Source organism: Microcebus murinus, chromosome 6, assembly GCF_040939455.1.
Source record: "Microcebus murinus isolate Inina chromosome 6, M.murinus_Inina_mat1.0, whole genome shotgun sequence".
Taxonomy (NCBI): Eukaryota; Metazoa; Chordata; class Mammalia; order Primates; family Cheirogaleidae; genus Microcebus; species Microcebus murinus.
This window is the reverse complement of record NC_134109.1, coordinates 94,932,070-95,220,427: the sequence shown is the minus strand read 5'-3', so window position 1 is coordinate 95,220,427 and position 288,358 is coordinate 94,932,070. Positions and strand designations below refer to the sequence as shown.

At 42.2% G+C, this 288,358-nt stretch overlaps 2 protein-coding genes, 3 long non-coding RNA genes and 1 pseudogene across 7 annotated transcripts in view; 4 read left to right on the top strand and 2 right to left on the bottom strand.

Moving 5' to 3' along the window:
* ADAM10 (ADAM metallopeptidase domain 10) overlaps window positions 1–106,962 on the top strand; it is a 138,360-nt gene extending 31,398 nt beyond the window's left edge. Inside the window, exons 2-16 of the mRNA XM_012783034.3 lie at window positions 5,469–5,619; window positions 22,364–22,482; window positions 25,454–25,612; window positions 43,106–43,206; window positions 55,614–55,763; window positions 58,008–58,100; window positions 60,671–60,854; window positions 68,264–68,427; window positions 73,997–74,180; window positions 80,696–80,846; window positions 89,134–89,317; window positions 90,021–90,129; window positions 90,575–90,795; window positions 102,628–102,754; window positions 104,725–106,962. Of these exons, the coding sequence (XP_012638488.1) occupies window positions 5,469–5,619; window positions 22,364–22,482; window positions 25,454–25,612; window positions 43,106–43,206; window positions 55,614–55,763; window positions 58,008–58,100; window positions 60,671–60,854; window positions 68,264–68,427; window positions 73,997–74,180; window positions 80,696–80,846; window positions 89,134–89,317; window positions 90,021–90,129; window positions 90,575–90,795; window positions 102,628–102,754; window positions 104,725–104,819 (2,192 nt within the window). The 3' untranslated portion in view covers window positions 104,820–106,962. The remainder of the gene's footprint in view (window positions 1–5,468; window positions 5,620–22,363; window positions 22,483–25,453; window positions 25,613–43,105; window positions 43,207–55,613; window positions 55,764–58,007; window positions 58,101–60,670; window positions 60,855–68,263; window positions 68,428–73,996; window positions 74,181–80,695; window positions 80,847–89,133; window positions 89,318–90,020; window positions 90,130–90,574; window positions 90,796–102,627; window positions 102,755–104,724) is intronic.
* Window positions 13,872–14,981, bottom strand: LOC142871515 (ATP synthase F(1) complex subunit gamma, mitochondrial pseudogene; annotated as a pseudogene).
* A 19,540-nt stretch (window positions 106,963–126,502) lies between the features above and the next one.
* Window positions 126,503–282,017, bottom strand: LIPC (lipase C, hepatic type). The gene is made up of 10 exons (XM_020286049.2): window positions 281,586–282,017; window positions 261,636–261,768; window positions 154,853–155,040; window positions 151,482–151,664; window positions 150,762–150,879; window positions 147,807–148,040; window positions 145,382–145,627; window positions 133,489–133,606; window positions 131,362–131,583; window positions 126,503–128,218 (listed from the first exon to the last, which is right to left on the bottom strand). The coding sequence occupies exons 2-10, from the start codon at window positions 261,718–261,720 to the stop codon at window positions 128,107–128,109; spliced, it is 1,506 nt and encodes a 501-aa protein (XP_020141638.1). The 5' UTR covers window positions 261,721–261,768; window positions 281,586–282,017; the 3' UTR covers window positions 126,503–128,106.
* LOC142871400 (uncharacterized) lies at window positions 179,736–182,586 on the top strand. The gene is made up of 3 exons (XR_012919649.1): window positions 179,736–179,806; window positions 180,366–180,433; window positions 182,264–182,586. It is a non-coding gene; the product is annotated as an uncharacterized LOC142871400 (long non-coding RNA).
* On the top strand, window positions 220,513–227,350 carry LOC105881394 (uncharacterized). Of its 3 annotated transcripts, none has more exons than XR_012919783.1 (3): window positions 220,513–221,356; window positions 225,905–226,002; window positions 226,174–227,350. It is a non-coding gene; the product is annotated as an uncharacterized LOC105881394 (long non-coding RNA). The 3 variants fall into 3 exon arrangements; XR_001158690.3 differs by lacking the exon at window positions 220,513–221,356 and adding an exon at window positions 221,365–221,524; XR_012919782.1 differs by lacking the exon at window positions 220,513–221,356 and adding an exon at window positions 222,809–225,174.
* Window positions 229,339–237,186, top strand: LOC142871514 (uncharacterized). The gene is made up of 3 exons (XR_012919784.1): window positions 229,339–229,775; window positions 231,306–231,874; window positions 236,522–237,186. It is a non-coding gene; the product is annotated as an uncharacterized LOC142871514 (long non-coding RNA).
* Window positions 282,018–288,358: the final 6,341 nt, after the last annotated feature.

Below are 288,358 nucleotides of genomic sequence, written 5' to 3'. Positions count from 1 at the left end.
CTTGACTCTTTTGGTACTGAAAAAAGGAGTGGAAGCGCAGCTCTGCAAAGCTAAGCTTGTGCTGTGGCTACTCAGACTACTTAAAAGAAATCCAGTTCAGTAACCTAATGGAAATCGTACATTTGATTTTCAAAATGAAAAGAATTACTCAAAAGTTCTCATACTATAGTTTCCCCATTCTTGATTTCTTCTCTTGATATGTTCTCTTGGTGGGTATTTTTTAAAACCCAAATATAAATTTAAAAATATTTTTAAAGGATTTGGAAAATGCATTGGTATAATATAGTTTCTTACTATCAACCCCTTGATCAATTTGCATGCAATGGCATAATATTTGATTTCATTATTTAGTCTTGATTTTTAAAAGTTCTATACTAGCCAGCTTTATTATCTTCTACACATTGGCTTCACTATAGTTTCTTTACTAGTTGTAAACATAGTTTTGGACTCTATTTCTGTCACCTCTCTTGAGAGGAGTGCACCTCTCTCAAGAGGAGGGTGAAGTAGCTCAATAATTATTTAAATGGTCCTTTTATTTTATCCTTTATGCTAAACATTTTACATGCATTTAAGGTAGACATTGTGTTTTTTGTTTTTTTTTTGAAACAGAGTCTTACTCTGTTGCCCGGGGTAGAGTGCCATGGCATCAGCCTAGCTCACAGCAACCTCAAACTCCTGGGCTCAAGCAATCCTCCTGCTTCAGCCTCTTGAGTAGCTGGGACTACAGGCATGCGCCACCATGCCCGGCTAATTTTTTCTCTATTTTTTAGTTGGCCAATTAATTTCTTTCTATTTTTAGTAGAGACAGGGTCTCGCTCTTGCACAGGCTGGTTTTGAACTCCTGACCTCGAGCGATGGGCCTGCCTCGGCCTCCCAGAATGCTAGGATTACAGGCATGAGCCACCACACCCGGCCTAAGGTAGACATTATTGCCTCCATTTTAATGATAACCCCTGAGATTTCAAAAAGTTAAATGATTATGAAGCTTATGTGGTCATTGATAGGAAATATCAGCATTCAAACCCAGTTTTGTTTTTATTCCTGAATTTATGGCCTTAATGTGTGTATATTGGTCTCAAAGGCAAGTGTGGGAGAAAGGAGGAGGAGGAGGGGGAAGAGATGATGATGGAAAATTTATTGAATCTTTACTTAATGGTAGGCACTTTCTTAATTGTTGCACATGGTTTACATCATTTAATCTGTGTAGTAGGTCTCTTTTTTTTTTCTTGTTGTGAGACAGATTCTTGCTCTGTCACCCTGCCTAGAGTGCAGTGATATCATAGCTCACTGCAACCTCAAACTGCTGGACTCAAGCAATCCTCCTGCCTCAGACTCTGGAGTAGCTGGTACTCCAGGCTAATTTTTTCTATTTTTATAGAGATGGCAGGGCAGATGTCTCATTCTTGCTCAGGCTGGTCTGGAACTCCTGAACTTAAGTGATCCTCCTGTCTTGGCCTCCCAGAGTGCTAGAATTATAGGCATGAGCCACTGTACCTGGCCTGTGTAATAGTCTTTTTAAGAAAGAGCTACTCTGTGCCTCTACATTTTACAGATAGGAAACTGAAGCTGAGTAGTTTTCCATTTAATCTGGGAAACAATTAATAAATGAAGGTAATGGTATTCAACCCCAGATAATTTTTATTCTAGTAAAAAATACTTAATGTAAAATTTGCTATTTTCTAAGTGTATAGTTCAGTGTAGTGTTAAATATTTTCACATTGTTGTGCGGCCAATCCCTAGAACTTAAACCTAGATAATTTGACATCAGAGTTTGTGCTCTTAACCACATGAATGAAAAGCCACTAACTGCAAACAGAAAGTTTAGTGGTGGAACATTTAGACTGTAGGCAATACAATAGGCAAACCATTATAGTTTTTCTTTTTTTGTTTTTAAAAAAACTTGTTTTATGAAAGAGGGCAGTTTTCTTTAGGAAGAAATTTTACTTAATTTGTTATGGAATCACTTTTTTACTTCTGGTGAAGATGGAGAAACAAGGACTAAATTTACCTTTTTGCCTGAAAAGAAAACAAGGACTAAATTTACCTTTTTGCCTGAAAAGAAACAAGGACTAAATTTACCTTTTTGCCTGAAAAGAAAACCTGGAAAAAAACAGAGTAATAGTGGTTTTTAAGGTGTTGGTCATCAGGCAGTGAAGGACCCTGAGAGAGGGGGAGCAAGGAGACTAGCCCTATGATTGTACCAGCTTTCTGCCTTGAAAAAATTTCCTGGCTGTGGTGCTATAAGAGGGAATCTCTGTGGACACCACTGAACTCCTGAGTTGAGGAGATGGAGCTGAGAGTCAAGGTAGACCAAAGTAGCTGTAGGTTCACAGAATATTAGGAAGAAGAGAGCAGCATAAAGTGAGAGGCTAGGAGTTTGAGATGAGTCTGAGCAAGAGTGAGACGCCATCTCTACTAAAAATAGAAAAATTAGCTAGGCATGGTGGCATACACCTGTAGTCCCAGCTACTTAGAAGGCTTGAGGCAGGAGGATCGCTTGAGCCCAGGAATTTGAGGTTGCAGTGAGTTATGATGACTCCACTGCACGCTAGCCTGGGTGTGACAGAGCAAGACATGGTCTCTAAATAAATAAATAAATAAAAGATTATAATATAGAATATTATAAAATATAATGAAAGCCATTTGATAATGTTAAAGACATGTAATTAATCCAAGAGACATAATAATCATATGTATATAATAACAGAGCTCCAAAAATACATGAAGCAGAGAACTGCAAGGAGAAATAGACAAAGCTACAATCATAGACAGATTTCAATACCCCTCTCTCAGTAACAGAACAGGTAGGAAATAAGGATATAAAAGACTGGAACAACACTCTTGACCAACTTGACCTGATTGACATTTATAAAACACTCCACCAATAAGAGTAGAGATTGACATTTCTAGAATACTTACGCACAACAATAGAATACACATTCTTTTCAAGTACACCTGAAACGTTTGCAAAGATAGACCATATTCTGGGTCATACAAGATGTCTCAATGTATTTAAAAGTACTGTTGTTATACAGAGTATGTTCTTTGGCTATAGAAGTATTAAATTAGAAGTCAATAACAGAAATATAACTGAAAACATTTCAGTATTTGGACAGTAGCAGACTTCTAAATAACACATGGATCAAAGAAGAAATGAATTGGGAAATTAGAAAGTATTAATATATTGAACAGAGTGAAAATGAAAACAATAAGATTTGTGGAGTTCTGCTAAAGCAGTTCTTAGGGGACATTTTATAGCCCTAAACCACACCTACATAAGGGAAGGAGGAGGGTCTTAAATTGATGGCCTCACCTTATGGAACTAGAAACAGAAGAGCAAGTTATATCCAAAGTAAGCAGAAGGAAAGAATAAAGATCAAAGTAAAAATCAACAAAATAGAAACAGAAAAATAAGGAAGAAAAAAATTAGAAGAAGTAGCTCTTTGAGAAGATCAGTAAAATTGATAAATTTTTATATTGATCAGGAACATAAGATATAGATTGGCTATATCAGTAATGAGAGAGATGACATCACTACAGATTCAAAAAATATAAAAAACATAAGGGAATATTATGAACAACTTTATTTCCATAAATTCGACGACTTGGGTGAAATGGACAAATTCCTACCAAAGTTCACTCAAGAAAAAATAGAAAACCTGAATGCTCTTTATCTATTTATGAAATTGAAATTGCATTTAAAAACCTTTCCATAAAGAAAACTCCAGGGGCCGGGCACGGTGGCTCACGCCTGTAATCCTAGCACCCTGGGAGGCCGAGGCGGGCGGATTGCTCAAGGTCAGGAGTTCAAAACCAGCCTGAGCAAGAGGGAGACCCTGTCTCTACTATAAATAGAAAGAAATTAATGGGCCAACTAATATATATAGAAAAAATTAGCTGGGCATGGTGGTGCATGCCTGTAGTCCCAGCTACTCGGGAGGCAGAGGCAGCAGGATTGCTTGACGCCATTGCACTCACTCTAGCCTGGGCAACAAAGCGAGACTCTGTCTCAAAAAAATAAAAAAAAGAAAGAAAACTCCAGGTCAAGATGGCTTCACTGGTGAATTCTGCCAAACACTGAAGAAAGAAAGAATACTGGCCGGGTGTGGTGGCTCACGCCTGTAATCCTAGCACTCTGGGATGCTGAGGCGGGCAGATCGCTGGAGGTCAGGAGTTCGAAACCAGCATGAGTGGACCCTGTCTCTACCAAAAATAGAAAGAAATTAATTGACCAACTAAAAATATATATACAAAAATTAGCCGGGCATGGTGGTGCATGCCTTTAGTCCCAGCTACTTGGGAGGCTGAGGCAGTAGGATTGTTTGAGCCCAGGAGTTTGAGGTTGCTGTGAGCTAGGCTGATACAACGGCACTCACTCTAGCCTGGGCAACAAAGTGAGACTCTGTCTCAAAAACAAAACAAAACAAAAACCAAATAATACTAATTCTGCATAGATTGGTCCAGAAAATAGAAGAAAAGGTAATACTTCTCAATACATTTTTTTGCCCTGCCACTGAAACTTGACAGAGGTAATACAAGAAAAGAAGACTCTAAACCAATATCTCTCATGAACATAATAAAAATTATAAACAAAATTACAGCAAATTGAATCCAACAATATGACCAAGTGGGGTTTATCTCAGGAATGCAAGGTTGTTTTAACATTCAAAAATCAATCAGTTTAATTCATTATATTATTTAACTAAAAAGAAAAAACCTGTGTGATCATCTTAATAGATATAGTAAGAGCAGGTGACAGATCAGCATCTCTTCCTGATAGTTTTGTTTATTTATTTATTTGAGACAGAGTCTCAAGATCAGCATCTCTTCCTGATAGTTTTGTTTTATTTATTTATTTGAGACAGTCTCACTTTGTTGCCCAGGCTAGAGTGAGTGCCGTAGTGTCAGCCTAGCTCACAGCAACTTCAGACTCCTGGGCTCAAGCAATCCTACAGCCTCAGCCTCCCGAGTAGCTGGGACTACAGGCGTGCACCACCATGCCTGGCTAATTTTTTCCTATATATATTAGTTGTCCAATTAATTTCTTTCTATTTGTAGTAGAGATGGGGTCTTGCCTTGCTCAGGCTGGTTTTGAACTCCTGACCTTGAGCAATCCTCCTGCCTCTGCCTCCCAGAGTGCTAGGATTATAAGCATGAGCTACCGTGCCCGGCCTCTTCCTGATAGTTTTAATAAGCAAAGTATGAACAGAAGGAAATTTCCTCAGCCTGATAAAGGACATCTAAAACAAACCCACAGCTAACATCTAAACTTTTGCATATGATTGAAATTACCATTACCATAAGATTTAAGAAATATATATTAAGATAATATTAACGAGGGTATTCATATTAGTACTGGTATTAGGTGGATAGTTGTTTCATAAATATTCATAGTTATTTGAATAATCATGGAATCATGTTAGAACCTTCAAGATAATACTAATTCAAACTGTTTTCTACTTTTATAGGTCAGTATGGGAATCCTTTAAATAAATACATTAGACATTATGAAGGATTAACTTACAATGTGGATTCATTACACCAAAAACACCAGCGTGCCAAAAGAGCAGTCTCACATGAGGACCAGTTTTTACGTCTAGATTTCCATGCCCATGGAAGGTAAGTTTATTGCTGTGTCTGAAGTTCCCCTGTATTCAGTCTAATTTAAAGGAAGAAATGTATACCCTTAATTTTCCTTCTTTAATGGAAAGGTCTCCATTTGGAAATTCAGCTTCCAGTGGAATTTCATATATATATTTAAAAATGTGTTGTAGTGCATACTGTCTGGAGGATGGACATGCTTGGAACTCTGAATCTGGTGGGGCAACGGCAATATATGCAACCTAAACATTTGTATCCCTGTAATGCTGAAATTAAAAAAAATTTTTTTAAGTGTTTTATGTTATTGATTTGTGTACAAAGAAATAAAAAGAAAAAAAATTAAAGAATGTGTTTTAAAATGGATTGCCTTTTTATATTGTGAGGCAAACAGTAAAATTTAAATGTATGAATCAGATTTTATATTATTAAAAGATATATCTTTATAGAAGTTTCTATATTCACAATTTCTACTACTTTTTATATGTTTTATGGTCAATATATCAACTAGTGCCAGCAGTGAAGATAATTGCTGTATATCATTGAATAAGTCACTTAATTTCTCATTAATTCAGTTTTACCAGTTATAAAATGACAGCTGTATTACTTGCTGTACTGTTCAATTCTCAAATAGAATTGTTAAGGGATAATGAAAGGGGGAGCCAAGGGAGAAAAGTAAAAAGTCAAACTTAATTGAGTGCCTGTTGTATTCTGGAGGCTTTATATGCATTTTCTTATTTAATCTTGTTAAAACCCAGACAGAGGTAAACATCTTTTTGTAACTGAGGAGACTAAGACTCAGAGAAGTAAATAACTCACACAGCACAGATTTCACCCAGACATGGCTGACTCAAAAACCTCATATTTTTTTTCTTTCTATCTGTTGGGGATACTTAGATACACGATCTTTGAGATTGTCGTCAGGCTCTCTGTCTTGCCTATAATTAGTAAATCTATTCCTTTCTAACTTTTTCTACTGATTTCGCCTTGATTGAAACTTATATTCACTTTCTAATAGGTTTCCCAGCTTCTACTCTATTTGTCATTAAAGCTATCCTATGTACTGCTATGGGATGACTCTATTCTAAATGCTTCCTTTTTCATGCCAGCGTTTGCTCTGATTTCTTCAATTAACGATTGTTTGCCAGATTTCTTAATCGAAATTTCTCTATAATCTTAGTCTATTATTCTAAAGCTACTTTATTCTACTTTCCAGCATCCAGTCTCTATTTCGCTCAGAATGATCTTCTTAGTGTTTGCTGCATATACCATGTATGATTTGTTCTCTGTGTTGTTTATCTTAAATCCTAATCATGTTTTTGTTAAAAAAATTAATTTTTAAATTTTTATTTTTAGAGATAGGGTTTCACTCTGTCACCCAAGCTAGAGTGGAGTGCAGTGGCATGTTCACAGTTCACTGCAACCTTGAACTTGTGGGCTCAAGTTATCCTCCTGCCTCAGCCTCCTGAGTAGCTTACAACTATAGGTATGCACCACCATGCCTGGTTAACTTTTAAAATTTTTTGTAAAGATGGGGTCTCACTGGTCTCAAACTCCTTGCCTTAAGCAGTCTTCTTGTCTAGGCCTCCCATAGTGCTGGGATTACAGCCATGAGCTACTGTGCCCTGCCCTGATTATCTTTTAATGCACAATTCAGCTTCTGTCTCTTAGACACTTTGGTGCTTCCTCTGAACTTTAAAATTACTTCTCTGTACTATTGACTTTTGATTTGTTCTCTCTTTCTTTTCATGTGTATACTTATTTACTTTTCTGTAACTTTGTTTTATGTTCCTCACAGGCAGGCACCCTGACTACTACTTAGTATGATTCATTGTATTGTACATATGGTGCAGGTACTTAAAAAAAGATATTAATGCTTGAAAAATCAGAAAACCAGAAGTGCTATGAAACCAAGTTTTTGCACATGGAAATACATGTATTACTTAAATTAATAACATATTTTCCATATTACAAAAGTAAATGATTATCATTGAAAAAATTATTTTCAAGTTATAAAATCTCTTACTTTGAAGGAGAGAAAACGATTCATTTCCGGGTCTGTTTATTTTTCTAGATAAAAATTTTAATGGCAGCAATACATGTAAATTTTTATGACTCTTCAGATATTCAAAAATTACTCATTATTTGTTAGTATGTACTGTAAAATACTAAGCAATCATTAGCCTTCCTAAGTTTTTAATGAGCATCTCAAAATATACTTAATATTATATACCAAATATGGTTCGGCTGCCAAAAGGAAAAGATGAGCTTCTAGCTGCTTTTGGTTTGATTCCTATTATATCATTAAATTTTTGTTAGATCTTTCACACAATTCATATTGAGGATGTGGCAAAGCCAAATCCATAGCTCCTTTGTATGTGTGTAAGTGAGTGGGGGAGAGAGTATGCATGGGTGAGCATGCTGTCATTTAGTCATCTAAAAATATTTTTTTTATTGCTGGTTAAAAGTTACCTAGTATAAGCTGTGGGTGTTAGAAACAAATGAAATATAGATCTAATAGGAGTGGTCAGATGTACATATTGTATAAGAGGCAAATGCGATATGATACATTATAGGTAAAATGCTGTAGATACTCAAATGAGGGAGAACTTCTGCCTGAAGGTCTAAGCAAAGGACCTAGAACCAGGTGATCTCATACTATGTGGTCTTCTACTAGTTATCTAGTTTGCTTTTAACACAAGTCTGTTTAATTAACTATATAAATTAGTATATTTTCTAGAATTCATCCAGTTTCAGATATTTTCTCAATTATTATACTTGTATATTCACACTGTCTCAGAATTTGCCCTAAAACATGGTCATTATAATTACCTTCTAACATAACCTTAATTAAAAATGTAATAATCTGATGGTCTTATTTCTCTCTTTCCATGGAATAGGCCTACAAAATGACTGGAGTAGTATAATTACAGGTTTCCTGCTAGGTCTCTCTCCTCTTCTTCCACCATTTGACAAATACTAGTTTTGGTATACTGTAACCCCTCCTAATAGGATTCATATTTATGTACAAATTACTGATTATTTGGTTAATAACTTGTAATAATTTATATTTTATTTTTTTAAATTTAAATTTTTATATTTTTATTTTTATTTATATTTATTATGAATATAGTTTTGGGTTGACTTTGGGCTACAGTTAGCTATAGCCCAGCCCATAAAGTATGTACTGTCTTATGCACTGTGGCGAGACTGGTTATCTGTTTTTTTGTGCTTTTAAAAGTATCAAGTAGAGTTTGTTTCTTACATTCACATAGTAGGACTTAGTCCCCTAGGATTAGATAATTGTACTTTGATTAATTACAGAATACATTAAATATCATCCACTTAACTTAGACAAAGAAGAATATACTTTAAAAGGGTTCTGATTAGTTTTGCTTAGATAATTATGACTTATATTTCTGGATACTAGCACAATATGTGTATGTGTGTGTTTAAGTATTAAAGTAATTTTTTATGGTGTTTATTTTATACCCAAGCATATGAAAGAACAAACCTCTTTCTTTTTTCCTTTTTGAGACAGAGTCTTACTCTGTTGCCCTGGGTAGAGTACAGTGGTGGTGTAGCGCACTACAACTTCAAATTTCTGGGCTCAAATGATCTTCCTGCCTCAGTCTCCCGAGTAGCTGGACTACAGGTGCACACCACCACGCCCAGCTAATTCTGTTTTTAGTAGAGACGGGGTCTTGCTCTTGCTCAGGCTGGTCTCGAACTCCTGACCTCAAGCAATCCTCTCACTGGGGACTTGCCACTGGAGTCATTTAGTGAGGTAGGGAATAATTGGTACAGCTGTGAATTTGAGGAGTGATCATAAGTTTGGATTTGGAGATGTTACGTGAAGTTCATGAGGAGGGCCTAGGAGAAAGCTCTGCTAAATGCCAGCATTTTAGGGGTTAGGAGGAGGAGGGGATGTAGAGACCAAAGAGTGTTTAGAAAAGTAGAATAAAATTTGAGAGCATGATGTTCTAGAAGCCAAAGAATCAATGTTTCATGGAGGGGAGTGGTTATTTGCTACCTCTTGCTTCATTCTCAATATTTTAAGTTCATGTTACATGTTATTTATCTTTCTTTGGATGTCTTTAGTTTTGTTTGCTCTTGCTGGGTCTAATTACACAGATTACTAGTCCATATTTGGATGTATTGTAGTAACATTTTTTATTTGAGTCTCTAATGATTCATAACAGCCAGTATATTTTTTGGCATTTTGTTTACAAGAGCATAATGGGCCAATATCTTTAAATACCATCTCTACTTATTCTCTGGTATTGATTGCCAGGACCCAGTTATCTTACAAGTATAGCTTGGCAAATTTCTTTGGAAAGGTGTGAAGTACAGACATTTTATTTGTCCATAATAAAATTTTTCTGCCCATGTATGTGACTCCCAAAATCTTTTTATGTTTTAGTTTCTCAAATAGCTTACTCTCACCTGTCAAACTGAGTGGATCTTTCACTTTCTTTATCTTGAGAGACCTTAGAGTTCACTTTGTCCAACTTAATACGAATGACATTTCTGAGGCATGAGTGTGCACTGCTAGTTTTTACTTCTTTGATCTCCTTCTTTCAGATTCTTTTTCATTGACAAATCCTTCTTTTAGATAGAATTCCATTGATTATACTTTATAAGTCAGTCTTTTATTTTTATCTTTTACCAGGAAGCTGTTCTGCATTTTGCTATCTTGGAGCTCTGTTACATATCCTAAGCAGGGAACTGTAGTTGGTGTGGTGGAAAGGTTGGTGGTTGGGGAATTGAAGACCTTGGTTCAGATTCAGACTCTGATTTTGAGTGATCTTGGTAAAGTCATCCTTCTCTGATTTGTTAAATTAGTAAATTTAGGTGATGTTATGATTTTATACATTTGATCCACATCGGGAATCTGAAAAATTGAAGTTTCCCTCTATTCTTAAACCTTGTTATTTTTTCAGTGTTTTATATATAAGTTTGCTTGCCAATTATTTAACTATGTACTTGCATGAGATTGGAAGCCATTTACAGAAATCTTATTTTTTCTCCAGTAGATAAATTTATTTACTTACTTATTTGTTTCTTTAGAGATAGGGTTCCACTCTGTTGTGCATGTTGGAGTGCAGTGGTGTGACCATAGCTCACTGCAGCCTTGAACTCCTGAACTCAAGTGATTCTCTTGCTTTAACCTTCCTAGTAGCTGGAACTACAAGGGTGTGACACCATGCCTGGCTAATTTTTTATTTTCAATTTTTTTGTAGCAGTGGGGCCTTGCTTTGTTGCCCAGGCTGGTCTCAAATTCTTGGCCTCAAGCAGTTCTCCTACTTTGGCCTCCAGAAGTGCTGGGATTACAGGCATGAGCCATTGCATTTAGCCTAAATTTACTTATTCTGTACGCATGTATAATACATGTTCATGTGTTCTATAATCATGCCATCATGACAAGTTCTTTCCCTTGGCTCTCCTTCGTATGAGATTCACTTGTTGTTCTTGTACAGGATAAAGTTACTCAGTTTAGCTTAAGTTTTAGTTTCACTTTTAGCCTCCTTAGGGACTCTTGTAGATTTTTGTGTGTTTTTGCTTATTTGAAGAAATTTATCTACCCCAGGGTAACCTGGAACTGTGTTTTTCAAACTGTAGAGCCATAAAATTTCAGTGGAAGTTGCCTTCAAGTACTGCTCAGTGAGGAGTGTACATTGGCTGACTCTGTCCTTTCTGCCTCTATAGACCTGTTCTATTTTATCCCTTTTTTTTTTAATATTGGGCTTCTGTAAGATAATTTGAAAAAAGGACTTTTCTATTTCAGAATGTATCAATGGAAATAAACTAGAAAATTGACTCAATAATAATTCATGTTAACATTAGCAACTTGTCTTAAAAAATAATTTGAATCGAGACTCTTAAGCATTTTTATTAAGAAGATAAACGTTAAGAGGAAATGAACATCTGGAGACATCAGTGATGCCCTAGTTAAGTATAATTATTCCTACTAATTACTAACCCACATGTACCAAAGTCCTGTTCCCTTTTAGGTATGCTAGAACTCTGTTTATAAAGACAGTCCTGGTCTCTGGGAGTCTAGATTACTCTGATAGTACCTTGAAGCAAGGTTTTTGACCTCATGTTTTCTCTCTGTATTGCCAAGGTATTTCGTTAGTTGGGGCTTTTAGTCCTATTATGGCTTTAGTTCGCAGGATGCACCCAGTATTGCTGTTTTCTTCTGAGAGCTATAGTATCTTTAGCTAAAATAGCAATCCCATAAGAAAAGTCAACTTCTTTTTAATGGAGCAGCAGTCCCTCCTTTTTAATGGAGGCTGTAAGACCCCCAGCAAATGCCTGAAACCATAGATAGTATCAAACTCTATATATATTGTTTATACTGTTTATATACATGCCTACCTATGATAAAGTTTAATTTATAAATTAGGTACAGTATGAGTAACAACAATAACAAATATTAAAATAGAACAATTAAAAAGAAAAAATAGAACAATTATAATAATATACTGTGGTAAAAGTTACGTAAATATGGTCTCTCTCTCAAAATCTTATTGTATACTCAGCTAGTTTTGGACCTCATTTGACCATGGGTAACTGAAACAACATGATAAGGGGACTACTCTATATTCTCACTGTTCTAGCCTATAGAAAGTTGGTGCTCCATATAGAGATGTAGAAGGTACGTAATCTTCCAGAAAACTTATGGACCATATCCTAAAATAATTTATTTCATTGCTCTGTACCAAAGGTCTTTCTAATATCTCTATCATTTGTCTGATTTGGATATAGAGTGATTGTCCAAAGCCTGAGAAAGGAAAACAAATTATTATTACCACATGATGGAACTGCATATTCAGAGCACTGAGACTGGAAAATCAGCATCTGTTTGGTGTGTTTTTTCAAATTGCTATCATGTGTTAAACTGATTTAGTGCCACTATAACTTCATTCCATTCTTTATAACTTTACCATAATGTGAAAGCCAAAAAAGAATTATAACAAAACTACTATAATCAAGATGACAGACATAATACTGTTGATTCATAAAATCAATGTAATAGTTAAATCTAAGGGCATGAAAACATTCCCAATAGAAATGTTTTTTATGCAGGACACTTTACCTCTTCAAAGGAAATCTAAAGTTTATCTTTGATGACAGTGTAATATATTATAATAATAATAGAAAGATCTAAACCTGCTAAAAGACACATAGTAAAAAGAGGACAGAGTTTAGCCATAGTCTTGAAAAGTGGTTCAAGTATTAATAATCAAAGAGAATTTGTTATGGTAGTATTATAAAGCACAATTTTCAGTGAAAGTCAAATGAAGTTATATTTTCATTTCTGTTTTTTACTTGCATTTATTCAGATTTTAAAGGTGACTTGGTAGAGACATAGTATTACATTGACACTACTACAACGCTCAGCATGTGTTAGCTTGTCTTTTTTTATCACATGCTTGGGAGGCATTTGTAATATGTTGGAAAGAGCAATATGCAGCAACCAAATATTAGAATTCTAGTCCTAATTCTAGTCTTGTGACTTTCAGTCATACCCATTGATTAAAATATTTATTATGCCTTCTTTGCACTGTTACCGTGAGGGTAAGATGCAGTAATATATGTAGAGGTGCTCTGAAAACTGTAAACCACCGTACTGTATGTATTTAAGAATGTTATTCTCTTGGGCATTTTACCATTAAGAAAGATGGCCATTGATTGTCATTAAGATTCTTCAGAAGGGAAAAAAATCATATGCATAAGAAAAGGTGGCTGTACGAATTATACCCCAGCTTTTGGAATGCAGTGATTTTAAAAATTTATTTTTATTGATGTAAAATAACACTAAAATTACCATTCAGACCATTTTTATGTGTACAATTCAGTGGCATTAAGTACATTCATAATTTTGTGCAAACATCATCACTGTCCATCATCCCAAACAGAAACTACATACTCATTAAATAGTGACTCCCCATTTTTCTCCCCCTCCACACCCTGGCAACTAACCACTCTCTCTTGATGAATTTGCCTATTCTAGGTACGTCAGATAAGTGGAATTGTAGAATATTTGTGACTGACTTATTTCACTTACCATAATGTCTTTCTTTTTCACTGATTTATATGTGACTTATTTCACTTATCAGAATATTTTCAAGGTTCATCTGTGTTGTAGCAAATATAAGAATTTCATTACTTTTTAGAGATGCGTGATATTCTATTGTTTATATATACCACTCATACATACGTTTTTATTTATTTACTTACTTATTTATTTATTTATTTATTTATTTTTTCTACTAAAAATTTTTAATAGTAGCATGTTCATATTTTAAAATATTTTAGCATCATCTCATTTTGAAAATGTTTAACTATTCTTATAAGACAATGATTTTCTTATTTTAAGTTGTTTATTGTAAGATAATTTACAAATATCTTGCTGTCTTCAGCAGTGGAGCAACAACTTCTTCTGACAAAATAGCAGTAAGTTAAAAACAAATCAGCTGGCTGAATTTTCCTTCTTTACCTCTTATCTGAGGATGGAACTTGATTTTCATTAATCCAGAGCTGCAGCACCAGAGATAATTTCAATCAACTCTTTCGTGATGACAGCTTGGCGGGTGCGGTTGAATGTCAAAGTCAACTTATCAATCATATCAGGAGCGTTCTTGCTGGTGTTGTCCATGGCTGTCATCCTAGCACTCTGCTCACTGGTGGTAGACTCCTTCAAAGAGTAGTAGATGATGTTAGCCAGATTGTATTCTTGGTAATTTTGCAGCACATCAGAATCAATATCATCGTAGATACTCATAGTCTCAGCACTTGCAATGGTATTAAGAGAGAAGATGGGTTTTTCTTCTGTCTTATAGGAGATGACAGATCTGAAACGATTAAAGATGATAGAGCCTTCATCAAACTCATATCCAGAATTTAGTAACTCAAGGGCAACGACTGACGCATCTCCAAAAGTAGGGGGCTTTCTGCCCACTTCTTTGAACGCCACCAGAAACTGGTCAGAATGAGTCCTATAAAGTATGCCCCTGATTTTTTCACCAATTCCAACAATCATAACTTCTTTCCCGGTTGCTGTGAGCGAAGCCACCTCAGTTTTCATCTGCTTGGCAACTGAGGAATGGATGGCACCACAAAGCCCTCTATCTGAGGACACACCAATGATGAGGTGCTTCTTCTTGTCTTCAGGCACCTTAATATCAGCTTTTTCGTAAAGAGCCAAAGATCCTGTTCCGTACACTCGAGCTGGTTTCAGATCCCTCTCAACTCGGGCATATTTTGCTGCTGCTACCATTTTCATAGACTTGGTAATTTTCTGGATGTTCTTGATGGACTTCAGTTGCCTGGTAATATCTTTCAAAGTTGCCATATTTCAAACTTGGACCCAACCGCGCTGAAGGTCACTCAGACAGGCCTCACGGCGCACGCGCGGACATACATACGTTTTTAAAAATCCATTCATCTATTGGTGAACATTTGGGTTCTTTCCATCTTTTGGCTTCTGTGAATAGTGTTACGATGAGTGTGTAAGTATCTGTTTAAATCCCTGCTTTCAACTTCTTTGTGCATATACCTAGAAGTGGAATTGTTGGATCATATGACAATTTTATGTTTAACTTTGTGAAAGACCACCAAACTGCTTCCTGAAATATAATGATTTTTGTAAGGCAACATTCACTACACTTTTTCTGACCTTTGAGCCAAAGTTTAAAAATTCAAGAATCACGTTATATTTTCGGGTGATTTTATATTGAGGGCTTATTGCAAAACTAAGAAGGTAGTATGTGGTTTGTTAGTTAACAACTTTTTTTTTTTTTTTGAGACAGAGTCTCACTTTGTTGCCCAGGCTAGAGTGAGTGCCGTGGCGTCAGCCTTGCTCACAGCAACCTCAGACTCCTGGCTCAAGCAATCCTTCTGCCTCAGCCTCCCAAGTAGCTGGGACTACAGGCATGCACCACCATGCCCGGCTAATTTTTTCTATATATATTAGTTGGCCAATTAATTTCTTTCTATTTATAGTAGAGACGGGGTCTCGCTCTTGCTCAGGCTGGTTTCGAACTCCTGACCTCGAGCAATCCGCCCACCTCGGCCTCCCAGAGAGCTAGGATTACAGGCGTGAGCCACCGCGCCCGGCCAACAACTTTTTATTGTTAGTATTTTATAATATGTTATCCGAAAGAAATATTGCAAAGAATTTGCATTTTATGAAATACTAAAATAGTATAAGGACATGAACTGTCAAACAGATTTTAGTGGATTTAAGATTAGGAAATTGGAATCCAGTGGCTTGGTTAATGGAATAAATTATGTCCATCTTTGATTATTCATTTGTAGTTTATGGATTGTGACAATCTTTAATTCGGTCTCTCTTTTTTCTACTATTTATCTGCCTTCTAGGCTCTCATTTATTCTGTTGATGTGTGTTTTAGATGCAAATTAATTTTGATATTTAAAGCAGTGTATTTTGGGATATGATTTAAAATTTGATTTTTAAAAATTATTTATGCTACTTGATTCTGCATATATAATTGAGAACTGATTTTATATGGAGTTTTAATCCAATTTAAATCAATACTGGGAATAATGTTTTGTATACATGAGGTGATTTTATTTTTTTGTTTATTTTTAAATTTTTAATTGACATTTATACATATTTATAGGGTACATGTGATATTTGTTACATGCATAGTGTGTGTAATGACCAAGTCAGGATATTTGAGGTATCCATCACTTTAACGATTTATCATTTCTATATGTTCCCCAACCCTGATGACTGTTCTTATTTTTTATATATGTGTGTGTGTGTGTGTGTTTGTGTGTGTGTGTGTATCTTTTTGAAGCTTTTACCCTCTTCTGAAGCTTTTACCTAATGCTATCACACAAATGCTGTGTCGAATACTAATGTTATCACAAATATCACATATTTCAGGGTCCAAATATTTTGCTCTAATAATAATAAATGCTAAATTAATATTTAGTCTGTTTAATGAAGATGGTCTTTTAGAGATAGATAGTACATATAATGATAGATTAATGATTTTTCAAAATATTCTTTATAGAAATTATATGCCATTTTTTATAGATAACAAGATATTCTATGTAGAAAACTCTAAGAAAGCTACCCTAAAACTACTAGGAAAAAAAAGTATTTTTATGTACTAGCCACAACAATTGGAAGATGAAATTTTAAAAACAATCTCATCTACAACAGCATTTTAAAAAATACTTAGGAACAAATTTCAGTTTTATTTTTTCATTTCCAAACTGGATGTCTTTTATTTATTTTTCTTGGCTTATTGCACTAACCAAGACGTTCAGTACAGTGCTGAATAGAAGTGACAAGTGTGAACATCTTTGCCTTAGTACCAATCTTAGGAAAGAAGTATTCAGTCTTCCACCCTTAAATGTGATGTTAATTGGAGTTTTATAGGTGAATTTTATCATGTCTCTTAGTTTGCTGAGAATTTTGTTTTTGTGTTTTTCTTTTTAAATTTGTTTTTCTACTGCTAAGCATTTTTATCATGAATGGGTGCTAAAATTTTTCAGGTGCTTTTTCTGCACTGAATGAGATGATTATGTGGGTTTTCTCCCCTTGGAATATGGTGAATTAGATTGACCATTTTAGAATGTTAAACTAACCTTTCATTCTAGGAATAAACTACACTTACTTGTGATATATTGTCTTTTTTATATATTGCTTTGTTCAGTTTTCTAATATGTGGTTGGAATTTTTATGTTCATAAGGGATTTTGGTCTGTAGTTTTCTTGTAATGTCTTTGGTTTGGGGATATAGGGTAATGTGCGCCTCATAAAATGAGTTGAGTAGTCTTCCCTCCTCTTTTATTAAAAGAATTTTATACAACATTGAGAACTTTCTGGGCCTAGTGTTTTCCTTTTGGGACAGTTTTAAATGATGTGTTCAGTTTCTTTAGTAGATAATGGGGTTATTCAGATTTTCTATATTTTGTGATAGTTTTCATAATTTGTACCTTTTAAGGAATTTATTTTATCTAAATAGTTGAATTTATTTTCATTAAGTTAATAATTTCTTTATTATTTTTTAAATATCTACAGTACTGTTAATGATGTCTTCTCTTTCATTCTTCATTGGCAATTTATTTTATTTATTTTTTTTTTTTTTGAGACAGAGTCTCGCTTTGTTGCCCAGGCTAGAGTGAGTGCCGTGGCGTCAGCCTAGCTCACAGCAACCTCAAACTCCTGGCTCAAGCAATCCTCCTGCCTCAGCCTCCCAAGTAGCTGGGACTACAGGCATTCGCCACCATGCCCGGCTAATTTTTTGTATATATATATAAGTTGGCCAATTAATTTCTTTCTATTTCTAGTAGAGACGGGGTCTCGCTCTTGCTCAGGCTGGTTTTGAACTCCTGACCTCCAGCAGTCCGCCCGCCTCGGCCTCCCAGAGAGCTAGGATTACAGGCGTGAGCCACCGCGCCCGGCCCAGCAATTTATTTTTGAATGATCTTTCTTTTGGATATAGAATTTAGGTTGACATTGTTTTTCTTTCAGCATTAAAAAAAAGATATTCCAATAACTTCTAGCTTGCATTATTTCTAATGATAAAATCAGCAGTCCTTCTCCTACCTATAATAATCATTGTCTTTTTCTTGGCTTTATGATTTTCTCTTTAACAGTGGTTTTCAGCAGTGACTGTGGTATGTTCTAGTGTGTTTCCTTTGTACATATCTTATTTGTTAAGCTTCTTAGTCCTGTGGGTTTATAGTTTTATCAATTTGGAAGAGTTTTGTTCATCATTTTATCAAATACTTTTTCAGTCTCCTTCCTTTTACTGTCTCATGGGTTACTAAGGCTCTTTTATTTTTCTTTTTTAGAAGTCTTTATTTCTCTATACATCAAGTTGGATAGTTTGTCTTTAAGTTTACTAATATTCTTTTCTGTAGTCTCTCACTTGCTCTTAAGCCAATCCAGTGATTTTTTTAAATTAAATAAATTTCAGAAATTATGTTTTTTAACTTTGGAAGTTTGTTTCTTTTTGCAGCTTCTGTTTTCTACTCATGCTGATGTTTTTCCTATTCTTGAACATATTTATACTATATGGACAATAAAGTCTATATCTGCTAATTTCATTATTGCTCATTTCTATTTTTTTTTCTTTTTTGACTGATTTTTCTCTTTTTACGAGGGATGTCTTGAAAGTATATAGCCATTTTATCCATGTATCCATTGTACCCATGACTAGATAACTTTCTGGACAGCCCTTGTATTTTGGGTTACATTTCTTGCCTCTTTATATCTAGAGATTTTTAATTGGATATTTAGCATTTTGATTGTTGTAATATTGTCTGGATTTTTTAAAAAACAGTGTTACTTTTAAAATAATTGTAGATTCTCAGAAGGTTGCAAGGAAACATACAGGGATGTCTTGGGCATCCTTCCCAGTCTCTCCCAAAGTCAACAACTTATACAACTATAGTACCATATCAAAACTAAGATTAATATTGGTGCAATGCATAGAGCTTATTCAGATTTTTGCAGTTGTATGTATACCCATCCTGAGGCTATCTAGGGTCTCCACCCTAAGTCATCTCATTAGCATAAACTCAGGTATGTATAAAACAGACTCATGAATAAGAGTAAAGTCACTCTTTACTCTTATTCTACTGGAACCCATACTACTAAGTGAAGTATCCCAAGAATGGAAAAACAAGCACCACATATACTCACCAGCAAACTGGTATTTTTTTTTTTTTTTTTTTTTTTTGAGACAGAGTCTCGCTTGTTGCCCAGGCTAGAGTGAGTGCCATGGCGTCAGCCTAGCTCACAGCAACCTCAAACTCCTGGGCTCAAGCAATCCTGCTGCCTCAGCCTCCCAAGTAGCTGGGACTACAGGCATGCGCCACCATGCCCGGCTAATTTTATATATATATTAGTTGGCCAATTAATTTCTTTCTATTTCTAGTAGAGACGGGGTCTCGCTCTTGCTCAGGCTGGTTTTGAACTCCTGACCTCGAGCAATCCGCCCGCCTCAGCCTCCCAGAGTGCTAGGATTACAGGCGTGAGCCACCGCGCCCGGCTTAGCAAACTGGTATTAACTGAGCAGCACCTAAGTGGACACATAGGTACTACAGTAATAGGGTATTGGGCAGGGGGGCGGGGGCGGGGGCGGGTATATACATACATAATGAGTGAGATGTGCACCATCTGGGGGATGGTCATGCTGGAAACTCAGACTTGTGGGGGGAGAGGGGGAAAGGACATTTATTGAAACCTTAAAATCTGTACCCCCATAATATGCCAAAAAAAAAAGAGTGAAGTCACATCTGTCACTCAGGAATTCCAAAGGTTTTAGGAGCTCTGTGTTGGGAACTGGGAACAAAATCCAAATATAGTTGCCTCTCTGTATGTATAGATTCTGCATCTGTGGATTCAACCAACCTTGGATTGAAAATATTCAGAAAAAAATTAGGATGGTTGTATCTATACTGAACATGTATACACTTTTTTCCCTTATCATTATTTCTTAAACAATATAGTATAACAACAATTTACGTAGCATTTACATTGTATCAGGTATTATAAGTAATCTAGAGATGACTTAAAGCTGCAGTCCCCAATCCCCAGGCCACAGACCCAGGCTGCACAGCAGGAGGTGAGCAGTGAGTAAGTGAGTGAGGGAAGCTTCATCTGTATTTACAGCTGCTCCTCATCACTCTTATCACTGCATAAGCTCTGCCTCCTGTTAGATCAGAGGGGGCATTAGATTCTCATAAGAGGCTGAACCCTACTGTAAATTGTGCCTGCCAGGATCTAGGTTGCACTCTCCTTATGAGAATCTAATGCCTGATGATCTGAGGTAATGCTGAGGCGGTGATGCTAGTGTTGGGGAGTAGCTGCAAATACAGATTATCTTTAGCAGAGAGGTTTGATTACACAATAAATGTAATGTGCTTGAATCGTTTCAAAACTACTCCCCCACCCCTATACCTGGTCCATGGAAAAATTGTCTTCTGTGAAACCCGTCCCTGGTGCCAAAAATGTTGGGGACCACTAATTTAAAGTATATGGGAGAGTGTGTATAGGTTATATACAAATTCTGCACCATTTCACACAAGAGAATTGAACATCGGTGGATTTTGGTATCCTTGGGGGTTCCTGGAACCAGTCCCCCGTGGATACTGAGGAATAACTTTATAGTTTTTGTTTTTTTTTTGAGACAGAGTCTCGCTTTGTTGTCCAGGCTAGAGTGAGTGCCATGGCGTCAGCCTAGCTCACAGCAACCTCAAACTCCTGGGCTCGAGCGATCCTTCTGCCTCAGCCTCCCGAGTAGCTGGGACTACAGGCATGCGCCACCATGCCCGGCTAATTTTTTATATATATATATCAGTTGGCCAATTAATTTCTTTCTATTTCTAGTAGAGACGGGGTCTCGCTCTTGCTCAGGCTGGTTTTGAACTCCTGACCTCTAGCAATCCGCCCGCCTCGGCCTCCCAGAGAGCTAGGATTACAGGCGTGAGCCACCGCGCCCGGCCTATAGTTTTTATTATACCACAATCTTGTATTATGGAAGTAATCTCACTTATGTTCAAGTATGCTTAAGATAAATTTCTAGAAGTGGAATTCCTGTATGAAAGGCTATGTACATTTATAATTTTGATTTTCTACAGTAGAGATTGAGCCAATTTGTTTATATCACAAATGTGTATAGTGATTGTGTGTTTCTCCATACCCTTCAATGTTTTTCAAATTTATAGCATGTATTTTAAAGAATAAGATTGTTACAGTACTCATCAAAATGTATTTATAAAAAATAGTTCAACTTAATACTTTTGTTATATCTGTCATAAAAAACATTGAGTAGAAATTCCATCATGTGTAGACTTCTATAGCAATTATAAAAGATTTGATAAAGTTTTAGGAATTCAGTAACAATAGCTAATTTGTTGCCATTTATTGTATGTCTCCTTTGTTCCAGGTACTATGTTAATGACTTTACAAATATTATCTCTAATATTTAAAATAATTCTATAAGATAGATAGACTTTATTACCCTCATTTCATGGACAGGAATCCTGAGCTGGTAAATTTTAGGTTTAAGCTTTGATTCTAAACTCCAGATTGTTGTCATATCTTTAGTTAATTTTACTTTAATATTTTAGTCTTTTCCTCTTCTTCCTTATAGAGGACAATTAGAATGACTATGATTTCAGCCACTATCTTGCTCTTTTAGGATTCCCAAACTGAAATTTGAAAGAATTAGAAACTGTAGGGAATAATTAAGGATTTGAAAGGTTGTGCATATGTGTGTGTCTGTAAAAGAAAGCATGCAGACTTGCCTTTCAGAGAAGAGATGTTTAATATAGATGCCACTTTCCTGTGTATTTTCTTATTTGAGTTGTGGAAAATAGGAGAAAATGGCAAAGCTACAGAATTGCTAGAGAGAAAAGACAGATAGTGGTGAATAATAGTAATTGGGCCAGGAAGCTTGTTTTTCGTCTTTTTATCTTCAAGTAGCACAGTTTCTGTTTGATCTTGTTTTACCATGTAGGAATTAGCCAGTAGGTATTTATTTTTTTTATATCCTAGACAGTGTTTAATTGTATATCATTTAGAATCATACCACAGCTACTAGGTTGAGTTTTAGAGCAGAGTCTTTATAAGAAAATCTTGGTCAGTATATTTCCCAAATAGACAAATTGTGTAACCTGGTCAACTTTTTTTAAAATAAAAAATAATTATTTAAAACTTGGATCCTTTTAATTTCAGTTTTTTTTACCCTTCCCATTCCATTTTACAGACATTTCAACCTACGAATGAAGAGGGACACTTCCCTTTTCAGTGATGAATTTAAAGTAGAAACATCAAATAAAGTACTTGATTATGATACGTCTCATATTTACACTGGACATATTTATGGTAAGTTGAACCTTAACAGAACCCTTTTAATTTTTTTCTACACAAAGAAATGTATATTTTGAAACATAAGCAAATATTTCAGAAAAGTGGCATAAATCCAGAGGTTGATTTAATCACAAGGGGTAATGGTCTTTGAAAAAATGAAGTCATCTTTGGACTTACCTTTACATGTAACATGTATGTTTATTAGTGAATTATGGAATATCTGGCTTCTGAAAGGTCTAAAATTTTGACTCTCTCAATACTTCCAATCTATTGGAGTTTTCAAAAAATTTTAATGACTTTTACAATTTTCTGATTTTCCATCCAAGAAACGAGCAGTAACTTTTCTTTGTTTTATAGGAAAATAGGAAAAATCTAAAAGGAAATTGTAAAGATCATCTTAATAGCCAAAAATAATGTGACAGAGTCACTTGTAGGGAAATCCTCCCAAGACCTTCCTTCAGCATCTATTTGCTTTTGTTCACAATTCTAACAAATTTCTCTTACTACATCAAATTTAAAAGATGTATTTATTTGGACTGGGCATGGTAGCTCATGCCTGTAATCCTAGTACTTTGGAAGGCCAATGTGGGAGGATCACTTGATGCCAGGAGTTTAAGAACAGCCTGGGCAACATAGGAAGACCATGTCTCTATAAAAAAATTTGAAAGTTAGCCAGGCATGGTGGCACATTCCTATAGTCCTAGCTAACTTGGAAGGTTGAGCTGGAGAAAATTGCTGCAGCCAGTGCTTTGAGGTTGCAATGAGCCGTTTGTGCCACTGCATTCCAGCCTGGGAGACAGAGCGAGCGAGGCCTTCTCTCTAAAAAAATAAAATAAAATAAAAGGTGTATTGAGGGGCATGGCTGGCACACTTACCCCAATTAGGAAGTTACATCTGACCCAGTGTGAGAGAAACTATTTATAGGAGTCATAAAAAAAACTAAAAAAAAATCAAAATCTTCTTAGGGGTATTGGATGGGGCAAAATGTCATTGTGTTTATGTACTCTGTACATATAAATACTCAAGAATCTCAGGTATTAAGACAAAGTTGAACTGTTTGAAAATTCATTTCTACATATTAGATTTCTCAAAATCATAACATGAAGAATTAATTGCTTAAAGAAATGTTTCCTATTTTTGATTATGTCAGATAAATGAGACATTTCTGCACTTAAAATTTCTCACTTGTAGGTGAAACTGAATTATTAAATTTTGAGCTTTTTGTACTCTCACAATTTTGTAACCAAAGGAAAGTGTTTTTCCATCAGTGTAGATTTTATATGTTAGATTATAGTGTTCTATAATTTCCTTCCTTCCTTCCTTCCTTCCTTCCTTCCTTCCTTCCTTCCTTCCTTCCTTCCTTCCTTCCTTCCTTCCTTCCTTCCTTCCTTCCTTCCCTTCCTTCCCTTCCTTCCCTTCCTTCCCTTCCTTCCCTTCCTTCCCTTCCTTCCCTTCCTTCCCTTCCTTCCCTTCCTTCCCTTCCTTCCCTTCCTTCCCTTCCTTCCCTTCCTTCCCTTCCTTCCCTTCCCTTCCTTCCCTTCCTTCCCTTCCTTCCCTTCCCTCCCTTCCCTCCCTTCCCTCCCTTCCCTTCCCTCCCTTCCCTTCCTTTCTTTTCTCTTACTCTCTTACCTGGGCTAGAGTGCGTGGTGTCAGCCTAGCTCACAGCAACCTCAAACTCCTGGGCTCAGGTGATCCTCCTGCTTCAGCTTCACTGCTAGCTGGGACTACAGGCGTGCGCCACCATGCCTGGCTAATTTTTTTTTCTATTTTTAGTTGTTTGGCTAATTTCTTTCTATTTTTAAATAGGTATGGGTCTCGCTCTTGCTCAGGCTGGTGTCGAACTCCTGAGCTCAAGCAATCCTCCTGCCTTGGCCTCCCAGAGTGCTAGGATTACAGGATTGAGCCACCGTGCCGAGCCCTATAATTTTCTTGATTATTTATCTTGCTGGACAAATAATTTAGTAGTCCCTACCCTGCCCCTTTTTACTAGGTGATGGTCAAGAAAAGTATAAGACTTTAAATGAGTTTGCACATAAAAATGATGTCCTTTAAAATACTAGTGTTTTGGGCTCTTCGCTTTATTCTATGATTAACTCAAAGCCAGCTAATTAATATTATTCTGCAACTCAGACATTATGGAAAGCCTGATTTTTATTTTAATGAGAGGATTTTAAATGGTCAAATTTAAGGTTTAAAGTCCTTTCCCTCTCCTTCCCCCCGCAATGTCATTTGATTTTGGTGCTCAGCTTTACGTTGTGATTATGTTAAGAACCAAAGGTCCCTTTTTGTCTGTTGTTTTCTTTCACTAAAGAAGTGTAATTGATAGGACAATATTATAATTCTTTGTACAATATTTAAAAAAGAATTGTGGATGTACTTTTGTTCAAATTACTTCTGAAATATTTGATACTTTTCTATTTAAAAATGTATTTATACCCCCATAATATGCTGAAATAAAAAAAAAAAGTGTGTATTTATAAAACCGAAATTTATCATGGAAGTCAAAAGACTCATGTACAATATATCAGGAGGGAAAGGAGCTTTTTTTCTTATTGTAATTAAAGCAAAATTTTCAAAAGATACTTATGTCTTTATTGTGGTAGTACATATTTTATCAGTGGTTCTGCTTGCCTCTTTCTAAGTTTAAGTTAGTTTAACAATTACTTATTGATGACTACTGTATGCATGCCAGATACTGCTAGGTGCTAGGAATATGATGAACAAAACTGATAATGTTAACATTGTTGTTATTAGTAGTGATATATGTTTTATCTAAGTACTAATTGCTGTTCACATCTCAAATTCAGCTTGATATATTTTATGTGAAAATTAATTTCCCCAGTAAATTTGTATTCAGGATATTTTATATATATGCATATAATTTATATATACATATATATAAAAAAAAGAATGGCTTTTTAAAGGAGAATGAATTTAACATTCATGTGCAAATTAAATTTTCAGAATTTGTTGCTTTCTTTAATAGGTGAAGAAGGAAGTTTTAGCCATGGGTCTGTTATTGATGGAAGATTTGAAGGATTCATCCAGACTCGTGGTGGTACATTTTATGTTGAGCCAGCAGAGAGATATATTAAAGACCGAACTCTGCCATTTCACTCTGTCATTTATCATGAAGATGATATTAGTAAGTACTTACATTTTATCAGATAGCCTTTTGTAAAAAGGCATATGAATAGTTAAAACTATGTGGAGACAAATGAAGCCTAAGCTGTTTTCTTTCCTAAGCTATTATCAGGCTAGGAAATAGTTTTCACAAGCAAAGTCTCAATTTAATGAATAAAAGATCTATATAATGAGGCAATTTCCTTGTCAATCCATGACAGTTCTACTTTGTTGATATGATACAACTAATTCTATTTGAACTATGAATCAACCAAATCTGAAATTCTATATTTTGACATCAGTCAGTTTAATGTGTATGGCCTACTGAAAGTAGAACAGCTTCATTGTCTTATGTAAATTTTAGTGTGGATATCTGTGCAGTGTTTAAGGAACATTTTAGGTATTTTTAAAATTTCTAAATCCTTTGAGTATTTCTTTTTTGGAATCTTGGATCTTGAAATTATGATCTCAAGAGTCCAAGTTTATCTTGGATTTTGTTCTCTACAATAATCTTTATATGATGATAATCTGTTGGGAGTACTCTTTTCTGTGTTTCAAGAATAGAAGATATATTTAGACTTTACCTTTTAATTCAATTGTCTGTATATCCATAGTTATCCAGTCACAGGAATGTTTCATTGAAATGCCACAAATACATTCCTCTAATTTATGTGCTGCTTGAATATTCACATATTATTGTTAACATTTTCTCCCTGACCACCAGGCAGAACATTTTTTTTTTTTTAACTGTAGTCAGACTAGTCTCAATTTTTGCCTACTTTCCTAACTTGGCAGCTTCCTTCTATATTCATTTTCCTTTTTACAGACAGGAATTTATTGTCAACAATTTCATTCTCTCCCCTAGTGCTATACTGACAAATTTTAACCTTTCGAATTTTTACTCCATCAACTTTGACATATCTGTACTTAAGTGTGTCTAACTGCTTGCTATCTCTGCTGCTGGATTACTATAGAAAATAGCGTGAGTATTCTAGGTAGGATGCAGTATGATTTAGCTACTTGCTAAATCATAAATTCGTTAATGCTACTTGCCCATTTTCTTACTCATATCTATTTGATTCCTTTGCCAGTTTCACCTCCTGATATTTCAAACTCCACAGTTTTCTTCAAACTCCAACCTACAATCCTCCTTCATAAATAGGGATGTGAATTCCTTTGCCTTCCTTTCTTTCTACTGACAGAATTATTATCTGCCTGGTGTTGTCTTGCTTTGTAGTTTTGTTAGTAGTTTTGTCTTTTGTGCTGGTTTACGTCCCTTATCTGGGTATGTAAGTTTTCCAAATACAGTTTGTTTCTTTTGTTCCTTTAATATTCCAAATATCATTTATCTGCATTTATCAGCAGATTCTTCATAAAAAACGAAATCTTGGAATATTTTCTTAGAATATTATCTCAAAATCAAATAAGCCCTTTTGGGAAGGAAGGAGAGGAAAAGATTGTCCTTTCCTTCTGATCATATTGAAATCATACTTTTCCCTTTGCTTTGTACTTCCCATCAGTACCCTCTACTGTATTTGATCTGCCTGTTATGATTTCTCTTGTTTTCCTCCTTTTGTTATCTACTTGTGTATAGTTTAAGCATATTCTCCCTTATGTTCACTTGTATTTCTTTGTTGTAATATAATTGTATTGTTCCCATATTGCATCCTACAGTTCCAAATATCTTAATTTATGTCAACCTTTCTTTTTGCCCAAAGATGATGGGTTAGCTTGGAGGATCAGTGACATTGGATGTGACTTAGTTTTCTATTTTCTTTGGCATTTAACTTTACCATTGATTTTTGGCTCTTATTTTATATTTGTTCAAGTAAACATTTGTTTGTGGTAAGGAGGCTCTTTCTCATTCTTTTTATTATTAAATATCAATAATGGCATTAGAACTTAAAAGTAGTAATGTTTAGAGTTATTTTGTTTGTAACTTCTCTGGTAATTGGAAATGTAGTAATTAAAATGAGAATGGGAGTTTGGGAAGGAAGTGCCTTAAACAGAGTTTTTAATGTTTTATAAACCTAGACAGTTATTTTTGAAAAACTATCTAAACATCTGTCAAGTGAACTGTGGCTTAAGAAATGAAAACATCCATAAATTAACTTTTAATCCCTAAATAGTTGCTGTATGTTAGATTCTAAACCATGGCTGGCAAACCTTCTGTAAAGGAACAGATAATAAATATTTTTGGCTTTAGGGGCCATGGGAGTTTTTTTGTAGCCACTGTGTTCTGCCGTTGTAATGCAAAATCAGCTGTAGAAACTGATAAATGAATGAGTGTGGTTGTTTTCCAATAAAACTTTATGGACACCTACATTTGAATTTCATACAGTTTTCATCTGACACAAAATGTCATTTTTTGGATTTTTTTCCAATCATTTAAAAATGTAAAATTCATCCTTAGTTTGCACACCAAACAAAAACAAGTGTCAGGACTCATTTGCCTTGCAAGCTGTAGTTTACCTACTCCCATTCTAGAGGATGGATAGATAAATTTACTTTTTTTTTTTGAGACAGAGTCTCACTCTGTTGCCTTGGCGTGCCCTGGCATCAGCCTAGCTCACAGCAACCTCAAACTCCTGGGCTCAAGTGATCCTTCTGCTTCAGCTTCCCAAGTAGCTGGGACTACAGGCATGTACCACCATGCCCGGCTAATTTTTTATATATATATATATATATATATATATATATATATATATATATTTAGCTGTTCAGTTAACTTCTTTCTATTTGTGGTAGAGCCAAGGTCTCGCTCTTGCTCAGGCTGGGTCTCGCTCTTGCTCAGGCTGGTGTCGAACTCCTGAGTTCAAATGATCTGCCTGCCTTGGCCTCCCAGAGTGCTAGAATTACAGGCGTGAGCCACCATGCCCGGCCGATAAATTTACTTTTAATTGGCCCTTTAAGCTCTCTATGTTGAATATCAAAGGATCTAGAAGTAGTAGTATTAGTAGTTATGGCTTAATGTGTACCTGACACTATGTAAAGTTCTTTAGTTGAATTATTTATTTTAATCCTCACAATAACCTTATGAGATATAGGCACACATATTAGCCCCACTTTTGTGGGAATTGTGTACTTCATCTTCTTTACTTTGTGCTCTTCATTCATGGAAGAAAGCTGTAAATTGTCATTGCCTTTATACTCCAAGGATTTCTGGGGCTTTTCTGAAATCTGTAAGCCTCCCTAAAACCATACATTTGCATCTATTGCTATTTTAAGCCAGATTCTCTCCTTAATATGTTTAACAATGGATATTGTATTTTTTAGCTAACTGAAAGGGAGAGGATACCTTTTAATGTATATTATTATTTTCATATAATTTGCTTAACTGCCAGTAATTTATTTTTATAACTAAAGTACTACATGATTGTTTATATCACTGTGTATATTCCTAAGTGAATTTGGTATCCCTATATGTGTTATCCTTACGAGAAGCAAATGGATAGGGATTCTGTGATGAGAATTTGGCTACCCTCCGCTTAATACTGTTTTTGCAACTATAGGCATTAGTGTATAAAACTACCAAGGAAAAAGATACTGCTATTTTGGAAAACCTTGGGGAATGACTTCTGAGGCTATACCAGAACAAAGAGATGGTTTTCAGTGAAAATATTTAATAACTTGGAAGGTGTTTTGATATCCATTTAGATATGATGGTGATAAGTATCTACAGTTGCCAGATTAAAATTCACACTTGTTCAATTGTGTACATAGGTAGTAAAAAGCACTCTCTCCTAGGACATAAAAGTGTGGACAGTTGTGACAATGTAAGAATATCACTTAATCCTTTGCACAGTTTATTTTAAAGAAACTTGGAAAAACACTGTCCTGTAAACTATAATAGTAGTAATCTTATTAACATGGACAAGTTTTAGGGATGTCTGAGTACATGATTGCTTGGAATTATTAGTTGTAATAGTGTACTTTTGCACCCTTTTGTGTACTACCTATCCCAGAGATAATAGTCTGAGTAATTTTTCGATGCTATACCTATAGAGAAGCGCTTAATCTCTGAATTAAAAAAATTTTAATGAAGTATATCAAGCTACAGAATAAGTATTAATTTATTTGGGTTTATCCTTTTCATTTCAAATTTGGTATTGATTTTCTTGTATAGGAAACCCCCAAGAGCTTGAATTTGCTGGAGCCTTGTAGTAGTAGAGATACCTTATTTTCAGCATGTGTGCTACCCATAGCTATACTCTCTTCTTTCTCTTGTGCTTCAGTGGGAAGCCCTATTATTTCTTGTTTTGAAAAATTGAGATTGTTAAACTTTATTTTACTATTTCAAGATGGAGGCCTCTTCATTCATGTAGAAGCCTCATTTGTGGAAAGTTGAGGAATTTGCTTCTGTAACCTTTAAAAAATCATTTAGTTCTATATTGTGGTGGTTTTTTTCTTTCACCTTTATTGGTTTGATTCATATTGTGTTTTCGAAGTTTTTGACATAAATGAGTTTTGTCACAATTACTAAGGCTTCTAACCCTTTTTGTGTTACTGTAAGTAGGAGGGAGGGACAAAAAGAAAGAAGAAAAGAGAGAAGAAAAAATTGAATTGGTAGGTAATCGATAATAGCTAGCATTGGTCAATCTCTGATATTATCAGATTAATATCGTCATTCACAAATAATAGGAAAATTGGAAAAGTTGAAGTGTAGAATATATGGCTTTCAACTTCAAAAAGTTGAAGTTCTAAATGTATGGCTTCAGAACTCCCACAGTGTATATAAATGTTTTGGTTAATCTCTCTACTATATGTTTTAATTTATATACTTTAATTAGCATTGATCTTAAATATTAAACTTATTTCATCATAGAATATTATTTGAAGGAAATATAAAAATTTTGAGGCATTGTTGACTTTTCTTTTTTCTTCAGTTAATCTCTAGGAAAATATACATTTCTCTGAACAACTCAGAGGAACAAAAGCAGAAAAGTTGAGGCGGCTATGATAAATGATAGTTATTTTAAAAATGGTATTAATTAGAAATGTATGATACTAAATTAGAAACAGTTTTAAAAGATCAGATAAACAGATAGTGAGGAGCTTAATTCTTTTTGGCAGAATTTGGAACAATTATGCCCAGCCATTTCATATTATACTGTCAGAAACTTTATTTATATGTTTATTTGTATAGGAAGAACTCAAGTTGAGAAAATTTTAGATTAAGAGCTTTTCAGATTGGTTATATGTGTATCTGTGTATGGATATGATATGTATATGTTACCTTTAACTATAAATACAAAATATGTTAGCTATAATGAAATATAATGAATCATTTCAGAAATACAAGATTTTTAAAAAATAAAAATTAGAAGCCTTCAGAATGTCAGCAAAATAGCTAAACCTTTTTTGTAATTACAGAATGCTATTCAATTAACAGAACAACAGTTATTTCTTATAAGCTGCGTCAGAGACAACTGAAGATGAAAAAAACTACCATCCCCATATATAACTAATTTGTGCTGTGTACCAGTAAGAACCTACTTTAAATTTCCATTCCAATTTACAGCCCCATACTGAACTAGGCAAGGTTAGTGGCTATTGAACGTGTCAGCAAGACAGAGCTGTCTAAAGACACATTGGTAATGTGTCATCTATCCAATAAAAGACATTGTACAGTTAAAAACAAATCTCTCATAACCTTACATTTCAATTTTTTCTCTTTAAAAGGAATAAGTTGTGTAGAGGGAGGTTAAATGGTTTATAGACAAGGGAAAAAAACTGTGCTGGGACCAACTTACTCATCATCACCATCTTCATCTTTTTAATCTTCCTCCTCTTCATCTTTCTCTTCACTCTCCTTCATTTTTTTCTTGCCTTTTTTTTTTTTTAACCCTGATGACTCCTTTTATTGCTGCATCAGGCTTTCCTTTTCTTATAATGTATCAACATTCTTTTTGTGTTTTTTGTATTTTTCCTTTAGCTTAGGAGCTTTCTTTTCATAAGGCTACTTGTCATTTGCAGTAGTGTTATTCTACATCTCTCCCAGTGTCTTTGCAACATTGCCAGTGGATGGGCCAGGATGTTCTCCTTTGGTTTTTGGTTAATACTCAGAACAGGACAAGAAAAAGGAGGCCTTTTGGGTGCATAGGGATCCTTGAACTTCTTTTGCGTTTCTCCTTTAGGAGGAATATAGATTTTCATTTCTCTTTCATAACTGGCCTTGTCCATCTTTGCCATGTCTTCAAATTTTTTTTTCTCTTTAGCAGATGTGGTCTTCCACCTCCCTGAGCAATTCTTAGGAACCTCTGAGAAGCTGACTGAAACATTTGGGTGCTGCTGCTAGTGCTTCTCCTGGCAAATTTGCACAAAGAATGCATATGATAACATTTTGCCTCTTGGCTTCTGAGGATCTCCTTTGCCCATGTTTAGTTATTTTTCTTCAGCAGGAAACAGAGTTTCCCGGTGCCTATCTGGCTCTTGTTTGCCCCAGTGCTGTTTCAGTGGAGCTCAATGTACTGCAATGGCTGTCAGAAACACACAGTTATTTAAAAATAACAAAGCTTGTGTTGTAAAATAACTTTGAAACTCACCCTAAAAAGTAAAGTTCCATTTGAAATTTTTGTTTTTTTATTCTGAGAACTATCCCCTCATGATTTTGTTTTACAGTGTTTGAAGTGGTTTACAAAGAGATTACAATAAGAAATTCTATAATTTTAGTATTGCAAAAGGCACTAGAATTCAATGCTCTGTTTAAAGATGAGGGAAACTATGTCTGGGCATGGTGGCTCACATCTGTAATCCTAGCACTTTTGGAGGCTGAGGCAGGAGGATCCATTGAGGCCAGGAGTTTGAGACCAGCTTGAGCAGGAGTGAGACCCTGTTTCTACCAAAAATAGAAAAATTAGCCAGGTATGGTGGCACATGCCTGTGGTCCCAGTACCTTGGGAGGTTGAGGCAGGAGGATCACTTGAGCTCAGGAGTTTGAGATTGCAGTGAACTATGATGACGCCCACAGCATGCTAGCCTGGAGACAGAGCAAGACCCTGTCTCAAAAAAAGTAAAATACAAATAAAAATAAAGATGACAGAAATGGAAACCTAAAGAGTCTAAAACTTGTGCAATATAGTATCATGACAAAGATCTGTGTCTCTTGGCTTCCACTCCAGTGCCTTTTCCTGTTACATTCTAAGGAGAGATTAGTCTAAAGTCTGCTGAAAGGCAAAGAACTAAATAACAATAGAGACATTTACAGAGAGGATTTTTAAAAAGTTAGGAGAAAGCTAAGGCTTCTTTATTTTTGGTATCATTATTAATTTTACAGGTTAGCTGTATTCACTACCAAAAAGAGCAAATTTATATTTTAGATTTAACTTTTATGAGTAATAAATTATAGAAAAGCTAGAAAAAATAGCATTTAGGAGTATGTGTATGTTCTAGGGATAAGGGGAGCTAAAACTCAGTCTTTCACATCTATTATAGCATAATTCAATAATTGTTATTTATACTAGTGACCTTGTGAGAGTGCTTGAGGACATTGGTCCAAGTCTTTGGCCTCCCCAAAGAGCTGCTTTTGAAGAGGCATTGTGGTATCTGATTTATTATAAAAATATTAAATTCTGTTCATGATTTGTACATTTGGGGATGTGGTAATCTCAGTAAGCAATCTTGTTATATTTATATTTGAACATTAGTCTAGGAATTCATAGATGTTGATTTTACTAGTTTTAGCTGCTAGAGAGTCTAAGAATCATGGGTTTAAAAGCAACCTTGTAGATCAATTAGTTAAAATTGTTTTAGGGTTTAATTCATTTGCTCAAAATTGTGTAAATTATGGCAGACATGGTAGGGAGAAAGCACAAGAGGTAATATGTCAGAGAACTGAGGCGTGGAATATGTGTGGGAAAGCAGTTAGAATTAAAATCAGGGTGATGTGTTAGAATAGCTTTGTAACCCCTTATACAAGTAACTTACTTTTTCTGGATCTCATTTTCTCCAGGTGTGAAATGAGGGTATATACCACAGCACTAAATCTCTTCTAGAAGTTAACAGTTCTAAACTGCTTTTCCTTTAAAGGTGGAAATATTTTTGTTTGTGCTGATTACCAAATGACTATATAAAATATACATTCCTTTGTGTAAATTAAATAGAAGATGAAGTGTCTACCACCATTAACATTTTTGTGAATGGCCCTTTAGATCTCACTTACTTACTATTTTAAATTTCACTTACAGTATACCTTAGATCTCTATGTCAGTAAATATAGCTCTACATTTTTCCTTTAAATGGCTACATAGTAACGTTCCATTGTTTCATTGATGAATGTGTTATTTACCAACCCACCAACTAATGGACATATAGGTTGTTTCTTCTTTTTTACTGTTAAAAATTGCTTCAGCGGCCGGACGCGATGGCTCATGCCTGTAATCCTAGCACTCTGGGAGGCTGAGGTGGGAGGATTGCTCGAGGTCTGGAGTTTGAAACCGGCCTTAGCAAGAGTGAGACCCAGTCTCTACTATAAATAGAAAGAAATTAATTGGCCAACTAATATATATAGAAAAAGTTAGCTGGGCATGGTGGTGCATGCCTGTAGTCCCAGCTACTCGGGAGCTTTAGGGAGATTTAGGAAGACTTGCCAGGGGAGGTGGCATTTGACTTGAACCTTGACGATAAGGGGTAGACTTTTGACTGCTGGAGGAAAGAATCTGTGATGGCAGAAGGGTAGCATTAGGCTGGCTGCAACTAATTCTTTCTAGCTGTCATAGCTTGGAAACTTCAGAAAAGAAAGGAAACTGGCATGTTCTTTGGCCTGAAATTACCCATTTACTGCTGTGTTTAGTGTTTAGTCTCAAGACAAATAAATGGAAATGATGATCACTTTAAATCAGTGTGTTGCAAGATTTCATTTTAAGCTTTAGTTATAAGTTTTACAGGTTTAATGACTGATTAATTTGTTAATTAAAGATTTTATTTAAGTACCTAATCTGTATAAGATACTTTAAGGTATTGTGGTTGCAGTGATGAATAAGGCAAAGTTTCTCTCCTTATGCACTTAAGAGTCTAGTAATTCTGTTTGTAATTGATCAGAAAAATTAAGCAACATTTCTCTTATTGACCTGATTTATGATTCCTTTTGCTAACAACACTAACCCTTTCTTTCTAAAAACCATGGATGGGGAGTTACGTGCCTGGCATCTCTGCTTCCTGGGAGATCAGTGTTGTGAGTTTATGTGAGGACCATCTTCTGTTTCTTCCACTTCCCATGGACAACCATGCTATGCTCTTCTTCATGCTCCTTCACCCTCCCAAATAGAAACTAGGTGTGGTAATTGTGAAAGAGGTACAGGGGAGAAAAGGACTCCTATACACTGGAATTAGAAGGGGAAGGAACATTTAGAGACCTTCCCTCTCTCCAAACTCTTCATCTCTCCTCAAAAAAAAAGACCAAAAACTTCCTTTTATTTTCTATCAGTGACTCCTTGTTGATTTTTGGCAACTTTGAAAATAAATGGTAATTTTCAGGGGCAAGGACCTCATTCCATGATACTCTTCTGCAATCTGTTAATGATTAAATTAGTTAATACATTTATTAACGATTTCATTAATTATTTTAATTAATTCATCAATAATTTCATCATTAATAATTTAATTACACATATAATTATTAATACATTTAACTAATATGTCCATTAATAATTAATAATTATTAATACTTATTAACATTTAATAATGCATAATTATTATTTGAAGTCACTCTTTTAAATTCAGGTAATATAATAAAGGTTGAATTACTTGATTGTATTTGGTGATTCATAGCATGTTATTGGAGGATTGCACCCAGTTTTGACTTGGACCTTGCAGTCAAGTTCCTAATCTGCCAGTCTGCATGGAGAGGAGTAGTGAGGATGTAGGAAGTTGGTGTTTAATGTGTGGTTCTGTTGGGTAGAGAATCTGAACTATAAATATTCCCCCTCACTGGAGTGGGTGATTCAGAGTTAACTAGAGCAGTTTCCTACTTAAGATGGTATCACAATATATGTATTATTTATATTTGTGTCTCCTACAACAAAACAAAAGCAAGAGGTTGGCATGCAAAGGAACTGAAAGAGGAAAGGCAATAGATCTAAAGCTGATCTTTGTTTTAAAAGGCTGAATATCCTACACCCATGACTCATTCTTTGTGAAAGAATATGCTGTTTGGCCTTTTCAGGGGAACTACAGTGCATCCTATGATTTAGCATCTCAATGAGGGCTTATTCATTAGTTGAACAAAGGCTTTTTCTAGAATTGAGGATTATATTGTCAGTAATTTTAGAGGGAAAATGTCATTGGCCATTTATAGTTAATGTGGTGACTAGGGAAAATGGGCTATTTTAGAAGTTTTGAAGTATATGGGGAAAACGTTATGCTTGACCACCTTTTTTTCTATTGGGAGAGCTTTGTGCTGACAGAATTTGAAGCATATGTAAATACTGCTTTTGTTGCTTTGCAAATGTTTTTTGCCCTAAATTTTAAGCTTTCAAAAGGAATTTATATCTTTAATTTATCATATATAAAATATAATTAACAAAGAAATAAAACAGTCTTTTTAAATTCTCTAATTCTTGATATTTCTAATATTTTAAATTACAGTAGACTGAATAAATATTAGTTTTATTATTTTTTTCATTCCCCTATACATTAATAACCAATACTAAGAGAGTTTCAGTATTTTGATAAAAGATTTTAAAGTTCACAGGACAATTGTAATTTTTTTTCATTGATTATTAAGATAGCTTTGCATAGTTTTAGCTTGCTACATGGCCAGTTTTATAGGCTGGCCTATACTACTGTGGCAAAGCAAGGACTGCTTGGTGTTAACTAGGGGAATAAAATAGAGAATGGACTCTGGCATTAAGGAACTACTTGAGAATCATGTACTTTTGAGTGAGCATAGTCATAGTTACCAGTTTTTTTCTAGCCCCATTCAACTTCAGGAGTGTAGGTAGAGAGTTGAATTTAAACAGGATTTGGTTGAGAGTCAAGTGGGCTAGCATGAAGGACTAGGGAGTTGATGGTGAATGCAGTAGAGTAATTATAGTGGTAACTGACTGTGGGATTTAGATTGAATAAGGAAGAGAAGGAATATCCAGTGATACAATGAACAAGGTAGTAGTATTGGCAGATTGAAAGGTCTTACTGGTGTTGAAAGATCGTTAGAGTCTAGAGGGAATGTGCTGAAAAGATAAAGTGGTAGAAAGAAAGTAGGATGCTGGAAGTTGAGATTATGAAGGCATTTCAGCTACCAGTAATGACAGGTTGAAAAGTATAACCATGGAAATGAGAAGCTGAGGTAGGAAAAGATCATTGGAGAAATGAGGGGCAGGGGAATATCTTTCTAAGAATGGAAATAGTTCTGGGGTTCTCCTTGATTCTTGCTGGAGTCTCCTGATAGAGATAAAGAATGCTGCAGAGGAATTCTCCTGATCCCTGCCAGATGATGTACCAGAAGAGGTGGTTTTGTGAAATGTAGATACTCTTGATTAGGACCCAAAGCAATCTATTGGTGATGAGATAGAATTAGGACAGTTTTATTACTGAGTCTAGGCTGTCTTTTCACTCTGCGGGGGTAACAGCCTGCTGTGCATGGTGGTTCTATTCTTAAGTTTCTACTGGCTTCTTCTCAACTCTTGTTGATAGTAGCCTATAGGTAGTGTGGTATTGCTCTGAATACTGGCTATATAGCACTTCTGTGTGGAGGAGTGGTAGAAAAAAATACACTCTAATATCAGCTATACATACAATGTTATAAGCCTCTGTGTGTGTGTGTGTGTAAATGTATCAACACATACATTTTATCAAGTAGGTGAGATACCCATGACAGTATTTGGTTACCTTAATCCAAATGTTTAAGTACTTAGCATCAGTGCCAATGAATTAGAAGACTACAGAATGTCAGTATGTGTAGTGTTTTTTAATATCTGGGAAGTTTTTATATTTTATTGGGATATTGTATAGTAGGAATTGCTAATTATATATAAATCAGACATGTACATTATTCTTTGACTTACCTTATGTCATTACATTAAAGAAAATGATATTACAGTTGTTTAAGATAGGGATTTTTTTTTTTCTGTTCCTAAATTTAGTAAGATGTTCAACTAAATGCTGTGCACATGAAATTGTTCAAGTGTGTGGAAGCTATAAAATTCTTTCTTCTAAGAATATTTTGTAGGCTGGTCCGAAGGTAGTGAGTTATCCCACGTGATTGTTCACAGTCAGTTACAGATTGAACTCCTTGTTCTACTACTTTTCCCCCTCCTCACTACTGCACTTGACTAGTCTTAATAAATAAAAAAGAAAAAAGAAAAAGAATATTTTGTAGTAGCTCTTTTGGGCCTATGTAGGAGCAGATTCAAAATATATTTCAAAGTATTCTTTGAATGAAGATAAATCCTAGTTTCTGTCATGATCAGATTACTAAGTATATTATTTCTCAAATTTAAGTCAAATCAGGCATAGCAACTGATGTATATCTTTATACTCATGGAACTAAATTATACATGGAAACAAAAAAAAGTTTTTTGATGTATTCATTATGTGGTGGACTATAATTAAACTGCTGATGAGCCTCACAACTTATTGCTCTCTAAAACTGAAGATTTTACATTGGATAAATTCTCTCTTGAAAAACTGTTTGAAAAATGATAATAGTACTTATTTCTCCAAGCATATAAAATATTAAATCTGGGTGTTGTAGAGTCTGTAAGCTTTCATCTTTAGGAATCCTCAGAGTATCAGTCTTCAACTTAACTATATGACTGATTTTTGGGTGCAAAACTTATATCTTTGAATGGGTGAAAACTAGTTATATATGAAAACCTTCAGAAAACAAAACAATAAAAATACTTGTGTAAACACTGTTAAGGAATTACTGATATGTTAGGCCAAGATTATTTTGGAATTATCTGTGATAGGAAAAATTCGCCAAGTGCCAATGGAGGTCAGATATAAAATGAGTTCTTTTATTCTCCTTGACAAAAGTTTTTACCATGAATTTAGGTAATGTTAAGTACAATTCCAAACAGCCCCCAAATTCAGTGGCAAAATGCACTACAAGCTCATTTCTCACTACCTAACAGTCTAATGTGAGTATTCCTTATCAGGCAGCTTTTCTTCAAGAACTGATTGAGGGATTCAGGCTCCTTTATTTTGTGCCTATACTGTTGTGCAGTTCCCAGGTTGTCTTTGACTAGCCATTCAGAAGGGGAAAAGACCACAGAAGATCTTGGCTGGTTACTATCCTTTTGCTTACACTCCTTCAGCTAGAACTTGGTTACATGCCACTCTTAACTTGAGGCTGGGAAATTTAGTCTAGAATTGTGCCCAGAATAGCAAAGAACCTTTTGACTATAGTCAATTACTGCCAAACTGTGCCAAGAGTAAAATTGTTTGTTTTTTCAAATAAAATCTGAAAATTTAAAAACTAAAAAAAAAAAACTGGTTAGGTGATTGATATTCTGGTATGAGGGGCTGTTGAAAGGTTATATATTTTGATAAACAGATTATTTCCACCCACCTACCCCAGCATACTTGTTTGTTTGTTTGTTTGGTAGTGTGGTAAAGTGTGAGGGATGGGGAAAACCAGGCATGATAGACATTTAGGGGACATTCACCTGAAAACTGGCTGTAAATGTTTTAATAACAGGGCTTTTCTTTTGAAAGTCTAAGTTACATAGTCTTTTATTTGGAAGTGGGTTTATCTCTAGGTGATCATGTGTCCGTTTTCATGTCATTGTGTGAGAGAGCAGTTTTTGGTATGGGAGTTATAAAGATGTTTTAAGAATTTTTAGGATAAATTAGAACTGTAGTTAAAAGCTCTTTTAGGGTGTCTCTATCTAATTCACCTCTATAAGAATGTCATCAAATGTTGCTAAATGTATGTTTTTTTCATTAATCTTAAATTACCCTAAGATAAAGTTAAAATTGGTTTTTATTAACTTAAGTATTAACTTTATTCTAACAAATGTATATTAAGGCAGTACAAACTAACTCATAAAGGAATAAGAAGAGTAGAACATAGTAAGTAAATCATAATTTAGTGGCTTATTACCCTGCAACAGAAATTAAAATACAAATTTGAAAGTATATGAATTGTTCTCATCCATTTATATGATAAAATATTTATAAATTGTTCTCATCTATTTATATGGTAAAATATTTAATAAATTAGTACTCTGAAAGCACTTTTAACTTATTTGCCTAGTTACTGCCAGATTCAGCAGCGGGATTCATTATAATATTCATTATTGTTGGTAAGAATTAGATAAACAGTTTTCTTATTCATGATTGAAGAAAAAACTGGCCAAATAATCATGCCACATTTTTAGTTACTGTCCCAGTATTGGGGGAAAGTATCACAAAATAATGGATATATAAGTAACTAATATCAAGCTTTAACTTGTCTTTATATAATAGTTAAAACAATTAGCAAAATATCAAGGGATCAAGTTTATTAACTGAATAAGGAACTTGTGTATGTGTGTGTGTATACATGTATGTATATACTTGTCTATGAGTATGCCTGTACATTTTTTGTTGTTGTTGATTGAAATGAGTGTTCCTGGTATGGAGGAATTTCATGAACTGATGGTCCAGGCAAGCTAGGTTTTGTTAAGAATTAGGCGAGGCTTATTGTGATATTTTCAGGTTAAAATTAATAGCAGAAAAAGGCATTGTGATGCTAACATCACAAATCTACTAAAAGGTGAGAATTGAAAATCTTGGCATTTTATACTGTAAAACTTTCCAGCCTTTGTGGTAGAATCTTACTAAATATATGTTGGGTGATACTATATTTTCACTTTCTCAAAGCCAATCTTTGAAACAGTAAAACACTAAATATATCATTTTTTTTCTTTCCAACAATTCTGTAATGTTAGTTTTCTACTTCAAAATCATTTGAGTACCACAGATATTGCAATCTTTTAGTCGTAACTTTTTTTTGAAAATTTCAAACCTACAGAATAGTCAGTAGAATTACACAATGAACACATGTGTATCCTTCCCCTGGGTTGCCATGTTTTAACGTTTGCATCCTTCCCCTTCCAATGTACTTTTTGGGGGAACCATTTGAAAGTAGGTTGCAGACATGAAACTTAACTGCTAAATACTTCTCTGATCTCCTAAGAATATGTACATTTTCCTAAATAGCTATAATAATGTTTCAATCCTAAAAAGTTATCATTAATATCATTTAATATACAGACTATAAAAATTATTTAAAATCTATAGTATTTCTTCAGTTGTCATAAAAATACGTTTTTTTGCATGTGTTTATTATGTCTCTTTTTGTGTCTTAATTTATACCAGGCTCCCTTAGCCCCAGTTCCCAACTTTTTCTGTTTTTTCTTTTTTAATGACACTGCATTTTTTTCCTTGTGTCTAGATCAGTGACTTATAGAATGCCCCTTATTCTCAGTGTGTTTGATTATTCACTCATGATTAGATTTAAACTATTTTGGCAAGAATACTGGAAATTTTTTAATGCATCACATCAGGAGGTACATAGTTTTAGGTCGTCTTATGTTTGGTAATGCTAAATGTGATCACTTGGTAATTGAAGTGTTAATTAATCTCTCTCTTTGATCTGAAAGTACCTTTTTCCTTTATATTGCTAATATAAAGGAAATATAATATATAATCAAAATATAATAATAAGTAATCTGTGGGGTGATACTTTCAGAGACTGAATATCCTGTTCCCTCACAACTTTTTTTTTTTTTTTTTTTTTTTTTTTTTTTTGAGACAGAGTCTCACTTTGTTGCCCAGGCTAGAGTGAGTGCCATGGTGTCAGCCTGGCTCACAGCAACCTCAATCTCCGGGGCTCAGCGATCCTACTGCCTCAGCCTCCCGAATAGCTGGGAGTACAGGCATGCGCCACCATGCCCGGCTAATTTTTTTTTTTTTGTATATATATTTTTAGTTGGTCAATTAATTTCTTTCTATTTTTGGTAGAGACGGGGTCTCGCTCAGGCTGGTTTCGAACTCCTGAACTCCTGACCTTGAGCAATCCGCCTGCCTCGGCCTCCCAAAGTGCTAGGATTACAGGCAGGCGTGAGCCACCACTCCCGGCCCTTCCCTCACAACTTTGACCCAATGGTTTTAGCACCCATTGATGATCCTTGCCTAAATTAATTTGTGTATGTGAGGTTGTGAAATGGTAATTTTAATTATGTCATTACTTTTACATTTATTGATTGAATTTTATACCTGTTACAACCTTGACCTCTGATAAAAACTAATTTAAAGTTTAAATCAGAGCTGTTGTATTAGTGTAGGCAGATTGTCTATAATCCTTACCTCCCACCTGCCGGTTTTTATATATATTCTAGTATTTAACTGGAATTTCCGATGAAATACAGTTGATCTTTGAACAACACAGGTTTGAAGTGTGAAGGGCTACTTATATGCAGATTTTAAAAAACTAAACTCAGATGGAAAATGCAGTATTCATGGGATGTGAAACCCACGTATACAGAAGGCCAGCGTTTTCTAGATGTAGGTTACGCAGAGCTCACTTTGGGGTTTGAGTATGCCTGTATTTTGGTATGGGGAAGGAATCCCCCAAATATACCAAGGGACAACTGTAGTTCCCTGATGTCCACTTCAGGTTCTAGATTTTTTAAGAAACTACTTGTAGTGTTTATAATTATATTTCTGTGTATTACATTTATAAGCTACTTAAGGATTTTTTGATGCTTCCTCTTATATCCATGTCTTGGTGTTTTATTTTGCCAGTTCTTTTAATTGTGGTTACTAGATTGAATTATAAAATATGTTCATAAACTAAGGAAGACCTTAACAAGGGAGAAGTATGTAGAACTTTGAAAGAGTGGAATTAACTTTTAAATGACTAAACTAAATTGAACTGTTTTCTAGAAATAGAACCAGCTCAGCTAGGGATAATTTAATCACTTTATTAAGGGAAAATAAATGATAAAATAGATGCTGGTTTGTTAAGCAGAGTGGTCACTTGAATTATACATTGAGTAAATTTAAACTCAGTCTACTTTTATCGTGCCTGCCATAGAGTATGTTTTTAGGTTACTTTTCCTTGAGGCCAATTGGTATTCGTGGAAAGAATTCAAGCCATATATAATATCAGCCTACCTGTAGTTCAGGTTGAAGGGGCTTTGTACATTTGTGGCATAGGAAATTTAATGTGTCTGAAGGGAAATTTATAAATTACAGATCAGGTAAATTGCAGTTTTAAGATGCTCTATGTATCTTAAGTGGGAAAGATTAGAAAAGTTAAATCCTGAATAATGAATAATTATTGTCCTTTTTTAGAATTCACAGATCATCCATATGACAAAAAACTAAAGACCAGTGATTTTTATTGAAGGAGAACTTAGGAACCTGCCAGATTTTAAAATAAAAATGCCTAGTTTAATGCCTTTCCCATAGGTGCTCAATAAGAATTTATGGCTTTCATTAATTATGACAGTTAATTTTTCATTTGTAAGATAACTAGTTATATCTTAACATGTGACACTAATGATATTTCTTCTTTGTGTTTTAGACTATCCCCATAAATATGGTCCACAGGGGGGCTGTGCAGATCATTCAGTATTTGAAAGGATGAGGAAGTACCAGATGACTGGTGTAGAGGAAGTAACACAGGTAAGAATTTAAACACTAGCTTACATTTAAGAAATGGAAATGAACCTGGGCATATGTTTCTGCCTTTAAAAAAATGTATGTTCTAGAATTTCTGAGAGATTTGTATCACTGTAAGAAAATAATTTATGTTTTTTAATAGTCAAAGAGGCCAGATAATTTGCCAATAATAAAGAAGTGGTACTGAAATTTGAATACAGATATGCATAACTCAAAGAACATTACATTACACGTCCAAAATATACTCTGCTTTACTTTTATTTTTTTTTTTTGGAGATAGAGTGTCACACACTTGCCCAGGCTGGATTGCAGTGGCACAATCATAGCTTCACTGCAGCCTCAAACTACTGGGATCAAGCACTCCTCCTGCTTCAGCTTCCTAAGTAGCTAGGACTACAGGTGTGCACCACCATGCCTGGCTAATTTGTAATTTTTTTTGTAGAGATAGGATCTTGCTATGGTGCCCAGGCTAATCTTGAACTTCTGGCTTCAAGTGAGTCTCTTGCTTTGGCCTCCCAAAGTGCTGGGCTTACAGGTTTGAGCCACTGTGCCTGGCCTTGCCTTATTACATTTTTTATTATACAGTAAAAATAATTGAATCTGAATTTGTGTTTCATATAAATGTAAATATTTGTATTAGAATTAAAATTAGAGTTACCAACTTGCCCTGATTTGCCTGGTGAATCCCCAGTTTTAACACTGAAAGTTCTGTGTCCCTAGACAAACCAGTCTGGTTCATCACCCTAATAAAAATCTCAGTGCTTATAGACAATTTAATTATAAGGTTTTTGTGGGTGGTTTTTTGCCGTTTGGCTGATTGCTCTTTTGTTCTTTTTTTTCCTGTGGCCTCCTTTTTCTTTAGTCATAGGTGACAGGTCATAATTACTCAAAACATAAATTGAAAATGAGAAAACAGTTTCTCTTTTATGATAAAACATTTATCGTATATTTTGGACACCATTTGTAAAAGTAGTAGGGTGGAGTAATGTTTCTTGAACCATGAAGATTTGTACTTAGATCTGTTTCTTGATCTGCAAAATGGCATAAACAGTTCTATTTCCGATTGGTCTTTTTAATATTAATTATTCTGACATTGAAAAAGTATATATTGGTCTTCTGCCACATGTCAGAATCTGGTAAGTTCTGGAAATATGTGAAGATTATTAAGATAAAAGTTTGTTCTCAGAAAGCATATGGTTTAATTGGAGACACAGAAATAATTTAGGGTAATAAAAGTTTAGAAGCACAGTGATACTCTGCACACAATAGGAGTAGTTGACCTAGCCTTGGAAGTATTTGAGGGCAATAATCAGAAACTTAAAGAATAAACAGGTGGCCAGGCACAGTGACTCATGTCTATAATCCCAGCACTTTGGGTGGCCAAGGCAGGAGGATCACCTTGAGGCCAGGAGTTCGAGACCAGTTTGAGCAACATAATGAGACCCTGTAGCTAAAAAAATATTTAAAAGTTAGCTGGGTGTGGTGGTGCACACCCATAGCCCTAGCTCCTTGGGAATCTGAGGCAGGAGGGTCACTTGAGCCCCAGGAGTTTGAGGTTACAGCAAGCTGTGATTATTGTACTGCACTGCAGCTTGGATGACAAAGTGAGACCTGTCTCTGAAAAAAAAGCAGGAATTAGGTTAGCCATGAGAAGATGGAAAGAATGTTCCAAGCAGGAGAAACAATACATTCAAAAGCCAGAGAAACAGAAAGATTAGTAAAGAATCTTTTATTTGGGCCGGCGTGGTGGCTCACGCCTGTAATCTCAGCTCTCTGGGAGGCCGGGGCGGGCGGATCGTTTGAGCTCAGGAGTTCGAAACCAACCTGAGCAAGAGCGAGACCCCATCTCTACTATAAATAGAAAGAAATTAATTGGCTAACTAATATATATATATATATATATATATATATGGAAAAAATTAGCCGGGCATGGTGGTGCATGCCTGTAGTCCCAGCTACTCGGGAGGCTGAGGCAGCAGGATCGCTTGAGCCCAGGAGTTTGAGGTTGCTGTGAGCTAGGCTGACGCCATGGCACTCACTCTAGCCTGGGCAACAAAGTGAGACTCTGTCTCCAAAAAAAAAAAAAAAAAGAATCTTTTATTTGAGGGGTAGAGTTCAGGACTGGAGTTGTTGCATATGTTCAGTTGAGAAATCATAGTGACTTGTGCTAATATATCAGCGATGTGGATGGAGGAAATGAGACTACAGATTGCTGGATTTGATAGGAGAATTTAGCAGAGTAGCTTGATGTAACATTAATATATGAAAGTAGGTTGCATTTATTTATGTTAGCAGTAGACTACTGGAAATATAATGAGAGGACATCAATAATATCAAAGAATATCATGTATTACAGAATAAATGTAACAAAAGAATTATAAAACTGATATAAGGAAAATCAAAATTTTATGAAAAATATTAAGGAAGATAGATTTTAAATAAATGGAGAGATATACTATGTTAATGGAAAATAATATTTAATATCATATAAATGTCAGTTCTCCCCTTATTGGTATGCAGATTCAAAGCAAGTCCAATACAGATTACAGCAGGCTTAATCATAACACTCAATGGACATAAAATATTATATTACCATCTAAAGGTGGTAAGCAGGAAAAAGGGATTTACCCTAGAGGGTGTTAAGATTTATTATAGTAATTGAGAATGTGATATTAGTGGGAGGGAAAAATTGACTAGGGGAATAAAATTGAGTGCTCAGGAACAGACCCATATAATATGAAACTTTATGTGGTAGAGTTGTAATCCCAAGTTAGTAAGTAAAAGGAGGGAACACTGAATAAGTGGAGCCAGGAAAAATGTTAATCTATTTGGAAAAAGATGAAGTTGGATCTCCATCTCACACTGTATTTGCAGCAAAAGAAAACTCCTGATAAAGTTTTTTTTTTTTTTTTTTTTTTTTTTGAGACAGAGTCTCACTGTGTTGCCCGGGCTAGAGTGTCGTGGCGTTAGCCTAGCTCACAGCAACCTTAAACTCCTAGGCTCAAGTGATTCTTCTGCCTCAGCCTCCTGAGTAGCTGGGACTACAGGCATGTGCCACCATGGCTGGCTATTTTTTTTTTCTATATATTTTTAGTTGGCCAATTAATTTCTTTCTATTTTTAATAGAGATGGGGTCTCACTCTTGCTCAGGCTGGTTTCGAACTCCTGACCTTGAGCCATCCTCCCACCTTGGCCTCCTGGAGTGCTAGGATAATAGGCGTGAGCCACCACGCCCAGCCCTGATAAAGTATTAAATGTCTAAAATGAAACTTTAAAACTCATAGATCTCCCTTTCCAGCTATGATGGAGTATCTGATATTCAACTAGGTCTCCTGCAGTAAGCAACTGGAAAATGGAACAAAATACATGAAACAATTTATTTTCAAAATTAGGCAACAGGCAGTGCAGGATTGAGATCTCTGAGAGCAGTGAAATAAATATCTCTGTGATTGCCTTGCCTTTTTACTCGAATCAAAATTTAAGGTTTAGAACAGGGAAGGGTATCTCAAGAAGAGCAAGAAGTACACAGCAATCTTGCTGAGTTGAAGAGTCAGAGATTAAAAGTTCAGGAAAATTGAGGTGTCTGTACTTATGGGCAGAATACCTGAGAGGAGATAGTTATGCTGAGAAAAAGCCTTGGATATATCTGCATAGGGGTTGCCTTGAATCTTAGCTGAATCCTAAGTTATGCCTGCACAGGGTAAGATTCTATGAGAAAACTAGGAGATAAAGAAAAACTACTGGGGACTCTATGAAATGAACAATTATTAGATATTATACTTGGTAGAGATCCCAAACCATGGTATAAATAGGGCTAATGTAGACTTGTGGTAATGGCTACTTCAGACTTACCTTAACTAAGCAAGGAAACAAGCCTCAAAAAAGTCAAGATGATTTTCAAATAAATTACCTGCCTATCAGTAAAAAGATCAATAATATTTGTTAAAGGAGAACACTAAATCCAGATACTCAACAATGTAACTTCACAACGTTTAGCATTCAAAGAACATTATTATATGACAAGAAATGTAAAAATGTGATCTATGATGAGAAGAAAGACCACCCAGGTAGAAACAGAACCAGTATTTATAGGCATTAACAGACAAGGACTTTAAAACAATTATTATTAATATGTTCAAAGAATTAAAGGCATGAATATAAAAAGGAGATAGTAGAAATTCTAATAAAGAACCAAATGTAACTTCTAGATTGAAAAATACATTATCTGAAGTGAAAAATTTAGTGGGTAGGCTTAAGAGAAAATTATTGCAGAACTCAACATGAGTAAATTTGAATAAAGGAAAATAAAACAATAGACATTATCCATATCTAAGCACAGAGAGAAAATAATTAGAGTCCAGGAAGAGGAGATACAGAAAAAAGTATTTAAAAATTAATGCCTCCAAATTTTTCAGATATGAAGAAAAATTTCAATCCATGGTCCAAGAAGCTCAGTGAAACTCAAGCAGGATAAACACAAAGAAAACCATACCAGGGTTTATTATAATTAAATTATTGGAAACAGCTGGAAATGAGAAAACCATAAAAGCAGCCAGAGAAAAGAAGATACATTTACATAGAGGGAAACAAAGATAAGTATAACTGCTGACTTCTCATCACATAGTGCAAACCAGAAGACATAGAAATAGAATGACATCTTCAAAGGGTTGAAAGAAAACCTGGCAAACTAGGATTCTATGTTCTGTGAAAATAATTTTCAAAATTGAGAGCAAATAAAGATCATTTCAGACAAACAAGATCAGAGAGAATCTGTCTCTAGGAGATCCACACTTCTATGTTAAAGGAAGTTCTTCAGGTAGAAAAAGGATACCAGATGGAAACTCAGATCTATACAATGAGTGAAGAGCATACAATAGTAAATATGTAGGTAAATATGAAGGACTTTTTTCTCATTTAAAATTTTTTTCCAGGAGATCATTACTTAAATCAAAATGATAATGTACAATGGTTTTCGTAATATACAAAGTATCAAAATTTATGACAACATAAAAAACAAGGAAGAATGGAAGTATGTTATTGTGTTTCTTACACTACATGAAGTAGCACAGTTTTGGCAGGTAGAATGTTCTGTGAAAAAGATGGATGTTGCAGACCTTAAAGCTGAAGTCAGTAAATTATGGCCCCAGGGCCAGCTGTTTGTTTTTGTAAATAAAGTATTATTAGAACACAACCATACCCATTCATTAACTCATTGTCTATGGCTGCTTTTGCACTGTAGTGGCAGAGTTGAGTAGTTGTGGCAGAGACCATGTGATCCAAAAGTCTAAATATTTATCATTAGGCCTTATGAGAAAAAGTTTATAGCAATGTCCTCTGCCTTGGGGCAACCAATGAAAAAAATAAAGGAGATACAGATAACAAGTCAATAAAAGATATCAAATATAATTAAAAATGCTTGGTTAATTCAAAAGAAGGTAGGGAAAGAGAAAAAAAAGAACAAAGACTAGATGGGACAAATAGAAAATAAATAACAAGAGAGTAAGTTTAAATCTGACCATATCAGTGATTACATTAAGTATAAATGGACTAGATAACATAAATTAGAAGCCAAGATGGTTAGAGTCATTAAAAAAGCCAGACCAAATCTGTTTAAAAGAAATACAATTAAAGTGTAAAGACACAGAGTTTAAAAGGATGGCAAAGCATACATACATCATACAAGCATTAATCGTAAGAATTTTAAAGTGACCATAATAATATCAGACAATATATTTCAGTTCATAGAATATCACTAGAGACAAAGAGAGACCTTTCATAATGATAAAAGTGTCACTTTATCAAGAAGAAATAACAGTTCTTAATGTTAGTTAATAGTGTAGTTACTGTTAGAGCTGTGAACTACATGAAGGAAAAACTGACAGAACTGAAGGGAGAAATGGAAAACTCCACAAATTATAGCTGGAGATCATACTCGTTTTTGAGTAGACAAGTTGATAGATTGATAGAGCACGTAGACAGAAACTTAGTAAGGATATAAAGCAGCACTAGAACACTACTGTCAAACAACCTGACCTAACTGACATTTATGGAACTCTCCACTCAACCATGGTAGAATAAACATTCTTTTCAAGTGCGTTTAGAATATTTGCTAAACAGATACTAGGTCATAAAGGAAGTCTTGATAAATTTAAAAGGGCTGAAATTATACAGAATAGTATCTTAAGTCTCAAGGGAATTAAATTTGAAATCCATAACAAAAATTCTGGAAAATCAGCAAATATTTGAAAATTAAATTGCACATTTCCAAATAATGCAATTTGTGAAGCCATTTTGAACTGAATGATAACAAAACCACAAAATAAAAAAATTTGTGAGATTCAGGTAAAGCAGTGCCTAAAAGAGAATTCAAAACTTTAAATGATCATGTTAGAAAAGAAGAAAGATCTAGAAATCAGTCATATAAGCATTCATTTTTAAGAGCTAGACAAAGAAGTACAAATTAAATCCTAAGTAAATAGAAGTAATAAAGCAATAGGTAAGAGTTGATATGAGTGAGGTGGAAAACAGCAGAGAAAATCAATTGAAGAGATTAATATGATTGATAAACTTCTAGCTAGTCTGATCAAGAAATAATAGAAAACACAAATTAACGCTGCCAGAGATGAAAGAGGATGTTACTGTAGATATTAAGTGTATATTTTGAATGTCTTGAATCAATAAATTTAATAATATCAATTTAATAGGCAAATTCCTTTAAAGACACAAATTAAGAAAAACAGCACAATCAATAATATATGTGGGTATGTATGAACGAGATTACCTTGATAACTTAATAATTTTCTATCAAGGAAAACTTGAAGCGCAAATCTAATTTCACTGTTGAATTCCAAATATTTAAGAAGGAAGTAATACCAAATCTAATTTCACAGTTGAATTCTAAATATTTAAGAAAGAAGTAATATCAATCTTACATAAAGTCCTTAAGAAAGTAAAGGAGAAGGGAAAACTTCTTAACACATTTTATGATGCCAGTGTCACCGTGACATTCATACCAGACAAAGACATTGCAAGAAAACTAAACTGCAGGCCAATATCCTTCATGAATATATATGTAAAATTTCTTAAACAAAATACCAGCAAATGAAATCCAGCAATAGATGAAGAATATAATACATAATGGTCAAATGAAGTTTATACCAGAAATGTAAGATTGGTTAACATTAGAAAATCAGTCAATATAATCCATCATATTAACATAATAAAGGAGGAAACCCCTCTGATTATCTCAGCAGACTAGTAAAAAAGCATATATCAAGTTTCAACACCTAATACTTGGCAAACTAAAAATAGAAGGAAACAGCCCCAGACTTCTATAAAAAACTGACAGCGGACACCATACTTAAGAAACTAAATCTCTTTCCCCTAAAACCAGAAATAAAAAAAGGATGCTGTTCTCACTTTTTACGCAGCATAATAAGACAAGAAAAATAAATGAAAGATATATAGACTGTAGAGGAGTAAACTGCCTTTATTTTAGGTGATACAAGAGTATGCCAGGAAAATCGTAAAGAATCTTAGAAAAGTTGCTGGAAATAATAAGCAGACTTCTCAAAGGCATAGAGTAAAGTCAGTATGCAAAAATTAATTGTATCCTATATATTGGCAATGACATTTAGAAAATGAAATTTTACAAATCATCTAAAAATAGCATTTAAAAATACAAGATACTTGGAATAAATTTAACAGAGTATGTGCAAGATGTGTACATGAAGAAACTACCAACCATTGCCAAGAAAAATTAAGGATCTAAACAAATGGAGAAATATGAGAAGTATACTGTGTTCATGGTTGGAAGACTCAATGTTAATATATCAGTTCTCCCCAAATTGTTCTGTATATTCAGTGTAATCTCTATCAAAAATCCCAGTGATGATTTATTTAGTAACTGGCAAACTGATTCTAAAAGTTTTTTTTTTTTCATGTTATTTATTTTTTTATTTTAGCGTATGGGGGTACAAGTGTTAAGGTTACATATATTGCCCATGCCCCCCCTCCCCCAGTAAGAGCTTCAAGCATGTCCATCCCCCAAACTGATTCTAAAAGTTACACTGAAATGTAAAGGACTTAGAATAGACAAAACATTTTTTTAAAAGAGAACAATGCTGGAGGATTTATACTATCTGATTTTACAACTTACTATAAAACTACATTGTCATCTTGCCCTAAGGGTAAACATATAGGTCAGTGGAACAGAATAGAGTCCACATGGTCAGTTGATTTTTGTAAAGGTCCCAAGGTAATTTAAAGGAGGACTAAGAACAGTCTTTTCAACAAATGTTATTGGAACTATTGGATATCCATATGAACAAAAAAAAATTGAGATGCACCCACACGTCACACAATTTTAAAAATGGAAAATAGACCTATATGCTAAAGCTAAAGTAAAACTTGTAGGAAAAAACATAGAAATTTTTGTGACTTAGGGATAGATAATTTCTTAGGGCACAAAAATACTCTACCAAAAAAATATATGTAATATAAATGAGACTTGATCAAAATCAAAAACTTTAGGCCGGGCGCGGCGGCTCACGCCTGTAATCCTAGCAATCTGGGAGGCCGAGGCAAGCAGATTGCTCGAGGTCAGGGGTTCGAAACCAGCCTGAGCAAGAGCAAGACCCCGTCTCTACTATAAATAGAAAGAAATTAATTGGCCAACTAATATATATATATAGAAAAAATTAGCCGAGCATGGTGGCGCATGCCTGTAGTCACAGCTACTTGGGAGGCTGAGGCAGTAGGATTGCTTATTAACTTCAGGAGTTTGAGGTTGCTGTGAGCTAGGCTAACGCCACGGCACTCACTCTAGCTTGGGCAACAAAGCAAGACTCTGTCTCCAAAAAAAAAAAATCAAAAACTTTGCCTCAGAAGACACAGTTAAGATTATAAAAACAAGCCACAGACTGTGAGAAAATGTTCACAAAACATCCAACAGAAGTACTCCAGAATATGTAAAGAACTCATAACTCAATTTTTAAAAAGTACACAAATCCCAATTAAACAATGAGCAAAGCATTTGAAAAGATACTTCACAAAAGAAGATATTAAAAATATTTACGATTTTGAAGTAGAGAACACTTTGAATGTAAAAGATTAATATATTTTACTATATGAAAATTAGGAGTAAAAGACACCTTAAAGTGAAGACAAGTTACAAACTTTGAGAAATGCAATGCATAAAATTAATAAAGAATTGTTAAGAAATAAAGAAATATTCCTTTTCCTGATTTGAACAACTAATAAAAACTAACCTGGCCTCAAAGTATATATATTTTAAAAATATATATGTTTATATATATGTATATTTACATACATGTAGTTGTGTATATATGTATCTATTTGAAGGCATTGGAAAGATAACAAGGCTGGGAAGAATTAGACCAAGAACTTAGAGACAGTGTACATGAAGAAAGGTGAGCCTGGCATTTGGGTACACCTTTTCTCCAGGTATGTCTTCCAGTTCCTGAGGAGGTAGATGAGAGACTGAGAAGATGAGTAGAACTGTCCAGACTCATGAAGCTAAGGATGAAAATGTTATTTAGGGTCTATTCAGAAGAGCTTTAGGTTGGGACCTTGAAGGGCTACTCCCTAGGAGTTAAGGTGAATCAGAAAGTGTTGAGCCTCCTCTACTAGGGATTGAAGTTTCATATCACATTTTCTTAGTGTCTGATGGGATTAAGGCGATCCAGGATTAGGAGTACACCAGGCCAAACTGCTTACCAGAAGTAAAGGTAAACCTCTTAAAGATATCATCACCTCAAGCCTTTGCTTATATCTGTGGTTTTCCATATATATTTTCTGGCTCTCAGTTCAAAGTAACCAGCATATGAACAAACAAAACAACATGGGAAGAACAAGGGAATTAACAGACAAAACCATTTAAAAATATCTAGATAATGAAATTATCAGGCGCAGACTTTAATATGTTCAAGTCATAAAGACAAAATTTTAAATTTCAGCAGAAAATTGAAAATGAACAAAAGAACCTGATGGAAATTTTAGAATTAAAAAATACAGCAACAGAAATTAAGAATTTGAGGGATTTAGATCAGATGGTACCGTACAAGAAAATAGAGCAAACCACTAAGAAACAAAAGGATGGAAAATACAGAAAAGAGCATAATAGACATAGATGATACTTTATAAAGATCTACCATATGTGTAGATCTCCCAGAAGGAGAAAACTGGAGAGTCAAGTAAGGCTAGGTAATGTCTTCTTTCTCCCAGAAGGAGAAAACTGGAGAGTCAAGTAAGGCTAGGTAATGTCTGAGAATTTTCCAAATATTTAATATAACAGAGACATCAGACAAATTCATTAAGTCCTATAATTTGGGCAGGATAAATACTTCACATTGAAAACAACATCTCTATTATTAGTAGATTTAGAAATTGTGAAAACCAAAGATGTAATCTTAAAAGCAAACAGTGGAAAAAAGGTTTAATCACCTTAAAAGAAGCAACATAAAAATGGCAGCTCATTTCTCACTGGAAACAGTTGAAACCAAAAGACAGTAGCATGTTCTGAAACAGAGTAACTGCCATCCTGGAATGCTATACTCAGTGAAAATAGATAAAAGTAAAATAGAGGCATTTCAAATTGAGAGTATAGCCAGAAGACCACACTAAAAGTTTTTTTCCTGGTGAAAAGATTGTGGACTCAAATGATAACTTGTAGATGAAGGATTGGATAAAGAACAACACAGTGGATAATTCTAAGTGAATATTGACTGTCCTACGTAACATTGATAATAAAGACTTGTGTGATTGTATTTATTTGTATGTTGTGTATGTGTATAGCAGGAGTCCTCCAACTTTTTAAACAGGAGGCCAGTTCACTGTCCCTCAGACTGTTGGAGAGTGCGCACTGTGGGCCTGGGACGAGTCGGCTGCTAAGCAGGACAGGCAATGGTGGCAAAAACACCCGGAGGGCCAGATAAATGTGTTAGGCAGCCCTTATATAATGGGAGATTTCAGTTCAGTTCTCAATAACTAAGAGCAAGACCCTGTCTCCGCCAAAAAATAGAAAAATTAGCTGGGTGGGCCTAGGGGTGCATGCTTGTAGTCCCACCTACTTGGGAGGCTGAAGCAGGAGATTGCTTGAGCCCAGGAGTTTGAGGTTGCATTGAGCTATGATGATAGCACTTCAGTCTAGCCTGGCCAACAGAGAAAGACCCTGTTTCAAAAAAGAAAAAAAAAAAAAATTCAAAGACCCTGTCTCTATGCTCCCCCAATTCAATTTGGGTTCTATATTACTGTGCCATCAAAATTTACTTAAGATGGCGCTTTTCGATGTTGACAAGTGTTTGAGTGCTTAAATTTAGTACCATTAGTAATTCTTTAAAGAAATACTTATTGAGCATCTCCTGCTTGTTGCCAAGTCTGTGTTAGGTGATAGCAGTACAGTGACAAAGAAATACAGCGGTAGTTTCTTCTTTCCAGAGGTTATGTTCTAGTGGGTGATGTAATGGTGGTGGAGTGGGGACTGAAATTAAAAAAATAATCACACAAATACATGTAAAGTTGCACTATATTAGAGACATTGGTACATGGTTCTGTGAAGTGGTATAATGAATGAATTGACCTTTTCTAAGTCTGAAGGAAGACATTAATAAGATCAGAAGAGGCAGCATCAGCATTTGCAAAGACTATGGCAGGAGACAGACTGTGTGTTGGAAACCTGTAAAGAAAGCTTATGTAGCCATACCACAGAGAACTTGAATAGTAGGGTCTCTTTGTGAAGTAATATATTAGTAATACTTGGACAGGTAACTAGAGGCTGTGCATTGCTGGTTTTTAGTGGAGCATATAAAGAATTTAGGGCTTTATCCTTTGACTATAGGAAGTCATTGAAATATATTATGGAGATGGGTAACATATTCAAAGTTGCATTTTGAAAAGATTGCAGTATGGAGATTAGATCCAAGGCCAGTAGTGGACATGGATTGATTAAATCAAGCATATTAAAGTACTCTAGGTAAAGAAGTAATGGTAGCTTGGGCAACAGTGGTGGACTAGAGATAATGGGCAGATTCCCTAAGTATTTAGAAGATAAATTTGACAGGATAGGTTGGATATTAGATATGAGGTAGAAGAAGATAGCAAAGTATTATAAACATTAAAAACTTGCTTTAGATTTAAATGAATACATATTAAGAGTTATGTTTTGAAAATGTTTAAAAGTGAAGGAGATGCTTGAATAAATAGTAAATCATCTATGTGGAAAATATTATGAGACTAAAAGTAATGTTTATGAATGTTTCATGGTAGCAGAAATACCTATGGTGTTACATAATAAAGCAGAATATCAACTTGTTTATAATATGTGTTCTTAACTATATAAAATTTTAGTAGTGGAGCATACTAATTATCAGAAATGACTCTTTGATGTATAGACACCTCAAGAACAACATGCTGCTAATGGTCCAGAACTTCTGAGGAAAAAACGTACAACTTCAGCTGAAAAAAATACTTGTCAGCTTTATATTCAGACTGATCATTTGTTTTTTAAATATTATGGAACACGAGAAGCTGTGATTGCCCAGGTATTTATAATTATGCACTATTTTAGGAGTTCTCATGTTCTCTTATTGTTTTATTATACCTTTATTATACCTTTCCTTTAAAAATTAAAGTTAGTGTATAACTCATTGTGAGGGAAAAAGTATTTTCAGTTGGGATGTGACAAAATATGTAAGGTAAGTAAACAGATAACTGAAAGACCAGTTAGGGTATTTCAGTGTCACTCAAAAGAGAGTTATAAGAAAATGATTTCCTGAAAGACATGATGACCCTGAAGCTTAGCTTTGAAAAGAGAGTTAAATTTTCTGAGTTACATTATTATTTGCACTTGTGTTTTCTCAGCTCTCATTAAAGTATGAAGTTTTGAAGGTGCCCTTCAAAATGTCCTTTATGTTGAAGGCACCCCGTGAGAATGCGATGAATGCGTTTTTGACCCAAAGGATTTGTGACTGGGATGATGGAGGTAGCACTAGTATAAATGATAGAATTCATGTTGGTGGTGGGGTTGAGCTTATTTTTAGACATGTGTGAAAGCCAGGTGATCATTCCCATAGGATTTTGAAAATGTGGAACTGGAGCTTAGGGAAGATTAGCCTTGAGCTTTCTATATGAATTTGAAGGGTACAAAAGAGAGAGTGAAAATGTAGGAAGAGAATGAAATCAAAAGAGAAAAAACTGGAATATATCTATATATAGTGAATAGGAGGAGGAAGAGATGCTAGTAAGGAAAAATTTAATAGTTAGGGAGGTAGGAAATTATGTAGGATTAGCCAAGGAATAAACAAGTTTTAAGGCAGAGTACATAATTAATTGTATCATTACAGAGATATCAAAGAAAATGATTACAAAAGATAGTTAATTTTTAGTTGCTAGATTATTGATGAACTTTGAGTAAGGTTTCAATAGAATGTGAGGCTGAAAACATTGCAAGCAGTAAGTTTGGCAGAGGCAGTGAAAGTTTCAAGAAAAGGGAAAAATAGAAAAAAAATACGGCGCTTTAGAAATAATATGGAATATTTGGGGGTAAAGGGAGTATAGGGATTATATGAACAAATTGATAGGGAGAGGAAAACAATTCAGTAGAGAAACAATGTAAGATATAAGAGAAAAAATACTGATGTTCTTGAATATCCCCAGTGTCTTTTGAATAAAAGTAATGTTCTTGAAGATCCTCTAAAAGTTTGAGTCAGGAATAAAGAAAAGTTACCTTTTAAGAGGAAGAGTTACCCTTTAAGGAAGATAGAGGTGGATAAAGATGGGGAAATTTGAAGTTAAAGAGAGGGGAAAGTCAAGATGAACTCTCAGTAAAATATGAAGTATGATCTATGGAGAAATGTTTGAGCCACCACTGTTGAAAAGGGAGTAGAAATAGTGAGCGTTGGATAAAAGAATGCTAGGCTTAGTTCAGATTAGAAAGCATGACTTTATAGTGGACCCTATGACTTTCATTAGCAATGTTTGGCAGCCTGAGCTGCCTTTGAAGTTATTATTGTTAATGCTTTTTATTTGACCATCTTATTTTATATTATACAGTTTCCTCAAAAATAGTTTTGAAAGAGTACATACATGTTTTCACATAAAAGTGGTAGCAAGAGTGCTTTTTGTAAATGAAGTTGGGAAGGTTGTATACAGAGTGGTTTAGCAGCCAGAGAGTTTAGTTGGGAGTTGGCTAGGTAAACAAATGCTTTTGTGTTCTATCGCCATGCTTACTCCTCCTAGAATTTAACAAAATCTGAACATATCTTTTTTATATTATGTTATCTCCCTCCTCTCTTTCCTTGCTAGAGTAAACTTCTGTAAATATGTAGGACTTTATCTATTTTATTCACCACTATATTCCCTGTACCTAAAACAGTGTCTATTATATAGAAAGTGGTCAACAAAGCTTACGGAATGTGTACAAGTACAGCAATAGAAGGATTAAAGTCAGGGAATGACTGAGCGTCCTGATATTATCAGGAATGTTCAAAGGATCAATAGAGAAAAATAGATGTGTGACATTGCAGGATGGGTTGAGGAAACAAACTTTTTATGTGACTGAAACAAGAGTGTATGTTTGCCAGAGAAGAATCTGGTAAAGATACAGAATCTCCCCTCTCAGCCCAGCTATCTGTTGTGTAATGTATCTAGTATATGATATAGGCATTTTAAAATTTGAATGTGGTGGAGCATGAGTAATTAATTTTTGATTTTGGAAATGGAAATTAATAATCTTTTTCATATTTCAACATTGCCTCTAAAATACTGTTCTTTTTTTAAATTGACAGATATCCAGTCATGTTAAAGCAATTGATACAATTTACCAGACCACAGACTTCTCTGGAATTCGGAACATCAGTTTTATGGTGAAACGCATAAGAGTAAGAAACTTCAATAGTTACAAACATTTAAAAATGAAACAATTGGAATCATGTTTACAGAAAGAAAAATGCTTCCTTTTTACTTCATCTTTATATGCATTTAATAGTTTAAGTTGTATCTACTGATAACAGTTTATCTTTACTCTTGGCATTTACACACACACACACACATACACACACACAGATTCTTGGGTTTATGATTTAAGAATTAAAGGCCTTAATCTGGACTACGATAGAGGTAAAATACTACCTGTATCTAATCTGATTAATATACCATCAAGAAAATCCTAACCCCTCAATAAGTACAGATATACTACTTGACTTCCCTCCCCCCTCTCCTCTCCCCCTGACATTATTCCCCAGTTTCCTAAGATTTGCCTTGTGCAGTATTTTTTGGTATGTATTCCATTTGGTGTATCAGGAGAGAAGGAGGATAGACGCAGTGTTTAAATATTAAATAAAATTGGAACTTGGAAAAACATTGAGTACTATAATCTCCTTGAAAATTCACAGATCACACTAAAATATATCAAATTTTGAGAAGTCGTGCAGGAAAGAAACCCATATTTTTCTAAACTACTTTGACCATGGAACCTTTTTAAAATTAACATCAACTGATGTTCCAAAATACTGCGGAACAGATTTTGAGAAATGCTAATCCAGAGCCACAGGATCACTGATGATTAATTTTAACGTTATAAATTATAAATAAATATTATATTAGTTACTAACAAAATTGGGCTGTTTAAAATATTCTCTGAATTTTATAAATATATGTGTATAGCTTTTAAGAATTTATAAACTAGATAAACACTTAAGTTTAAAAAAATCATTTCACAAAAAAGTATTTGCCATAGGGTTCCTTTATATTTGTGCTTTCCTGGTTTTCTTAAAATATGGTTGGCTGTGCTCACTTCGGCATCACATATACTAAAAAAATATGGCTGACTGTATAAAAAAAAGTATGTGCTAGAAAATTTTAGTAAATACATATATTTAGTAACATAGCTATAGGTGGTCCTTACTTTTAAAAGTAGTATGATGAAATCTCAAATTGGATTGTTTTATATTGTAAGTTTACAGTATAAGAGCTGTTCATAATCAGTTGCTTTCATATATCCTGAGAACAATGTAAACCTATATGTGAGCAAGTAAGAGTGATAAGTGGTATAAATATTGCTGTTTAGTAGGCAGAGCAATAAAATGTTTTTAATTTTATCTGTTGAAGATTGTTCATGAACCATTAAATAATTTAAAATTTATATTTTCAGCAACTATTTAAATATTAATCACCTCATTTTTAATACAGGTAACTAAAATTTAGATGTAATTTTTATTTGTAGCCAATATTACAGAATTATCAGGGAATTTCATTTCTATATTTAATGGAGGAAAGCCATCTACAGCATGTTATTAAGCATGGGCTATCTATAATATATAGTTTGCTTACTTTTGAATTTTTTTGTGTTAAATGACCATAAATGATTGTTTTGGTTAATTGCTAATGGAGAAACCAGATGTTCTGAAATCTGTTCTTAGACAATTGTCCTTATAGTGTTTTTGCCATCCTGCTTTTGAGCCTCTTGGTTTTACTTGAGGGTATGGATTATAAAAAGAACTGTAGTTCTTGTCGTATCAACCATTATATCATCCCTTTACTACCAACATTTTCAAATAGACTAAAAGTTTGCCTTCTAGTAAAAACATTTACTTTCATACTTTCCTTTTTTAACCTTTGTCAAGTCTTGTTTGTAATTCCTTGACTTACCTGAGGAAAGCCAGATTGTCCTGGGACTTCAGAGGACAGGCAGGGATCTCTTCAAGGAGGTAGGGGCTAATAAATGAAAGCTTTTGTTTCACAGAAGTTTGGTATTATAATAGATTATTCTTCAGATTGTGAAGGAGGAACCTTCACCAGGAGCATAGTAGCTAAGTATCAAACAAAACAGTTTGGAGGAACTCAGTGTAAAATAGTAAGAGAAGTTGAAATTAGAAAGCAAATAAAATTCTTGCCCACATTCAGGGAAAAAAAAATGAACTTGCTGTTAATTGGATTTAACTCATGTGACTCTTTAGGCAAGGAGAACCAAAAAAATGATTTGTCTGCAGAACTGATAGTCTTGAGTTCAAATCTATCTTATGTTCTAATAATTAGTTAAAAATAGAGTTTTATATCTTTATACTTGTCACCATATGTAGGAGATTAGCACTGAAGGAGACTTGTTCAGATGATTGAATTTGAGAAACTGTATTTCCTTTATTAGAGGTTTTGAAGGCAAAACTTGTTCTTTTTTCCCAAACATTTAGTATTCAGGAATCTGGTAAATACTTGCTCAGAAATTTGACATCTTCAATTTTAATTCCCCTACCCTGCCTTTTTTTTTTTTTTTTGACTTCTATGATCAGCTCAGGAATGGGGGCAGTGGGAACAACTGTAGAAGCCTTAATTCAGGCCTGGTTTCCATCAGACCATAAGCATATTGTCCAGGTATATGCAGAAGGAAGTAAGCAGAGACACTAAGGCTCTGCTGACATTAATTGCTTATTTAAATTATTGTTTTGGATTTTAGATCAATACAACTGCTGATGAGAAGGACCCTACAAATCCTTTCCGTTTCCCAAATATTGGTGTGGAGAAGTTTCTGGAATTGAATTCTGAGCAGAATCATGATGACTACTGTTTGGCCTATGTCTTCACAGACCGAGATTTTGATGATGGCGTACTTGGTCTGGCTTGGGTTGGAGCACCTTCAGGTAGTTTACCTAACTATGTGTTAACTTACTACTTGAAACAAAAAGCAAGTTTCAGGAAAGATTGAATTTTCAAAATATAGGAGAAAGTGATATCTGTACAATATCTTAATTTACACTACTTGAGTTAGGCAAGATGTAATGTAAATGGCAAAATAGAGGAAGCAGCTTTTTATTTTGAAAAGAGTACAGAGAAAAATCCTGACATTTCCATATCCATTTAGTAGCTGAAATAAGTAATTTTATGGAAAAAAGTGGTACTTTTGAAACAAAAAGGAAACATAATCTTTCCATAAAAGTTAATAATAGGGGACCTAGAGTCAAAAGGGAAAAATTGTACTCTTGCTTTCTGTTCTGTAGTGAGATAAAGAGCAGAAAAACCCTGGTTAGGAGCAGCAGGTGAGAGAAAAGAAAGCTTACTTTTATTATTATTTTATTTCTAGCCTTTATTTTAACAAAAGGAAAGTGTTACATGGAAGGAGATGTCGGCAGGAAGCCCCCAGTACCCACAGCTCCACTGACGTCACCTGGGCCCACGCTGTGCCGAGTCTCAGCCTTAGAAATAAAAACTACTGTTATTGAGAACACTGGAATAGGATAATGCCCTTCCCATTACATTGATGGGGATGGGGGGAGGGGGGAAGCATCTGTGATTTATAGTATGGTAAGATCATTAGTATAGTTTAGAGAAATACAAATTTATTGATTGAAAGATGAATGGAAAGGACCTCAGACTTGCCGAGTAGAGTTTGAGCAATTCCTCCTTCTCCTGATACTTCATTTTTTTCTTTTTTTAAAAATTGACTTTTATCCAGAGTAAGACAAGCTTTTCTATTCCTATTCTTATAAGTTTATTCTTTGATTTGTTATGAATATTTTAAGATCTTAAGTAATACTATATTTTTATATTTTCTTTTATATTTCTTGCTCTCTTTTAAGCCAGTAATGAATCTCCTTTTTGTAATTTCCAAGGCTTCTTTTGTTTTTTCTTCCATGTTTTAAACTGTACTCAATTTCATGATATCATCATGGTACAAGTTTATGTCATGGGCTGAACATTATAGTGCAATATTTTTGGATATTTGTCTTTTATGATAATCTGTGCTGTTATTTGCCTTGTCAGCAGGTTGTACAGCTCACTTTTTCCTATGATAGTTCCCCTGGAATAGTTGGATGATTTTATCACAAAAGTTTATGATTCCATTTCCCTGTTCATTAATAACTACTCTAAAGACACACGGATTCGTTTGATTTTGCTTTGTATATTATCTATTAATATAGTTGTTCTTAAGTCTCACACAAATAAGTGGTTCTCAAAGTGTGGTCCATGGACTGGCAGCATCAGCATCACTTGGGACTTTGTCAAAATATAAATTCATAGGCCCTATCCAAGTCTGAATAAAAAACTGTTGGTGTGAGGCCCACCAATCTTTGTTTGAACAAGCCCTTCAGGTGATTCTTATGCACACTAAAGTTTAAGAACCATAACATTAATATTTTTGTCTCTAAAGCTTGCTCACAAAATGCCTTCTGGGCAAGTGAGTGTATGATCTCAAACCAAAAACTTCCTGCCATTTTGTATTTTTCTTTTTTTTTTTTTTTCTTTTTTTTTTACATTCTGAGGTACATTCTGAACATTTTGTATTTTTAACTATAGACTGTTGTTCATTAAGAATATAATGGTTCTGTGGGAACTTGATCAAATGTTTCCTAAGTCTTCAGATATCCTCATGTCTATAGATTCATCAACTTAATCAAATTTTTCCTAATCTTCAGATATCCTCGTGTCTATAGATTCATCAACTTAATTTTTAAAAAAATAAGCTTTATTTTTGAGAACAGTTTTAGATTGACAGAAAAATTGAACAAATTAGAGAATTCCCATGTCCCCACCTCCTCCCTTGGGAGTTTTGAGGAGTTCTGGTCAGGTATATTGTAGTATGCTCCTGTATTTGGAATCTGTCTGATGTTTTTCCTAATAATTAGACTGGGGTTATGGGTTTTATGGACACTTACTGTTTAAGATATTGGGACCACCATTGGTAATGTTGGTTATTTTGCTGAGGTAGCAGTAGACAGAGTTCTGGATTGAAAATGGTGTGATGTGTTACCTATATTTTTGTCATTAGGTTCTTTTTTTATTTTGAGACAGAGTCTCGCTTTGTTGCCCAGGCTAGAGTGAGTGCCATGGTGTCAGCCTAGCTCACAGCAACCTCAAACTCCTGGGCTCAAGCAATCCTCCTGCCTCAGCCTCCCCAAGTAGCTGGGACTACAGGCATGCGCCACCATGCCCGGCTAATTTTTTCTATATATATTAGTTGGCCAATTAATTTCTTTGTATTTATAATAGAGACAGGGTCTCGCTCTTGCTCAGGCTTGTTTCGAACTCCTGACCTCAAGCAATCCGCCCGCCTCAGCCTCTCAGAGAGCTAGGATTACAGGCGTCAGCCACCGTGCCCGGCTTGTCATTAGGTTCTTTATAAGGGTGAAGTAGAATGCTTCCTGTGTACTTTATGAGCAAAGATACAGTGTTTAGCAACCAAAATGGAAAAATAAGACTGCTGTTGTTAACCTTCTGTTCCCATTTCCTCTGCTCTGCTCTGTTTTTTCTTTCCATATTACCTCTCTTATTTCAGGCATCAGATGCCCTCTTCCTTTACTCTATGTTAAATCTTCAAATCCAGCCCTTAAAAAACCTTTTGCGAAGAACTCCTGGCCATGAGCTAGGCAGAGACAGAAGAATAGAGGCCAGGGTAGGAAAGAGAAGAGATTTTTTTTTCCTTTGGCTCAAGGTTTTCTAGCATAGGGTACCTGTCTTGAAATAACACTCACAACTTCCTTCTCCACTTCTCTTTGCCTTTACTGGCTGAACTGAGTTTTGTATTTGACTTATATCTTATTTTTATTTTTTATAAGGAATGTTTATAGTTAGTCTTCTTGATTATTTTAATACCACTATGAGGTATAGGTATTATTACTATCTTCATTCTATAGGTGAGGAAACGGGTTCAGAAACTTTGTGAACAACCTAGTGTCACACAGCTACATGTGAATCAGAATATGGAATCCGGACCTTTTGACTCTAGAGGCAGTGCATTTGAGAGTTATTTTATACTAGGTTATATATATATATATATATATATATATATATATATATATATATATATACACACACACACACACACACACACATACACATACACACACACACATATATATGTACTATATCACCCTAGCCTTTTCTAAGAAGTTTCTAATAAGTTGAAATGTTTCCTGCTTCTTAGTAGAGGTTATATGTTGCTGGAATCTATTTTCTTTTTAAGAGAGAGGAGTTATAAAATGATACTAAGCTATATATTTAAAAAAATTTTAAATTTATCCTTATTATTATTATTTGAAACATAGTCTCACTCTGTCACCTGGGCTAGAGTACAGTGGCATCATCATAGCTGGGCTCAAGCAATCCTCCTGCCTCAGCCTCCTGAGTAGCTGGGACTACAAGTGTACATTATCACATCTTACTGATTTTTCTATTTTTTTGTAGAGGCAGGGTCTCACTCTTGCTCAGGCTTAAATTGTCAATTAACTAATTATCTTTTAAGAGGCAGGGTCTCACTCTGTCGTGTAGGCTGTAGTGGAGTTGCATGATCATAACTCACTTTAGCCTCCGGTTTATAGGTTCAAGCAATCCTTCTGCCTTAGCTTCCTGAGTAGCTAGAACTACAGGCTCATTCCACGATGCCTGGCTGAGTTTTAAATTTTTTCTGTAGAGACAGGGTTTTGCTTTGTTGCCTAGGCTGGTCTCAAACTCTTGGCCTCAAGTGATCCTCCCATCTCAGCCTCCCAAAGTACTGGAATTATAGGTGTGAGGGACCCTGCCTAGCCTGTTGAGCCTAATCTTTGTTCATCCTGGTTCTATTGTATTATTTGGCTTAATTTCATTTGTATTTCTGTAGATATCTCACTACTCCAATATGTGGTAGCGAAAAGGATTTTGTTGTGTTCTCTTCTGTTTGTTAATTCTCAGAGTAGTTGCTCTGATTGTTAGCTATAGTCCACTTTACTGACTTAGTTGAGCTGGGAAAACAATGAGGGTTGAAACATTTGAATAGTAAGCTTCTTGTCTTTAAGTCTTTTTTACACTATTTTTTATTTGTTTTTATTTAATACTATCTTGTAGTTGTGTGCTGCCTTGGGTTTTCTAATAAGGAAAACACACCTCCTACCCAACTTTATAAAAGTAAAAATAGCCAGTGAACTGGGCTGACTTGGAGGTTCCTATCTAAAGTTATATGTTATATCTAAAGTTTTTGGCCTAAAATGGAGCCAAAAAATTGAGTCTGGTCCCCCAAATAAAGTCAGTCTTAAATATGAAACCGGAAAGATTAATATTTTCTTTAAGAACAGTTCTGTGTTAAGCTTGTAGCCTCTTATTTGATTTAGACTGAAACATTGGCTCCTTAACAAAGTAAATTCTTAAATTAGATAATCCCTTTGCTCTGCTGCATTTGCTGAACCCCTCTAGTGACACACTTTTTGAAAGGCCATTTCGCTGGCTTATTAAGTAAGGTACAGTAAGTCCTCACCTAACATTGTCGATAGATTCTTGGAAACTGCACCTTTAGTGAAATGACCTATAATGAGACCAATTTTTATTTTCTCATTAACGTTTTAAGGAAACAGCCTTGAATGAAATGATGTAATTTGAAGGCTTACTGTACATCATTTTGCCTATCAACGTTAAGTGAGGACTTACTGTATATTCTGCTCCTATATTATTCATCTTACTGTTATCAGTTAGCATAATGAACATAGTCTTAATAAATCCAGGTCATTAAACAAATAACTTTGGCATCATCTTCATAGTTAATCCTTACCCACTCAGTATTCCTCTGACCAATTGTGAAGAACATTTTTTGACACCTTGCATTCAGTAGAAATTAGTCTCTCTTTTTTTTTTTTTTTTTTTTTTAGTTTAGAAATTTTAGTCTGATATTATTAGAATTTGAGAATGTACAGAGCCCAACACACACTTCTCAGGATAACTCACAACCTATTGAATTCTTAACCCATAGTCTAAAAGACTAATTTCAAAGGCTGATAGAATTATATCATTAGAATATTGCAGTAACACACTTGCTGTTTGTGCAGGTCTGGATCCTTGGATATTTAACATCTCTGGTCTCTACCCAGTGATGTACTTAGTACATGTGAGTACGGCTTCCCAGACTTGAAAGCCAAAGGAATGCCCTCTCATATTTCCTGATAACCCTTCTGGGAGTGGTACTACTGTCTGATCCAGAATTATTGCTCAAATTAATAATTTTCAGCTTTGTAAATGATATATAGTACCAGTAATTAAAATTTATGCTTTATTACCATATATTTTCTTATATTTAATAGGAATAAGAGAACAGTTCTAATATCATGCCTTTTGTGCAGATCTATTTTGAATTGCCTTCTGTTTTGAGTGATATACTTTATTAGGGATTATGTTAAAAAATATTAAAACTTTTTAAATGGTTTAGAAACTTGGTTGTAACTTTGTGCATAGAAAGCTAATTGAAATAATGTGATCAGTTGTCAGAATACCCTAATTGGTTGATTGTATTTTTTAAAACAATCAATAGGGACATACACACACACACACACACACACACACACACACACACATATATTTTTTTAAGAGACAGGGTTTTGCTCTGTTACTAGGCTGGAGGGCTATGGCTTGCTTGATCATAGCTCACTGTAACCTTGAATTCCTGGGCTCAAGCAGCCCTCTTGCCTTATCCTCCCAAGTAGCTGGGACTACAGGCTCATGCAACCATGCCTGGCTAATTTAAAAAAAAATTCTTTTTGTAGAAATGATCTTGCTATGTTGCCCAGGCTGATCTCAAACTCCTGTGCTTCAGTGATCCTCTAACCTCGGTCTCCCAAACTGCTGGAATTACAGACATGAGCTACCACATCTGTCAGAGACACCTTTTAAATGTAAATGTAAACTAAAGAACTTCTCATTAAAAGTTTTTATGTAATAAACTTTTTTATTTATTTTATTTATTTTTTTTTAATTTTAGCGTATTAAGGGGGTATAAGTGTTAAGGTTACGTATATTGCCCATGCCCCTCCCCTTTGAGTCAGAGCTTCAAGCGTGTCCATCTCCCAAATGTTGCACATCTTACTCTTTGTGTTTGTATATACTCATCCCTTCCTCCCCCCTCTCACCTGCCCGACACCCGATAAATGTTATTCCTATATGTCCACTTAGGTGTTGATCTGTTAATACCAAAAATAAAAAAAATAAATAAATATACAGACTTCACAATTTTTCATTAGTCTAAACAGTCATTACCACTAATACTCATTTTTCATCTGGTGACTAAAATAAATTCTGTACTATTCTCCAAAAAAAAAAAAGTTTTTATGTAATAAAATTAATTAAAAGAAAGTATAGTGTTCTCAGTGCAATGTACATAAATACATGGATTGAACAGGTAGTTTCTGATTTTCCAGTTGTTCTTTTTTCTGATTTCTTATAACTGCTTTTAGATGTGAAAGTATTGATGTTTTGGTATTAAACTCGCAAATTCCTACTAATGAACAGATAAATTACAAAATTATTGAATATGTTTTATATAAGTAGAAATGCAGTTTTTATTTTAAAATTTGAAAGTGTTTTCAAGCACATTGGAAAATCATAATTCAATTTTTAAACTTACTTTGAAAAAAATTTCAAACTGGCTAAAAAATTTCAGGAATAGTATAGTGAATTACTAAGAGATTTTGCCACATTTGCTTTTTGTCTCTTTCTTCCTTCCCACCTTCTCTTCTTCCTTCTTTTCTCCATCTCCCTCTTTTTTTTTCTTTTTTTACTCATGTGACATAATTATTTTCTTTTTTACAAATATGTATTGTATCAGGATAGTGAATCATGTATTCATATGCATCACTGCTATTATTTGTAGAAGTGACTTTGTCAGAATCTACTTGAGAATATTTTGTTCAGTATTCATTTAACTTATTAAATCATAAATTTTCTTTTTAAAAGATGAAAATGTATAGGCTTTGACTCAGTGTATCAATATATTCAAATTTAAAGAAATATAAATATTGTTTTCCTAAGTGAATGGGAGCAAAAATTTGGGGTCATTTTGACTATAAAGAACATTTTGCAAAGACTGTGTACTCAATCCTGGGAATTTTTTATGAGTACCATTAAAATTTTTATTTTGTATTTGAAATGATTTCCTAATCTTGGACCAGAGAAATTTTTGAATAATTGATACATTTGGATACCAAGTGTATTGTAGATTCAAAATACAAAATGTTTTCATTTAAAGCATATGTTGGCTGTTTTTCAGGGGAGGAAGGAAGTAAATCCTAATTTATTCTTTTGTTTTGTTTTGAATTAGGAAGCTCTGGAGGAATATGTGAGAAAAGTAAACTCTATTCAGATGGTAAGAAGAAGTCGTTAAACACTGGAATTATTACTGTTCAGAACTATGGGTCTCATGTACCTCCCAAAGTCTCTCATATTACTTTTGCTCATGAAGTTGGTCATAACTTTGGATCTCCAGTAAGTATTGCCTAATTATCAGAAATTATTTTAAAAGTTATTAGCCTAATTCTTTTCTGTTTACAGTGAAAACAATTATACATATGAATATGTAGTTTTTATGTCAGAACATAGTATTGTACTTGACCATACTGAAAGGGAGGAAGATAGAATATTTGTGATTAAAATAAGAAAAGTAAGCATAACAATGCCAGAATTCTATGAAGGCAAAGAATTTTGTCTGGCTTATTCAGACAAAATAATATCTGTATTTCCTGGCCCTGGAACAGTGCCTGGTACATAATGCACTGAAATATCTTTTGAATGAGAATCATTATTCATTGTTTAAAGTACATTTTGAATGTTCAGCAAATTGTAAAATTTTTTTTTCCGCTTTGTTTCTGTTAAAGCATTATTGAAGTTTACTTGATTTGTCTTTCTCTGTGGAATGAGATTGATATTTAAAAAATCTTTTCCAACATACAAAAAGGTAGAAAAAGATAGGACAATAAACTCTCCTATGCTCCATTGTCCAGATCAAGGATCAGGAAGCTTTTTCTGTAAAGGGCCTGTTAGTAAACATTTTAGGCTCTGGGAACAGTATTTGGTCTCTGTTGAATATTCTTTTTTATTGTTTTTTCAATTTTTTAAATATGGAAAAACTATTTGTAGCTTATGCCATATAAAAAGAGGCCATGGGCTACACTTTGCCAACCTTTGATTCAGAGTCAATAATTATCAGGATTTTGCCATATCTCTTTTCTATATTCCTTTCTTTTTCTTTGCTAAGCTATTTAAAGCAAATTCATTTATCCTTACATATTTTGGTATACATTTCTGGAAAATAGACATTTTCTTATATAACTATAATGTGGTTATTACACCTAACAAAATTAACAGAAATCTTTGATGTTATTCAATGCCTAGTTTATTTGATTGATTGAGACAGAGTCTTGTTCTGTCACCCTGCTAGAGTGCAGTGGCATCATCGTAGCTCACTGCAACCTCAAACTCCTGGGCTCAAGGGATCCTCCTGCCTCAGCCTCCCAAGTAGCTGGGACTACAGGTGCGTGCCACCACACCCGGCTAATTTTTCTATTTTTTGTAAAGATGGGGTCTCACTCAGGCTGGTCTTAAACTCCTAGCCTCAAGGGTTCCTCCTGCCTCAACCTCCCAGAGTGCTAGGATTACAGGCATGAGCCACTGTGCCTGGCCCATTATATTGATTTTTAAGAGACCTAAAGATCAACACAGAAATATGAAATACTGAAAGATTCTTAGTGATTTTGGCAGAGCTTATTAAAAATAACACTTTGGAAAACTTCACTTGAAATGGTATGTACATTCATGTTACTTTTACCTTATCACTTGTAAAAATGCAAAGCTTTATGGTTTTAAATGTAAATAATATACTAGTAGCTTAAAATCTGCGAATGCACTTGTCCAATTTCCCCAAGTTTGTCAAGTATATGCCATCTCGCTAAGTTGCATGCAAGTCTTTCCTCTTCTAAGTCATGATGAGAAATTGACAAGTTACCAACACTCCTGGATAAAGTATTTAAAATGTACTTAATCTCTCTACCTCTTGACTGCTTTTGTGATCTGTTCTTAAAGAGTACTTGAAATTTTAGAGATGAGCAGAGAATTGTTGTTCATGGTTAATTTGCATTTTCAAAGACAGATAAATCTTCTCTCCTCCCCCCACCCAGTTTCCTTGGTTCTAGGCCTTATGGGGGAATTGTAGTCTCCTTCCAACTACTCTTCTGTCTTCTAATCCAGGGCTTCTCATTTTAACATGCATATAAATCACCTGAGGATCTTAAAATGCAGAGTTTGTTTTAGTAGGTTTTTGGTGGGGTCTGAGTTTCTGTATTTCTAATACACTACTGCTGCTGGTGGTCTTTGGATCACATTGGAGTAGGGAATCTAGACTATTCTCTTTTCACTTCTCTTCTAATCTATTTCCTACCCAGCTGTCAGTGAGGTGTTTTTAGTACATTAATGTTGTACTATTTACTGCTTATTATTTAATGGGTAAATTGGTTTACATTCTTTGCCTCCCTTGCTGTCTTTTCCTATTATACCACAGTATTTTTAAAGACTCTGCCATGCTCAAGTACACCCCATCTTCTGTACATATTACTAATTCTGCCATCTGTATACATAATAGATGCTTTATCTGTTTTGTGTTACTATAAAGGAATACCTGAAGCTGGGCAGTTCATAAAGAAAAGAGATATATTTGGCTGACAGTTCTGCAGGCTGTGTAAGAAGCATGGTACCAATAGCCATTCAGCTTTTTTTGAGGGCCTCAGGCTGCTTCCACTCATGAGAGCAGGCATGTGCAAAGATCACATGGTGAGATAGGAAGCAAAAGGTGGGAGATGCGAGGTTCTTATTAACAGCCAGCTTTCTTGCTCCAACTAATAGAGTGAGAACTCACTCACTCCCCCCCCTCGTCCCCAAGAAGGGCATTAATCCATTCATGAGGAATCTGCTCCCATGACCCAGACACCTCCTATTAAACCCCACTCCAGCATTGGGGTCAAATTTCAACTTGAGGTTTGGGGGAACAAACATCCAAACTATAGCAATGTGTGATAAATATTTATTGAGTAATTTGATCATAAGATCAGCCAGAACCATAAACACCTAAACCTGTCTCCCTTAACATCTTTATCTGAAGTCTCTATTTTTCCCTCCTGTTATATATCTATACTATGTCAATGTTACTTTCCCCCGAGTGGTTGATATTATCCCTCATATTTATTCTATCTCAAGTATTTGTTGTACGTCTATTATAAACTGCTTTGTAAGCTTTCCTGTGGGAAGTTGTAATCATGAGACAAGTTCCTGTCTCTTAATTTGGAAATTCTAATATGTACCCGCTCTTACCAGATTAATCTTTGTGTAAATATAGTTCTAATCATGCCATTTCTGTTTACAATGTTATTTCCACTATATTGCTGATACTATTGATAAACTTTCCTTATCTTAGTATTTAGAGCAGGCATCCTCAAACTACAGCCCGCAGGCCACATGCGGGCCGCCTACCACATTTATCCGGCCCTCCAGGTGTTTTTGCCACCACTGCCTGTCCTGCTTAGCAGCCAACTCGTCCCGTCCCAGGCCCACAAGTGTGCACTCTCCAATGGTCTGAGGGACAGTGAACTGGCCCCCTGTTTAAAAAGTTTGAGGACCCCTGATTTAGAGTTTTCCACAATTTGAGTCCAAGTATATTTCCAGTGTTGTCTCCCCTCACCTATCAAGTAATTCACAGACCTTTAAAACTTTCTTCTGCCAGGAAGTTTATTCCTTGCCATCTTTTGCTGTTGAAATCTTGATCCATGTTGTTATATGATGTTAATATGGCCCCTTTTCAGGAAATTTGGCAATATGTATCAGGACCCTTAAAGTGTTCTACTTTTTAACTCAGTAATTCTACCTCTCGAAATCCAACTGAAAGAAATAAATGGAGAATCTATTAAAGAGTTATTGTGTTTGAAAATTAAAACAGGAAAATATAACCATTGCAGTTTTATTTATAATAGAAAAACATTTTTAATGGCCATGCAATATGAAAATATTATGGAATGCTCTGAAGTCATTTAAAACTGAAGCTTTGCAGTGTACAACTTAGACTGTTAAGCTGAAAGAAACATACATATAACTATACATGATATAGTACAAATTTTATATTAGATTATGATACAGCTAGCTATATAGAAAATAGACCAAATGTTAATAATATTTATTATTTGGGTAGATTATGATTGAATTTTTCTTTATCTGTTTTTTATTTTCTAAATTTTCTGTAAGATCATGTATTGTTTTTATAATTAGAACATTTTTCTGTTTTCTTATCTAGGATTATAGTTTCCTTATGAAATCTTTCTTGTGATTTGAATTCTCATAGCATTTTTTGGCGTCTAGGCAAGATAGTGTTCACATTCTATTTTATGTTTTGCTTATTTGCTTGTTTTATTCCCTTATCTGAGGATGGCAAATAACTGGCATGGTTGTTTACAACCTCTTACCCCTTCCATGCTGTTAATGATGGTCTGTAATATCCCTGGGGCTAATAAAGCAATAATTAATGAGCAGTGTCTATAATGGATTTATGGGGCAGCAAGTCAGACCAGGCAGATATATCACAATTTACTATCATTTTTAAACAGAATGTAAGTTCCTTAAAGGCTAGGGATAATAATTGTCTCATGTTTATATTTTCATATTATATTTTAATGCCTCTTTGTATAACAGTGGATGCTCACTAATATTTATTGAATTGAAAAGCAGTAAAATATTCTGTAGTGACATCATGAGTTATGCAGTATTGGAATTTTTTCTTTCCTTTTCTAAAATTCTAATGTTGAAAATAATTCTAGTGCCCTGTCTTATCAGAAACCAAATTGAATTCTATGGAATAAAAACATAAAGCAAGATAATATTGGAGAATAGTATAGAGTTGTTAAGTGCTGAATTTAAGTTTAGGAGAAAGCCAAGAGGTATCAGAGAGAATAAAGGTGTGATAGTAGCAGTCATATTTTTAACAGTCATCTCAGAATGGGGAGTAGAAAATGAAAGATGTGCTCTGGGAAAAAAACAGCATGTCATTAGGCAATCCTTTTCTTTCTGGAGAATAGGCTTGTTGGGTATTCAAAATAAGATTGAAAATAAATAGAACTATTACTCTAGAACCCAATGTTTTTCACCCCTTCTGATATATTCTGAACTTTTTGAGGAGCACTGTATGAGGTTTGTTTCTTTGTTAATTTGTTTTAATGCATATCCCCAAGGAGGGCAGGGGCTGCTGGGTTAGTTTGCTTGATCTCAGCACTGGTCACATAAATGTGTTTACTTTGAGAAAATTCAGGAAGCTATGCTTTGGAACTTTTCTGTACATATCTGATACTTCAATAGAATTTACCAAAACCAAATACCACTTCTGTGAATTTACACATACACAGAATTCTGCCACTTGTTTATTCTGCAAAGCAATATTTTTATTTTTCCTCTTGGAGTTTCTTCATTTCCATTTTAAAATAGATTATTTTGTTTCTATCCCTAGTCAGCATTTTTACTTTTCTTTCTTGCATACTGGTTAATAAGTTAGCTGTCTTCAATTCCTGTTGTATGTGTGCTTAGCTCCACACCAGTCTATTTTGTTTCCTTTCTTGTTTTTCCCCACCTCTGTCTCCCTGAATTAGTTATAACCTGTAATTTAGCATATATTTTAAAGAATATTTAGTAATTTTAAAGTAGGTTATATTACTTTACTAGTTTTAAAAGTAGGTGAGCTTATTTTTAATAGATTTTTATGACAGTTTGTCCTCAATTCTATTTCCTATTAGAAAGCTATAAATTGTTGTGGCTAGACCTCCACTGATTTTCCTTCCTTTCTAAGACAGTGGCTCCTAGAAGAGCAAATTGTTTTCCTACTCACAGTGTAAAACAATTATAAGATCCTTTGTAAAGGAGAGTCCATAAGCTTCCATTGTTCTTTTTGATGAGAACATTACATTTAATCACATGACCTGAAAACCTTATTTTACTTCCTGTTTATATAACTCTATATTCTGTTTGACAGCATGATTCTGGAACAGAGTGCACACCAGGAGAATCTAAGAATTTAGGACAAAAAGAAAATGGCAATTACATCATGTATGCAAGAGCAACATCTGGGGACAAACTTAACAACAATAAATTTTCACTCTGTAGTATTAGAAATATAAGCCAAGTTCTTGAGAAGAAGAGAAACAACTGTTTTGTTGGTATGTATCTTTTCCCAACATTTTGTTATAAACATTTTCAAACATTTAGAAAAGTTGAAAGAATTATACAGTAAGCACCCATATACCCATCACCTATATTGTATAATTGTTAAAACTTTGCTGTATTTGCTTTATCACATATTTATTGATCCGTCCATCTTTCAGTCTATATTTTTATTGCAATTTAATACATTAACTGTCACACTAGGAAAAAAATTTTTTTACTTGGGGCCACAGTGTTTTATTATAAAAATAAAATAAAAACATTGAAAACAAAATGATCCTTTCTAATTTAATGAAAAATTGGTTATTTTTTATTGTTTTCTGCTTGTGAGTTATATGCTACTTGAAAAATAGTTCACACAGCTCCCAAGGTAGGGACGTATGAATTACACGTGCTTCACGAGGCCCCAGGCTCAAAACTGGTGTGAGTTAAATACAACTCACATGGCAGTTAATGTATTAAAGTAAGTGGTGGCCATCAGTATACTTCACTCCCAAACACTTTAGCCTGCCTATCATTAACTAGGGTTCAGTATTGTTTCGAGTTCTTTTTCTGTTTTCTACATAAGTAAAATGCACAAATTTTAAGTGTACGTTTGATGAGTTATTCTGTTTTGTTTTGTTTTGTTTGTTGAGATAGGATCTCACTCTGTTGCCCAGGCTAGAGTGCAATGGTGTCACCATAGCTCATTGCAGCCTCCAACTCTTCCTAGGCTGAAACGATCCTCCTGCCTCAGCCTCCTGAGTAGCTGGGACTCCAGGCATGCTGGTTAATTTTTTAAAATGTTTTGTAGAGATGAAATCTTGCAGTGTTGGTCAGGTTGGTCTCGAACTCCTGACCTCAGTAATCCTCCCACTTGGTCTCTGAAAGTCCTAGGATTACAGGCGTGAGCCACTGTGCCCAGCCCATTTGATGAGTTTTCACAAATGCATTTACCTGTGCAAACTAAGTACCTACCAAGATACAGAACATTTCTGCCACTTCAGAAAGTTCTTCTATTCCCCTTCCCAATCAATCTCTCTTCCTAATACACCTCCATAGGCAACCATTATCTGATTTATTTCACCATAGATTGGTTTTGCCTCCATATGAATGGAATGATACGGTTTGTACCCTTTCGTGGAAGGCTACTTTAACTCAGTATAATATTTTGAGGTTCATTATTAGTGTTTTACTCTTTTTTATTGTTTTTTTTTTTTTTTTTGAGACAGAGTCTCACTTTGTTGTCCAGGCTAGAGTGAGTGCCATGGCGTCAGCCTAGCTCGCAGCAACCTCAATCTCCTGGGCTCGAGCAATCCTACTGCCTCAGCCTCACGAGTAGCTGGAACTACAGGCATGCACCACCATGCCCGGCTAATTTTTTTTTTTATATAAGTTGGCCAATTAATTTCTTTCTATTTATAGTAGAGATGGGGTCTCGTCCTTGCTTAGGCTGGTTTCAAACTCCTGACCTTGAGCAATCTGCCCGCCTTGGCCTCCCAGAGTGCTAGGATTACAAGTGTGAGCCACTGTACCCTGCCTCTTTTTATTGTTGAGTAGTATTAAGTTGTATGAATGTATCCCAGTTTGCTCATCTACTCTTCTATTAATAAATACCTGGGCTTTTGGGTTTGGGCTAATGTGAATAAAGCTTCTATGAAATTATTTTTCTCTTATTGTATTAAAATATATATAAAGTAATATTTGCTATTTCAACCAATTTGAAGTATACAATTTTGTGGTATTAATTACATTCACAATGTGTGCAACCATTACCACTATACATTTCCAAACTGCTTTTCATCATCCAAAACAGAAATTCTATAACATTAAGCAATAACTTCGCTCCCCTTTCCTCAGCCCCTGGTCACCTCCCCTCTCCTCCCTCCCCTCTTTTTTCACCTGCCATTTAGCATATCATAATAATCTACTTTCTGTCTTTGTGAATTAGCCTATTCTAGGCACCTCATGCAAATGGGATTATACAATGTTTGTTCTTTTGTGTTTGGCTTATTTCACTTAGCATAATATTCTCAAGGTTCATCCATGTTGTAGCATGTATCAGAACTCCATTTTTTAAAATGTCTGAATAATATACAATTCTATACATAGATCACATTTTGTTTTCCGTTCATCTGTTATACCTCTCTTGTGGCATTTAACATATTCAGCCATGTGGCATCTAACATATTCTAAATATTCTACCTTGTATTATGTTTTTTTTGGTGTGTCCTTGTTTCTCAAGATTATTAAGTTACTTGAGGAAAAACACTGAGGCCTATTCATCTTTGCACGTGAAGAGCATTCAAAGAGGGGTTAAACACGTGACAGCAAAGGGGAAAGAATGGAGGAAAATTTCCAGATAAAGTAGCTTTTTGTCTTCAATTAAAAATTTTATTGAGATAATTATAGATTCACATAGTTGTAAGAAGTATTTTAATAGATTCACATAGTTGTAAGAAGTAATTTTAATAGATTCTCTGTACTTTTCACCCAGTTCCCCTCAATGGCAATATCTTGCAAAACTATAGTACAATATCACAATCAGGTTGTTGACATTCATACAATCCTTAGATCTTATTCCTCAGTTTTTCTTGTTCTCATTTCTTTGTGTGTGTATTTAGTACTATACAATTTTATTACATGGGTAGGTTTATGCATCCACCACCACGGTCAAGATTCAGAAGTTTCATTAGCACAAGGATCCCTTAGTGTTACCCTTCCTTCCTGTTGTTCCTCCCCCCACCCTACCAACCTGTTCTCCATTTCTAAAATTTTGTCACTTCAGAAATGCTATATATATGAAACTATATAGTATATAACCTTTTGGGATTGCCTTTTTTTCCCTACTTGGCATAAATCTCTGGAGAGTCATCTAAATTGTTGCCTTTATCAATAGTTTGTTTTGTTTTATTTCTAAGTAGTATTCCATGGTATGTATATACAATCATTTGTTTAACCAGTCACCTATTGAAGGACATCTGGGCTGTTTACAGTGTTTAGCTGTTATGAATAAAGCAGCTATAAACCTTCATCTACAGGTTTTTTTGTGTGAACACATTTTTTTATTTCTTTGGGATAACTGCCCCAAAATCCAGTTGATGGACCTTATAACAATTGCTTGTTTTATTTTGTACAAAATTATTTTGTACAAAATTGCCAAGCTGTTTTCCAGGGTGGCTGTATAATTTTACATTCTTACCAGTATGTGAACAATCAGATTTTTCTGCATCTTCAGCAGCATTTAATTTAATGTTTTCATGATTTTTTATATTAGCCTTTCTGATAGGTATGTAGTAATATCTCATAATTTTAATTTGCGTTTCTCTGATGACTAATGATGTTGAACATCTTTTCATGTGCTTATTTATTTGCCAGCTATATATTTTCTTTGATGAAATGTCTGTTTGTTTTTTTGGCCATTTCTAAGGAGATTTTTCTTTTGAGTTTTGAGTTTTTTTTATATAGTCTAGATACTAGTCATTTGTCAGATAATTGGTTTTCAAATATTTTCTCCCAGTCTGTAGCTTGTTTCTTTTCATCCTTTTATAGTTCTTTCTCAGAGAAAAAGTTTTAAATTTTGATGAGGTCCAATTGATCAATTTTTTCTTTCATTGATTGGCTTTTTCTTTTAAAGCCTTTTTCTTTTAAAAAGGAAGATTGAAATTGGATTGATGTTATCATTTTTGGTATTATCAACATCACCAGCAGTTTTCCTAACACTTGTTGTTTGTTTTTTTTTTTTTTTGCTAACACTTGTTAATGTAGAAGTGCTAGGTAGGTTCTTCATTTGTAAAGTGGGTTTTCACAGTAAACTTTCTGATTGAAGTTAACTTTTAAAAACAAGCATATTGCTCTGTATATATTATGGGAAAGAAATTTGTTTCTTAAATTATAACAAAATGTTTATTATAATTTTTACATTTAAGCAGTACCTTTACTGTGTTTAAGCTGTTAGCATGTTAGCGCATAGCTAATTTGAAGTAATAATTGTGTATTAGATAAAAATGAACATGTAAATATTGCCTCAGGTTTTTCTGACTTTATCATTTTCTCTTTTCTCCTAAATTACATGTCACATGAATTATAAAATTATTACCAGACTTTTAAAAAATCATTATTTACATAGTATATATGTATGCATGCAAGCTTCTAGTTTTAGAGAATAAAAGAGATTGTTTAAAGTGAAACAGGGATGAAGCTTCAATAACTTTAAGATTTCCTTTAAAGGTTGATGTGGTTAAGGATAAGAATGAACTTTCTGAATATAAAGCCAGTCTTTCTAGAACATTTTTGATTCAAATATTCCTTATGTGGGGTTCCTGTGTTGGGGTGTGTTCCCTTCTACTTACTCATTTCTCAATTTAAAGCCTGTACTATGACCATTTTCCACATTGAGTAGAAATGAAAAAGCATCAGATTGTAGACCTAGGAGACCCTGGGTTTAAGTCTGTGTTTTGCCCATACTGGAGTATATGTTCTCTAGCAAGTCACAGACTCCATGGAAGTTAGTTTTCTTTTCTAGAAAATGAAAGCAGGTGGTAAAGTTGTTTGATTTTATGATCTTACAAGGAGTAGCATTCTTATTTTAAATTCCATTGATAAAAATCAAAGAACTGTGGAAGACAGGTGAAGAAATTTTCTAAAATTATTCACTGTGCTTAGACCAGACTGTCTAACCATAATCAACCAGAATTTGGCCTGATATGGTTAGGCTGTATGGGAATACAAAAGATTCAAATAATACATGTTTCTTCCCTTTAGAAGCTTGGTCTAGCTAAAGAGCAAAATTAATGTATATTTTTAAACAATTACTTATTAACTGCATTACAATGTGGGGCATTCCATAGAACAAAATTTCACCCAACTTCTTTAACAGATAAATGGTGTAAAAATAAAAAGAGAAGGAAGAATCTGTTATACATTAAAAGAACTTAAAAGACACGATAACCAAAAGCTTATCTCCAGTGAGATTGGCCTTTATCAAACAGTCCCAAGACAATAAATGTTGGCGTGGCTGTGGAGAGATAGGAACATTCATGCACTGCTGGTGGGTGGTGGGACTGCAAACTAGTACAACCTTGTGGAAAGTAATATGGAGATACCTCAAAGAGCTATAAGTAGAGCTACCATTTGATACAGCAATCTCATTACTGGGCATCTACCCAAAAGAATAAAAGACATTCTATAAAAAAGACATCTGCACTAGAATGTTTATAGCAGCATAATTCATAATTGCAAAGATATGGAAACAACCCAAGGGCCCATCAATACAGGAGTGGATTAATAAAATGTGTGTAAACATGTAAAATGTATAAACATACACACACACACACACACACACACACACACACACACACACACACACACACACTGTACAGTTCTAACAGCCACAAAAAACGATGGTGACATAGTACCTCTTGTATTATCCCGGATAGAGCTGAAGCTCATTCTACTAAGTAAAGTATCACAAGAATGGGAAGATAAGCACCACATGTACTCACCATCAAATTGGTATTAACTGATGAACACTTATGTGTGCATATAGTAGTAACATTCATTGGGTGTTGAGCAAGTGGGATGGGACAGAGGGGATGAGTATACACCTAATGGCTACAGTGTACACCATCTGTGGGTTGGACACACTTGAAGCTCTGACTCAGGCGAAGCAAAGGCAATATTTAACCTAAACATTTGTACCCCTGTAATATGCTGAAATAAAATTTAAAAAAGAAAGCAACCATGGCAGGAGGGGTTGCAATCAGGGGAACCTTGTTTGGAACTTGATTCAGACCAACCAATTATAGAGAGACAGTTGAGGAAAATTGAATATGGATTGGCTTAGATGCTGTTAATCATATTGTTAATTTTGTTCAATGTGATAATTCTGTGTTCGATTATTATGGTTAGGTTTAAAAAAGATAAAATTTCTTATCTCTTATAGGTAAACTCTAAATTATTTACAGGAGCAATAGTAGGTGGTGGTGTTTTAAAATATTTAAGAAAAAAATTAGTTGTGGGGGTAAATGAAGCAAGAACAGCATGTTTTCCATAGTCCATAGTTCTTAAAGCTAAGTGATTGGTATGTGGGAGTTCATTGTGCTGCTGCTTTTATTATTTTTATGTGTATTTGTAATTGTAAAAAATTAATTTTTTTCCTGATTGATGATGTACTAACTTAATTTGTATTTGTATTATATAAATAGTGCAGTCATGGTACAGTTAGGCTCAGTGTGGTATGGCCTAGATAGCAAGTTACCACTTCCAGAATAGACCATCAGGTTAAATCTCCTCACTCTACAAGTCAAGGGCCCCAAAGGGAAGTGACTTGTGCAAGGTCACATTGCTAGTTAGTAGCAGAGCCCCTGTTAGAATTAGGTCACATGATTTCCAGATTCCTAGTTTGTTCTGTTTCTTCTATTCATTAAAGATTTTTTTTATCCCTTTGTTTTGAATCTCTAAAGAGTTTGTGAATTTTAAATAAATTAATGTATGCATATCATGCTTACCTTATCTTGTTTACTTTCCTCAGAATCTGGCCAACCTATATGTGGAAACGGAATGGTAGAACAAGGTGAACAGTGCGATTGTGGCTATAGTGACCAGTGTAAAGATGAGTGTTGCTTTGATGCAAACCAGCCAGAGGGGAAAAAATGTAAACTGAAACCTGGAAAAGAGTGCAGGTACCTTGCTAATTCCAATAATGTTAATGTTCCTCTAAAGTCACCTGAAAGCAGTTATAACAAATATAAAACTGAAATTAAGAAATGCATATGGTTTTAAAAGTTTTTCTTTATTGCTGTTTTATTTTGCTGAAATAGTATTGGTTAGTGCCCTCTTGTTGGCAGATTGAACTATTTATAATTGTATTTTGTGTAATGGGTGTTAACATACATACAAAGGATTCTCAAAAAAATATTATTTAGTTACTAACTTTAAAAATGTGACCATCTTTCATATTTTTAGAATCTTAACTTTAAATATTTAGGTAATATGGAGTCCATGCACTTTTATAACTTGGTACCACATAATTATTTCACTTGTCAAATTACTTCAGCAGTGATAGATATAAGTAATAGAATATTGTTTATACAATAGTATTTATTTATCTGTCAATCTATTATAGCAACCTCAAACTCCTGTATTCAAGTGATCCTCCTGCCTCAGCCTCCCAAGTATCTGGGACTACAGGTGCACACCACCATGCCCAGCTAATTTTTTCTATTTTTAGTAGAGATGGGGTCTTGCTTTTGCTCAGGCCGGTCTCAAACTCCTGAGCTCAAATTATCCCCCTGCCTCCGAGAATACTAGGATTACAGGCATGAGCCACTGTGCCCAGCCTATACAATACTTTTTAAATGGCTAGTCTGTATATCCTAGTTTGATTTTAGCATGTAAATGTGATTAAAACTGATAAATTGACTTATGCAGATGTAACTGAGAAAACACTGATTGCCCAACATTAAATTAATTTTCCAATATAACTTCTCTTACTCTATTTCACTGAAGGCAAATAGAGTGAGAATGAGAAATATAGTATACCTTGACTGTATAAACAAGACAGTTAATAACTTTTCTGCATTTATTAGAATGTTTAAGTTTAGTAGCTTCTTATTCAAATTTTTTATTGATACATAATTGTATATATTTACAGAGTACACATTATATTTTGATGCATGCATATATGTGTAATGATCAAATTAGGGTAATTTATTAATAGAATATCTATCACCCCAAATGTTTATCATTTTTTTATATTGGGGACATTTCAAACTTCTCTTATAGCTAGTTTGAAATATGTAATAAATTATTGTTAACTGTAGTCACCCTACTATACTGTTGAACACTGGAACTTATTCCTTTTTTCTAACTGTATTTTTGTACCCATCGAACAACCTGTCTTCATCCCTTCTTTACTACCCTTCTCAGCCTCTGATAACCATCATTCTAATCTCTACCTCCATGAGATCAATTTTTTTTAGCTTTCACACGTGAGTGAGAACATGTGATCTTTGTCTTTCTGCACTTGGCTTATGTTACTTAACATAATGACCTCCAGTTCCATCCTTGTTGCTTCAAATGACAGGATTTCATTCTTTTTTTTTAATGGCCAATTGGCATTCTGTTGTGTATACATACCACGTTTTCTTTCTTCATTCAGCTATTGATTTACACTTAAGTTGATTCCGTATCTTGGCTATTGTGAATAGTGCTACAGTAAACAAGGGGGTGCAGTTATCCTTTGAGATACTGATTTCCTTTTTTTGGGGGGGTATATACCTACTAGTAGGATTGCTAGATCATATGGTATTTCTTTTTGTTTTATATGGAACCTCCATATTGTTTTCCATAGTGGCTGTACTAATTGCATTCTCAACAGCAGTGTACTAGTATTCTTCTTTCTCTGCATCCTTGGCCAGCATCTATTATTTTTTTAGTGTGTCTTTTTGATAATAGCCATTTTAACTGGGTAAGGTGATATTTGATTGTGGCTTTGATTTGCCTTTCTCTGATAATTAATGATATTGAGCATTTTTTCATGTATCCCTTGGCCATTTGTATGTCTTTTGAGAAATGCCTAATCAGATCGTTTGCCCCACTTTTTTTTTTATTCCTACCCCACTTTGCCCACTTTTTAATGAAATTATTTGTTGAGTTCTTTGAGTTCCTTGTGTATTCTGGATATTAGTTCCTCATCAGATAAATAGTTTGCAGATATTTTCTCCCATTCTACAGGTTGTTTCTTCACACTGTTGATTGTCGCCTTTGCTATGGGGAAGCTTAATTCCATTTCCTTATTTTTGCTGTTTGTGTGTGTGCTTTTGAGGTCTTATCTAAAACATCTTTGCCCAAATCAATGTCCTGATGTATTTCCCCAATGTTTTCTTCTAATGGTTTCATAGTTTGAGGCCTTACATTTAAGTCACATTTTGATTTGATTTTTGTATATGGTAAGAGATAGGGATCTAGTTTCATTTTTCTGCATATGGATATCTAGTCCCAGCAGCATTTATTAAAGAGATAGTCCTTTCTCCAGTGAGTGTTCTTGGTGCCTTTTAAAAAAACCAGTTGGCTGTAAATATGTAGATTTGTTTGTGGGTTCTCTTTTCTGTTTCATTGTTTTATGTGTCTGTTTTATAACAATACCATCCTGTTTTTGTTACTGTGGTTTTATGTAGTACATTTTAAAGTCAGGTAGTGTGATGCCTCCAGCTTTGTTCTTTTTCTCAGGATTGCTTTGGCTTTTCAGGGAGCGTGTTCTGTGGTTTCATTTGAATTTTAGAATTTTTTTTTTTTCTTCTATTTCTGTGAAGAATGTCATTGTTATTTTGTTAGAGATTGCCTTGAATCTGTAGATTGCTTTTGGTAGTATGGTCATTTTCAAAATATTAATTCTTCCAATACATGAACATGGGATGTCTTTTAATTTTTTGTGACCTCTTCAGTTTCTTTCATCAATGTTTAATTGTTTTCATTGTAGAGCTCTTTCACCCCCTGATTAAACTTATTCTTAGGTTTTTCGTTAATCTTTTTTGTAGCTATTGTAAATGGATTACTTTTTAAATTTTTTTCTGCTAGTTTGTTGTTGTGCATATAAATGCCACTGCTTTTTGTATGTTAGTTTTGCAGCTTTATTGAATTCATTTATCAGTTCTAAGAGGTTTTTGGTGGAGCTTTTAGGGTTTTCTATATATAAGATCATGTTGTCTGCAAACAGGGACACTTTGACTTCTGTCTTTCCAATTTGGATGCCCTTTATTTCATTCTCTTGCCTAATTGCTCTGGCTAGTACTTCAATTAGTACTCAGAGTAGTGAGAAAGGGCATTCTTGTTTTGTTCTAGTTCTTATAGGAAAGGCTTCCAGCTTTTTCCTGTTCAATATAATGTTAGCTGTGGGTTTGTCATATATGGTCTTTATTGTGTTGAGGTACGTTCCTTCTATACCTAGGTTTCTGAAGGTTTTTATCATGAAGTGATGTTGAATTTTATGAAAGGCTTTTTTTGTGTGTGTCTATTGAGATGATCTTATGAATTTTGTACTTCATTCTGTTAATGTGATGTATTACATTTATTAGTTTGAGTGTGTTAAACTTGTATCCCTGGGACAAATCCCACTTGATCATGGTGAATGATCTTTTTAATGTGCTACTGGATTTGATTTGCTAGTGTGGTTTTCTTTTATTGTTATGTCCTTGTCTGGTTTTGGTATCAGGATAATGCTGGCCTTGTAGAATGAGTTTGGAAGAATTCCCTCCTCTTCAATTTCCTGGAAGAGATGAATTGATATTAGTTCTTCTTTAAATGTTTGTTGAAATTCAGCAGTGAAGCCATCAGGTTCTCAGATTTTCTTTGTTTGGACACTTTTAATTACTGTTTTAATCTCATTATTTGTAATTGGTCTGTTCAGGTTTTCTATTTATTCTTGGTTTAATCTTGATAAGTTGTTTGTGTCCAGGAATTTATCCATGTCTGTTAGGTTTTCTAATTTGTTGACATATAGTTGTTCATAGTAGTATTTAATGATCCACTGTAGTTCTGGTATGAGTTATAATGTCTCCTTTTCTTTTTTTTTTTTTTTTGAGACAGAGTCTTGCTCTGTTGCCTGGGCTAGAGTGCCACGGTGTCAGTCTAGCTCACAGCAACCTCAAACTTCTGGGCTCAAGTGATCCTACTGCCTCAGCCTCCCAAGTAGCTGGGACTATAGGCATGTGCCACCATGCCCGGCTAATTTTTTCTGTATATTTTTGGTTGTCCAGCTAATTTCTATTTTTAGTAGAGACGGGGTTTCACTCTTACTCAGACTGGTCTTGAACTCCTGAGCTCAAATGATCCACCTGCTTCGGATTCCCAGAGTGCTAGGATTACAGGTGTGAGCCACCACGCCAGGCCTTCTTTTTTGTTTCTGATTTTATTTGGGTATTTTTTTCTTCTTTAGTTAGCTGGTAGTTTGTAAATTTTATCTTTTAAAAAAAACAACTTTTTGTTTCATTGATCCTTTGTAATTTTTTTAGTCTGAATTTCATTTATTTTTGCTCTGATCTTTTTTTATTTTTTCCCTTCTACTAATTTTGGGGTTTGATTTGTTCTTGCTTTTCTAGTTCATTTAGAGGCATTGTTAGGTTGTTATCGTGTGCTTTTTTTTGATGTAGACATTTATTGCTGGAAACTTCCCTCTTAATACTGCCTTTTCTGTATCCCATAGGTTTGGGTATGTTGTGTTTCTATTTTCATATATTACAAGTAGTTTTAAAATGTCCTTCTTAAATTCTTCATTGATCCATTGGTTGTACAGAGGTGTATTGTTTCATTTCTGTATATTCGTACAGTTTTGAAAATTTCCCTGGCTTTTGATTTCTAGTTTTATTCCAATGTAGTCAGAGAAGATATTTGGTATGATTTTAATTCTTTTAAATTTGTTGAAAGTTGTTTGTCTCTTCCTTTAGATCTAGTAATATTTGCATGATAACTCTGGGTACATATAGACTTAGAATTATTATATATTCTTGCTGAATAGATCCCTTTATCATTATAAAATGACCTTCTTTAGTCTCTTCAGTTTTTTACTGAAAGTCTATTTTATCTTATGTAAGTGTAGCTATTCCTGCTTGCTTTTGGTTTCTGTTTGTGTGGAATATCTTTCTCCATCCATTTACTTTAGTCTACATGTGTCTTTACAGGTGAAGTGAGTTTCTTGTAGGCAGCATATAGTTTCATCATATCTTTTTTTTTTTTTCCCCCAGTTGTCTGCTGAGTGGAATGATCATATATCTTTTCAATCCATTCAGTCATTCTATATCTTGGGGATATAGTGGGGAGTTTAATTGGCTTACATATATGGTTATTGATAGGCGAGGCCTTACTTTTGTCATTTTGTTAATTGTTTTCTTATTGTTTTGTATATGCTTTGTTCCTTTAGCTTATTGTTTATCATTGTGATTTGGTAGTTACTGTAGTAGTAACATTTGACTCCTTTCATTTTCTCATTTGTATATTTGCCCTACCAATTTGCTTTATACTTCTGTGTGTTTTCATGATGATGATTATTATCTTTTTGCTTCCAAATGCTGGACCCCTTTGCACATTTCTTGTAGGGCCAGTCTAGTGGTGACAAATTCCCTCCGTTTTTGCTTGTGTGGGAAATACTTTATTTCTTCCTCATTTCTAAAGAATAGTTTTGCTAGGTATAGTATTCTTGGTTGGCAATTTTTTTATTTGTTTCAGTATTTTGAATATAATATCCCATTCTGTCCTGGCATATAAGGTTTCTGCTAAGAAATTTGTTAGTCTAATGGCTCTCCTCTTATATATGACTTGATACTTTTCTCTGGCTGCCTTTAGAATTCTATTTGTCCTTAACTTTTGACAGTTTGACTGTAATGTACCTCAGGAAGACCTTTTTGGGTTGAATATATTTGGGTATCTTTGAGCTTCCTGGATCTGAATGTTTATATCTCTCCACAGACTTGGGAAGTTTCAGTTATTTCATTAAATAGGTTTTCTTTGCCTGTTTTCATCTCTTTTTCTTCTGGAACTTATATAATATGAAAATTTGTTCATTTAATGGTATCCCGTAAGTCTTGTAGCCTTTCTCCACTCTTTTTCATTCTTTTTTTCCCCTTAACTCAGTATTTTCAAATGACCTATCTTCAAGTTCAGAGATTCTTTCTTCTGCTTGATCAAGTCTGCTATTAAAGCTCTCTAATTGTATTTTTTTATTTCATTTACTGAATTCTTAAGCTATAGGATTTCTGTTTGATTCTTTTTAAAATTTCTCATTCATATCATGAATTGTTTTTCTGATTTTGTTAAATTGTCTGTCTGTATTGTCTTGTATCACATCAAGTTTCCTTAAGATCATTATTTTGAATTCATTTTTTGGCAATTCACTGATTTCCTTTTTCATTGGTATCTTTTAATATGGAGTTACTGTGTTCCTTTGGTGGTCATATTAACTTGCCTTTTCGTGTTTCTTGTGTCTTTGCACTGATGTTTGTGCATCTTGTAGAACAGTCGCCTCTTCCAAACTTTCTAGAGTGGCTTTCATAGAGGAAGACTTTCACCTGCAGTTTGGTCTTAGTGTGCTGGTTGGGAAGGAAGTGGTTACTGTTTCCAGGTAGGTGCAGTGGTATAGTTTCTGTGCAGCTTCTTCAGCTGTGTTCAATGTCAACAATAACTGTGGGCACCTCAGTGGCTTACACTCTGGAAGTTGTGGTAGTGTCAGCAGTGGTGTAGGTTGTTAATGGCCTTGGTGGTAAGGGCTTTTGGGGCCCTCCTATTTTCATTTTCCCCACAATGGTGAGACTTAGCCAAGGGGATTCCTCTTGGTATCAGGTCTGATACAGCCTAAAGCACCTGCCACAGTGCTGGGTTCCAGGTACAGGTGCTTGGAGTAACTGTGGGGCTAGAGTCTTAGGCTCAGTGCCTTGTAATTCTGTTACATCACCTGGTCTTGCTCTCTGGGGCAGGGTTATGTGTAGGTTGCCCATAGGGTCAGGATCTGTGGCTCTGTAGCATCCTCCAGCACCTTGGGCCCAAGGGACCAGGTTGTAGCTGTGGGAGCTAGGGCACAGCCCTGGCCTGGCTCCAAGGAAGAAGAGGTGCTCCAAAGATTTGAGCTGGGACAGTGTGTGGCTGTAATTCAGGAGCCTTAGCCAATAGGGCTCAATGGCAAGTTGGGTTCCTTGGGATGAGGAAGCATGTAGTGGTAAGTCTAGACCTTGGGATGATGGGGTTCGGCAATATCCTAGACTCTATGAGGGCAAGTGTAGCAGTAACAAGTACCCTGGAAAGGCTGAGCACAGCTGTCATTTGGGCCCTGGGGGACATCAATAGCTTTATTCTCCCAGATGAGGAGTGTTTTGGTGTTTCAGCCGCTCAGAATCCAAGAGGCTAGTCTAGCTTCAGGGAAGTGGAGTGCTAGAGTTGTAGGGCATGGTGTCTTAGCTCAGCCATTGCTCTAGGATGTGGGTTAGTACATCAGCTCAGCCTTGAAATGCACAGCTGCTCAGCTCTGCCAAGGTACTATTGCTCCCAGATGCAGGGTTCTGCCAAAGCACTGTATCCTCAGAAGGCAGTGTGCAGTTTCAGGTCAGGCCCCTAGGGGCAGGGCACAGCTGTGGCTGAAAGAGGTAAATGGAGCTGTTCTGCCAAAACACCCTCCTTAGGAGGGAGGGCACATTTTCAGATCCTAGAGAGAGTAAGGGGAAGGGTAGGTTGAATTGCTTGGCCCCACAGGAAAGGTTATGACTTTTGCTCTCAACTTAGCTTTTGGGATGTCAAGCCGTGGGGTGGCAGTTTAGCCTGAGTACTGAAGGGGTGCTGTGGCTACTCGCCTTGAGGACAAGGCACACTTTAGCATTAGTTCCAGTTCAAGGATTGCATAGCACAATAGTCATGTGAGCCACAGAGTGTGGGGCACAGTGTTGGCTCTTTCTTTGGGGGGAGCATAGTTGTGTGGCCTCTAGGCAGCCTCCCTCAGCTGAGCTCAGTGCACGTGAGGACTACAGAGGACCCCAGTAGTGAGGACTGTAGGTGTTGGTGGGGGCTGCTGGGATCCTGTTTCCTACCTTTTCACCATAAGGGCAAGTTCCTGATGGTTCCCAGCTGATCCTGACTGGGGGATGGGGTGGTTAGAGTCCTGGTGTTTCCTTCTATTCTCTATGTGGCTGTCCTGAATGTCCGTGCTCACAAGGGTTTCCGCTAACTCCTTTGATGTGCTCCAGTGCGCTCCTTTAGTTATTTTCATCAAAATATGGTTATTTATTTATTGTTTTGGCTGTCTTTGTGGAAGGGAAGAGTGCTAGGGGCTTCTAGTTTGTCATCTTGTTGACTCACCTCTTATTCCAAAGATGAGACTCACAATTTATAAATTAGGACCATATCTAATAATTAGGATCTGCTTTAGCATCTAATAGTATATAGAAAATACCTAGTGATTTACTTTTTAAAATTACTTATTGTTTCTTCTAGTCCAAGTCAAGGTCCTTGTTGTACAGCACAGTGTGCATTCAAGTCAAAGTTTGAAAAGTGTCGGGATGATTCAGACTGTGCAAGAGAAGGAATATGTAATGGCGGCACAGCTCTCTGTCCAGCATCTGATCCTAAACCAAACTTTACAGACTGTAATAGACATACACAAGTGTGCATTAATGGGGTAAGCATTTGATTTTTTATGTTTTTTTATTTAATTTTAGGAAATCTATTTTTCAGGATCATTACTGACACTAGAAGCTACATAGTTAAAGTAATTAATCTTGGTCTCTGTTTAAGTAATATTACTGTCTATTCCCCACAAAGCCATGAATGTATTAGGTAGCATTCAATTAGCTACTGACTTGTCTTTCATCTTTCCAACTACATTTCATTGATATTCCCTAGAGAAAACATAGTTGTGTGGTTAGGCATGTGACTTTGTCTATACTGCTTTTAAGTTTTATGAATTAATATTTCCATAGCCTAAATAAAAGAACTTTTCTGGTCATTTGCTCTGAATGTGAAGCCTTTAAAACTTTCATGGCTGAACAGCACTTTCTTCCACATGAAAAACATTTAAGTTTTCTGTTCTTACAGAAGAGCCACAATAACCAACATAAATTTATGCTCATCTAATCTCTCTGCTTTTGTTTTAGTGTTTTTTTAAGTTGTCATTGCTGTATAAGATTTACTATCTTACTTGCATTTACTCTTTTTCAAATGTGTTTTTATGATTCCGGTTCTGATAGTTGTCTGTGTTTGTTTTTCATGTATTTCCACTTAATTATTCTGACATTGGAAGCTTATACCTGCCTGTTTATTACTATGGACAATAGGTTAGACTGTACAGGGATTAAATAATTTGTCTTTTATTTTTCTTCCAGCAATGTGCAGGTTCTATCTGTGAGAAATATGGCTTGGAGGAGTGTACCTGTGCCAGTTCTGATGGCAAAGATGATAAGGAATTATGCCATGTCTGCTGTATGAAGAAAAGTAAGGCATTTAAAATATGAGAGTATAAAATCTGCTTCAAAAACCATTATTTTCTCTAAATTTTAAGTGTTAAATTTTGACATACAGTTTGGACAGATAGTTTCCAGGTAAATCTATCCTCTTGTGTCTCTAGCATTATGGCCCTATAGTATTTTTAAAATGATAAAACTAGACACAACATTGCCAGCTTTATGGCAGTAATTTATATTAACACTGTTAGAAGGTTTTAAAGCCATTGTAGGCACTAAATCAAGACTTGCTGTTTGTTTGTTTATATTATAACATTTAAAGTGAATTACTAATGGCATTATCCAGCCTAAGTAATGCAGGTCTGTATAGCATGTCATGGTAATGATTTTAGACAGTTTTTTTCCCCCCTTTGTCTTTCCCCAATTGGCCCATTAGGAAATCTGATCTTCAACTTATATTGGCACTTCTTTTCCAGTGGAGCCATCGACTTGTGCCAGTACAGGGTCTGTGCAATGGAGCAAGCACTTCAGTGGTCGAACCATCACCCTGCAACCTGGATCCCCTTGCAATGATTTTAGAGGATACTGTGATGTTTTCATGCGGTGCAGATTAGTAGATGCTGATGGTCCTCTAGCGAGGCTTAAAAAAGCAATTTTTAGTCCAGAGCTCTATGAAAACATTGCTGAATGGATTGTGGTAAGTATGGTTTTTATTTATAAAGAAATTTTAACTTAAAATGGTTTGATCTTAATTTTACTTGGCCAGAAGTCACCAATGTTATGAGTAAAATCACTTCTTTCCTGTTTATACTGGAATTACTTTATCTGAAGATTTTTAAAGTGCAAATATTTTTGGTTAATAGCCTTCTGAAGTGATTAAAATCTCCACATGTGTATTGTTCATAGGTTGGTTAGTAGGGGATGGGAGTCATTCTGTTTTACTCTCTTCGTTGGTCCATGTCCTGGATGGGTGGCTTGCTCTTTTGGTCCATATAATTAGGGACATAGTCATGGGACTTTTTCCTCAAGTTGTGTTGGAAAACCTTGCTTACTTTTTATACTTCTCTCTGGTCTCAGTATGACAGATAGCCAGTTGCAGGTTCTACTTTGCTAAACAGGAGAAATGAAAAAGACAGTGATTTTGTAAAGTTTTTTTCTGATCTTGCAATATGATTTCTGGGTCTTTGTCTTGTCTGTGATAGGAAATGTTGAACAGAGTTAAGATCAGATACAGAGCCATTTGTGGATCTGTTAATGACTGTGAATATTGATCTAGTATTAATCTACTTAACTATATTATTTTTTTTTTTTTTTTTTGAGGCAGAGTCTTGCTTTGTTGCCCAGGCTAGAGTGAGTGCCGTGGCTTCAGCCTAGCTCACAGCAACCTCAATCTCCTGGGCTCAAGCAATCCTGCTGCCTCAGCCTCCCGAGTAGCTGGGGCTACAGGCATGTGCCACCATGCCCGGCTAATTTTATATATATATAATATATATAAATATATATAATATATAATATATTATATATATAATATATATATAATATATAATATATTATATAATTATTATAATTATATAATATTATATATAACATATATATATATAGGCCAATTAATTTCTTTCTATTTATAGTAGAGACGGGGTCTCGCTCTTGCTCAGGCTGGTTTCAAACTCCTGACCTTGAGCAATCTGCCCGCCTCAGCCTCCCAGAGTGCTAGGATTACAGGTGTGAGCCACCGCGCCCGGCCTAACTGTGTTAGTTTTAAGCCCACATTTCTCCAAGTTGCACAAACATTGAATTACCTGAACTTTTCTTAAAATATTGCTGAGAATAACTATCTCAACTCACTTACATGTTCATACTTTCTAAGTGATTACATTAAAATATCTGTAGGAAACTTGCAAGTGATGTATTAATCTTTGAAAGTGATGTATTAATATTTGAGAATGTGTTATACTTGAACTGAATATAGTTTGCTTTGGAAATTGACTTAGAACTCAGATCTCCTCCAAACCCCTTTCCCAAAGTATTCTTTGTGTTTGTATGGGTGTGTTCAGGACTAAGGTTGCTTTAAAAGTACAAAAGGTGTTGTCTGTGTTGTATGTCAGCCCTTTTGGCACTCTTCTAATAACATTATGCAGTAAAAATTTTGTAGTTGCCTCCAGCATTAAAATGTTTGTTGTCCGTAGGAAGGATAATATGTTATGTGTTAGAATATGTGATTTTCAGATATGTAATGACTATGTAGTGGGAGGAGCATTGAAATTGGATTTAGGAAAGGAGACCTAGGTTTGAAACCAAATAATTGGGCAGTTGACTTAACTTAGATCTCCTTAAAACATGTTACTCATTTTCATATTCCTGTGTTTGTTACATAATAGGCGTTTAGTGAATACCTGTTAAGCCAAAGGTCCCATCTGGCACTATGGCATAGTAGAAACAGCATAGGCTTGAGAATCATGGAAGGATTCATATCATCTTTCTGGCATTTATCAATTTTGTGACTTCAGGCAACTTACTTACCTTTCTTTGTCCTTTACTTCCCTGTTTTCAACTCAGATCCTGTTCTTTTTTCTTTTTTTCCCTGATTCTCTCTAATAATAAGTTGAAATTTGATGTACTTTTCTACTATAGTGGAAAATGTATACAGAAAAAGAAATCTGTTAATGGGGATCCAGAGTTATGTACTCATGAATGTATGTTGTGCTAGATGTTTTAGGTTTTCTAGGCACTAAATCATATCATCTGAACATAATATTTTTTCACTTTTCTCCATTATCTCCAGTTTTGACTCATTGACTTACAGGCAGTTCCTGGGTTACAGACAACTTGACTTACAAATGGGCTCCCAAGGCTCCCCATAAGGATAATTTATAATTAAATTAATAATTCAGGAACTAGTTTCTTCCATACATGTAAATAAACCCGCATGGCATAAGTGGTTCATTGGCACAGCATCATTTGGCTAGCGGTTTGTCTCATTGTTTATATGGTTGCTTACGGACAGCACCACTTTCATCTTAACTTTTTTATTCAATTTTGTTTACCCTTATGACCATGTCTCCAAAGTGAATGTCCATTGTAAGTCCAGGTGAGCCTATGATGAAGAGAAAGGTGATTACAATGGAAACTAAAGTAGAAATAATGGTTTGGAGAAAGACTGGATGCCATCATTCTTTGGGAAAGCATTAGGCTACTGGCCTGTTGGAACAGTTATAAAGGATAAAGTGAGAATAATGGAATGTGTAATAGACAGTGGTCCGGTGAAAGCACCATTATTATTACACTGAACAGCATAATAGATTAATTATTGAAATGGAAAGGTTATTATTGACTTTATTAGAAGGTCAAAATAAGATTAACATTCCTGTTAGCTTTGACTTGATGCAATGTTAAGTGAGTGTGGACCTTAAATATTCTTTTTTGATATTTCATCTATGTTCTGTCTAAGCTTTTTATATTAGCTTGTTTTTATGTTCTGTTTGTTCGAATTAAATGAAAGAGCACAATATTTTCTGTAACTTATTATAGTACAGGGGTAGTATTATTACTGTATTACATTGTATTATTACCACATATGAGCCATTATAGTATTGTTATTATTATTATTATTGCTGTATATGCACTGTTCATCAGGGGTCCGAGTTACACACAAATCTGACCTAAGGATGTTCTCAGGAATGTATTTCATTCCTAACCTGGGGACTGCTTGTATTTAAAATTTCAAAAGCTCATTTATTTTCACTTTAAAAATATTTAAGAGACATGATCCTGTAAGTATATTTTTAGAACTTTTTCATGTTTTAGATTTGAAGATGAACACTTCTTACAATGAATTAGCAATATGAATTCTTCTCTTGTGCTGTGGAACTGATTAATCAGGCACTTTTAGGTTGATAGAAATTTGCCTTAGGAATAGCACATGCTTTTATTTTATATCAGTGTTGATATTCATATGGCACTCTTTGGAATAGCATGGCTTGTATGCCTGAGGAGTACCAGTAGGCCATTGCTGCATTTTGGGGCATTAACCAGGCCAAGCAGTAAGATAACAGACACCTAGTTCCCTATAAGTTCCTTGTCTCATTTGATTATGTTCAGAGTTTACTTGCATAAAAAATAACAGTTTATTTTTTCACACCAATAGTTTGTGATTTGGCCTTTCATCATGTTAGGGAAGTGTCCTTCCAGTTCATAATACAGATTATTAGGATGCTCTGGGATAAGAAGCAATGAAAGAGATGAGGAGTTAGTTTAACTGACTTCTTTCCAATGGTGTCTGGTGCTCTGTCTCTTTTCTATGATACACCGGCAACTTTTCTCCTCATGCAGAGTAGAGTAGGAAGAACCTTGACAGTGCAGTACTTCAGGGCATGGGTTTTTGACTGCTGCTGGTGCCATGGAAATTATACTTTCTTTTCTGTGAAGAGTTGTTTTTGATAGCCATGCTTTGATTTTTCAGAATATATTCACTATATTTGTGGAGTGCCTACTACATATCTGGCCAGGAGATAATGATAAACATTTAGATTTATCAAGGAGTCATCTATTTCTTAGATGAGAGCATTCACCATTGAATCTGTTGAGACCTTGTATCCTTATCTTCTTTTCTTTAATTGGGGGTTAAGGGCATTAGTAATTCTTTTCTACTTTCTTCCATGGTTTATGTGTTCTGATTTTCTGTGTCTTTTGTGTTGTGTTTAACATTGTAGAAAATCATCTTTTACCTTTATCTTTTTCAAATTTATACTTGCATTTCCCTCTCTCCTTTTAAATTATTGCCTGCTATTTTGTGGGGTTTTTTCTTTTTAATTTGTTCAGATTTATTTGGAGTTTGTATTTTTATTTTTTTTTTATCAAGAATCAACATTTCTAATGCTTGAATTAATTTCTGCTGTCATATTTTGTTCTAATTTTATGAATCTAAGTATTAAGTATCTGGTATTCTTTATGAATGAAAGATTTAGAGTACTGACTCCCCAGTGCTTAATAGAACACTAGTTCCATGAAATCCTCTAGGGGTTTGGTGGTCAAATGAATCTAGAAAACACTGTACTGTAGTCGTCCCCTGTTAGAGATTTGTGAGAAGTCCTACAATACATAAACCTTTTAAATTTATTTTTTCAAATTTACCAAATCCCAGAAACCTTTATTCATGTAAAGCTTACGAAGCCCCGAATACCCTTAGAAGTCATTTGGGAAAACATTGATTAATAGCAGTAGGTCTCCATCCTAGTTGTACAGAAGAATCACCCTAGGGTTTAGCCCAGTTAAATCAGAATCTCTTGGCATTGGACTTAAATATCCTGGTCTTTTAAAACTCCAGCTAGTTCTGATGAAGAGCCAGGGTTGAGAACTACTCATCTAGAACAGGGGTTGGCAAATTGTGGCCCATGGGCCAAATCTAACACCCTGCCTATTTTCATATTACTCACAAGTTTTAATGTTTTTTCAACCATTTACATTTTTAAATAGTTGAAAAAATTTTTAATTATCAAAATAACATTCTTTAAAAAATTATATGAAATTCAAATTTCAATGTCCATAAATAGCATTTTTTTTTTTTTTTAGACAGAGTCTCACTTTGTTGCCCAGGCTAGAATGAGTGCCGTGGCATCAGCCTAGCTCACAGCAACCTCAATCTCCTGGGCTCAAGCGATCCTCCTGCCTCAGCCTCCCGAGCAGCTGGGACTACAGGCATGTGCCACCATGCCCGGCTAATTTTTTTTTTTTTATATATATATTAGTTGGCCAATTAATTTCTTTCTATTTTTAGTAGAGACGGGGTCTCGCTCTTGCTCAGGCTGGTTTTGAACTCCTGACCTTGAGCAATCTGCCCGCCTCGGCCTCCCAGAGTGCTAGGATTACAGGCGTGAGCCACCGCGCCCGGCCCCATAAATAGCATTTTAATGGAACATGGTCACATCCATTTGTTTACACGTTGTCTGTGGCTGCTTTTGCACTTTGAGTAGTTGCAACGGTGACTGCATGGCCTCACAAAACCTAAAATATTTATCTGGGCTTTTATAGGAAATATTTACCAACTGCTAATCTAGAGCAGTGTAGTAGTAGTCTCAAAGGATAGTCCCCCCACCAGCAGCATCAGCGTCACCTGGGAACTTGATAGAAATGCAAATTCTCAGGTCCCACTCCAGACCCACTGAGTCAGTAGATGATGGTGCATGCTAAAGTTTGGGAACCTTCTCCCCCTGTCTCCACCCCACCTCCCCCAGTTTCTGCAGTGTAATGACTCCTTTTTCAAAGACTTGTAAGAGAAATGTTCTACTTTATCATCCTGATATGTTGAAAATGGAAGATGGTTGTGGACTTGTAGAGTGCTTCATAGCCTAGTAGAATAGGCCACATAGGTATCACTTATGAAACTTTAACAACAAAGATGTAATGTTGTCATAGCACTTAGCATATGGTAAGAACGCAGTATACATATATGTTAGATGAATGAAGCAGATTTCTGAAATGTAATAATTTATATAAAAAAGAATGAAAGTGCATATTATTTTAACTTTGAAACTGTGATGTTTTTAGATTCCCTTCAGTGATATTTTATCCAGCTTGCCTAGGTTAAACTTAAAGTAACTGAAAGTTTAGTAGCCAGTTGTTTTTTTGCTTGACAGATTGGTGGTGGTGGTAGTGGTATGGTAGTTTGAAGGATAGGAGAAGAATATTTAGTCAAAGTCCAAATTAATATCTTCTGAAGAAAAGATGGAAAGGAAGCTTTCTGCCCATGAAGGGATGACATAATCCATATCATGGCAAGGAACTGTGGGTCCCACGTGGTCTTGTGACCCACAAGAAGTCCAGAGTGCATTTGCTGACAGTGAGGTTGTAAAATACTTGAGTACTCACTGAAAGGATTATATGGTTGACTTTTTCTGGAGATTTTTAAAAACAGTGGATTATTTTATGTCTGAAAGAGACTTCATTGTGTGTCTTCCCCCCTTTCCCATTCATGTGCTTTTTTTGGATATTGCCTGTTTTATTGTTTTGTTATCTTATAGGTCCTTTTTATTTATTTAGATTATTAAGTTAAACACTATTATAATTAATACATAATAAATGAGCCTAGTAAATTTTGATTTTTTACTTTGTCATTGACTGTATTCAAATGCCTGTATTGAGCAACATCTTTCTGGTTTTTTATTTTTTCGGTGTTGATATAATGCTGGTTAAATTATAGGCTATTTTTTAAACTTTTGGGTATCTTTTCTTTGTCCCTTAAGTTTTGCTTAACACCTTAACTATGACAGATAAGAGCCCGGTACACAGTATAAACTCATTAAATGTTCATTGAATGAAATGACAGCTTTCCTTTCTTTCAGACCAACAGGTCAACAATTTGTGACCTTTTCTTTTGAGACGAAACACATATTTTGCATTTACTAACCTGGTTGATATTCTTTTCCCAGATTTATAGTATATATAAAATATATACTATAAAAATATACTATAAAGATTTATAGTATATATAAAAAAGAAAAAATGCAATTTAGGATTTAACTCACTGTTTATTTTCCTTTAAAGGGAGCATTGGAAAAAAAAAAACCGTCTATCAAAGGCATCCATACTTACTATCACTCTTAAATACACCATTGTTTTGTTTAGTTTTTCTTGCTATCTTCTATCCACTGCCATGTTCCATTTCCCCAGGTGCTAAATTCTGAAGAGCTACTGTCAACATTGCCACTAAAACATGTCAAGCTTTGGGCTTCTGAGAATACCAGTTATCTGGAAAAATTTGGAAGAAGACCAGGAACAATGTGCTAGAAGGAACTGGAAGTTTTCAAGGGCTCAAATGCTATATTTTATTATATATATGTTAATCTGAACTGGGACTAGGTCCTTTTGACCTTTGTTTTCTACACAGTTTTAACCACTATTATATCTGGGCTTTCTCTCTCCAATCTGTCTCTCCTACTGTCATACTATGTACTTGTATCACTTTTTTTTTTTTTTTTTATTTTTGAGACAGAGTCTGGCTCTGTTGTCTAGGTTAGAGTGCCATGGTATCAGCCTAGCTCACAGCAACCTCAAACTCCTGGGCTCAAGCAATCCTACTGTCTCAACCTCCCGAGTAGCTGGGACTACAGGCATGCGCCACCATGCCTGGCTAATTTTTTTTTTTTCTATATATATTTTTATTTGGCCAATTAATTTCTTTTTTTTTCTTTTAGTAGAGACGGAGTCTCGCTTTTGCTCAGCCTGGTTTTGAACTCCTGATCTTGAGCAATCTGTCCACCTGGGCCTCTCAGAGTGCTAGGATTACAGGCGTGAGCCACCACACCCAGCCAGCATCACTCTTTATTTAAGACTGTATAGGAACTAAAAAGCTATTATTAGACATATCAACATGGTTTTTATGTCCTGTTGTTGTTTTAAGAACATTGTCACATTATTTGTATGTGTTAAGCAATCTAGAAATAATTAATGAGCTGTTAGAAGTGTTTCAAGGTCAGTATTTAGAATAATGACTTGCCTGTAATAACTAGTCCAATAGGTATTTTGTTGTGGGCTAGGTATTGAGGTGGTGGGGTATAAGTTCAAGGAGCTCACAGTTTGTTAGAAGACAGGCACATGGAAACATATTTTCAGTCTATATATTGTTTTTTACAGAATATAGGATAACCTATTGGGGAAGGCCTTGGGACTAGTAGAAGTAGAGGGTACAGAGAGAGATGTTTTATGGAGATGGAGCACATAGAAAAAGTCACAGAAGTATGAATTTTCCAAAGCAGAAAATCTTTTTCTCCCCCTTTTGGGGAAAAATTTGATTATTCTTTTTTTAATTGACAAAGTAATATATTCAAAAGTAGGCCCCTTTTTTTTTTACCCTGGCTTCTTATATATTCTTCAGAAAGTACCTGTACCACTAAGATTATATGCTTTTTAAAAAAGGTGGAATCATATCACATATACTTTGTTTCACTTTATTGTGTGTTTAAGTTTTGCTTTTGTTTTTGCTTTTTTCTCTCTCCCACATAATGGTCTATCTTGGAGATCTTTGGTGGGAAGCTTTTGAGGAAGGATTTGACATAAAGGAGTGACATGGTCAATTCCATATTTTAGGTAGTTGTAATCCTGATGGCCATATGAAAGATGATTTTGAGCAGGAAAGACTAGAGGGAAGGAAATGTGTTCAAGAATGTAGTGAACATTAGGAGTCTAAGTATAACCTTTGTAACAGAACTAGCTTGTCAACCTGAAAGTAGTAGGAAAACCCTTGACCCTTTGTACTCATGGACTGGATCACAGTGGTGGTGATACTGCCTCCCCAGAGGGTATTTGGGACATCTACAGTAGTTGTTAGAGTAACTGAGGGGGCTCTGTTGGCATTTGATGGAAAGTAGATTGTAAGGTCGTGGTTTCCAAGCCAGATTCAGCCCTGTCAGCATGTTTTATATGGTCTACATATTGTTTTTAGAAATTTTGAGGGAGTTTTCTAGCATTTAAAAATAGATTTCACATAAAAATTCAGATTTATAGCTTCTCTTGAAAAATCAGATCTTTAAACAGTAAGGTTGAACTACATTACACCGTATTACCTGCCTTGTAGGCATTTGAGTGTGTGGTCCTTGCAATAATGAGTGATAATGAGTGAAAAACATGAGACGCTTGTCACAGAATGAAGAATGAAAATGAAAATGAAGAGAAAGATGGTGGCGATGGGACTCTCCTATAAGAGATCTAATCTTAGGAGAATTATTAAGACTTTTGAGAAACCTTTACCTAAGTGTAAATCATTCTATTTGCTTTTAAAATTGAATATATATGAGTGTGTGTGTGTGTGTGTGTGTGTGTGTCTTTTTTATTCCATCTTTATTCTTGAACAATTCATTCCTAAAGCCATTAGTTGAGACCAAGCAAGGCAGGCATCCAGGCCAGGTGGGGGCAGCTGTAGTGGCACAGGGGTGGGGAAGATCACTATGAGGTTTCAGAGCTCAAGCAGGGTGAGAAGTGAACCCCGGCAAAGCAGTGACTGGCCTAGGATGTCAGAGTACAAGTAGGGTAAGGAGAGAGTCTACATAAGAGTATCAGGACTTAAAGGAACCGGGGCTCTTTGGAGAAACGGCTGATTCCTAGGCTGGGGTAGGGAAAGAACAAGATAAACTGGAACTTCTTATTGTGCCATAAAGTAAGAAAGTGCTCAAAGAATGATGGGGATATGTCCAAAAGACACAATAATGATAGTAATGGATTATAACCATTTTGTATAAAATAGGAAACCACAAGGGAATAAGGAAATGAATACATTCAAAGTTTGATGAAGAACAGAATATTTACATAGTTCCAAATTATGTCCCTACAAAATACTCATTGACTACAAAAGAGAATCTTTGTGGTAAAGTTTGGCAATAGAACCTTAATCAAGTGATCAAGTCATGAAATCAAAATCATTTGTAACCTGGTAGGATGCCATGAGAAGAACACAGCATCTGTGATATTCTTACCAAAGATATATGCCCCGAATCTAATCATAAAGGAACATCAGAGAAACCATATTGAGGGACATTCTCATATAAACCACTGCTCATATAAGTCTTTAGAAGTGTCAAGGTCATAAAAGCCAAGGAAAGACTAGAGCCTTTCTAGATTGAAGGCAGCTAAAGAAATGTGGCAGCTAAACACAGCACATGATTCTGAACTGGATGGTATTGGGACAAATGGCAAAAGTTGAATGGGGTCTGGGGATTAAATGTTAGTAATATAGGCACCAATTCCTTGATTTTGATGATTGTGTTATATAGTTATCTAGGAAAACAGCCTTGTGTTGTAGGAATTATATGCTGATATGTTCAGGGGTAACATGGTGGCTAGCAAGTTACTCTTGGGTGCTGTCAGGTTTTTAAAAGTTTTTTCTACTCGCAACTTTTTTGTAAGTTTGAGATTCTTTCAAAATAAATAAATTTTTTAAAATGTAGGAAAGGCTTTATGCACACACAGAAAAACTAGCTTGGGGTATTTTGCCACAACATGCATTTTAATTTTAGCGTTACTTTCATTAATGCTAAAATTAACATTAGTATTACTTCAATTACATCATCACTGCTGGATAAAGTAAATAATATAGAAGTAATAGACTGTTCTAAGACCCAGTCATAGAAAATCTTAATTTAGAGTTTTGCTGGAAATAATTAGCAGTAACTCTATAATATATTATAACAATCTGTGTTAAGCCAATGTGAAGATTCACAGTTGTAAATATTTTATATGTTTATTAGTATATGATCTCTTAAAACAAAGTGAATATTTGAAATTGTAAAACAGACTTAGAATTTCTTAAGAATGGAAACAGTAATTTTTCTGTAAGATTTTATCAAAAATTTTTGAAGTTTTTTTTTTTTTTTTTTTGCTAAGTTGATTTATTTCATATGGGTTATAAGTAAAGTTTTTGGTTTCTTCATACAGTGGGTAAACTTTGCTTGCTACTATACTGTGTATATCCCTGCATTTTTCATATTAAAAAAGATAGTTAACCTATAACTAAATGAAAAGAAATATATGTGTATGTGTGTATATGTATAATGAGAATTAAGATAGATAGCTGGGCGTGGTGGCTCATGCCTGTAATACTAGCATTCTGGGAGGCCGAGGCAAGAAGATCGCTCAAGGTCGGCAGTTTGAAACCAGCCTGAGTAAGAGTGAGACTTCGTCTCTTCTATAAATATAAAGAAATTAATTGGCCAACTAAAAATACATAGAAAAAATTAGCTGAGCTTGGTGGCGCATGCCTGTAGTCCCAGCTACTAGGGAGGCTGAGGCAGAAGGGTTGCTTGAGCCAGGAGTTTGAGGTTGCTGTGAGCTAGGCTGACACCCTGGCACTCTTGCCTGGGCAACAGAGTGAGACTCTGACTCAAGAAACAAACAAAAAAGAAAACTAAGATATATAAAAATTTCTATTGTCCTGGAAGTATAAGGCTTAAAAAATAGTAATAATTTCCTAACAGTAGTCTGTGCTTCAAGTTCCAAATGAAATAGGAAGGGGAAGAGGAAAAGAGAATTTTGGTCTTAACTTTGATGATTAGAAAACAGTATAGGTTAAAGAGTATTTTAAAAATCTATTTACTAGTAGAGTTTAAAGCAAGTTGTATACCTTCTAAGCTTTGGAGAGTATAAAAGCAAACAAAACATACTCTATAAAAGTAAGAGGCAAAAAACAAAAAAATGTTTAAACTAGAAAATATTTAACAACACAGGCAAATGCAGTATAACTATATGCAAGATGTTCCCAGTTTTGCATGTGTTTGTGTATATGACAAACATAGTTACATATAGAAAAGAGACTGAAAGGAAGTAAGATTGAGTGGTTTCCTCTAGGAAGTGAAATTATGGGTATTTTTCTCCTTTAAACTTTTTTTATATTTAAAGAAATTAATATGTATGTGCATATATATGATATATATATATCATATATATGCACAACTCCCAACCAACAAATGTTCTTTAAAAATTAAAATGTAATATATTCTAGAATATTTTATAGCTTTTTCAGTGGAAAAAATCTGTTTATTTCTAGGCTCATTGGTGGGCAGTATTACTTATGGGAATTGCCCTGATCATGTTAATGGCTGGATTTATTAAGATATGCAGTGTTCACACTCCAAGTAGTAATCCAAAGTTGCCTCCTCCTAAACCACTTCCAGGTAAGAACATTTGAGCAAAGTATATGTTTATAATTCAAAATTGTTTATCAGGTAAAATTGAATTATAAGTGAGTGTTTAGTAACTAATTTTATAATACTTTCTTCCTTGAAAATGGGATTACTGGATGAATGATTTAGTTGATATTTGTGGCTTTTTAAATCAGTCCAATCTAGCCAATGACTGCCAATTTAATGCTAATTTATCTTGAGTGTCTAAAAATATTCAGAACTAGAAATTGTGATTTTTTTGCTTGGTTCTTGTTTTTGTTTCATATTCTAATATGTTACCTTGTTTTTAATGATAGTTAAGCTACTTTTAAATTATTGGTCTTTCTATTCTAATAATTGTGCTTCTGTTACTTTTATTTATTTTTTTTTTAAGAGCTAGGTCTTTACCCCCATAATATGCTGAAAAGAAAAAAAAAAAAAAAGAGCTAGCTAGGTCTTGCTATTTTGCCCAGGCTGGCCTTGGAACTCCTGGGCTCAAGCCATCCTCCCCCTGTAGCCTCCTAAGTAGCTGGGACTATGGACACACTGCACTTGTCTTTCTTACTGTTTTTAATGCTTGTGTTCTCGAAATATTTTCTCACACACAAGCTCATTTTCTTCCCAAGAGGTGATGCTAGTGGGGAAATACAGAACCCAGTCTGTGGAATAGTCTTACAGTAGAGGCATCAGTCATCAAATAAGCACAATCAAGTATTCTTCATCCCAGAAAACAACTCCTCCGTTCTGGTCTCCACACTTTACCTCTCATGGAGACACAGCATCAGGAGGAGACCCTCTTAGATTAGCTCTGGGCATTTAGAGGAGAAAAGGTGGGTAGAAGTAACTGCTTCAGATTATTTAGTCTTCCTCTGTTTATTCCTCCCTCTTTTCAAGGTGTTTGTGGCTTTTATGCTGCCTTTAGGACGCCTGTTCTCTACAGATGTTGGGGCAGACATTGTCCCAAGTCAATGGTAGGGGAGCCAGAGCTAACTGAAGGCATTCCCTCCTCTACTCTTGCCTCAGGCCAAATTCATTACCCTACAAAGTAGTTCAAAACTAGGTTTCTTATTTCTCTCAGTTATTCACCTGCATTTACCTGTCTTTGGTCAAGATAGCCAAGTAGTCATGCTAGGACCATATCTTAGTGCAAATCAGAGGAAATTTGATTTTGATATCATTGGTTTTCTTAAATTCACAATGTTAGCTAGCACTCTGGAACTTATGTTAGTATTTAAGGGATTTCCATGTGACACAGGACACTTTTTAGATACTGTTACCAATTATGGTTCTCTTCAATGAAACAATTATCTGTGTATTGGTTTCATTTTAAGTAAATAGTACCTTTAAAAACTTTTTTAAAAAACTAGCTGTCATTTATTGAACCCTCACAAAAAGTGCTAAACACTGTCACATGAATTTTATAATCTTCACAAGAGACTATATGAATTAATTATCATCCCTGTTTTACAGTCTAGGTATCTTGAGTTTCAGAAAGCTTAAGTCATTTGCTCAAAGACATTAAGTAATTTCCTCATGGATTCTGTCCTTAGAATCTATAGTATTAATCTAGATTAATCTGTCTAAGACTTGTGGCTGTTGAGCACCAAAATGTGGCTAGTCTCAATTAAGATGTGCTATTTAGTATTAATATAAAACACATACCAGACTCTGAAAATTTAGTATAAAAAATGAAACATTTCATTAATAATTTTTGTGTCGATTGTGTTTTAAAATGATAGGAAATGAAATGATTTGGCTATATGAGGTTAAATAAAATATAAATATTGTTAAAGTGATTCCCTGTCTCTTTTTACTTTTATTTTTACTTTTTTTATTATTACCAGAACATTTAAAATTATATAGGTAGCTCATATTATATTGGACAGTACTGAACTAGAACCTTTCTTATTGAAACAGCAGCTTTGTTTTTAAAGATTAAAAAGCTCACAGTAAATCAATTTTGCTTTTTTTGCGACTCACAGGCACTTTAAAAAGGAGGAGACCTCCGCAGCCCATTCAGCAGCCCCAGCGTCAGAGGCCCCGAGAGAGTTATCAGATGGGACACATGAGACGTTAACTGCAGCTTTTGCCTTGGTTCTTCCTAGTGCCTACAATGGGAAAACTTCACTCCAAAGAGAAACCTATTAAGTCGTCATCTCCAAACTAAACCCTCACAAGTAACAATTGAAGAAAAACATGGCAAGAGATTATGTCCTCAGACCAGGTGGAATTACTTAAATTTTAAAGCCTGAAAATTCCAATTTGGGGGTGGGAGGTGGAAAAGGACCCCAATTTTCTTATGGACAGATATTTTTAACCTAATGGCACAAAGTCTTAGAATATTATTATGTGCCCCGTGTTCCCTGTTCTTCGTTGCTGCATTTTCTTCACTTGCAGGCAAAGTTGGCTCTCGATAAACTTTTATCACAAATTGAAATATATATATTTTTTTCAACTGCCAATCAAGGCTAGGAGGCTCGACCACCTCAACATTGGAGACATCACTTGCCAATGTACATACCTTGTTATATGCAGACATGTATTTCTTACGTACACTGTACTTCTGTGTGCAATTGTAAACAGAAATTGCAATATGGATGTTTCTTTGTATTATAAAATTTTTCTGCTCTTAATGAAAAATTACTGTTTAATTGACATACTCAGGATAACAGAGAATGGTGGTATTCAGTGGTCCGGAATTCTGTAATGCTTTACACAGGCAGTTTTGAAATGAAAATCAATTCACCTTTTTTTAATGGCAGAGTTGATTCCGATATTCATTTTTTTTTTTTTATCAAATGGCTGCTATGAGCACGAGTGACTCTGCTGAAGAACACAGTTAAGTGTTGTGCAAACTGGACATAAGCAGCATACTACTCCAGAGTTCTTTATGTAAATGTCTGATTTCTGCTCATATGTATTTTAAACTTTCTAATTCAATTCCATTTTTGAATTGATAGGTAAAATTTTATTCATGCTATGGTAGAAATTATGTCAATGAAATGATTTTGTTTATTTGTAGCCTACTTATTTGTATTTTCCATATATTTAAAGTATGCTAATTATGTCTTTTGTCCGATATGAAAAGAAAAGCTGTGTGTCTTCGTCAAGTTTTTTCAGCATATCATCACTGATCATTGGTAACCACTAAAGATGAGTAATTTGCTCAACTAGTAGTTAAAATTATAGATAGACCTTCTGACATTTTTTTCCCTAAAATGTTTAAACAGTAATGAAGGTGAAACAGCACAATGTCCCATTCCAGATTTATTTTTAAAACAGATGTAAATAATTGGCATTTTAAAGAAAGAGAAAGCAAAAGCATTTAATGTATTAACAGGCTATTGCTATGCAGAAATGGAAGGGGCATTACAAAAAAAATTTTAAGCTTGTGACATATTTATTGCTTCTATTTTACAGTTACATTGCTTAAATTAGAAGTAAACAGCTATGATTTTCCTGACTTCTCAAATTTAGGGAAAGTTGAAAAGATTTCTGTGTTTTGGCTTTTTTTTCCTTTTTTCTTAAGAGTATAAGGTTTACACAATCATTCTCATAATGTGACGCAAGCCAGCAAGGCCAAAAATGCTAGAGAAAATAATGGGATCTCTTCCTTGTAAACTTGTACAGTATGTGGTGACTTTTTTCAAAATACAGCTTTTTGTACATGATTTAGAGACAAATTTTGTACATGAAACCCCAGATAGACTATAAATAATTCTAAACAAACAAGTAGGTAGATATATATGTAATTGCTTTTAAATCATTTAAATGCCTTTGTTTTTGGACTGTGCAAAGGTTGGAAGTGGGTTTGCATTTCTAAAATGGTAACTTTTATTCTGCAAGAGTTCTTAGTAACTTCTTGAGTGTGGTAGACTTTGGAACATGTAAATTTTTTGCTTGTAATGTTATCCTGTGGTAGGGTTTTGGCAGGTACACACACTGCCCTATTTTATTTTGAGTCTAAGTTAAATGTTTTCTGAAAAGAGATATGTGCACTGAACTCTTTCCACTGCGAATCAAGATGTGGTAAAACAAAAGGATCAAGACAAATGAGATCTAATACTACTGTCAGTTTAATGTCCACTGTGTTTTATACAGTATCTTTTTTGTTCACTTTGGAAATTTTTACTAAAAATTGCAAAAAATAAAGTATTGTGCAAAGATGTAAGGTTTTTTGAAACTTGAAATGCATTAATAAATAGACTTGATGAAATCAACTTGAAGGTTCTATACTCTTTGAACTATGAGAACTATCAAAAGAAGCTTCCCACAAGGCAACTTTTTCTTACTAATGGAAAGAGACTGTTAAGCAGAAAGAGGATTGTCTCTTCTCACACAAATATAGATAATTTTTATTCCTAGTTTGGAGTCCCCGTAGAAGATTTCCAATTAGATACTCCATCTGCACACAATGAACATTTTTAAAACACTCAGCTAATCTCAACTGCTTTACATTGTTTCTAATCAATATTCAGTGCTTGTCTTGGTGGAAGAGATGAGCCATTATGGAAACTTACAGCCTTATTTATATGTATTCAAAGTTTTGAATGCTAAGTACCTCATTTATTTTAAAAGTCTAGTTTAATGATAAGTATATTTTAAAATTTTGAGCCAACATTTTCCTGTTTTGTCAAATTCAGCAAATAAGGAGAGAATTGACATTTCAGTATTATCTAGAAAAGGAATTGTAAACTCAGAATAGTGTCCACATGGAGTAATCTGCCTCAAATTCTCTTTTAGTCAAGTTTAGCTATAAATAAGTAATATTTGTTAGATGAGTAAATATGCAATTTACTTTGTTAATTCAGGCCCATCAAAATGTATATTATGTTTAGTTACATAGTTTAGCCATGAAACCATTAATATTAATGAATTCAGGTAATTATAAATTTATTATTCTTTTAATTAAATGCTAAAATGTTGTTTAGACCCAATCTCCCTCTCCCTCTCTCTTCCCTCTTCCTTTGTATCTTTTTCCTTCTTTTTTGTATTTTTCAGTTTCCTAAATTCAGATACCAACTCATAAAATGAGAATTAAAATAAATATATTAAGCATTTCTGGACTTAGTGTTCCACATAGTATCAGGCAATATCATGTAGATTGGGGAAGGATTTATTTAAGGAAAAGACAGCTTTATCTAATCAGTCTTATTTTCTGAGATGTCTTTAATACTTTGTGCTTTGGGTACTTCATTTTTATCAGAGTCACAGACTAGTTAAAACTGATTTGTCCAAGCTGAGCAAACTGCTGTATCCTTAAAACCTTTATCTATGTTCTGTGGTCTAACCTAATGATTATTATTTCAACAAAGATGGGATTGGTGTCCTTGGCAGCTGTGAAATTGTGGATACTTGTGCTTGAGAAGGCCTCTAATTTCTCATTAAGGATTTCTAATTGAAGGTATCAGAGCATCAGTGAAGTAAACGTGTTACAAACCTGGACAGCCCATCTTCAGGGGTACAAGAGGAAGGAAATATTATCTATATTTAAAGGCTCAGGGTCTCCCCAAACTAGGGAGCAAGCTGGATGTAGTTTTAAAGCAGTTGCCAGAGAGTTCATCTTTAGAGAAGTCACTAAAGTTGTAAGAAATTTTAGTTTCCCCAAAATGATTTTTACTTCTAGGAAACTAAAAAGATGATAAGTTTGCCCCACAGAGGGTAACTTAGTTTTAGTATCCCTAATTTTATATTACTGATTGAAAACAACTTCCATTTGATTCTCTTTTCTCATTTATTGCCAGTTTAGTTTTACTGTTATTGTTTCTGTATCTCTGTATTATATCTCTTTATATTATTAGGATATAAATTGAGCCCTTGTGTTTTATATTGCTATATTGTTTGTGTATCTTATATATATCTTATATATGTGTACTTTATGTATATATAGTGTATGTATACATATATACAGTATTTTCAGTAGAAATTCATGTATTGTATAATTGATAAGCTCTTTGGAGCATCTGTTCTCTCCTATAAAAAGCAATAGGGTGCTAGGTTAAAATGGAGGGTTCAGCAAAATATTTATTAACTTCTGTTCTTTCCTGAAATCCCCACTAAAGTGATAGTGATTGGGGATAATCCAAAAAGTACAAGGTGGATTGAAGAGAAGAACAAAATTTTGGAAACTGGGAAGCAGATTGGGGAGTACTATCTGACTTGGCAGACGTAGGGAAGTTGAGTCCTAAACCAGCAGTGGAAACAGAGAGTGGTCTGATTTGGAGAAATAGCCTTCAAGACTTTTTTCTATGCACATTATGACTAAAAGCATAAAACGCACACTTTTGTAACCTACCTTTCTTATTTAGCAATACATTGATATTATACTACATCATTTTAATGAATGTAAATATTTCTATGGGTATATTATATATTCTTTAAGTTAACCAATTCCTATCATTTGGTCATTTAGGTTCCAGGTTGTTCATTATTTTAAACAATCCTATGAGGAAAATCCTAAGCCTAATAATAAAATTCTTAAAATTGGGAATATTGGGTTAAAATATTTTTTAAGGGTCATTAATAAAAATTGTGATATTCTACATGGATGTACCGAGTTAAACCCTCACCATTAATATACAAGAATAATTTTTTAAAAATCTGAGTCTTATGCTTAAAAATTCACAGGTAGGTATACAGCCACATAAATTTATTAGAAACAATAGTAGAAGACTCCTGCTTAATTGACTTTATTAGCTTTGAGTATAATTTAAATAAAAGTCAAATTTAGTGCCCCCATTGTGATCTTTCAATGTGATTCTCTTCAAATAAACCAGATTTCCTTGGATAAATGACTGGTTCCAGGTGTAGGGGAAAAAATGTACAAGAAAAACCTATTAATAGAAAAAATTGTGTTGTACCAGAGGTCTGTCAAAAAGGTTCAGGAGGCACCTTGAGGAAGTTCCCACTGTTCAAAGCTGAGATAATTTAACATCAGTAAGCATAATATCTGCAAGAGATTGAAACCCACCCTATTACGTTTATAACTCTATGAGTTAATGATAGTGAACAAAATTGTAATTACCTTTGGGATATGCTTTTAAAGACTTTGCAGCTAATAAGATACACAGAAATGATGGAATTAGGGTATCACCATTTTATTCCCCAATGATTGACAGATCTAGACAATAATCACCAGTGACTGCTGACCACACAAACAGCAATCAGATTTCGTGCCTCCTATTAGAAGTACACATACCACTTCCAAAACAGTCCTGGCATTTATTGAAACCTTAAAATCTGTACCCCCACCATATGCCGAAATAAAAAATAAAATTAAATTAAATTTAAAAAAAAAAGGAAAAAAAAAAAGCAAATCTGATTGTGATCAAGCCTGCAGATCTATTAAATAACTACCACTACCCTAGAAAATACAGGGGACAGAGGAACAAATGATACCACGAAGGATTAAATCAGTAAAATCCAGACTCTGGACTCTATTTCTTCAACAACTAAAATGCAAGAAGAAAAGAAAAAAAAGAGGGGAGGTGATAAAAGAGACTTAAGAGATAGATCTACCAAGACAATTCATGGACTTATTTGGATCCTGAGTTGAACAAACTTAAGAGACCACAGGAGAAATATCTAGATTGACTGGATATTTGGTGATATTAAGAATTTTTACAGTAATTTTTTTGTATGGTAATGGTATTGTGGTTATATTTGAAAAGGAGCCCATATCTTTTAGAGATGCAAATTGAAATATGTGAAGATGAAATATGCCTAATATTTGCTTAAAAATATGTGAAGGCTTGGAGTCGGCTAGTGTGTAAGGATATAGTTGAAACAAAATTGCCTGTGAGTTGATAATTATTGAAGCTAGCTGATGGGTACTTGGAGATACATTATTTTCTCTACCTGTGTTTATAGTTGGAATTTTCCACGGAAGTGTTTTAAATGTGAGTTGATTTCATATAGAAGTTTTATTCATTACTGTTTTTATTTTAGCAGTAATTCACGATAATGACCTATATTTGTAATGGTTTTTTTATAATGATTTTTTTAGTGGAATTAAACTTGAACCAGTCAAGCTAATATAATTAATTATATTCTGCTCCAGTTACAATGAATAATTAATTGATTTTAACTGCTAGGGTGAAATCTTAAAGCTATCAGTTTTAGCAAGCAGGCCATTAGCTCCCTGTTTGCTCTCCAGTTGTTGTGGGGATTGCTAGCTATTTAAGGAAAATATTTGTTTTCTGCTAACTATGTTAGGGAGGGTGGTTAGGTTATCCATGTTAAACCTTTGTGTCCCACATTAGAATAAATGTTAAATAGCTAAGTGTAGTAAACTAGATTATTCTCCCCTTTCTTCAAGCTGGTCTGGAACTCCTGCCCTCAAGCTTTCCTCAAGCCCTCTGCCCACCTCAGCCTCCCCGAGTGCTAGGATTACAGGCGTGAGCCACTGCGCCCGGCCTAAATAGGATTTTTAATAATATTGATTGGTTGTATACTAGGCACTGATAAACTAGTATTTCTTTTGGGAAATATATATTAATTTTTTTTGCTCTTGAGTTTATTATAGGTAAACTTTGTCATTCAGATTCCTTTATTTTTTAAAGTGATTTTTAATTTTTGCTTAGCATTATATTCATTTGCTGAAAAGCTGGCTTCTACTTTGGCAGGTGCCACGCTTGGTTATTCTCCTTAGGATGTTGCCCAGCAGTCTGGGAGTTGGGAAAGGCCTCTGGCTTTTCAGACCTGGACCTCTGTATCATGACTGCCATAAACTTGGGATCAGGATGTCTAGCCTCCTGCCAGGCGGATTGGGGTGTCCTTCTGATCTGCTGTTCCCTGGAATTCTTAGCACATACCACATGGCGGTGTAATCCTGCCTCATCTAAGCCAAACTCTTGAAAGAATCATCTACACTCAGGAGCTACATCAACTCCCATTCCACTTATCAACTTAACTGCAGTTTGTTCTCACAGCCCCGCAGGGCCTGTGATCCATGCTCTCAGGAAGCTCATGGTCTAGTGGAAAGAAAGAAACCAACAGTTATAATACAGAGGGATTTGTGTTGGAAACTCCAGAAACACAGGATGCCCTGGAAGCTCAGAGGAGAAGTGCACGTTGAGCATGGTGGATAGTGGGAAGAGGCCAACATGACTTCCCAGAGAGGATAAGCTGGAGTTGAGTTTTGGAGTTTTGGTAAAAGTTTGCCCTAACTAGCCCAAACTTAACTGTCACAAGCTTTTAGAAACGATGTGATTGTAGGGCAGTTGACTGTTTCATGCTCTGTCATACTTTCATGGCTGGGTGTGCTTTTCCTTTTGCCTGGATTGCCCATTCCCTTTTTGTTCTTCTGCGGGACTGTATTTTATTAATAATCTCCATTTCCTTGAACTTGGCTATAGTAGGTGTTCAATAAATATTTGTTAATAAAGCGTGTGTGTTTTGTAAACAGGCAATGAAGCTGATTTTATAAGATAAGCCTAAAAGTCTCATTACAATGTATTACTGATAGCTATATTTCTAACTTTTAACATCTTTAATTCTACAACCCCTGCCAGCACAACCTCATCCCCGTAGAGAAATTGTCTTGCAAAATCTAATATACACTGTGTTTATAGAATATAAAACAAACCCACCATGTTTTGCACAAATGGAAGAGACACTGCCTAGCATTGGGGCATGTAAATAACAATTGATGACTCTAGGTAGAAGAAATATATTCAGAAAGTTCAAATTACAAGTAAAATGGGAGGCCCTACCTAGCTTCTTTGGGTTTGTGGATGAGTGTTCTCTTTAGCTAAACCATCTATGGTATTTTTTTATTTGACTATTTCATAATGAAAGGTGGAAGTTAAACATTTTGAACATGGTATTTTCTTACAGCAAACCTCCAGATGAACATTTCTCTTTTTTGCCACAGAATTCTAGTTTTGTGGGGTTTTTTTAAAAACAAATAAATTTTTAAACAAATATTTAGAAAAAAAGTTGGAAGGGGATACCAGGATGGAATGAAAATGCTAAGTTAAAGGCAAACAGGTTTTTATTTTGTTTTATTTTTATTGATTGATTTTTTTTTTCTTAATGAGATACTTCTTAAAGCAATCTATATGCTAACACTGATTGTGATCTGTAAAAGCCTGTTACAGGTATGCAGTCCTCCCAAACTAGTTAACTCTTCAGCTGTTTTTTCCCCTAAAGAGTCTTGAGTTTGCAGGACACACTGGGTAGTACTGCTTAGATGACTGGTACTTTCTAGTGTTCCCGGCCAGGGACAGGTTCTCCATACCTAAGGGATTCTCACTGGGTTTGGAGTCCCATGTCTCTCATGACTCTTTTTTTTTTTTTTTGAGACAGTCTCACTTTGTCTCCCAGGCTAGAGTGAGTGCCATGGCATCAGCCTAGCTCACAGCAACCTCAAACTCCTGGGCTCAGGCAATCCTTCTGCCTCAGCCTCCCGAGTAGCTGGGACTATAGGCATGTGCCACGATGCCCAGCTAATTTTTTCTATATATATTAGTTGGCCAATTAATTTCTTTCTATTTATAGTAGAGATGGGGTCTTGCTCTTGCTCAGGCTGGTTTTGAACTCCTGACCTTGAGCGATCCGCCCGCCTCGGCCTCCCAGAGTGCTAGGATTACAGGTGTGAGCCACTGGGGCCGGCCTCTCATGACTCTTGACACCTACAGCTAGTGGATGGCAGAGACTCTGAGGATAGGTCATTAGCCTACCCCCTCCTTACAAGCAGCTCTGCTCTCAGTAGCGCTCATCAAAACTGCTTGGCATAGTGATCTCCAACTTTTTGGATCTTGTATCCCCTACTTAAAAATTTTGAGTACACACTTTTTATATGGAAATATTTATAAATTAAATGAATGCATTATTAACATGTATATTTTTAAATATACAAAAATTTTAAGAGGTGAGATAAAAATTAATGGAAGTAGAAGTTATACTATTTCTTCCAACATGCCAGTGGATCATTTTCCAGGGTGTAAACAACCTGCTTTATAAACCTCTGCCTTTACAGACAGAATCTATATATCTTCCAAGCCAACTACCTGTCACCCTCCCCAAATTCCTGAGTTAAGTTTGCTTTCTAGTGGAACACTCTGTTGAAGAATGCAGGCCACCTCCAGGTATTTCTAAAGAAGTCCAAGATATACTAAGTGGAAAAGCAAGTATTAATACATATGCATGGTCTGATTTCTTGTGTGATTTTTTTTACATTTATAAAAATGTATAATTTATTCATAGAAAATGTCTAGATCGATACATTAAAAGCTGTTATTTCTGAGCACTGGAATTAAGGGTCTTAGGAGAGGAAAAGGAATTTTATTTTTTACTTTATAACCTCCACACTGCTTGAATTTTTTTTTTTTTTTTTTTTTGAGACAGAGTCTCGCTTTGTTGCCTAGGCTAGAGTGAGTGCCGTGGCGTCAGCCTAGCTCACAGCAACCTCAAACTCCTGGGCTCAAGCGATCCTTCTGTCTCAGCCTCCCAAGTAGCTGGGACTACAGGCATGAGCCACCATGCCCAGCTAATTTTTTCTATATATATTAGTTGGCCAATTAGTTTCTTTCTATTTATAGTAGAGACGGGGTCTCGCTCTTGCTCAGGCTGGTTTCGAACTCCCGACCTCGAGCAATCCGCCCGCCTCGGCCTCCCAGAGAGCTAGGATTACAGGCGTGAGCCACCGCGCCCGGCCTGCTTGAATTTTTTATAAACTGGATTCCTTTTATAATAAATAATCTTAAAAATCACTAAATATATTATGATGTTAACTATGTTACAGTGCATTGCCAATGTTGATTGTTGAAGTTAGGTGACGGGCACATGGGTTTTATTTTACTATTGTCTACTTTTATGTATCTTTGAATATTCCCATAATAAAAAATAAATGCATTGCAAAAAAGAGCCACCACACAGTTAACAGTGATTATCTTAGGGTGGGAGGAGGGAAGGAGAGTTGAGGAGAACTTCAGGTACCTTCTGCTTCAAATGTTTTATTGAGTATTCATTGCTTTTTTAGTGGGAAACCACTGACACACACACACACACACACACACACACTCTGCAGAGCCCCTGGTGCAAAGAGTTTCATGTGTGGACAGGAGTAGAAAATACTTGTTTGATTTCCTAGATAAATGTTAGTTCCTTAGGGTATATACAAAATAAATGTGCAAGCCAAGGTTGTTTAATATGTAGGGCTCAGCTGCTCCAAAGTAAGATCTTGATGCTTGTTTTAGAAAAGGATTCTTGAGCTTGTTGTATAATAAAACAAAGGTGAATCTCCAAGGAATAGCCCAGGGTGGGCACAGCCAGTGGTCTGCTATGCGTGATTTGCACTTTTAGCTGGTTACCAGGCTCCCTTAACATGAAAAGACAGTGTCTTAAAGTAGAGCACCTAATTATAGTCTTCACATGGGGTCCAAAGAAGTTAATTTGTAAAGGACATACCCTGTAGCTGACTGCCGTGCCATGCTGCATTATAGATACATGGAATCTATAAAGAGGGAAATAATGGGCCATCAGCCATGTGACCTTGAAAAAATTAAGTTCTAGGTACCTCATCTGTGAAACAAGGATGGTAATATTAGCCACCTCAGAGGGCTGTGATGAGGATTAAATGAGAATGTGTGTAAGGCACCTTGCATCTGGTGAGCACTCAAATGCCAGCTATTCTTGTTTTTGTGCAAAAAACTGCTTATCGAACTAGGAAGGTTGAGCTTGTGAGCAGGTATTCCCTGATTTCTAAGTAGCTTCTCAAACAGCCACATGGTTAGGGATGGATGATGGTCTATGGTTAATCTTGTTACCTCTGTCAAGTTCAGGAACTGTCGTGTAACCCAATTTTGGCCAGGAAGAGCTGAGGGGATGTCTACTGGGTGATTTCTACTTTTCTTTCTCTGGATGTTGTTGTGTCTAAGTGTGCTTCCTGGAATTGCAGCAGCCAACTCACTAATAGCCTGAGGATGAAGCCAGCATCAAGGATGGCAGAGCAAAGCAAGGGAAAAAAAAAAAAAAAACCCTGCATCTTAATGACATCGCTGAGAAGCTGGATAAACCATTCCTGAAGTCCAACCTACCTGGAAATTCCTTTTTGTGAGATTTTAAAAGAAACCAGAAGCCAAACAAATCAACCTCCTTCTCTAAGTCAGTTTGAGGTGGCTTCCCAAACCATCATAATTGATTGAACCTGTCCCCAGAGAAGATTTGAGGTAGGGGTGGTGGCATTTATTCAGTGGTATTTATCGAGCACTTTAGAATGCAAAAATAAAGACGTCAAGAAGTTCTGAGACACGAGGAACAGGGGGTTCTGGAAAGACAACAGCTTGAACACATCCTGCCTCCTTTCTACTTGCAGTTTAACCCATCTGCTGCGCCCAAGCAAAGCAGCTGCTGGGGCTTCCAGGAGGCAGATGAGGTCTGGGATGCGGGTGACGCTTCAGGTCATCTCAGAATCCCGTCAGAGAGAGCTGGGGCAAGACTGTCGCCCTGCCTGAGGACTGCATCAGACAGCGCTAAGCAGGGGACCAGGCGGAAGGTCCTTGCGAGTGTATGGGTCTTCCGGTTCTTGAGGAGCTCACCGGATGGGTTGCGTTGCCTTCACCCCAGTGTCCGAGAGAGGTGAGGAGACTAGGCCAGAGGCAGAGAGGCTTCTTCCTAACGCCTTCCCAGAGGACTCGCCACCCACCTGCTGCTAAGCTTGAGGCTGGGGAGGCTGACACTACTGCTCCTTCTCATGTTGGCAATACTACCACTTAAGACACCCCAGTACCTGGAACAGAGCCCCAGTGGACAAACAAAGGAAAAGAAGATTCCTAAGGGGGCCCAGTAGCCAGGGAGAAGAATTACAAGCAGAACCCTCAGTATAGAAATAGCTTCTGGCATAGATAACTTGAACCAAAGAAAAAGAAAAGGAGATATAAGTGCAGCACTAAACACCTGATTTTCTGAGACCAAAAAAAAAAAAAAAAAAAAAAGGATGAGTTTGAATGAAAAGTTTCAAGAGATGAATTGAAGGAGACAGTGGTCACTGTCGCTAGATGGATTAGTGTCAGAGAAAGATACACCTCAAAGCACAGAGCAAAATTATAGAGGTGGGAATCAGAAGATGGTAGAAATCCAGAAGTGGGGCGAGGGACGTGATAGAAGAGGCAACTGAAAATATAAGAAAAGTTTCTGACATGAAGAGAGACTTGCATCTCAAAGAACTCCAAGACTGATGATCAAAAGACACACACTCCTACGAATATCAATAATCTCTGAGTTTCAAGAATAGAGAAAAATCTTCCAAGTTTCCACAGAGAAGAAGATGTTAATCCTAAAGAAGAAGGAATCGTCCTGGCGTTGGACTGCTTGCCTACAACACTGGAAGCTACAATATGGAACACTGCCACGCACTGAGAATAAAGGACTGTTTGGAAATTGGCCTAGGCTGTCCTGCAGCTTGGCGCTCTGGTATCTTCCGTTCATTCTTAAAGAAGTGTTCAAGAATATGTTGCCAGTTCCTTTTACTTCATGATCAAATAAACTGAGTCAAAGTCTCTAGAAGGGTTGGGAAGGATGAGAAGAGCATAAAATCTTAGAAGAATAGTAAAAGGAGGGTATCATCTAAATCAGGATATATTACCAGCCCCTGGACACTCCAAGGTCAGAGAAGCTCATCCCTCGTGTTACTGCATCCTCCACTCTGTAAAAGTCTGTTCTTCTCTCCTGAGTTGATCTCATCCCCGTCTGCCTTGACAACTCTTCTGAAAACAGTCTGGTGCTAAAAATAGTAAGTGAATCTCAGCAAGTCTGGCCATTGCAGGTGGGTGGGAAAGAGGGAAATGTCCCAAAGTTCTCATCTGGAAGAGTGGTGCGCAACAGGTGGGAAAGTATTCTAAAGTTTGGAGTGAGGAGTAGAAACAGTAGAGGAATAGAGTATTCAGTGGGAGATGTGCCTGCTTTTCATATAATGGAAAAGAAATATTTATCTGATTATGAGCAACAGGAAAGGGAAAATGGCTGGAAATAGAATGAAAATCTATAAAACAAGTCATATTAACAAGTTAGAGAGGGGAACTATTAATCTGATAATTCTGCAAAAACAAAGACAAGTAAAAGGAGGAAATAATTAGTCAAATAAGCTAATAAACAGATAAGAGAGGAGAAAGGAGTTCAATCATTTTACTAAATGTAAATGGACTAGATTTTCCTATTAAAAGATACTTAGAATAAAGCTGATTCATTTATATTTTTAACTCAATCTAGAAAAAAAATACCCCAAATAAAATTTTAAAGAAACTTAAAGTATAAAGAAAAGTTGAAAATAAAGGGATAAAGATACCAAGAAAATATAATGAAAAAGAAACTAGAAATAGCAAAATTAATTGTCAGACACGGAGGAATTTAATGCATGAGGCACAGTAAGAGGAATATTATGCAATAGTATAAGGCACATTTTATGAAGAATTAAAATTAGTAAACTTACATGTACCAAACCATGTAAATGCAAACACAACTTGATAAAAATAGAGATCTAAAGATATTTTTGAAGAATCAGATCTAATACACAAAAATAAGTATACAGAAGAATAATACAATCAACATACTTTAATACATATATAATCTTAAGTTTCTCAAGTAAAAAACATACTGTTTCATATATCCAACAGAACATTATGAAAATTGACTACATGCTTGATCACAAGGGAAACCTTAGCAAATTTAGACATGAGAGATTTTTGTAGCCATATTCACTAAAATTAGAAATAAGTCATTTAAAAGTGATCAGAATAGACCGGGCACGATGGCTCACACCTGTAATCCTAGCACTCTGGGAGGCCAAGGTGGGAGCATTGCTCAAGGTCACGAGTTCAAAACCAGTCTGAGCAAGAGCGAGACCCTGTCTCTACTAAAAATAGAAAGAAATTAATTGGTCAACTAAAAGTATATAGAAAAAATTAGCTGAGCATGGTGGTGCATGCCTGTAGTCCCAGCTACTCGGGAGGCTGAGGCAGTAGGATTGCTTGAGCCCAGGAGTTTGAGGTTGCTGTGAGGTAGGCTGATGCCACAGCACTGTAGCCCAGGCAACAGAGCGAGGCTCTGGTTTAAAAAAAAAGAAAAAGAAAAAAAATAGTGATCAGAATAGCCTATTTATAGCCACACAGGGAATGAACCGACCAATCACCTAGAAATTGAATGAACTTAGAATGACTCCAAATGTACTTCCTAGAAGGATAGCATTTAAATATACTCTTTTCAGAAGAGTATATCAAGGAATTGGGAGGAACATTCTTATCCAACTCAGTTTCTCTTGACAGTTAACTGCACTATTTAGCTTTATAGTTTTTTTCCCTTTTGTGGAATCTTTCTAAATGTATTGGACAGAATACTACTGAGCATTTCTGTTTTTTACTTTATTTTCCCTGATAAATATGTGTATTTGCTTCAACTACCCCAGGAAGAATGATTAGAATTTTAGAGTTTAGTTTTGGATTTTTCCTGTGCTTTAATATTATGCCTCCATTTACTCATTATTATGATCATATTTAACTTTGTACCTCTTTTGCTTAAAGATATTTCATAAAAATAATTGTAATAAATATTATATGAAATAGGCAAGTAAAAGCTGAAAATCTAAGAATATTACATGAAAAAGCACAAGGACCAGATGGTTTCACAGCTGAGTTTTTCCCTAATTAAAAAAATTAAAAGATCACAATATTAAAACTATTCAAGGCCAAGGCTATGGATAAAATCTGTAGACTATTAAAGCATGAAAATGATCGACCAAAAAAAGGTGTGGCTCAATTTCACTTATGAAAATAAAGGCAACATTCTAAATAAAATCTTAGCAAGTCAAGTCCAACAACATTATTTAAAAAACACATTGTAATCAAGGAAGGTTTATTCCAAGAATGCAAATGTGGGTCAATATCAGGAAATCTATCAATATAATTTATGAATAAATTAAAATCAAAACCATACTAATTCATTTCCTAAATTTCAGCAGCCATTTCTAATAAAAATTTAAAAATCATTTGAATACAATAAAGTTTAATTGCTAAAACTAAAAACAAAACAAAAAAAGTATAATAAAAGGCATATCATTAAAATTTTTAATTAATGTCAAAAATGAGACAGTAATGTTTACTATTGGTATTACTAGTTAATGTTTTCTTGGGGCTTCTGGCAAACCCAGTACGGTGGAAAAAATGAAATAATCAGTATAGATTGTGGTCTTTGGTGATGAAGTGGTTGTACCATGTGAGATTCTGTTAAAAAAAACCTCAATAGAATTAATAACAATTTGATAAGGTGGACAAATATAGAATAAACAAAAACCAAGTCTGTTCTCTATACTAGTAATAAGCCCCGTGGGATAGAAATGGAGTGACAATAATGCCAATAAATTAAAAAACTTTGGAATAAATGAAAATTTTAAAAGACTACAAAATCCTATTGGAGGATATGAAACAAGATCTGAACAAATGGGAAACACACAATGTTCCTGGTTGAGAAGACCTCATATAAAAAAGAGATAATTTCTCTTCATACTAATTTCTATATATTATGTGACTCCCAATTAGAATATTTACAGATATTTCAGGGTGATTGGATAAAATTACCATAAATTCCATATGAAAGACCAGGTGCTTGAGAATACACTGTAAATAAAGCCTCTGTAAGCAATAACGACTTTGAAATCAATTAAATGTTATTAGAATAGAATTAGATCAATGTAGCAAAGAAAAAAAGAGAATTAGGAAAAAGTTCCCAGTATGCACTTTAGATGTATGATAAAAGTGAGCTCTCAATCAGCATGAAAAAATTAATTTATTTAACAAATAATGTTGGCTTCGCTTTTATCCATATAAAAGAAAGTTGCTGGTTATTCTCACTCCATATACAAAAATAGATTTCATGTGGATTAAAGCCTCTCAGGGAAAAAAAAACAAACAAAAATCCCAGAAGAAAATCTGTATGTTATAAAGCTTGCCATTTAATGGTGAGAGAGACTTTAACCATGACAACAAATCCATGTAATAATGTTAGACTTAAAAATTTATTTTTATTTTTTCTCCAACTTTAGTGAGCATCAGAATAGACTTTTTTGACCTCAAAAAAAAAAAATTAAACCACTGTACAGCAAAAAATACTATAATTAAAAACAATAGAGGAATAGATTTTGAAAAATATCTGCAAAGAAGCTAAAAGATAAAGGGCTAATATATTTAATAAAATATGTAGCATTTACAATGTGACAAGGAAAAGAATTCTAAAAGAAAATGGGATTGGAATGATTAATTTACAGTGAAGCAAATCTAACAAACATATGGAAAGATACTCAAACTCAGTAGCGGGTAGGGAAATGTAAAGTAAAAATGAAGTACTCACTTGCACCCATCAGACTAGCAAAACCTCAAATGAGCAATACATATTTTTGCCTTGGAAGGAAGTAGGGAGTAGAGAATAGGTACTTATACATTGCTAGTGGAACTGCAAATTGTTGTGGTGTTTTAGGAGAGCAATATGACAACATCTATTCAATTAAAAAAGATATATCATTTGACCTAGAAATTCTCCTACTGGAAATATTTTCCATAAATGGATATATATAAGGATATACATGTAAGGATGTTAAAAGGAAGCAAAAAGCTGGAGCAAATGGAAGGCACATCAATATAAGACTAATTGAGTAAATTAAGGTACCTCTATAACAGGGAATATTATGCAGCCATCAAAATGATGAGTGCTGTATCAATTGACCTAGAAAGATTTTAGGAGGTGTTGATGAGTAAGGAAATCAATTTTCTAAAAAGAATGTATAATATACTTACAAGTTTGTAGAACAGTAACAACTCCCTTCCATTTTAGAATGTGTGTATATGTTAGTGTATCTGGCTATAGAAACACTTCAGAGTTACACTCCTAGTTGTTAGCATGGGTTGTGAAGAGGGCATCGGCCCAAGTAAAAAGGTAGGAAGAAGATTGCACTAACCTTTCCAGTATGTATAATTTTATTTACATAAAAATATTCTCGACTCACACCTGTAATCCTAGCTCTCTGGGAGGCTGAGGCGGGAGGATTGCTCGAGGTCAGGAGTTCGAAACCAGCCTGAGCAAGAGTGAGACTCCGTCTCTACTAAAAATAGAAAGAAATTAACTGACCAACTAAAAATATATAGAAAAAAATTACCCAGGCATGGTGGCTCATGCCTGTAGTCCCAGCTACTCAGTAGGCTGAGGCAGTAGGATTGCTTGAGCCCAGGAGTTTGAGGTTGCTGTGAGCTAGGCTGATGCCACGGCACTCTAGCCCCGGCAAGAGAGTGAGACTCTGTCTCAAAAAAAAAAAATTCTTATTTACATGCATATAGAAATTAGAAAAAAAGATCCGTATCTCCTGATTTATAGGGATACTAACGATATGTCATTAACTTAAAAAAAAAAAAGCAGCAAGTTGCAGAGTAATCTATATATTACTATGGTTCTATGGTACTACTTTGTTGAAAACAACAAACAAACAGAAGCGTTGAGTGCGTATCGACGCTTGAGGGTGTTTGAAGGAATAAGGTTGCCAGTCTGTCACTGTTCTCTGCTTCAGGTCGCTGGGGCGGGGAAGGAGGTGGATGCAGGGAGGTGATCAGCTTTCTCTTTATACATCTTCGTACTGTTGCACATGTTGCTTTTATGCTTTTGTGAAACGAGAAATTTAAAGCAGCCACGCAAACAAATCCCAAGAACACCTTACAGCTTCTGCCTTCGAGGAGGAGCTCGCAGTCTCGTACAGACTGTCTTCAGACACTTAAAGCATCTCATTTACTCTCTATGGCTTTCAGGAAAGCAGGCGAGGGGAGGAGGGCATGGCAAGGTGGGGCCCTCCGCTGGAGGTGCTCAGCCCACGTGTGATGTGCTCCTCAGAGGAAGGGGAGGGTCCACATCAGTGCTGCTCCAAATTTGGATGAATCACCCAGGGTCCTTGTTAAAAATAAGAATCTCCGGGATCTAGCCTCAACTCATTGAATTAGAATCACCAGGGGAAGGGGCTGGGAGGATAGAGTTCCACTGGTGCCCAGGTGATTCATATTGTCAGGGAATGTGGAGTAGCTGGAGCTTCTGATTAAATCAAGAGAAAAGAAGAAAAGACATCACTTATCAACTCCACATGTGTTTGGGGGTGGGAGGGGTGCCAACTCTGTGCCAGGTGTTGGGCTGGGCACTGAGGATGAAGCGGTGAACAGCTAGAGACCCTCCCTGACTTCACCAAGCTCCAAGGCCAGTGGGGGAGACAGGGATGAAATAAATTGGGTCCCACAAATTGGGGCTAGGACTGGGGTGAAACTAGTGAGGCACCTGCCTTGGGCACACAATTTAAGGGGGCTCCAAAAACTCAGTTCTCGAAGAATACTTCAATCCCTATTTTAAAAAATCAAAATGAATGCAAAAATCCATGATGAATAAAATATAAACATTTTATACGAAGACAGGATCAGCATTACTGATTTTTCCTTTTGCCTCAGGCTCTGTTACGGCTCCGTGTGGCATGGCCACAAATCATTTCACCAGAAGAATTAAAGGATGTTTAGACTCTAGATAGCAGGGGAGCTGGCTGAGGCTTGGGTAGGGGGGAATCATCGTTAGACGATCGCTGATGCAGTAACGTCTACGCTGGGACTACCAGACAAGGGTGTAAGCAACAGAACCGGCAGGAGACACCTTTGTGCTTCTGAAGGCACTGAGATAGCCAATGTGTCAACACCTGGGGTTCTCAGCCTCAGTGCGTGTTAGAATCACCTGGAAAGTTATAACAGTCTCAATGCCCAGGCCCTGCCCCAGACCTGGTGAGTCAGACTCTCCAGTGGTGGGACTGAGCCTTGGCTGGTTGCTGAAGCTCAGCAGGCAGCTGCGAAGTACAGGCTGGGTGGAGATGACCACGACCTAGTGAGACAGAGGAGCGAGAGACCAGACTTGGGAGAAAAGTAGGGGCTTGACCGAGGGCCTTGAAGGCCAGCGTCATCATTCTGGGCTTTTTCCAAAGAGCATGGCAGATCACTGGGAGGGTTTTAACTAAGAAAATGACATGATCTAATGTTTTTTTAAATTTTTTTTTGAGACAGAGTCTCGCTTTGTTGCCCAGGCTAGAGTGAGTGCCGTGGCGTCAGCCTAGCTCACAGCAACCTCAAACTCCTGGGCTCAAGCAATCCTCCTGCCTCAGCCTCCCGAGTAGCTGGGACTACAGGCATGCGCCACCATGCCCGGGTAATTTTTTCTATATATATTAGTTGGCCAATTAATTTCTTTCTATTTATAGTAGAGACGGGGGTCTCACTCTTGCTCAGGCTGGTTTCAAACTCCTGACCTCGAGCAATCCGCCCACCTTGGCCTCCCAGAGTGCTAGGATTACAAGTGTGAGCCACCATGCCTGGCCCTATCTAATGTTTTTTTAAAGGATCACTCTGGCTGCCGTGATGGGAATGGATAGAGAGGGAAGAGTGGGTCTGGGGGTGAGTTGGAAATTCGTTGTAAGCGTCCAGGTAAGAGATAGTGGTGGCTTGGGCTGGGCTTCCGGCAGCAGAGGAGGGAGACACATTTAAGAAATAAGAGTAGAATTCGTAGGATTTGGCGATGGCTCTGTTGTGAGGGGGCGAAGGAGAGGCAACATTATGGATGACCCCACGGAGCCCAGCATCGGCAACTGGGTGGGTAGTGATAACATTCACTGAGATAGAGGACAGGGAGCATGGGGACAGGTTTCAGGGGACAAGGGGCATCATGGGTCTCGTTTCGGACATCCCTGAGTTTGCGAGATGGCCCAGCGGGGAATGCCGGGTGGGCACATAGATACAGGGAGCACGGTCCTGGAGAGGGGGCCCCGCTGGAGTTCGAATGTGGGACTGGTTGGTCCATGCGGTTGGTCATAAAGCCGTAGGAGTGGGGGAGACTGCCGAGAAGACAGAGAACCAAGTGAGCAGCAGAGGAGGCCTGGGCTGCAGAAGGCCCACCTCGAGTGGCTGAGTAGGGCAAGGAGCAGGGACGAGGCTGAGAGGAAGGAGGAGAATCGGCAGGCACTGAGAACTCACGGCCACGCGGGTAGCAGGGAGCATCGCCTTTGAGACAGCTAGGCTCGCAGAAGAGAGAATGACCCCTGGGGCTGGGCTAGGAAACAACTGGTGAAAACAACTGGGCCTGGATAGACAGATCAGTAGGACTCAGGCAGAGAGGAGAAGATTCTGGAAGAGAGAGGAAAAGAGGGAGGTGTAAGAAAAGGCAGTGATGGGAAGGAATGAGGTGTGTTGGGGGCCATTAATCAAGTACAGATGAGCGGGATTCAGGCAGAAGCCTGTCTTGGAAGAAAAGGTTAGCAGGTAGGTGGTGACTTGTGAAGACTTTCTGTAGTCTTCCTCTTGCCTGTTTACGTGACTTTCCTCTAATCCGGCCTCTGTGGGACAGCAAGCACCATTCGGGGCAGCTTTGCTACCCCACAGAGGTGTAAACAGTTAAAGCTTTTGCAGTACTTGCAGCCCACATGACTCAAGGTGAACATCGAGGACAGTGTGCTTTGCAACGCAGCAGGGCGCATACATTTCTGCGTTGAATGGAGTGTTTGTTTCCTTCTCCCCGACTCACCCACCTCAAATAGCCCAGCTGCAGTGTGATTGACGCTTCCCTTCTTCCCTTGTGCTCTCTTACGAGTAGAAGCACAGACAAGCTTTTGCCTGAAAGGCAAGATGCTAGTGTTATCTTTCCTGAGTGGGCTCATAAATGCAGATTCTTTGGAGAGAGGTGTGTATAATCAGCTCACCAGCCAGTATTTTGCATGTGCAATGAACAGATGTGGCTGCATTATTCAGTTTCCCAATTCAACTTCCCTGCTCGAAAGTACTTAAGAAAATGTGATGTGGATGAACACATCTCCCCAAGTGAAAATAATCCACTGACAACAGAATTAGCAACCAGAGTTGGACACGCCAAGAGGAGTTGCAAATGTTCCAGTGAACCGCTTGTCATGCTGGTGGCTTATTGAATTCTCTGCCCAAAATGTTATGATGTGCTGTGTCACTTCAAGTTTTCTTCGTAAAGATGAAATAATTTCTAATTATATTTCTTGGGACACTATAGTAATTTTGAAAGATATCACACTAGGGTGGAAACATGTTTGTTTAACTCACCCTTTGTTGTTGTTTTTTTAATATTGTGAAATGTGACATTCATACCAAGTGTGCATGAAAACATACGCACAGTTTGTAGAATGGTTACACAGATATTCACTTTCATAACCACTACTTAGAAGTAGACTATTGGTGGCACCTGGAATGCTGGTGTACCCTTCCTACTTCCTAGAGTCACCAAAGCCTTACTTTTGTGGTAGTGATTTCATTGCTTTTGCTTAGAATTTTACCACCTGTTTATCCATCACTAAAATATAATTTAGTTTTGCTTGTATTGTACTGTATTTACTATTTGTGTCTTTGTGAAAATGTAAAACCCATGACTGCCTCCTTATATTTTGCACCCTAGGTGCCTTGCTGCCTCATATTGGTCTTCTTGTGTGTGTAGCTTTGGTTCATCTTTTTCACTGCTGTGTAATGTTGCATTATTAGTAAGACTATGACACAGCTCATTTGTGCATTGCAACAGTGGACATTGGGCTGTTTCTGGTTGTGATGACTTCAAGGTTCATGTGAATATTCTTAAACATGTCTCCTGGAATACATATGCACAGACTGTATAGGACATATAGCAAAGAGTGTTTTCATGTTGTGTTTTGGAAGTAATATTTTAAATTCCTTTTGGATAGTTAATGATAAAACATGCCAATCCAATGCAAACATGATTTTATTATAAACCTTAGTATTTTCGACATAATGGAAAATATTATTCATTTCATAATAATATCTACCAATTCTAGATGCACATATACACACTCTTTACCTAAAAGTGGGGTCAAATATTTATGCAGACAAGCCTAGCACTCAGGACTGAGTGCTTCATTCTGAAAGCTGTTCTTCCTATCTCCCCATCCCCTACTCTTTAGTTTTTGGGGGGCTTTCAATGGGAAAAGTGAATCGCGCAAGATACTAATAATTTTGAATTGATTAGTCAGAGGCAAACATCTCTTCAGGATTTTTGTTTCCAAGAGCCCTGGTTTACTCTGCTCTGGTGAAGAGAATGTGAATTATGGGCTTTATGTAGCTGAGCCTATGTGCATTTTAAGTTAGGTTGTTTAATGTGCATAACTCGTTCCTTTTGTCTGATTTTGTGAAATACATATCTGACTGTATATTTAGTTTCTGTTTCCATCATGTGTTTTGTGATGGAATTTGCTGGTCAAAACGTGATCATTTAATTTATTGAACAGTTTGAAACTTGGTATCTAACTCAGTTCAGGCTGCTATGCAAATTACCACGGACTGAGTGGCTTAAACATTTATGTCTCACAGCTCTGGAGTCTGGGAAGTCTAAGATCAAGATGCAGGTAGATCTGGTGTCTGGGGAGGGTCTGCTTCCTGGTTTGCAGTTAGCTGCCTTCTCGTTGTATCTTCACATGGCAGAGAGCTCCAGACCTTTATCCCCTCACACGGGTGTTAATACCATTCCCGAGGTCTCCATCCTCATGACTTCATTACTTCCCAAAGGCCCTACCTTCAAATACCATCACATCGAGGACTTAGGCTTCAGCATATGAGTTTTGGGGGGACACAAACATTCAGTCCATAGCAAATCCTTTGAGATATTCTAAGTTTCCCATTAGCTTTTGTTGCAAGCATTAGTAAAAGAGGAGAAGTCTATTTCTTTAATTAGTAATTTATTAAAATGGCCAACTCTCCAGCTTTCATTGTCCATCACTAAAAGTTTTAGTAGAATTCTACTTCTACGTGTTCAGTTCAGTGAAATAATTGTGTGATTTGTATTAAATATGATGTAACTATTTAATTCAAAGTTTTCTTCTTTTAGGAGCTATATTATCTTAAAGAGTATGTACTTTAGTACCTACCACTAGTGAATAATCACAATTTTGCTTTATTGAAGCACTAGTTATGTAATACAGAAGTATCTTTCCATCATAGTTCGAAACTGATCAGCATAAAATTGCAAGGATATAAGGGAAATTTGAATTAATTGTAAAAGACATTGTAAATGAGAACAACAGATCTAAAAGGCTTTTACATTTGTACTTATTTGCATATATTAACATTTAACAAGGGATGAAATTTGGAATTCTTTATTGTACTAATACTTGAAAATAGTTATGTAATATAGTTTTTAAAAGCTCAGTTTATAACAGTGACACATTACTCCCCCAAATCTAAACTTTATTTAAACTGTATGTGAGATTCTTTATGCAATTTTTCCGAATAAGGTAACCATTCCAGATAAGGAATCAGATTCATTTATTCTTTACACTGGGTCTTCACTGAAGCTCATCTGGTCTTTCGCTTCGATTTTTTAGAGCTTAGTTCACATTTCACAAAGATTTTTTCCTGGGTTGGGTGAAGTTGTAGATCATCTGTGTTTTCTAAGCAAAATGTCATTCTACGAGTAGAAAACATAAACACAGCATTAAGTTTTAGATGGAGCTTATTGAATTGTTTCATCTTCTATCAAATATTATTCAATTTATGTAATGTATGTGCCATCTTTTTAAGAAATAGATTCTTATGTTTGCAGATATTTTTTATAACTTCAGAGAAAGGCAAAAGCCAAGCCGGTGAAAGCAATCAGCGTAAGACTTCCTGGGGCTCTGTACTGGGGCGATTCCAATTCTGTGAGCACTGAAGGTCCCAGGGGCAGCCCTCCTTTCTTCTCCCTTAGAACTCCTCTGAGATTAGAGGTGGCTGTTGTTTCTTTGACTACCTTGCCCTGACTCCAGGGCAGACGTAGTTCCCCAACTGTTCCTCCCAAGGCAGGCTTCACTTCCCAGCCTGCTGTCCCCTGGACGTGCTCCAGTTTGTGAGTGCTGTTCTTAAAGGTTCTTGGCATGAGGCCACTGGCTCAGCCTGTAAGCCCTGCCCCTTCCTCTTATTGGTGCTGACGCTGTCCACTAAAGGGGACACCACTGTGTGTTTGGGGTCCCTCCCATCCTCCCTCTTTCTCTCTCTCTCTCTGAAACAACTGCTAGGCTGCTTTGAGCTGGGTTTGGCCTGAGATGCCGTTTTGTATTATACTACCTACAACCACATCTATTAAAATATATATATTTGTATACACATTTATATATATATATATATATGAACATCTGAAGTCACAGAGAATTCTAATTTATGACTTCTTTTGTCTTTGAATTGCATCCAAGGTCAAGTCTTTATTAAATCAGACTTTTTAAACTGAAAAAGTGCTTTGAGTAATTTATGAATGCATTCTAGCAAAATTCAAATGGTAAAGAGATACATGGAGCCAAATGTTAAAGACCCTCTTTACCATCACCTGTCACTGGCTTCACTACGCTATGGTTGGGTATATGTATTTCCAGACCAGTTCCTTTTACATACATGTCGCTGTTCACACACAAATATAAAGATTCTTTAATAGAAGTGAGATTATACTGTATGTATTTTCCTGCAATGTTTCCTTGTCACCAAATAATGTACTTGGTGACCTGTTCATATCAGTACATATAAGTCTATTTCATTCTTTTTCACCTATGCATGACATTCCATTGTATGCATTTAGCATTTTCCTATTGATAGGCATGGAGATATTCCCAATAGTTTCCTCTTTATTTATCATTTAACTTTTAAAAACTATAGATCCTATGGAGCCCTGATCCCCACAATTTTTTTTTTCAGCATGTACCTCCTATAGCCCTGAGGAAGGGTTTGATGGGTCTATGTAGTAACACCCAGCGCTGTGACTCTGCTAGATTAGACTAAGGAAAGTCAAGTTAATGGAATCAAAACTAATGGAGGGAGGAACTGTTGGAAACAGTACACAGGCAACAAAGGTGGTAAAAAGTCAGATAAACTCAAGTCAGATCTGGGCTGAGACAATTGTTAGCAATGTCCTCAAGCTGCGTAACTCCTGTTAGCCTCAGTTTCTTGATCTGCATAGCCAGTACTACCCATCGCAGGGTCACTGGGGGGATTACGTGAGATTAATGGCTCGCAGCATCTAGTTCAAGGCCCACCACGCATGGGAACTCTGGCAGGGCCAGTCCCCTCCCTGTCCTTGTTCTTCTGTCAGTACCACATGGGTGTGCACCCGTGGAGAAAGTGGTGATGTGTTTCATACAAGCTTTTGGGCTGAGTCACATGGCATTGTCATGGTGAGCAGCTACCAAAACTGAGCACTCACTCTCTGGCTAATGTGGGCAGGGACGGTGCTCAGAAGTGGCACTGCCCTAGAAGGTCAGAGTCGTGCGAGAATAGCTAAGGGCAAGAGAGGAGAGAGTGCAGCTTGATTTTCTCAGATCGGTCATGTGGAGAGATGTGTTGGCAGACTGCAGAATCTGCTCTTAGTAATTGCGTGGAGTTTGCACCCCAGGGAGATAAAATCCGGGGTGTGGTTGTATAAAGCACTCGGGGGCATAAATCTACCGAGGGAAAGGCTCCTGGTGCAGGAACCCACGAGGGAGGAGGGCAGTTCCAAGGTTAGATGCTTGCTGTTTACCATCTTCTACTAAGGACAAACCAGAGAGAGACCTGGCCTTCCCAACAAACGAAGGTGGGAGAGGAGAGACAAGTTTCCTGAATACAGAAGCGGGAGCCAGGAGAGGGCTGGGGGAAGCACAGAATTCTCCAGCCACCGAGAACTACAGAGCAGCAGAGCAGCAGGGTTGCTATGGCCAATGCATTGGGCAGCCCTTCGCTCTGCAGGGAAGAGTGCAGGAGAAGAGGAACCTCCTAACTTTCTTTACTCCCTACCCCCACCCCAACCCCTTCTTGCCCCAGGGCTTTGGGGACACGGGAGATATTCAATCACAGCATTTCTTAAGGGTAGTCCATTCCATTGGTCCACATGAGAATGTCTTAGGGCTTTTTTTTTTTTGAGACAGAGTCTCAATTTGTTGCCCAGGCTAGAGTGAGTGCCATGGCATCAGCCTAGCTCACAGCAACCTCAATCTCCTGGGCTCAAACAATCCTGCTGCCTCAGCCTCCCGAGTAGCTGGGACTAGAGGCATGTGCCACCATGCCCGGCTAATTTTTTCTCTAAATATTTATTAGTTGGCCAATTAATTTCTTTCTATTTATAGTTCAGACGGGGTCTCGCTCTTGCTCACGCTGGTTTCGAACTCCTGACTTCGAGCAATCTGCCCGCCTCAGCCTCCCAGAGTGCTAGGATTACAGGCGTGAGCCACCACGCCCGCCCGGCCAGGGCTCTTGTTAAAAAGCGTGCATCCTGGGGGTCCTGCCCAAGACCACAGGGAATCAAAAGCTCTGCAGGTGGGTCCAGGAATTCTGCAAATGTATTAAGCTTCCCAGTGATTCCTCGGCATCTAAGATTTGAAAGACACCACCACAGGGAGAGGCAAATTGAGGTTTTTGAGACTATGATCTACTAAAAGCATTTCTCTGGGTATACAACGAAAAAGAAATGTCACATCTACCAGTGGCACCCATCTTTAGGGTGTAATAACGCCCACTTCCTATGATGAGTGCAAGTATGAAACTGAAACTGTCTGACGCACGTAGGTGCTTAATATTAAATAGACGTGAGTGGGAGGTTGAGCCGGCAGTCACCTTTGCTGAGTTTCTCCTGCTTTGACTCTGATGGTCTTCAGGAGGAGGCCCGAGTGACAGCAGGGCTCTGCACCCCATGGGATGATGGTCTGGACCGTGTTCCAGACATTGGTCCACACTGCACTGTTTTCCCACTTGAACTTGATCATGATCAGCTCACCGATGTCCGAGTCCAAGGTGACAAGAAAGGAATAGGTTTTATTACTAGTAATTCCTCCACCCCTTGAAGATACAAAGAAAATCAGACACAGTCAGTCTAGTTGTAACAGCACGGTGAGGCTTAGGCACATTGGAGACGCGTTAGGTTTGCCTTAGTGGCTTGGGTTGGTGTTTTTGCTGCATTTCCCAAACCGGTGTTCGACACACTATTAATAGAGATAACAATAAGTGTGCCAGGATAAAGAGAGTTTTCCAGGCAATAAAAGAGGGAAAACCACCCTATTTTCTGTGTTAGCATATTTAAGCCTCTGAGAAATCCCTCTACAGTGAGTCTAGTTAACTTTCTGTGGCTTCGCTTCTAGGAAGAGGCCCTCTAGGACACAGTGGGGCTTTGGCAAAGGCCTCTGGAACTTCAGCTCTCTGTAGTTTTGATGAACCCAACACCCCCATACCACACTCTCTCTTCCCAGTAACGTTCCCCCCCCCATATAAACAGAAACTTCTGTTAAAACAACAAAGCATAACAGTAATAGAAAAACCACATGTAAAAATTCTGCACCAATTTAGAGCAAGATTTAAATGTGGGCTCCGAGGTGTCATTATCAGCTTTACTCACTAATCTCCAAGACATTCAAATATCCCAACATTGGCAGAGCAGCCAGATGCCCTTGCTGCTGAGAACACTCCCCTGGGGAGGGATTGTAGACAGTGTGGGGGCAGCACCGCATCTTGGGGGAGGCAGGGGGCAGAGGGCTCCCATGAGGGGCTTGCCATAGCTCTTGCTGCAGTGCGTTGTGAAGACTCGTGTAGGAATCCACCCACCCTGCTAGGCTGTGAGCACCCTAAGGATAGGGCCCTCCATAGCCTTAGATGTGTTGGGTGGAAGACCAACGAACACTTGCCGAAGGACTGAATCGGTGCAGTCAGCAGAGAAGGGGGCAATCTTCAGGAAGCTCAGGACTGTCCCTGCAGTGGCTGAGGGGCTCGTGTCACTTCCCAGGGAGAGGCCACACTGAGGGCCTCCAAGTGAGGCATCGTGAGGCCGCTGCGGGGGTGTGAGCAGGTGGGCAACAGGGTGAAGGACAGCTGGGGAGGCCGGCCGTGCGGGCTGATTGAGACTGGAAATCTGCGCCCAGGTGAATGAGATACCACTTTGATTTCCGGGTTATGGTTTTCGGAACTCTCTGGAAAGGCGCTCAGAGCCTTCTTGCAGACACCTGCTCTGCTCTTCACCACTCAGCCTTGCTCGGATCTTCCCTGGCGGGGTGGGTGGATTCCTACACGATTCACAACACACTGCAGCAAGAGCCGTGACAAGCCACTCAAGGGAGCCCTCTGCCCCCCTGCTGACTCCAAGATCCAGTGTTGCCTCTACACTGTCTGCAATCCCTGCCCAGGGGCGGGTGTTCTCAGCAGCAGCAAGGGCATCCTGGCTGCTCTGCCAACGTGGAGCTATTTGAATGTCTTGGAGATTAGTGTGCAAAGCTGATAAGGATACCTCAGAGTGTGGCTTTCCTGTCTGCTCAGCCCTCAGGGCATCAGCCTGCCCCACGCACCGGCAGTGGGAGCAGAGAGCAGTAGGAACACCTGAGGCTGAGGAGGGACGTGAGGGGCTGGCCTTGGGTGGATGACATCTGACAGGATGCTTGGGGCAGCCAGAATGGGATGAGCTGGGTGTACTTAAAGGGTTGTCTCTGAAGCAGCAAATGCTTGTTTCTGTTCACAAGAACCTGACGGTAAAGTTGATCTGTAGGCCAAGAGGTTCCCCCTTACGTAAGGGCTACCTCAGCTCACATGGCATCTCGTGCCTACCCCAGCGCCCTGCATGTAATAAGTACTCAGATCCTCAAGCCTGAATGAAGTGGCCAAGTCTGGCCTGACCCTTGCAAAGTACAGGATCCGTCCAGACCCTGTGAGAAAAATAAGCAACGGTCACCACAGACGGGAGCTCATACAGCTCATACTCACAGTGTGATGGGAATTTTCTGCATTTCCTCTTTTGTTCCCAGTAGCGACATGGTAAAAGTTGGTTCTATTGGCTTCTCAATGTGGTTGACGAACCGGATCTTGAACTGGTAATGATAAACTAGAGAGAGAGAGTGAGAGTGAATTTAAGTAAGAATTTTTAATTAAAAAATCTCATATTTTGGGGCCACGCGCGGTGGCTGACGCCTGTAATCCTAGCACTCTGGGAGGCCAAGGCGGGTGGATCGTTTGAGGTCAGGAGTTTGAGACCAGCCTGAGCAGGAGTGAGACCCCGTCTCTATTAAAAATAGAAAGAAAATTAGCTGGACTACTAAAAAATATATAGAAAAATTAGCTGGGCACGATGGCGCATGCCTACAGTCCCAGCTACTCAGGAGCCCAAGGCAGGAGGATTGCTTGAGCCCAGGAGTTTGAGGTTGCTGTGAGCTAGGCTGGGCTGATGCCATGGCACTCTAGCCCAGGCAACAGAGTGAGATTCTAGCTCAAAGAAAACAAACAAATAAAAATCTCATATTTTAAAAATTTAAAAATGCAGAGGGAAAAATTTAGATGGATAGATACCAAAAGGGTAACATTCCTCCCCCCCCACCCCCCGCCCCCTCAAGTAGTGGGATTATAAATGCTTTTTTTTTTTTTTTTTTTTGAGACAGAGTCTCACTTTGTTGCCCAGGCTAGAGTGAGTGCCGTGGCGTCAGCCTAGCTCACAGCAACCTCAAACTCCTGGGCTCAAGCGATCCTGCTGCCTCAGCCTCCCGAGTAGCTGGGACTACAGGCATGCGCCACCCTGCCTGGCTAATTTTTTTGTATATATATTAGTTGGCCAATTAATTTGTTTCTATTTATAGTAGAGACGGGGGTCTCACTCTTGCTCAGGTTGGTTTCGAACTCCTGAACTCAAAGGATCCGCCCGCCTCGGCCTCCCAGAGAGCTAGGATTATAGGCGTGAGCCACCGTGCCCGGCTATAAATGCTTTTTATCTTCTTTCTCCTTCTCAGTATTTTCCAAATGTCCACACAAGACTTATACTGTGTCTGTGATATAATGATGATAAGTATCAGCCAATAAAAGAAGGCAGGATAGGAGTACTATATATCTGGCATTCTCGCTGAATTCTGGATGCAAGTTCTATTGAAATATTTCTTGTATTTGGTGAGGGTCTCCTTTGTAAATCAAAGGATAAATTCCTCTTAGGCACCTGAAAAAGGCAAGAGAGAACACATTGGCATTTTATGCTTTTGTCTCTGTCTGATCGGGTCCATTTCAGGCTGTGGCAGAGTTCCAGCTAAGAAATACATGCCCTGATGACACCATCTCTATACTCGGGGCCAGTTCTTGGCAACAAGCTCTGGGAGGGTAAATAAGCACATTTCCTAATGGAAGCAAGAGAACTCTAGTTCTAGAGTTTGGGCCTAAATGTTTTCTGTCTTATCAAATGTCTAGAATGTCCTTCTACTGGGTTGGTTGGGAAAGGGTAATTTATTTTACTCTTTTTTACCCACAGTCTATATTTAATTAATAAAAGCAAATAGCTTACTATTAGATAGGCATTGTTAAATACTTAACATTGCATCATCTCATTTACTCCTAAACCCTGTGATGTAGGTATTGTCATCCCCATTCTATAAATAAGAAAAACTGGGGCTCAGATAGGTGAAGTGATTTGCTCACGGCCTCAGAGCAGAGTCTGTGGTCTTAGCCTCCCTCAACCTAGATGGTGTTGGCCTCGCCTGCACTGTCACACCAGCCAGCTGTGGGGCTGTTTTCAAAATCACCCTATTACTCATTCCCAAATGGCTGGTTGCTGCTTAGACTTCTTTGTCTTGCTGTCTTCATGTTCTCTAGGTGTTGATGGTGATCTAGCTCCACGATCACAGACGGGTCTAGCATGACATGTCAATTCCATTTGATTGATAGCGACTGCCTAGAGAACCAACCCTATGTTGAGATGGATTCTGAGACTATGTCCAGGTTCTTAGGAGGATCGCTATCTGCTTTGGGCAAAGAATAGGGGATTCATAGTATGCTTGCTATATGTTTGCATTATCTGTTCTAGACAAAGATTAACCCACTAATCCTAATATAACGCCTTGCATATAGTAGGTGCTTTAATAAACCTTTGCTTGGGGGTGATATATCTGGAGGATACATCTAGCAAGATGGAAATCACTTTGGAGGATTCAAGACCCGAGTTTCAAGATTTGTCGTGGGAGAATTCCTTTTGGAGTACTTAGATCATGATAACCTAGCCACTTGACCATTTGTCCCTTGTACCCAGCACGTGGATATTCATCGTCTCCATCAATCAACCCGTTAACTCCCAAGTGGTGCCATTTCCACTGGAGGTTGGTAGCTATACAGCAAACCTAGCAGAAGGCATTGCCAATGGTGTATTGCTAACACACCAGTTTCAGTGTCCTGGAGTGCCTATATTGCTGGGTTTCTAGATTATTTACACAATCCTATCCTTTGGCATAAACAAATCTTCCTTTTTTTTTTTTTTAAGAGACAAGGTCTTGCTATGTAGCCCAGGCTGGCCTTGAACTCCTGGGCTCAAGCGATTCTCCCACCCCAGCCTCCCACATAGCTGGGACTGCAGACATGTGTCGCCACGCCCAGCTTCCCATTTAGATTTTGCAGTGCATTTGCTCACGTGTCTGGGGATGATATCTCTTGGGATTACTAAAGGGGCTGTCTCTGAAGCACCAAATGTGTATTTATGTTCACAGCAAGAACCAAATACTAACAGTCAATTCATAGGCCAAGAGTTTTCTGCTTTAGTAAGAGCCAGCTTGGGTCGTAGCTGGCAGCCACTACAGTGCCTGCACATTAAATATAGGTGCTCAAGTCCTCGAGCCTGGAAAAAAAGTAGTTTGATGCCCTCAAGACAGCAAAAAAGGCTGTGGGTGAGAAATAAGAGCTATGGACACAAGTCCCAGGCAAGGGTCCCTAAACCCTTGGGTGGCACCACTGGAAAGAGAGACTGTAGCTTATTATACCAGAAGCCTCTGGAGAGGTCTCACGCTTTTTGGGGGTTTGTCAAGGAAGCTCTGCAAGAAGTGAGCAGTGCTATAAGTTGCACTGAGGCAACAAAGGAAAGGCCATTCCGAAGACACAGGCCATAGACAGCAGGGTGGGAGGACTGGATTAACTTTGAGTTAACCCTACAAAGACACAGGGCACCTTCCAGAGAATGCAAGGAACACTCATAACTATCAATTTTCAATTCACTTTAATATCATATGGATTAAGTGGAAGTCTATCATGTACTCACCCCGGTGTTAAAAGATGAACCGGTAAAAGTGTGTAATTGCTGGTATGCATGATAATAGTTAACACTGGTTAATATTTGTTTTGGTTGTTGCCAGGTGCTTTGCATCTATGACCTCATTTAACCCTCGCAACGAGTGACACTATTATTATCTCATTTTAGAATAGAGGGAACTGAGGCACAGAGAGGTTAAGTGACTTTTCTGGGATCACACAGCGAGAAAGTAGCATGGCTAGCGTGGCAGCCCAGGCAGCCCGGATCCAGAACCTGAAATTTTACACCTTTATTCCTAGGACTGAGAGCTTTATATCCCCTAAGTAAAAAGTTGAAATGTGGGAAGAGATTTAAGTTAAAAAATGCGATAACAATTATTTCTTTAAAAATAAACCAGCAACACCTGAAATATTCAGTAATAGAAGAATGACTGTGGACCAACAATATCAATTATGCCAATTACCATTTAGTTCTTTACCATGTCCCAGACATTGAGCTAATTGTCTCACATAATTGTCTCACTTCCCTTTACAACAGCTTTATAAGATGCCTACTTTATCTTCCTTCCCACATCATTTTGTAAATGAAACCAAGGCTCAGAAAAAGTTAAATAACGTGTCTGTTGTCACGTGGCTAATAACTGGTGAAGCCGTAATTAGAAGTTATTCTGCTGATTTCTCAGTTCATAGTCCCAACCATGTGATTTACTCTTATAAAGCCATTAAACGATATTTTGGGAACGATTGCAACGCTTATGAAAGATGTGAAAAGAAAACAAAAACAAAAAACCAGGATATGAACTTGTCTATTTAGTATGAGACCGACCCTGTAAAAGAGAATGCACAGAAGTAGGGGAATTCGCAAAAATATTAGCAGCGCTCATCTCTGGGAAGGGCAGAGAGGTATTTTTTATTCTCTTCTTTATGTTCTGCACGTTCCACATTTTCTACACGATAAGCATGTGTTCTAATCAGAATCTTACTGGAAAAAGAAAGAGCTTTTCAAAGTGTTCAAAACGAAAACAAGAAGTCCTGACTTTGGAGGAGATTGAAGCTGGGAGGCAGAGTCACTCACAGGACCTTTGTCACCTCTGCCTTGTCTCACGGGCATCAATGTCCATGTCTTATCTCCCTGAAGGCAGTCTTGGGGTCACATTGCTGCTTGTAGCTCCCTCAGGGCACACAGCACACGCCAGGCAGCCAAGCAGTACTTTAGCATGGGCTCTGCGTGAAGAACAACTAGGAACACGCACTGCATTAAAGCCCCTAAGAGCGATAAAATAGCTTCGGTTTGTTGAGGCTCTATTATGCATCTTGCTACGTACTAAGTGTTTTACATACAGCGTTTTTGTCCTCATAGCTAGACAACCTTAATCATAACTTGCTGGGTCATTTCCATCTGCTGTCCCTCTTACCCTCACCTACTCTGCCCTCCCTGCCCAGCTCTGAGCTCCAGGATGGGACACCTTGGGCTGCCGACTGGTTCCTGGTTGGCTTTGGCCACTGGAGAGGCACTGGCAGGAGATCAGGGCAAAGGAGAGCAAGGCTGGGGGATCTTTCCTTGGCTTCCTCCTGCTTTGTAGCCTGGCTGTGTAGCAACCACGCCCCCATATTTAGCAGCCTCTCCTGTACCCCTCTGTTCTCCCTGGGCTAGTCCCATCCCTGGCTCCTGCCTGGCTGTTGGAGTCCGGGTGCAGCAACAGCCCTTGTTGGTTTCCTTACTACCGCCCACCCTGCTGTAAGGAGTCCCACCCGCTCTCTTCACTCCATGCAGGCGACTAGAGTCCTGTTTTCTGCTGAGACCTAGACTGACACAGTGTTAGTTACCCTGGTGAACTACAGATAAACAAGCAGAGGTTTGGGGACCTGTAGTTACTCAGATAGTTATAAGTGGAGCAGAATTTAAAACTCTGGTGTCTAATTCCAAAAGACCCTTTCCCTGTCTCCTGGTGTTTTAACTCTCTGCAAGCTGAGTCTGCCCTTTGAAAGCAAAAGGCAAACAGCCCCTGAAGACAAGCTGTGGTCAAAACTTGCCTCGAACGAAGCCACCAAGACAAAGTGGCTGCCAGCTGTGACCCACTGACATCCATCCTGGGCTATCACTGCCACAGAGGCCTCCCTCCTGTCCCCTGAATGGGATAAATGTTTCAGGTCCCTGTCTTGAAGATGTATTTTTGTCTTCCTTTTTTCTTAAATTGTAAGTAGGAGGAAATCGATTTCCACATCTGAGATGCTTCGGTTCCAGGACTCTGGGGGAGGGTGCTTGTTTGTGCAAAACCCAGGAGTCGGCTTTAGGTGATGCAAAGTCCCATGTAGCTTGCATATCCTATGAATGAGAATTACCTGTCTTCCCCCGCCCCCAAGTGTGTCCCTGGAGTGGGATGCATGCAGGAGGTCAGAACCTGTCTAAGTGTGTGGGCTGAACCCGAGTGAGCTGCTTCCTGAAGTCACCAAGCAGCGGCTTGCAGGGAGCCTCCACTGGTGGCTGAAGTGCCCTGGTGTTTACAGTAGCATTCCTGAAAACCTCCATGTCTGCACAGCAATCCTGTATGACTGCACTAGGAAAGTCACTTCTGGGGAGAAATCATGAAATGAAATTAATTTTTTTAAATGTGAAAGGGCGGACCAAGTATGGTGACTCATGCCTGTAATCCTAGCACTTTGGGAGGCTGAGGTGGGAAGATTGCTTGAGCTCAGGAATTCAAGACCAGCCTGGGCAATAAGCAAGACCCCATCTCTACAAAAAATTTTTGAAAATTAGCCAGGTGTGGTGGTGCACGCTAGCAGTCCCAGCTACTTGGGAGGCTGAGGCAGGAGCATGGCTTGAGCCCAGGAGTTGGAGGCTGCAGTGAGCTATGATGATGCCACTGCACTTTGGCCTGGCCAACAGAGAGCCTGTCTCAAAAACCAAAACAAAACAAAAAAACAAATAAGGGCCTTTCAAATAATTTCATAATTATGCGTTCTTATTTGGATTTTTGTCAGCATTTTTCTTTAAAAACGAAACAACTTGCCTACCATTCCACTCCTCACCCCCTTCCACCACGACGCTATTACAAAGCTTACGGAAAAGAGTGTGAGTGATTTTGCTCACTTTACCTTATGACATATTTAATAAGGATGTTAAAAAATGATTTGGGGAAAATGCTTTGATCCTGCAACTGCGAAGAGGCCAGTACAACACATTCTCGAGTTCTGGCAGGAGAAATTATTTCAGGTCTTAAAGATGAAAGGCATGAAATAGTCCACTGACCCTGGCTGCGAGCAGGCAAGCTCCATCTAGAGCAGAACCGTGAGGAGATTCTCCTCGCCGATGAAAACTCCAGCATTATGATCCTGCGTGGATCCTGCTGGTGCCTTTTAAAAAAAGAAAAACTTACATTTCTTTTCATAAGGCAGCTACTTATGAACATCAAGTTGTGGAATTTAGGGAAAGAGAATATTCTTTTCCCTTTCTTTTTTTGTCTCACAGAAACAATGACTCTGAATCATTAGATATTGGCCTTGGGAGATAGTATGGCTCTCTCTGCAAATGTCAGAGGGCTTTTTTTTTTAAAACCCCCCTTAGGCTATAGATTTTCTCTAGTGGGGATGGCCTGTTTTCCTGAAGCACTGAGAGCTTGTTCGGAGACCGGAAATGCCTCTAATCGGAGGGGGAAGCGGAAGATCCCGGAACCGAGGTGCCCAAGGCTGGTGTTGTCCTCCGGGGCGCTCTTGCACGAGGCCACCAGCCCACACGGGGGCTGCCTGAATTAACTCAGAGCAGCCTCAAGTGGAGGAGAAAAGGAGCAAATGATTTTGTAAGCGTACGTATGTATGATGCCTTTCGGTGACCACATGTGGTTTAACAGGACAGCCCCATGTACGTGATGCTTGAGGTCATGAGACGGGAGCCGCGCCCCTTCTGTGGGGAGTCTGTTGCTGACTGCCAGCCCTGGAGACGGGGAGCGTGTGCGTGTGCGTGTGCGTGTGTGTGTGTGTGTGTGTGTGTGAGATAAGGAGCGTTGTGCTGACGGGCATCCTGTCGCCAGCTCTTTGTGCCGGGGGTGTGACAAGAGTCCTCCACTGAAAGACTGAGTCTCCTCTGCCACCTGCTACCCTGGTCTTGAGCGCTCACAGCCTCTCTGGGGTCTATTTCATCTGTGAAATGGGAATTAAAAGCTGCCTCACAGGGTTGTTGTGAGGACACGACGAGATGGCAGTGTCAAAGTGCCCGCCTTCCAGAAGGTGCTGATCCAGTGTTACCTGCTCCCTTCCTCCATGCCACGCTGAGCAGGACAATGTTTTTTGTTTTTTGTTTTTGAGACAGAGTCTCGCTTTGTTGCCCAGGCTAGAGTGAGTGCCGTGGCATCAGCCTAGCTCACAGCAACCTCAAACTCCTGGGCTCAAGAGGTCCTGCTGCCTCAGCCTCCCGAGTAGCTGGGACTACAGGCATGCGCCACCATGCCCGGCTAATTTTTTCTATATATATTAGTTGGCCAATTAATTTCTTTCTATTTATAGGAGAGACGGGGTCTCGCTCTTGCTCAGGCTGGTTTTGAACTCATGACCTTGAGCGATCTGCCCGCCTCGACCTCTCAGAGAGCTAGGATTACAGGCGTGAGCCACCGCGCCCAGCCAGGACAATGTTTTGAGACCTATCTGAAGGTCCCATTTTTAGTGGTTCATCCCCCTGTGTGTTCATGTCCCTGACTCTGTGGCTGGAAAAACAGAGCCCCCCCCCCCCCCCCCGCCACGTAGGTTTTTAGGTCATTAGGTCAAGGGCCTGTAGCGTTTGGCAGCAAAGCAAAGATTCTTGACGCTCCTTACCCCAATCCCAAGCCTGTGCTCTCTTTACGACACCCACTGTTGCTTCTGGAACTCCTCCCTGGAAATCAGTGACAACCTTCCAAAGAAGTAGCCGAGAAGAGCCAAAGACAGACGGACTCCCCCAGTCCCAGTTTGGCTAGTCATCGCTTCCCCCAGCAGGAAAAAACGCTCTTGTCAGCTGGAGCAAGCCCCAGAAGCCAGTTCCCTGGGCTGGACGAGACTGAGTGCAGGCCAGGAGCGAACAGGAGAGCAGGGGAGAGCCCGAAAGAGGGAGAGTGGGAGGAGGACACACTCTGGGATGACTAAGGAGTGAAGGTCACTCAGCGACGGGCCTTGGTCCTACCCCGAGGAGGCCCACGTGCAGCCACAGGATTTAATACTGCATTTGACACTTGCCCATTGTGTGGCTTTGGGAAGAGGATGCAACCTCTCTGGATCCCAATTTATTTACTGGAAAATTAAGTATCATCACCACTCCCCTTTGTCTCTGTGTTGCTGTGAGGATCTAATGACAAATGAGACAGTTTGTGCAACACGCCCAGCAAGGGGCCTGGGGGGCAGCTGTCCCCTTAAGTGCCACTTCCCTCCCCTCCATGGGGTTGGCTACCTCATGTGATTGCTCTGAGGGTTAGATTAGATGAGGCACTAGCTAAACAGGATTTACTCAAGACGGGCTAGTTTCCCTTTCCCTCCCTTAAAAACAGGCTTCCAAACTGGTCCGAGGTTTCTCTCCAGGGAGCCCGAGTGGAAGTGGGCGATAAATTGCCTCGTTTCCCTCTGTGGCCATTTCCGGATTCTCCGCTGCGGCTGCTGTACTCTCGCAGTGTTTACCCGAGTTCTGGCGCTGGTTGTAGAAATAGATCCTTTGATGGTTTTGTCAAAATATCTTGGGAGCCAGAGGAACAGGGGACCAAGTTAGTCATCCTTTGTGAAACTACAATCGGGAGGCAATGTTTATCTTGCCCAACAAGACCCTGCACTAAAATATAAGGTACAATTAGATGTCCTTGAAAAATGCGGATTGCGGTTTCTCTGTAGACCAGGCTTGGGCAAGTCTGCTGTTTTAAGAGTTTATACATATTCATCAAGACGCTGGAGGTGGCCGGTGAAATAGGCTTTGGGGGCTCCAGTCAGAGATAATGATGGGCGTGGAGAAGGGTGCAAGTTACCCGCAGCCTCGATTAGAGGCTTCTAATCTAGCACCATCGCTGCAGGGATGGAAATGTTTTATTTCTGTGCTCTCTGAGGCACTTGAGACGTGGCTAGTGGGACTGAGAAATGGAAGTTTTGGTTTTATTTAATTTAAAGTAATTTGGATTTGGATTTAAATAGCCACATATGGTTTGTGGCTACCATACTGGACAACATAGCATTATCCAGATCGAAGCATCCTGGGAGCAGTGGCTTCCACCTGAGTCTCACAGGGGTATATATGGTTTCCAGCCACGCCCAGGGCAGCTCGATGGGACCACAGAGATGCCACTCCCCATTGGCAACTGGGACTAGGTTGAGCAGAGTAGGACTTTGCTCGCTGGAAGGACTGAAGCAGAACTGGGGAGAATTGGGGAGAGGCCGGAAAGGGGAGGGTGCAGTGCAGGCCACAGCTCAGCACGGATCATGACGAGTGTCAGGCAGTCCTGCCTTGTAGCCCCCACATCACTGGCCCGCTAGGGACCTACCTCATCCGCTTGTCCCTGGAGCAAGATAAGCAGTTGGTGAAAGAGAGACACAAATGTTGTCTCCAAGGGACTCACTGCTTGTTACTCTCCGCTGAGCCCACTGAGGGTGGGACTTGCTTGAAGAATGCATGGGCTCATTGGTTTGGGTAGCCGGTGGGTGAGATAATGTCACCCTGATGTGACTCTTTGGTCTCCCTTAATGGGAAAGGGACCGTCCTGAGTTCACACCTCAGGTCGGGCACCTGGGGTCGTTGGCAAGTGGGAGAAACTCAACCTGGCTTGTGCCTCCTGCTCTTCCTTCCTTCTCTTGATGCTTGCCTTCCTCTCCCATCCCCAGGCTCCCCGGAGACGTCCTCAGACTGGACCAAGCCCCTCACTTCCGGTGGAGTCCCCGGTTCAGCCCCGGAGGATGAAAACTGACCTCTTTTCTGCCCAGCCTGGTCTTAAGGAGAAAGCAACGCCCCTTCCTCCTCCTCTTCTCCTTCCTCCCTCTTCAAGCTCCCCAAACACACCAGGGGCAGGCCACTGAGGAAAAAGAAAATCACTCTACTCATTGTGTGGAGGCCCTGGGTGTAAATGCCGGCTCTGCTGAGAATTCACGTGTGTCCCTGGGCAAATGATTCTCCCTGGCTAGGCCTTGGTTTCCCCATCTTTAAAATGGAAGGCTGAACACTTCCTCACGTGTTAACATTCCACAATTAAAATAGATCCAGGGAAATGTGATTATCTAAGAGGCTTAATCACTCCAGGTAGCTTTGCCATGTAACAGAGGAGCTGGTTCACGCAAATGAGTCTCTAATTGGCAGCCTGCAGTGGGGGGAGCTCCCTGAAGCAGGAGGCCTTCTGAACTTCCCCACCTGTTCCGGAAGCTTCCCTGCTGCCACCTCCTCCAACCCTAGGGGACAGACAGTGGAGGGGAGCCTCTGGCCTGAAAGGTCCCACCCTTACGCCGACTATTCATTCCAGACGCTATCTGCTGCCCACGACGGATTTCTGTCTTTCCTGGACCTGCTTGGCTCACGAAGGGGAAATCTGGCTGGAGAGCAAAAGTTCAGGGAAACAGAGGAATCCTGTTCCTAAAAAAATAAGCCTCCTGGGAGTTTGAACTCGTGACTGGGAGTCAGGTGGCCCCGTTCCAGGCCTCCTTACAGGCCGCATGGCTGTGGACATTCCGCTCGAGTTTTGCTTTCGTCCTCTTTAAAATGGGATGCTTACCAGCTTTGCCAACCTCGCCTGGCTGTCATGAGCACCACAAGGAGTGGATGGCTGCATCTGATGTTTTCTATAAAATGCTCTGCAAATGCAAAGTGGTGGTGATGGCCTGTTCGCGTTCTCCAGATACAAATATCTGCATGGTAATAATCAAACAGCACAACACCAGATTTCTTCTCCCAGCGCCGGAGAGGGAGTGGGGTGAAACAGTAAGATGCTAAATCACTCCCGAGCTGTTTTAAGGATTAGGCAGAAATGTTAATGGCAACAGATGTCGGCTTGTTCCCTCCAGGAGGATTTAGGTTTCAGCCGGAGTATTTCTCTGCTGGCCTCAGCCCAAGACGTGGCCACAGCCCTTTCTCCAACCTTCCATTCAACCCAGAGAGCGGCAGGGGCTCACTTTCTGCCCTGAGGTTAAAAATCTGGCTGGGAAACATTGGAACCCGAATCTTGGCTTGGGAGGACCTCAGTGTGACAATAAATATCCTGTAAGACCAGCTGATTCGCGCCTTAGGGGAAACGAAATGCCGTCTGGAACCTAGTTTTTTATGGGTGTTCATCTCCGTGAGCAGAGATGAGAGGAGTGGGTTCTGGCCCGGGTTTGCAGATCAGGGTGGTCCAGCTACAGGCAACTGCTTGGGACCTTCTGGATGGAACATTCTAGGGAAGCATGAAAATGGAAAGAGAGAGGCCCCCCCAAGAATTGTTTGAGAAATCACCACGGTTTCTCCTCCTAGCTCTTGGTAGCAAGGTGGCCAGGTTCTTGGGAAAGGAGAAAGGCTGTGTCAACATCGCTGTCTGGAGCCTGTGCAGTTCCAGAAACACTAACAGCAGAGCCAGGGGAAACTTCTCAGCCTTTCAGATGAGTCACTGCACCCTGTCCTTCTGAGGACTCCAGGCCCCTGGGCACTCACCTTTGAAGGGGGACTGGGCTCGCGTCACGAGGAAGAGCTTCTTGCTCTTGCTCTGCGGCTGCTGGTGGACGTGGTAGCCCAGCGTGTTGCAGCGGCCCTTCCTGCAGCTCAGGCACCGGCCCTGGCTGAAGCTGTCCATGTCGCTGCACAGGTAGGCGGTGCTCTGCATGCCGTCGTGCAGCAGGGAGTCGATGAACAGGTGCACCGATCGCTCGTGGGAGCATTTTATGGTCTTGGTGATGGTGGCTGGAACACAGCGCAAGACATGTTATCACCCCTTAACCCGAAGCAGCCTCCACTCAAAGGATCATCTCAGTTCTCTGCCTGCAGCAGATTAGCAGAAGCACACGGGGAGGCAGGGTGGGATCGCTGAGGTCGAGCTGCTGGCAACAGCGGGATGTTACAGCTGCCCGGAAGCTAAAGAAAGTAGACCCCTCTGGGTTATTTAGTGTCGGGGCAAAATCCCAGGCCCCTCCAGGCTCCTGGGGACACTCCTCTATGACAGTGTGTTACAGTAGGTGTTTTAAGTCACTAAAAACAGACCGAATTATTTAAGAAAGCAAGGTAGTATAATTCATTTTAGAGCTATTTCTGTCTCGAATGGTTAGGAATGCCTGAGTGCTGTTGCCTGGAGGGTGAGCTGGCTGGAACGGGCTTGTGTGGGACGCCTCCTTCCTTAATAACACCAGAGACATGAGGCACTCCTGTGGCACGCTAATGGCCTGGTGAAGGCTGAGGACTCTCCATAATGCCTACCTTTTGTCCCAAAGCAGCCAGCGCCTCCCATAGGTGACAGGCCTGTAAAGCCAGCTGGGGGGTTGGATTTAGAAGGGCATGCCCCAGTACCTGGGTCTGAACAGGCCTAACCCTAACTCAAAAAAGTGTGCTTATGTTGATCTACCGTGGACTTTGACCGAATTTTTTTTCAACTCTCCAAATATTAACCAAATCTGTAGTCAATTATTCTCAAGGAATGTTGAGGAACCACCACCAGATGTGTACAGCACCTTATGTAAAGGTAGAGCACAGGTAACTTTGCCAAAAGTGATATTCCCAGGTGTCTGGAGGCTGAACTGCCAAGATCAGCTACGGTGGTCCTTGGTCACTTGTGGCTGCATTTACTGAGCACCTACTAGGACGGGGTGTATGCTGAGTGCCTCCCACTCATCCACTCCCCGAATCTTCCCGGCAGCTCCTGAGGCAGCTGGTATTAGTGAGAAAGTGAGCTTCAAAGACATCCACGAGCTCGCTCAAGCTCACCCAGCCAGGAGGCGGGGAGTGGGGGAAAGCAGTCACCTGTTCAGGTGTGGCTGGGAGAACTACCCCAGAATGGGAACACTTTCACACAAAGGGGTGAAGAAAACTGAGAAAACCATCCCAAACGCTGGACAAGCTGAATACATGTGCTTTTGTTCCATCGTTTCGATGTGTAGCACAGAAGAGCAAAGGGCGGTGGCCCGTGGGGGACGCGTTCTCCAGGCACCCGGCGCCCACGCACCAGCCTGGCGGTCAGCTGGGGACTGCTGGCGACCGGAGGGCGCTGACCCCCGCGGAGATGCCAGCCACGACGAGGGCGAGTCCCCAGAAGGCGCCCTCAGGCGTGGGCGGGCGGGCGCCTGGGAGTCCGGCCAAGCGGGGAAGCTGCGGAGCGTGAAGGTCACGCCGATACTGGCGAGGTGGGAGGTGACGGAATCACGAGAGCCGCGTGTGCTCAGTCCCAGCAAGGCGCCTGCGCCACCAGGGCGAGACGGTGGCGTGCAGGGTGTGTGTGGGGGGGTGCGGGTCTCCCGTTGGCTCAGCGTGATTGGCAGGTTTTAATCAGGATGATGTTTTGCAGTCACGAGGCATCTGGCATGCTCGTGGAATGTGCGGTTTCTGCTGACGTTTTTGTTCTTATTTAATCCTGTGCCGCGCTACGCGTGTGCACGTTCGCGTTTCGGTTCCGGGACTGGAGAAAGAAGTGGGACCACCACCCAGAGGATGCCGCATTCAGTTTCTGCCCCGAGCTACAGGATGTCGCAGGGACGCAAATGAAGCTGAATTTCCCGCTGCAAGAACATGCAGGAGCAGCGGATTGAACCTCACCCGGGGAAGAACTCGAAGCCTGAGGTTAAAGGTCAAGAGGCGCGACCTGTCGACCTATCACGTGACTCAGCGGAAGCCCCTCGAGTGAGGGAACTTCCGGAGGAGGAGTAACCATGGGGGCCGGGACTAAAGTCTCAGAAGGGCTCGTGTCCTGGAGAGGCTGTGCCTGGGCACGCGGGCCCCTGTGAGGGTTGGGACTCCTGTTGGCGGCCTCAGGGCTTGGCCTGTCGCGGGAGCCACCTGCTGGGGGCCACCACCCTCCCCCTGGCAGACACCCTGGGCCCTGCCCTTGCGGGACTCTGCCCTGAGTCCCACAGGCCGGGCGGGCCCTCCCTCTCACCGTGCAAGCCGTGCTCGGCGATGTGCTTGTACAGCTCGAGGAAGTGGCAGCCGGGCTGGAAGGAGCCCCCGTTGGGGTAGAAGTCGTAGTGCGCGACGGGCCGTTTGATGCCCACGCTCAGGCCCATGTGCTCCCGGGTGAAGGTGTGAATGGCATCCACGAAGTTGGCGTCATCGGGAGAAAGACGGTCGCTGGGGGGACTTCCCTCAAACAGCGGCCCCGCCGCGTCCAGCCCTGGTGGGAAAGCGAGGGGGAGGGTGCTTTTTAGCTTTTTGATATTATTACACATTAAGGAGCTAGCAGGAAGAAGAAAAACCTAGGGCATGATGTTTCTCCCGAAAATCTTGCCATAACCTTCTCTCATTAAAACCAAAGTTATTCATCGTGCTAAAAATTAGACACAGGTTAGGCATTATGTGGGGGGGGGAGGGGAGGAGGTCTGCAGAAACTATCCAGTGGTAGAAATAAGATTATGAGGGAATGCTTGATTTATTTAAGCGAATTAATTTTAAGTACCTCTGAAGCTACTTTCAAAAGCGCCTGTTTACATACAAAAAAGCCCGGGAGCTCATTGTAAGTAGTTCTACCCATCAAAGAAAAAATTTGCTTGCGTGTTGTCAGTAATTTCCCTTAATGAGCTGACTGTTCTCCTACGCAAATGTCATTGCATTGGAATGCCCAGCACAGCCTTGGGACACCACTGTTCTGGGTGAAAACGTCGTGAGCAAATAGGGCTGCTCAAAGCTCTGGTCTGCCTGTGACAGATGAGACCAAGTGGCAGCTCCTGGCTGACTGTAGTTGGGGAGTATTTATGCACTCAGAGGTTGTCCCTTGTCTTTCTCCCTTAGCCTTGTCCGGGGACACTCAGGTGTCCCACCTCAGCCCTGGCTTCCTACCCTGCTACAAAGGAAAGATGTCCTGGTGTGATTTATATTCCTTTTTTCCATCAGGCTGACGATAAGGTGACAACAGGGCAGTGAGCCCTCCCGCTGCCTCTAAGGTGGCTGGGCCCAGCTCCTAAAGCCCCGTGTGACCCCAGCACAAGCCAGGTCTCACCGCTCAGCTTTCTGGCCCTGCTGCCTCTAGCGGGAGGTCTGCTCACCCCCAGGGTACTGAGGGCTGTTGAAGCAGTGGGGGACAGAGCAAATGAGTTCTCATCAAGACAGAGGTATTCAGTTCGAATGTCTGCCATTATCCCTATTCTTTTTCATATTAAATCCTTTTATAAAGGAATGGTGATAGTAGATTGTTTTAAAAATGTTCTTACTTGATAAAATGTAAACTCACAGCTCTGTTATTCATCTCAAATGGACTTTGTTTTAGCCCCCCAGTAGAGTTTCAGCCTCCTGCGAGGTGGTGAAGGACGAGGAGGAGCTTGGTGGGGAGGCTAGGACGGGGCGAATGAGTGGTGGGCAACAGAACGGTCCGAGCCAAGACCCCGAAGCACAAGAGGCGGAGGTGTGTCCATAAAGTGGAGAAAAGTCTAGTGTCTTTCTGGCCTGGAACTATGGGAAGGTGTGGGCAGGAGGGGAAGCCGGGGAACGGTGGGGACACGAGGCTGAGAAGGGCCTTGCCTGTACTGTATATTATACCACTGGGCCCCAGACACTTCAACTGGGGAACATCTGGCCAGCTGTGTGCTTTTCAGATCCTGATTCCGGGGCAGTGTGTGTGTCAGGGGGTTGGGGGCAGGGGCACGTGGGAGGAAAGGCCTTTTTTCGCATGTGTCCAGCTCTTGCTGGGTGTCCCGGGCCGTTTCTGAGTGAGCATGGGGTTTGTGGTGAGGTCTTTGGTGCAGAGCTCCCTCCTTCAAGCCTTCAAATGGGTCACAGAGTAAAGCCCATGTCTTTTACAAACGTGGAAACTGAGACGCCAACGTGGCTGATGTTTGTTTGTCATTTTGAGACAGAGTCTCGATTTGTTGCCCAGGCTAGAGTGAGTGCCGTGGCGTCAGCCTAGCTCACAGCAACCTCAAACTCCTGGGCTCAAGCAATCCTCCTGCCTCAGCCTCCCGAGTAGCTGGGACTACAGGCGTGTGCCACCATGCCCGGCTAATTTTTTCTATACATATATTAGTTGGCCAATTAATTTCTTTCTATTTATAGTAGAGACGGGGTCTCACTCTTGCTCACGCTGGTTTCGAACTCCTGACCTGGAGCAATCCGCCTGCCTCAGCCTCCCAGAGTGTTAGGATTACAGGCGTGAGCCACCGCGCCCGGCCCGCGGCTGATGTGTTACAGCAAATTAAAGCCATGATTTTTCTCTCTCCCTACGTTGCCCGCATTAGGCTTTGTAAACTATGATTAAAAAATAAGACTCTCGGCCGGGCGCTGTGGCTCACGCCTGTAATCCTAGCTCTTGGGAGGCCGAGGCGGGCGGATTGCTCAAGGTCAGGAGTTCAAAACCAGCCTGAGCAAGAGCGAGACCCCGTCTCTACTATAAATAGAAAGAAATTAATTGGCCAACTGATATATATATAAAAAATAGCCGGGCATGGTGGCGCATGCCTGTAGTCCCAGCTACTCGGGAGGCTGAGGCAGAAGGATCACTCAAGCCCAGGAGTTTGAGGTTGCTGTGAGCTAGGCTGACGCCATGGCACTCACTCTAGCCTGGACAACAAAGTGAGACTCTGTCTCCAAAAAAAAAAAAAAAAAAAATAAGACTCTCCCTTGCTACAAAAATGCACAGAAAGTCCCCTTTTAAGTCTTATGTGGTACAGCTACCAGAGGCATTTGTTCAAGTGAAAACAGTAGAAGTTGAGGCTGTAATTTCTCGGAACAGAAGTCCAAGAGGTCGGTCCTGTTTGAGAGAAGGTTACAAGTCCTCCTGTGAACTCCAACGCATCACCAAAAAAAGTTGGGGTGTTTTCATGATGAGACTGTTAGAAACCCAGCTCCTTGCTCAACGCCCCCGTGCAGTTGTGGAGATTAGCTTGTTAGTTTCAGGTATGGGTACCTGTAATTCTCCCAATCTTGTGCTTTCGGCCGAGGTAACTGCCAGCGAATCCCGAGACGTGGGCGCCCAGGCTGTACCCAATTAGGTGAACATTGCTTGGAGAGAATTGAACGGATTCCTACAAGACAGCAGTGAGGGGGTGGGGGAGAGGTGTGGGGTGGGGGGAGAGCGTTGGGGAGGGGAGAAGAGGGGCCTGGATGAAGCCTTCTGGGGGTGCGGTGTGTTCTTATATCCACCCTGTACTCTGAGCCTGTTTGCAAATGAGATGCTGTATTCGCATTCCAGACCGAAACTGGTTTCTCACCTGGCTGACTCTGTCCCTGTCAGAGGGCCTAGCTCTGTTTTTTGGGCTCAGGTAGGTACCTGGGACCCTGTCTGGAGGCTGCCACCTCCTGCCCTACCTGTCTTTCCCCGGATACGAAGGTCCTACAGAAGTGATCTGTGTTGGGGGCTGATGGTTTGCAGGGTGTGTTTGGATCCCTTGGCATGTCCAAGGGGCTGAGGAGTGGGGGTGGGGGGAGAAGACAAAATAGGGGTTCAAGGGAGGCGTCTGAGAGAGCCCTGGGGTCTGGTCTCAGATCTGTGCCTTCCTGCTCCTGCGAGCTTAGCATTGGCAGCTCTCCTGTCTGGGTTGCTGTGGGAGATCAGCTTAGTTGGTCACGCTTAGAGGACAGGAGAGGAGGGCAGAGGTGTGGGCAGAGAGGGATGAGCAGGTCTTACCTCCAGCCACCGAAGAAGAGCCGCGACCTCCTGGCCCGTGAGGCGGGTGTTGCGCACGGCGATGGTGTAGGGTTGGTAGGCCAGGGTGAGCCAGTCCGCCACCCCCACGTTCACTGGCTGGGCTGGCCGAGACTTCAGCGCGGCCACCAACTGCCAGATCCAGTTTTCCAGCTTGCCGTCCACCTGAGAAGGGCATGGCAGGGGGCTCCACTAGTTTCCTTTTTCACTGCTCCCCCTCTTCCTTCTCCAACTCTTGCATAATGCCGGACCCTTCTCCCCAAGACAAAGGGCTTACCGTGGGGTTGCTCAGCCTCAGCACTGTTGACGTTTTGGGCCACATAATTCTTTGCCTCGGGGAGCTGTCTTGTGCATTGTGTAATGTTTGCCGGCATCCCTGGCTCCACCAACTGGATGCCGGCAGTGGTACCCGACACCCCAGGTTTTGAAAACCCATAATGTCTCCAGCCTTTGCTAAATGTTCCCCACCTGAGAACAGTGCTGAAGTCTGTGTGAATCAGGTCCTGAAAGCTGACCTGTCCTTTGAGGGCCAGCTGCATGCCACCTCCTCTGCAAAGCTGCTCTACCACACCTCTGGATCCCACCCCACCTGCAGCGTCCTGCCGGCTTTGGCAGGACTAGCTCTGTGAACCTGAACATTAGGTTCGTAGGAGCTGAAGGAATGTTCATGGAGGATTGTTCTGTGTATGTGTCTGATTTGAGAACCAATTTGCAGGGCTCTCCTAATAGGTTCACGGAGCAAAGATATCTGTGCTGTGTCTTTAAGACTCAGTAGATGTTCGGTAAGAAGGGTGGGCAGGTGCATGTGGCAGTGGTGAGGTCCAGGCCATTCTGGGCAGAAGGAGCAGCAAGTGCAAAGGCACAGAAGGATGAAAGGGCAGCGTGGTGTGTCTGGGGAGAGGGTTGAAGGCTAGACTACAGGAGGTGAAGCTGGGAGCTCTACTGAGGGCCTGGCATGTCATTCCAGGGTAAGATGCATTCATTTATAGTAATAAGTGCTCACCAGGTGCCTTCTGTGTGCATGTACCCTCTTGAGTTCAAATCCAGGCTTTCTCAGTTACTAGCTGAGTGACTCAGGCAAATTATTTAACTACCCCGTGCCTCAGTTTCCTCATCTGGAAAATGGAGATAATAATGTTTTCCTTCTAGGATTGTTGTGAAGATGAAATAAGTTAACAGATATATAAAGCACTTAGAACAGTGCCTGGAACATAGTGAGGAGAGTAGATGTTAGTCACTGCAGTTGTTGTTGTTACTACTAGCAGTAGACATGTTCTCGGCTGGACAGAATTTTGATAATGAAGAATGTGTTTTGGTAGAGAGATCCTGGTAAGAGGACCCTGTGATCTTCATGTTGCATTTGCAAACAAGAATCATTCATTTGATCATTAATTCAGTTAACATTTTGGAGCACCTAATGTGATACTGTCCCACGGTGGTCAATTAGACAGGTGTAGGTCAGAATCCCGTCCAGTAAGGACCTTCCAGCCTAGCGGAGCAGAGAGACTTGGGCGGTTATAAAGCTGAGCAGCAGAGCAGCTCTGGAGAGTGCCCAGGGTGGCGTGGGAGCTCCTGGGGACACCTAATGCCCCTCGGGGCAGTGCTGGGATGGAGGTAGAGGGGGCTGCAGGAGGACCTGTGCGGGACAGTGGGACTTAATCAGGAGAAGGGGAGGAGAAAGAACGCTCTAGGCAGAGGGTGCAGCCTGAGCCAAGGCCAAGAGGAGAGAAAGCCTCTTTTTTTTGTTGTTGGAAGGAGCTACAGGAGTTGGGTGTGGCCGGAATCAGACACGGGAGGCAGGGAGAGGTGCAGGGGAGGCAGGTGGATGGATGGGCCCATTTTGCTCCCCACGGTAGGATAGATGGGGATTGCAAGGGTACTTTCCAACTAGATAGCAGGGGAAGGTTTCTAAGTCATGAAATAGACACCAAAATCTTAGGAGGGTTCCAATCGTGAACTAAACTTCAAATCATGGGGAGGTAGGGAACCAGGGAGGCAGGATTTCCTCCCGAAGTCAGGTGGTTTGACATCACTCATTGCCCACAGTCTCCTTTCTTTCCTTCTTCCATATAATAGAACTTTTAGCATCACTAAAAGGATACCTTTTCTTTTCTTTCTTTTTTTTTTTTTTTTTTTTGAGACAGTGTCTCACTCTGTTGCCCTGGCTAGAGTGCAGTGGTGTCATCATAGCTCACTGCAACCTCAAACTCCTGGGCTCAAAAGATCCTTCTGCTTCAGCCTCCTGAGTAGCTGGAACTACAGACACGTGCCGCCATGTCCAGCTAATTTTTCTGCTTTTTGTAGAGACAGGGTCTTGCTTGTGCTCAGACTGGTCTCAAATTCCTGGCCTCAAGCGATCTTCCTGCCTCGGCCTCCTGAAGTGGTAGGATTATAGGCAGGAGCCACTGTGCCCAGCCTGCGTTTTCTTTTCTTTTTTTTTTTTAATTTCTTTATTTTGTCTCTTATTTTTTTCTTTCCTCACTCCTCTGTAAACCCAAGGATATGTTTTCTTTTAAGAGGCTATACTTCTCATCCACTTTTCCATCTAGGTATGGTCAGTGGATGTAATTGGAAGCATTTCAGAGATGCTCTGGGAGGCCTAAGAAAACACTCTTTTATACCAAATGCTATTGATTTATACACTTTAAATGGATAAATTGTATGCTACGTAAATTATAGCTCCATAAAGCTGTTTTATTAAAAAAATAACCTTGCTTTTTGACCCTTTTGTTTATATCCTTTACTACATTGTGCTACCTGGAATAAAGATGTGATGGCAAGTGCTCTTGCTGCCATCTTGGACTATGAAGATAAGGATCACACTCTAAGCTGGCAGAGCAGTGGGCTGCAAAGAGCTGGGGCCTTGAGGAGTTCACTGACCAAATCTAACTAGCCAGTTTTGGACTATTGTGTGAAATGAAAAAAAACACTTCTATCTGAACCACTGCTAATTTGGGTCTCAGTTATTTGCAGCTGAACTTAAAGCTTACTGGTATAACCTTTCACTGGGGGGTCCATCTCTCTGGCTTTGCACCTCCCCCTGTGAAACATGCAGATGCAGGGTAGGATGCCTCCTCCAGCATGGACCGTAATCCCTAATGAGCGATGTGACCTCTTTGAGCCACATTTTATCAGAAACATGGAGATAATATTTTCCCACCCTGTTTACTCATCGAATCGAGATAATCAATGGGATAAACGGTGGGGAAGCACTTGCAAAATTAGAATGTGCTTTACAAACATGCATGAAGTTGTTATCACCAGCTCTCCATCTATTTATTAAGATTGAATGCACTAGGAAGAAAAAAAAAACGTGAAAGCAGAGAGAAAAAAGGCATGTCAGCATTGCTTACCGACCACCCGTGGATTATCATCACCAAAGGCTGGGAGGAGTTGAAGCCACACTCCTGTAATGTGTCCGGGCGGTTGAGCTGAATCTGACAGCCCTCGTTGGTCTTATCTCCTAAGAGCAGGAATCTGGTCTTCGTCTCCTGCAGCGTTTTCTTTGTTTCAACAGCTTGAGATCTTCTTCCAGATGGCTCTGGAATATAGGATTGAGGACGGTGTTTAGCTTGGCGCCTGTTCCACCTCTGCCAGCTCTGGGTCCCCCAAAAGGCTGCTCCTGAGAGCACAAGCCAAAGAGGTTACTGTGAGGTGCTGGAGATCAGAATGAGCCACCACTTTGGGGAACCCCAAAGGGCATTTCCAGTGGAATGGCCAGATGAGGGAGGGTGACCTAGGGTGACCCAACATACAGGTCCAAGGGGCCAGATCTTCCACCCTTTCGTCCCGTTATCTCTGCGACCAGCCAGTCAGATGCCAGAGTAACTCTAAGACATGAGGAATATAAGCAAGGCAATTTTCCAGGCTCAGAGAGGGCAAATACCTCATCCCAAATCACTCTATCAATGAGTGATAGAGTCAGGGTTTGAACCCAGGTCTCACTGTCTCCAGTTCCCACCCCTACATTCCTCTCTAGGGAGACAGGGAGAAATCATCTTCATTAGTCATGCCACGTGGCTCAACTTGTTCTTACTTGCAGATGCATTGTATGACATATGCCTTCCATGGACGAGGTCCGGGTTGAGGGTGGGCTTGGTGTGGGAGGGTCACAGGGAGCGATAGATTCTGCTTGATGGAGGGAGGGGGTGGCACTGGAGGGGGGCTTTTCAAGGAATGCAATGCCTGCCAATCCTCATCTTGAAGGACGATGGAGCCCTGAGTGTGTGTGTGTGTGTGTGTGTGTGTGTGTGTGTGTGTGTGTGTGTGTTTGTGTGTGTGCGTGTGTGTTGGCGTGGGCAGAGTAAGGCTTTCTGAACTGAGGGAACAACACGAGTGGAGGCTCAGGGGCGTGAAACCTGCGGCCATGGAGGCAGGAGATAGGGCAGGGCAGGCGGGAGCAGGGAGGGCCCTGGGGTGCTGAGGAGTCTGGGATTTCTGCTTTCGGTGACAGGCAGCTGCTCAGAGTTTCTCAGCAGAAGAGGACAGATGAATGTCCATTCAGAGTCTTTCGAAGACCATGGGGGTGGGAGAGAAAAAGAAAAATCGTTTTCAAGATTTCCTCTTCTGCTGTTTTACCGAAGGGCCTTATAGCCTGTCTTTTGGGGGTGGGGCTCCCCCAGGCCTGACTCTGGAGTGGGAGGGGGTCATCATCCGACTCCGAAGGCAGCGTGACAGCTGTCAGGGCCAGGACCGGAGAGCGACACCTCTGCTCAGAGGCTGAGGGAAGCCCGGGAGGCGCCGTGCTTCCATGGGTGGGCATGTCACCGTGGGTGACACCTCTCCTGCCAAGATTAGGGGTCAGGCCAAGAGCTGGGGCAGGAAGCTCTCGTCGCCCTTCTGGCTCAGGGGCAGACACAAGACCACATGGGCATTTTTGGTCAGTGAACTCAATTCAGCCCAATTAAGGACCCTGATCATTCTTTCTGTCATAAAATCATTCAGGCTTCTCAAATGATAAGTCTTGGGCTTTTGGTTTCAGGCGACAGCAGGACCGGGAGATGATGAACCTACGAAGTGCAAAGGGAAGGTATTCATGAAACCAATTTTCCTGCCCAAAGGTTATTAATTCAGAAGGTCATTAATTCCCAGCAAAGGGCAATGATTTTTCACCACGGTGACAGAATGAAATGCGTCATATTTTATTAAAGGAGATGTGAGTGAGAATCTGAATAACTTTTCCGAGATAATGAAGACAATCTTGCTGCCTCGTTTGGCTTGTAGACTGCCCGAGCTCGCCCTCCCGTGAGCCTGCTCCCAGCCCAGGCTCCCCGCGTCACTGGACACACTGCTCTCCTGGCCATCTAAGCTGGGGTGTCACCTTGCACTTGTATGCCAGCCTCCCCAGCAGTCCAAAGCTTCGGGGTTCCTGAACACCTCTAGTGTCCCATGCCCTGCTTCCTGTGCTCACTGTGTCTTGCTTGCTTTATTGCATCAGCCTCCTAAGTGATCTCTCTGTTTGGGCTCTCCATCCTCCTGCACACAGCTGCTCTAAGAATCTTTCTAGAACAGAAACGACTTTCCCTGTTAGTGACTTTAAGCTTGGTAGTGCAGCCCAGGCCACCACCGCAATGATGATCCCACATCCCTCGCTCCCTTCCCCCATTGCCAATAGTTTCCCAGACGCCCCTTCGCTCCCCTGGTCCCTGCGCCCTCTCTTCCCGCTCTGCTGTTCCATCCATCATAGCGGAACTGACGCATCACACCCTCCCGGAAGCCTTGTCACGTAGCCAGAGGTAATCGCTCCCTCTTGCTCTCAGCGATGCTCGCCTGCAGCCGGCAGTTCACTCGTTCAGGTGTGTGTGCTTCCCGCACAGGCTGTGAGCTCAGGGCGGGAGAACTGGGCACCTGGGAGGCGCTCGGTGAATGCTTAGTGAGGGACTTGGTACCCCACAGGGGTCCAGATCTCAGATCAAAGGCTAACATTCCACCTGTAGGCCATTTACACCTTGGACCTAACGAAGCTAATTTCCTTTTGTTCAGTGCCAGAATAGCTACACCTTTCTTCATTTCAAAATAGCTAAGAGGGCCGTATGAAAATAAGATGCAGATAAAAATAGAACCCATCTCATAAGGTGGTTCCGAGGGTTAAATAAGATATTCGTAAAGAGCTCAGGGTGATGCTTAGCATGTAATTAACACCTATGAAAGGGTGTGTTGTTAAAATAGGTACCAACTGGGGCATTGAGCATCTTGCATTTTTGATCTGTGAAATCCTTTCTTTCTGTGAAAATTTACCCCAGCTGCCCTCTCAGGACCAGTTCTGGCTTATGTATATTTACTGTGGGTTTAGCAGTGAGATCAGCTCCAGGGCTGTTCAGGAGCGGCCACGGGAAAGAGCTGTCAGATGGAAAGGCCCCCAGGCTGCTGAGCTGGGCTCTCCCTTCCCTCTCTTCCCCAGGGTTTGGCTTTCTGTAACGTGTGCACGAGGCAGGGAGTTGTATGCACTGTATACAGATATGCACGCACTCATTCATTCACTCGCTTCCTCAACACTCACTCATTAAGCACGGATTATGCCCCAGGCCCTGGCTAGGTACCAGTTGGTGGCAAACAGGGCATGGCCTCTGTCTCTCAGCTATTGAGACTATTGCTGGCCGCTGCAGGGGAGGAACGCCCTGGGGAGGGACTCTGGGGAGGGACCAATGGAAGATGAGGCATCAGTTGAGTCTAGAAGGATGAAAGATTCCTGGGAACACATGTGTATGAGACATTGTGGAAGAAAGTGGGGCTCTGGTACCTATAAAAATAAGATTTAGTGGAGGACATGGGAGTTGAAGAGCTGTTGTGGAGAAGAGGGACTAGAAATATTTTGTACAACTTCAGGAGTTAGAATCAATGGGTGGACATGAGATGGAAGAAAATTATTATTATTTTTTTTTGACTCAGAGTCTCACTCTGTTGCCAGTGCTGTGGCGTCAGCCTAGCTCGCAGCAACCTCAAACTCCTGGGCCTAAGCAATCCTGCTGCCTCAGCCTCCCGAGTAGCTGGGACTACAGGCATGCGCCACCATGCCCGGCTAATTTTTTCTATATATTTTAGTTGGCCAATTAATTTCTTTCTATTTTTAGTAGAGATGGGGGTCTTGCTCTTGCTCAGGCTGGTTTTGAACTCCTGACGTTGAGTGATCCACCAGCCTCGGCCTCCCAGAGTGCTAGAATTACAGGCGTGAGCCACTACGCCCCGCCTGGAAGAAAATTTTTGACTTTAAGTAGTTCACAAAAATGTATAGTTGAAGAAATTGAGACAGAGAAAATAAGGGCAGTAAAACAGCAGAGATAGAAATGTTAGTATTAACACCCTAAAATGCATACTATGTGAAGCTAGAGATTCCTATAAAGTAGAATCATTAGTTCCTTAGGTATGATCCTACTTACATCTCTTTATATATATATATGCATCTATACATTTATGTCTATATATCATCAGCTATAGGGCTGCTGAAGATGGGCCACAGATCTTGTTCTGAGTGTCCTATGAGCCACATCCAAGAGGAAAACAGGAGCAGTTTTAGGATTCGTGGTGTCCAGGTGCTCACACTTTCCTAGTCTTGAAGCACAAGATAGTTTCCCTATCCATTGCTATAAAAAGAAGTCACTGGCCAGGGCGCAGTGGCTCATGCCTGTAATCCTAGCACTTTGGGAGACCAAGGCAGGAGGATTGCTTGAGGCCAGGAATTCAAGACCAGCCTGAGCAACATAACTGAAACTCTGTCTCTACAAAAAAAAAAAACCAAGAAAAATCAGCCAGGTGTGGTGACATGTGTCTGTAGTCCCAGCTACTTGGGAGGCTGAGGCAGGAGGATCGCTTGAGCCCAGGAGTGTGAGGCTGCTGTCAGCTGTGATCATGCCACTGCACTCCAGCCTGGGCAACAGAGCAAGACCCCCATCTCTAAAAATAAATAGATAAATAAATAAATTTTTAAAAGTCTCTGGGTGAGGCAGGGGCTGTTGTCTGGAACACCATTCTTACAGAATATACAGCAGTGAGTTTTACGTGTTAACTCTGAGAGCTTTGCAATCCTCAGTGGAAACATCAGCCACAGCATCAAACAGCATTTAAGTCACTGTCATCGAGCAGCAGTCCCTGGGACCGAGGGAGGCAGGGGCCACTTCAGGTCCTTCAGGTGGGAGTAGAGCACCAGGACCCGAGCATCTGAGCCTTCCTGGGAGCAGTCTGATTGCCCCTTCCTGCCACGCTCAGAACACGTGGACAACCTCAGCTGAGCCTGTGACCTCAAGAACTCCCAGCTGCGGCCTCATCCACACCTTTGCTGCAATCTCTTTCCCAGGCGTCAGCCCTGTGTATCGCCCGCTCTTGCTGGGCTTCTCGCCTGGGTACCCTTTGGGCACTGCAAACTCAGCATGGCCAAACCGAATTCATTCTCCTTCCTCCCAATCCTTCTTCCTTCCTCCTTGCATTTCCCGTGCTGGTTCATAGCCCCGTCAGTCATCCATGCTGTTGCTCAAGTTAGAGCTTACTCACCTCCCAGCCTCAGAATTATCTTTTCTACCCTGGCCACTGGCCTAGTCCGGACCTCTTCCTCTTTCTTTTCCCCCCCAAATTGTGGTATTGCAATAGACTCAACTGTTTTATATTTTATTTTTCTTTTTGTAGAATTATTACAGTATTGTTGTATACATGCAATTTGGAAAATGCCGAAATGAATAAAAAATCTTATTATTTAGGAAAAACACATAAGTAACATTTGGAATATTTCCTATCTTTTCTTATGGAGATACTTGTTCTATAGATATTCATCTGGAGTGTCTGTAACTGAGATGATATTACATGAATGGTTTTATATCCCTCTTCACCTGTCATGATAGTTTTCTTGCAGCATCAAAGATCCTTCAAAAACATGTTTTTGAAAAGTGGCATAATTTATTACATTATTGTTGGAAATTTAGATTGTTTCCAGGTTTTTGTTTTCTATTACAAACAATGCTCTGATGATCACCTTTACACATAAATGTTTGTCTGAATCTATGAATATTTTCTTCATATATTTTCTTCAAGTATTTTCTACTTGTAGATTCCTACAAGCAGAGTCATTAGTTCCTTAGGTAGGATCCTGTTTATCTGTCATTTTATATGCATATATATCTGAATTGATTTTCAGCATTTTTTGAAGCTGATAAATATTGAGTGCTTTCCCTGTGCCAGGCCCTTTTCTAACAGTCCTATTTGTATTGACTCGTCTCAACTTTCCAACAACTCTGTGATTAGCTGTGGGGAAAAGCAATGATTCAGTTATGAGTCAAGAAATGGGTTCCGTATTGTTTGAGATGGGAGTAGCCTATTTTCTGAAATTGGCATTTTTCTTGTGCCTTTAGAAGATAAAGACCCACTAAGGATAAGAACGGGGTGTGTGTGTGTGTGTGTGTGTGTGTGACACTGTGGTTTCGAAAGGGGGAGTGTTAACTAAGGGAAGCAGTCGAACCCTACGAGGGAATCAGTGCCTGTACCCCGGCCCAGGAGGCGATGTGCTGAGGCTTGGCATTGCCACCTGCGTGACAGCAAGTTCCTGCAGCAGCGAAACCATCCTCAGGATCAGTCAAAAGGGAGAAGCTGGGTCCAGCCATTCCACTTCTATCATTAGATTCCTTGTAGCAAGCGATTTCTCTATTCCTAAGTCAGTCCGCAGGTTTGAGGGTTCCTATCACTTCACTTATTTTTGGAGAAGGGCATCAACATCAGGTGAGTGACTGCAGGTGACGAGGCTGGGCCACCTGCCACAGGACAGAACCAAGGACTGTGCAGCAGAACACCTGGTGGGAGTCGGGACCTGCCTTCTGCCCTTGAGGCCTGGGCTGGGTGCTCCTGCTCAGTTCAACATTTGCGGAGCACTTTCCACGTATGGGCTGGTGCTGGGGACACAGGGACGCGAGACAGCAGCCTCAGGTGTCATTACGCCCCTCAGAGTTGTTTGTGCAACATCTTCACATTTGTTATTTAATCTGCTAATGTGGGCATGTGTGCGTGTGTGTGTGTGTGTGTGTGTGTGTGTTTGTGTGCTTTTGCTTTGTAAACATGCATTGCTGAAAATACTCCCAGGCCTGGCAGGGATCCTCTGGAAGACCATCACTTTGTAATTGCCCTGAAAACCCTCCAGGCCATGTCCTCTGCTCAGGAGGGAACAATCCTATGAGATAAATGTCGGGCCACAGGTCCGTCCCTGGCTGCTGTGGTCAGGCCAGTGATGTGCAGAAGGGCAGCGTTGACTTCAGGATTTCTTGGACTATGTGGCAGGATGGGAAAGTTTGTGTTAGCCACTGCTGGGTCTTTACAGATTCATCTCCTAGCTATTGCTAAACTGTGTTGGGTGATGAACAGATTCTGCCCAGGGTCATGGTGAGCAATGCTTCTCCCACTCCTGCCACCTTGAATTTTGCCCTGAACTGTACATCCCACCCTCCCATTTACTTATTATCTCGCAAATATGTCTCTGCCTCAATTTCAAAGATTAGTAACAATATAGTTATAGTAACTATTAGTTACTATAACATTAGTAACAATATAGTTACTAATCTTTGCAATGTCCCCCATCCTGTGACACCTGAGCATCACTTGTCTATAGTACCGTGTTTCCCCGAAAATAAGACAGGGTCTTATATTTATTTTTCCTGAACAAGACACCCCAGGGCTTATTTTCAGGGGATATGTTATTTTTATTTAAGTACGGTATAACAATCTACAGTTATTCAAATAGAGTTAAGTCGTATTCTTCTGGAACATCATCATAACTCTTCAAACTCCGAATTCCATCCTGAATTTCTTGCAACTCTATTTCCTTTAGAGCCATCGGCCCCAATCTCTCATGTCGAGCAATGAAGCTCTCGTGGGGCAGATGAGAAGGGCTGCTCGTCTTCTTTACCGCTCCAGGATGAAATGCATGGGTTGTGCAGATACGCTGCGTAGCCACGCCCATCACTAGGTCTTATTTTCGGGGTAGGGCTTCTATTGCGCAAATGCTTAGAAATCCTGCTAGGGCTTATTTTATGGGTAGGTCTTATTTTTGAGGAAACATGGTATTGAACTCCAATTACCCAAAGCATTAATCCCTCCTAAGGAGTGAACAAGATGGTCTGTAAAGCTGTGGTTACATTTCAGGTCATTAAGATATGATTTCTGGACTCAGCAGAAATTCCTAAATTTGTCTTCAGTGGATTTATTTTCTAGCTGTTCTTTAAGAATAGCTTTGGGATGGGCATATACAACCACAACGAGTAAGATGTGCAATGTTTGGGGGGTGGAGACGCTTGAAGCTCTTACTCAAGGGGGAGAGGGGGGCATGGGCAATATACATAACCTTAACACTTGTACCCCCACAATATGCCAAAATAAAAATAATAATAATAAAAAAAGATCAAGGCATTAAAAAAAAAAGAATAGCTTTGGGTTCTAGAGCTGCTGAAATAACTAATTACCTCTTGGAGGCTGCCATCTTCCCATCGCCTTTGCATTCCTGTTTCACCTGTTATTTGTTGTTTTCCTCTTTGTCATTTTGTTGTCAAATAAGAAAATGAATCACAAGTCTGATTTATTGTTTTCTTAGTCCATTTTGGCCTGATTTTGCTAGCCGTCCTGTAGCCCGCGGCTACAATTTCTTCTTTTGTGAATTCCAGGGAAGAAAGTAACTAGAATCTGGGGTTGTTTTTTTTTTTTTCCCCAGAAAGTCTTTTTTTCCCTTCTAAACTTTTGTCTTGAACTGTACTCTCTGCAAACCTGGCTAGATTCAGAGTGATTTTTTTTTTCTTTCAAGAAATCTGGTTATGAAAGAGTCTGCCATTCAGAAAAGCTTTCTGTTGGTACTGGAATCCCCTGGGGACATGGGGCTCCCTTCCCTGAAGTGGTTCAAAGGTCATGGGCACAGTCCACCCTGGATAGGGTCAAGGCAGGGTCACAAACTGTGGTGGTCCGCCTGAGACTGAGGGGATTCCTGGGACATAGAACTCCCAAGGCTCAAGAATGAAAGTTCTAGGAAAACTAGGAAGAGTTGATCCCTCTAGTTCAATGGCAACTGAGTGAACAAGTGGAGAGAGAAAAGATGATAGAAATTGTTCTTCCTCTCAATGATCATCCCACATCCAATGTGCCACACGCCCTCCTGCCCTGGTCTTTGCCTGCATGGTCGCTTGGGCCTGAGATGCTCTGACGTCTTCCCATATTTTTCAGGTTGATATCACTCTTTCTCCAATTCTAAACTCCACCTTCCCTCTCCTAGGGAAAGTTTCTCCAAGTTTCCTGACTTGGTCACATCTCCCTATTATTTGTTCTCTTAGGTCCTTTCACAACTGTAATTTCATATTCATTACAGAATTGTCTATTTAACATCTCTCCTATCAGGTGGTAAGTGCCATGAAAGCAGGACCTGGGTCTGGTTTTGCTCACATTGAAACTGTACTTGGTGAAGCCAGGGGCTGGAAAGCGTAGCAGTTAAGCACCCAGATTTGGAGCCCATTTCCAACACTTACTACTTGTGTGACCTTGGGCAGGTTACTTAACCTCTATGTGACTCAATTTTCTCATCACATCATCTGCAAAATGGAGTTGATAATAGTACCTACCTGTCTTGTTCTGTTTTGTGCTGTTATCACAGAATACTGTAGGTTGGCTAATTTATAAAGAACAGAAATTTATTTCCTTACAGTTCTGGAGGCTGGTGAGTCTGGGATCAAGGGGCTCACATTTTGTGAGGGCCTTTGTGCTGTGTCATCCTATGGTGGGAGGTGGAAGGGCAAGAAAGGGCAAGAGGGGGCCCAAATTGTCCTTTTACAAGGAACCCCACTCTTGCAACAATGGCATTAATATCTATTCATGAGGGCAGAGCCCTCATGGCCTAATCACCTTTTAAAGGTCCCACCTCTTAACAGTAGCAATTACATTTCAACATGAGTTTTGGAGGGGACATTCGAATCATAGCACTACCTTACAGAATTGTTGTGAGTGTTTGATGAGTTAATATATGTCAGATAACAGTCACAGGCATGTAGTATGTGCTATATGACAGCTATTTAAAAAAACTTCATCAGAAGGATTAAATTTATCTTGAAATGGATTACAGACTGAAATTTAAAATAAAAAAAAACTATACAACTTCTAGAAGAAAAGGAGAAAATCTTTGTGGCATTGGGGAGGGTGTAGATTTTTTTTTTGGACACCAAGAAACACAGATGATGAAAGAAAAAAATCTGATAATTAAATATTTCTGCTCTACGAAAGCTCTGACTAGTCAATGAAAAGCCAAGCCAAATTAGGAGAAAATAATCGAAAGGCATGTATCTGACAACGGACTTATAGAATATATAAAGAACACATAACTTAAGAATAAAAAAGACAACCCAATTATGTTATCAGCAAGAGATTTGAGCAGATACTCTTAAAAGAAGATATACAAATGGCACAAGAAAAGATGCTTAACATCACTAGTCATGAGGGAAATGCAAATTTTAAACCACAATGAGATATCACCTCTCTTCTTTTAGAGTGGCTAACATTGAAAAGACTGACAAAGCAAGTATTGGGGAGGATATGGAACAACTAGAACTCTTCATAGATAATAGTACTGGTGGGAATGAAAACTTTGCTGGTGGGAATGAAAACTACTCACAGCCACTTTGGAAAACAGTTTGAAAATTTTATTTTATTTTATTTATTTTTTTTGAGACACAGTCTCTCTCTGTTGCCCTGGCTAGAGTGCAGTGGTGTCAGCCTAGCTCACAGCAACCTCAAACTCCTGGGCTCAAGCGATCCTTCTGCCTCAGCTTCCCTAATAGCTGGGACTACAAACATGCACCATTTGGAGACCATGCACTGTCTGCCACCCAAGCGTTTTAGTTCTAGCTTTCTGTTCTCTTTCTGTGCATTTCAAATAACCTGTATTTATTGTGGAGCAATTCATTTTCCTTTTCTTATCAAGCAAGAATACAGATTACACCACCAATCTACACTTCCAGTCCCCTGGAGAGAATCAGCGTTACCACACCAAGTAGGTGGAATTCCAGAGAAAAGCAAAGAAACTCGACATTCGGTTGAGTACTCATACGATACCATCTCCCTACAGATTCAATGCAATCCCTATTAAGATGCCAACATCATTTTTCACAGATATACAGTTTGTTTGAAAGTAGCTGGGTGATGTCCTTCTCCCACCCCAACCATTATTCCCCAAGGACCAGGGACCTCTGCTTGGCAACAACAATCTAGTCTGCTTCGTTATTTTACAGATGAAGAAACTGGGACCCAGAGAGGCCAACTGACATGCCCCAAACCATGCATCTGGTTCACAAGCTACCATCGTTCTACTGCGATGGGTTGGGACTCTCTCTCTCCATCGCTGTGTAAAGCCCAGAGGGCTCACATCCCATGTTTTGTAAAGGCTGATGCTTCCAAGCCCCTGGTTAGCAAAGAGGGAATGGGTCTTAAGTCAACTGCCTGGGGTGTTTTCTTACCTGTGGGAAATATCCTCAGACAACCGGGGTGACCAGGGTAATAAAAACTAAGAGTCCTGTGATGCCATCCCAGCTACCCAGGAGCTGGACAATCACAGATTCTTCAACCACTCTTGGAATGGGGGTGGGGGGAGGTGTCTTGGCTTAAAGTTGGGTTGCCAAGTGCTATTTCGATTGTCAAATTAATTCAGTTGTGCTTGCTCTTGTTTCAAAATGTTACTATTCTATTATAATGATGCTCTAGCTTCTGATGTTGAGCTTCATTTGACCTCATCCCTTGTCCCCCATCTCAGACACGACCTACACCATTGCCAACAGGGAACAGAAGGAGGGTGGGGGTGGAGGACCTTAGTCCTAATTGTGGTATCACAGCCAAGGGGTCTCGGAGTGCGTGAGTCCTACCTCAGCCCAGAGCCCCCCGCCTCATGACGTTACTGCTGGAGACAAGTGTTCTGGGAGCGTTGGCAGGCGGAGACAGGTACTGCTTTGCTATTGGTAGCGCTTGTGCCTGTAAGAGGAAAGTGAGGGCCACTTCCTCCTCCGCGGTCAGCTGCCAGAGGGTGACTTGGGTATCTTGCTCCCAGATAAGGAGAGAAGAGAAGATCGCTGGCTCCTCTCCAACCCGGACCCACGGATGGGAGAGACCCGAGAGGGCCACACCCCGTGCATGGCTCCGTGCCATTAGACACCTGGGCCCCGGAGCCAGCTTGCCTGGCTCTGTGTCTCACCTGTGAAATGCGACGCGCAGTGGCACCTGCCCTATAAGCTTGTTATAAGTTATAGGATAAAATATGTTGTTTTAAACAACTTGAAGGAAAGATTTGTGGGTTTCCTCTCAGTGACCCTTAAGGACAAAACATGGCCTGCTCTTAGTCCCAGACCACTTAATCAAAGGAGGGAATGAATCCAATCTAGAACATTTATATTTATTCACTGACAAAGGGGCTGCCTCGTGTGGGGTGTTCTTTGGGAGTAGGAGGGTCAAACAGTTCCACGGGGCCATGTTTCAATGAAATCAGCAGATTACACTCCATAGAGTGAATGGTTTTGACTGTTATTCATCAGCCTCAACCTAGCACCCTGGGTTTTGCATGCTGGGAAGGACCTTTGAGAACTTTCTAGGCAAAACCCCATGTACGGTGTGAACCTCAGTGGGGTGCTGGGTCTGGGGCACTGGCTCAGAGGAGCCAATCGTGTGCGTCTCTGCCTACCCATCCAAGTTTGGTAAATTAAGGATGGTCGTTTGAAATGGGCCTTGTGGGAATATTTACACTGTGGAAATCAGAAAAGGCTAAATATCAGATTTTTAATTTGATGTAACTTTTTAGAGAGAGAGAGAGCACCAGTTAAAAAAACAAGCTCACCGCTGAGTACGATCTTGATCTGCAAAAATTAAGTTGAGTGACAAGGAGCACATTTAAAAAAATTTTTTTTTGTAACAAATTAAATGGAGCTTTGCGTCCCCACCCTCCTGTGCGGGTAGAGTCCTGCGCGGTTCTGGTTGGAGCTCATTCACCCTAACCTTGTATACACAGCGTTCACACCGGTCACTGGGTACATCAGGCCCAGCTGCTGAGATGCCCAGTGTCGGAGCCAGACTTTGGGCTTGTGCTCAAGGTGGGGGACATCCTGTGAGGTTGGTGGCACCAAACCCCTCCTCCTCTAGGAGGAACGTGGAGGCACTGGCTGGATTCTTGCTACCCTAGTCCCTCGGGTCAAGGAGTTAATCATCTTCTGTCTTTCTTATCTCCCCTGCTAATACCTAGGATAGCACTGGGATGAGCTTAGTCTCTCACAAAAATAGAAAAATAACTTAGATGCATGTGGCTTCTGCTCTCAGTCCTGAAAACACCTCTAAACTTAGGAATGGTGTCGGCGAGAAAATAAACTCATCATAGTATCTCAATAAATTATTCTGCTCTGCAAAGATGAAGAAGCTGAGGCCCAGAGAGACGAACTCACTTGCTTAAGCTCACACAGCCAGTTAGGGGCAGCAAGGAGATTGGAACCCAGGGCTTCTGCACCCAGCCCTGCCTCTCCCCCTGACGCTATACCTTGCAGTGGAGACTCCGAGACCAGCTCTGCCTCCGTCCACTGCTGATGGTGACACGGCTGGTCAGCATGTGCCAAGGGTTTGCCGTGTGCCAGACAGTCTGCTGAGCCTTGTATGCACACTTGGTCTCAGTTTGTGCTGGCTCAGGGCTGCAATGTCCCATTGAGGTGATGTTCTCTGTTCACTCATTATACATGTATTTACTCAGTCTCCCCTTCATCAGCGCTTTCTGCATTCCCGTTCTGTGCCAGGCATTTTTCCATAGATGGAGCTTGCCTTCAGTTAAATTGTTTCTGCAGCAAGCATCAGGTTCCTTCCTTATTCTTTTAAAAATGTATTTGCACAAAAGCCAAATAACAGTGGAAAACAATGTTTAAGAAAATGTACTCACCATTTCATCATCCTAATGGATTGACTTTTTATTTTTTTGTGTGTTTCTATTCTGCATCCTGAAGCAAATATATTTCTCATGTAACTGTGCAGCTATAACTGTTTTTTTTTTTTTTTTGCTTTTTTCATTTCACATTACATAATAAACGTCTTTCCATGGTCCTGCTTGTCATTTTTAAAGGCTGAGTAATATTCCACTGAGGGAATGTTGGGTAATGTACGTATCCATTTCCCCTATCATGGGACAAACAGTATGTTTCCAAGTTTTCACCTTTAAAAACAAACCTGCAATGAACTTCACAGAGAGAGCTTTTCCTTTTAGAGAATTAGTTCCACTAGGATGAATTGCCTGGTGTGGGTTACTTGGTTAAATAGTGGTCGTTTTCCTGACATGGGAGTTGAAGCCAAGTCAGTCCCCCAAGAGGGGTCAGCCACACATGTGCCCAACCCAGAGAAGCCCATGCAGACACTGAACAGTCTCATTAAAGGTGAGGATGGGGTGCCGGGGCATGGAGGGAGTTGGTAGGCTGGATAAAGGGGGCGTGCGTGTGGCTATCACCTTTTGCCAGGCACTTGGCACACCTCCTTTTTTTTTTTATTGTTCCACAAAGTTTCTTTTATTATTAACATCTTGTATTTGTATGATACATTGTTACAATTAATAAATAATCAATAGATACATTATTAACTAAAGTTCATAGTTTATCCAGATTTCCTTAGTTTTTTTTATTATTCTTTTTAAAAAAATTTTAAAAGTTTTTTATTTTTTATTATTTCATATTATGGGGGTACAAATATTGTCAGGGTTACATATCTTGCCCCTGCCCCTCTCCCCCACCCCGCTATGCCAGAGCTTCTAGCATGTTTGGTCTCCAGGTGGTGCACGCCGCACCCACCGGCACATCTCCTTTTAACCAGTCCTCGTGATGCCCTAGGAGGTAGATGCTATCCCAAAGGGAAACAGGGGCCCAGGGAGGCTAAGTGCCCTGACCAAAGCTACACAGGAAGCAGCTGAGCTGGGCCCCAAGCTCAGCCAGTCTGACTCAGATCTACTCCTAACCTCCCGCTCCGTGGCCGCCCCATAGCTAACGATTTCAACCCATTTACCCCGTGCCAGTCATTGGGCTGAACAATTTGCAGACATCCCGCTTCCTCCCCGCAGTGCTGGGAGGTCAGTGCAGAGGTTCAGAGCCTGGGTGGGTGAGGGCAGGGCAGAGGCAGGATTTGAACCCGTGCAGCCCAATCCCTAAGTCTGTGCTCTTTGCAATACAATACTACTAAGCACTGAAGGTGGCTCCTTTGAAGCCCTGGAAGTTAAAGTCGCCCTGCTGAGATAGACCCTTAGAACTTCTTGGCCAGGCCTTCGGCACTGTGCAGGAAGCACGCTGACCCTTGGGTCTCCGAAATCAGGCTTTTAATAATTGCACTCTATTGGTATACAGTGTGACTGTGTTGAACTGCACGTCTGGTGACTTAGAAGAAAGCAGAGAGACCTGAAGGGAAGGCATTTCACGTGAGGCAAGCAACCCAACAAGTTCTTTTTTCGGGTGGCATCTGCCTTCATGGACAATATGGCCTTAGGCACTCAGAACAATGCCACTCGTACTTAGCTACTGGTGGGACTCTGTGTGATTGTGTGTCAGAAGATCTCTGTGAAGTCCTAGTTTTTCATGAACTCATCCTGGTTGACCTTGAGAAAGTCATTTCACTTTCCAGGCCTCAGTTTCCTCATTTGGACAATGAGGGCTTGGGACCGCCCACTCTGAGGCCTCCATGGCGGTGCAGCGAGACATCCTCGGCTCCTGAGTCAGCTGGGCCAGGGCTCCCGTCCTGGATTTTCCACTTGAACCTGTTGGGTCTCGGTTTTCACCTCTGCAAAACCAAGAGTACTAGAGCAGCTCCCAGGATCTCTTTGGTTCTGAGATGTGTGAGTCCTAAGACTGTCCCATCTCTGACTTTTAGTAAGTAGAGGACGCCCCCAAGAAGTGTTTTTGAGGCCAGAGCAAATCAGTCAAAAAGAAAAGTGAGAGTCAGAGCAGCAGAGACCTGGGAACTCCTGGCTCTGTTCTGCAAGACTGTTCCCCTCTCCGTGGTTGGAATCTGGGCAAAGACAAACTTGTAGCGCCAGGAGAGGATTAAGCAATAACTTGGCCGGACAGTCCCAAGGTTACTCTTTTTTTTTTTTTTTTTTTTTATTTATTTTTTTTTTTGAGACAGAGTCTCACTTTTTGTTGCCCAGGCTAGAGTGAGTGCCGTGGCGTCAGCCTAGCTCACAGCAACCTCAAACTCCTGGGCTCAAGCAATCCTCCTGCCTCAGCCTCCCAAGTAGCTGGGACTACAGGCATGTGCCACCATGCCCGGCTAATTTTTTGTATATAGATTTTTAGTTGGTCAATTAATTTCTTTCTATTTTTAGTAGAGACGGGGTCTCGCTCAGGATGGTTTCGAACTCCCAACCTCGAGCAATCCGCCCGCCTCGGCCTCCCAGAGTGCTAGGATTACAGGCGTGAGCCACAGCGCCCGGCCCCAAGGTTACTCTTTAAGGTAAAAGTAAACCATGGGTGGGGGGTGTGGGCTGAGGCACGTGGGATGTGCTCTCTGGGGCAGGAGTGTGGGGTCACCTGATGAGGAAATGTCCTGATCCGGGCCCCAGGACTCCCCAGGACTTCCCTGGGTGGGGCCTGTGGCTGAGAGGGTGGCGCTTGGGTGTGTGTTGGACTGAAGGCCCACGGGGATCCCCGCCGTCCCTTTGTTCCTTCCACTAAACATTTATCCAGCAGCTCCTTTGCGGCGGGACTGTGCTTAACATCATGACACAACGACACAAAAGACAGACTGTGCTTTCAGGGAGCGCATGGTCTCAGGGTAGCGGCAAGTGAGGGGACAATTGTCACGCAGTCTGGTACGTGCTGCGATGGCTGAATGGGGGAGCACCCGCCCAGCCGTAGGTGGCTGGTATAAAGGCAGCCTGAAGAACCCCTTGGGTAGGCAGCGCCACCAGCTCCCCAGATGATTTTAGGCTGGTCCTGATGGGAGAGAAGGACTCTGAAATGTGGGAGAAGGATGAGCCCGCGTGTGGCCAGTATGGTCACCTCTGCACTCACAGAGCTGGGGGTAACAGCTGCAGCCTGCACCCCATGCCCTTCAGCTTCCCCGAGACCCTTGGTGCCTGTCATCCCCTTTGAGACTTGCCAGCCCCTGGTGTCTGCAGCACGGCTGCTCCTGTCCTACGCAAGAAGAAGTAAGGAGGGGTTCAGCGACTGGCCCAAGGCCCACAGCTGCCTAAACAATCAAGCCAGGAGCAGAATCCTATTTCTCCACCCATCTAAGTTCTGTGACTACAGACCTTTTCTGGGCGTGTGCTCCACTTCCCCTATGATGTTCTTTTGGACCTGTGTCCTCCTCCCACCATCTGTGTCTGCAGGCCCAGCTGACTGCTGTCTCCCCCCTTCAGACTACGGATGGACGTGCACCCCAACAGCTTCCAGGCTGCACGGGGGTGGAGGGTGGGAGGGTGGCTGTGGCAGAGACAGGGTGGGGCGGTGGAAAAGGTGCTGCTTTGGGGCCGGGCGTCTCTGCGTTTGCCCTTTAGCCCTTATTAACTGTGCAGCCTGGGGAAGATCACCTACCCTGTGCATGTCTCAGTTTCCTTCTCCTAAGTTAGAAGTAGGAAGACTTGTCTCATAGGGTTGTTGTGAACACTGGATGAAATAATTAGTTGCAAGCTTGGCATGCCATGCACTGTTTCTCTTTCCTTTCGAAACTTGCCTTTCATGTGTTGACCCAACATAATTCCTTCCCGGTACTTGTTGGTACTTATCCACCAAGACCTTTGCCATCCTACTTAGCACCTCTTTGTGAATTCTGTGCACCTCTTTTAGGTAGCAGATTGCCTTAGCCGCATGGCGTGGCACTGTGACTTTGTGCCTGGAAAATCCTCTTTGGAGTGAGGATTTCAGCCTCACCTCTCTTGTTGGGCCATTTCCTGGGCAATGGAAATCTATTGGCATCATGTGGCAGCTCTGGAGCCTGCCCTGTGGAGTCCCTGCCTCTTCCGGCTGGGGTGCTCCAGCTCTGGGGTGCTCCAGCTCTGGGGTGCTCTGTCTGAATCAGGCACCTAGAGGAGCCAAACCAGGCTATAGGGGAAATAAAGGTGTGGCTGCAAAACACGCCAGCCAGCACTCCGCCCCTACAGCTCTGCTAAGGGAATGCGCGCCCTCCCGGCGCCCTGCTACTTGCCCTGATCCTCCGCATCTGAGAGCGGTGGCTCTCACGCAGTCATGTGCCCGAGATGCAGCCACCCAGGCACCATTCCCAGAGCAGCTGGTTCAGTAGGTCTGGGGAGGACTGGGAATTTGTATTACCCCAGGGCGGCAGATCATTCTGAGAATAACTTGCCCAGCGGTTAAAATATGAGTTTCAGAACCAGGCTGGGATCCAAAGCTTGGCTCTGCCACTAATGAGCTGTAATTTTGGGCAAGTTTACAGATGCTTTCCTCATGGGATAAACGTGTAAAGTGCCTCCCACCACGCCTGGGATATAGCAGGTGCTCAATGAATGGAGGCGGCCATGGTGGTATTGGTGGTAGGAGAAGGAGTGATTGAAGTTGCTGTTATAACAGCAACTCTCCCTCCTTGAAGGGTCCTTCCATGGCCCCCTCAGTAACAGATCGTGAGGGGATAGAATATCAGACAAGTAAGTCTTCATGTCAAGGTAACCTGGGATCACCTTCATTTAACAGGTTGGATGGACCAGAAGATCAATGCCAAGGCTTGGACTTCCTGAAGTCCAAGCCTTTAGGAAGACATTGGTCTTCCACTTGGCTTTGCTCCAAAGGTCAAAGAGGCACAGGGACATGGCCCACGGAGGCTCTCCCTGAAGGCCTTGCTCCTGGGCCTCCCACTTATGTGGGAAGTGAGCTGCGCTTGCGTCTTTCTCTGGCTTTCTCTGGCATAGTTGGCCTCCTTGTAGAATAGAGGGGAACTAAACATGGCCGTGAGCGAGAAGAGAGCCCAGTGGCAGAGCTCAGCTTGTCGGTAATGGCCAGGGAAGCTCTGGGGAGGGGAAAAAAAAAAAGAAATAGAAGGAAACAAGAACTAGGGGGGAAGAGTTGTCCTACTTGATATTAAGACATACAAACATCCAGTAATTCAAACTGTGTATCCTGGTGCAGGGATGACAGAGCAAAGAAGCAGAACAGAAATCCGGGACACCCACCTATGTATATTTGAATTCAGTGTTTGATCAAGTGGCATCTTAAATTGGAGATTGGTGAGGTCGGGTAAAGGTGGACTTTAAAAGATATATAGTATTGACATGAGTGGATTAATAAAATGTGGTATATGTATACCATGGAGTACTATTCAGCTATAAGAAACAACGGTGATACAGCACCTCTTGTATTTTCCCAGATGGAACTGGAACCCATTCTACTAAGTGAAGTATCCCAAGAACAGAAGGATAAGCACCACATGTACTCACCAGCAAATTGGTTTCACTGATCAACACCTAAGTGTACATGTGGGATTAACATTTATCTGGCGTCGGGCAGGTGGGAGGTGGGAGGAGGGGATGGGTATATACATACATAATGAGTGCGATGTGCACCATCTGGGGGATGGACACACTTGAAGCTCTGACTCGAGGGGTAGGGCAAGGGCAACATATATAACCTAAACATTTGTACCCCCATAATATGCTGAAATAAAAAAAAAAGATGTATAGTATTGATAGTATTGGGAGACCTGGGAAAAGATAGAAAGATATAAGTTGGATCCATACCTCATACTATACAAGGGCTATACAGCCATGTAACCGTTCTTGTTACATTAACAATGGCTGCATCCTTTCTGGATGGCCCTCCTATACCAGGAAAAACTCCAAACGGATCAAATTTTCAATAAAACAATGAAAACTATAAAATGACTAGAAGAAATTATGGGCAAATTCCTTTACAACCTTTTGAGCAAAGACTTCCCTCTGTGACTCAGAATTCAGAAGCTGTAAAAGATTGTTAAATTAGACTACATTAAAGCAAACAAAAAACTTCTGCATGGCTAAGTAAATAAAAAACTAAAATAAAAATGCCATAAGCAAAACCAGAAGATGAATAATAAGGTGAGAAAGAAACAATTGCAACTCTTCACACAAAGGGCTCATCTGCCGACACATAAAGAACGTCTAGAAATCAAATGGAACAAGACCAGCAACCTCTGGAAAAATGGGCCAAGGACAGGAAGAGACATTTCACAGGAAAAGGATTACAAATGACGTTTTAACATATGGAAAGATCTTCAACCTCATTCTGAGATGAAACACACAAATTAAAATTATATTGAGACAAAGGTCTCACCTATCAGATGGGTAAACATTTAAAAAATTGACTGATACTCTTCCCCCAGCATAAATTCTGCCTGGGAATTTACTCTGTGGTTTTATCTGCACACGTATGAAATGAAATGAACACAAGGTCATTCACTGCAAGATTTTCTGGAATTGTAAAATACCGGAAACATCCCACGTGTCTATCCAGAGACCAGACGACTAAACTGGGACATGTCCCTCAGTGGAATATTTTGCACCTTGATGGAAAACACTTTGTTCTGTATTGGTTTGAAAAGATCTCTGGAATGTAGTGCTCAGTGACAAAAGTAAGGCACACGATGGTATCTAGAGTGTGATACCTTTTGTGGAAGGGTAGGGGCATAAGTAAATAAATGCATCTTTGCTTTTATTTGCATAAAGATGTGTTGGAAAGATACGATGGAATTGATATAGGTGGTTATGTAAGGTGAGGGGGAGAGAGAATGGATGAGGCCCTTGGAGAGAGAAGGTCAGATTTTGCAAATCTATTCTACTTTATATTCTTTTAACTTTATGAGCATGCGATTATTTACTTTTTTGAAAATAATTTTAAATAAGGAAAGAATCCCAGCCTGTTTGCCTCTGGCAGTTGCATGATATCCACTTGTCTGGATGCTGCCCACTTGCCCCGACCCCCTTCGCACGCCCCAGAGGGCTCTAGGAGCTGGGCTCCCACTGCCTGGCCGTGGGGCCAAAGGGTCTGCTCGCCTCATCTGTCTCGTTGGCTCGCCTGCCCGCCTAGCTAGATGCCCCACCGTCTTGCCTTGAGCTACCTTGGGGGCCCTTGACTTCAGCTGAGGTCAGGGGCTCAGTCTCCTTCCAAGACCGACCTGTGAGAGTAACAGTGACTTGAGAGAGGAAAGGTGGCCCTGCAGGGAACTCCCCGTGTAGGCAGCTTCCTCTCTGGCAGAGCTGGACCCGGCAGATGGCGGAGTGCTTGGAAGTCATGGGAGCCAAGGTGCGAAGAATTCTGTGGAAGGAAGCGGCTGGGAGCTTGGAGACCGCAGTGGCTCAGCTTGGAAGGGGTGAAGGGAGCGGGAGGAAGCAGGTGGCCTTGGTCAGGAAGCTTTGTTGCCCCCCTCCCCCACCCCCAAGGGCTTCCCAGAGGCCTGCAGAGACTGCCGCTTCCCCAGCAGCCAGTCCATCACGAGCGAGCGCTAGGAGGGAGCATATTTTAGATGTGTCAGAAGTGATGAATGTTGGAAAGTGCCATGGGCATCTCTGGGAACTCACAGTTCACACTGGCAGCTAAGACGTGCCAGGCTCTTTGGAAGAAACTGAACTCCGGAGGAAATTGGGCTGTCTTTAAAACAGGCAGCTCCTACCTGGCTGTCCCCAGTGTGAGTGGCAAGGGAGTGAGCTCTGCAAGGGGACAAAGAACCTCGAGATCAGTGAGGATGGGGCCGGGCCATGGCAATGCCTGAGGTCTTGGCAGAAAGAAGTGGCACTCTGAGAGCCAGCAGGGGCAGGGAGGTGCGGGAGCATATTGACAGAAGAGCAGGCAAGCAGGGGCCTGGGGCTGCAGCCAGCAGAGCTCACAGCCACAGCGCTGGGGCCTCAGAGCCTGGGCCTGTTCCGTGCTGCTCGCTGTGGGGACCGGGCAGTAGCCCCAGCCAGAGCCGGCCTGAGGCTGGGGGTGAGCCTGGGGCCTGCCCACAGTGAGGCTGGAACCAAACTCTGGTGCGTCTGGATTTGAAAACACCCCAGGGAATGTGTTACTAGAATTTAGCATCTAAGAGGAGGGAGCCTGAGTGTTCTGTGTGCAGTGGCCCCGGGTCTCTGCCTCTTCAGGCTCCTTGGAAGCTGGGGCCAGGGGAAACTGAGGCAGCAGCTGGGGTAGGACCGCAGGGTCAGGCTTAGGCCAGTCTCGGCAGGGAGGAGCGTCTGTGAGAGGGCGTCCTAGATACGGGCCGCTGCGGTGCTGAGCGTGGTGGGGCCCAGCCTGTCTTCTGCAGAGGAATGCATGGGGGTGGGTGTCAGAGATGGGTGGGGAGGCTTGCACCAACTCTACCTGCCCCAGGTGCCTTCTGAAAAAGGCACGCACCTCTCTCTTCTGATCATCATTCTTTGCAGCCTCGCCCAGCCCCACCACAACTCCCACAAGCAGCAGGGAACGAGCGAGAGGAGAGAGTTCATGGTCGTCTTTGTCATCATTCCGATCATGACCGTGATGAGCGTCACGCATGCCTGGACTGCTTACATAACCTGCTTGACTCGTGGGGGACTGAGCCTGTCTTCCCACCTCCCACCTCCCACCTCCGCCAGCGTTCGCTAACTTCCTCATTCTGCTCACACATCCCTCTCTCTTCCAGGCACTGCTCGCCCTGTGAGTCATCTCCCACTCCCTCTTCCGGCCCTCCTGCATCAGCAACTGTAGCTCACAGTAGCATGAGCCAGCGGCGACAGCTTCCCGCCAGGACCGGCGTCCACTGCCCCCAGCTCACGCCCCACCCCAGCCGCCAGCACACTGTCCCAGCAGAGCAGAGGTCCTGGCGGCCTCTGTACCTTTGCACTTCCCTCTGCTTGCAACCTGTCTCCCTTCCTGCACCTCAGCCCTCAACCTCCAGGGACTAGAACATGCGGAAAGTCCTCCTGACAGCCGGTCGGGGGAGGGGCCCTTGTCTTGCTCCCCAGGGCCCCGTGTAGACAGCAGGTGGGTTCTTCGCTCACTTGCTGACTTCACCCCTAGACTCCGTACACGTCTTAAAGCATCCACGTGGTCCCGGCTCCTAGCGCGGGGCCCGCACGAAGGTGGGTTACTTGCTGAATTGATTCAACAGGATAATTTCATTTTTCTGCCCTTCCTAGGGAAAGGTTGTCACAGTGAGCCAGCACCGGGAGAGAGGGAGGCAGAGGCCGAACTGCTTCACTTCCAATGCCCGCAGCCGCCTTCCCTTCCCATGGGCACGAGCTGCTGGCAATCCCTGCCCTGTCTGCTCTCCAGGAAGGTGCTGGAAGGAAAGGCACTAACACAAGTAGAAAGTTCTGGACATTGTTTGGAATCGTGGGTGGTCTTTGCCCTTTTCTCAAAGGCCTCTAGACCCCAAACTGTGTCCTTCCCACTTCCCTTTCCTCTTCTGCAATTCCTGGTTTATGTCAAGCCTTATCATTCTGTCTTTAAAAATTGCCCTCGTGAAGCCTTTTCTGATCCCAAACAGTTTCGTGAGATACTAATAAAAGTTATGGGCAAAAAAAGAGTTAAAGAAAAAATAAACTTGGGAAATGTTGTATGGAGCAACATTAATCAGGCTTCCTGCTGGCCTGAGCGACACCCTAAGAAGCTACTGTGCATTTAATCTCTAGAAGGGGCGGGTGGTGTACAGTGGTTCCAAACCCGATTACTTTGGAGCAAGCCACCCACCCCTGCCCACCCTTTTTTTGGCCAAGCATTTCTGGGACATGAGTCCATGGGACACACTTGAGGAAATCCTGTGTGTGGACGGCTTTCCACGGGGCCTGTGACCTGCAGCGCCGCCCGTGCACCCATGTCTGCGTGCTGGTGTCTCGGAGGCTGGTCCTGGCCGCTCTGACGGGGGCAAGGCCTTAGGGTCAGGCCCAGGCCTGGGCACTTTGAAATGTTTGTTACAGGGGGTGGCGGGAAAATGAAAACTGCAGAACATCCTGCTGCAGTCATTACCGTCGCTGAATTCCCATCCCCCAGAGGTGACCTCTCTTGACTGTTTTTTTTTTTTTTTTTTTTTTGGTTACTTGACTGTTTTGTGTATTTCCTTCCAGTCTTTTCCATGCAGATATATGTCAGGTGGGATTTTACACATGGGTTCTCTTAAAGTGCAGAGGATCTGTTTATAATGCGTGGAATGAATAGAAATGGGACACTTTAGAGCAGTATTTTACTGGATGGGAAATGACTTTTTTTAATAGACAAATTTAATGACGGTTTAGAACTTGTGCTCCTAGGACCCCAAGCCCAAGGGTCCTGTGGCAGTACTTAGGGGGTTGCTGTGGGGGATGGGAGGAGACAGCAGAGGAGACGGTGGGTTCCTGACTGCCCACCGCCATTTCAACCCAAACAATGTTGCTTTCAGGTTTTAACCTTTTTCTGCCTGAGATTCTGTTCGGTAGAAGCCTTCCATGGCTGACGTACATCCTAAAAATCACAAATCTGGACCAATCACTTTATTTAACAGAATTCAAAAAAAGAAAAGCCCCCATACCTAGGTGCCGAAAAGTTAAAACATCTGCTGAACAATCACACAACTGGATTCTGGATGTAGAATCCAGGTCTCCTTACACTGTCTAATGCTCTTTCTCCACACACCTGCGTTTTTTTTGTTGTTGTTGTTTTGTTTTTCCTTCTGACTCAGCTAGTTTCCAAAGAGAAGAATAAAAGATAGCAAGGAGCAAATAACAGCAAAGATATCCTGGTAAATCCACCGGGAAACAATGGGGGGAAAGCAGAGAGAACTCCCATCTGCTTCTCCTCTGATCTGTTTCACTGCAGTTCTTCTTCTGCTCGGCCTTAAAATGCAAAGAAACGTGCACTAAGAGCAAGGGCTGCTGATGCCGGAAGTAACCCAGGAGGAGACACAGTACAATAGCCCAGTTTCCAGCGAAATGAACTGTTTAATCAAAACTGCTGTATTCTGTAAATATTCAGTCTATTGATGAAGAGCTCTGCAAAGAGGGGCAGCTCCTAAGCAAGCCTCCAGAGAGAACCGGAGGGAATTGCCGAAGAGAGAGGATGGCAGCTGCGCCCGCCTAGGTGGTGGGGGTTGGGGGAGGTGGGGGTTGGGGACGGTGGGGGGTGGGGGGTCGGGGGGGGATGCCTACAGGAGGGGCTAGTCCAGCTGGCTTGTAGCTGCCACTTCTGTGCTCTGTGTTGGATGCAGTGGGGGTGAGGCCAGGGCAGCAGAAGGGGTTCAGAAGCACCTCTCTCAGCCTCTCCCCTTGCTGCTTGGAAGGGTGGGTCCTTCCGTTATAATGCTGTGAAAACTTACGGTGCACTTCCTGTATGTGCTGCGGGGAGTTTCTCAATCTGGGACTCAAATCCGGGTGGTTTGGTTCCAGAATCAGCACTGTTTTTCAGGTAGGGAGGCTTATTTATTTATGTGAAGAAAGGTGCACAAATCTCAAGACAGAATGTTTCCTTTCTCTCAAATCTGTCTTCAGGCAATACCACCCAAAGACATACCTATTCTGAGTTCCATCACCAGAGATTAGATTTATCTGTTCTATTCTTGAACCTCGTGTAAGTGGATGCATGCAGTAGGTGCTCTTTTGTGCCTGGCTCTTCTCATCTAATACCATGTGAGCTTCATCCATGTTGTTGCATGTACAGAGCCTACATCCTATTGATAATTATTGAATACTATGCCCCTCGTGACATTAGCTAACTCCGAGTTGCCTTCCAGAAATGTCTCCTTGGAAAGTGGTTTGGGTTTTGCCAAATTGGCTGAGGCTAAGGGGTTGGAGTGAGAGGAGAGCACTTAAACTATAAGTTTAAGTTTAGAGGGCGGCCAAGAAGAGTACTTTTAGGTAACTCCCTGGGGCTGCACAATTCTCTGTCTCTCATTGCTGAGTTCCATGGGCCTAGACTCACTGGCATAGCACAAGTTCCTCTTTCGATTTTGTTTTTCCTTTCACAGAACAAATTCATCACTGCTGCAACATTCTCAGGCATCATTTAGGGCAGTGATTTTCAACAGAGGCATGCGTGAGTTTGTGTCCTTCTCTACCTTCTCCCTCCCCCTGGGGACATTTTGCAGCATGGCAACACCTAGAGATATTTTTGGTTGTCAAAACTGGGGATAAGGGGAGTGCTATTGGCATCTTGTGGGCAGAGGCCAGGGATGCTATAAACCCCCTTCAAGATGCAGGACAGTCCCCACCACAAAGACTTATCCAACCCAAAATGTCAACAGTGCTGCTGTCTGGAAACCCTGGTCTAGGGTCAACACAGGGAGCTGGTGGTGGTTCCCTTTTCCGCTACAGGGAAAGAGGAAGCTGGACGGAATCAAAAGCACTTGGGTTCAGGGCCCTGCTCTGCCACCAACTAGCTGTCTGGCCTTGCTCACATCACTTAACCTCCGCAAGGCTCATTTCCTCATTTGTCGCTTGGGCACTGAGATGCCAGCCTTACTTATAGCCTTGTTGTCTGATGGCAAGTGAGCATGTCAGTGGAATCTCTTTGAAATGCTTACATGTTATTATGTTATTTGACGGCGACAGCAAATCTAGCTTGTGCGGGTGTCTGTGCGTCTAAGGTCAGTGCAAGAATAGTCTCAGCAGGGTTTCTGTTCCCCTGGGTTCAGTTTCCAGGGTCACGGGCCTCCTCCTTGCATTTGTGTGGGAAAGGGGCTCACACACAAAGGGTGTTTCCTGGAACCCTGGGCCGGGCTTCCAACATCCCTGCAGTGCCCTCGGGCTGCAGCTCTCCACGCTGGAAATTGCAGTCTAGAAATCCTCTTTCAAATTCTTGGGAGACCTCTAAAGAGGTTCTCTCCAGAAAAGCGAGGTATTTTTAGTGCTGAATTTTGGATTTGATTTTGTCACATAGGTGGCTTAGGGCTGTAGCCCTTCCCCGGGCAGGGGATATGCACTAGGACGTCAGTGTCAGTCTCACGGAATACTGTTGAGCTCAGCATGCTACGCCATGCAGTGGAGAGGAGAGTGCAAGTCACCGTGGGTAAGAGGCAGGAGCCCCGATGCTGTGCAAAACTGGCACCCAAGAAATTTTAGGTGCTCATTGAAACCTTGGGGAACTTTGCATTGTGAATCAATAAGGGAATGAGGTGCGGCAGTAAACACTTCTACTCAAATACGGGTGTTGAAGGGAGACTTAGTAATGAATAGTGTGGGACATGGATATATTGTCACCATATTATAATTATTATTGTATTTATTAATATCAATAAATTATTAATATGTAATTAATTATTAATATGTCGCCATATTGTAATTAATAATTAATTGTAATTATTATTAATATTGTAATTATTAACAACATAGGCAGAGTTGTTAGTAATCTAGGGGCAGATTGGCTGTAGACCAAAGGCTGATCTTGTTCTACCTAACAAAGTTTTAAAGCAAGCCTTAAAAGGGTAAAACTGGCCTAAGCGGGAGGATTGTTTGAGGCCAGGAGTTTGAGACCAGCCTGAACCAGAGCGAGACCCCATCTCTAAAAAAAATAGAAAAAATTAGCCCCAAGCATGATGGCGCACGCCTGTAATCCCTGCTTCTCGGGAGGCTGACGCAGGAGGATCACTGGAGCCCAGGAGTTTGAGGTTGCTGTGAGCTAGGCTGACACCACTGTACTCTAGCCAGGGTAACAGAGCAAGACTCCGTTTCCAAAAAAAAAGTAAACTTGAAAGGGGCGGCTTTGCTGAAATAACAGGAAAATATCTAATCCTGTAAATTCCTAGTAACAGCTAAAGATCAATCCTGTGGGTGCTCCCTCTAATAGGCACCCCATGGGAGTTCTATTTTGTGCAACTTTTGAAAAGAGCTGAACAGATGGAAAAGACGCATAATTCTTTCTCTTTAGAATTGCTGTTTGAAAATCTGCTTTTACAGAGCTCCTGAGTAAACAGCAGGAGAAGGAGATACAGCCTCAACCGGATCTCAAGGGCAGAGTCCCATCTCCAAGGAAAGGTGGGAAAACCAACTCTTGGACTTTGACATCCTGCCACTGCTTTTGTTATCAACCGACAGCCATCACTATTTTTTTTTTCCTCTTCATTCTCCTTACAATCAGCAAGCCATTTGGTGCCAGGGCTGGCGCCCCCTTCTCTCTTTCTTTGGAATGCTTCGCCCTCTCCCTGCTCTCTCTCTCTCTTTCCTCTTATTCTGTAATTCGCTCTCTCCTTCTAAAAGGATAAAATAAAGTTTTTTACTTTTATGCATCCTAATCTCTGCATGAGAAGTTTTTCTCCACCTGCACCCTGAGCACCTATTAGGCTTTCTACCCTAATAAAACTATTTCCCAGTAATTTAACAGGATCGAGGTGGGTTTAATTCTTTTAAGTGATCCATTCCACTTTCCAGTATTCAAAAGGATAGTATAGGAGAGGACTTCTGCTTTCAGCCAAGATGGAGCAGCAGCGTTCAGACTCACCTTCTCACTGTAAACAACTGGACAAGATATATGAGTCATGGTTTTCAAACACTGGGCAACAAGCAGCACAGGGCAGCAATCTTGAGAAAGGGGAAATAAATGGGAAGTGCTCTACAATTGATCCAGTTTGCAACCTGGAAAGAGTTTCCAGCGTACAGGCCCCTCCCTGTAGAGACAGAGCTGGTGTTCAGGCAGCCAGGGCTGACAAAGAAGAGCGCTGGAGAGGAGAGAGCTCCCGAGACCTGCAGAGGGTCCTCCTGAGTCTTCAGCTGAGTAGAGATCAGTGCAGGCACGCAAGAAAACTACCTGGGGCCGGGGAAACAACCACCAGAAAGGAGCAGGTGTGACAATCCCCTGGCGCTCACAGGGGGCTGGGAAGAGTTTGTGTGCCCACCAACCAGAGTGAGAAAGCCTTGCAAACATAAGGCATCGGCTAGGATTCTCAAAAGGTTGTCACCCCAATAGTGGGGCAAATTAGCTCTAGACTAAAAAGCTGTTTCTGGGCTCACCTAACAAAGTTTTAAAGCAAGCCTCAAAGGGATCAAAGTGTTTCTAAGCAATTTAACTGCACCCCAGAACAAAGCTAAAGAATGTTAAAAATAATGCAGTAATACCCAGCACCCACAAGGTAAAATTACAATAGCTGGTATCTGATCAAAAATTACCAGGTATGCAAAGAAGCAGGGAAATACAACCTATAATGTTAGGTTAGGACAGGGAGGAAGGGGAGCTTTATCTGCTTTATCTAGGTGGAGGTTCCATTGAGAAATAGATGACGTTAGGAGATGCTTTGTCTACTAAGAGGAACAAATTGACCAGAAGGGGGGCTTCCAAGAAAAAAACCAGATGATGTGTCAAGGGGTCCCCAAGGACTGACCAACCAGAAAGAGGTAGAAAGGCCACAAAGTGGAGATACAACCAAAGCCACAAATGAGGGTCTTTGGAGCATACGTACAAGTAAGGTGACAGTATCCTCAAGTGACCTACCCTCATTAACATAGTAAAAATCACACCTGGCGCCATGACAGTTTACAAATACCATAGCAACGTGTGAGAATTGCCTTACGAGGTAGAAAAGGGGAGGATTCACGATTCTGGGAATTCTCCAACTTTTTCCAAGAAAAACCATGAATATTTCACCCCTTGCTTAACATAAAATTAGGGAATCAGCATAAAAGAGAGAAATCTTATTAAACTCAGGGTCTCCTCCACTCACGGGGGTTGACCCATTCCTTCTCCAGAATGTTCTATGCTTTAATAAACTTTCACACTTTGCTGGCTTGCATCTGCTTGGTCTGCTCATTTGCTTGGTCAACTCAGTACCAGTAACCATTCTTCAGTACTGGGAACAAAGAGCCAGGGAACACGGACCTGCCATCTGGTCACACACTTGACAATTATGAGGGGAAAGATCAATGGAAACCAATCTAGAAATGATATAGATGGTAGAATTAGTTGACAAGAATATTAAAACAGTTCTTGTAATTATATTCTACTTGTTCAGGAAGGTAGAGGAAAGTGTAAACATGTTAAGAAGAAATATGGACGATATAAAACATCTAAATTGAACTTCTAGAGATTGAACAAACAACGTCTGAGATGAGCAATACATTGGGTGAGATGCGCTATGGCGGAAGAAAAGATTAGTGAACTTGAGGGAATAGTAACACACGCTCTCCAAAAATGAAACACACAGGGAAAAAAAGACTGAAAAATTAACAGAGCACCAGGGAGCTGTGGGGCAATTTGAAGAGGCCTCATGTATGTGTAATCCAAGATTCCAAAGGAGAGGAGGGAGGGAGCAGAAAAAAATACTTGAAGAAATAATGGCAGAAAAATGTCTTAATTTGATGAAAACCCTAAATACATAGATCCAAGATGATCAATGATCCCGAAACACAAGAAACAGGAAGAAAACTGCACCAAGGCACAGCAAAATAAAATTGCTTAAAACCAGTGATTACAAGAAAGCCTTACAAGAAGCCAGAGTAAAAAGCCACATTGCTCACCAAGGAACAAAGATAAGAGCTTAATGGACATCTCCCTAGAAACAAGGCAAGCCAGGGGACAAGCGGGGCCACCTCTTTAAAGCTCAAACCAAGGTGTGCAGCAAATCTCATTGCGTGGGGGCTCAAGTGCAAGCTGGTGGCTGTTGGGACAAAATTTCACTCTCACGGCCTGGCTCAGTGTCAGCGAAAAGAAAGAGCTGACACGTGTGGCCACACTGACACGTGTGGCCAGACATGATTCTCCGTAAGTGAGGAGAGAAGGAGTCACGGAAAGTTTCACAGTGGTATTAAAAAGAGATCCAAGTTCTACAACACATTAAATACATTATTTCTCCCAGAAAGTGGCCTCCCTCTGCTAGCTGTCCCTAGGTCAGTGAATGACACCCCCTACGCCATAAACATCAGGCACTCTTGGCCCCTACATCTCCCCACCCCATTGCCGCGCTATTCGAGCTCACTGATTTTGTTTTCAGAATGCCTCTCGCTTTGTTAGCTTTTCTTTTTCCCGTCCTAATTCAGGCCCTATAACCTCTCACAAACTCACTCTTTGACAACGGGGATGATATAGCACTCCTCTGGGTCTGCGTCTGCCCCTTCGTAGAATAAGAGGATGGACTAATGGTCTCTTGAGGCCCCTTTTGTTTTTCGGAGTCTGGGTTTCAGTGATATTTTAGGATGTATGCGTAAAGACCCTTTTATTTCACACTAGCAAAGCTTGATTCTGATGTGGTTATATCCAGACAGGAGCAGGTAATAGGTTACAAATGTGCCCTGCCCATAGTAGCTGCTCTAGAGTATTTGCAGAATAAATAAATGCAACAGGCTGGGCGCAGTGGCTCATGCCTGTATTTCTAGCACTTTGGGAAGCTGAGGCAGGAGGATCCTTTAAACCCAGGAGTTCAAAGCTGCAGTGAGCTATGATGGTACCACTACACTCCAACCTGGATGACAGAGCGAGACCCTATCTCCATAAAAAAAATTAAAAAATTATCTGAGCATGGAGGTGCATGTCCATAGTCCTAGCAAGTTGGGTGGATCATTAGAACCCAGGAGTTTGGGGTTACAGTGAGCTATGATTGTACCATTGCACTCTGGCCTGGGTGACAGAGCAAGACCCTATCTCAAAAAATAAAAAATAAAAAAAATAAATAAGTAAATAAAGAATTTAAAGCAAAAGAAAAACAAACAAAAATCCATCCCCAACTCCAAATAGTTCCATTCTGCAGAACAAGATCCAGTCTGTAGTAGGCTGAATAATGACCACTCCCAGAGATGTCCATATCCTGACCCCTGGCACCTGTGAATATATTACCTCACATGCAAAAGGAACTTCGCAGGAGTGATTGAGTTAAGGATATTGAAATGGGATTATCCTGATTTATCTGGATGGGCCCAGTGTAACCACAGACATCTTTGTAACAGAGAGGCAGGAGAAATTGGAAGGTGAGAGTCAGAGAAACTGGAAGAAGTTTTGCTGCTGGATTTGAAGCTGGAGGAAGAGGTCACAAGCCAAGGACAACCAGTGGCCTCTGGAAGGAGAAGAAGAAGGAAAATGGTTCCTCTTCTTGAGTCTCCAGAAGGAAAACACCCCTTTTGACACCTCGATTTTAGGACTTTTGACTTCCAGAACTGTAAGATAATGTCAGTTTAAGTCATTAAATGTGCAGTGATTTGTTACAGAAGCAACAGGAAACTAACGTGTACCCCTTGTTGCCCCATTAACTTCTTACACTTACTGGGAAGGACATATTTGACTTTTCTGGGTCTCTTTTCTACCTTCACCCAAATAGGGTTAAAAATGTCTCCTGTATGAAGTAAGAGTAAAATGAAATAGTATATAATATCAGCTGAAATAATAGAAAATACTATTATAATGCCAATACTACCATTACTTCTCCTGCTGCTGGTACTTCTAATGCTTTGCAAATGCCTTTGAGTCAAACAGACATTGTTTGATGCAAACCTCTCAACAATCTTATGCAGTAGAGCTTGTTATCCACCCTCCATAGATAGAAAACCAAGGCTCAGAAAGGTCTAGAAACTTGCTCCAAGTCACCCCACTCGAAAGTAGAGGAGCTGGGATTCGGACTACAAACAGGTGCTGTTGTTCATTTTGTTAGACTGGCAACCACAAACTCTGTGTCAACAGGGGGCTTTATGATGACGACGATGATGACCGTACCACTGTTCCCATTCCCTCCTCGTTGCCTATTTCCTGTAACGACATCCGATTGCTTCACTAATCCTAGTTCAGCCTGTCACCAGCTCGTCACCCAAGTGATTGAAATGCTGCTAATTCTGCATTATGACTTTCTGGCTGGGCGAAGTTGGCAAAGGCTGAGGAGATGTTTGTTTATCTGAGAGCAAATGGCTCTGAGGTTTGGAAACGGAAACACCCCCCTCCTACCACACCCGAGAGAAATGCAGTCGCATGTGGTACCAAGAGTTCTGGGGTGCTCAGCCTCTTGTGAGTGGGGCCAGGATGCAGATGCCAGCTGCCTCGGCGTGTCTCCTGACTTCTCAGTTGCACAGGAGTGAACCAAGGGGGCTTCTTTCAAAGAGCTGTGTCACTAGGGGACCTTAGGCTTTTTTTTTTTTTTTTTAACAAAATGAGGCACCTGCTAATTCCAGTGGGTTTTCCAACCCTCACTCTCCTTCTTTCATTTACCTACTTCCTCTTCCTTTTTCTTTTCCTCCATTGACTTTTAAAGTTTCCCCCCATTGTTCTGGGGTCCGTTTGTTTTTAAGGGGCTGGCTTGGCTAATAGGAATTAGGGCCAGAGGGGCCGGCTCTGCAGGAACTATGCTTCCTAGAACACAGAGGAGTGGTTTGCTTTGAAGGTTGTTGAGAATATTTGGATTAATAAGATTCGTTCTAATATTTCCCCCTCATTTCTGATCATCAAAGAGCTCAGGAAGGTTTGAGCTGCTGCAGAGTTTCTTCTAGTTTGTCCTTGGGAGCAAATGTCTGGAACAGGGTTGATCTAAAAATGTTTTCCGACTGAAGCCTCGTTAATGGGGCCGGCTGCAAATTCACATCAAGGGAGTGTCATCTTTCAAAACAGCTTCTTGGCAGAAAGGGATGTGGAATTTTAGAGAATTCTGAATCTGCTAAGCTTCCATTAAATGAACTCACTCCCTGATTCCAGGCTGTGCTGAGCGGAATCTGGGGGCCACGGGCCGTGAATAATTGACTTCTGCAGTGGCAGGATGCCTGGGAAAGGTCGCACGTCCTTTGAGATGAAACATTTATCAGTTTGGAGGAGATTTTTTTTGCTTTTCTGCATTCCTCTGTGTCTCCTTTTCTCGGTACTTTATTTATTTATGTGTTGGTTGGTGTTTTGGGTTTGGCCTAATGTAACGGACCTGAAAGGTGGTGCTTCTGTTCTGGGGTCCAGAGGATGTTTGTGCAGTGACCGTCACTGTGATAGGCCATCATTTTATGGCTGTCCCGCTTCCCCACATTGACCGTGAGTTCCTTGAGGACAGAGGCCAGGAGCTCACCTTTTGTCACCTCCCCCTGCCATGCTCCCTCCCTTGTCGTGCCCAGAGCAGCTGATTCCAGGGCACTGTACTTCCGCGGAAGCTCTGGCACTACGACCAGGCCACTTTAAGATGAGGCGGGACAGGTGTGAGACTCCATCCGCCTTCTTAAAAGGCTACTTGGTCTGGAGAAGTTACCCGTGGGCTTTGATCCCCGTGGCTTTTTGGAGCAGTCTGGCAGACTCAGCCGATCCAGGCCACTCTTCTCCTCCCTGACACCACTCTGGGTTCAAAGGCCCTGTCCTCATTTTTCACATCTGTCTCTGCCTCTGCCTTGGATGGTGTTTCCTCTCTTAAAAAGCAAAATAAAACAACCCAAAAAACCTAAACCAAACTTTTTATTAAATTCAAAAAGGAATAAAATGTTTATTGTAGAAAACTTAGAGATGGACAAAAGCACTAAAATATGAGGAAAAATAACCAAAATTACCTGTAATCCCCTAATCAGAGATAACTGTTGTATTATGGTTTCTTTCTAGTTTTGAAAATGCAATATGTGTCTGCATGTGGATATATGAGTTTGTCTGTGTACATAAATATATACATAGATATTTCATTTAGAGTCCTGATTTTATAGCTCGGTGTTTTGTCTTGAACATTCCCCATGACATCAATAATTGGCCACAAAGAATTCCAGTGTGCGGTTGTACCAGAATTATTTGGTCCAGCCTCTACTGTTGTAATTTAAGTCACATCCACTTTTTTTTCAAATGTAAACAATACTGTGATGTAATCCCATTCATGGACCTTTCTCTGCATCCCACATTAACACTTTCTGAATGAATTCCTGAAAGTGGAATCACTAGGTTAAGTGACCTTAGGCTTTTATGTAAACCATGCTAGTAAGAATGGTGCATGCAGTGCGTGGCATAGCTTAGGGTACAAGCTTGGCATCAATGAATTCCTTCATTTAGGCGGGCATGGCGATGTCCTGCCCAGATCCCATTCAAGGAAAGATTTGCTGCCCTGGGTGTTGGGAGTGTGGGCAGCTGGCAGCCACAGCTGTCAGTCCTTACTGTCTGCTTCAGCTGCAGAGAGCCACCTTGCAGATCCAGGTGGGGAGTTAAAGATCCGGCCATCTTGGCCCAGTGGGGGACAACTTGCAGGTCACTTCAGGTCTGGAGCTTGCTGTAGGGTAGGCCAAGGCTACTGAGCCTGCAATGGGCTGAATTTCTCCCTCTGCCCACTCCTGCTTCCTTCCTCTTCCTCCCACAGGTGCAATCCCCAAGGCACTCCCTGATAAACCTCCTGCACCCTAAACTCTGTCTCAGCACCTGCTTCCTGGGGAATCAAAACCGCATCCTTCATTTAAAAAGATCCAATGGCCAGGGTAGCTATTACTGTGATGTTGAGGTAGTAGTTTGGAGAGTAAATGATATTTTGAGAGATCTGTAACAATTGTAATGTGATCTACTGTGTTTTTCTGCTCACATTTGTAATTGAAAGAAATGTTAAATTCAAGTTAGAGGTCAGTGAAGAGCTAATTTTTCCCACCCAAGTTCATGAACTTTCCTGAATTCTGTCATAGACACACAGAGGGTCAACAGCCTCTAGGTTAAAAATTCCTTGTTTAGGCCAGGTACAGTGGCTCATGCCTATAATCCTAGCACTCTGGGAGGTTGAGGCAGGAGGATCACTTGAGCTAAGGAGTTGGAGACCAGCCTGAGGAAGAATGAGACCCCTGTCTCTACTAACAATAGAAAAATTAGCCAGGTGTGGTGGTGCACACCTGTAGTCCCAGCTACTCAGGAAGCTGAGGCAGGAGTACCACTTGAGCCAAGGAGTTTGAGGTTGCTGTGAGCAAGGCTGATGCCATGGCACTCTAGCCTGGGTGACAAAGCAAGACTCTGTCTCAAAAAAAAATCCTGACTTAGAGGAAATTTGACTAGAAGAGAAAGAGAGAAATGGTAACTACATAGACAGTCCAAAGGTGGGGAGTGGTGGGAAGAAAGAATAGCTCACATCCATTTAAGTGACAGGGTTTCCAGGTTCAGCCAATCAAAGTACAGGACATCCAGTCAGATTTGAATTTCAGATAAACAATGAAAACTTTTTTTTAAAATATAAGTATATCCCATGAAATATTTGGGATTCACATACACTAAAAAAATTATTCATCGTTTGAAATGCAAATTTAATTAGATGTCTTAGTCTTACATATTACTGGGCAACTCCAATCTGACCCCTCACATTGGCCTTTACTTTTGAGGTCATAAGACCTACTTAAAGAAATGAAAAGAGCCCTGACATTGGGCTTTAGTCTTTGCTCTGACCAGCCACGTGACCTTAGGCAAGTCCTTTGTCCTACCCGAGCTTTGGTCTCCTTGTCCTTTAATGGAGCTTAGCACCTGCATCACAGACCGGCTGGGAGGAGGACGCTAGAGAGTGTGTATCAATCCACTTCAGAAACGGTAGTGCCTCCTGGGGATGGTGGTTTTTATTGTCTTCTAAAAGAGGATCCTAAAATCTTGTGAATAAAAGTGAGTCCCAGTTTGAATGTAGGTAAACTGATGTGTTACAGCGGGTCAGTTTCCTAAGAGAAATTCACTAGTTTATTTATAGGTATATTGGCAAACTCGAGGTTAATTTCTTTCTAAATTCTTTTAAGTCTCTTGACCCAAAGTGTTCATGCAAGGAATTCATGGCGTTTTGGCAAAAGGTCTGGTTGCGAAGGATGCCAAGATAAGGGCACAGAGCAACTTCAGAGAAGAAAACACTCGAGCTAAAGAGGCAGAAAAGTGGGATTTGCCATATCTGAGTTGGGTATTAACTTTTCCCCTGTGGTTATTTGCTACGGAATCTTTTCACAGGTGACAATGCCAATGGGCAGTGCCTTTACCAGACCAATTAGGATATATTTGACACCTCCTATGTTTCAGGATGAGATATAACAAGTACTTTTAAAAATGTGAAGTTGTTTGTATTGTAATGTTTGCCATGTGTCGGATTGCTGTGTGCCAGACTGGCTTGAGGCCACGTGCTGCCTGTGCTTCCAAAGCAGGCCAGGGCAGTGGGCAGCGATAAAATCCTCCCAGAACACATGGGCTCTTTCCCACCTCGGGGGCTTTGCACCAGTGGTTCCCTTTACCTGGAATGTTCTACAGGCTCTTCACAGGGCTGCTTCTCCTGGGCTCTTGGGTGAGACCTTTCTTGACCTCTCTATCTAAGCTAGGTTCTTCTGTTTTTCTTTATTCCAACATCTTGTTTACTGTCTCATAATACTTTCAGGACCTGTAATGATTTTATGTTTTGCTTGCTTGTTGATTACAGTATTTCACTAAATCTAATAGGCCATGCACAGTATGATAGACCATTGTTTTATGTAAACCACTACAAACGAAAAAAGAAAGCTACAAATTAAACTGCAACATGATGTCTTAATGATGGTCCATGAATTGGCCGCAGGAGCCTCTCACTGTCTGGAGATTTCTTTCATCCACTTTAAGGGTTTGGCACTTTCTCCTACTGTCAGTTGCTTTGCTTAGAGCATGATGGACAATCCTTTTGCACATGCATCGGTAAAGCACAGCCTCATATATTGTGCTCATCTTTCCATAAAACACTTGTCTTTTACTTTGTAAGAAAATATAGGATGACAGTCACTCCGATGATGAATATCAAATTTATGCCTTGCCTCTGTCTCCGGTGCCTTTTTGAGTGCAAATCATGGGTTAGTCTTTTCAAAAACAGTCTAACTGGCAGTTAAGCTCAACCCATGCAGTACCACTCAACAAGGCACATAACTCAGTTGAAAGGATGGCAACGTGAGCACTTTTGATCAATGTCACAACCATGGCCTAGCCAATAGCATGTGTAAGATGCATTCCAATTGCAAAGATATTAAATATGAACAAATGTGTGCCTTACAATTGATAAAATAAAATATCTGTTTCCTCTATCAGGGACCTGTGTTCTTGCTAGTTGTGTCTGTGACCATGTGCCCAGCACCTGGCACAGTGTTGGCACTCCGAAAGTCCCCAAACAAATATGTGTCAAATGAATGGAGAAATCAATACGATTCTGCACTTGTACATATTATTAACTATGGAACCAATTGATGTCTTATGGAAATAAAATAGCATATAAATAGCTCCTGCTATTTCTAAAAACTTTCTTCTAAATTTATTTAATTGGTAATACCAATGGTAACAGCTAAAATTTTGACTGGTAAATATAATGATAGATCTTCATGGATAGCATTCTTATTGTATAATGGGGTAGTTTTGTATAACACTGTCAGTTTCCAAACACAGACATGTCACTGGTGACAGTGACAGAAGTGATTCTTGATCACAAGGCAGCATAAATTCAGGAGTCCTGGAAACAGGGTTGCATTCATGCACAAGACATGGCATGGAGAGTCCTGGCTTAAGGAAGAATTGGTAAGCAATAGGGTGGTTATTATACTTTAGAAGGGCATAAAAGAACAAGGACTGTGAATGAATTTTGTAGGGAAAAATAGAAAAATATATTTGCTGAACACCTATAAGGTTAGCATGTGTTTATTTAATCTGTTTCCAACCATTGTGCATGGATTCAGAAAACCTGGGATTTTCAGAGCATGTAGTAGGAGCTGATGGGCATTGGGGAAGATGAGGACAGGTGCGGGAATTAGAATGCAGAATGTGGCTCATCATCTGGGGAGGGGGGGAGTCAAGTTCCCTCATCTGCCTACAGTCTGGACTGAGCAAAGAAGAAACCAATCAACTCTAGTCCCTTCCCTGAGTTTTTTTTTTTTTTTTTTTTTCAGACAGAATCTTACTCTGTTGCCCAGGCTAGAGTGCTGTGGCGTCAGCCTAGCTCACAGCAACCTCAAACTCCTGGGCTTCAGCCATCCTCCTGCCTCAGCCTCCCAAGTAGCTGGGACTACAGGCATGCGCCACCATGCCTGGCTAATTTTTTCTATGTATTTTTAGTTGGCCAATTAATTTCTTTCTATTTTTAGTAGAGACGGAGTCTTGCTCTTCTTGCTCAGGCTGGTCTCAAACTCCTGACCTTGATCAATCTTCCCGCCTCAGCCTCCCAGAGTGCTAGGATTACAGGCATGAGCCACCATGCCTGGCCTTCCCTGAGTTTTTATTAACTGAACTCATGTCACAGGAAGAAAGACTGAAGTCTGTCAATACACCTGGACATTTTGTCACAAACACTGTCTTCTATTTTGGTCCCCTTCAGTATTTCAAAGGGAATCATTTACCAGCCTTTGTCTGCTCTGTGGGCCCAATAGACTTTGTCCCAGGCCATTGTATGTTCCTCAAGTCCATTCATTTCCTCCTAAAAATCATTAACTATCCCTCAAATTGCTACATTTCCCCCCCTCTCCTTCCCCTGTGAAGAAGGGTATATAAACATCTGTACTCCTGCAGTTATTGGATAATCATTCTCCTGCCACTCCCCTGTGTGGTGCATGTTAAAATAAATTTGTGTGTTTCCTCTTATTTTCTCTCTGCCTTTTGTGAGTTGATTTTCCAGTGAACCCTCAGAGGGCGAAGGGGAAGGTTTTCCTTGGCCCCTCCACGGTGCCTGGTAGAGTCTGGGTGTTAAAGTTACTGGCCGGTTGCCCTTTCTACATTCTAGAATTGTAGAAACTGAAATTTGTCGTAGGGGCCACTCTCCCTTTATTTTAGAAGGGACCACTCTAGTGAGCCCTTTTGGTTGTCCAAAGTAAGGCAAATACCGATACTTTTTGTTGGGAAGGGAAGCCCTGATTCAGAGAAGTAATTGAAACATAGAGGCCGGGCGCGGTGGCTCACGCCTGTAACCCTAGCACTCTGGGAGGCCAAGGCAAGCGGATTGCTCGAGGTTGGGAGTTCGAAACCAGCCTGAGCAAGAGTGAGACCCCCGAAATAGAAAGAAATTAATTGGCCAACTAATATATATATAGAAAAAATGAGCCAGGCATGGTGACGCATGCCTGTAGTCCCAGCCACTCGGGAGGCTGAGGCAGGAGGATTGCTTGAGCCCAGGAGTTTGAGGTTGCTGTGAGCTAGGCTGACACCACGGCACTCACTCTAGCCTGGCAACAAAGTGAGACTCTGTCTCAAAAAAAAAAAAAAAAAAAAGAAAAAGAAACATAGATATGTCACACGGTCTGCATGCAGGTGACAGATCACATTCCAAGAACAGAGATGATCCTATGTATATGTTTAATAATGAGCTAAATCAAGTCGGTTTGACTTATATTGGCTTTCCTTCCTTCCTTCCTTCCTTCCTTCCTTCCTTTCTTTCTTTCTTTCTTTCTTTCTTTCTTTCTTTCTTTCTTTCTTTCTTTCTTTCTTTCTTTCTTTTTCTTTCTTTCTTAAGAGAGTGCAAAAAGAAAACAAATACTTTTCTCTCTTGGTTAGGAAGACTCTTGAGAGGACAGAGAAAAAAGAAAGAATTGCAAGCAATTTAGCCATCGTGGAAACCAATTTCATTTCCTAAGCAGATCACAACTGGTAAAGGTGCTGGTGCTTTCCTGGTCGCCCTGCACACCTGTAGCGTCTTCCCGAGGCAGGGACGGTGGGTGGGGGAAGCCAGCAGGGCTTGGGGGCTTGGGGACAGAGCCGGCTTGGAGCAGAGCTCAGCTGGAGCCTGTGTCTCCAGGAAGGACACTGGGGCTTGACCGGGGGAGCCTCTCAGTATTGTCTGGAGAAAGAAAACATTTTCGTTTTCAGAAGCTGGAGGTCTGGATTTGGAACTGCGAGCAGCAGTGACAAGGGAAGGAGAGGCAATGAGCAGGGTAGCCCGTGCCACCTTTGCTGTGCCTTCGCGTCAGCACCTGCCCTGCTTGAGGACCCATCCGCAGAGCTGTGGCTGTCCCCAGAACAGCTGGTCAAGTGCCTTCCGTGGGAGCGGGCCCTTCCCGCTGTGGCAGGAGAACTGAGCCCATGCCCATGTGCCCATGCCAAAGAAGGCGGGTGTGGCTTCTATTTCTGGGCTCCGGCGTAGCTGTGGTTTTAAAGATGCAATGGGAAGTGCCACAGTCTCCTTCCTGCATGGCCTCTCGCTCTCCGGCTAAGGAGAGCCCAGTTGTAAGGCACAGGGCTGGGGGAAGGAGCCCTACAGAGGTGTCTGAGACCAAAGCAGGGTGGACAGAGGTGCCATAGGGGGTTCAAGCACAGCTTAAGCAGGGCACATGCCACGGGGACAGGGTCAGTGGGGACAGACTGGGTGGAGGTGACTTCCCCCTCTAAGGAAGTCCTTCAAGTTGGCTGAGTAAGGAGGAGACACAAGCAGTGTAATTACTGAATCGAAGGCCCAGGATCACTGGCCAAGGGAGGTACCAGCCAACTCCTGTGAGGGGGGAGCTGGAGGGGCTGGGCCCCAGGGCTGAGCAGCAGCCTCAGCCCCATGAATGCGCTCAGAGGTCCTCGTAATGGAAGCAGGACACTCAACTCAAGGCGGGGGTGATGCTGCTGGCCTTGGGCTGTTGGGCTGGGTGGGAACTGGCTTTAGAGATGGATGTTTAGCAACTTGAGCTTATTCTAAGGAGGGTGACCTAAGAGGGAGGGGTGTGGAAACCATGTCATTTGAGGGCTCATTGAAGGGATATTTGGCCCAAAGAAGAGAAGGACTGGTGTGGGACTGGGTGAGCATGAAGAAAACAGATCTTGGTACAGGAAAGGGAGGAACATTCTGACAGCAGTTGATTCGTATCATCTGAACAGGGCATCTTCATACGTGTGAAACATTTGTCTCACCTCCTAGGCATGCCTCCCAGCCAGGCTGACAGTTCAGTAACACCAGCGACCACAGCAACTGTTGAGCACTTATTAAGTGTTGAGCCCTGTTCACAACACTTCCTTGTATATTAAATCATTTAATCCTCACAATAATCCTATGAAATACACTAGTCTTTTATTATCCCACCTCTTAAAGAAGAGGAAACTGAGGCACAGGGATTGTTTTATTTGCCTGAGGCCACACGGCTAGTGAGCACGTAGCAGAGGCTCAGGCCAGTCTGTGGGCCCACGTCTGCTCCCGCCAGCCCCACCTGTAGCCCCACCTGGATGGCTATAGAGTGGCATTCTGTCCTTGTAGGCCCTGACCTGTTCACGGACTGTTGGCCTCTTCCAGTGCTGTCACATCAAGTCTCAGATGCTCCAGAGAATTGGGGACCCCTGATGACCAGTATCGGGGAATTTTCATTCTCTTTGTCTCAGTGGTTACCTGAGCTTCCGTGTGGCTCTGGCTTTTGTAGCTTGATATGATTGAACATATTCGGCTATGTGAGTTCTGTTCTGTGTCTGGCTGTTCTTGGTGTCCCCAGGGCCACATAAGAACCAGCAGATCATTCTTGGCTGCCAGATGCTCGACTGGTCTTACAAAACACGGCACAACTTGCCCAGCCCTCCTCAAGGTAAGATAACGGAGCCATTTGGATTTCCACGCAATGGGCAGCGACTAGAGACCTGTTACCCTCCGTGGGCCGCTGTCTGGTGAAAAGAACACTGGTGTTTGGTGGTAGCGTGTGACTTCAGTCTTGTTTCTGACAATGATGCTAGAAATTTCCTTTCTTCTGATACATTCGAGATGGCCGGGAAGAGCAAACGAAGAAAAGATGTCCAAATTTGTTCTTAACAATCCAAAAAAAGCTAGAAAATGAGTTATTGAAAGCAGTGAAGGGGGCTGATGTGGAGGTTCAGACTGGTTAAAATGGGAATGTGGGATTGTGTTTGCAGCTTGGTCTAATCATCTGCTTGACACTCAGAAGCCATCTCTTTTCTGAAAGGTCCAAAGGTGGCCACAAGGTATAAAAAAGAATGGGCGGCTGCCATTGCTTCTGCCCTGGGGCGTCTGACAAGGGCAGATTTATTTTCCTCTGGCTCTGAGAGGTTGCAACCCCGAAAGAGGCTGGGCTGACCACCACGCGGAGTTCCGATGGAGTCTGGAGGGGGCGTGCTGGCTCCAGGCAGGGTGCCCCGAGGCCCCCACTCTGGCCCCGGTCCGTGGGAATAAGGTTTCACGCTGGCATGTGGCGTTCTGTGGTAAACAGGATTTTTCTGAGAATTTCTTTTCTTCCCTCCACTGAGAAATTATGTCCTGTCGGATCTTAAAACGGATCGTGGGCTTGGTAGTGAAGCGCCTTGGTTTTCTTATGAAAATGCCCCTCTGAGGAAGCAGGCTTGGTGCAGCGTGCGTCTCTGCGTGGACGTGAAGGTCCATCTCTGGGGTCCGGGGTGTGTGGGACTTTATGCCCGGGGACTCACAGGCTGGGGAGGCCTCCCTGAAACCTCCCCTTGGTTTGTGGCCCTGTGCTCTCTGCTCGTGTGGCTTGTCCTCAGATGCCTGCTCTGGACTTTGCCTCTGGGGCCTACTGCTCAGGCTCACGTAGACAGGGGTGGATGGCCTCACATGCCCTCTGCCCTCGGTGGGCACCCAGGGCCTGGGTAGTGAGGCCCTGCTCCTCCCCTGTCCTGGAACAAACAGGTGAATCACAAGGCTGGCCTGCTGGTGCAGAGATACTCACGGGTGGTGCCTGTCTGAACAGGCCGGTAAGTGACGTGTGCGCCAGTACCAGGTGTGAGGCTCTGCACCGAACACACCTAACCCTCACCTCCTGGGGTCCTGCCAGCCGTGCCTGGCACCCCCAGGGGCCCTGTTACCCAAGGGCCTGTGCTGCCCCCAAAGTCCTACCACAAACCACATCTCCCTCCTCCCAAACCCTCACCTCTCCCAACTCATGTCCTGCCCTGGCCTCTGCTCTCCTCTGCCAGCCTCCGAATTGACAAAGGGCAGATCCTGTGACAGATTCTGACCAGGGTTTAAGGGACCCGCTAAGTTCTCTTATCTCAGGAAAAAAAGAAAATCCTAGTTTCACCACTGAACAGGCTGCGTGACTCTGGGCAAGTTAGTTCACTTTCCTGAGCCTCAATTCCCTTGTTTTTGATGTGGGACTCACAATACTGTCCTCGTTCAACTGTGAGGATCAAAAAAGACTATCCATCTGTAATAGTGGGTAATTAATTGTCCTTACCCCAGAGAGTTGCTATGAAGATGAAATGAGTTAATATTTATAAAGTGTCTATGCAAATTATTTATAATGTTTATATACTGTGCCTGGCACATAGGATAGAAGTGTTGTTTTTTTTTTAAAGGCCACATGAAGTGTTGCAGCACTTCACAGGCTCATTCTATGCCTGTGGAACAATTAGGAAAGGTCTATGGGCTGAGAGTTCCTCGGAGGTGGTGGTGACCGTGTCTTTTTCATCTTCATGTCCCCCAAGGCCTCATAGGCTGCCTGGCACATGGGAGCCCCAAAAGTTGCTCGTGAAATGCATACGAGAAAGAGAGAATATGCCCTGCTCATCTTATACCTTGTCTTCAGCATCGGAAGCCTTGGTTTCAGTAAACTTATTTCTGACTCGGGAACATTATAGCCCAATTCTCACACATTGGCAACTTAGAATAAACCACTTTGACATTTGTGATCTCAGATCAAGATAACGCTTTTGCAAAAAAAAAAAAAAAAGTGGGAGCAGAGGAATTACATGGAAATTGACACAAAATTTACAAACCAATGCAAGTGTGGGAGTTGAGGAGTGATGGAACACAAACTTTTCTTTCCTTTGAAGGAGTATTTACTTAGGACTCGCCACCTGCCGGGTACCGTGCGGGGTACACAGGTGAGCGAGTCACAGTCCTGTTGTCCAGGTGCGTCCACTCTGTGGGGGAGGTGTGGGCTATGTGAAGAGCAGGGCCGGGGGAGAAGTGCCACCAGAGGGGCCGCAGTGCTGCGGGGCTTTGATGAGGGAAAGGAAGGGCTGAGGGTTTCTGAATTGGGGAGGGGCATCGGGGACCAGCAGAGAAAGAGAAAAAACGGGATGACAGCGTGGCGTGTCAGCCCCTTCTCGCCACATTCCAGGAGCCGTACTGTCACTAAGGCCCATGCCAGCCGCTCCCTCACTGCCTCTGCCCTTTGGCCACTCACGCAGCCCTTCGGTCCTGCCCCGAGCATCGTCAGCTGTTGCCTCGCTCTCGGCCCACACATCCCAGGGACCCCATTAAATTCTAGCCTGACCGAGAGTCTGGCTTTGCTGGGATTTCACTCCCACCCCCGTCCCCACCTACTTCAGGCTGCAGAAACTTCCTGAAGGGTGGACAGCCGGAAGCCCCACGATGGCACCAGTGTCTGCACCGGGAACCACGGTGTCAGAGGCAGGTGAACTGAGTTAGGCTAAGAAAGGAGTTTTGGGTTTGCTTATTCTAAAAAAAAACCACATTACCCTTGGTAGGGTAATTTTCTCATAAGGAAATTGGCTTCTGCAGAGAGTTTTAAAAATGGTATTGTAACAACGGATAAATATATTCATGGCAGTTTAATGTCCCCTTCCTTGTTGTGATTAGAGCCAATCAGATGTCACATTCCAGTTCAGCCAGTGGGGGGGGGGAGGGGGATGGAAGTTCCTGGAAAAGCTGATGCTGATTAAGGGTCCCTCTTCCTCCCTCCCCAACCCTTGTCACCAACCGTGATTTCCTTGTTCATTGTTGCAGATGTTAAAAATAAATTGAAAATGTTTCTAAATTCTTTGTCATTTTGAGAGAGAGGATCTGTCATCACCAAAGAAACACTGGCATGTAGAATTGGAAAACAAGAAAGGAAAAACAAAGAAACTTATGGCATTTAAAAAAAAAAAAAAGTAAGACTGACTCCTAGGTACTGCTGACGCCGGGAAAGGCGAAGACATTTGGGACATTTAAGACTTAAGGACATTAAGACTTAAGCTGGGCTGCCTTAAATCTTTTCTGGAAACAGTATGAAGGCGAGAAGACCAATGAGGCAGCCCCCGCTGTGGTCTGGGGGCTGAGGACGTCCCTGTGAGGCGAGCAGCTGCAGAGAAGGCAAGGACAGGCACACAGGGGATGTGCGGGGTGGCATCCGCAGGACTCAGAGGCTGACCCGATGGGGGCTGAAGGACGGGACAGAGCAGGAGGACGTGGGCAGCACATCTGATAAGGTTTCTCCACAACGTCCACCCGGAAGGACGGCAGCAGTGCGGACTGGCTGCAGGAATGGCGAGGCTGCTGAGTGACTGGGTGACTCACCACCCAAAGGTGATGAGCTAGGTACCCAAAGGGTGCCAGTGAGTGGAGGTGTGTCTGTGAAAGGAGGGGTCCTGTGTTTCGACTTAGGGTCCAATCCTGGGCTTTGTCTTAGCAATTTGGCCATTGGTTTGGATAATAATATAGGGTATGAGTGCATCAAATTTCTGATGTCAAGAGGCAAGGAGTGATACCGGAAACAGAAATCCAAACATTTCACAAAGGGTCAGAAGGGGAGAGAGGGAGAGGAAGAGGAAGAGGGAAAGAGAGAGGGAGAAGCTGCATCTGAAAAGATAAAATTTAAAGGGCTACACTGGGACCCTAAACCCGACTGCTCAAGGCCGGGGAGCAGTGGCTTAGGAGCAGCACATACTGAAAGACTCGGCGGTTTATTGACCATAACTCTCACCAGGGGTAAACACTGTGCAGTGTCTTCTCCCAACCCTCAGGTGATTGCAGACTGCATGGTCAGGAGCATGTGTTCTGGAAAAGGGAGGCGGCAGTCCTGTTCCGTTCTGTGCCGGTTAGGGGGCAATGGAGCATTGCGTTCGCTGGTGACACAACCTGAGAGCAACGGGGGCATGCTCAGACGCCAGCACGCACGATGGGGCAGGGGCTGGGAACAGTCACCCGATCCCAACATCCTCACTGCTACAGTCTGTCCAGTGCTGACGCGTCACTCAATGGTCTCACAACCTCTGAAGCAGACACTATTATCCCTGTTTTATGGGCGAGGAAACTGAGCCTCAGGGGGATAACAGCAGTGCCCCACGGTTTGCATGAGGCAGGACTGAAACCCAAAACCACACTCCTTTTTACTGCCTCCCACACCCCACCATCTCAGGGACTTTTGAGGTATGTGGGCATCCTTAAGTTTCAGTTGGAACCAGAGCCTACCCCCTGTGCTTGCCCCTGAGGTCCAGTGACCTTGTCCCATCTCTGCTGTACCCTCCCCTCCCTGCTCTAGCTGGGCCCTACCTCTGGGTCTCTTGTACCAAATCAGACCTCCCTGACCCATGACCCTGACACCCACCTGCGTGGAGAAGGGCTGCCTGGAACACCCTGGCTACCCCCTGTTTACCACTGAACCTCCTCCCCAGGAATGAGTCGACCTGGACTATTTCTGTCACCCATCTTTGCCTGGGCCAGGGCTATTCGGTCATGACAATCCAATCTGTCCATCAGGAAGACAGCTTTGGGGTCTCTGGTGGCTCCTGGGCTGGACAGTCAAAGCTGCAGCCTAGATAAGAAGCAGAAGCTCCCAGGTGCTTGGAGAGACCGGAGCAGAAGAGCTCGCCCGCTCAGATCAAACCTCGGACAGGGTTTGGTGGCCGACTGGACATAGCGGGCTGCGGGAGAAGTGGGAGTCAGTGGAGACTCCCAGGGTCGGGGCCTGGGAGACTGGACACATAGGAACAGAGAGAAAAAGCATAAACAAGGAGTCTGGTGGTCCCTGCATGTGAGTCTCTGCTTTTGAGCCAGCACAATGTTAAAATAGACTCAGCCTCTCTTGGCTCTACCCCCAATAATCTGCTGTCCCTAAGAGCATTATTTAAAGACAAGAAACATCGTGCAGAATCTAGAGGGGCGATGCAGAAAGAGTTTATATATTAATAGCTGCCACTGAGAAGTCTTGCCCAAATCAGGATTGATGTGCATGCTATGTGGCATTCTTGCTGTCACCACCAGGCACTGTCTCTCCACCCTTCCCGCCCTAGCCTGCCCTCTCTTGTGCCAAGCAATCCTGCTCTGCCTGAAATCTGTGCTGTCACACTCCCAGAGCTCGGCAAGGCAAGGCAGTCGATATGCCCACACTCCTCGGGAGGTGATTAGTGTGCTGCTCTTGCTACTCAACCATGCCCTTTTGGGTCTCGCTCACCCCCACCCCAACACAGCTCGCTAAAGTATCTCTCCCAGCCACCTGCAGCACGCCCTTTCAGAGCAGTTTTGGTTGACATCACTTTCTCTATCTCAGTACAGAAGCTAAAGTGGGTGTGGGTGGGAAGAGCCCACAGTTGCTGGGGCTAAGCTAGGATTCGAACCCAGGTTTTTCACTCCAAGTCCAGTGCTCCTTCCACAGTATCAGACATGGCCTGACCTCCAGGTGCGGGAGGTGAGGGCTTCTGGCTCAGGCTGCTGGGGGCTGAGCCCAGGTAGAGAACTGGGCCAGGTCAATGTTTCTCAATATGTTTTCACTATTGCCCCCTAAGGAGTCTTTCTAGACATTTTTTTCCTACTTTTCTACCCATGAAAATTTAATACCAGGGATATACTGGAGATCTGTTTGTGTGCTGTATGTGTATCTGGTTTATAATAAAAAGAGTACATTTTTTTCACCCCCTCCCTCCAAGAAGTCATTTCACCCTCCTGGGGGCCATATGGCCCCGTTGACAAGGTATGGGCTCACAGTGGGGTCCTCAGACCAGCAGCAGCAACGTCCCCTGGGAATTTGCCAGAAATGCAGATTCCCAGTCTTGCCCCAGACCTGCTGAACCAGATACAGCTGGCTGTGTTTTAACACAGCAGTCCCCAGCCTTGTTGGCACCAGGGACTGGTTTCACGGAAGGCAATTTTTCCATGGGCAGTGGGTGGGGGGGTTTCGGGAATGATTCAATGCACATCACATTTATTGTGCAGTCAAAGCTCTCTGCTAATGATACTCTGTATTGCGGCTGCTCCCCAGAGCTACCATCACCGCCTCAGCTCCACTCAGATCACCAGGCAGCAGATTCTCATAAAGAGCGAGCAACCCAGATCCCTAGATTACAGTAGGGTGTGATCTGACAGGAGGCGGAGCTTATGCGGGGATGCGAGTGATGGGCAGCGGCTGTAAATACAGATGAAGTTTCCCTCACTGGCCTGGCACTCACCTCCCGCTGCATGGCCTGGTGCCTAACAGGCCACAGAACAGTCCCGGTCCACAGCCAGGGGATTGGGGACCGAGGTTTTAACAAGTCCTCCGGGGGATTGTGGATTACAGATAGAGGACACTATTGGTTCTTTTTGGTTTGATGGTAGAAGAAGAATTAATAATGTCTGTCTGAGGGAAACACAGATCTTCCCTTCCCCTGTTACAGACTGATTCCTAATTAATTGTAATCACAGTCAGGATCCATTCTTTCCAATCCCCCAGCCCTTATTAAACACCTAGTATGTGCAAAGCACGCGGGGCTCTGTGGAGATCATAGTGTTGGCAGGAAGGAGCCAGGTTCTATGGGGCCTGAGTCTTAGATACAACTGGGAGGTCCTCTTTAAGAACAGGAACCCAACATCATGCATGCATGATTAGGTATTGGGGGGCTTTGGAAGGGGCTTGTGCATGCAGGGCATCTTGAAACCTCAGCTCCATCGGCTACATGGCAAGTCACCCGTGGTGGCCGAGCACAAGGGAGGACCCAGCAGGTGGTGGCGGTGCTGCGGGTGGTGGCAGAACAAAGGCGGGCAGATGGGCAGGGCTGAGCCACTGCCCGCCAGGGGGGCGAGGTCCTGCAAGGGAGGCAGGTGCGCGCTTGGGCACTGTGCGGGGAGGGCATCACCCTGCCCTGGGGGCTGGGAAAGGGACGGTGCCCAGGCATCCTCAGGGTTTGGAAGACGCCGTGCACTGATGATGAGGAGGGAAGGGCTCTCTGTGCCTCGGGTGCTGAGAATTCCAAGAGGGAGAAAAAATGTGACGATGCTTTCACCTGACAGTTTCAAGGCATTTTCTAGGCGCTCCCTGTGGCTTGATGAGAACACAGGCAAGCGCTGCTCTGATTTGCCACCAAGGGTAGGAGCTGCACGTCCCAAGAAGGTCTCCGGGCTCAGAGGTCCCTTCTCCTTGCCCAGTGGGCTCAGCCTGGCTTCTTCCTTCCCCGTCCATTCCCGAGAACTAGTGGCTGCTGACAGATTGTCCCACGGCGGGGTGGCGGGGGAGGGAGGAGTGGCGCGTCACCTGCCAGCTTGCTCTGACAGGGGAGCCATTTGTCATTCGGTCGGGGGTCGGAGCATGAACTGCATCTGGATATCTGGATTTACAGCCCACTGACCACTGGGGGCCAGCCCTCCTCCGTGCCTTGGCCGCCTTGGAATGAAGGCTGTCTGTTACATCCTCCGAGGTGGCAGCTGCAACCACTGCCATTTTCCCAATGGACGCCTCCAAGGAACCGGTTATTTTTTTAAAAGGCAGTGCATTTGTCCCTCACGGACACCATCACGTCTGTCAATCGGGACTGACCATAAGGGGGAAGACTCGTGTAGCAGGGCTTGGGTCCTTTGCTTAATTCACTTTGTTAGCTTCAGCCTGAATTGTGCTAATACATAATTAAGGCATTCAGAGTTAGTCTTCTCCCTGCAAAGATATGCAAGAATTGATTTCAAACAGTCAGTAGTCTTCTGTTTTACGAGCAGAAGGTCATGATGTATAGAGTTGGTCTTTCTTTGCTCGGCGGGAAGGCCTGATGTCTTTTTCTGTCCTTCTCTTTCTTCCTTCTCTTCTCCCTCTCTCCCGCCTTCCCTCTCCTGTTCAGAGAGAGTTTACAGCATGCCAGGTGCTTTGCTGAGCACTGGAACCAAAGATGGATAAGACAAGGCGTCCAATCGTAGGTGACCACGTGTACAGATACAGGAACCAAGAGGCTTACAGGAACTGGTAAGTCCCATAGAATGGGTGTCTCAACCTCAGAACTGTTGACATTTTGGGCCAGATAATTCTGTACTGGGGGGCTGTCTGGTGCATTGGAGGAGGTTTAGCAGCAGCCCTGGCCTCTACTCATTAGGTGCCAGCCATGTTCTCTTCCCCAGCCGTGACAACCAAAAATGCCCCCCCCCCCCCAAATTGCCAAATGTCCTGGGGTGATGGGGCAAAGTCACTCCAGCTGAGAGCCACTGAGAGCCACTGCCCTAGCCTGAACTTCTGATGGGACCCGATCAGAGCAACTTCATCCCCCTAGGCTTCTCTTTCTCATTTGCAAAATGAGAGTTGAGAAAACATTCCCTGTAAATCCCTGGAGTGTAGGACGTTTTGGATTCACCTGCTGTGATACATTAGATCACATGCTCTGGAAAGGTAGGGACAGGGCCCGATGCTTTACCACACACAGTTAACGTGCCCAGGACAGAAGCCTGTGATCACTCAGCAAACACTCATAGATGCTTGCTGCGTGTAAGGGAAAGAGGGTTCATGATCAAGAAGTTTGTATTCTTTATGGGGAAAGAAATCCCAGTCCCAAGACAGCCTGCTCTGGTGGCAGACGCCCCGTGTTTGAATCCAGGCTCTGTCTCACACGAGTTGGGTGACTTTGAATAAGTTGCTTAGCCTCTCTGAGCCTCAGTTTCCTCATCTGTAAAATGGAGATGATAATAGTTACCAGCTCAGGGCTGCTGTGAGGTTTTCATGTGGTAGAACAGCACCTCTCACACAGTGAGTGTTCCAGAAGGGTTAGCTCCAGGGGTCGAGAAGCTCAGGCACAAAGCCATCGTGGTTCCATACAGTCGCGCATGGAACGCACAGTTACGTCCTGCCAGGGCTCAGAGGGAAACGCCCACAGTGAGATAAACAGGTCTATGAGGAGTCTCTCAGAAGCTTGCATAGACTTTGTTTTGCTGGGGAGCTGCAGGCAGTCAGGGATGGCCTAGAGGTGCTTCGTGAATGACTAGCAGAATCATGGCATCTTTGATAACCAGAACTAAATTGCTCAGAGCAGTGAAGTGACCTGCCCAGGACACATGGCAGATGAGGGTGATGAGCCAGGATTGGTGGCCCAGGCTCCTGACTCCTAGTCCAGTTCTCTTATTGTCTGGCCCAAACTGTGGGGATTTTAGATAGGGGGTTCCCGAGTGAGAAAGTTCTCTTTGTCCTATGCACCCTAGGCAGGTTTGTGCTGAGAGCACAGAGGGGAGGGCGAGGGGGCAGGGGAGGGGAGGAAAGTTGGGAGAGTCTTGGTTGGGATCAGTGGCACCAGGGCTGGGTGGTTTGGAACCTGTGATATCCCAGGGAGGGACTGGACTGATGCTTACTTTTGAATCCATCTACCAAAATAGAAACACCAGGGTTGCTAAGTAAATCAGATGAAGGGAGGACATTTAAATAAAGAGAACAGATCATTTCTAAGCAAGAATTAGCAAGAATTTCAGACTCCTTGTTTGCATTCAGGTGAAAGACTAATTATAAATCAGCTCTAACAGGTCATTAAAGAGATCCTGCCCGAGCTGTATTTTGCAACACTTCATTATCTGACGCTGGGTATTGGCAATCTGAAATACACACCGGGCACTGATTTATGCAGATCGGTTGGGCCTGTTAGCTCCACAGAGCAGGAGTCCCCAGAACTGTGTGCTGCTGCTGCTCGTCATAACCATCAAAACAACGTTGCCTTCCATCTGCAGCACACTTCGCTTTGTTCAGTGTGCTTTCACAGACCCTGTGGATCCCTGACGATCCTGCTATGAAAGTGCAAACTGAGCATAGGTGAGGTTAGACGACCCGCCCAGGGGCATATGGCACAATCCGGACACCTCCAACTGCAGCCCTCACCAAGCTCTGTGCCCTCCTGGAGCAGCCGCCCTCCAAGATGGCCCCAAGGGTCCCCACCGCCCAGCATTTGTACTGTGGTCCCTTGTGTGGTCCCTTCTCACACTGTACCAGCTTTGGTCTGCGTGACCAATAACATAGAGCAGAAGTGATGGGTATGTCCCTGCTGGGATTAGACTGTGATCACTTCCTGGGCCTTCCATCCTGGATTCTGTCTCTTTCTTTCTGATCTCTTGCTGTGCATGGGGCACACCGGCTGCCGTGTTGTGAGCAGCTCCAGGGAGAGGCCCCCACGGCAAAGAGCTGAAGCGTCTTCCCCAGCGGCTTGCAAGGACCCGAGGCCGGCCAGCAACCCCGAGAGTGAGCTCCCGAGTGGATCCTCCAGCCTCAGTCGAGTCTTCCGGTGTCTTCAGCCCCTGCAGACTTGCCAACTGCACGACAGACCCTGAGCCGGAACAACCAGGCTAAGCGCCTCCCAGATTTCTGACCCTTAATAACTGGGAGATAGTAAACGTGTACTGTTTTAATCTGCTAAGTCAGGGGGTAATTGGTTACACAGCAATAGAGGACTGATACACCCTCTGTGCTAGGCAGGAAGATGACCTCCTCCAGAACTCCTTCTCTCACCTCTGAAAACCTCTTCAAACCGGAGTTGTTCCAGTAAAGAAAGTTCCAGCACAAGTCATTCATTCCTTTCGGTTAAACATGACCATCTCCGCATGCCTCTTGCAAAGAAAATGTCCCTGGGAGATGAAGTCAATGCATCAGGAGTTTTCCAGATTTTTTTTTTTATAGTGAGCCATTTATATGTGGCCATATATATATATATATATATTTTTTTTTTTAATTGAGAACCTGAAGACTTAATGTATACATATCAGGCCAGACTCAAACATGGGCTAGGGGATAGGTACATATGGTGTCTTTATTGTTTGCCTGTTTTCCTGAGTTCCCTATGGTGCCCCAATTTCGTGACATAATTGCAGTGGTGCTAAAATTGAGCAGTGATATGATGGCTAGTCCAAGCAGGTGGACAGTAGTCAGGCTGCAGTGGGGTGTCAAGGACAGGAAGTGGCCGAGGGAGAGAACCTCCTTGCCTTGCTAGTCATGTGAATTTTCTAATCATGTGAAGTTTATTTTGCTAAAACATCTCTGATGAGTGTACGGGCATTTTTTGTCTAATGAAAACATGAACGATCAGAGGGGTGGGGGGATGGGAAGTATCCTTAGTATAAGTTTACTTATGAAATCAGTTTTCTTTATGACAGCAGGGAAGTTCTGGGTCACTGGGGGAAGGGAAGAGCGTGCAGCAATGAGAGGAGTGTGAGAGAGAATAGAAACTTTGATGGGATATTGCAGATTTGCCCAGGGTCCCTCTCTCCTGCCATATAGAGGAAAAGGCCTTGTGAATGGAGTCCTACTCAGGCATCTGGTTGTGGATTTTAATCTGGTCCAAGGGATATTTCTGCTTAAGGAGGGGATGAAGCTTTAAAACAAAGGACCATAGAGGAATTCCAGACACCAAGCGAAGATGAGAGGGAGTGACATTTCTGGGCCAGAGCCCTGGGTTTTGTTTTTAGAGCTCTTCCACCAGCAAAATTGGCTTGTGGGTTTGCATGGCCACATTTCCAGAGCTGGGTGGCACAGCAGCTGAGAGAACAGGACTGAGGCCGGGCTGCCTTGAGTGGGAACCAGGGATCTGTGGCCTTGGGCAAGTCATTCAGCCTCTCTGGATTGTCCTCATCTGTAAAATGGGTTCGAATGATGGTTTATACCTACTGCATTTGTAGAAGGTTTAGAATGGGATAATACTTAGCACAGCCCTGCCATATAGCAAGAATAAAGATTAGCTATTGCAGCTTTATAATCTGTTTACATTATATATATTATAGTAATATTACAGTAATAACCACTAATTAATTGCAGTGATAGTAACATATTACAGCTATATCACGGTAATAATGCCTGGGAAATCTCCGTGGCTGTTTAAGCAGAGAGCACAGTTCAGGATTCATACACTTGACTGTCCTGCCCGCCCTTCACGAGTGGCCAACCTGGCCACCCAGGTGTGGGTGTCTGAGTTTTGGGGGGAAGGGCCGGGGATCCTCTTCCTGCTGCCAGGATCTGGGTGGTCCCTCTGTGCTTGGCAGGCACGGTCCCCCTCTGGGGCTGGGGAAGGCTGCACAGTGGGTGCTCTGTTGCCTGCTGTCACTGTATCTGACTGGGTCAGAAATGTGGCCATGGAGCGTGGGCTCCTGGCGCCAGGTCACGCACGTGTGGAAGTAAGTGCAGGTGCCCCGGGAAGTAGCATCTAGAATCACGTGGCAGGCTGTGTTTCTGGCACCACGGAGCTGTCACTGGGATGGACAGTCCTGTGGTGCCCCAGCCCTCTACGAAAGGAGGGAAGGAAGAGTGCTGGGTGTCCCCACCCAGACCATGGCAGGTTCCCACCAAAGCCCTTGATCTCTGATTCTTGTCCCAAAAGCCACGCCACATGCTAAATAAAGCAGGACTATGGATTTGTGGCTGCCTGACGCTTGGTTACAAAACCGTGCCCTGCCCAGCGCCTGGCACCAGTATTTCCCAGAGATGTCACTTAGGAATCCGCCAGGAATTTGCTTTCTGGTGGAGAGGGATGGTTTTAAACTAGCCTTAGCCCCTCTCATTGTTCCAAGCGGTCTGCTAGGCACTCGATTTTCACCTGGTCTCCTAAACCCCACAGCCAAGGCAATGTTATAGCTATCCCCACTTTACAGGCCAGGGAACCGGGGTTCAGAGAAGTGTGTGGCTTACCAAAGATGACACATCTATTAACAGTACAGTCAAGACTAAAACCTACAACCGTCTGGCCAAAACACCCCTGCTCCGACCACCTTCTGAAGCTGCCTTGCTGGACTGAGGCTATTATTTCTCCCTTGTGTGTGGCAGGTACTGTCATCTCATGAAATGCCAGCTTCTAAGCTTCTAGCTTTGGGGCTTTCTTCGGCTCTGGGGCGAGTCTGTGTATACAGGACATCTGTCCTCCGGTGGCCCTGGCTGTCAAGAGCTAAGAATTTGGGCAGGGCTCTTTCTACCTGGTTTTCAAGGGTGCTTTTGTTCTTTCACCTCCAGATTTTGGGAGATAAATTTGAGAATGACTTTGAGGCTACCATCTAGAAATCTAATCCCCTGTGAACTCCGTTCCTTCCCTGCTATTTAATGGGCTCACTCTTTCCTTAGCTGGTGAGCTGCGGTCAGGCCTCCACCTGGGTGTAATTATAATCCTCTGCACTTCCCCGGGCTCTGGGCTCTCGGAGACCTGAAATTTTTGCAAGCGCTGCTCTCCTCCCTAATAACCGGTTGGCAGCCGTTCATCAGAGCTGGGAGCAGCCAGGTAGCACCTCTCCTCCCTGCCTCCTCCCTTTCCCTGTTGCCTGGGAGAGAAATCAGGGTCTCCACCCACTCCTGGCCCTGGGTTGGGAGAGCCGGAGACGACGGTGGGGGAAAATATTTCTCCCTATTTCATTGTCGTGTTTTAATTTGTATTCATCTGGAGAGTGGCAGATTAGAGGTTGCGAAACTATCAGGGAAAAACAGCTTCTAAAAATAAGTGTTGCAAGCACGATGGGCCAGATTTGGAAGGAGGGCGCCTTGCGTTTTCTCTGGAGGTGAGAAGACAACGGGGTAATTATCCAACGAACAAACGGTGCTGGCTCTCAGAGGAGCAGCAGGGCCGAATAGCCACGCTGCCTGTTCACCCGCTCAGCTACAAAGGGGCATTTGAGAGCCCTGTAAAGGATATTTTCAGATTAGCTGGAGGGAAGATGCTGTTTCAGAAAAGGAACAGGCATCGACATTCTTTCTTTCTTTCTTTCCTGGCAGAAGCTCTGGGTGGTGTCTTCGTGGAGGTGCCCCAGCCATTTGGGGCATAGGCTGGACGTCAGTAAGTGGTCCGAGTGTTGCTGGCACTAGTACATCTCTCCTGTCCCCCCTGGCCTTATACCCTGGGCCTGCCACCTTCCCAACCCCACCCATGTTTAAGTCCTGACCCCATTACTCATGTGACCCTTTGGCAAGTTTCCTAAACTCCTCAAGACTTAGTTTCCCAGTTTTTAAAATGCATTGAACAGATTGGTTTGGGATTAAAGAAAGAATTAAGTATTGCAAATGGCCCAGAACATGTCAAGAGTCCAGTGAATATAAGTTTTGTTCCTGGCATTAGCACGTCACAACTGGCAAAGCTATTTAATGGGGCGCTCTTGGACACTGAGAAGCTAGCAAGCCTCAAAGAAATGAATCACTAATAGTCGAATTGCAGGCCACGGGGAAGATAATTTCGGAGCAGTGAAACTTTCTGGTGGTGTTCAAATTCTGCTATGGAGGTGACCATTCCTTTAGCTTAGTTGTGAGGTCAGCTCTGGATTGTCATGAAGTAGAAGAAGGCTGAGCTTTATTATTTAGCAGTTTACGCCACATTTCCAGATGCACACTCTCACTTGGCCCCCAAATAGGTGTATCAAGTGGCCATCCAGGCCACGTGCGTTGTGTACAGGATGAAACCAGAAGCCAAGATTAAGTTCCTTTCTCAAACGGTAAAACCAGGAGTCCTAAATCCTGTTTTTCAATCCTGGACGAGAAGTAACAGGGGACTCATCCCCAGGTTGTCAGAAGACAGTGGGGTACGGCCCTCACAGAGGGGGTCCTTGGGTGTTGCCAAAGGAGTTATTAAAGGCGAGACACGTGCTCACCTGGAGAATCATTTTGCTATCAGACTGGATCATGGCCAAAAAAAAAAAAAAGTCCCAGGATTTCTTCTGTCCCAAACTTCTCTCTCTCCCAAGACCTGGTCCCTTTGTGCTGAAGGCCCCAAGGCTGGGCTCCACTTCTGTGACACATTTCAGAGGAGGGAGCAGGTCAGACAGGCTGTCCCGATGGCTCCGGGCACAGGTGGGAAGGGAGGAATCGGGGGGCGAAGCGTTTTCCTTCCAGGGAGTCCAACGGAAGGTGAGGGTGTTCCTGCAGGTTGCTGAGATAGGACGGGCGCGAGAGGGACTCTTCCAAACCCCCAGCGTCTGGTTCCTAATAGGGACTTAACAAATAGCTGCTGGGTGAAAGGCATCGAGAAGGAAACTGAGGCATGTGCCTCCGGGTAATTCAGTGGCAAGCTCCAGCGTGGACACTGGTCTCTGAGAACCATCCGATTCCTGAGATAGAAGGAGCTTAGGGACCGAGTAGCCTAACGTCCTTACTTTCCTCTTGAGGAAACAGGCCCAGAGTCGGGGAGCGACCTGCCCCAGCCACGTGTCTTGCTTGTGTGGACTGGCAGCCTCCCTGCCACACTCCCACAATGCTCCTGGCCACAGGATTTTATCCACGGTGGACACAAAATGACCTCAAGCCCCACAAGCACCTCAGCTGCATCTCCCTGAAATAACTGTCGTGATCAGCTTCATGTGGAAGAGGTACTGGGGGAGTGGAGAGGGAAGAAAATCCTGTTAAACTTGCTAATTGCCCATTTATCTCAGTCCCAGCTCTTGAGAAAGCTGCTTCTGAATGATGGTATGTGCTCTGGAATTGCTATCATTCGTCAGCTTGTTTTGGGCCATCCTGCTCCAGGGTAAGACCATCAGGTGGGAAATAATATGACTAACTGAGGAACAAAACTGCAGTCAGTTCTAAATGACAAGCCGTCTGGAAGCTATTTAACAAGGGGCTGCCTTTTGCTTCAGCAACCTGGTGGAAGGCCCAGATTGGCTACACGGTTTTAAGTGCCAAATAAAAGCAATGCTATTACCACTACTAAAAATAATAGCTTTGGTTTATTGAGCACTTATTGTGTACCAGGCATTTTGCGAAAGAGTTGTGCATGCCTTCTCTTCATCGAATCCTCACAATCAGCCTATGAGGGACAGATATTACCCTCATTTGCCCAAGAGCAGAATTGAAGTTCTAGGGGGTTCAGTCATTCACCCACTTAAGATGGCTTAGTTACTAAGTCATACAGCTGGGACTCACAAGCAGGGGGTTTGACTGTAAGACCCAGGATCTCTCTCTCCCGGGGGCTGTATGTTAAGTTAGCATGTATGTGCAGTCAGATCTGCAGGAAAAAGGATTGGACGATCTCATAAGGACTCAAGGAGTATGTGGCCCAGCCCACGTTTTTCCCAGTTAATTACCAGATGAAGACATTGTGGTAAGTTCAGAGGCCAGGTTGCATGAAAAATAAGTGTCTTTGTGTGCTAGAACCATACTCAGCGCAGCAAGGTGCTCACACAATGAGGAACACACACACACAGGAGGAAAGTACACGCCAATGTCTTCCACTTCACACCCACTGTGGGCACATGCCACCAAGTGGCATTTCTAGAGGGACCATCCCACCTTTTAAATTACTCCCCTCTCTCTTGTGTTGCTCACTGTACTATTTGGCTGTTTGCCAAGCACCTGTAGTTAGATTCTTTCAGGTTAAATGCATCGATGAAGAGATACCACTAAATTATCCCCCAAGCTTCCAACCGGCAAGTGAAACAAACAAACACAAAGCAAAGGGAGTTCTTTCACTTAAAAGGGCCAGGGGTGTCAGTTTTTCTCGGGCCGTGAGTTTCGCTCATGTGCCACTTTGGAAGGGTGCCCTCTGCCCGCCTTGCTTCTCCTCTCTGCCTGCTGGGTCATCAGGAGCCACCTTCTCACACACTCCCTCCGAGCTTCTGCTCACATCATGCATTCACTCCACAAACGTTGACTGCACGCCTGGTCTGGGCCAGGCACGACGCCTGGAAGTCGAGCATACAGCAAAGAACCAGGCACAGGACCTCATCTCAGGGAGTCACACCTACTGTAGTGGAAGGGCCAGAGGAGAGAATCAGTGGGTACAAGGCAGCTTGGACACTTGCTGGACTTGCAACTAGCAGAGGCAATCCACGTGCCTAACCGGGGTGACCAGCTGTCCTGCTTTGCATGAGACTGCCCTGATTTTGCACCGAAACCACACAAACCAGAAAATCCCTTAGCAAAGGGACAGTGGCAGGAGAGAGTGGCATGGTTAGAGTAGGGGGTCAGCGTCAAAGAATAGTAGGAGAGGAAGCAAAATAGATTCAGTGGAAATAGAGGCACAAAGTTCATGCCTACTTATGCTATGGGTTGACTAGAACCTACTAGAAGAACAGGGAAACCATGGGTGCCTGATGCTTGGAGGTACTTCAGAGATGGATTCCAGAGATGGACAAAGAGGCATGCTCTGTGGCGCACACCTGCTTTGGTTCCAGCCGTCCTTACCTGTACCCCTTGCTGACATCCTTATATGGCCACACCATTTGCTTCAGAACTTCATGCTGTTCCTCAAGTTCTCAGTCCTAATCTACAAGTCAAGTGATGCCGATGCCTTGGAGAAGAAGGGGCCCCAAGGCCAAGGCCACCTTGACCGCAGTGCAGCCAGGAAGGCAGCGTTGGGATGTCTATGGGCTCTCCTACCTACAACCTGAAGGACTGTACCAATGTTGGAGCTTCTCTGATCCTCAGTGATCTGTAAAATAGGCGTGGCAATATCTTCTTTGCAGGGATATTGTGAAGTCTGAGTAAGAGGATAGCCACACAAGTACCTGGTCCGGTGTCAGCACGTGGTGAGTTGGAGGGAGAGACCTCCGAGCTGAATCTCACTGTTGGAGGTCTTCGGGGGGAGGAGGGAAGGGCCCTTACCCTGGGTCAGCATGGATGAAGGCCTGGAGCCCTGAAGCCCTGAAGGAGCCCGTGAGCAAGAGGATGGCGAATGCTCCATGTCGCTGTTCCGTGGGGGACCCTCTCCCTCACCTCCAGCCAACCAGCCTGCCTCACTTCCAGTGCCCTCTGACCCTGTGAGGACCTAGAATCTTCAGAGCCATCACTGACATCTTCCTATCCTCACCCAGCACAATCCAACACTCAGCATTCCCTGTTGATGCCACCTCCGAAATCTCTCTTGAATCTGCATCTGTCTGCCGCCAGCCCATGCTAGACAGAGTCCGTCAGCTCTGTCCCCTGCATCCACACTGCCGCTTCCAGTCCATCCTACTCGCCGCCTGCCCGAGTGGCCCGTGGATAATGCAAAGCTGTTAGATAGAAGGTTCCTCTTACTCTTGGGAAACCCAGCCACCGAACCAACTTAGTCCTGTGGGGGCGCGGGGCATGAATCACGATGGGCCCTATTTTCTTCCTCTTCCTCCCTTCCTGCTGCGGTGGCCTGGCTCAGTTCCTGGAACACATGTCACCCCTCCTCCACCCAGCACCACGGCTTGCAACCCACTTCCTCCCCAGTTAGCCTAGTTAACTCCTGCCCATCACTTGGGTTTCAGCATAAATGCCACCAGCTCAGCGTGTTCCGCAATATCCTCAGTCTGCATCATCCATTTGCAGGTGGTTTTAGATAAGTGTCTTTGGATGTGGGGAGAAAGTGTCTTGAGGGGCAGTGTGGCCCAATGGTAGGGGCATGGGCCCTGGAGCCAGAGTGCCTGGGCTCAGAACCTGGCATGACACTGACTCTCAGTATGACATTGCACAAGTTATTTCCCTGCTCCGTGCCACAGTTTCCCTGTCAGGACAAAGGGATATGAATAGGATCCATCATGGTGGGTTGTCGTGAGGATTGAATGAGTTAATACTGGCAAAGCCCTTACTGGCACCATGCCTGGCCCATAGTAAGGGCTAGCTAAGCATTTGTTACATAAAGAAAATGAGTTGTCCCCGAGCATTTTGCTCACTCCCCAGATGCTCGTATCTGCAACCCTTGTGAGGGCAGGGACCGAAGCCTAGCTCTGTACCCTGGTGCCAAGAAAGGTGCCCAGCACACAGTGGATTCTCAACTAATGGAGCTGGAATGGAACAATGAGGTGAAACAAACGACGTGGTGAAGAAGACTTGACATGCCACGGACGGTCTTGGAAGAAGCAGATACGAGAGGCAGGCCTGCACGCTGAACTCAACCCACACCTGTTAGATGACAGACCAGAAAGACAGGGCCTAAGGTCAGACCTTTTGGGTTTTAGTGAACTGCCTTCTGGGAAATCCTGAACACCACTGGGTAGATTCACTCAAAGTTTCCATCCAGATTTTCTGAAACAGCTCAGTCCTCAAGAAGAGAGCCGGCGTTGCACATAAATTAAACAACAGACAATAAAACTCAAGGAGTAATCTGGAATGGCTTGCAAATGACACTTTAAAATGGCCCCTTTAAGTATGGAGGGAATTAAGATATTTGATTAGCAGATAAATCTCCCAGAAAATAAATGAGAAAATACTCGGTTTTCTTGCTTCAATAGCACTTTTCGTAGAGCTATTAAATTACCAGTACTAAGTAGGAAAAAAGAGGTGTCATTAAAAAAATTGATTTAGGACAACTTGCTAAGAGATATTTTTACTCAATGAACATGGCATTATCGGAGTCAGCTGTGATCTTTAACTCCCCAGATTTACTTAAAAAATAGATGGAGAACTATCTTTCTACTTTGTATCTGTGGTTTATTTTTGGGAGTGGAGTCTGAATGCTGAACGGTGACATGGCAGTGAGAGACACAGAGAAGGAACAGAGGTTCTTCCTTTGCCCTGACTGCAGGCTCCCCTCCGACCCCCACCTGTGTCGCGTGTGTGTTTGTGTGTGTGTGTGTGTGTGTGTGTGTGTGCGCGTGTGTAGTGCTGCTGCTCCTGGAAAACCTCTGTCAGGTGCAAAATCCCCTTCTACCTTCAGAATCATAGGGGTCACTTTGTAAATTGCAGGGCCAATGTGTCAATTGCTTAGTCGCCAAACATCAGATCTGAGCCCCTGGGTTTTGGAAGGACTCTTAGACTAGCTCTCCTCAGCTGTCACTCTGCTGGTCTGCATTTGTAACTGTCGTTACTATTTCTTAATCCCTATAACTTCAGTAACCTGGTATTCGACAGAAGAAGTGTTATATCTCAGCTCTGCACGGTCAATACGATTTGCATATAATAATAATGGTAAAATGAATGAGAGATAATTTAAATATTTACTCCCATTTTGAAGAATTTAAGTTTGTTAGCTTTGAAGAATTTAGTTTGCTCTATATATTCATAGTGGAAAAACCATAGTTTAGGCTGGAAATCACATTCACCGCCTAGAGACCCACCCAGCCACCTGCTCAGTGAGGGAAGGGCTCCCCTAACATGTCCCTGACTGAGGTTATGCGGCTGGCCAGGGTCTGGGTCCCCGAAATCATCCACCCAATCTGTGCAAGCCTTGGAATGAGAAGTGAACTGCTCAAGGAGGCAGAGCCAGGCCTCAAAAACAGGTTTCCTGATGTCTAACCCTGGACACTTTCAAAAGTCCCCAAGCCCAGGGTGAGGGACGGGGTCTTGATCATTAGCTCCACAAAGTTTTCTGCTTGCTGTAGATGTTAACAGCGAAATGTTGGCTCCAAAATGTAGGTTGTGTTAATACTTCTCAGGGCATTGGAGGGGACATCCAGGGTCTTGTGGTCTCTGGCTGTCCCCAGGAACACCCCGCTCAGTGTGTACAGCCCGAGCAGTGGAGGGGGCTGGTGCCCAGCACTGTAGCGAGTGACTCGAGTGCTTTTCATGGACAGTTTCTTACCTTTACAACAACCTGAGAGGGAGGTATTAATTGCCCATTTTAGGGCTGAAGCAATGAGGCCCAGAGAGGTTAGGTAACTTATTGAAGACTCAGGTCTGCCCAATGCCAAAGCCCGAGGAAGCTCTTTTGGCCACTCCATAGGAGTGGGCAACTGCGTGAATGCTTGACCGGACGTGGAGAAGGATGGAGCATCAGCTGCAAAGGGTGGTGAGCTCAGTGGAAGCTTTCCCCCAGCTCATTTTACTAGGGTCGTTTTCAAAGGAGAGCATCTGCAATGCACAGACAACCAACCTCTAAAAGGGGCAGAAGAACCGGCTTCGTTAGTCCCCTCTAGGCTGGAAACTGGGTGGCTGGGGACAGGGCCGGGAGGGAGACTTTTTATCATATGCCACTTTGTACCTTTTATAATTTTATATATGTGAATGTATTACCTTATTAAAAATAAACAGAATTAAAATTTAATAAAGTGAAAAGAGGACAAAGATAGCGCATGCACTGGCTGGAGAATTTAGTCTGTACGAACAGAACACAGAACACAATGGCACGTCACGTTCTGCTCGGATCCCCAAGCCCTCGTGCCCCGCTGCCCCCAGTCAGCCATTGCTCTTGTTCTAAAAACACTTTGTGCACAAATTAGCTTTGGAGAAGGGGTAAGATTTTGCTGGGCCAAAAGGAAGAAGGTGAGTGTTACAGGTGAAAGACAGATTCTTAATTTTTAAGCAACAATTAATTTGTGCTGACCACACACTGGATACTATGCAAGACATTCTTTCATTTGTTCGAGTAATATGTGCTGTTCGCCTACTGTGGGCCAAGATTGTCCTCGGAGCTTGGGTTACTTAGATTGTAGACACTTTCCCATTTTTCTGCCTCATTTTACAGAGAAACAAACTGAGGCTTAGGGAGGTTAAATGACTGGCTAGTGATCCGCCACGCTGGAGGTTTAATGCTGGTTTTCTGATCCTAATTATCGTTCTTTCCCTCACTAACGACCGGAGAGCAACGGTAGAGAAGGAGAAATGCACGAGGCACATTTGGGAGACAAAAATATAGGTCAGTCTATAAAAGATGAATTGGGCCCCAGACCTGAGGTCTATTCTGATTGTCCAAGCCTCATACCCTTGTAATAAAGCAATTCTGTAAGAAAAGATGACATTTCTGTGGCCTGAAATTTTACGCCTCATGCAAGCAGTATTTATTTTTTTCCTGCAAATTACAATCTGCATTGACATTATTAAGGAAATCACATGGACCCAGCAGTAAATGAAGAATCCAATTGATTATTTTTATTGCTGTAGAAGGCCTTTGTAGGCGGGCTAGGCAGAGACCCAATTTCATTTGCTTGTAATATTGCAAACGCTGCTAATTGCCTGTCTTTAGTAAAGGATAGAGACAAAGGAACAATCAAAGGTATTTATTAGAAATTATGTTTGGAAAAATTAGCTTCACATTTCAGGGTCTGCATCTCAGTGCAGAACATCAGAACTCTGTGCATTAATAAATGACAGTCACGACATCACCTTTTCTACTGCGTGTACAGTTGTTTCCGACAATGTCGCTATAGTACTATTGAATTGATTATTTTCAGGCTGATTATTTTTTTCCTGCAGAGGTTCAGCTATCAGTAGATTGCCATTCAATTCAATTTAGTAGTTATGACAGTTGGAATAACTACATTGCATCTTAATGCGTGTGTCTCATGCATAAATCACATTGTTTGCCAAGCAATAATGAGCAGAGAAGCTGCTAGGAGACTAAAAATCAGTGCTGGGTAGAAGGCTGGGGCTTCTAGGTTGGAAAGTGGAAATTCATCGACCATCTGATAGTCCAGCGGACCCAGGCTTCAATTCTGGGGTCCAGAGCCCATCAGGATGTGGACCACATGGTTGGTGCTTAATGCAGGTTTGTTGACATGATTATCTTTTTTCATGTTTATAAAAGTTGTCTTAACTCTTTAGTCTGATGGGCATTTTCTCATTCATTCATTCATTCATTCTTGATGGCTCAGTGCTGTAGGAGGTAAGAATAGCTATTGTCCACTGAACTATAGTCCTGTAGATGTTACAAAACAATTGCAAAGTAATTCTAGCAGTGCAAGTTGCCGTTGGGAGAGGCAGCAAGAGTTCAACTCTTGGCTCTGACATTTACCAACTATAGGACCTTGGGCAATTTGCATAATCTCCCTAAATCCTAATTTTCTCATCTGCGAAATGGGGATAAAGCACAGTGATACCTACATTATAGGGTTGTTAGAGGATTACGTGAGAGTGAGCTTATAAAGTGCCTGGCTCTCAGCTCAAGAAATGGGAGCTATTATGATGACTTATTATTCTAGTTCAGTCATCATTTCTAGGTTGGAGGCCAGACGGGTGGGGATGGGGTTATCAGAGACGGCTTTAGCATGAGCCAGGCTTGGGTGCACTGAGCCGTGAGGAGCAGGTGGGCCTTTTAGGGGGCAGAAGCTGAAAGCCAGTGCCTGGGGCAGGTGGGTATGAGGTGGGTATGGGTTGCAGGTCCCTCTGGCTGGACCACAGAGGGACTTGTGGGCCACTGCAGACTGCCACATAGCTTAAATTTTCCCTAAGAATGAGGCCAGTCCCGATAGGTCTAGAAGTGACATGCTAAAAATCAGTCACTTGAGCCTGGCCCCACTGAAGATCAAAGATCTTATCCTATAAACGAAATGCAGTCACTTCTCAGCCAGGCGATGACCTAAATTACAGCCAGCAGAAAACACAGGCATTTTCTAACGTTCACATCATCCGTCTCTAAGACTTCGTGGGAACTTCCAATGGAGGACAGTGAGGGTGAACGGTGACATGTCTACAAGTGCAAAGGGGGATGCACTAGCAACGATGTCCTCGTCCTTTTATTTTCCTCTGTGTTGAGTTTTGCACCCCTTAAGATGACACAGCGACTATTTCCCCCCAAATTATTGCACTTCAAAGTCGCTTTGGCTGGTAGAATGTCTCTGAGCTCCACCCACATTTCCTCTCTCTCAGCCCTTTTGGGGTCTGTTTCCAGGAGTCCCATCCCCTGGGGCAGCCGCTCTGCAGAGCTGGGCTCCAGCCCGGGAACTGCAGCCGTCTCAGCTCTGCTTCCTCTCTCCCTCTCTCTTCGGCTGCAACAGCTCACGCAGCCTCAGAAGCACTCCACCCCATCCAAAGATACATCTTGGCAGAGAAAATCAAGACAGATTTTGTTTTAAAAGGTAGGCGATGGCAGAGCCACTTTCTTCCCTGGAAGAAAGTCTACAGCCAGGCAACCTGCTGGCTTCATCCTCCAATGCCTGTGGACGACGGTTGAAGGAGGAAAATGTCTTTAAAAGGAGACTGTGGCCGCCTGAAGGAGCTTGGAGAGAGATCCCACTCAGCTCAGCAAACACCTACGGGATGGGAGCCCAGCCCGATGTTGCCGGGTGCAAGACCCCCCAGCGCCGAGCCTCTGGGACTGAGCTAGGTTGAGCCTGAGTCACGGGGCAGGGAGAGCCCGGGCACGGTGCAATCCGACAGAAACAGAAAGCCTGCGAGCTGGAGGTGGAACCCACTTCCCTCTGAGCTCACCGCGACACAGGCGGCAATCGTAGAGCATTTTACAGCCCCCAAGCATTGAGACACACGCTGTCCATTTGATTCTCACCGTAGCCCTGCGAGAAACGCGCTCTCAGGCTTGTTTCCGAGGTGAGAAAACAAGAGACACGGAGAGGCTAACTGGCTTGCCCCAGGTGTCCCAGAGCCAGCACCTGGAGGAGCCGGGGCTGCCGAGCGTCCGACCGCACACCTTGGCTCCACGCCTCGACCGGCTGGGATGCAGCCAGCAGGCTGAGGCCCACGCTCAGGGGAATGACCCCAGGCATGAGCTGTGTGACCAGCTTAGCTCTGTGTGAGTCACTGAAACTGTTTCGGCTTCATTTTAACCCAGCTGCATGCGGGAGGGGACTGACTCCAGCTCTCACACCCTCCCAGAAGGAAGGCAGAACTACTTGGCATGCAGGAGAAATGAGGAGAAGCAGACTACACGCTTCCTGTGCATTCGGTCCCTCGGAGGATGGTATGTGCAATGTGATATTAGACTAAATGGGACAGGGAAGGAGGCCTACTAGTACGGTGTGTGTCTCCTGGATATCGCATTAGGCTCTGCTTGAAGAACCTGGCCTGCTTTTTTTCTCAGCTGGACTCTGGGGGACTCTGCTGTCCCAGAGACCCTGAGAACCTGGGTGCCAGATCAGATAGGTCTGGGCTGGAAGCCCAAGTCCTCTACTGCTGAGCTGAAGACCTTGAGCAGATCACTTAACTTAGCTGAGACTCAGTAGTTTTTTCTGTAAAATGGGGACAGATAGGCATATCCTCTTCTCGACGTGGTTGTGAAGAGTGAGACAATGCATGGGACGTGGTTGGCATGCTGCCTGGTGTAAGAACCGTCCCATAAATGACATGTCATTCTCATTGCTAACATTCGTTAAGAGCTTACACTGCGGCAGGCCCCGTGCCACCCGCTTTCCATAGATTAACTCATTTGATCCTTTTAAATGACGAAATCTAGGCAAAGAGCATCACATAGCTCCTGACACATGTCAAGTGCTCAGAGTGGTGCCTGTTGTTCATGTAACGTCTGGCACCGTTGAGCCTGCCCAGCCCTGGGCCCATCCATGGGGACCAAATGCCAAATAGGGTCTCTCCATGCCTCCCTTTGTTGCAAGCCCGTTCATTGCTCAAGGCCTGGCTCAGGAAGCCCCCTCTTCACGGTTTGGTGGCTTGCTGGTGGAGATGTGTGAGCCAGAGGCTGCAGTGTAGATCTGGGAGTGCCCGAGCAGGGGCGAGTGGGGGAGTGGTTGTGGGGAACCAGAGGGGACAGTCACCTCCAGTGTGAGAACAGGAGGGTGAGAAAAGGTCTGCAGAGAAGATAATACCCAAGTTGGGTCTTGAAGGAAGAACAGGAGTTTGTCAGGCAGGGATGGGGAAAGAGGGTGTATCCAGGAAGGCATGGGTCATTGGAGACGGTCAGGGAGCAGGCAGGGGCAGGTGATGGAGGGCCTTGGTGGCCGGGCTGAGCTTGCATTTTCTTCGGAGGCATTGACAAGAGCTATTGACAGATTTTAAGCAGGGAAGAAACATGATTAAATTGGCTTCTGGGAGAGATCACTAGGATCGCAGTGAGGAGGAGGGACGGAACAGGGCAGCCGCCTTCAGGCCTAGGGCGAGAACACAGGCTGGCGTCTGGAGAGGCGGTGACAATGGGGGGGGGCAAGGAGGGGACACATTTTAGGGACAGACAGGAGTCGGGTCTACTGGACTTGCTGAGGACTGCAGGGGGTGGGGAGGGAGAAATTTCCACTGCGGAAAGTCTGGCCTGGGGGGCGACGGCTGAGAAGGGGCCACTGGAGGTGGCATTTGAGAACTCATCAGCTTGCTCAGAAACTAGGTGGAGAGGTAGTCACTGGAGACGGGCTCTTCCTCTCTTTTGCCTGCTGGACGGAGGCGCTGAATCCGTGGGGACCTGGGAACAGCGTTCAGGAGACTCACTGGCTAGTGCTGTCTGCTTCAGCACAGGGGTGACTTGGACAAGCCCGGGGAGGCGGGGGGTGGGGGGCCGGAGTGGAGGAGCCTGTGTGCTGAGAGTGAGACACTATAGGGACAGGACTTGGCCTCACTTTTGACTAAGGGTGACAACGTGGGGCGGCATAACCTCGAGAGTGATGCTTTTCGGGGCCCCAGGAGCAAGATATTGACACAGGCCGGTAAGGCACCTGGCTGCCCAAGAACCAGACTGTCGGATCCAACCTCCGCAAGCCAGAAAAGACGCCCACACTGACCTTACCCTGACTTTTCCCTCATTATAATCTCATTTTAAAAATCACACCCAGGGGTGGAGATTTAACACGCTAATGAGGCATGCCACGCGTGAATGAGGACCCCTGTGAAAGAACTGCGCGGGTGCAAGAGAATTTCCACCGCTGCGTGCTCACCGGCCTCTCTTTTCCTACCTCAGCCTCTTTAAAACTCTCCTTGAGGCCTCTTTTCCTTTGTGCTGTCTCGCTTTGCTCAAGCCTGAGCCCCAATAACGCTGCTATTCGGCCTCTTGTTAATTTCTACCGCGCAGAGCCCAGGGTCTTGCGCCAATAACAAGAGGAGAGTTGAGGGCCCCGAGAAAGACAGAGAGAGCCATCGCCCTCACGGTGGTCCTGCGTGCCTCTGCGGAGGAGATCTCTTTGTGTTCCTGAATGCCAAACTGGATGTGGGCCCGGCATAAGGGAGACTTTGTTTCTCACCTAAAGACTGACATCAAGGGTGGTGGGTGCAGGGGAGAGACGCAGGTAAAACTCCCTCTGCTCCTGCATGGAGGATGCGCTCCCCACTGGTCAGGATGCACTTGATGGAACCGTCCCCTCTCTCTCCACCTAACGTCCCACGCTCCCTTTCCCAGTCCCCAGAATTTATTTCAGCAGAGGAGGGTCGGTTGCTTCATGTTTGATGTGGAAGGACTTTGATTCAAGAAGCTTAGACGTTACCTTCCCACAGTACATCGTTCGTGGGCGGAGAGACGTGTCTGATGTGGCTACAAAGTGTTTTAGCTGGCAATGAGTCATCAATTGAAAAGGTGGTGAGTTAACCAGGTTTGCTTCAACACAAGACAAGATAAAGAATGCAAAACAGCTGTAGCCTGCCAGCGACACTGGGGCCACCGGACCTGGCTCGTCCAGGCTGGGGACGGCCAGGACTCTTCACCTTACGAGAGGCGGCTTGGTACGCTGGAACGAGTGAGAGATTTGGGGTCAGGGAACCTGGGATGGAGCTAGGCCCCTTCCCAGCTGTGTGACCTTCGATAAGTCACTTAATCTCTAAGACCCACTTTCCTCCTTCAAAGTGTCGTTTAAAGGATTGCAGGAGATGCTGTCTGCAAAGCCCCTAACTGCCTGGCATGTAGTAAGTAGCAGGAAATTCTAGCCAAATCTATAGCTGAACCGGCTGATGCCAGAAAAATATTAACTGGAACAGTTTTCTTCTCCTCCTACCTCCCTGCTGCATCTTCGGCTGCTGTCCCCAGACGGTTCCCCTGGGGATCTGTCTGTGGGTTGTCACTTTGTCTGCTCGCCTTTCATCCTCCCAAGCCTCGTTATTTGCACAGGAAGTGGGTGGGTAATGGGCTGCTCTGTTGTTCCACTGGCCTCCCAGTGAGTCGTACTGTTTTGCTTCCCTCGCCATGGGGGCTTCTCACACCCTCTAATGACTGTTTTCCTTTCAGAAATGGCATATTTTTAGACAAAAGCATTTCCTGTGGCTCATCTCTGATTCCCTGGCAGATCTCTGATTTCTCATCAGGTTTCCCCGCCTCCCTCTGGCCACATACAACCGGCCCCAGCAGCACGAGCACAGGAAGTGCGGGAACCACAGGCCCCAGCGGCCTTCTCTGCTCTGAGTGCTCGTGGGCCAGGGCCAGGGCCAGGGCGCGGCCATCCCAGGTTGAGGCGTGGGGCGGGAGCAGCTGGGACTGCAGTGGCCGTCATATCTGCCTCCTCAGCTGTCCAGCTCCCCTCTGCCAACGTTAGAGGGTGGGGTGTTGGTGCTGCTGGTTTCAAAGTTGCCCACACCAGGCCCTTTTCTTAGTCAAAGCCAAGCTGAAATGACTCCCTTGCCCTCTTATGAACAGCTGTAGTCAGACATCCCTGGGGTTGAATCGCGGCTTCGCTGTTGGCCAGCTTGGTGAGTCACGTACATGCTCTAAGCCTCGATTTATTTTTTTTGTAAAATGGGGATAATATTGTTAGGTAGATAGCAAGGGATTCTGGGTCTCCTAGGGATGAGAGTGGGTGCCTTGCCTTGGTGCTGCCTCGAGTAATTGCCCCGGCTGGGAAGAAGGACAAGGGCAGGCCCCAGGTCCCTGTCTTGGTGCTGCCCCACCTTAATCCTGTCCCTAGTGACTGCCACACCTGGGGGAGGAGGGAACGCCCTGTGAATCTGCCAATCAGAACTTAGTGCACCGACTGCAAAAGGATGCAAGGACCCTCTAGCCCATGAGCCAAGCGGCATAGGCACGATAGAGTCTGGAAGGTGACTTAAGACAACCTAGACTAATTGTCATTAGCTTACATCCATGGTAAGCTATGTTAAAATGTCATTAGCTTACATCTACGTTGTGGTTCACCCTTCCAATGGGCTCATAGGAGATATGCATGTGTCGTAAGACTCAGATCATATCTCTGAACTGCCCATCAAAGTGGTTCCATGATAACATCTGAACCATGGGGAAGTCCCAATCCAGACACTATAAAACAAGGCCCAGACCATAACCAAGGTCTCTTTTGCTGTGACAAGGGGTCCTGTCGTCATTGGTGGCTTACGTATCTTTCTCTATAATCCTATCTTGCTCCCCCTCAATAAATTTCATCTCTGCTTGCCTTACTTTACTGTGTCTGGTTATTCTTTGGCCAAGATCACACCAAGAACCGAGAACACAGAAGGAGATCTTCAAACCTGACAACATTAGCAAACCTCACAAGGCTATTATAAAGACAACATGGAATACAGCGTGTAAATAAAGTTCTTAGCCCATTACCTGGCACCTGGTTGCTCTTACTATTTCTAATTTTAAATAATTATAATGATTTGATCATAATTGTACTTTAAATTTATAACATTTATAGTTCCATAGTATATAATTTAATTGTAATTATTTACATATGCGTTTTCCCCCCTCCACAGACTGTGAGCCCCTCGAGGGAAGGGGCTAGATCTTCTTCATCTTGAGTACAAAGAGCAGAGTGAGGGCCCAGTGTCTGAGGGGCTGAGGATGGTGGCCTGATACCTTTAGGGCTCCAAAAAGCTGGGCCCTCTGTCCTGCAGTGGGGAGCCCAAAAGGCATCCAGAGGAAGGAAAGGGCAGGTGCTGGGGAGGCCCTGACACCTGAGGACAGCTGTGAGCAGGTGAAGGAGAAGGAGGGGGAGGACCTCAAGGTGCCTGTCTTCTCTAAGCCTCTCTACACGGTGAAGACTGAACAGTCATGCACATCTGTTCGGTTCAATTCATCCATTCAATCGATTCACATTTTTGGAGCACTGACTCCAGAAGGTTCTTTTAGGCAAATCTCCATTCTCTATTCAGCCTTCCCCAGACCACTATGAAGTGTGCGGCACCCACACTGCCTGTCCCTACTCCCACAACCATGACAGCCATGGCTAATGGGTCACAGTGTCTGTCACCTGGTGTCCTCTCAGAGTCCTTCTCCATAAAGCAGCCATTCCTGATGAATGTGGTTCTGACTTGGCCTGAAAGCTACTTCCCATCTTTGGCCCAGACCTTAGATCACTGCATACATCCTGAGGCCCCCATCAATTTCAGAAGCTTTGTAATTTCCCCCACCAAAATGCTACCATGCTTCAATTCTTTCCACCTTTCTTTATAGAAGAACTTTTCTCACCCACTGCTAGAAAAAGGAGAGAGCCGTTAGGTATTAAGAAGGTGAAAAGCAGGCAGACAAAAGTACAAGTCTCCCACCTTTATCCACTCACATTTGGAAGGTGTTTGGGAAGATCTCAAGCCTTGGATTAGGATGATGGAGTTAAATGCGATTCTTTCTGTATTTTCGTTTTCTCGAATTCTGTATTAAGTATGCATTACTTTTCTAAGTAGGAGAAACGCATTTTGTAAAAGTACATTTTATTTTAAAAAGTTACTCAGACTTAGTATTACGTACTCTTTCGTACCTTGTGAATAACAGACCATGTGACTATACTACCTAATAAAAAAATAAGTACATTAAAAGCTGGTCTTTGGGTTTCTACATGTGACACATGCTATTCTCTGAATAAATCTCCCATTTATACAGCCTTAAAACTCAAATAACGTATTTCGTGGAGATGACGAGGATGACAGGAAGTCACCCAGTGGTTGGCAAGGATATGCAATATCTGCCAACTCTGCTATTCTCTTGGGGAAGAGCTACGGGACGGAGCACCTAACTTTCTCTCCATCCCTTTCTTGCTTCTTCCCCAGGAACCGTATTTGTCCATAACCAGAATCCACCCTGGGCCATGTTTTTACTAGTGGGCAGGGTCACTTCACTCCTTGGTGTCCCTCAAAGGCTGATGTCTCCCTGCACTCTGGGCTGTAAACCCTGGTGGCCGGGCCTCCCGGGGGCAGGCCTGGAGGTCCCCAATTCTCTCATCTGGCCATGTGCCTGGTGACTGGGTGAATAAGGCAGCCCCAAGCTTCTCTGCCTCCCTGCCTGAGCCGGGGGGACAAATTGGGGTGGCCCTCTTGGAAGCTGGTGGGCTTCAGGGGAAAGCGGATGGAGCAGAAACCATTAGCATGGTTTGGGGCCAGCCACACCCTTCTGTCTGTGGGGAGGGAGAGAAAGGCTGCCCCCTCCTTGGTAGTCAGTGCTCTGCGTATGGCTGTGACCCTGGCGGACCAGGGGCGGGCTTAGGATTCTGAATACTCCGACAGGCTCATAAAACTATTTTCCCTCAAGCCCTTCTGAGCTGTTAGAACAAAAGCAAGAACTATGGTGAGTCGGTGTTTGATGTTTCCCATACCTTGTCATTACCTTTTCAGACAAGCAGGACAAGCCAGGGCAGTGACGCCGGGGCGTGTGGAGTGAGCACCTCCGCGCAACCCTAGCAGCTGTGCACACCGTGGGCGTGACGTGGAGTCTGACCAGGACAGCACCAGGTTCACAGGAAGGGGAAAAACCGATTTGCCGGAACCAGATTGTGCGGCACACAGAGCTCACTGCGGTAGAAATCTTACCCACCCAACAGAGCTCCGTGGAGTCGGAGTGGCAGTTCTGTAGCTCTGTGGCTGTCGGTCCCGACTGTCTGTGACCTGAACATTAACTGTTCTGGGTGGGCCTCTGTGTTATTTTAAAGGTTCCCTACATGATCCTAATGACGCAGGGGTGGGGAACCTGTGGCCTTGGGGCCACATGTGGCCTTCTGGATCCTTGAATGCCCCCTTTTGATTGAATCCAATTTTATAGAACAAGTGCTTTTAATAAAGGGATCTGGCCCGTGAAGTTTGGATTCGGTTGAGGGGCCTCACGTGGGGATCTGGAGGGCCACATGTGACTTTGAGGCTGCGGGTCCCCTAACCCGACAGGGATGGAGCCCTGCCACAGTTAAACGGTGTCAGTATGTATTAACCACAAATCCCCGGACCATGTTGCAGGGCTGGAAGGGTTAACTCATCTGAGGGATCACAGCGAGATTTCTGGACCTCCCAACTCCAGAGTGGGTGGTGGAGTTAGATCAAAAGGCGGATTATTATCCCGCAGAGTGGCGGTTCTCAAACTTGAGTGTGCAACGGAATCCCCTGAAGGTCTGGCTAAAACCCAGATTGCTGGCTGGGCCCCACCCTCCGAGTTTCTGATTCCTTAGTTCAGGGGTGGGATCCCCAGCTTGTCTAAGAAGGTCCAGGTGATGTTGGTTCTGCTGGTTTGGGGACCCACTTTGGGAACCACTGTCATTGAGGACACGGGTCTTGGCTGTGAGAGGCATTGCCGGGGCAGTGGAAGGGGCAAGAATCTGGGAGGTGGCAGAACCCTGGGCTCCGGTCCCGGCTTTTCTGCGGCTCATGTGCGTGCAGTGTAGAGTGTAGAGCCACGTGACCTCTCGATCCCAGCGCCGTCATCTGTAATCTGGGGTAACATCAGCGGCGTTGCCTGTCCCCGAGCACTGAGCAGAATAATCAGTAGTAACACGCTCACTGGGCTCTTGTTATGTACCGAGCATTTTACATGCATGATTACAATTAATCTTCTCTTCCTTTCTAGGAGGTAGGTCCTGCTATTCTTATTTTACAGACTCAGAAACTGAAGTTTAGGAAGGTACAGTTCTCGTTCAGAGCAGTCTTTGTATCAGAAGGAGTTCTGGCTGACCCCGGAGCCCAAGTTCTCGACCGCTGCGCCGTCCCTGACTCTTGGTGGGAGCACCCCATGGACACCCAGTCTTGCCAACCGAGCTTTAGCTGTGGTTTTTCTGCACGGCAGTTGGGACTTCCTGTGAAGGAGACCTGGAGGGGGAAACCCTGTGCAAGAGTGAGCAAACCCCAGGTTGCTCACTGGGCAGGTCTGGGCAGATTGGAAGGCACCAAAGGAAAACACAACACAGCACATCAATGACTCAGTTACTCTTAGAGTGGGCCTTTGTGATAAGATAGAGGCCTTCATTAGGGAGGAAAAAGCTGCAGAGCAAACAGCCAGGCAAGAAGACCAGAAGGCTCTTTCACAGCCTGGCCTAAGCCCAGGAGAGCTGCTTCTCAGAAGACCTGGTCCAGATCACAAACTCTGCAGCTGATTTATTAATAAAGTGAGTGTTGCCATCTTGGGGAAAGGGCATCTTTGAAGAAAGGGGGAAAAAAAATGCTCCTGTGAGGGGACAAAGACAAGCCACCAAGGAGGCAGATCAGACATGAAGAGCTCGGGAGTGACTCAGAGCGCACAGACACACGGAGCCTGTAATCAAAGCTCTGCTCCTCAAGCCCAGAAGCCCCTGAGAGACAGGGGCTTCTTTTGGTCCCTGTGAACAAGATCCTATGGTCAGGGGTGGGCGGAACAGGTGATCACTTAAGTCCATTTCGGCTCTTAGTTGAAATCTTTGTCTATGAGTCGGATTCGTGCCTCATTGGTCTACCAGATTGATTTCCTGGGATCAGCAAACATTAGGATACAAATACAGTGAATGAAAAAGAAAACTTAGCTATCAGAAAGAAGTTGACAAAATGTTATGCCAAAGTTCACTAGGAAAAAAAAAATGTTGTTGTAACTATTATACATGAGTAGGGATGTTATAAAACACACTACTTTATTAAAAATGGGGTTATTGCGAGGTGTCGGGCAAGACAGTGGATATCTGAAAAAGTGCTTTGAAAACTGGAGTAGTTCTTAATTAGAATAAAGGTATACACAGCAGTTGGGATGATTTTCTGGATAAGGTATGTGAAAGTTAATAATTGCAATGACTACCATATGAGAGTTTCATATGATAGAGAAAAAGAACTCGTGTTCTTTTTCTAGGAGGTAAAATACTCAGCTGACTGAGATGATGGAAGGTCTTATGGGGCCACATGAATGGGCAGAAAAATAGAAGATGACCTTCAATGCAGACAAAACCATCATGTGTTCAGGGAAAAGTAACCCAAACCAAGACATACAGTGGTTGGCTCTGACCTAATGGATATAAAGCAGAGGAGAAATTCAGTCTTTGCAACCTGTTTCGCACCTGTGATGCTAGTTTGGTCAAGATAGCCAAAAAAATATTTAAAATAACTCTAGATTCTTAGAACAAATGAGCCACAGAGGACATGCCATCTATTGATCACTTTAATTTTATAACTGAGAAAACTGAGGCCCAGAGAGCTAAGTGGCTTTCCCAAGGTCCTATAACTACTTCTAGAATGGATTGTACACAAGAGAGAAAACATTAATCTACCTTTCATGAAACTAATGTACCTGATAAAGGCCACCTTAGAGTGTGGGGAATTTCCAGAACCTTCTTAGGCTGATGAGGTGGAAGGGTGCAGAATTTCTCATGGCATTGCTGTAAAAGACACATCACTGAGACGGATAGATAGATAGATAGCTCACAACTAGCAAGATTTTCCAAATAGTCTTATATAAATGATTCCTAATAAATTACACAGACAGGATTTGACAGTGGAATCACAAATGAGTTTAGTACAGGCATAATGATGACAGCCCAAACATCTGTTGGTTTTGGAAGTAAGTCTTCCTGTTTTAGAACTGGCACTGAATCATCAGGAGATGGGGCTTGGTAAACTTCAGAGGATTTTCAGATCTCCAATGGAAGATCTGACTCCTCTGGCCTTGTGTTAATTAGAAACGACGGACATTGGAGCTGTGACTCTCTCCAGTTTAATGTGCACTGATTCCTCGCTTGACAACACACTGCAGAGAGCAGAGAAGACCGAGGACAGACAGCTTTGGTGCTCTTAGTGGGTGATGGGTGAGGACTGCCCTCTCTGGCTGTCTTCCCAGCTCCTTGTCCCCAGGACTTGTCCGAGCCTGCCAAGCTGACTTCTATGCCCAGGAATGCCTGACCCAAGCGCTTCACCTGCTCCCTGCAACTTACTGCGTCCGCTTTGAACTCCATCCATTCTGGTTCCGATCTGTAATCCACGCCCCACCTCTGCCCTGAGTTAAACATTTGATCTTTGTCTTTTCTGTCCAGCCGAGTCCTAAATGTCAGTAATTTCCTACAATCTTTTTTTTTAAAATTGGTCACTTTCATGTCCCATTTAAAACCTTTTCCATGGTTCATGTGGAATCTCATGGAATTCTCTGTAAATATGACTTTTAAAGATCTTCGGTCTGCATCAGGACTATTTAAGAACACAGTCTGTGTCAGAAGCCAGATATGAAAACTGTGGTGCATACAAGGTTCCCATTGTGAGTAAATACCCTTCCGTCTATAAACATACCCAGCTCCAAAAGTGCAAAGAGCAGAGATGAAGGAGGCAGGCGAGTGGGGTAAATGACTGTTTTTGATTGGAAAATGAGGTGTGACACTGGAAAAGTAGGGTACACGTGACAGAGAATCTTCTTCCTCTGGTAGGAGGAAAACACAGAAACCCTCCACGCCAGGGCAGTGAAAGCGTGCAGTGATAGAGATTTTTTCCTCTATGGCAAACCAGGCATAGTAATAGTCTTTTATTTGGACTTTAAAGGTAAAGTAGACGGAAAGCCCTATGTGTCTTGTTGCATGGTAGAGCCACTGAAAGTTCTAGAAAAGCAAGAAGCCTGGGAAGGACCGATGCCAGGAAAGTTGAAGGCGCATTCTACCCAGGTTTGAGAGAACTCAAGGACTGTGATAAATATCAACTGAAGTGCAGCGTGGTTCTGATGTTTAATATGCTCAGGTGTCTTTAAATCTTGCTCTGAGTCAAATGCTTTATTTGTACTAGTTAAGTATTTGTTATGATGTGTTGTTTTCATGAAAAGCTCTGTTGAGCTCTAGTTGTGTGGGGAAGCAAGCTGGTCTTTGGGTTGCCCATGTGGATGGGGAGTTAGGCTCTTTGGAGCATCCTTTAATCACCCAGGTGACACTGCCTCCCCACAGGTGTCCATGGCACCTGCATTACTGGCACTGCTGCTAGGAGGACATAGGCCAGGCTCTGGGAGCACCAGCCTAGGAAACCTGAGCTAATAAAGTCACAAAACCCCCACAGCACTTAAAGACAGAAAGGGACAAGCCTATAGGGGCATAGGAAGCTAGCAAGCGTGTGCTCCTTTCATCATGATTCTTTTTTTTTTTTTTTTTTTAACACAGAACAGTGCTTTTGGCAATTTTTTTCTTCAAAAAAAAAAAAAACTGAAAGCTTTGGATTTTCAAATAGGGTTATTTGCCTTTCATCTGTGTTTTCTCTACTGTTCTATTTTCTGATCCATTACTTTCATCTTTGAAACCTGTCATTGTGCCTCTTGTATCAATGTAACTATCACTTAAAAGGCTTTTTACTTTTTAGGTCAGAAATGTTTAATATCAGGCAATTTTAAATGATTTTATTTGTCTTGACCTCATCCTTGAGAGTCAAGCTAGATGTACTGGGAAATCCAATATTTAAAGATGCGAGTACCTTCCCTGGATTTTTTTTTTGTTTCCTCCTCAGATGAGCAGAACAGTTGCGGGGCCCTGCGGGAGTGACGGGAAATTGACAGGGTGGTCAGTGCCCAGCGCCCGGGTCCCCGAGGGAGGGGACAGGAGGGGCTGGGGAGATGGGAAAGGAGGAGATGAACACGTGCTCAGTCTCAGGACAGACAGGAGGAGACTGATGGTTCTTTTTCTCTCTCTTTCCTGGTGACAGGAGGGGCAGGGCTGACCCAGGTTGGTTCAGGGGCTCAAGCGGGATAGAGGACTTGGGGGCACGAGAGTGGGGTGTGGTAGCTTGAAGGAGAGCAGGGGGCAGGAAGTCGGAGCCAGCCTGGGCTGTCGAATTCCGGAGGCAGCAGAGCAAGAGAGGGTGGAGAGCATGGGAGGGAGGGAAAGAGCTCAGCCCATTCCCAAACTTGGTTTGGTCTCGGTCACAGACTCATGCAGATGTTCAGAGAGGCCAAGTCCCTTTCCCTGAGGTCGCAGAGCTCATTGAACCTGGAACCCAGGCCGCAGGCCCCGCCAGCATTCTTTGCTCCACATTAGTAGCTGTCAGGACCCTGGAGTGAAAACCACACCATGTCCCCTCCCACTTCAGTGGTCCCCAGAGGATAACAAAGCAGCCAGGCCAAGGGGTGCAGTCGCACCTTTCGAGGGCAGCTGGCCCTAGGCTGCCGCCTTCTCTGACAGCCAGGGTGGCAGTCCCCACTGGGAGGGAAGAGATTGGAATTAACTTCCTGGCTTCTCCTATAAGACTTCAAAAGCAGGGACGAGTCTGCAGTGCTCTGGGGGCCACCTAGCAATGCAGGGACACACAGCTGTGCCAGGGCTAATGAGCACCGGGAATAGCTCTGCTGACCTGTCTCTGCAGGCAGGGCCAGCCGAGGACCTCGCTGGTCTTGGAAAGGGTCCTGCTCCCTCTGCCCAGGCCTGCAGAGGTTGGAGCTCAGCGGGGGGTGGGGGGGTCCTTAACGGTTGCCAGGGAGGGGCAGAGGACGTGGAGGGTCCTCTGAGCCAGCGGACTGCTAAGGTGCTGCCTTGGGTTCAGCTAGCCCATCCCCTGCCCAGCCAGCGGGCAGTCCTCTTGTGCTGAGAAGGAATTTGTCTAAGTGGAACAGAGCAGGGTTCTTTGGTTCTTATTTCTTTGTCTTTGGTGCAGAGTCCAGTCAGAGAAGAATCGTGTGTGTGTGTGTGTGTGTGTGTGTGTGTGTGTGTGTGTGTAAGGGTGAGTGTCTAAGCCAATAGGATGGGTTAAGGGCAAGGCAGACAGTGGACCCGTGAAACCAACTCTTCAAGAAGGCACAGAAAGCCTTTATGATAAACACTAAATGGGATCCTGGTTAGTGGCACAGGATGGGTTTGGAGCCTCAAGGACCCCTCTTTTGGACCCAGATGTTCATTCATTCAATCCAATCAGTTAATCACAGCAATTCGTTCATCATCATTTCTCTAGTACCCACTATCTGCCATACCCTGTGCACAGACAGGACTAAGGCCCAGCCTCTTTCTACCTTCAAAATATTCCCAATCCTACAGGGAAAGTGGAAATGGGAACAAGCAGGCGAAAACCATATAATACAGCATGGCGCATGCAAGCAGTGGGAAAAGAGATGATAGAAGCAAAGACGAAGGCCGGTCCAACGTGGGAACGGAGGGATACAGTGTTCGGCACGTGGCTTGGAGGAAGTGGTGCAGCCTGCCAGGCGTGCCGGAGACGGGACTTTGGGAGCAGGCCTGGGCTGCGGGCAGGGCAGGAGGAGGCAGGCGTGGATTGGTGGACAGAGCAGGGTGTGCAAGCTTTGAGGAGGGGCTGAAATTCGAAGGGAATGTGTACCATGGAGAGAAGGGGGCAGCCCAAGAAGGCCACGCGGTGAGAGTGTTGCTTGTTCGTTCTGCACACAGGGCGGAGGCGGCCTTGCGTGGGGGTTAAGAACACAGGCTTTGCACTGAGACGGTTCGTGTTCAAATCCCGGCTCTGGGGGCTGCCCGCTCTGTGACCATGGGCAGGTTATTACACTTCGCCTCTTAGGTTTCCATTCCCTGATCTGTAAAGTGGGGGTGACGATGACAATTACTGCAGCAGGGACACTGGCTTTTAGTATTGTTACTATTCCAGCCAGTCTCCAAGTGCTGTTAGTGGCTCCTTGGAGGTGTCCTCGTGTCTTGCCTCGACCTCTCCCTTGTAGCAGTGACGACCTCGAGCTCTGCACCTGCGACTCGCCCTCGTCACCGACTTCTGGGCTCCTGCATGTCTGTGAACTGGCCTTCCTGCCTTTCTTCCCCTGCAGCCAGCCTGTGGACTGACCTGAGCACGGCCCCCTTAAGTCATGCTCTGCTCACTTCTTTGCTCAAAAGCTTTGGCGTGTCTCTTTCAGAGAAGCACCGGTCTGGCCCGCTGTGCTCCTGCAGATGGGAAAACCGAGGGCCAGAGAGGCCTGGCCCTGAGCGCTGGGCCTCCCGCCCCGCCACTCTCACTCCTGCCTCTCCAAAGCTGCCCTCCTTCCCCAGCTCCTATCCTCTGCCTGTTGCCAGACTCCGAACTGTCAACCCCCCTCCAGGGGGCCGTCCCTGGCCCAAGACCCCGCCGTGACTGCTCTCCCCTGCTGCCTCCCACCCGGCCTGCCCTGTTCCTTTTTCCACACTCACACCCCAAGTCACCCTGAGCTCAGCCCCGGCCCCTCCTTTCCCGTGAGCTGTTCTCCGCTTCCTGAGTTCCCCAGAGCCGCCACCTCACTGCTTCGCACACGGAGTTAGAACTCCAGGAAAAAGCCAGCACTCTATTTCAGAACTTTGTTTCTCACACCCTTAAAGGCAGAGCTGGGCTGTTGGCAGGGTTTGGGGTGCTCTGGAGGGGGCTCGGTGGTGCTCCTGAGGGGCTGGAAGGACTCCCAGGGCAGGGGCCTGCAGGGGTGCGCAGACACCCCTCGAAGGCTGGGGACCAGGACGGGGACCCACCCAGCCTCGCCCCTGAGGCTCACCCGGAGCCTCCAGGATGCGTTGTTTTCCCTTCTTAGGAAAAAGGGAGAGGCCGGTTCTCGTGAGGTGTGAGCCAGCCACACCTGCCATCTGGCTGTCGCTCTGATATCAGAGGAGCCCGATGGCCCTACCCAGGGCCGCGTGCCAGGGAGGAAGCCGGGCTGCTTGCACAGGGGCTGCGAAGCCCCAAGAGCCTCCGCCCTTCCCCAGGGCGAGTGCGGCTGGCATCTGTTCTAGTTCAGGGTCCTTGGGGAGGGGCGTGGATTCCTTCCTGCGACAGCTGGGGAAGCGACCAGAACACAGTGCAGAGAGCACAGGGCTGGTCTGCTACCTCAGTGCGAGCCAGCCCCGACTGGGGGGAGTGTTTGCTTCCTCGGGAATGTAAAAAGCTACTTAATGTGACTCCAGAGAACACAGAGCACCTGTTTGCTGCTGGACTCTCTCATCTTGTTTATTTTCCCTGTTTTCAGAAGTGGGTGCGACTTCCTCCAGACGCTGCTGCTTTCCTGAAAACCTGGCCTAGGCCTGGTCATGTGCTTTTAGCTTTAGATTTGATGTAGGTATTTGTTGTGAATTCTTTGACAGGGAACTAAAAAAAAAATTAAATAGATAAATAAATAAAATAACGAAGCCAGTTCTCCAAAATATTGTTCCACTCAAGCTTAGCAAAGGACTAACACAGAACCTCACCAGTGAATATTTGCTCCCTTAATGACAACACTCCACAGTAAGGCCTCTAAGAAGACACTTTTTGTGTCACTTCCCGCTTGCTGGGAGAAGTGGAAGGTTTGTCACTGGGCCTTGGCTAGACTTCCCAGCAGTCTTCCTTTGCCGAGAGCCGCCAGCCCCACCGAAGAATGTCCACCGAAGAATGTCCACCGAAGAATGTCCACCGAAGAATGTCCACCGAACTGTTGGCTTTCAGTAATTTGAAAGCTGTTTGCGTCCCAGCAGAACTAGAAAGTACATACCTCACCTAAAAATATGAAGCGTGGCCACCGTCTGCCCCTGTCAGTATTGCACCCACAGTCAAGCGGAAAGTTATAGCCTTCTCAGCATCCTGTGACCTATTGCTTTTCCTCTTAAATATTCATGAGAAAAATAATAAAGCCATGGACATAAGGACATCTGTGGTGTGATTGATGGCAGGTTTTGGGGTTGACCTAATGCACAACTTAACCATCTCCTAAAGACCAGAGAGACAGTGGCAGGGGACCCTTTGTGGAAGGCGCTGTAACCTCTTTTTTTCTTCTCCACTGGGAAACTGGGATCCAGGACAAGGGACAGGAGTGGCACAGGGACAGGGACTGCTACCCGATGTGTTATCTGGGGGATAGAAGGGTGACCAGATTCTGCTGGGGAGAGCTGGAAAACAGGCAGTTCTTTTTGATCTCTGAGTTTTCTCACGGGGAAAGGGACCACAGACTGTGATTCGGCTCTTGTGGAAAGCTGGCCTCAAAGCTGAAAGCCCCGAGACAGTAGGCTGAGAGCTAGGGGAGACTCAAATGAGGCTAATTCCTTGGATGATGTTGTCTTAGATTTTTTTTTTTTCTTGTTTGTTTGATTGTTTGTTTTTCCAGGCTGGAGTGCAGGGGCGTCATCATAGCTCCTTGCAACCTCCAAATCCTGGCCTCAAGAGATCTCCTGCCTCAGCCTCCCGAGTAGCTGGGACTACAGGTGCGCACCACCAAGCCCAGATAATTTTTCTGTTTTTTATAGAGACAGGGTCTCACTGTGTGTCTCAGGCTGGTCTTGAACTCCTGGCCTCAAGTGATCCTCCTGCTTCAGCCTCTCAAAATGCTAAGAGATTATAGACATGAGCCACCATGCCAGGCTATAGACATTTTGACTTGGAGGGAAAATCCAGGGATGAGGATAATGTCTTTGCTGTTAATTATAACAACAACATGTCCACCAATATAAAGAACAACCCCATTAAGAAAAAAATCTTCCTGGGCTCTGCTTTAACTGCACGAGGTGGAGGGGAAGTGGAGGGACGTGGTGGGGAGGCTCAGCTGTGGGTCTAACAATAGCACACGCCACCAACCTTGCTCGGAGGGAAGTCCAATTCCGAACTTCAAAGGTCAGTTTGTGAACTTCACATTTAGTAAGCACTTCCTGGTGACCCCATTTAGAATTTTATTCTTCTTCCAAGAGGCACAGCACAGAATATATGGGCGCGCATTTTTTTTCTCTCCAGCAATTTCCCTGCCTCTGCAGTAGTAAAAAATGGAAACAGGTGCTCACGTATTTATTTTTAAAACTCTCCAACTACTGGGGACAGCAAGGACTTCTGCCATTTAATTTTTATTACCTAGCTCATGAAAATGTATTTCTTAATCCTCTAGCTGCATATACTCCTGACCAGGAAAAGCATAAACCAGAATGTCCCCGCGCACTCTAGGAGCATATTATTTGAAATCAACCACATGGCCTATACCAGAAAGCCATTCAGAAAGTGCCCGAAGAGCCAGCATCAGTGGCAGGATGGAGACATGGACCCAGGATGGAGAGAAAGAGGAATCAAATGAATCACAGTGGCGAATAGGTGTTTACATGCGAGATGGAAATCCTTATGTTATATCCAGTTTGGCCAAGTTTATATGGAGGAAATAACCAAGCCATTGTTATTATGGAGGAAATATCCAAGCCATTGTTATTATGGAGGAAATAACCAAGCCATTGTTACTAGCCCGTTGATTAGCAAATGGGATTACCTGGCTGATTTGGGGGACCTAAAGATAAATAACAACGAAGATGACCGATCACAAAATGATCCACTGTTTAGACCTAAAAAGCCCTAAAAGAACCTCTCTGTCTTTCCCGATTTGTTTTGCTTTTGTGAATGTGGAGGAGGAAAGCTTCGAAAACTAGTCTCAAGGGAGAACAGGGAGAGCAGACATCCACCTAAGGGGTAGGCTATGGGGCAGGGGACAGATCTCCTGCACGGACACGGCTACTTCAGGCCCACAGGTGGAAGGGTCCTCTGCAGTGGCTACCCATGCTCTCCTGCAATCCTCCCAGAAGTGGGGGTCACCCCTAGTCTCTACCCCACCCCTCCTCGGATCCTCCCTCCAGGGGCCTCGGGACCCAGTCAGGCTAGATGTGCTCTGTCCTTGGCCTTGGCTTCAGCTTTGGCTCAGTGGTTTCCGCCCTGCTTATTCCGCCCTGCTTTCCGCCCTGGAGAAGCTTATTCCCCCCCATGATTATCAAAGCAACACACACCCCTTCAGAACAGTAGGAAGGTACAGAAAACTGTCAAGAAGCCTGGAAACAAAACCAGCTATAATCCCATCACCCAGAGCTATTTACACGGAAGTGTATTTTCTTCAAATGTGGTTTTCTCCTTAACACAAATGCACACATTTTGGAACATGCTTTTCTTGCGGGGCTCAACCTCATAGCACGTTTCCATGCCATGAACTACGTCTGGCCCCAGTTTTCACCTCCCTCTGCTTCCCCTCTCTTGTCTTGGTATCTCTGAACAAGCCCGGGAGTTCCAGCCTCTGCTCCTGCATTCGTGCTGGGTACCTGCCCGAAAGGCAGCCACTCTCCACCCATTATTTATGGACCTGTGTCCTCCATGGTACCTTCCAAGGCCACCTGGAGGGTTTTCCTGATTGCCCATCATCCCTGACTCCCTTCCCTTCCCTTCCCTGAGCTCTGGTCTTTAATGTGTGCTGCTTTGAGCTGTTAGGGTGCTTTTGATATAGCTGCTCCTCTGGCAGTGGTGTGATGGTAGATATTTAACAAATGGCTCTCTGGAAAAAAAAATGTATGCATATATATCCACATACATACATACATATATTTATTATGCATTTTATTGCTATCAAGGATGAGTATTATGCAGTTTATAAATCATAGTAACATACACAATATTCTTTATCGTGAACTCCAAATAGCCAACTTATTTTCCCAGAATGCTTTCGTTGATTTTTGCTGAACTCTTGTCTCACTAGCCAACCTGTGGTGGAAAATGACAAACCAGTGTAGTTCTGCTACGGATGTTGGTGGATATGTTTATTTACGCTGAGTAAGACAAAAGTGACACAACGAAGACATATATAGGAACTTGAATCATTCAACAATGACTTGAGGACACAGGTGTGCTGGCTCACGCCTGCAATCCCAGCAGGCTTTGGCAGGCTCAGGTGGGAGGATCGCTTGAGCCTAGGAGTTCAAGGTTGCAGTGAGCTACGATCATACCACCTGCACGCCAGCCTGGGCGACACAGTGAGACCCCATCTCAAAAAACAAACAAACAAACAAACAAAAAACAGAAAAGAAAAGAAAACAATGACATGAGCTACTTCTTTGCTGAATGAGATCGCTGTTTTTGAATACGGGGAGAATATTTTCTCAATATTATTTTGTGCTATTCATGATCGGAGCAACTACAGACACAACACAGTTTTATCTTCATTAGTAATATTGTTGTTTTTTTTTTTTCTATGACTTTCTTGAATCTAGACCGTGGCCAGCAATTTTCCTGACAAATCCTGCCCACCACCTGTTTTCGTCAACAAAGTTTTACTGGAACACAGCCATGGCCATTTGTTTGTCTATTGTCTGTGGCTGCTTTTGTGCTACGACAGCAGAGTCGAGCAGTTGCAACAGAGACCTTACGGCCTACAAAGGGAAAAGTATTCGCTGCCTGGCTCATTTTAGAAAAAGTTTGCTGACCCTTGCTTTACACAGTCAACAAAACAATAAATCAAACCCTGATTTGTAGTGTTTGCCAATTTCCATGTGTAAACACAACCATCACAGCTGCTATTAAGCTCCCAGTGTGACGTTACTGAACACAGAGTTGAGAAGAGATTCACTTTGGCAGATCATTATGTAGTGTACAGGAGAGCAAATGTAAACAACCTTAGGGACAGAGATAGCAGTAAAATGTAGTAAAATAATTAGGGACTGTGGAATTTTGAGTATTTATTACCGTCATTTTAAATGTAATTGATTGGATTATGAGTTTTATAATTCATTCTATTTTTTAAAATTTAATTATTTCTTTGGAGATGGTGTCTTGCTCTATTGCCCAGGCTGGAGTGCAGTGGCATGATCTAGCTCACTGTAACCTCAAACTCCTGGGCTCAAGGGATCCTCCTGCCTCAGCCTCCCAAGTAGCTGGGACTACAGGTGCATGCTACCATGCCCAGCTAATTTAAAAAAATTTTTCTGTAGAGAGGGAGTCTCCTATGTTGCCCAGGCTGGTCTCAAGCTACTAGTCTCAAGCAATCCTTCCACCTCAGCCTCCCAAAATGCTGGGATTACAGATGTAAGCCACTGTGCCTGGCCAGTTTTATAATTTAATTTAAAGAATAATGGCCTTGTTTAAAAATCAGCTAGAGAAATTCTTGAGAATCTAACAATTGGCTTTGTGAAGGGTGAGGGCTTTGATCTTCAGCAGGGGGAAATGTGATCCCAGCCCACGTGGGTGACGCATCTCACTGGGCCCCGGCCCCGGGGGGGACGTTTTGCGCAGGACAAGGGCATGGGAAGTTCTCGTGCTCATCAGAAGTCTTAAACTTGAAGAAAGAAGCCTCTTGTGAGTGGCAGGATGTCCAGTCCCATCTGTTGAGTAGAAAATTGCCATGCACCCTGGCCACTATGTCAGAGTGTAACCGTGACCACCCACCACATGCAGAACTGAGTCATTCAAACAGAGGCATCCAGGAGGCACAGATGGCTCCCTGACCCCATCTGACCTGGGCTGGGTGCTCCGTGGAGTTTGACAACAAGGTCTGGACAGTCCCGGCAGCCCCAAACCCCAGCTTTCTGCTTGGGAAGTACCGACTTGTATCCTCACCCCTCTGCCCACTTCGGGAAGGGACTGGCAAACTCGGGGTTCCCTGGGAGCTTGTGCCCTTGGCCTGGGAAGACAAGGGTGGCGTCCTTGTGGCGTCCTCTAGGCGTGACTGACGTGAACCACGTGGTGTATTCTCTAAGGAAATCCCATGCCTGTCAGCTGCTCGGTGGCCTTGGGCACAAGCTATTTCTCTGGCTGCTCTCTTCAAGTTCACCTAGCCAGAGCTGGAAGACAAGAGCGGCTAAGGCATCTGCAGCAAAACAGCAGGGAGAGGACAGGTGCTCCGGAGTCACTGGGCTGGGTTCCCATCCCACTATTACCACTAGGCCGTGTGACCTTGGGCTTGCCACTTAATCTCTCTGAGCCTATCTATTTCCTTGTGGGTTAAATGCCTCACAGGATCATTGTGGGGTCAACTGAGTAACGTATGTGAAACATATTGCAAACAGCAAGTGTGAGAGGGCAGCGAACAGGACTGACTGGTTCCAGAAACTCCCGCTGAAAACACCAGGTGCTAAGGAACCCACATTCTCGAATAAGAGTGGCCAGCCATTAGGGCCAGGTGGCCCCAGCTCCAGGGCTGCCACAGAAGCAGGCCCTCTTGCCAACACCACTCTCCCCTGCCCACGTACATAGACAGGTGGGGGAAGGGAGAGTAGGAATTACTGGGAGAATAATTCAGTTCTGTCCCTCCCACTGTTTGTTGTCTCCTCTTGAGGTCAAGTTCGGGGGATCTGTCAGGATCACTTATCAAGAATGCAGGGGGAGGGGCATATGGTTCCAGGCTGGATGCTGAGATGTTGCAGCTCTTGGTCCCACCTGGTGCTGGGGATACGGCGGTGGAGTTTTGGGGAGAGTTTGATCCGGATCCACAAGAGTTCGGGGCTCTGTGTGAATGGGGGCCGTGCCTGCTTCAGGCATCCGGAGACAGGAGGCTCAGTTGAGGGGGAGAAGGTACTGTGGGGTGTGTGCCTGAGGGGGTGGGATCCCCCAAACCCGTTGGGCCCTCAGAGGGCAGGGAAGAAGACCCCCCAACTAGCTTCTGAGGCTCTGTAAGAGAGGACAGAGTGGGAGGGGCACGGGCCCCTGGAGATGCCCCAGCTGTCCTTCTTGATGACAAATGGGCTGGGGTCACACGGACAGGGCCCTCAGGAAACCACAGACACCATCTTCACAGGCCAAAGCCACCAGACTCAGATGGGACCAGAGTGGACCAGAGTGAGACCAGACAATCCACAAGGGGTGAGGAGCTTTGTGTCCCCCACCTGCACCCTCATGACCAGCTCCCAAACTGAGGGGTTAGGCCCTCAAACAGGGGGTGGCAATCCCAGAAGCAGGCGTCCCCCTGCTCTCCCACTTCACCCCGCCTCCCGGCGCCCAAGTGGGAAGAGGAGTGAGGGAGTAGAGCTATCCTGTCCCTCCTCCCTCCAAACCCCACCCCTCCCTGAACCTAGCTCGTGAACTAGAAGGCAAGATACCAGATCCGATGTGACAGTGAGGCTCTAGGATAGAATAAAATAAAAACACTTTTAATAATGGAACTGACCAAAAGTTAAAGCAACCTTCCCAGGATGCTAAAAAAGGGTAGAAACATAGGACTGGGTAGTCAACGGCTGAAGGCAGGGATGGGGGAGATCTAAAACTGTTTCCCCTTTATACTTCTCTAAATTCAGATTTTCTCAATAAACCTGGAACATAGGCCTTAAGCTTTTGTAGTTGGTGGTCCCTTTGAACTTGGTGAATTAGATCAAACACATGTGTAGATCAGCGGTTCTCAAACTTTGGTGCGTGCATCAGAATCACCCTGCGGGCTTGTTAAAAACGCAGATTGCTGGGCGTTTTATCCCAGGAACCCAGAGTTTCTCATTCAGCAGGTCAGAATCAGAGTAGGATGGAGAATCTCTGCATTTCAAACAAGTTCCCAGGTGATGCTGGCATCGCTGGTCTGGGGACCACAATTTGAGAATCACTGTGGAATAGACTAAAGCATTGCTGAAATGAGTATTTAACACACACCGCCTTGAAAATAGGCCCCTAGACATCCAAGGAAGACAATAAAAATGCCGATTTGATTTATTTCGCCCATCTGCTTCCTCTGGGAGGAACACTACTTGTGAGTTGCACTGGGTGTCCTATGTGTTATAGAAGGAGTTGAAACTCCCCTTGCCCTACACACGGCAGAGTTTGTTAAGCCATCCAGGATGTGCCCCGTTCTCACGAGGCCAGCTCTGCACAGGTGGATGACCCACAAGGGCACCTCTTTGAGCAGGAGCCCTCGTGCAGAGCCAGGGCCATGTGCGCAGGGCCAGGGAAGTCGCCCTGTTAGCCCTCATCTTCATGCCTTCACGCAGCCCCCCATGGCCTCACTGCCACCCCCTCCTCCGAGCGAGCACCCCTCCCACAGGGCTCCTGCTCAGCCTGGCTGGGGTAAAGCCCATCCTACCCAAGGGGTGGGCGTGCTTCCCAAGCCAGGCCAACCAGAGGCCCGTCCCCCTGCCTGCATTCAACTCTTCGGGGGTGGGCACCTGGCCAGAGTCTCTTCTGGAACCTTTGCTAGAGGTATGTGGTAAGGTATGGTTTCTCTGGAATTTTGAGTTCCAAGGACCAAGGGAGGCTGGGACTCTCAAGTGCCATCATGGAGGGAGGGAGCAGGGAGAGACATGGTGACTTTCTTAGCATCATAGACCCAGCTGTCCCTGAAGCTTATATTTTGGACACCCCTTTATGAGTAAGCACATCCCCCTCAAGTTAATTTGAGTTGGATTTCTGTCCTTGTGACCCAATCCCTAAATATGTTGACTTTCCTCCGTCCCTACAGCACTGCCTGTCACCCTGGGCCTGGGTCTCAATAACAGCCACCCAAACCTGTGAGAGTCAAAGCCTTTGATTGCTCTGGGGACACCTGCCTCCAAGTGATGAATCTCAATTGACAGTTTGCCCCGTCCACTGGACTCTGAATGGGAGGTTTGGGGGCAGCCTGGCTTCCATGCACAACCGTTCTCTCCAGCACATTTCCTGGGGGAAATGCAGCCTCATCATGGCTTGCAATGTGAGGAGGCCACTAGTGCAAAAAAAAAAAAAAAAAAAAAAAAAAAAAAAGTTGTCATCTGCCTCCAAAGACCTTCTGGTGTTTGTCATGGAAGGTCCAGAGTCTTTAGACTGTGCCCCATTATTTATTGCCCTGGGCCCAGTGTCACCTGCAGCCCCTGACTGCTGCAGGGAAAAATCACTTAGGTGTGAACTAGCACAGTGGGTTCCGTTATCAACACTGGGAATCTTCTTACAACTTCAACTCCATGAAGTTATCAAAACATCCCAGTGGCAGAATCGTGACCTATTCAGTACCTTGACCTTGCTAGTAACCCAGGTATAGCAGACCACCATTGGATAGCTTGGGCGGTCCCAGGCCCACTTAGCACTTCGATGCAGCTCCAAAATACATAGATCCAAATTTATAGTTTACTGATGGAAATTAACCTTTAACTGAAGATTTCGTAAAAAAGGATTTAAATTCCATTGTCCAGTGAAACTTAATAACGTTCCCTTTTATTCAGTGCTATTCTTTTCCCAGAGTGCCAAAGACTGCCAGCCGTGTCATCTCTCCTATGACCGGCCCCTAATACTTCCCATTCTTGGTCTGAGGCTGTTCTTCAGGCGGGACCCGGGCCCAGCATCAGAATTAGCATCACCTGGGACGTCAGTAGAGCTGCGACTCCCTGGGCCCTACCCTAGGCCTGCTGGATCAGGAACTCCGGAGCGGGGCCAGCAATCTATGCTCTAAAAACCCTTCAGGGGATTCTGGTGCACTCTCAAATTTGTGACCCAAGCGATTTAGCTCCTGCCTCAGTTTCCACCCCATACCCAGCAACACAAAAGACCAGAAGTATTCAAGAGGGGACCACCTATTGCTCCTCAAACAAGTTCCTCAGGAGTCTCAGCTCTGGCCCAGAGCATATACTAGTGGTGTCAGCCCACTAGACAGGGGCAATTTTTTTGCTAAGGTCTAAGGGTCTCTCCATGTTGTCACCCTGGCTCCCGGGTCTTTGTTTAGGAGCCTCTGAGGACATTGGAATATCTGATGGGTGGGGGTAGGGTGGGGTTTACACCACCAGACAGGACAGAATGAAATGGAATAAGAAAGTCTCCAAGGGAAGAAACAAGCACATTTTAAGATCCCTTCCTCCCAGCAATCTGCATGGATGATAAAGCCACATTTATCTTTCAAAGTAAATAGCAATCAGTCCCAAGGAGTGAGGAGACCTTCAAATAACGGCCAACATGTGTTGCTATTGACACTGACCCATCAATCTCAATTTCTTTGGGAGGGAACGTTGGGTGGCGTTTTAATTCCAAGCCGTGGAATGAGAAGGCGAGAGATTTACCTCTGCTGTGGATCTCAGCGGAGCACCCTTGGAAATACAACTCAGTGGACATGAGTTAAGCACTAATTGATGGCCCCCAACATGCTTCATAGCACTCCATTACCCAGATGAGGCGGGTGACGGCTGGAGCATGGGGCAGCGGAGCCCGGGGTGCGCGTGGACCGGCTCTGAGCAGCCATCTAGGGAGGACAAAGGGCCCGGCCGCCTCCCCAGCGTGACCGATCGCTGCCCTCCCCGGGGACCCCTGCTCTGCCAGGGCCGGCACCCTGTGTGCTGAGCGCTTTTGGGCCTGCCAGGCCCTCTGCCCAGGTCCCTTCTGCTTCTCTTCTCGAAGGTTTTCTCACTGCGAGTGTGGCCAGTCCAAAGCCTGGTCTTCGTCCTCAGCGGGGACAAGAGGCCTTTGTCCCACTGGTCAGTTTGTGGAGTCTGAGAGCTCAGATCAGTGGCTCCCGGCCCCTCTTCTGCCATTTGGAAAAGGCGCTTTAGGTACCACTTAGTTACTACTTGCCTGATGCTCTGCTAGGTGTTTTTTGCATACATTATCTCATTTAATCTGGAGTGACACTGGGCAGTAAACCTGTTTCCTCATTTTTATTTTACTTTATTTTCTCCCATTTTCTTTCCCCTTGATTGGCAGCAATATTTTCTCATTTTTAAAATGGGGACCACACTAGCGATCTCCTCAGAGGGTCGCTGGGGGATTAAGCTGCGTATTCCAGGGAAAGCTCTGGGCCAGGCCAGGCAGGTGAAGCGGCCCCCCTAGGCCAGCCGGCTGCACCAGTTCTGAGGAAGGTGCTGCAGGACACCTGTGTGTCTTTCAGGCCTCCTCCCAGGGAGGGAATGCGTCTTACCTGCCTCCCCAGCCCCAGCGCAGGTCTGCTGCGAGTTTGCTCCGGAGGTGTGTGTGAGGTCAGGAAGGAGAGGTGGAAGGCTGCAGGGTGAGCCCCAGAAACCCCAGGTCCTGGGCTAAGGAGAGGGGCTGGGGCCCCAGAGTGGGGACGTGATAGAATTTCTCTCTGGCTAGACAGGAAGACTGGACCAGAGCTTAGAAACCTTTCATAAGAGACAAAGGGACTTGGAGAGCTGTCAATCCTGAGTCCAGGTGGGGGGAGTGATTTATTCAAAGTCACATAGCCATTTGGTGACACGGAGTTTGCTAATGTTGGGGACTTGTTGCAAAGGGCTTGAACCTTGTTGGGAAAATATATTATGTGCACAGCCAGAAGATCCTGGGGAAGGAAGCCTTGGGCAACCTTCTAGGTCCTGCTTCCTCTTTCTCTTGGTTGCCTGGAGCCTCCTGCCTGCCGCCAGCCCCACCCTTCCCCAGGGCTGCCTCCTGTCCGAGGATGTGGGAGGATGTGACTAGCAATAGGTCAAGTGTGACAGACTTGCCTGCGGACAACACAGACCTCAATTCAGACCTGGCTGCATCGTTTTACTAGCCGGGACAGGACAATGAGTCTGCATCAGCCCTAATTTCCTCACCTGTAAAATGAGAATAGCAATATACACTTTACAGATGATAGGTTGTTGTAAGAATTAAGCCGATTTAAGCAAAATGCTAGACATAGTAACAAGGCATACCCAGCTGGAGTCGAGTCAAGGGACTGTGTCTTATCCTTTGTGTTTCTTCCCGTTTCCTTGTTCCTGGGTGCTAGAATACTGCCTTATGTCTAGCAGTAGGTGCTAATTACTAATTCACTGAGTAAATGAGGAGCTATTTTGTGTCTTGCCTTTAGAACTTTGCTTCTCAAAGTGTAGTTTGGGGACCGGTGGCATTAGTGTCACCTGGATACTTGTTAGAAATGCAGAATCTTGGAGCCCATCCCCAATCTGCTGTAAAAAAACACATTCACTTTATCCAGCTCCGCAGCTGATTCACATGCACGTGGGGGTTAGAAGCTCTGCATTCCAGAAAGCATCCTCCAGGCTGGGAGGAGCTTAAAGCTTCTATTAAGGCTGTGAGCACTGCGTGAATTTATATATGCAAGAAAGCAACGCAAACGTGATACACATGCCCTCTTCCCACTCTCGCTGGTCTGGAAGTGGTCTCCCAGTTCCATAGAAACCCTAAGGACTTAGTGTCACTTCTGTGAGATTCACAGTGGGAACAGAGTCAACTCCTTGTGCACCCCTGCGGGTGTTTTCCAGGGGAGACTGTGGTTTGGAGACCATCTGTCCCTGTCACTCTATAGCTCTCGCAAAGGGGTAGAGCACAGACTCTCACCAGGAGCCAGGTGACTTCAGGGTCCCCATGGTCCTAGATGGGGAGATGGGGGAGCCCTGGGCTGGGTCTCCTGTGCCTCTAGGATGTTTTCCATGTTCTGTATCAGGAACGTGGGATTTGCTAGATGAAATCACTCACTTTTTAAAAGTGTGTGTTGCTTAGTCTTTTGATGAGGATTCAAACACTCGAAAGTCACTTGCCAAATGTCTCCTTCATGCCAGGCCAGTGCAGGTCCTGGGGATGGGACAGTGACCAAGACTCTGCCCCTGAGGTGCTCACGGACTAGTGGGAGACACGTGTGCAGGCAGATAACCAGGGGGCAGGGAGCCAAGTGCCACAGCAGACAGGGACACAGGGGCCACGGGACAGTGGGCAGCACGGGTGAGTATGAGCATTGGCAACAAAAGACCGATACTCCTGTAGCCTCAGAGACATGGGGTAGTCACCAGAAGTTCAACAAGCAGTGGTGACAGGAGGATCTTGATTGGGTCCCGGTCTAGAAACAACATAGACAAGATTCTCGGGACAGCTGGGGAAATTTGAGTAAAGGCTGGATATTGGATGATATAAAATTATTTTGAATTTTGTTAGGGTGGCAATGATCCTGGAGCTATGAAAGAGAATGTCCTTATTGAGAGATGAGTGCTGGAGTATGCATGTTTAGAGCACAAGTGTCATGATGTCCATAATTTTCACAGGAGATACATACGTGTGTGCGTGTGTGTGTGTGTGTGTCACTCTCCCAGTCCCTCTCCTCTCTGATGGTTCTACAAGTCCCCCACGCAGGTAAATACACACTTATATATAGAGAGATGCATGTAAACACCTGTTGGATCTCTCTGGAGGAAATACGGAGATTCATTGTGTCATCCTTTAAACTTCTTTCTACAGTCGAACACTTTGTGATAAAAAGTAGGAGAAAGCGTTGGGAGTAGTGCAGCAATCAAGTGAGTATTTCAGGACTGCTTACTAAGTAGATGCTCACAAATGTTTGTTTTATGACCATCCATGACTGGTTGCAAAGCGTTTCCACTTACAGAATCTCATGTCATCCCCAGAACAGCCTGGGGTGGGGGGGACTCTAGTAATGTCTCATTACTAATGACTGACTGAGGTCTGGAGCCCTTGAGTGATCTGCCCAAGGCCATCTGCTGGTGAGTGACATAGCTGGGACTCACGCCCAGGTCTTCAGACTCCAAACCCAGTTTTCTTTTCTCACCCAGCGTCTCCCTTGGGAGCCCATGGTATATTTCTGATGAGCCGAGAGCCCCTGCCTGTGCCAGGAGCCCAGGGCCCAGGAGCCTGTCTCCCCAGTCCCTTTCTCTGTCCCTGGGTACAGGCTGTCACCCTGCCCTTCCTTCTGGGCCTGGCGGGGGGTTGAGGGAGGGAGGCAGGCACACCTCCAGAAGGTGGCAGGCAACTGGCCTTGGCCCTGGCCTGGCTGAAGTCAGCCCCTGTGCAGAAAAACACCTCTCAAAGCCCAGGGAGCAGGTTTGGGGCTCACGGCTGAGCTGAGCAGGCCAAGCAGAGATGATCATTCCTTAGGGCTCTTGCCAGAGGGGGAGTTTTAGCACTTACTCACACATGAGCCAGATAAATGGCTCCTTCTGGGTCTCCTGCCAGTTGTTGTTGGAGCTGCCAGAAAATCTCAATCACTCTATTGAAAGGGGCGGGTGCCCCTCCCCCACTCTCCCTCCCTCCCCCACTCTGTCCCCCTCCCCATCCAGTCTCATGTGTACTTATAAGCATCTTTTCTAACTCTGAAGCTGCTCCCCGGGGAGTTGCTGAAGCTCGAACAGAACAAAGATAGGTTTGCGATGTCCACAGTGTCCCCAGTGCCCGGCCCAGGACCTCAGTCAGAGCAGAGCCTTGAAAAGCATCTGCTGGGTGTTACGGGCTGAATCGTGTTCCCCTCAAATCCACATGTGGAAGTTCTAGATCTCAGCACCCCAGAATGTGACTGTGTTTGGAGACAGGGTCTTTCGAGAAGTGGTTCAGGTCACATGCGGTCACTGGGATGGGCCCTAATCCAACATGTCCTATTAAGAAGAGGCGATTAGGACCCGGACACACGCAGAGGGAAGAGCGTGTGTAGACGGAGAGGAGAAGGCAGCCATTCATCCAAAAGCCAAGGACAGAGGCTGCAGAAGGAACTAATCCTGCTGGCACCTCGATCTCAGATTTCTAGTTTCCAGACTCTGAGAAAATAAATTTCTGTTGTTTAAGCCGCCCGGCCTGAGGTCCTTTGTCATGGCCGCCCTGGCAGCAGACACGGTGAGCGAATGTTGAACCAGTGCGTTGGAGTCCAGCACGAGGCCGGGTGCAGAGCTGCTGCGTGGCTCGTCTCCGAGTAAATTGACACCCAGACGCTGGCCTCTGAGTGTGGCCTTCCCGACGTACATCGGCCACCTGGTTACCTCCCAGGTATGAGTGGCTGGGCTGGGCCCCCCCTTCCCGTCGTGAGCCCCTCTTTGCAGTCCTTCCTGCTTTGACACCACCCTTCCCGAACGTCTATCTCAGGAAGGGGACCCCTCTGTGGGGCATGAAGGCGGCGGCCAGGGCATGAACAGTAACACGGCGGAATGACTCCAAGACTCGTGTCACAGGCAGGAAGGAGATTTCTCAGATGTTGTCCTGATGCTACCAAGCCTCAGAGAAGCTGTGGAGGGCCCAGCTTGGTTTATAAAAACAGCCCCTAAACCTAGAGGATTCTTGGGTGAAGAAAAGAGCTTTAGCCCTTTTGAAATGTCTTTGGTACCTTAAAATTGGCCCAGAATTTTCAGGCTTGACATCATAGGGCTGCTCCTCTCTTCGGGCTGCCTGGGTTTGTGCTCACACCTGTGTTTCTGAGCTTGCCTTTGGGTCACTAGGGGCTGTGAAGGAGGCTGAGATGTGCGGGGACCAGGACTTTGCCCACGGGGTGGCTTTCCTCTTGGGTTACTGAGGCCGCTCCCTCCTGTCACTTTTTTTTTTTTTTTTTGAGACAGAGTCTTACTCTGTTGCCTGGGCTAGAGTGCCGTGGGTCAGCCTAGCTCACAGCAACCTCAAACTCCTGGGCTCAAGCGATCCTCCTGCCTCAGTCTCCCAAGTAGCTGGGACTACAGGCATGCGCCACCATGCCTGGCTAATTTTTCTATATATTTTTAGTTGGCCAATTAATTTCTTTCTATTTATAGTGGAAACAGGGTTTCGCTCAGGCTGGTTTCGAACTCCTGACCTCGAGCAATCCTCCCACCTCGGCCTCCCAGAGAGCTAGGATTACAGGCGTGAGCCATGACACCCAGCCTCCGCCTGTCATTATAGTTGTATAAAGTGAGTATAAGCTTCTAGTTAGATGTGGCCAGGCCCAGAAAGGCTCTGAATGTGTCCTCAGCTCCCCTGGCACTGCCACCCAAAAGAGGATATCTCTGAAGGCTAAGGTACCCACGTGGGCTCTGAAGGGGTCCCCCCCCATCACTAGGAATATGCATCAGTGAGAATCACGGGGACCTTAGGGGGGCTTCTCCTATCCCTTTGCCCTTCAGGCAAGTCCACATTTAAGCTGACCAGAGAGGAGATTTCTCTAACTTGCTAGAGAGGTCTAAGGCAAGTTACTTTATCACTCTGAGCCCGCAGTTTCGCCATCTGTAAAATGGGGATAGTAATACCTATCTCACAGGGTGGTTGCATGGGTTAAGTGAAATAAATAGGCAAAGCACTTGACACATTTGATAACCATAATCTGCAAACAATTGAAGCAAATCAGCAAGAAAAAACAACCCTATTAAAAAAGTGGGCAAAAGACATGAACAGGAACTTTTCAAGAGAAGACAGACTAATGGCCAAGAAACATGGAAAAATGTTCAGTGTCTCTAATCATCAGGACAATGCAAATCCAAACCACAACGAGATATCACCTAACTCCAGAGAGAATGGCTTTTATCAAAAAATCCCCAAACAACAAACGCTGCTGTGGATGAAGAGAGATAGGCACACTGATACACTGGTGGTGGGACTGCAAACTAGCACAGTCTCTATGACAATAGTATAGAGATACCTCAAAGAACTAAAAGTAGACCTACCATTTCATCCAGCAATCCCACAACTAGGTATTTACCCAAAGGAAAAAAGAAAATTTTATTTTAAAAAGACACCTGCAGCACAATTCACAATTGCAAAGACGTGGAAACAACCCAAGTGCCCAGAGATACACGAGTGGATTAATAAAATGTGGTGTATATATACCATGGAGTACTACTCGGCCATTAAAAAAATGGTGAACTAATACCTCTTGTGTTAACCTGGATAGAACTGGAGACCATTCTTCTAAGTGGAATGTCACAAGAGTGGAAAACCAAACACCACATGTACTCACCATTAAATTGGAACTAATCGAACAACAGTTACGCGCACATACGGAAATAGCACTCATGGGAAATCAAGTAGGTGGGAGGGGGAGGAGGGGATGAGTAAATTCACAGCTAATGTGTACAATGCACACTATCTGGGTGATGGGCACGCTTACAACTTGGCTCGAACTATACGAAAGCAATTTATGTAACCAAAACCTTTATACCCCTGTAATACTCTGAAATAAAATAAAAAAATAGTTGACATTATTCCACACATCTTTGTTCTACTTAAAGTGATGTAGGAGTTTCCTTCCAAAAAGCATCAAATATGCATTTTCATTGTCAGCACTTGATCAAAAACTGATATATATATATATATATATGGCCCCATATAAAGCAGTATTGTGAAAGAAATGGTGTAATGATCATTTATTGCTTGGGTTTGTTATCTGGGAAGCTTCAAATCACTCAAGGCAATTCAGTTAACTGGGGTTCAGTTAGGGTACAAGGTCTCATGTTTAAAATGGATAGAATTTTGCTACCATATTTCTCTTTCCTGATGGCATTTAAGTAGCTGATACCAGGGAAGGTAAGCACGGCAGGTCTCCTGGCACTGTGACGACCACACGCATTAGCCCTGCTGATAGCCAGCATGGCAGCGTGGAAGGAACCCCACCTATTACTCACGAGAGACGAGAGACCCACGAGGTAAAGGTTGTCACCCAGGGCCGTGCAGCTAGTGCACAGTTATTAAGAGACCTCAACAACATTCGCCCAAGTTCCTTTGTGTGAGAGAACAGGAAAACACAACACAGCAACTAAAACCCAGCCCTGCTGGCAGCCAGACCACTATGTCCCCAACCGAACATAGGCAATGCCCATAGAATATAAACACATGCACCACGGGCCCTCCACGTCTGGGTTTGCAACAAGGTAGAGACGACGAGGCCACTCTAAAGCCAAAAAACATGCCTGAACGTTTCCCTCTTCTGACTGACTGGAGTGACACGTGCTCCTGTACCCATGCCAGCTCAGCCTCGCTTTCATCTGCCCATTAGCGAGATCATTATTGGTTCAACGAAGTAATCATTAGGTAACAATAATTAATTATTAAATTATTACGATATCCAATCATTGAGTTGCCTTCCCTTTTGATGGAATCCAATCCGGAATGTTCTTGCTTTCCAACCCTTCCTCAGAGTCGCCTGGCACAAGCCAAGGTCTTCTAGAAGCCCATCTCGACTCCTCTTCCTGGGTGGCCCGGGGTTTCCCTGGAGTGCGCCCCCACTGCAGTAAAGCCAAGTAAAGCTCACTTGCATTGGATGTCAGATGTTTTCCTTTTATTGGTGAATTTTAATTTTGTAAAATGGGAATGATACCTGCCTGGTATTCTTCACCAGGTCATTGTGAGAATCCACTGATATAATGCAGGTGGGAATGAATTTTCAAAGTTGACATTGCTATAGGTTTAGAAGCTAGCATGATATGGTATTTCCAAATGGTTCTATTTTCAGACTTAGAATAAAGTGTTCTTTTTTTTTTTTTTCTATAACAGTTAGGTTTGTGTAAAGAAAAAGGTGTTTTTAAGATGGACACTTGCTATTAAGGTTCTATGATGTGTTCCTGCTTCAGTTTCTGGGTGTGAATCCCTCCTATGATTTGGTATTAAGTAGAGCAATGGATTGGAAACTTCAGAGACTTGCCCAAGCCCATGGCTGCCTGGGAGGAAGAGCTGAGTGTTTGTGGGTACAGGGCCAGTGACTGCCGAGCCCCACCCCTGCCTTTCCCTGCTGATAACATTGCTCTCCGGCAGGGAGTGCCTGTGGTTTCTGCCAGGCTGAGAGATAAGGCCATCAGCCCAGCCTGCGTCCCCACTCACTTTGCAAACACAAACTTCAACTGTGGCAGTACGGTCTCCTGGGGGGGAGGGCCAAACTTCTGAGGCTGGCTTTTGAGGCCCTCGCCTCTGGCTACTTCTTTCCATGTGTCCCACCCTGGGCCAGATCAGAGTGTCACGGATTCCCAATTTCTCTATCCTTTTTCAAGGCTTCAAGTCAAGGCTGATTCATGTTTTTCCTCCTGCTTGCAATGTCCTTCTATTTCTTTTCAAGACAAAGGCTTCTCAGTTAACCTCCCCTGCCTTGGGGCTCTTGTAATGTTTTGTACATGGTGTTATTTACACACTTACCACATTGTGTTGGAATTATGCTTCTTTCCCAATCTCCAACACCCCCCCACACACACACACACACAGAGCAGGGGACTGGAGACCCTGTCAGGTGGAAAGCTCCTTGGAGAATGGAAGGATGTTTTTTCATTTCTGTATCCTCAGGGATATATTTTCACACTAATCAGGGGGCCTGGTACATAGCAAGTAGTTAATAAATGCTGTCATTTGCTGCTGATGATCTTGTTATGTTTCAGGATAAAGCAGTATTTTTTTTTTCACCACTTTGGTTTCTCTTGGGACAAGGAAGCTGGAACATTTGTCACTGGAAACTTTTTTGCAGTCATAGAAAGGCCACTCCTAGTCAACTGAGAACCCACAGGCTCTGCCCAGCTTTGGTCATGCCCAGCTCATAGGAAAAGAATTTTCTTGATCATATTTTCAGGCCTGGCAAGGAGTGGCTCGATGTGGATGGTTAATTAGTTATTGCAATGATTATTTTTCTACCAATTAAAGAGTAAGGCTCAGCTTGGGAATTTTTCTTCATTTCAAGAACTGCTTTTTTTTTTTTTTTGGCATGCCAATATTTTATTTTGGAAGAGTAAATTTTCTTGACTATCTTGGGGTTTTTTATATTATTGGGGTTGTAGCCACTGGGAGAGAGGTCAATATTCAGAAGCAATAGATGTTGCAGTATGTTCAAGTCTTGGTTCTTCCATTAACTATTTTGGGTTTTCTAGTGGTTCTCTGTGGTCTCAGAGCAGCAGAATTACTTGGCATCTGGTCAGAAATGCAAATTTCCAGGTTCACACCAGGCCCACTGACTCGGAAACCCTGTAGGCAGGGCCCAGAAATTTTATTTCAACAAACCCTCTAGGTGATGCACACTAAAGTTCTAGAACCACTGAGCTAGTCAAACTCCTTTGTTTTATCATTTTGCAGCAAAGTTGTTTGTTAATTATTCAAAGCGTTGATGTATATATACCCTATACATAAGATAACATTATATAAAGTTTAGAAGAGACAAAAAGTTAGATATATGCTCAACTGAAGTATAAATATTGCTGTACATTTTCTTCCAGTATTTAAATAAAAACACACCTATTTTCAGACAGTTGTAATCACAGGACACACACTATTAGGTATACTGCTTTTTTTCTCAATGTCAGAATGGCTTTTTTTCTCAGTGTCACCACCTGTATATCTTCCTAAGAGCTATTTTTAAGGGCCACAGATTTCCTTCACCAGGCTGGGAATGTGAACTTGTACAGACAGAGGGAAAAAGGCTGTCAACGGACAAGGCCCCATGCGTGTGACCCTCTTCACTTCTCCCCATGCCCTCCCAGACCCCCAACCACCCAGCCAAGCCCTACCGGGGATTGTTTCTGGAAATAGAGCCATGAATAGAAAGGACAGGGAGGTTAGCCAACAGCCCTGAGTTTTCCAGAGTCACCCAGAAACCACTCTCCCAAGCTTGAAACCCTCTCCTGGAACCAACCCCGAAGCACCCGAGATGTCACTGCGCTACCTTGTGGCCACGTCTGGGAATTGCACCCTCCCCTGAGAAGCCCCTCTGGTGCCCCAGTCCTCAGGTGTCTGCTTGGAGCCCTGCCCCAAACAGGGTTCGAGTCCCAGTTGCCCTCCCAACCCTGGCTCCCCAGCACCTGCAGGATGGCGAGGCTCTGTCCCTCATGCTGGGTCTCACAGTGGGGCCGCAGTCCAGCCCGGTTGGCAGGGGGCTGGAGCTGGCCCCTGGTGGGCTGGACCCCAGTTCCCGGCCAGGAGGGCCCCACTCCAAGATGGGCACCTCATTGGGCCCAGCGCGCAGCTACCTTCTAGGCGTGAACATTGTGCTGTGCCCTCTGCTCTACGTGGACCCCATGGCTGTCAGGGGCACCCAGTCTGAGGTTAGGCGGTCATGTCCCCTTGGAGGATGTCATTGGGACCTCTCAACCCTGTCTTGGGGACCAGCCTCCCTCTCTTGCTCTCTCCCTGCTGTGCTGTGGCAGCTGGTGTGAAAGTAGGCCAGGGCGAAGGCACAGTGGGAATCGCGGGTGGCTTTTGGCTGGGCACCCACTGGGGGATCCATGTTTTCAGGTCAGCCTACAGCCCCTGTGCCTTCCAGTTTCTATAAAACGGACTGTTTACCAGGCCCAGAATGGACGAATGTGGGTTCAGGGCCGGGTGTGGGGGGGTTGTGAAAGGTGAGCAGGGTGGCAGGCAGGTTGCTGGCTACACTCGCACCTCAGGGGGGACCTCTCCTCTCCAGGGTGACCTCCCACCAGCCACCCCGCAGGATAGGAGTGGCTCTTGACGAGGAAAGGGAGGGTTTCCCCAACATGCTGGGGGCTGGCCCTCTGCTGCCTCCAGGACATTCATCCGTGAATGAGTGTCATCTCTGGATGCCACCTCCAATGGTAGTCACCAGTGAGAGTCCCTGCAATCCTGGAGGCCTGCCAGTGTCTGCAGGTGGTGCTGAGGCAGTCGCTGGGAGCCTGGGATGGTGGGTGGAGGTGGCAGGTCTGAAGGGACAGTGGAAGATCTCTTTCCCAGCAGCCGTCTTGGGATGACAAATCCAGGACTGATCGCATGCAGCTGAGCAGGGCATTTTATTTTATTTTTCTTACACATTTAACTACTTTTTAAAAGTAGGTGATTTAAGTCCTGTTTTTTCCCTCCTACCTTGTTGCATATAAAATCTCCTTATTCTTATTTTTGAAAGCTCCAAGACCAGCTGTTATTGAACTTTTCTGGAGGTCACAGATCCCTTTAGTAATTTGCCAAAAGTTATGACCTCTGTCCCCGACTCAAAATGCACATACCACGGCCTGGGGCGCCATCTCAGGGGCACTTAGGGACTCTCTGAAACCCATCTCAGAGCTAGGCTGAGGTCCCTGGTGCTAAACTATGTGTGCCTCAAGGGACAGCAATAAGCCTTTTATTTCTGAACCTCATCACTATCACCCTCAAAAGTTTCTGGAGCTTTTAATAGTCGGTATTCAAAATAATGCTTGTTTAATGAGGGACTTAGCAATAGCTGGACTACACATTCCTGACAGCTGGAGTTCTTTCCAGTTTGTTGCAGTTTTCAACTTTAAGATATTGAAATGCAATGAAAATATTTTCGGTTTGAACCTAAATGTTTATTTTCCAAGCAAAATGTCACACCTCACAGTTCACAATCTGTTATTATTACTTTACATTTTAAACAGAAATAAAAACGCTAAGAGGGTCATGAAGGATGACAGAATTGAAGTCATTTGAGTTCTGTTTTTTTGTTTTGTTTTGTTTTTGGTCTTTACAATGACTATATTATTGCCTTTAACATTTTATTTATTTTATTTCTTATTTTTCCCTTGCCCCACCTCACCATTGTCACTTTTTATTTGGAATCTGTTGTCTAAATGCAGAAACAGGCAGTAAGGACCGTGGGCTTTGGAGACGTGAGACGTGGGAGGATTCCGAACCACTGACGCTCGCTTTTGCAACAAGCACAGGTCACTGAGCCCGAGAGTGTCAGGGCCAAGTGCATAACTGGGAGTTCTAGAAATCAACGTCGATGTAGAACAGAATGAACAGAATATTTATTAAAGGGTAAGTAACAAAACTATGACAATTCGAAGTTCCCATATATATTACATAAAACTCAATAGTAACTGAAGATGGTTTTTAGAACTTATACCAAGAGATCATTTTTTTTTTTCCTGGGGGGAACTTTGTTTTTATCACTGACAGAATTGTGATAAAGGAAGGCAGACCCAACAAGTGAGATGTGCAACATTTGGGGGATGGACACGCTTGAAGCTCTTACTCGAGGGGGGAGGGGAGCACGGGCAATATATGTAACCTTAACACTTATACCCCCATAATAAGCTAAAATAAAAAAAAGGAAGAAAGGCAGACCAACTTTTGGTTCTATTATTGTATTTAAATCACCTACTGACAATGGTTCCCTTACTGCTGGCTTCCAGGGCAGCCAGGTGCCACCTCCCTACCCCTGGTCCCGCCCTGATGTGACAGCACGTTCCCGCAGGGCAGGGACAGGGACAGGCGGTGCAGCCCACTGTTGGGCCTATTGCACAGATGCAGAGGTTCCCAGCCTGCAGGGGGAGGCTCCACGGGAGTCGCCAGGGATGTCCTGCCTTTTCTTACATGCGAGACCAGATTTTCTTCATGCACTTCAAACAAAGCAACGTATCACAACAGATTAAACCCAGAAGCCGATAAGGGATTCCAGCTGTCTTCTGCTAAGCCAGGCATTAAAGAGATTTGCAAAATTTCTTCGTAAAACGATGTCACTCTTCTGCCTCACTTTAAAATTATTATTTGGAAAATATAAGCCATTTTCCATAAAATGATGTCACATATGTTCACGTGCAATGGGCTTATTATTGTTATTTTTGAAAGCACCAGGAAATATTCTTAAGATTTCTCAGTTTTCATTTCCAATGTGGTAAATATTGACAGCTGTATCTTGCATACAAAAAGGCTCTTTGGGGCCCTCAATATTCTTTAAGAGAGGAGAGGTGTCCGGAGTCCAGAATGTTTGAGTCTCACTGCCTTACACATGCCGGATGCTCGTGCACGCTTATTCCATTGATGCGGGGCTGGATGCCTGGGCTTCAGCCGCTCCTGGGAGTTGGCGGCTGTGGCTGGGATGGAAGGGAGCAGAGGGCCCGGTCGGCAGAGTGGGGCCGTTACCTGAAAGGTGGGGCCTGCCAGGGTCTAGGAGTGGCAGCCACCATTTGGAGCGGTGCTGGCTCTGCTGGCAACACCGGTGGGGGGACCTGGGCCTCGGGCAGTGTGGGCTGGGAGTAAGGGTGACGGGAGCTCCGTGTCACGGGGGCTTCAAGAGGCTCACAGTATCCTGTCCCCCTTAGTGTTGGAGGTCGGAAACAGCTCTCTGAGTCTGCCTGCCTGTGATAGGAACGGAGCAAAACGATTTTGCAGGGGACTCTGGCTGTCACATCACTGGGTGTGGGCACAGTAGAGAGGGCTGTGGCCTCAGTGGAGAGACTGAGGCTCCAGGTACCTCTCGCTGCTCTGCCCTGACTGGCCGTGAGACCTCCAGCAAGTCGCTTATTAACTGCTGGCTTAGTCGACCATATGGTAAAGATGAGACCAAATGTTCGTGGAGTGCCGTGCACGGTGCATTAGGCATTAGTGACTCCATTAGTAGAATGTCATTAATAATAAATACGCGAAAGAAGTAGTCTGGGAGGGGTGAGGTTAAGGAGGAAGGGTCCTTGAGGGAGTTCTTCCTAGTCCTTGACTAGTGACGGCTGAAGGTTGGCATCCACCATGGTTTCTCAGCCTCTGCACTATTGACATTTTGGGCCAGATAATCCAATGATTGAGGCTGTCCTGTGCATTCTAGGATACTTAGCAGCACCCCTGGCCTCTAACCAGCAGATGCCAGAAGGGAAGCACTTTCTCCCTGGTTGTGATGACCAAAACTGTCTCCAGAATACATTGCCAAAAGTCCCCCCAAAACACAAAATAATATATTCTAGGCCAAAGGGCAGCAAAGCCCCTTTAGCAAAATCACCGTGAACCCAGGGAATAAAGATCTTCAGCAATTTTGCCTATATGGCTCTCAATTATTATGTAAGGGCCCTTTTTAGACATGGCTTTATAAATGAGATGATACATGGAAAATAATTAGTATAGTGCTTGGCACATAAAATGCTTAGTGGATGGTAGTAATTAATATTACTAATAAGTTATTAACTGACCTAGGATATAAAATAATAATCAAATACAAAGGAACAGCCATTTTTCTTAAGGAAGAGAAAAGGTTTCTGGAATTTTTAGGTACATACCTATTAGTAAATTTCTGATTCTCAAAGTTTTGGCAATCCCTCCAGGCATTGACTTTGATGAAAGAAAAGTCTAAGTCTCTACTTTAGCGTTACTAGCTCCTGACCAGTAACCAGCACAAAAGCAAAGTCCCAAACGCTGATCTAGCTTGGCCAAATTGTTCGGTTAACTTCATATCCGTTATTTATTGGTCAAAGGCATTATTCCACCAGGAACCTGGACACCACCTACCTGACCCAGCATTTGGATCTGCCACTGGCCATCAATCTAGTCTGCAAATTGACAAACAAAACAAACGGACTGCTGTGGGATTCTGCAGTCTCAAACTAAAACTTTGGCAGAAAAATAAGGTTTAGAAAACGTGCAATGAGGTTTCTACTTTAGACTTGACTGATCTTAAAACTCTCATACATTTCTCTCTCCTCCGAGAGAGCCAGGCAATTAGACAACCCCAACGAGACAGAGCATTTCGTTGCAAGCCGAGCTCCCCAACTGCAAATTAGATGCCAAACCAACTCTCAGCAAGATCTGAAACCCTTGTCGACCGTTCTCCATTGAAGAAGTCTTAGCATGACTGTTTCCATATCAGAGATACGAGAAACTTCGCTGCTAACTGCAAGCGCTCTTAGGAGACTTCTACTCCCAGGGTGGTTTTCTAAAATTTCAGTCCTGTTTACAAACTGTGGCATGTCCCTGTGAACCTGCGATGCCACTAATAGAACCACCTGGTATGCTCTGAAGCAAGCTCTGTCCCACACACTCAGAAACCCTTGGATTCTTTGTGACACACATTTTAAAAAGAAAAATCCATGCCCGTCTCTGGAGAAAAGACGGGCTCTTACCTGGTCCCAGGCTTTGTCCATGGGCACTTGATTGGATAAAGATGCATAAAACCAAGAAAATGGGGACACACGGGGCACTTTCCATTTCTCCTGTCTCCCCTGGGGTCCGAGGTCTTCTTGCTAATTTCTGAAGCTAAAGAGACCAGAATGCCTATTGATACTTTGTTGGGGAAGGCTGCCCATTAATAATTAACCTTTCAACATGTTATCTAAGGTTCAGACACTTTCCTTGCTGCCCCCAACCCCAAATCTAATCTATCTAATTAACAACAACGACAACAAGAAAGATTGAGTTACAAAAGTGCTTTTTACAAAAGTAAATTCTGTAAAAGTAGGTTTTGATTTACAAAAGTACCTTCTGAAAACGAAATATCTCGCCATATATTTATAGCTTCTGGGGCTAACGTCACAGTTCCAGATTAAACAATTCAAAGTTAATGTGCTGTGTTTGGAAATCCTGTCAAAGGTCAGGGGTAGCAGCCTCCACGTGGTTGCCTAAGTGTCCCTGTGACAGCCCCACACAGGGGATGCAAGTGCACGGAAGTGACATTTCCAATCGCAGGCTAACCCCCTAGAAGAAGAAAAGGGCCCTGCCGTGCTGAAAGCCCCCAGACGTTCCGTTTTCTGTTGAGTTCCGTGACATTGCCGTGGTCACAACACGTGGTGGGGCAACATTTCTGCAGCTGAACCGGGCAGAAAACCCTTAACCTCAGTGTAAAAATGAGCCTGCAGAGAAGCAAAGAAGGCCCCACCGGGAGATGATCCTGGAGGGAACACGCCTATTCTTCCTCTGTGTTCATTAACCCTCGGACTGAGGAGAGGACTGAGAAGTAAGACCACGCAGCTGAACCAGGTGGGGGAAACACTACCATGTGTGAATCTTATAATAGTTATTGGATCTCTAGTTTTATTTAAACTTTATTCATTCATCATGTATTTTTTTTTTGCATGCCCACGTGCCATGCATTGCTTCAGGCATGTGGGATATACCAGTGAAGGACCCCAAAATTCCAGTCGTTGTGGAGATTGTGTACCAGTGGAGGTGGGAGGAGGCAGATGACAAACAATAGACACAATAAAGAAGCGATTTATGTAGGTCGGTAGAATGCAATGAGAGCTATGGGAAACGAAATGGTCTAGCAGGGCCAAGGGGGTGGGGAAGAAGGTAGTAACTTTAAACAGAGTGGTCAGAGGGAATTGTGTTGGGAAGTTAGACTTTGAGCAAAGGTTTGAGGGAGGTCAAGTAGTTGCCCTTGCAGACACCTTGGGGAGGAGAGTTTCAGGCAGTCTGTGCAAAGGCCCTGAGGCAGGAACCTGCCTGGTATGTTCCAGAAATACCAGGCAGGCCAGTGCACAGGACACACCATCATAAGGACTTTAGTTTTTACACTGTGAGACCTGGGGAGCTGTTCTGAGCAGAAGAGTGACATGATTTATATTACAGTTTTGCAAGATCACTCTGGTTTGCAAGTGAGCCTGGGTGAGGCGGAGAGCTCTGCTGGGAGGCTATTGCAGTGGCCCAGTGAGAGGTGGTGGCAGTTTGGCCCAGCATGGCCACAGCGGGCTTTACTTGCACCACCAAAAATTCCTCTGCCACCATCTCATGCCAACTCAAGTTCTGCGAGGCTCTCCTGAAAAATGACAAGGAGGAGTGGATGTCTGTCCCCTTGCAGGGGTGGTGTCTGCTTTCACCTCTACCCCAGCTCTTCCTGCTGCTCCATCAGCGGGTTCCACCTTCCCGGGGTGAGTTTAACACACAAGCTCTGCTGTGTTTCCTTGAGGCTGGCTAGGGAGGCCCCTGGGAGGGAAGAAGGGAGGACTGCTTAAAGTGCGACATTTCCGAAGCCCCAGGCATCCTGGGCCTCCTGTCCGCTAGCTGTGCACAGTGTCATATAACCTTGATGAGTTGCATATCCTCACCTAGAAAACTAGGATAGCATATGCTGAGATGATATTTTGAGACATCAACTTCTTATTTTTCTCCCAACCTGTCTCCCTTGCTCTCCCTTCCACCTAAGAGGGGCAAAGTCCAGAGACCTCTGCACATCTTTTGTCTTCCAAAAACATAGGACCGCAGGGCAAGTGAATTCTTGAATTAGAAAGCAAAGCAAAAGGTTAAAAAATGTTTTAAAGGGAGAAGGAACACCCCTGCCCTTCCCACCACTGGAAAGACAGTCTCTTGGGCTTTGCAGGCAGTGAGCGATGGGGAGATTTGTCCAAGGATCTGAGGGCAGAGGGGACGGTCCTCTGCTTCCAAGAAACTCTGCTGGAAGGTGAAAACCCAGAGAGAAAATGGCTGTGTGTTTGCTGGCAGATGGGCAAGAGAGGCCCTCGGCCTGGTGTGGGGCCAGCAGGCCATGTCAGTGGGAGGATGGGCCTCCCAGTGGCCACCTATGTGGACCGATGACAGGGGACTATGTCACACCCCTCCTACAGACCCATGCCTGCCTTTTTTTGTCTAATGCAGAACTACGACATTACTGGGGGTGGGACAGGGGAAGGGGAAGGAATCCAGAAGGCCTGGAAGTAGGGCTTGGAATCAGTAATTCAGACTGGTTTCAGAAGTTAAAGATCTTCCTTCCTTCCTTCCTTCCTTCCTTCCTTCCTTCCTTCCTTCCTTCCTTCCTTCCTTCCTTCCTTCCTTCCTTCCTTCCTTCCTTCCTTCCTCTCTCTTTCTCTCTCTCTTTCTCTCTTTCTCTCTTTCTCTCTTTCTCTCTTTCTTTCTTTCTTTCTTTCTTTCTTTCTTTCTTTCTTTCTTTCTTTCTTTCTTTCTTTCTTTCTCTCTCTCTTTCTCTCCTTCTCTCTCTCTCTCTTCCTTCCTTCCTTCCTTCCTTCCTTCCTTCCTTCCTTCCTTCCTTCCTTCCTTCCTTCCTTCCTTCCTTCCTCTCTTTCTTTCTTTCTTTCTTTCTTTCTTTCTTTCTTTCTTTCTTTCTTTCTTTCTTTCTTTCTTTCTTTCTTTCTCTCTCTCTCTCTTTCTCTCCTTCTCTCTCTCTCTCTCTCTCTCTCTCTCTCTCTCTCTCTCTCTCTCTTTCTTTCTTTCTTTCCTTCCTTCCTTCCTTCCTTCCTTTCCTTTCTTCCCGACTCTCACTCTGTTGCCCGGGCTAGAGTGCTGTGGCGTCAGCCTAGCTTACGGCAACCTCGAACTCCTGGGCTCAAGCAATCCTTCTGCTTCAGTCTCCCGAGTAGCTGGGATTCCAGGCTCACACCACCATGCCCAGCTAATTTTTCTATTTTTAGTAGAGATGGGGTTTCGCTCTTGTTCAGGCTGGTCTCAAACTCCCGACCTCAAGCAATCCTCCCAGAGGGCGAGGATTACAGGCGTGAACCACCGCACACGGCCAAGATAATTCTTGAGCATCGGCATTTGTAAACTGAAATTAACACCTCTACAAACACGGGATGTCATGAGTATTAGAGATTTGTGTGTGAGGTGTCCAGCCAAGTGCCGGCTTCATAGTAGAGGTTCAATAAGTTATAGGGACTCATTTTCTAGGCAGCACACTTGGTGGTCAAGGGTCCAGGCTTTGGAATCCGACAGATCTAGGTTCAAATCCCTGGTCTATCACTTATTAGCGGAGTGACCTTGGATCAGACATTAATGTTCTGAGCTTTAGTTTTCTTCATCTGTATAATGGGACTAATGCTACCTACCTAATCTGATTAAATGAGGCAATGCATGCGAAGTCCTCAGCAATCCTACCTACATAGTAGGAAATATTAAATGGTAGCTATTATTATTGTTACTGTTTAAATTCAGGTAGGGGATTATGAGGGTCATTAGGAAGTAGACAATGGCAAGACCATACTGACATAATTTTAGCAAAAAATGAAAGAGCAGGAAAACAAAAGGTCCTGGACCAGTGCTTCCAAAATCCATCTGAGTATCAGCGTCAGAGTCAGATAGAGAGCTCAGAAAAAGGGCAAGTTATGGACCCACCCGAGACTGATGGAATCAACACTAGGGTTAGGGCCTGGAGAACCTTCATTTTAAACAAGCTTCTTGGTCACACACAGTTTGAGAAGCCTTATTTGAAAGTGGTACTTGAGACACCCATTGGGGTGTAAGAAGAAAACAATAAACCTTTTGGATTTTTCTTTATATCGCCTTTGAAAATTTTATGTTTGTGCATGCATACTGTTTGTAACATATCAGGACTATATAATTTGTATATAGTGCTATGTAATATATCAGTGCTATACTATTAATAAGTAACTGACTGTCCACATATTTGGGAGAGTGCTGAAATTTTAATAAAACTTATAAAGATGCTCTGTCAAAAAATAATAAGCCTCTGCCTTGGAGGGGACAGAATGGCTCCCAGGGCTTCAAGGCCTGACTGTATGTGGCTGACTCCATCAATGCATCTGAACAGTCAATAGATCTATTAATGGGATCTTTGGTCATTTTCATGCCCAAGGAAGTCCAGCAGTTATTGAGGACTCTTCATTTCCCGTGCACTAAAGGGGGGGGAACCTGAGCCTCTTAGCGGGGAGCCCTCAGCAGAGACACCCCCATTGTCCGTGTTAGCAGAGCCCAGTGGCTTCTTCCTTTGCAATTCCTTCCTTGAAGACTTTTCTAATTCGGGTGACACTGTACTCTCCGGTCTGCAATCCTTGGCCTAAAGTAATAATGGTTTTATAATTAGATTTTTAAAAATTGCCCAGTTCCTGCTCTCTTTTAATTTGAAGAGCTTCTTGAAGAAATAGAGATTTCAGGAGACCGGCTCTTGGTGACCTGAGTACAACCTTTTCCTTTAGTGTCACGGTGATAAGAAAGTTAATTAGAGGAAAAGAAATAGATATTTTACAGGGATAAAGAGAACAAATCCCAAGGAAGAGAAGCCAAGGGACCAAGGTGAAGTTCGCTGCTGAGCAAAATAGTTTTTATATTCAGAATCAGGTTTTCTTCTTTTCATCTTCAGGGCCTGGGGGTCCCTTCCCCGAGAAAGGCAGGCTCTTGTTGGCGTTCTAAGAAAACAGTAATCAAAACAATGCCATTTGGACGGGCACTGTCATTTTCCTAATTTTGCAGTTGAAATGTAAGAGATCGAGAACTGGCACAAAACCATCTCACCAGTAAGAGGCTGAGAGGGGAAATCCAGGCATCTGGAGTCCAAGGTCAGTTCTCTTAGTGACCACAGCCCTTAGTCCCTACATACCTGACCTTCCCTGGCACTGAAACCAGGCTTTCTGACACCTCAAACGATTCCATTGCCACGGGGGAATGTCTGAAGTTTGTGGGATCATGTCATAAGAAAATGACTCTATCCTCTCTTCCTCCTGCCTGGGGCCAGGCTGCCCCTGGGAGAATGACCAAGTTTTCACTGGGTCATTGATGGATCTGTGAGGACATTCTTGTCCCATGTAGGAATACGGAAAAACAAGTAGGCAGACCTCATCAATCTGAGTTGGCTTGGAGCATGTCCTCATTTGGAAAGGGGTTGGACTGGAGTTTAACCTTTTCCTTATCTATTTCAGAAAAAAAGAAAGGACCCATAAGCAAATGAAGGGCGAAGACAAGATTGCAGAGGATATTTTAGACTATTTCAAAGAATTAAGCATTTCCAGCATTTCAAGCAGGTGTCTATTCATCCAAGATTATCACACCTGGTGTGACCAGGGGTACCTTTGCATCAGCTTTGCATCTGACTAGTTGGGTGACCTTGGGCAAATTCTGTAACCTATCTCTGCCTCAGTTTTCTCATCTGACAATTGGGATTATGAAGATTAAATTATTATCACACAGAAAGTCCTTCTAACAACTCTCTGCATAGTCAGGCCTCATTTGATTTTTGTAACAAATGAGGGACAAATTATTTCCCCCACTTCGCAGGTGGGAAAACTGAGGCTCCAAGATTCTTCATTCAGAGTCATGTGCCTAATCAATTTCGATTGGATATAAGGACTCCAGGCCTCTGGAAGCTCTAACACTCTGAGTCCCAGTGTCTACAGTGAAGACTTACGCAGCTAGAGAGCAAAGAGGGGAGATCTCTTTTCTATCCTTATTTTTATGTTTCCTGGCCTGCGTTGGCCCATTGACTCTCCCTATCAGGATTTCAGGGGCCAGTTTATGGACTGACTGGGAAAACAAAACAAAACACCACCACCCGAACCACAGCAGCCTTTTTGTTATGAGTAGATACTGTGGAACCAATAATGCATTTTATGATTTTAGTAGTTCCAGTAGAATGGAAAAGCTTTTTTCTCACTTGGTATGATGCTTGGAAGCAAAAGGAAATGAAGATGTAAGTTGGCTTTGAACACCCACATAGTGGACAATGCTGGCTCCTTCTAGTTTGCCAAGGATTTTCTCTTTGGTGGGAAGAAGGCAGGCGCAGACTGGGATCCACTGCGTGCCTACGCTGGGCCTGCTTCCTCCAGCTGCTTGGGGTGCTGGCTGGGCTTGGTGAGGAGTGACCATGCTGGGCTACTCAGGGAGACCAACCAAGCCACAGCTGAACTGGCTGATTGCAGCGAAGCAAGAGCACAGTTTGCGAAGGGGGCCATCACCACGCTGGCTCTCTCTCTGGGTCCAGGTGCTTCTGACTATGGGATACCCAGGGCACTGTCCTCACCCTGGGTACCAGGCAGGGCTGGGCATCCATCAGATTGAAATGGCCCAAGCCCCTCTGCAGCAGGAACTAATTTCTATTATTCTCTTGACTCCCCATGATCTGTTTCAAATTCTGAAGAGCTGTCAAGGATTCATCATTTTTCTGAAGACAGTGTCTTGCTGATGTGGTTAGTCACAGATTCCTAGGCGGGCCTAGAAGTCAGGAGTTAACAATTTGAGGGCCAACTTCCAAAGTGTGTCACAATGCCAGACTTTCTATGTGATCTTATTTAAGCTGAAGGAAAGATGCTATGATGCTGGCATGATTATTTCCTTTGTACGAGGGGAAACTGAGGCTCAGGGAGGTTATTGAATTGCCCAAATCCACACTGTAGTTAAGTGGTATTTGAACTATGTTTGCCTGACTTCAAAGTCCATATAACAAAAAATAGTTTTGCTAAGTATAGTAGGGATTAACTGTAAGATCTTCTTACATCTAAGGTTAAAAATAAATGAAATTGTGTAATGCTCTTGCACTGCATACAAAGACATAGATCATGTGTTTATTTTTTATTTTTATTTTTATTTTTTTGAGACAAAGTCTCGCTTTGTTGCCTAGGCTAGAGTGAGTACCGTGGCGTCAGCCTCGCTCACAGCAACCTCACACTCCTGGGCTCAAGCGATCCTCCTGCCTCAGCCTCCCGAGTAGCTGGGACTACAGGCATGCACCACCATGCCCGGCTAATTTTATATATATATATATAAATATTTATATATATATAAATATAATATATATATATTAGTTGGCCAATTAATTTCTTTCTATTTATAGTAGAGACGAGGTCTCGCTCTTGGTCAGGCTGGTTTCGAACTCCTGACCTCGAGCAATCCACCCGCCTCGGCCTCCCAGAGAGCTAGGATTACAGGCATGAGCCACTGCGCCCGGCCGATCATGTGTTTATTATTATTATCTTGTATGCTCACGTCCATAGCAGCATCATTCACAACAGCCAAGGGGCGAGACCAACCAAAGTGTTCATCAGAGAATGAATGCACAGACAAAATAATGTGGCACATACGTACACACAATGGAACATCATTCAGCCTCTAAAAGGAACAAAATTCTGATACATGGTACGACACAGATGAACCTTGAAAACGCCATGCCAAGTGAAACAAGCCAGTCACAAAAGGACACATAATGTCCTATGATTCTGCTTATATGAGATACCCAGAATAGTCAAGTTCATGGGGACAGAAAGCAGGGTAGTGATTGCCAGGGACTAAGAAGAGGGAGTAGTGGGAGCTGTGGTTCAATGTGTACAGAGTTTCAATTTGGGATGATACAAAATTTTCAGAGATGGATGGTGGTGATTAGATTATACAACAGTGTGGATATCCAATGCCACTGAGCTGTATACTTAAAAATGGTTAAAGTGGTAATTTATATGTGTATTCCCTTACAAAAAATACTTAAACATTACAGTGATAAATAAGGACAAAAAATAATGGCAGGTCATCATAGTGGTACCACGTATTTGGTGGCTATGCTTGATGGTTTGATCCAGGATAAACCCAGTATCATGATGGAATTTCTCAGTGGATATATAGGCGGGGACTTCAAAATGTTTGTGGGAAAATGGAAGTAAAAGATAAAAACATAAACTTTATTTCTCAATATCAGCTCCATCAAGTTCAAGACACCTTTGTAAGCAATAATATCAGCTACTTATTTATTCCATCCCTAAAGATCTGAGGGTCCTGAGAATTGAACCATGTGCATGCAGTCTTTTTTATTATTGTTATTTTTAAAACAAATGTTCTCAAGCCCTTGCTCAGCTACTTAATGGCGATAGCTCGGAAATAGCCCATGAGACGTAGAAGACAGAAGTAATGGAGGTATTAGAGTGGGATACAATTATGTAATTTATATACAGATTATTTCTTCCAATCAACAGTTGAGATTAGCCAAAATGAGACAGAGCCTTTGCCTGTGAAGCTTTGTCATGAACAGAGCAGTGTTGGGCAGGAAGCTATCAGGATGAGGCTGTGCTATCAAAGACTCAACTTAGATGCCATCACTGCTCATGCAATTACTCTGGAAACCATTTGAGTCAGATCGTGCCTAGGGACCTCCAGAAAGCAACAAGTGAGATGTTTTCATATACTTTAATAATTCTGTTAATAGATAGTTATCTAAGAAGGTAAAACCAGGACTCTCAGTCAGATATAAAAATGAACACATGACAAATATTTTCTTTAAGTCATTAATGAGGAAATTGATCAGGGTGTTATAACCAGTTCAAAGGAGAAGGCAAAACCCCCATGAATTTATGTGGCTATAGGAATGTTGAAATGAATATGCAAATAGAAGCAAAACTAGCTTCTTCCACAGTGCAGGAGTGACGTGGATGGAACTTCTGCAGGATAAGACAGGATTTGCATTTTGCATTGCTATTAGTTATCTACAGTGTGCAGAGTTGTAAAATGCTTCAAGGGCAACCGAGTCAGGTTATTATAGAATCAGATATAGCCCAGGAAGGCTGTGCTGTATGTAGACAATGTACCCTTTCCCACTGCAACACAAAATTTCCCCTAGAATTCGTATTGTTACAAAATGATAAGGGAAGTATTCAGCTACAGAATTCTAAGATAACAGGATAAGGTTCCTTCTGGAGGAAAACTGTCTCTTTCTGCATCTTTGCCTCTTGAGTGGAGACTTTCTGATCTCTGAGAACTGGATTTCCAAACTGGGCTTCTCTCAGTCTCACTAAGCAGGTAGATTAGTTAGCATCTTTGTACCTCAATTTCCTCACCCTAAAATAGGGATGGTATAATTATTTATCTCATAGTGTGTGGAGGAAGATTAAATGAGAAAAACCATGACTTGCACTTACCATAGCACTCAGCTCAATGCATATCAACTGTTAATATTAGTGTTTTTTATTTATTACTGCGGTTTTGGGGGCATGCGTTTTATTTCTTCTTCTGTCTTACACATTCCTTCCCTTTCTCTTTTCCTGCTCATTTAACTGAAATGGTAAAGAATAGGAAAATTATTTACAGTGTTTTTTAAAAACAATTATAGATAGGGTCTATGTTTTCTGTTCTCGATTTCAAATAAACTACCTAACTTTTTCTATATTCCTTTCTATTTAAAAAAGAACGCTTCCTCATTCCCAATATTTTGCTTTCTTTTTTTTTTTTTTTTGAGTAATTCTTATTACCTATTTTAGCCCAGCTAGCCTTGAATTTAAATTTAAACAAGTGGCTCATTTCCTTGGGTTACACAGTCAATGGCCAGAGAAAACAGGTTGGTGGAGGGGAAGGGCTCTCTAGGCGCTGCTGGGGACTGGGTGCCAAGGCTGGAGGGGTCCCCCTGGGGTCAGATAGTCCACCTGACTCCAGAGACTCCTGGGACCATATCCGAGGGCCAGAGAGTCTGTACTCCTGGGGGCAGCGTGTGCCCAGCACCAGAGAAAACTGTCCACACAGCCCTGCCTCGGGCAAGTTTGCTTTTACATTTGGGTCAGGTGGAGGGGGGATTTCCTTAATCTCGCAGGGCAATTCCTGGATGTCTAGAGCCAGGGTGCCTGCATGGATTGACCCTCTCAGCCCCAATTTCAATTCTGGAAACTTCCAGATGATTCCGCTTAAGCTCCTGGGCTCTCCCCCTTTGCTTCAGCAGCCTGTATTCTGCGAGGGAGGGGCAGGCACTCGAGCAAGGGTTTGCTTTGAAAGAGCCAGGTTGGGGAAGGCGCAAAGTTCAGGGAGAGGAAGGAGGACAACTGCGTTGCTGTATCTAGGTGTTGCTTCTTTTAAATGGATGATGGCTGGAGCGATACCCTGGAGAGAGCCATTTTTCACTCCACAATTTCACTCCTATCACCTAATTTGACTACCGGGCTGTGTGGAGGACACTCAGAGAGCAAAACATCCTTTTCATGCATTAAGAAACAGCATGATTGGATCTGAGAGGTCAACCCGTGTGGAATTGGGATCTCAGAGCCGGGAGGAGAACGCAGGCAGATTTACACGGGGCTCCTTGCCTCCGGGACTATTCTATTACCATCTCTAAAGCAAAACTGCTTGTTTAGCTCCTGATAGAAAAGTGCCTCCTCTTGCCCATTTTTCATGGGTAGTGCACGAACAAGGAAGGAAATGGGGAGCTGTTGATGTGTGCAGCAAGATCCACTCTTGGCCAAACCTGGGGCCGTGGAGAGGGATGTGGGTTTGAGCCCAGCTCTGCCTCAGCTAAATCATAACCTTTATGCAGTGGGGGTAATGAACTTGGGTTTGCTACCTCACAAAAGGGTGAGGTGGTCCATGTCCAAACATCCTTTGGCAATGAAAGGGCCCACGTGAAGCAGAGGCCTCAGACTGGGACTAGAGGATGTGTATGTTTGTGGAGCAAAGAGATCTTGTTGGGGGCCCAAGAAGTTTTGCTTTCTGGCATCAGACCAGGGTACACCTCATTGTCCCAGAGACTTGGGTGACCACCAGTGGAGAAACAAGTCTATCGTCCATCAGGGCAGGGCTCTTTGAACAGGCATACCCTTCAGCCATAACATGAGTGGGCTGTCTTACAGTAATTTCCTCAGGCTTTGGAGCTGGGAGTCGGGGACAGCTGAGATCTGGTGGCCTGTAGGTGAGCTGAGGGCTACTGCAATTAGGGAATTCCTGGGGACCTCCTCGGTACTCCCCAGTAGATAAAGCCTGAAATATTTAGTTATTTCATAAGTGGTTGATATCATCATGAGGCTCACCTTTGGGTATCTCTGATCGTCTTTGCTGGTCTCTCTTTCTTTCATTGTCCTCTGATTGAGTTCAAAGCCCTTGAAACACCTTCAAGGTCCCCCTACCCTACTCCCAGAGAACTCTCTCTCTGGTCTGCTTTCTCCCTGGAGACCTGTGAGGAGAGAGGTCTCTCTATGTAGGGAAGATCCTCCAAACATGCATGTGGATGGAAAAAAGAAGGTGTCAAGGCACTGAGCCCTGTGTGTTCCAACGTTTAGAAGTTGAGGATGAAGAAGGACCTTTCCACTTTTGCCAGTTTTTCTTTTTCTTTGAGACAGGGTCTTGCCCTGTCACTTAGGCTGGAGTGTAGTGGTGCAGTCCCAGCTCACTGTAACTGAACTCCTGGCCTCAAGTGGTCCTCCCACTTTGGCCTCCCAAAGTGTTAGAATTACAGGTGTGAGCCACTGTGCCTGGCCCCAGAGTATTTCTTAAGAATAAATTCTTCGTCGTAACATTTCTGATAAAAGGGTAGGAATGATATGGTTATAAATAAATATATGAGTCAATTTCTGGGCAGCTTCACCATCCATGGATATTAGCATTCAACATTTTTTTGCTTGCTTTTCCTTTAGACTATGTAAATTGTCATCTGCAGACTGCTTTCATTTACATTTCTTTGATTTCTAGTGAGAATTAACATTTCCCTACTATGTTCGTCTACTAATTGTATTTCCCTTATGGGAATTGTCCTGTCTTCTACTCATGTATCTTTTGGAATCTTAATATTTATTTTACAAATTTGAATTAGCTGTTTATGATAGATCTTAGTTCTTTGTAATATTTGTTAGAAATATTTTCCCTCTTTAAAAAACTCTTTAGTAATGCAAATTTTTATAGTGCAATCATTTCAATTGCTTCAAAGCTGAGAGAGTTAAAATTCCCCCAGAGAGGCCGGGCGCTGTGGCTCACGCCTGTAATCCTAGCTCTTGGGAGGCCGAGGCGGGCGGATTGCTCAACGTCAGGAGTTCGAAACCAGCCTGAGCAAGAGTAAGACCCCGTCTCTACTATAAATAGAAAGAAATTAATTGGCCAACTGATATATATATAAAAAATTAGCCGGGCATGGTGGCGCATGCCTGTAGTCCCAGCTACCCGGGAGGCTGAGGCAGAAGGATCACTCGAGCCCAGGAGTTTGAGGTTGCTGTGAGCTAGGCTGACGCCACGGCACTCACTCTAGCCTGGGCAACAAAGCGAGACTCTGTCTCAAAAAAAAAAAAAAAAAAAAAAAAATTCCCCCAGAGAGCTGATAAACACTTTTTTCAATTATCTGCAAATTCTTCCATAATTAGACTTCACATTTAAATCTTTAATCAACTGAAGCTTATTTTGTTGTCTGTTTTATTTTTAATAACTTTTTCTACTATAAAAATCAATAAATATTTATTGTTGAAAAATAGGAAAATAAAGAAGAACAGAAAGAAAAACCTAAGTAGATCCATAATTTCACATCCAGAGATAACCAATATTGACATTTTGATGTGGGTAACTCCAAATCATTTTTCCTATGTAATATTTATTTTTCAAAATACAACTGTAAGCACCCTGTACAAATTCTTTAATAAGCTATGTATTAACAATACAGTGCCATATTTCAGTGGCATTAAATATTCTTTTAAAATATTATTTGAGGGATGGGCTCAGTGGCTCATGCCTGTAATCTTAGCACTTTGGGAAGCCAAGGTGGAAGGACTGCTTGAGACCAGGAGTTCATGACCAGCCTGGGCAAGAGCGAGACCCCTTCCCTGCAAAAAATTGAAAAATTTGCTGGACGTGGTGATGCGTGCCTGTAGTCCCAGCTTCTCAGGGGTTTGAGGCAGGAGGATCACTTGAGCCCAGGAATTTGAGGTTGCAGTGAACTATGATGATACCCTTGCACTCTAGCCTGGGCAACAGAGTGAGAACCTGTCTCAAAAAAAAAAAAGCCACCAAAATTATTTGAAATAGATATAGAGTATTATGTTCTATAGATGTACCATAACTGACTTTCTTTTCTATTGTTTTTTTATTACGTTAGTTGTATCTAGGATATCATTGTTATGAATAGTGGTGCTATAAGCATATGTGTAAATCTTAGTCCACATTTCCAAGTACTTTGTATAAATTTCTTAAAGTAGAAGAACTTGTATAAATTTCTTGAAGTTTAAAACCTTTGCTGAGGCAAAGGTTTTATATCTATTATCTACATCTCTCTATATCTATTTGTGTATTTTGCTTTTTCATATATACTGCTAAATTAAGTAAATTTATAACATTTCAAGTTCCCATCAACAGGGAACAGGTGTGTTCTCCCCTTCTGCCCCATCTTTCATTCCTGGTAACATTATCTATTAACATTTTCACAGTTTTATGCTAAATTGGCAAGCCAAAATGATATGTACTTTTTAAATTTAAATTTTAAACTTTTTTGTTAAGATGAGATCTCACTATGCTGCTCAGGCTGGACTCCAAGTCTTGGGCTCAAGCCACTCTCCCACTTGAGCCTCCTGAGTAAGCTGGGACCATAGGCATGTGCCACCATGCTCAGCTTTTATTTAACTTAAATTTTTGTTGGTATATACATATTTTAATCTGATTATTTTTACTAGTGGGTTAAAGTTGGATTTACCACCACCTCCATTTTTATTGTATATTTTTAATGAATTAAAAATATTTTAATATAAAATTAAAAATGTTTATGATATTTATATATCTTTTATAGTTGTTGAGAGTTTTTTATGTATTTTAGAAGTTGGGATCCTCATTTTAAACAATTTTAATAATTCCAAACACACACATAAGTATGCTTATGAATACCACCTGCTTCCTAGCTCCATCAAACCCTAATATTATATCTTGCCATATATGCTTCCTATTTTGTTGAGAAGTAGAAGACTGTACCTGTATACCTGTGTATCTCTTCCCAAACCTAATCTCATCTTTCCTTTCTCAGAGGCAACTCCATCCTGAGTTTGGCATCTATAATTCTCACCCATGTTTGCAACATATGTATGCAGCTATGAAATAAATACAACCATCCCTCTGTATCAGTGGGGGATCCATTCCAGGACCCCCCACGAATATAAAAATCTGTGGATGCTCATTCCTTTATATAAAAATGGCATGTTATTTGCATATAACCCATGCACATCCTCCTGTATACTTCATTCATATCGATTCAGTGTAGTACTCGTCATGAGTCAAATTCAAATTATGCTTTTGGGAACTTTATGGAACTTTTTCCCCCAAATATTTTTCTATCCACAATTGGTTGAATCCACAGACACAAAACCCTTGGATATGGAGGGCTGACTGTACTATCATTTTGTAGGTTTTCAAATTTTTATACTCTATGTGTCAATCTGCAACTTGTTTTTAGACTCAGCATTATATTTTTGAGATTTCTCTCTGTTGATAAGAAGGCTATAAATGGTCCCAATGTACGAATATATCACAATTTGTACATTTGTTGATAGATACTTGTGTTATTTTTTTGTTTTACTGTTACGATAGGGTTGCAATGGACATTACATTAGCCCCAACTGAAAGCTTCTAGAATTTATTCCTAGAAGTGTAATTGCAGGGTTGTGTGATATGTGTCCTTTTGGTGTTACTAGATGTTGACAATTTATTCTCCAAAATGGTTAGCCCAAGGAACATGTTCCAAGGAAAGTGTTAATGCTCCTTCAGTTTCTCCACATCATCACTAAAATTTGATAAGTGTCAAATTATTTCATTTTTCACCAATTTGATGGATGTAAAATGGTATCTCATTGTTTTAATTTTCATCTTTCTGATTACTGGTGAGGTTGAACATCTTTTTATGTGGATCATTGGTCATTAGAATTCCTCTGCTGTAAATTGCTTGTTCATGTCTTCTGTCCATATTTCCATTAGTTCACTGGTGTTTTATTACTGATTTTAATTCTTTGTGGTTATATACATTGAAGATTTCTTCTCCCAGTTTGCATTTTGTCTTTTCACATTGCCTGTGGTGTCTTTGGCTGAAAAGAGTTTTAAATTTTCTTGTAGACAGATTTACAGGTTTTTCCCTTCAGAAATATCCTTAGTGTCTTCATTTTTTCTTTAAGTCTCACCAAAAAAAAAAAAAAAAAAGAGCAATTCTTTTATAAAAGGTATTCTGTGATTGGCTGTAATCCTCTGGGGCATTACTAAAATTTACATTTTTTGGTCACCATGCATGCCACCACACTTGGCAAAATTTTCTTACATTTTGTAGGGACTAGGTCTCACTATGTTGCTCAGGCTGGTCTTGAACTCCTAGACTCAAGCGATCCTCCTGCCTTAGCCTCCCACAGTGCTGGGATTACATGCATGAGCCACCATGCCTGGCTATAGCTATATTCTATAACCTTAGTTAAAAATGATTTTTCTGCCTATGCTCACTGGGCCCAGCATGGAATAAGTGATCAGTGAAAGTTAGCAATAGACCGTATCCACATGTCATTCCTGCTTTTCATGCCCTTAGTAGATGTTGCTAATTGACTACGTTATTGTCTTCACTCACATCTCCATATATTCATTTATTCACTATTCAACAACCCAAGAACCGTTTTTGAAAAACCTACTATGTGCTTTGTCTGGTTTTGCAAATGTACTCTCTTCTCATACATAGATATTCTCTGTCCAACGTTACATTTTGATAAGAATTTCTTAGATGTTGTTGCTGGAGTATGAAGACACTCATTGGAAAGAGGCGTCTCTGAACCAGCTGTGATTATCCTCTGTGCAGTTCGGTCTGTAGACACTTCTCAGGTGAGAAGAGGGCATTGCACCATCCCCGGAGGAAAGAGAGCCAAGAAGGGGGATTTGCTGATGGTGTGCATGAGCACTGAGGCTCGAGCCACCACGGAGACACTCACGCAGCCAGCAGATGCTTGGTGTAAGACAGGCCGGGGAACCACCAGACACAGACCATCAGAGTGGACACATTGACGGAACCGAAATCTAAGCTACCACACACAGAAGGGGAAGAAGAACTTCTATTCTGAATCTAACCTTGGATATGGCCTGCTACAATTAAAAACAGGAGTCTATACAGTGTAAAATTCACCATAGTCAGGATACAATGTAAAAGTATTTGACATATAAACAAATAGAATTATGTGATACATTCATGTGACAAATGAAAAAAAAAAACCAATGTATTTGCAAACATCAAATTGTCTAAATGTTGGAATTATCGATTGATTTTAACTTAATTTTTAAATAAGTGTAAAAAAAAAAAGAAAGAAAGAAAGAAAGAAAAACCTATGTCCCTGAGCCTAGTTCTAATCTTTTCAAAGCAGCCGTATTGGAAATGGCACTTGTGCACATTGGCCATCCCAAGTGTGTGTGTGCGTGTGTGTGTGTGTGCGCGTGCGTGTGTGTGTGTGCGCGTGCGTGTGTGTGTGTGTGGTATTTTTCACAGCTTTGCAGATGGGGATACTTATCTCTTAGAATGAATTGAGTATTATTAGGTCTTGTTTTCCCCTGATTAGGAACTGATTGTATAATATGAGAAAATCTGTTTCTTGAATATGTAGAAATATTGTTCAGTAAACGTACTTAGGTCATATTTCTTTTGGTAGATGAGGTATTTCTTTAATAACTTTCCCAGTTTCCTTCTCCTTCATTATTATTTTCATGCTTCCTGCATCTTTTCTTGCCAATTTTGTATTTTGTGTTGTCCATTTGGCTAAACACTTCAAATTGATGATCATAGATTGTGCTTCACAGTCATTTATATTTTAAAATCCTTTATATCAATGCTTAAATCACCAGTCTTGGTTTTAATTTTGTTGATTTATAACTTTTCTCTTATTTATTATATTTCCAAGGGTTTTATCTATCTTATAATCTTTTCAGAGAATAAGCATTTAAATTTATTTTTCCACTGATTTTCTCTTTTCTAGTTTCTTTCTGTCCTTATTCTTTATTTTTTTTCCTCTTTTCTTTTATATTGACTGTCTTGTTTACATAAGGTAAGTCAAATGCTTATTTTACTTATTTTATATTTCTAAAATAGAAGCACATAGATCTACAAATTTATCTCTGTGCCCTGATTCATCCATATCACCCTCAGTTTTGATATGTTGAGTTTTCAATATTATAATATCCCAAAAGTCATTACCATGTTTTTAGTTTCCTACTTGACCCTGTTGCTTAGGAGAGTTTTTGTTGTTGTTAGAAGTTGATACCCATTTATTTGTTTGTTGTTGTTGTAAATTTTCATTTGTATATAATTTTAAACTTATAGAAATGTTAAAAGACTAGTTTGAAGAACTCCTGTACACCCTTTATGCAGATTCACTATTTGTTTATATTTTTCCCTAATTGCTTTAATCATTCACTATCTTTACACACATGTGAATTTGTTTCTGAATCATTTGAGAATAAGTTGAATATATACATACATACCTAAATACTTCAATGTATTGATATTTTCTGAGATAGACATTTTCTCTTATAAAAGTCAAGAAATTTAACAGTTAAAATCAGGACATTTCATATTGATACAATATGATTATCTAATCCCATAGTCCATATTCAAATTGTCAGTTATCCCAATAATGTGTTATATATATAAAAAGATAGATTGGGAGTATTTTAGAATTTAAAATGACAAACAACTGAGATGGCTACGTCTATAGGGCACACAAATATCAATATTTATTTTCTTTTTGTACTCTGTTCTTAAAAAGTCCATATTTATTATTATTTTAGTATGTGCTTACTTACTATATATTCATAGTAGAAAAATTACAGATAAAGAAAGCAAAATAACAAAAATTACCAGAAATCTCAGTGCACAGAGGTAACCACTGTTAGTATTTAGATTTTCTAGACTTTTGCTCTCAATCAACAAAAATTCTAGACTTTTTTTCTAGTTACATAAAATATGAGTACATTAAAAAATGAGATCGGCCGGGCGCTGTGGCTCACGCCTGTAATCCTAGCTCTTGGGAGGCCGAGGCGGGCGGATTGCTCAAGGTCAGGAGTTCAAAACCAGCCTGAGCAAGAGCGAGACCCCGTCTCTACTATAAACAGAAAGAAATTAATTGGCCAACTGATATATATATATAAAAAAAAAAAAAATTAGCCGGGCATAGTGGCACATGCCTGTAGTCCCAGCTACTCGGGAGGCTGAGGCAGAAGGATCACTCGAGCCCAGGAGATTGAGGTTGCTGTGAGCTAGGCTGACGCCACGGCACTCACTCTAGCCTGGGCAACAAAGTGAGACTCTGTCTCAAAAAAAAAAAAAAAAAAAAAAAAAATGAGATCATGTATGAGTTATGGTTTTAATTGTCTTTTAAGTCTCAGTTTGTTTTACCTACTTTATAGATAATCTTTACAACAACTTGACAAGGTAGAACACATTTTTAGATGAGGAATCCAAGGTTCAGAGAGGTTCAATAAATTGTCCAGCTCACACAGCAGTAGGGATGGGGTTATAATCCAAACCCTGAACGGTCTTCTTCCAAAGCTGTGGATTAGATCACTATTTTGCCCAGGCTCCTTTCATTGTTTTTACTTACATTATTAACATTTAGTTTTATTGCATGTAGTGAGAAAAAATATATGTATTTTTTCTTGATTCATTTTTTGAGACCTTATTTGAGAGTTAGTATATGTACCAATGCCTTATATATTGAAAATATTGTAATATTGCAACTTAATCTATGTTGGTATTGAGTTCAATATATGTCTATTGGTTCTAACATATCAACTGCGTAGTATTCATAACCTCTGTATTTTTCAAATTCATGTCTACTCTTGTGACATTTGTAATGTCTTCTAAATTTTTGTCTATTTAATTTGTCTTTAATTTTTAAGATTGTCTACTTTTTTCCTTGGCCTTAAAATAAAACCTTCCATTACAATTATTTGCTTTTTATTTATTATATTTCTGTTTGCATTTCTAACTTTGGTAATCTATGTCTTCACAGTTGATTTCACATTTTTCACTATAAGCAGGGGCTTTTTTTCACCCTGCCACCCCTTTTTTGGCTTTAAAATCTCTTTTATATGATATCAACTTTACCAATTGTTTTCTTTTTGTTGTATGAGCTCCCGCGATAAAATTTTTAAATTTTAGCATTTCTGCATCTTTTTCTTTTTTTAAACAACAGATACCTATTTTAAAGCAATAAACATATTGTTGGGTCTTATATTGTAATCTTATATGAGAATTTGTCATTTGGGAAATGAACGGCCTAAATATATAGAAGTTCTTTGGAATGTGGTGTCAGCCACTAGCTGTGGACTTTCTACAAGTTCCTTAATTATCCTGTGAAGAAGCTACTTATTGGTGTCCTCATCTGTAAAATTGTGTTAATAAGCATACCAACCTCATAGAGTTGTTGCAAAGATTAGATGAGATCATGAACACCGAGGACTAGAAGCATATTAAAGCACATTAAACTCATTATTTGTAAAATATAACTGTCAATATTTGCAGTTATAGACATCATGTCTGAAAACATCATTCAAAAAAAGTCTCTTGGCAATAGTATATAAAGCACGTCAGTTAAACAATGATCTATGCCCCAAATGGGGGCAAGGAGCTCTGTACTCTCCAGCCATATCTTAAGTTTCTCTTTGAGATAATAGGAATAACTTACAATAAAAACTGCTGAGAAGCAGCGGTCCGAAGCCCCTTAGATGTTCTCAGGTTTCAGTTCAAGTTGTCTATCTCCGTTTCCGGCTGCACTGTGGAGAGTCACAGCTTGATTTAAATTCAGTCGTGTTAGGAATCACCGCCTTGCTTTCCATGTAGTTAATTGAGTGTTTAGATTGTACAGATAAGTTGTTTGCTCTCATAATGGGTGTTGAAGCTGGAGGCTTCGTTGTGCAAAAACCAAAACTTAAGAAGAACCCATCAAGCAAATGATAGATTTTCTACTTCCTGATCCAACGAAAGGCGATCTCCGGGGAGCCAGATGTGGGGACTGATTCTCAGCCCGGGCTTCCTTCCCTGGCAGTCCTTCCGCTGCACAACTGGAACCGGCAGTCTTCCTGCTGCTGCACAGCTGGAACCTCTGCATCCGTGGAAACTGCTGGGAATGAATTCTCAGTCACTTCTGCAAAGCTTTTTTTTTTTTTTTTTTAAAGCCTGAAGTTTAAATTAGAACGCATTTTTAATTTTTTTTCAAAATGTTCTTGATTTTTTAGGATCCGCACAACCTTAAATCAGACAGTGCTATATTACCAAACCGAGGTCTGTGATATTACAGTCCGATAAACTTCAGAATGACGTGATTTATTTTTAGTTGTATGAGCTTCAGATCTCTGATGGTTTCTATTTGACCACTCAGAGGAAGATATGGGTCCATTCCCTACCTGATGCAATAGAGTGGTTTTCTGGTAACAGTCATCCTCTGGTCCCTTGTTAAATGCAATGTTTCCAAGTCCCCTCCCCCCTGGGAGATTCTGATTCAGTGGATCCAGGGTGGGGTCTCAGATTTGTGTTCTTAACATCAGCTTGGGAAATATCAGAGTAGGCTGAGGGAATAGTCTGCTTTTAGAATCAGACCGCCCTGGGCTGAAATCCTGGGTCTTTCCCTCGCTAGTTAGGTGGCCTTGCACAAATGACTTAACCCTCCTTAACCACATCTGAATGTTTTTATCTGGAGATAAAAACATCTACCTTCCTTGCAAGGATTAAAATAACTCCAAAGCCCTTTATAGCATCCACTTTTCTCAGTGCGGCTAAATCATTTCTATCTGGGTTAATTTGAAGATTATCTGGGTACTTATTTAGCATACAAGCATATGTGTTTTTACTTATTTTTTTCGATTTATTTGGCATATATTTGTAAAGCTTTTGCCGTGTGGAATACACTGGGATTCCTAGAACCCATTGAGCACCTCCCTGGCGGTATGAGTGTCCACGTGGCTTATCCCAGGCTTTTGAAGGAAATGCCCAAATTTCTGCATGAGCTACTTTATCTAGCAGACCTCTAATTATTCAGGGGGCTCCCTGAGTTAGGAGCACCATGTCCTTAGTTCTCCCTTGCTCCAGAAATCCCAGTTTTCTTGAATCCAATCATGTGTATATTTTTTTTCTTCAACAGAAAATATACAATAAAATTATTCTATTCGATTTTATTCAGAATATGTTCGAGGTACTTTGCATTATGCAAACTTCCCTTCCTGAACACAAAAGCTTTTATTTATTTTTATGATTTATTTATTTATTTCAGCATATTATGGGGATACAAATGTTAAGGTTACATATATTGCCCTTACCTCCCCTCCCACCTCGAGTCAGAGCTTCAAGCGTGTCCATCCCCCAGTTGGTGCACATCACACTCGTTATGTATGTATATACCCATCCCCTGTCCCCCACAAAAGCTTTCATACTTTTGTTTCTCCATCCTAATAGCAAGAGTCTGATGGATTTCTGATGAATATACTTATATTTTATTTATATTTAGTCTTGCTTCAAAAGACATTAAAGTGCTTTTTAAAGATACAAACAATGTAAGTCTTATTAAAAAGAAAATTTAGGCAGACAAATGAGGGTAGGAAAAATGTGGTGCATCCATAGATGAAATTATACATCAAATACATGTTGTACCATCCTTTATATTAATACTTTCTTAGTTGTCTGCCAGATATTTGGCTCTGAATTCTCTAGCACTCATGGGAGACCCTCTGCAGACCAAAGATGAAGGTGTCGATTTTCAAGCAATTATTGAGATGATCATCTATATGACTCTTAAACTTTGTTCTAACTTTTCCATTAGCCTAAGACTTTAGGTCCTAATCAACATTAGGGTCATTGAGAGCCTACAGAAGGGTCATAAAATACCATGGAAAACTACGTGCTCTCCAATCTTCCAGCCAAACACAAAATGCATCAGGGAATAAGAGGTCTCTTGCAGCGGAGGAGACGAGAGCTGGGTGGAAGAACTGGGCCAAGGATCAGCCAGTCTTCTGGTCCAGAAGCTATAACCATGGCAACAGTAGGGATGCCCTTAATTGGCACCAGCAAAGAGAGCAGCCAGTCATACTTCTGGGATAGGCTCTAGGTGAGGGAAGTTTATGCAACGTCAAGGCATAGTCACTGGGAGAAAATAGCCACTTTCACATTTACCTTGGAAACTCATATTGACAAAGCAGAGGCAAATGTCCCATGGTACATCCTGGCTGAGGCCAGGCGTGAGTCCCTTGCGTGGGGACCTGTAGCCTGCCTCAGGTTTGCCTTTTATTCCTTTTACTTTCTAGTAACAGTGTTGCACAGGACTTTCAATAAGCAAAGCCCAGAGGAGGAGAGTTGCTTTTGAAGCCACACTCTTGTCTGCCTCATTCATTTCAAACAGAGACTCTTCTCAAAGAGATGAAGGCCTGTGTACAAACAACAATGCCCGCTGCATTCTCTTGCCTTCAGCTGTGATGTGGTGGCTTTTGATTCTACACAGAAGCTGCCTTGTTTCTGGCACTGATTGATGGATCTCCTGAATGGAGGAGGCAACAAGAACAAATGAGCAGGGCTCCCGGTAAGGCGAGGTACTTCAAGAGAATGGGCTTGAAAGCTCTTCAAATAAAAGATAAACACAAGCCTCCACAGGCATTGAGCTGTTCCTGGTTGATAATTTGCAGTTCTTAAGGTTTTCCATGTGTTTGTACAAACATATATAAGCTCCTTGGAGACATCTGACCTGGGATTTTAGACTTTTTTGGTGGAGGGGGAAAAAAAAATTCCATCCAAATAGATGGGTGGAAATAAAGACCACAGGAGGTCTGAGTCTGGCGTGAGGCAGGGGAACAGAAAACAATGCCTTGGAAGAGCTGGTCCGGAGGCCTCTCTGTCTAGGGGAGGGAACATGTGATTTCTCGCTGGAAACACAAGGAAAGTCCCCAAAAGGCTCATTATGATCACCATGGGCAGCACCAGGACCTGCTCTGTGGACGTTCTGAGAGATGAGCCTCCTCCTCCCACAAACCCCTGTGCTTCTGTTTTGCCGAATAGATGGAAACCAAACAGTGAAAAATCAACATGAAAAATGTAGCCACATTACTTTTAGGAGAAAACCCTACCAAACTCCCTGTGAGTCCTCAGTCTTTGCGTGTATATGGAGGGGTGCATGGTGCAGGCTCAGGGAATGGGTGGGGGTGCTGGGAGGGGAGAGAGGAAGGGGAGACAGGGAAAGGTAAATGAAGCGGGGATCCTTGTCCAGATCAGTGGTTCTTACACACCACGTTCTCTTAAAAAAAAATAAGGTCCACCAGCGGGATGATGTTCTACTGTTTAACTTAATTAGGGTTAATATCTCAGTTTCACAGAAGAAAATGTTAATCAAATCAGACTCTCTTGGTTGCCCACCCAATAGCAGTTCTCTCCTTTGCATTTTTGCATGCAGAGCCCCGTTTTGATGGGGAGTCCTCCTGCGTTTGTCATGATTCAGGGAAGGTTGACTCCATCCTGAACTCCGGGGGAAAAAAAAAAATTCTGATTTTATTTTTTTTGGTGACAACTATGGGAGGCAGAATTTTAAGATGGCCTCTGTGATCTTCCCCCTCTGGCGTCGTGCCCGTGATCATGGCAAAAGGCAGATTATCTGAGTGGGCCAAATCTAAGCACACAAGATTAAGCTGCTGGAAAGGGGGTGGCTGGTAGAGGGGGTGTCAGAGAGATTCAAAGTGGGAAGAGGATTCAATGCACCACTGCTGGCTTTGAAGATGGAGGGGGCCATGTGCCAGGACTGAGAGTGGCCTTGGATGGTGAGATGGGCCCCTGGCTGACAGCCAGCAAGGCGTGGAGACCTCAGTCCTACCATTGCGAGGAGCTGCATTTTGCCAACAACCTAATATGCTTGGGAGTGGATTCCCCTCCAGAGCCTCTGGATGAGGGGTAGCACCACTAACACCTTGACCTTGGCCTTGTAAGTACCTAAGCACAGCACCTGCTCAAGCCTTCCCGGACTTCTGACCTATAGAACCGTGAGAAAACAAATGGATATTGTCTTAAGCTGCTAAGTCTGTGGTTATTTATCATGCAGCCATAGAAAACGAATACAGCAACACGTGGATAGTGTCAAGAAATCCATATTTCTACTCGGGAGGAATTAGTTTCAGTTCTGACCCTAATCAGGAAGCAGAAAGTTACCTGTGGCAGAGACTGTTAATTAGCTATCCAATAACTACCCTTCACTATTCCCCTTCTAAAAGTCAGAACTCCTACATTCTTGTTTTCCCTGCCACCCTTGCCGATGGGGCGGGCGTGTGACTGGGATCTGCCTTGGGCCACAGTCCAGTGAGGATACGAAACTCGACTTGGAGCAGCTATTTCCTAGCCATGCGCTCACAAGCCTGAGGATGGTAGAGAGGGAAGAAAGAAAGATCTTGGTTCTTCCATGACAATTTTGAGCTAAGGTGTCAACTTTGGAATTGCCTACTTTTGTATCTCTTGTTATGTGAGATAATTAAATGTCCTTATTGCTTAAGTCTGTGTCAGTTGGGTTTTCTGTTGCTCGAAGCTGAACTCATCCTGACTGATACATGACCCTTCCTACCAAAAAGTGTAGTAGGCGGAATGCAGAGGCATCTGGGGCTGACCGCATAGAGGTTGAGGATCAGACTGTTGGCACAAGTAGGAAAGAGTCTACAGGTGTTTAAGAGCATAAAGACAAGTAGCTCTTGGGTGATACCTACAACTATTAAACACAAGTGAAATTAGAACTATCTTGGGTGATATCTAGAACTATTAAAGACAGGTTAGAAGACTCCCATCTCAAGATGTTCTCTGATTCTATGCTTTCTATTTACTGAGGTTCTTTCCCAATGCAGAAAAGTTTATGTGGTCATGGACTGATGCTATACTAAATTCTAGTCATATAACCTTGGATCATTCATCTAGCCTCTGTGAGCATCAGTTTGCTCATCTGCAAAGAGGGGATGAGATAACACTTTATGTCACTTGGCTTTATGAGGATCAGAGTTGAGTGTATGTGTGAACTTGCTTTGGAAGCTTTAAAGACCAGCTCTGGTGTAATGTCAAAATCTAACTTGGTGCCTGGCTCACAGTAAGTGTGCTCAATAAATATTTTTTTGGGGTTAGTGTGCTGGGCCTGTTTGTTCACGTCAGGTTTGTTTGCATTGCACCACGAGCTGGAGGGTTGGGCTTCCGTCTTCCTAATTGCTCCATGTAACACCTACTCCAGATAAAACCTAAAGGATTTTATTAAGGGCTTTCTTCTCAGCAGGGGTGTATTAGGTACTGCAGCCTGGATGGAGAATTCAGCTTTTGTTTCCTATATATTTGCCACTAAATATGTTGTGACAAGGTGTCTGTTTTGTTCAGGGACACTGTCAATTATTCTTCTCTCATCCGAATTTCTCTACAACGCAGGGTGTAGAGACATCTGTTGGCTTTAACCTAGCACTGTTGTGTGGGAGGCTTTGGCTCCGCTCCGCAGGGCTGTATCCAAGACAGGCTGGCCCCCTGCGAACTCCCAGGCTGCTGAGTCAGCCACCCGCTGGCCAGGTGACAGGTGGTGCCTTTGAGACGTTATGGAGCCAAAGGAGGCAGTCATACCTGGGCCTTTAAAAGCTACCCTGTGCCAGACAAACCAGGGACCGATTTGCTTCCTTCAGGTCTGTCCCCTGTGCATCATCAATGTCCCCAAGCCCTCATCCATGGCTCACCTTTCATGGCACCCACCCACGAATCTTGTCAACTCTCGGCCTCTCCTAACGAGAGCCCTGGGACTGTCGCTTGCTGCGGACTGTCTGACACTAAGCTGTCCGTGGTCCGGGTCTTGCTGTGCTCCACGCCACACCATATGAGAAACATGCAGAGACACCACTAGAAGCTGACATGTTGGCATCTGAGAAGGACTCGTTTCCGGCTCCTCCCCGGAGGGAGGGAATTATTTTGGGGTGAGATGGGCTGCCCGGGAGCTAGAAAGCACCAGACTGTGAGACGGGGGACGCTGCCGCGCTCTATGATTTAATGAGCAACAAAGAAGTGGAATGTACTATTTTAGAACTGAGACCTAGATGGTGTCACTGTGATGAAAATAGGATGAAAGCGCGGGGGTCAGCGGGGAGAGCATGGCTGAGACGAGGAGAGGCAAAGAGCGTTTTGATCAGAGAAGGCAAAACATGGGCTGCAAGCAGTGGGGCTGAGTGTAAAGAGAACGGCCACCACGCTGGAGACCTGCTCTCTCTCTCTCTCTCCCTCACTCTTGCTTTGCCCCAGGGACGCTGTGCCTCAGTATCCTCATCTGTCAAGGGCCACCTTGCGTTCCCGGCTCTCTCTGCATTGCAGATGAGCCAACCATGTACCTGGCAATAGAAAAGCATGATAACGATGGAAGGTATGTTGAATTCTCCTCGGTGTCTTTGGATTCTTTCTGTATAGTCAATATAAAACGCAGGTGCAGAATTT

Bases quoted from the DNA above. Each gene is read 5' to 3' on its own strand.
- LIPC (XM_020286049.2), bottom strand. From the start codon at position 261,720: ATGGAAAGTGCCCCGTGTGTCCCCATTTTCTTGGTTTTATGCATCTTT. The intron at 148,041-150,761 runs GTACCCATACCT...CTTTCCCACCAG, and splicing joins CAAGATTGGGAGAATTACAG to GGCTGGACGCGGCGGGGCCG. The intron at 128,219-131,361 runs GTGACTGCCGGC...TTCTACTCGTAG, and splicing joins GCAGGAGAAACTCAGCAAAG to AATGACATTTTGCTTAGAAA.